This window comes from Taudactylus pleione, unplaced genomic scaffold, assembly GCF_031769625.1.
Source record: "Taudactylus pleione unplaced genomic scaffold, aTauple2 ptg000438l, whole genome shotgun sequence".
Taxonomy (NCBI): domain Eukaryota; kingdom Metazoa; phylum Chordata; class Amphibia; order Anura; family Myobatrachidae; genus Taudactylus; species Taudactylus pleione.
Window position 1 is genome coordinate 952,556 of NW_028284840.1, and position 288,358 is coordinate 1,240,913.

General features: G+C 45.7%; 1 protein-coding gene across 1 annotated transcript; it reads right to left on the reverse strand.

Annotated features, from left to right (window-relative positions):
* Positions 1-29,580: 29,580 nt before the first annotated feature.
* On the reverse strand, positions 29,581-242,394 carry SPEF2 (sperm flagellar and cilia associated 2). The gene is made up of 35 exons (XM_088447783.1): positions 242,219-242,394; positions 204,647-204,749; positions 198,866-199,118; positions 197,205-197,375; positions 191,674-191,814; positions 186,109-186,188; positions 183,036-183,225; positions 179,645-179,833; positions 171,343-171,530; positions 162,750-162,918; positions 134,801-135,020; positions 133,677-133,786; positions 120,138-120,241; positions 113,620-113,876; positions 111,360-111,450; positions 110,128-110,285; positions 104,497-104,667; positions 99,026-99,100; positions 94,650-94,792; positions 93,135-93,262; positions 91,080-91,218; positions 88,484-88,621; positions 71,962-72,122; positions 71,030-71,213; positions 67,129-67,288; positions 65,234-65,365; positions 63,544-63,682; positions 63,164-63,393; positions 62,155-62,261; positions 60,089-60,271; positions 58,753-58,833; positions 58,061-58,234; positions 47,825-48,019; positions 35,970-36,092; positions 29,581-29,821 (listed from the first exon to the last, which is right to left on the reverse strand). The coding sequence occupies exons 1-35, from the start codon at positions 242,274-242,276 to the stop codon at positions 29,738-29,740; spliced, it is 5,229 nt and encodes a 1,742-aa protein (XP_088303909.1). The 5' UTR covers positions 242,277-242,394; the 3' UTR covers positions 29,581-29,737.
* Between the last annotated feature and the right edge of the window lie 45,964 nt (positions 242,395-288,358).

Below are 288,358 nucleotides of genomic sequence, written 5' to 3' on the forward strand. Positions count from 1 at the left end.
CAGTAATTGCACTGTGGTAGCCATGAATGATGATGATAGCACATTTCCCGTTGTGATCATTATGTGTGCCAGCCACTAGCCAGGGACAGCACAGGACTAGCACTAGTAATATTAGTTCTGATGCACCAAATCAAGATCAGCTGTATCATTATCAGTTGCTGTACTCAGTACCCTTACAGGGCTTGGTTAGTCCTATCTCTATGGCTACACAAACTACTCCATAAATTGACCGTCATTGTACCAAATCTATTTACAGGGGGAGATTCAATTCACCGTGGGAGCTGCAATGAAAAGTCTGTGATAAGCCTGATGGGGTGTAACGTGCAGGGAAACCCATTCATTCTGCATTATACACTGTTTCTCAGGTCACGCCAAATAGCTCTCCCGGCGCACCAGGTCCCAGGTGACTTCGTCGCACCAAGCTTTTATCTTGCTCAAAATATGCGTCTCAATTGCATTGCATAAAACATCTGGGAGCGACAAAACTACACTGCAAGATTACACTGATCAATTGGATGATAGATGTCGAAGCTGGATAATTGGCTGAGACAAGATCAGCTGAAAATAAGATCGAAACGACGCCATCTTGCGAATGGCCGCAAGACACCATTTTGGAAATGAGATCGGCAAGACGCCATTTTGCGAATGGCCGCTCAGCGCCATTTTAGCTAAACTCACACTTAAGTACATATGGCGATGCTACTATTAACATTAAGCGATCGCAGCTTTTTCCATACCTCATACACACATTAATACAGAGTTGCGCTGTTAAAATGTCACACATTAGCAAATGCATGAGGCCCAGCATGCGAACGCTTTTCATTAGCTTAGTGCGCACGCTTCTGCACAAAGCTAACTAGCGTTTTTACCCATATCCCTAATACTTACATAATGCACACTTACACAAAAGGTTCCATAGATATAAAGTAAAAGATCCAAGTTTTATTCATTTATTACAAATGCTGTGAAATAAAGGCTATTTTGGTATCTGAGGTTTAATACGTGATAAGTAAGCTGTGTTTGGTATTATACTGATCTGCACTTTCTCAACAGCTTCCCGGTATCATCGGTGTGGAGATCGCAACATGCATTCGCAACTTATGGACCGTAGAGGTATAAAACACCAGAATGTACATAGTAAAACCAGCAGCCAAGATTTGCATGAGGCGGGAAACGGAGGCAGCAAGCTGTTAGAGGCTGTTCTGTGTCCATTTGAATCAACCTGTTAAATGCCCTGTAACATGCTCACAACGATATTTATTTATTTATTTTATTATTTATTACCAGTTATTTATATAGCGCACACATTTTCCGCAGCGCTTTACAGAGAATATTTTGCCATTCACATCAGTCCCTGCCCCAGTGGAGCTTACACTCTATATTCCCTACCACATGTGCACACACTTACACACTATGGGTAATTTCGTTAGGAGCCAATTAACCTACCAGTATATTTTTGGAGTGTGGGAGGAAACCGGAGTACCCGGGGGAAACCCACGCAAGCACAGGGAGAATATACAAACTCCACACAGTTAGGGCCGTAGTGGGTATCGAACCAACGACCTCAGTGCTGTGAGGCAGTAATGCTACCATTACACCGTCTGTGCTGCGATATGGGGAACTAATGGTATCAGCAACAAACTTTTCTATTGTGTTTCTGTAAGGGTATAAATGTGTGGGTTGGGACCCCAGTCGGGAGTCTTCTTGCTGATTGCTGATTGACGGAGGTTATCTTGCTGATGCTGGGATCTGGTCCAGAGCGCGTGCGTATGTATAACTGTATCTTGGGTCTGTATAATTGTTTGCGCTAAATTGTACTTAGATCACAGCGTGTAACTAACTGTACTTTACTTGAATAATACTTTGTGCTTTGGAAACACATGTTCAAGGTCTAAAGTCTTTATTTCACTGTATGACTGCGTACACAAATAGCATCAATATTAGAGGTTTATAGGCAGGTTTTAGAAGGTATAGGTGGGTGCTTATAGAGGTAGTAATCCAGTATCCTTAGCTGGGGGCTTGTAGAGTGAGGTCACTTACCTACTCACACGATATACCTGCGGTTATCGATATCTCACCAAAGGGTGGATAGTGGCCACACGCAGTTTTACCTGCAACCACTCGGTGCTGAGAGATCGCTACCCATTATCATGTGAGCAAGGGACGCTGACTAGAATCCAGGGACAAGAAAGGAAAAGTTTGTTTTCCTTTGTTGATAGTATTTTACGTTAAAAAGGGTGTCGCAGTATTATGCACGCGGCTGAGGCGCATTTTTGCGCGTGCAATAGAGACGCACTTTTGCGAACGCAGCTAACGTTAGGTCATACGGTTGTGTAGTGGTCGCATTATTGTGTATGCGACTAGACGCACAATAGCGTATACGTACTTCCGGTAGTGCTGCCACGTGTTTGAACAAAGCTGTTGAGTGTACATTCTTTCAATTATTGCCAATAACTGAGTTAACGTGTATTTTTCTGCGCAGGAAAAAAGTGTGTAACTGTGAGTATTTGTTTAGGGTGTAACGCGGGACCTAAATGTTAAGGGTATTGTAGGACCCTAAAGTGCTAGGCGCAGGAGTTGGCCTAGTGACTCGGTAGCAGCTTACCATTTACATTACACAAAGCAGGTGTATGGGTTGTTATTTTTGTTAGGGTTCGGCCCCCAGTGTGATTATAGTATTCAGTAATCAATGTGTGTGACCTGTTAGGCTTATTTGAACACTGTAATTGAACCGCATAATTTTGGTTAAATTGTGATTGTGAGCTGGTGAGACGGTGGACGGTGGAAATCAACTGGAACATAAAGGTACTTTGCTGCCCCCTAGCAGTTGAAAGGTAGTCAAAAAGGGATTGCTGAGCGGTAGCGGCCTTTACTTCCATAGGTGAGTGGAAGCGTCTAGAAGTCCTCCATAGGGTTTGCGGATACACCCTTTTTCAAAGGCGTCCGCAGGTAAGTGAAAGTTTCTCCTTCATCCACTAGGGGACACTGGAGGACTTCAAGACAGTGGGGGTATAGACGGTGCTGAGTGGAGCTAGGCACTTTAAATTTAAATGAAGTGTGACTAGCTCCTCCCCTCTATACCCCCCTATAGGCCAGTATTAGTTTGTGCCCGAGTGGGAGCAGGTCACAAAAAAGGATCTCTCCTGCTAGGGCTAGGATAGGTTTTTTAGACAAAAAAAAAAAGAAGAATTCCTAATCTGAGGACAGACAGGCAGTAACTGCAACTACCTGTCTGCTACGCAGGACGCTGCCGGAGGGGACCCACTCGCAAGTGCTTGCCCTTCGCCTGGGGTCCCCGACACCTGAGACCTCAGTCTTCAGGGGGGTGCCACATGCCGCTGCATGCAGCGCGCATTGCGGACCCCCCAGTCAGAGTCAGCCGCCGGCAGCAGCAGGAAGCCTCCACACATCTCCCTGTGAGTACAGCTGGCTCCCTGATTAGCAGGGCAGCCAGCTTATTGCTACAGTAGGTGGCCCCTATACCGCACTGGCGGCTCACACACCGGCGTGAGGTCTTAGTACAGCTGGCTCCCTGATTAGCAGGGCAGCCAGCTCAGCGCTTCAATAGGCGGCCCCACAGCGATCCGCGCCGGAGGCTCAGCCACCGGTGCGATGTTAGTACAGCTGGCTCCCTGATTAGCAGGGAAGCCAGCTTAGCGTGATCAGAGGCGGCTTCACATTCCACAGAGACGCGCCAACGGCAGCGCAGCCACCAGCGCGTCTCTATCATTACAGCTGGCTCCCTGATTAGCAGGGAAGCCGGATTAGCACTACAGAGGCGGCTTCCTGTATGCACCGGCTCCCTGACAAGCAGGGTAGCCGGTGTTTTCCCGGCATTAGGCAGCTCAGCAATACTGCACAGAGGCAGTATATATATATAAATATATATATATAACAGTTATACTGGGTACACGCGCCAGTTTATAATAACGGCGCTAGAATGTGGGGGGCGGAGCTTAGCTCCAAGTTCCTCCTCCTGCCTCCCATCAGCCCCAGCGTGTCACTGCATGCAGTTTGCTGGCGGCCATTACAGGGAGCGGCAGCGCTGGACAGCCTACACGGACCTGTATGTATCACAGCAGGGGTTTAGGCTGATGTAGACAGAGAGCATAATAATAATTAATCTTTGCCTGGCGCTCTGGCACTGCTTGGAGCGCTGTGGTGGGCAAGTGTGACTGTCTCCAATCTCTCTGCACCCCAGTGTACTGTTTTTCTTACCTTGTCACTTAACCTCTTTGTGGTTTGTGTGGGGTCTGTGAGTAGCATGACTGGCAGGTCTAAGGCTTCGCAAAAGTTATTTACCTGCAAAAAGTGTGGAGTAAAATTTACACAGGGACAGTCATCTACCTCCAGATTGTGTGACTGTTGTTATATGGATCAGCAATCTGCAGAGATGTCAGAACCACCGTCTTGGACGCAGGTTACATCTGTTATGTCCTCTCTCTCGGCTGAACTGGAGGCTTCTCGTAGAGAAAGAGAGGCTTATAGGTCAGCTGCTACAGAGGAACCAGCATGAACGAGATCCCTAGCTGTTTCTATGGAGGGGATTTCCAAAGCCATGACAATGGCGTCCGCTCTGCAGGTCTCTAAAAGGAGATTGTTACCCTCAGTCCTCCATTGGGATGACCCAGAGGAGGAGGAGGATATGCCCGAATTAGAAGAGGGTGAATATGCCCCAGATTCGCCTAAAGAGCCTCTGGAGTCTGATCCTGAACAGGTATCAGACGGAATAGAAGCCTTGATTGCTGCAATATGACAGGTATTGCAAATACAGGAAGAGGACTCAGGTCCTACAAAACAGTCTTTCTTTCTTAAGAAACAAAGACAAGCTACGGCTTTCCCTATATCGGAAGAGCTGGATTCCCTTCTAACGACAGCCTGGGAACATCCAGATAAAAAGTTTCAGATGTCCCGGCGTTTATTATCTTTTTACCCTTTTCCAGCAGATAATAGAAAGGCTTGTGAAACTCCCCCTACGGTATATTCATCTGTATCGCGATTGTCAAAAAAGACTACGCTCCCTGTTCCTGGAGTCACGTCTTTAAAGTAAAGGATACGTCCGATCGGAGACTGGAGAGCACTCTTAAGTCCATTTACACCGCTGCAGGGGTGACTCTTCGTCCAGCGATAGTTAGCTGCTGGACTAACAAGGCTATCGAAATTTGGGCTAAGCAATTGGCGGACGGAATGAAGGATCAACTACCTATGGAGGAACTCATTCCGTTAGCAGAACATATAGGTGAAGCGGCAGCTTTCCTTGGAGAAGGGTCTAAGGATGTTTGTTCTATTGCCTCCAGAACTTCAGCTCTGGCAATTTCAGCACGGCGGGCGCTGTGGCTCAAAACTTGGCAGGCTGACGCGGAATCCAAAAAGGCTGTGGAAGCACTTCCTTTCACTGGACATGTACTATTCGGGGCAGAACTAGATAAATGGATATCTCAGGCTAGTGGAGGTAAATCCACTTTTCTACCGTCTGCAGCTCCTCCACCTAGACGATCTTATTCAGGACCTTCGTTTCGGTCCTTTCAGGCCCCGGGTCGTTCACGTGGTCGTTTCAGAGGATCATCAATGTCCCGTGGTACCAGAGGTCGGGGTAGAACCGCAGCCACCAGAGGCTCGAGTCTACAGGAAGTTAAGTCCACTTCTAAACCCAGTGCATGATGGGCTTCCCTCTCACCTGGGGGACCCCAGAGTGGGAGCGCGTCTTCGGGACTTCAGAGAGGTCTGGATGGAAACCTGTGCGGATGCTTGGGTCCGAGAATGGATTTTCTGCCTAAGGTATTTTCGGTCTTCCACATCAATCAACCTATTGTGGTTCCGGTTCTTCCACAGGATTCTCCTTCTTGTAGATCCTTGGATGTGGTTAGAGCTCTTTGCATATATGTAGACAGGACGGCAGCCGTTCGCAAGACAGATACTCTCTTTGTTTTGTATGATGCTGCTCGTCCGGGTTGGCCAGCTTCCAAACAGACACTGGCTCGATGGATTCGTCTGACCATACAACAGGCGTATATGGCCTCGTCTAGGGAGCCTCCATCTTCCATTACCGCACATTCCACTCGCTCAGTGGGTGCCTCGTGGGCGGCTGCTCGAGGCGTTTCTATGGAATCTCTATGCCGGGCAGCTACTTGGTCAGGATGGCATACTTTTGTTCGGTTTTACAGATTTGACACCTTTACGACTTCTGCAGCGCAATATGGTCGGTCTGTTTTGCAGGGTTCTTTCCCACCCGTGATGGGAGCTCTGGGACGTCCCCACTGTCTTGAAGTCCTCCAGTGTCCCCTAGTGGATGAAGGAGAAAACTGGATTTTGGTACTTACCAATAAAACCCTTTCTCCGATTCCACAGGGGACACTGGACGCCCACCCTGCGCTGTTCTTCCTGCCACACCTGTTATGCCTGTTGGCGACATGTTTGTCTAGGGTGATGTTATGAATGTTATAGACATGTTTGTCATCTCTTGTTTCATTCTATGTTACTTTCTTTTCACCTTTCAGTTGTTATGTGTACTTTCGCCTCCTCCTCTTCTGTCAGTCTTTTTTCTCTGCTCCCCTCGGGCATGGTTCTAATACTGGCCTATAGGGGGGTATAGAGGGGAGGAGCTAGTCACACTTCATTTAAACTTAAAGTGCCTAGCTCCACTCAGCACCGTCTATACCCCCACTGTCTTGAAGTCCTCCAGTGTCCCCTGTGGAATCGGTGAAAGGGATTTATCGGTAAGTACCAAAATCCTGTTATCTTAATTGTCTTTCACCAGTTTAAATTTTTATTGAAAAACGTAGGAGTTGTCCCAAGATGGGAGCCACGCAAACAATAGAAATGTTAGACAATGATGTGCTGCTAATGGAAGTGCCGCTTGGATCGGCCCGTTGTATTATGCATACTAAGTACGGTACTTATGCAATAAGGTATTGTGACGTATGGTTTAAAATAACGATGAAGAGTGCTAGACCGTTTCCCAGGATTGGTAGTTTTGATAAAGATGTATTGGATAATGTCCGGGATCACATCAGTCTGATGCGTTCTCGAGAGAAAAAGGTAAAATATTATGAATGTTTAAAATTGTGGCAGCATGAAGGGGATGCGTGGCTTAAAAATGTGCAAGCGATGCAAACTAGCGTTGCAAACGCATTGCCAGCAAATACACCCGCGGCACTGGATTGCAATACGTGCGAGCCACAAAATGGTGCGCACGTGCGGCAAGGTAGCGTTACGGAAGGTATTGTCAGTAGTTCACGCGCACCACCGCCACCTTATGTGGATGAGGGTGCAGGTACAGTTATTGAAAAAACTGTAACAAGCAATTTGTACCCTCTCTTAAGTAACCATAAAGAAAATGTTTATGATGAGCCTATTGTTATGTCTGCGGTTTCCCATGCTGTACACATGTTAGATGCGGCACCACGACAAGCCCAAGTGATGCCATCATCTCCATCAGTAACAGCACGGGAAGTGTTAAACTCCTCTGCACGCGTGGAGGAAGTTGTTAATACTATACGTTGCAGCAACAGACTAAACCCCCAGCTAAGTAATAAGGTCAAAGGTAGCACTGCGGCCGGCCTGCATCCCATTCGGACAATCACGGTTCCGAATGGGAATGCGGATGCAAACGGAGGTGTACCTACAAGGGATGTGGTAATGCAATGTCCTTGGACAAGAGCAGAGCTAAATTCCATCATAAATTATTTCCCCGATCCCAAGAAGGAATTAGTCAAATGTCAAAGATTTTTGAGAAATTTAGGTAGTTCTCATGAGCCCACCAGTAAAGATTGGCGGGTGGTGTTAAGGGCCTGTCTACCATGCAATATCGACGTGACAAAATTTATCACGGATTGTGTATTGGATGGTGACGTTCCCTTAACAGACCAAGTAAACCAAGGTAACATAACCCGTATTATAACTCAATTGGGTGTATATTTTCCAGTTCTAGTTAACTGGAACAAAATTTTCACCATAAAGCAAAAGGAGAGTGAATCTGCAGAAGATTATTGCGACCGGGCTCTGCAGGCTATCACCCAGTACACTGGGTTAGAGGATATTAAAGATAGAATTCACCACAGGGGAATGATTGTCACCATACTCATGGATGGCCTTAAAGAGAACCTAAAAACCCGGGTTCAGACCTCACAGCCTGGCTGGAGGGGAGTCACAATAGATACCCTCATAGAATCCGCCATAGAACATGATAAAAACATCTCAAAGAAGAGAGAGACACAGAGCGAGAAACTAAGGGCTGTCAGTATTCAAGCTCTGGAAGGAATGACGGTAACATCACAGCCAGCAGACACACCTGCACCCACACACACCTGCACCTGAACAGTTATATGCCCTCACTAATCCTACACCACAGCAAACACAGCCCTATCCCACTTATCCTACACAACCACAAGTCCCATTCTACCCACAAACTAAATATCCCCCACCATATCCTTACCCTCAATATCCTTACCCATACACGCCACTTCCCCCTCCTGCTCAACTCGCACAACAACCCTTTTCTTCATCCAATCCACAAACATGCTTCAATTGTAACCAGCCAGGACATGTAAGTAGGAACTGTACGGCAAAAAGGGTAGGACCCCCAAATCAGGGAAAACCTGGATATCCCCATAAGGGATATGCACAGAGACCAGCAAATGTCCAACAGGCACCAGCTCCAATTGTGGCCGTTAATGCTTTATTGGAGAGTGGGAGCCAACGCTAGGGGTCAGGTCATACCTGTAGTCTACAGATAGTCAGGTTAATGGGAGGTGCTAGGGAAGAGCCAGTCATGATGGTTGATGTAGCTGGTACTAAATATCCTTTTCTTGTAGACACAGGGGCGACCATGTCAGTGATAAAATCTCCCATTAACCAGGTAACCAACGAGACAGTACCAGCAATGGGCATAACGGGTAAAGTGCAACATTATCCTTTAACAAAATCCACAGAGGTTACTATCGGGCCGCTGCATACTAGGCATTCTTTCCTTCTGGCTGCAGCGGCTCCTACTAACCTACTGGGAAGAGATTTGTTATGTAAGATGGGATGTGTCATATATTGCACCCCTGATGGTGTATTTCTAGATATCCCAGAGAGAGTTGCACACGAGGTGAGGGATATATTGGACACTCCCCAAAGGATAATGTATCACTCTACCAGTGTAAATGAAAATCCATCTCAGGTAGATCAAATGTTATCCCAAATTCCAGATTCACTTTGGACCAAGGATGGACAGGACACTGGATTAATGGCAAACGTAAGCCCTGTAATGGTAACTTTAAAAGGCGGTAGGCAAGTTCCAAAAATTCCCCAGTACCCACTAAAACAGGAGGTAGAATTAGAGGTTTATCCAATAATTGAGCAAATATTACAACAGGGAATTTTAGTTTGTACAGCTAGTGTAGCAAATAGTCCCATCTTTCCGGTACAGAAGAGTGGTGGGAGGGGTTATAGGCTGGTACAAGACCTTAGAGGTGTTAATAAGGTAGTAGAGAGCCAATTTCCCGTAGTGCCAAATCCAGCTGTCATTCTTATGCAGATCCCACCAAATGCAACCCATTTCACTGTCATTGACCTCTGTTCTGCTTTCTTCTCTGTGCCTCTTCACCCTATCAGTACTTATTCGCTTTCACATACAGGGGGGTACGATACACATGGACACGATTGCTCCAAGGTTTCATAGACAGCCCCAGTATCTTTTCCCAGGCCTTGCACGACTGTTAACAATCTTTCCAACTTGCCAATGGATCTGTTCTAATTCAATATGTGGGCGATTTATTGCTATGTTCTGATTCGTTTATGTCATGTTTAAATGATACTAAACTTTTGTTGCTTCACCTCTCGCACACAGGACACAAGGTTGCTAAGGACAAACTACAGCCGTGCCAATCCAGAGTAAAATATTTGGGACACTGCCTAACCCAGGGGTTACAACATCTCACAAATGACAGAATTCAAGCAATACAGAACATGACACTGCAGCAGAACCAACAGCAAATTCGTACCTTCTTGGGAATGTGTGGATACTGTAGAATGTGGATCCCAGGTATTTCTATTTTGGCCTTGCCTTTACAGGACAGTCTCTTCCTCAAAGCCCGATTGTGTCATACACACAGAGGAAACAGAGCAGGCTTTCCTTAATCTTAAAGATAGTCTGACAAAAGCACCTCCATTGGCCTTAATAGCCAGTTTTTTTCCGCAGGCTATTAAGGTGTCAAATAATTGAGGGGGGGGGGTTGTTGTTGTGGCATGATTGATTGTTTTTTGTTGTTGTGTGTTCCATGGGATGTGTTAACCCAGATCTAATTCCTTGTATATTTATGTATGTATGTATACTTGGCCAAATAAAGATGAATTGAATTGGGAGTACCTAATTATGAAAAACCCTTTGATTTGTATTGTACAGAAGCTGATGGTTGTGCTGCAGGTGTCCTCACACAAAAACATGGTGATGCTAGTAGGCCCGTAGCATACTACAGTGCCCAATTGGACACTGTAGCAAGATCACTCCCAACGTGTTTAAGAAGTGTAGCAGCAACGGCTCTATTGGTAAGTAAAAGTGAGGACGTAGTATTGGGCCATGATATGATTGTCTACACTCCCCACGCTGTATCTGCTCTGCTGAACTCTGCCCAAACCAGACATGTTTCTTCAGCTAGGTTTACCAAATGGGAACTAGCACCTGCAAACATCACTGTTAAACGATGCAGTACGCTGAATCCAGCAACGTATTTACCATATGTACAACATGATGTACAAAGGGTGGAAGGAGACGAGTTGCTGGTGGGAAGTGAGTTCAGCGGACATAACGATACACACGATTGTATGGAATATCTGAATCAGACCTTTACTGCTAGACCTGACATACCTTTAGAGAATGTGGATGTGACATTTTACACAGACGGGAGTTGTCATAGACAAACAGACACAGGTGAATTATGTACAGGTTATGCTGTTGTAAATGACACAGACATCATAGAAGCTGAACCTCTTGGTCCTCCTCACTCAGCCCAGGTGGCAGAGTTAGTAGCACTAAGAAGAGCATGTGAACTAGCAACAGGCAAATCTGCTAACATTTACACTGACTCTAGGTATGCATTCAGAGTCGTGCACGATTTTGGAGCTCTATGGCATCTGAGAAATTTTATGACAGCAGCAGGCACACCAGTTGCACATTCCAGACACATAAAACATCATTTAAAAGCAATCCAACTGCCCAAAACAGTGGCAGTAATTAAGTGCAAAGCCCATACATGTGAGAGTGACCCCGTGTCACTGGGCAACAACAGAGCCGATGAAGCTGCAAAATGGGCAGCTGGGTTAAAAATGTTTTTACCAACAGAACAAATTATGTCTTTCCAAGCAATTGATATACTGAAACTAATTGAGATGCAAAATTTGTGTTCAATCCAGGAAAAGTCCATCTGGAAGTCCAAGGGATGTGGGCAGGAGTCAGGGCTATGGAGGGACGGACAAGGTAAGCCAGTAGCCCCCAAAGCATATTACCCCAGCCTGGCTGAGGCAGCACATGGTCTGACTCATCTGGGAAAGCAAGGTATGTGTAAATTGGTGAGAGCATACTGGTGCGCACCGGGTTTTTCTTCACAAGCAGAAAAGAGAGCAATGTCCTGTCTGACCTGCTTGAGGAAGAACATAGGGAAAGCGATCCCTACCAAACCATTCCACATTCCACCGACTGATGGAGCTTTCCAGGTAATACAAATTGATTTCATCCAATTACCACCCTGCAGGAATCTAAAGTATGTATTAGTGTGTACTGATGTATTTTTCAACTGGGTTGAGGCCTACCGAGCGGCCACTAATACTGGTGCATTTACTGCCAAGAAAATAGTACAGGAGTTTGTATGCAGATATGGTATCCCTAAAATTATTGAGAGTGATAGGGGTACCCATTTCACAGGTGATGTTTTTCAAAACATGTGTAAGCTGATGGGTATTAATAGTCGACTTCACACCCCCTACCGACTGCAGGCCAGCGCCAAGGTAGAGAGGATGAATGGGACTATTAAAAATAAGTTAAGTAAAATCATGGCAGAGACTGGACTAGGATGGCCTTAAGCATTACTGTTGGTCCTGCATAGCATAAGGACCACTCCTAGACCCCCTCTAAATCTGTCCCCCTTTGAAACACTGTTTGGTAGACAACCTCATTTGATTATAAGTCCACAGGAATACTTGAAGGGTAACAACGAGGTAACTGTTGTTTGACTGATCGGTGGGAAGGTCCGTACCAGGTGCTGCTGACAAGTACTACATCTTTGAAGGTGGCTGAGAGAGATACCTGGGTCTATTCCACTCACTGCAAAAAGGTCAACCAACCGGTGGAGAAACAAGGCGGAGACAAGGCTGATAACGTGGACCTGTCAATCGCAAGCTTGTTCCGGGAGGATTGAAAAGGTCGTAGTGAGATACCTGAACTAAAAGAAATTTGCAGGTCTTTGTTGTGACAATGGACTGGCCTGCTGTGTTCATTTTCATATTCTCTTCTAGAGTGTTCACCATCCTGGTTAGTTCGGGAATGTTCGGTTTCTGTGTCAGGGGACCGATAGAGGAGATGGGAGCTGATGGCAGCGCTGATGGAGTGGAGTCAGGAGGAGTGCTATGCCAATCAGGGGAGTGTTTGACCAATCTTAGTACTGTAACTGTTAAAAGAGCTGTTATTTCGGATACTCGAGAACGGTGTGGAGGTTTATCATCTGCAGATTCCTGTATTTGTGAGTTTTGTGGGTCCCTAGTTGATGAGAACTGTATCCAAAGGTGCCAACCTAAATATAACCCGTACTGGGGTGGGTATCCTTTAGAGGATTATCATAGCATGATAGGCAAAGTTTTAAATCAAACTGATTGTTGTGTGTGCTCACATGTGCCACAGGGTCAACATAATGTAGGGTTGGTGCCATCTCCACTGAATATCACGGAAATTTTAGAATTGCAAAAAGGGAAAACCTTGGATGGAAAATTCCTCTCATCCAAACCACCTCATTTCAAATTATATCAATTCCAAGCAGATAGATCACTTTTGTGTTTGAACATAACCAACCCCAATAAACCAGGGAATTGGGAAGTGACGGGGAATAATCAGATGATGACCTTCTCACTGAGAGCTGATAATGAGTCTACGAATCATGATCTATTATGCTCAATTAAATCTAATGGGAGAAGCTTTAGGTATCGTTATACATTGAGTTCCACCAAATAAATTATTGGTAAAGTACCAGATGGATATTGTGCTAAGATAATACAACCAGAGACTTGCATGTACCAAATGGAAGAGCCTGAGATAGGACTGAATGCAAGGGAAATGTGTTTAATGATAATGATGCATTCTATTCCTTATGTTCTCCCCGATAATGTATATTTTATATGTGGAACAAAAGCGTATAAGTGGCTCTCTCCGAGTTCCGAAGGTTTGTGTTACCTGGGAAGAGTAGTCCCAGAGGTTATGACACTCAGTTAATTAGTGAGACAACTGGCTTTCAAGTTTTAGAAGCATTGGATCCCACCAGAATCGCTCGGGGTAAACTAAATTTTAGATATATTCAGAATCTTGCTAAATTGATAGATAATATCACCGAGATGTATGTTGACACTTTCAGGTATACAGGTTGAGAATTGCAAGCGTACAAGAAAGAACTGGTGCAACACAGGCTAGTGTTAAATTATTTAACCGCTGTCAGTGGAGGATATTGCGTAACTTTGGCCACCCAATTTGAAGTGAAGTGTTGCACCTATGTCACCAATGATATCAGTGATCCCAAGGAGGTAATAGACCAAAAGATGGATGAAATTCTGCAGCTGAAATGGGAATTTCGGAAGAACCATAATGCTTCAGTGGCTGAAGTAGAGGAAAAGGTAGAGGAATGGGTGTCATGGTTGAACCCTGCAAAATGGTTCTCAGGCCCAGGAAATTATTGCAAGCGTAGGCAACTTCCTGATACTTATACTGGTCATCATCATAGTAATTGGCATATGTGTCCGGTGTGCTCCTATTGTGTTGAAGTGTGGAAAATGTAATAATAAGGTAAAACGAAGGAACAAAATTACGATGGTTCTCAGTAATGACGATATGAATACTGAGGTAAATATAGAACTGCATTACAATCCTGAACTTGGGAATACCATCATATAATGTATTATGTTTAGATGTGCATGAAATGTACTATTATTAAAATGTTATTTTTAAACATCTCAATAATGTAAGTCCCTGATCCCCCTCAAGACTTCCTCTATACGATTGATACATCCCCACATCATTCCCATGATCTTCCAAGATCCGCGGTGTGCGTATAATGGTAGTTTTATGTCCCCCCTCCCAGAGACACATTATTGATGGATTAAGAACCACCTTATGCCATCCCATAATAACATTAAATAATATATGTATGTATGCCTAAAATTAATTTTAACATCAGGATGTGATAGCAGGTTGTTCGCTATCAAAGGGTGGACTGTCGAAGCTGGATAATTGGCTGAAACAAGATCAGCTCAAAATAAGATCGAAATGATGCCATCTTGCGAATGGCCGCAAGACACCATTTTGGAAATGAGATCGGCAAGATGCCATTTTGCGAATGGCCGCTCAGCGCCATTTTTGCCAAACTCACACTTAAGTACATATGGCGATGCTACTATTAACATTAAGCGATCGCATCTTTTTCCATACCTCATACACACATTAATACACAGAGTTGCGCTGTTAAAATGTCACACATTAGCGAATGCATAAGGCCCAGCATGTGAATGCTTTTCATTAGCTTAGTGTGCACGCTTCTGCACAAAGCTAACTAGCGTCTTTACCCATATCCATAATACTTACATATTGCACATTTACACAAAAGGTTCCATAGATATAAAGTAAAAGATCCAAGTTTTATTCATTTATTACAAATGCTGTAAAATAAAGGCTATTTTGGTATCTGAGGTTTAATACGTGATAAGTAAGCCATGTTTGGTATTATATTGATCTGCACTCTCTCAACAGCTTCCCGGTATCATCGGTGTGGAGATCGCAACATGCATTCGCAACTTATGCACCGAAGAGATATAAAGCACCAGAATGTACATTGTAAAACCAACAGCCAAGATTTGCATGAGGCGGGAAACGGAGGCAGCAAGCTGTTAGAGGCTGTTCTGTGTCCATTTGAATCAACCTATTAAATGCCCTGTAACATGCGCACCACGACATGGGGAACCAATGGGATCAGCAACAAGCTTCTCTATTGTGTTGTCTATTTCGGGAAGGGTATAAATGTGTGGGTTGTGACCCCAGTCGGGAGTCTTCTTGAATAATACTTTGTGCTTAGGAAACACATGCTCAAGGTCTAAAGTCTTTATTTCACTGTATGACTGCGTACACAAATAGCGTCAATATTAGAGGTTTATAGGCAGGTTTTAGAAGGTATAGGTAGGTGCGTATAGAGGTAGTAATCCAGTATCCTTACAGACATTAGTACATTTGTGTGTGACTGAGTCTGAATCTCTGTGAAAAGGGCTTTGACCCGGCTTTTTCTCTCGCCAAGTTCCGATGTGCTTCATCTGTGGATTTGTACATGTTTAAAATGAATTACTGTGCGGTTAGACATAGTGAACACTGACATGCTGACTACATACGCTCCTTTCATTCCTCTGCTTAAAAGCCAGTGAGCATTCTGTGTCACATAGGGGCTGATTCTGAGTGAAAGCCCTCCGGCAGGTGTCTGACCAAGGCCCCCTGTGCACGCAATTGTGCTCACAGCGACACGTCTGCCTTTGCCTTTGCTTAGCCGTCCCCCGTTACCTCCCAGGTACGACTGCTGCATTCCACAGACTGTGCGTCAGATTCTGTACTGCATATCTGACCACTAACAATCAGAACGCATGTGCTATGTAACTGGGATGCGTGCACAGACTTAAAACATCACCCAACTGCGTGCAGCATCGACACTGTGTGCGACTCAGAATCAGTCCTATTACCATGCAGAAAAAAGGGGACTAGGAGAAAAAGTTGCAAAAAAAAGACTTCAGCCTATCCACACCAAAATGACCCATCCCTCAAGGCCTAACAGAAAATCAACAATATACAATAGGTATACCTACTGTCTATTACCATGCAGAGCTTCATGAATGGGGGATTTACAGCTGAGGCTATGATGGCATATGAGGCCAGGCACGATGGCGCTCTGGCATATAAAATGGCATGTGGAGAACTGGTGGCATCTAAAGGGGCCTGTGGAGGTGTCTATTGGCATAAGGTGCATGTGGAGGCTATGATGGCATATAAGGGGCAAATCTGGGAATCTGATGCCATAAATCTAGATCCCTCTCTGGCCATAAAGGTAAGTGGGCTAACACCATCTGGGTCAGTGTCACCAAGTGTACCAATTAGTGAAGGAATGGGCTCGCATGGAAGGGACAAGGCCTTTGCAGCATGTTCGCGGTTTTTATCACTCTGAGGGTGGGCCCAAAACTCCAGAAGATGCCAGGCTGCCCCCAGAGACCCTACCCGCACTGCCGGCCCATCCTCAGTGACTGGGAGCACTATATATCACAGTGCAGCACCCTGCTCCAGGTCAATGAGGAGCCGGCATTTTGGTGTCACCCGCTCGGAAGGGTGGCGTAACTAGACCTGGCGTGGTCCGTACCAGCCCCTCCACTCTAGTTACACCACTATGGGGTCTATTTACTAAGCAGTGGTAGGAGACAGAGTGAAAAGTGATAAGGTGCCAGCCAATCAGCTCCCAACTGTCATTTTTTAAACACAGATAGCAGATAGCAGTTGGGAGCTGATTGGCTGGCACCTTATCACTTTTCACTCTGTCTCCTAACACTGCTTAGTAAATAGACCCCAAAGTCTGAAGGTGCTTGTTTTAAATATCTCCTTACCTCTGGGGACAGCTAATATCGGGGCGGCTGCTGTGAGCGCTGTTGCTAGCAGAGCAGGAGCTATTTCCTATATCGCTTGCTTTATAGTTTTAATAAGTGTGAAACTTAATTCTGCTTTAAACAAGTGGAAGCAACAGTGTCTGCATGTTGTACAGACAAAATTAGTCTACAACTATTCTAACAAGCCCTGGACTGGTGACACTCAATCATCCCTACACAAGGCTGAGCACAACCTGACAACTCCTGCTGCTTACCCACCTCTACACCATGGGAAAGCAGAGAGAAGCAGCACAGATAAAAGTTATATACAGATATATGAGAAAGGTGCAGCTTACAAGGCCTAACAGCATGCAGAAAGCACTAGCACAACATGGTTAAGCAATGCTGCAATACATGAAATAAAAAAGTAGATTAGGGTATCTGATCAACAAGCGCTCTGTTACCAAGTCTGCTTAGCAAAGAAGGATGTTGTGGTTACGCTGCGGCTCAATGGGGTATAGTCATGCGATAGCTGCCCCTGATATACAGAACTTCGTGTCTGATGTTCCCCTGCGTGGTTAGAACAAGACGTCTGGAGAAGCAATGCTGCAGCGACATGAAAGTACAGCTAGTCTCCTCTAAAGTCTGTGCTACAAAGAGAAGCGTGCATTGTTATGGTCATTGTTCTCTCATCTGAAAATGAAAGCAGAAAAAATGGTTTCTGTCTACAACATAATAATTGTACCTAATATACTGTATTTATGTACATTCCAATCACTGCCGTATTTATATACACTACATTCACTGCCGTATTTACATACATTCCAATCACTCCTGTATTTATATACACTGCAGTCACTCCCGTATTTATATACACTACATTCACTCCTATATTTATATACACTACAGTCACTGCTGTCCTTAAATAAACTACATTCACTGCCGTATTTATATACACTACAGTAACTGCCGTATTTATATACACTACATTCACTCCTGTATTTATATACACTACAGTCACTCCCGTATTTATATACACTAGTCACTTCTGTATTTATATACACTAGTCACTGCCATATTTACATACATTCCAATCACTCCTGTATTTATATACACTACAGTAACTGCCGTATTTATATACACTACAGTCACTCCTGAATTTATATACACTGCAGTCACTCCTGTACTTATATACACTACAGTAACTGCCGTATTTATATACACTACAGTCACTCCTGAATTTATATACACTGCAGTCACTCCTATATTTATATACACTACAGTCACTGCTGTACTTACATACACTACATTCACTCCTCTATTTATATACACTACATTCACTGGTGTTTTTATATACACTACATTCACTGCCGTATTTATATACACTACATTCACTGCTATATTTATATATACTACATTCACTTCCGTATTTATATACACTACATTCACTGGCGTATTTATATACACTACATTCACTTCCGTATTTATATACCCTACAGTCACTGACGTATTTATATACACTACATTCACTGGCGTATTTATATACACTACATTCACTTCTGTATTTATATACACTACATTCACTTCTGTATTTATATATACTACAGTCACTGCCGTATTTATATACACTACATTCACTTCCGTATTTATATACACTACAGTCACTGGCGTATTTATATACACTACATTCACTTCCGTATTTATATACACTACAGTCACTGGCGTATTTATATACACTACAGTCACTGCCGTATTTATATACACTACAGTCACTGCCGTATTTATATACACTACATTCACTGGCGTATTTATATACACTAGTCACTGCCGTATTTATATCCACATTCACTGGCATATTTATATCCACTACATTCACTGGCATATTTATATACACTACAGTCACTCCCGTATTTATATACACTACAGTCACTCCCGTATTTATATACACTACATTCACTCCTGTAATTATATACATTACATTTACTCCCGTATTTATATACACTACAGTCACTGCTGTATTTATATACACTACATTCACTGCCATATTTATATACACTAGTCACTGCCGTATTTATATCCACATTCACTGGCATATTTATATCCACTACATTCACTGGCATATTTATATACACTACAGTCACTCCCGTATTTATATACACTACATTCACTGCCGTATTTATATACACTACATTCACTGCCGTATTTATATCCACATTCACTGGCGTATTTATATACACTATAGTCACTGCCGTATTTATATACACTACATTCACTGCCATATTTATATCCACATTCACTGGCATATTTATATACACTACAGTCACTCCCGTATTTATATACACTACAGTCACTGCCGTATTTATATACACTACATTCACTGGCATATTTACATACACTACAGTCACTCCCGTATTTATATACACTACAGTCACTGCCGTATTTATATACACTACATTCACTGCCGTATTTATATCCACATTCACTGGCATATTTATATACACTACAGTCACTGGCGTATTTATATACACTACATTCACTTCCGTATTTATATACACTACATTCACTGGCATATTTATATACACTACAGTCACTCCCGTATTTATATACACTACATTCACTGGCGTATTTATATACACTACAGTCACTGCCGTATTTATATACACTACATTCACTTCTGTATTTATATACACTACATTCACTTCTGTATTTATATACACTACAGTCACTGCCGTATTTATATACACTACATTCACTTCCGTATTTATATACACTACAGTCACTGGCGTATTTATATACACTACATTCACTGCCATATTTATATACACTACAGTCACTGCCGTATTTATATACACTGCATTCACAGGCGTATTTATATACACTACAGTCACTCCCGTATTTATATACACTACATTCACTCCCGTATTTATATACATTACATTTACTCCCGTATTTATATACACTACAGTCACTGCCGTATTTATATACACTACATTCACTGCCATATATATATACACTAGTCACTGCCGTATTTATATCCACATTCACTGGCATATTTATATCCACTACATTCACTGGCATATTTATATACACTACAGTCACTCCCGTATTTATATACACTACATTCACTGCCGTATTTATATACACTACATTCACTGCCGTATTTATATCCACATTCACTGGCGTATTTATATACACTACAGTCACTGCCGTATTTATATACACTACATTCACTGCCATATTTACATACACTACAGTCACTCCCGTATTTATATACACTACAGTCACTGCCGTATTTATATACACTACATTCACTGCCGTATTTATATCCACATTCACTGGCGTATTTATATACACTACAGTCACTGGCGTATTTATATACACTACATTCACTTCCGTATTTATATACACTACATTCACTGGCATATTTATATACACTACAGTCCCTCCCGTATTTATATACACTACATTCACTGGCGTATTTATATACACTACAGTCACTGCCGTATTTATATACACTACATTCACTGGCATATTTATATACACTACAGTCACTCCTGTATTTATATACACTACATTCACTGGCGTATTTATATACACTACATTCACTGGCGTATTTATATACACTACAGTCACTGCCGTACTCATATACACTACATTCACTGGCATATTTATTTACACTACATTCACTGGCATATTTATATACACTACACTCACTGCCAAATTTATATACACTACATTCACTGCCGTATTTATATCCACTATATTCACTGTTGTATTTATATCCACTACATTGGTGTATTTATATACACTACATTCACTGCCGTATTTATATACACTACATTCACTGCTATATTTCTATACACTACATTCACTGGCGTATTTATATACACTACAGTCACTGCCGTATTTATATACACTACATTCACTGGCATATTTATATACACTACAGTCACTCCTGTATTTATATACACTACATTCACTGGCGTATTTATATACACTACAGTCACTGCCGTACTCATATACACTACATTCACTGGCATAATATGAGATATGGTAAGAACTTACCCTTGTTATCTCTATTTCTATGAAGTCCATAGGGTTCCACAGGATACCTTGGGGTATAGGTGTGACGTCAGTCACAGGGCACCAAAGAGTTAAGCTTTCAGCCTCCCAGGATGCACTAAGTCCCCCTCCTATACCCCGCCCCCGAGCCAAGGCACCTCAGTTAGTTACCAAGCCATAGGCCGGAGGAGGAGAAGGAAGAGAGAGAAAAAAGATCTGGACACACACAAGAATCACATTCTCACCAGAGGGAGATGGAAAAACCGGTGACCAGAGCAAAGCCCATCTGCAGCACAGGTGCGACAGGGCGGGAGTCCTGTGGAACCCTATGGACTTCGTAGAAATAGAGATAACAAGGGTAAGTTCTAACCATATCTCATATTTTCTACTTCAGGGTCCATAGGGTATCCACAGGATACCTTGGGGATGTCCCAAAGCAGTATCCTTTAAGGGTGGGGACGCTCCTGTGCAGAAAGAATCCGCGGCCCGAAGGAAGCATCCTGAGAGGCGAAGGTGTCAAACCTGTAATACCTCACGAAGGTATGGACAGAGGACCACGTAGCAGCCTTGCAGATCTGGACTGCAGAGGCACCATGTCGAGCTGCCCACGAAGGACCCACAGACCTAGTGGAATGAGCCTTCAGAGAAGGAGGAACCGGTAGGCCTTCATGAAGATAAGCTTCAGAAATAGCCATACGGATCCAGGCTGCCAAAGTTTGCTTTGAAGCAGGCCAACCCTTTTTACGGAAGCCATTCAGGACAAACAAATCGTCCGACTTCCTAAACGAAGAAGTGCGGTCAACATAAGTCCTTAAGGCCCGCACAACATCCAAAGAGGCCTCACCCACGGAAAGACCCGGTGAGTTAAAGGCCGGAACAACGATTTCCTCATTAACATGAAACTGGGAAACAACTTTGGGAAGAAACTCGGGCCGAGTGCGGAGTACTGCCCTGTTCCCATGAAAAACCAAGAAAGGGGGTCTACAAGAAAGAGCCCCTAACTCAGAAACACGTCTGGCCGAAGCAATAGCCAGAAGGAAAATAGTCTTAGCTGTTAGCCATTTAAGATCCACTGATCCCAGTGGTTCAAACGGCGGTCCTTGGAGAGCCCTCAGGATCACAGCCAAATCCCAAGGCGCCACAGGTGGAACAAAGGGCGGCTGAATGCGGACAACACCTTGCATAAAGGTGCGCACATCCGGAATTGTAGCAATCCTACGGTGAAACCAGACAGACAGGGCCGAAACCTGTACCTTCAAAGAAGCAAGGCGAAGCCCATGATCTAGTCCCGCTTGCAGGAAGGCAAGAATCCGAGACAGATGAAACTCCCGCGGTGCATAACCTCTCGGTCGACACCACTGGAAGAACGTATGCCACACGCGATGGTATATCCTCGCGGAAGACGGTTTCCGAGCTCGCAACATTGTACGCACCACAGAGCTGGAAAACCCCCGGGACCTCAGCATGGCCGTCTCAACAGCCACGCCGTCAAAGACAGCCGAGTCAGGTCCAGGTGACGACAAGGACCCTGAGACAGGAGGTCCGGTCGTAGCGGCAACCGCAGAGGACTGTCCACGGACAGACCCTGAAGGTCTGAGAACCAGTGCCGTCTGGGCCACGCGGGAGCTATCAACAGGAGCGTCCCTCCTTCCTGTTTGAATTTCCGGATTACCCGTGGAAGAAGGGAGACCGGAGGGAACAGGTATGCGAACCGGAACGTCCACCGGACGGAGAGAGCATCCACCAGAGACGCCCCTTCGTCTCTTGTGCGAGACCCGTACACCGGCAACTTGTTGTTCTGCCGGGACTCCATGAGGTCGATCTCTGGAAGACCCCATCTGTCCACCAGTAGTTGAAAAACGTCCGGGTGCAGGGACCATTCCCCCGGATGAACGTCCTGGCGACTTAGAAAGTCCGCTTCCCAATTGAGCACTCCCGGGATGAAGACCGCTGATATGGCCGGAAGATTGCGCTCCGCCCAAACCAGGATCCGAGACACCTCTACGAGAGCCGCCCGGCTTCGGGTTCCTCCTTGCCTGTTTATGTAGGCCACGGTGGTAGCGTTGTCTGACTGGACCTGTACCTGGTGACCCTGGAGAAACCGATGTGCCTGCTGGAGAGCATTGAAGACCGCACGGATATTGATTGGAAGCTCCGCTTCTGTCGGCGTCCACCTGCCCTGGAACAGATGTGGACTCGAAACTGCTCCCCAACCCCGAAGACTGGCGTCCGTTGTCAACAGGACCCAATTTGGAACCCAGAACGGACGTCCCCCGCTGAGGTGGGTCATCTGTAACCACCAAGCAAGGGACAGGCGAACCTCCGGGGTGAACACAATCGTCTGGGACTTCAGAGACTGAGGCAGCCCGTTCCACTTTGACAGGATCAGGTGCTGCAGAGGTCTGGAGTGAAACTGGGCATATTCCACCATGTCGAACACCGACACCATGGAGCCCAGTAACCTCATCGCCGAGTGTAGAGACACCCGGCGGCTGTGCAGACAACTGCGCACCCTTGACTGTAAAGCAGAGATCTTTTCCTCCGTCACGAAGATCTTTTGCTGTCCCGAGTCCAATAAGGCTCCAAGATGCAGAATCCTCCGAGACGGGATTAGAGTGGACTTCTGCCAGTTGATTAGCCAGCCATGCCGTTGCAGCAGGGCAATGGTCAGGTCCAAGTGGCGTAACAGGAGCTCTGGAGATCCTGCCACCAATAACAGGTCGTCCAAGTACGGCAACATGCGGACTCCCTGCAGCCGCAGAGAAGCCGCCATGACCGCCATCACCTTGGTGAAAACACGTGGTGCTGTCGCCAGGCCAAAAGGTAACGCCCGAAACTGGAAGTGGTCGCTGCGGATTGCAAACCTGAGGAACTGTTGATGGCGCAAAAGAATAGGGACATGCAGGTAAACGTCCTGTATGTCCAATGACACCATGTAGTCCCCAGGTTCCAGCGCCAGAATGATGGACCGTAGGGTGTCCATCCAAAACTTCGGTAGCCGCAAAGACTTGTTGAGTGCTTTGAGGTTGAGTATCGGACGATACGACCCATTGGGTTTCTGTACCAAAAAAAGATTTGAATAGAAACCCTGGCCCCTCTGGGAGAATGGAACAGGCACTATAACTCCAGCCTGGAGCATAGTGTGCAATACCTTCCGCAGCTCCGTAGCCTTGTTCCGGTCTGATGGTAGACCCGTGGTGAAGAATCGAGCCGGGGGTCTGTGCCGGAAGGAGAGGGCGTACCCGTGGGAGACCACCTCCAGAACCCAAGTGTCTGTCGTAGTGACCGACCAACACTGGGCGAACTGCAGCAGGCGACCTCCCACCCTGGGATCCCCCAAAGGGAGGCCCGGACCGCCAGGCCGCAGGCTTGTCATCTGGCTTGGGGGCCGGACGTCTGGTACTCCATGCCTGCTTCCGGGGCTTGACCGATTTCCTAGGGCCAGCCTGATGAGGAAACGACTGTGGTTTGGGCCTGCCCTGGGCCCTAGATGACCGAAAGGACGATGGTCCAGAACCAGAAGGAGCAGCGGCCGACGGGAGACAAGCTGATTTGGCTGCCGCCAGCGTGGCCACAATCTTATCCAGATCCGGACCAAAGAGAACTTCTCCGGTAAACGGCAATGCTTCCAGACCCTTCTTGGAATCTGCGTCCGCCTTCCAGGATCTCAGCCACAAGGTGCGACGAGCAGCTACCGCTGCTGAAGAAATTCTAGACACCAGAGTACTAATGTCTAGAGCCGCCTCGTTGATGTAGGTGGCCGAATCACGGAGATTGCCAATCAACTGCGCCTGTTCGGCCGAACAGTCGGAATCAAAAGAAGCCTCTAATGAATCCGCCCAGCGCTCCATTGCTCTGGCAACCCAGCAAATGGCCATAGCCGGCCGTGCTGCCCCCCCCGCAAGGGAATAAGCGGACTTCAGGCAGATTTCCACCTTGCGGTCTGTAGCATCCTTAAGGGAGGACATGGATGGCATCGGCAATGTGGCACTACGGACAAGACGGGTCACGTGAGAATCCACCTGTGGAGGGGATTCCCACTTAGCAAAATAATTATCCGCGAACGGATAAGCCTCCGCCAGGCGTCTCTGCGGCTGGTATCTTTTGCCAGGCTGTTTCCACGCCTCCTCTAAATGGTCCACCAACTGACCCGAAAGAGGAAAGACTGTGGCATCGCCCTTCACGTCTTTGAAAAAGGCATACTTAGACTTAGCCGCTGGGGGAACTTCGTCCTCAATCACCAAGGCTGTGCGGACCGCCCGAATAAGTCCAGGAATATATACTTTGGACTTAGCATCAGCGTCCTTAGTATGGAGAGGTTCCTGATCGTAAGGATCCAGAATCTCCCCATCATCAGACGTCCCTTCGTCATCCTCATAAGGAGCGGACAGAGACGCCACCGGCCGTTTATGAGGCCGCATCACAGACTCCCCTTGCAACACATCCGACAAGTGCTGTACAGAACTCGTCAGGGAGTTAACCCACGCTAGCTCCTGAGAAACCGGGAGCGGGGAAATAGGGAGACTGTGGGGTACCACCAATTGTCGTGGGAAACCCTGCATGGGTGACGTCACCACAGACTGCTGGGACAAACCCATCGGAGTAAACGCGGGCTGCGGAGCTAACTGGCCCACTAAAGCTGTTAGCGCCTGAGCGAAACAAGCCCAGGGCGGCTCCTGTACCGGTGCTGTAACCGTAAGAGGCCGCGCCATGGACAAACACTGCCGGCAAAGGCCCTCCGCGCTACCCTCCCCCTCCGCTAACGGTACTTTACACGTGGTACACTGTAGCCGGAGGGGAAAATCACTTTCAGACATGATGGCACCACGTATGTGACCCCTCTCACCAATTATATATTAAATAGGCGAGAGACCACCCTGCAGCACCGCACCGCAAGGGCTTAGCAGAAAGAACAGGGACAGTAATAAAGCTGACAGTCTTGAGAAGAAAAGTTACAGACAGCAGTGCTAGCACAGTCACATACAATGCAAAGAAAATCAATTCCTGCACTAACAGCGCTGATCACTCAACTACACAGACACAGGGCCTGGTAGGACACAGCGCTGCATACACAGACCTGACCACAGCGGAGGAGAGGTATGCGGGGGGACCCAGACCACGATGCTTCCAATGCAGGCTTCCAGCAGCGTTCACCATGCTTCTGAAAAGATGGCCGCCGAGGAGCAGAGAGAAGGCTGGCCTGGGGGAGGAGCGCTGACACAGGGCCGTCAGCACAGTGCAGAGAGGGCTGTGTGCAGCGGGGGAGGCGCCGGCTGTGAGACAGGGAAGGCGCACTCCCCTGGCATGCATTTAACCCCTGGGACGCCGCATCGCTACCGCTCTGCTGCGGTCCGCTGTCCCAGGGGGTAGTGGAAGCGCAGGTTGGTCGCCTGGCTCCACGCTGCAGCGTCCCCAGGGAGCCCCCTGCCTGGGGACTTAGGACCATGTGATCAGCGGGGACCCACCGCGGGACCCCGCTGCTTACCTCTGTCCCCCTTGAATCCGGCCATGGTCCGGAACATCTGGGGTCACCGCTAGCTGTGACCCCAGATGCCCACCAGCATCCCCGGATCAGTACCGGCGTTCTGGTACCGGCGGGGTGTAGGGAAAACAGCATGGACGTCAGGACTGACTGTCCATGCTGTTCATCCAGATGTGCAGCCACAGCTGCATGAAGAAAAAAGCTTCAGGGGCTCTTCCAGCCCCCACTCCAACAGGTGCACCCGTCTCCGGCCGGGCACCAAACTAAACTGAGGTGCCTTGGCTCGGGGGCAGGGTATAGGAGGGGGACCTAGTGCATCCTGGGAGGCTGAAAGCTTAACTCTTTGGTGCCCTGCGACTGACGTCACACCTATACCCCAAGGTATCCTGTGGATACCCTATGGACCCTGAAGTAGAAATTTATTTACACTACATTCACTGGCATATTTATATACACTACACTCACTGCCGTATTTACATACACTACATTCACTGCCGTATTTATATCCACATTCACTGGTGTATTTATATACACTACATTCACTGCCGTATTTATATACACTACATTCACTGTTGTATTTATATCCACTACATTCATTGGTGTATTTATATACACTACATTCACTGCCGTATTTATATACACTACATTCACTGCTATATTTATATACACTACATTCATTGGTGTATTTATATACATTACCGTAACTGCCGTATTTATATACACTACAGTCACTCCTGTATTTATATACACTACAGTCACTCTTGTATTTATATACACTACAGTCACTGGGTTATTTGGGTTACAGTAGAGACTTCTTCGTGGGAGACTAGAGAGAGCCTCCATAATGGGCTGCAGAGGCAAGTACATGTGTGGGCATACTGGAACCTATAATGCTCCAAATCAGAGGCTCAAACTGACACTTTAGTAAACACTGTAAAGACAAGAGATACCAACATAACAATACAACCCAGGTAACTGTAACCTGCTGTGTGATATCCTGTGAGACAAGGCTGTCCAGTGACGGGGAGACTTACCTGATGATGGAAGATCACTGGAGCTGTTAAGAAGGACAAGGTAGAGGACGAGAGTGAAATATCCTCAAGGCATTGAGGACCTCATTCAAAGTCGGTCGAAGCGGCCGCACGTACGTACGGGAAAAGGGGCCGGATATTCAAATGATTCCCTCGCAAGTTGCGTCTCTAAGTTTGGATCAGTAGCTGGCCGACCAAGGGGAGGAAGCGGTCGGAATTAAAAATACGCCCCCTTCTTGTACGCATTGCACGTCATCTCCGGGCATATAAGGATTAATCGAGACCATCGGGAACCATCGAAACTGGTCGTAGAGCTTAAGGTTGACCATACCCTCTCTTAAGCTCTACAATCATGTCAGTGTAAAAAACCTCCCATGTCACATGTGCCATGACGCTACTTTGTTAATTATGCACTCCCATAAACCGTATGCACTCCCATAAAACGCTGCTCGCATAATTAGGCACGCCTGCGTTCGGATCTCCACTCTCCCGTTTTCAAGCACCTTCCCCTGTTACCACCCACAAACGCCTCATTCTGTCACTCAAACTACCGACCTGGCTGTGTTCAAGGAGAGAGAAATTTCTGATCGTAGCGGCTAGTTTGCGCACGCGCATTGCGAACTTTACGCATGCGCAGTATAGCGAACATCGGTGGCGTACGACCGTGCAGCCGCAACGACCGACTTTGAATGAGGTCCTGAGTGTCAGCTCTTCTGCCAAATCTATGAGCCACTGTTGATTGTTTATTTATAGCTCGGTGTGTGCCATAATCATCCAACAAGAGTGTGATATTTATCATGTGTGTGGAGCCTATTATTCCAATGACTGTGATGTGAACTGGATCTTTCAACTGTGTCACAAACAACTAGACCAGAGGTTCCCAAACGTGGTCCTCAAGGCTCCCCAACAGTTCAGGTTTTAGACATATCCATGGTTGAACACATGTAGTTAAATAAAATTGACTGAGGTACTAATTAAGTCACCTGCCATGGATATCTCTAACACCTGAACTGTTGGGGAGACTTGAGGAACGCGTTTGGGAACCTCTGAACTAGACTGAGGACCTCATTCAGAGGTGGTCGTTAGTTGCAAGCGGTTGCCCTGAATCAGGGCGGCCGCTTGCATCCTGAACGACCGCCTCCTTGTCGCGATGGTCAAGACCATCGAGACTTACGACCAGACCCTAAGGTTGGGTCTGGGCACTCGTAAGCCCCAGAGAGCTTCCTGCTCTGATCGAGCAGGAAGCTGCCCACTGACATCAGCAATGATGTCAGTGGGGCCGCCCTCAAACGGCAAGCGTTCCGGAGGGAACGCCCCCTGCCTGCCTCCCAAACGGGGCGAGCTGTCACTCACCATCAACAGCTCTCCCCGTCTGCTGCGAGACCCCTAGCGACGGAGCGTCCGTTGCTAGCCGGGTCTCGCGCAAGCGCACAACGGAGCCGGCTCCGTTGTGCGCATGCCCAGTGGGGCAACATCGAGCTCAGCGCTTGCGACCGACTCTGAATGACCCCCTGATTTTCATACTCCATTGTGCAATGGTCACTTTTCCGCCTTAACCCCTAGAGCATGCCTGGCCAACCTGTGGCTCTCCAGCTGTTGCGAAACTACAAGTCCCAGCATGCACTGCCACAGTTTTAGCATTCCACAATTGCAAAACTGTGGCAGGGTATGCTGGGACTTGCAGTTTCACAACAGCTGGAGAGCCACAGGTTGGCCAGGCCTGCCCCTAGAGCATGGAATCACAAAAGAGACACCTGGCTGGGGGACGTTCTGAATGAGAGGCACACTGATAGGGGCTGCTCTGCTAATTTCAATGATAATTCGTTACTTCAGTGGTTCTCAAACTCGGTCCTCAGGACCCCACACAGGTCACGTTTTGCAGGTCACCCAGCAGGTGCACAGGTGTATTCATTACTCATTGACACATTTTAAAAGATCCACAGGAGGAGATTATTATACTTGTGATTCTGTGAGGAGACCTGGAAAACATGCACTGTTTGGGGTCCTGAGGACCGAGTTTGAGAACCTGTGAGTTACTTGGTTTTATGGGCACTTTTATGAGCCAGGGGCAAACATAGGACCCCAGCCATGGATAACTCAGTTAAGTAAATAAACAGCCCAAATGTATTTTTAATATCTAATAATAACAATCAGCCATCTATAAACTTGTAAGGTCTTGTTTATTGCTTAAAAAAATCCATTTCATTTTGGGTCAGATGCTTCATTTCACAATTTCCAGCAATGAGAAACCGGGAACATAGTAACAGTAGTAAAGGCAGAGACTATCAGACTTGTATTTATTCCTTCTTAGCAGTCTATGTTATGTGCCGGAGGAGCTGGACGTCAGATTGTCTCCATCAGCTGAGTGCATGAGTTTGGATTTCTGTAGTATGCTCTGGATATCCTGTAAATAAACAAGAAAGACAGATTCTTTGGAATGGACTATACAAAATGGCTAAACTGTAAGTGCATGCGCAAACAGTGGGTATACATCAGTCATTTGTGTCATGTGCTTGTATCCCAGTCACCAGGTAATGAGCATAAATGGGGAATACAATACAGAGTAATCTGTCCTTCTATACAGATGAGCAAGTCCTGATTCCTGAGCACGGTGGTGCACTTATGTTAGATGGGTGTTATTTCTGTGAATGGGTGTTTCCTAGTGTGTATGTATACAGGGCTGTGTTGGTGCACTTATGTTAGATGGGTGTTATTTCTATGAATGGGTGTTTCCTAGTGTGTATTTATACAGGGCTGTGTTGGTGCACTTATGTTAGATGGGTGTTATTTCTGTGAATGGGTGTTGCCTAGTGTGTATGTATACAGGGCTGTGTTGGTGCACTTATGTTAGATGGGTGTTATTTCTGTGAATGGGTGTTTCCTAGTGTGTATGTATACAGGGCTGTGTTGGTGCACTTATGTTAGATGGGTGTTATTTCTGTGAATAGGTGTTTCCTAGTGTGTATGTATACAGGGCTGTGTTGGTGCACTTATGTTAGATGGGTGTTATATCTGTGAATGGGTGTTTCCTAGTGTGTATGTATACAGGGCTGTGGTGGTGCACTTATGTTAGATGGGTGTTATTTCTGTGAATGGGTGTTTCCTAGTGTGTATGTATACAGGGCTGTGTTGGTAACTTGATAGATTTTGGGATTTTACAACTGACAACTGACTTCTCCAAAGGGCGGCACACTGGGGCTGATGTTGCTTTCTACATATGTGTCAAAAATTATTCTCTAAAAAAGCCACCCGTAAAATCTGTGTATCTAGTAAAAAGCAACATGTAAAATGTGCGTATCTACACCCTCATGCTGGGGCGCACGGTAAATTGCATCCAGCTCTGCACCAGAAACACCCGGTGTACTTATGACCTGGTTGAATGTAAGTGATTGTGGGTATAAGTACAAAAGAAAACCCCCACACATTCACTATTTGTTTTTTTTATAGACAAAAATCTCTATAATACAGTAGATATCGAGTATGAACAAAAAAATAATAATTTAAAATAACATTAATATGCCCAAAATCTAATATTATATTCATGGTCAATGAAGAAAGCTCCTATCAGCATCAGAGGTGAGTCCACAAACAGCCAATCAGAAGCGGCTAGCTAGCGCTGGTATCTTTTATCATCGTCAGTGTTTATGTGCACCAGCCCTTAGGCACCACAATTGATATGGCTACTGTCAGGTATACAGTATATGCATCTCTGTCTCTCTGCCTATCTGCAAGCTAGCTGACCACTTATTTCAGATACCTTTACTGTATACTGGATTATATATGTTTGGATGGTGTCTGATTGACCGATATTCTTCACTACTAGTTCAGTGGGGGAAGTAAGGATATTTATATTTGCACCACACCCTACACACACCTCTTCACATTTGGCTTTGTCGGCAGGATAAGGATGTTGGAGAAGATGTGGAACTTCGCCAAGAGGACCCCCATGATGTCAGCCCCAGAGCAGATCCATCTTCGGGCATTTGAGGACAATAGTGGTTGGATAGAAATGTCTGCTAGATAAAGGATGTCTGCCAGATCATGTAGCGAGCAACTAAGCACAGCAAAGAGGAATTCTGGGGAAAATCCTGGGTAAAAGGCTGGACAAAGACAGTCAAGTACCCCCATTGTTGGAAGTGCCAGTAATAGGGACACCTGGCCCATGAGTGGTCCTGGGGAGATGATGTAGCGCTGTTACAAAAGAAGAGGTCCCAAGAAACAACGATCCTTATCTGCACAAGGCGAATGTGGATAAAGAGGGCTTTAAGATGCCACACTACAAGGAACAGTGCAAAAACCCAGGAATGAAGGAGCTCATGTTGGAAGCATTCACAGGCTCTCACCACCACTCCTCTGCAGAAGGCAGAGTTGGAAGTGTGTGAGAAATCGGCCACATCCAAAGACTGACTAGTCCACATAGAAGATGTTGACAAAGATGCAAGCAAAGTGGATGACGGACTGTGGAATCGCGAAGAACTGTTGGTACCACACTCACAGGTGATTGTCCTCTCTGAAGAAGTGGCCTGGAAGAGTGACCATAACCTGCAAGTGGGACACCTCAACACTACTTGCTGGAAGAAGAGGGGCTGCTTGCCATTGCAGGACTGGTCCTGGAAGAAAACACAGGACTGGTGGAGATGCCACACAAGGAAGTGCTGCAGGTGGCAGGTGATACCTAGGAAGAAATGTTTTTTGGGTAGTGCATGCCTCCACCCCCTGAAGACTGTGTTTTGGAACTATATAATAGAGAAAGTACGGATGATATACTCTTTGGGCAAGAGACCCTCTGGTGGTCTCAGGTAAGTGGCCATGAGGAGCCGCCACTCCCAAAGAGAATCCATAATTGGAAATCAGGAGGTATGAAAAAGAGGAACTGAGCTGGTAGAAGAGGGATGTAAGGTCTGTTGGACTGGGCCATCAAACACATCCTCATTGTTGGTAACAAAGAATGGTGCCCTGACTTGCTGATGGAGGTAACAATGGCTATCTTTATAGGGACTACAAAGGAATAAGTGGGTGAAACTCGAGAAATGTGCCCGAAGTTTGACACCACAGAGACCAGTACTGGAACCAAGGAGTGGTGCCCAGCGCTGGATCTGATGCCCACAGAGGAGATGGAGTTATGTCCGCGGAATTAGGAAACTTACCTGGGGAAGGTGACGTCCCTTGATCCATCTTGGAGGAAGCTGCCATCTTCTACATGTGGCATGGTAAATTCCCACTTACAGTAGCTCCAGCCTTGGCAATCTATAATCTGAAAAGATTCAAGCCCAGCCACTAGCACTGTAGCATTTTGAAAATGGTGCCACTGGCTCACAGTGCGTAGACAGGAGCTACTGTATGTGTCACGGCAGTGGTGTAAGTTCATCCCAGATGCCCGGAGGGAAGTTATAATTTGGTGCCCCCCCCGTCACACTGTAATATAGCAATTTGCATGCAGACAGGCTATAGATAGACGAAGGCAGCAGCTTATGGTCTGACATGAAGCTCTGCTTAGTATATGGTGGCTTCTCAGGTGCCGGGAAGAGGTGCCATGTATTGGGCGACCGTGATGGTACACTCCGGGTACATAGTTACATCCCTAAGTGGGGTGAATATGTTGTGGTCAATGGAGGAGGTGCCCCTTCAGTGCTGGAGCCCGGCGGCAGGCGCCTCTATTGTCTCCCATAGTTCTGCCCCTGTGTCACGGGGTGCCAATCACGGCTCATCTCGTCACAGCTCTTCCTCTCTCTCTCCGGTTTCTATAAGCTGTCAAAGGTAGAGAGCGGCAGTCTGGCAGCAATGAGGGAACAGAGAAGAGCGCCAGAAGATAGAAGAAAGAAGGTGTTGCACTGAAGAGACAAAGAGCCACTAGAAAGAAAAGCAGACAAGAGGAAGAAGAAGCCGCAGACCAGAAAACTTAAGTCATGGCACCAGAAGGAGATTCTTCATAAAAGAGTTAATGCTTGCCCCCTTGCCAGCTGAGTATAGGATCAAGACACTTTAAGATCAAGAGTGGATCTGGTGCTGTTCCAGCTCAGGAGCATAAAGAAGTCCTGATGGAAAGGGCTGACACAAGAGCACCCCACGCAGTAGAGCTCCTCGGGGTTATTCCTCTGTGCTCGCCAAGGTCAGCCAGAAGAGAGGAAGGCCATGAGCGCAGTGAGATTAGAATCAAGGGGACAAGAGTGGCCAGAGCCTGCATTCCAGGACTCTATGCAACATCTCAGTGAAGGTAGGAGCATATGAAGTAAGGTAAGTGCCTGACGCATCTGCACCAAACTCCCCGCAAACCTTTTCACAACTTCATGCTGTTTGCTCCTGGGAAATCTACCTCTCTCCAGCTACAGTATGTATAGAGGAATGATAGGCTCATAAATTTCTCTGTAAAGACATGTACTACTACTATAGCGGGTTTTACATGGTGTGCATATGCAGCAGCTTCTTACTACATTGCTATTGATTACAATGCATGTTTTTTCACGGGAGACCTCTGACTTAATTTAGGTTTAAGGTTTTATATATAATTATGGACCTGATTCATTACCAATCACAACTGCCATTACACACACAATCAGCTGATTGTTGCTTACTGCGTATGCATCGCAGTGAGCGTGTGCGAAAGCTCCAATTTGAACAGACTGCGATCGCAGAGTGATTGACAGGAAGGGAGCGTTTGGGGGGGGGTGGTCGTCGAAACATAGGAGTGTCAGTACGTTTGAACGCCGTTACAGGGGCGTGTATAAATTAGCCACTGCGATGCCATACGCAGCTTGGGCTGTCACTGCATGCGATGAGGTTAGTAATATCTGAGTAAGGTCAGAGCTTGTGCAAGTGTACGTGAGGCTGCGATTCTACTCGATGTTACCGATGGTTTGGAAGACTTGGTAAGTATTACGGATGTGTGTAAGGTAAAGGGGGTGTCCTTATGTTAGGCTGCGATGGCATAGCGATAGCTTTCATTAGCATATTTTCACAGTGGGACTGCATGCGTAATTGCAGCTGCGATCGCAATAGCAATCTGTAATGACTCAGGTCCTATACTGATTCATGACAGATACATGTGGATGTTTTCTGCTTATTTCAATGGTTTAAAAAAAATTGGATTTTTAGTTCAATTCTATATGTGTTCTTATTCCGATATTCAAGTAGGTGAGTGTATAGGGGATAGCGAAAATCTATACTGCACTGATTGGATAATATTCTCTTATTTACTGTATTTTCAATGTTGGGAGACCCTGGATCCTAACCTATTAATTCCATTTAGTACCAAACCATAAAATGTTTCTTTCTTTCTTTCCCCCCCAACTATTAAACCATGTTAAATGGCTGCAAGTAGGAATAGTTGATGACTGAGTGAGTTATCATATTAGGGGGCCTATTCATAATCGATCGCTTGCAATAATTAATTAGTCGACTTGCTGCGAGCTGAAAGTTGGGGGACAGCTGCACTGAAAAGCAGCTGTCCCTCAATCATTTACAATGAGGGCCTGATACAGAGATGGACGATAATGTAATCGCAGCTGCAATTTCGCATGAAACAGAGCTGCGAAAATATGCTAATGTTTCCAAAGACTACCCGAGCATAGGGACGCCCGCTGCTGCCTTCTCATATCTGTCTGACGACGTACAAAGGCGTAAAACATCAAAAACACTGGCGCAGATTGGTCAAGCCTGACCTGCCTCAGACACTGCGGCTCTCCTAACACGCTGAGAGCTCTCATGCTACGAAGGAGATAGCAGTGGCTAATTTATGCACGCCCATCAAACAGCGTTTAAACGGTACAGATACGCCTGCTTTGTTCTACCCCCCCCCCCTCCCGTTAATCAGAGTCCGAGCTCCTCAAGCTTAATGAATAATGGCCTTATAATAACTGTCCCTTATAATAGATAGCCACGCTTTCGTTTTGGGGAACCCATGGGGAACTTGGTGGTAGACACCCCCCCGGGAGGGTTAGGGTAGGGAAAGGGGGGGATAGGCACCATTAGGGGAAGTTAGGGTTAGGAACCCCCCGGGAGGGCTAGGTTTAGGGTGCGGGACGGGGGGTTAGGTTTAGGCACTAATGGGGTGGAGGATAAGGTTAGGCACCACTAAGGGAGGGTTAGGGGGGAAGAGGGGAGGGTTAGGGTACTTACCAGTGCCAGTCGAGAATTAGGTCCATTGGGCATCCGCTGTCGGTATTTCATCATTAAATACAGATTCCTTAGAATGTTATCTTTTAGTTTTGTGTTTGCAGAACTGAACTTCAGAATCGCCCTCACAGCCTCAGGGGGAGAATTAGCTGTTACAGAGCTTACAGGGGAAAGAGTTAAATATCTAATTTGGTTGGAAGCCTCCTTTAGATTTAAAGTAAGAAACAAATGTTAATGCCCATCCATAAAATAGATGTTTGCTGGTGCCTGCTTCACCCCATAATCTACTGACTCCCCAATTAACATTCCTTCACCATCCGGTAACTGGTTCCACAAACAAAGAACTTTCAATTCAACAAAAGAAATACAAGATAGAAAAATGTAACTTATGCCCTGTAAATAAAGGATATTTGTTGTATATGCTGAAAGCATGAACTTACTGAAAGTTTATAACTCTGACAATTTTCAACAAGGTCGTGAAAAATCGGGTGTTTGAGGAGAGCAGCAAGGGAAACGGGCTCCAGGCAATCTGGGCTTATTTCACTGAATATGTGTCCGATGATCTGGAAAGGAACGCAAAGTCATTCATTAAAAGGATAATTAAAATAAGGTAAACAACAGCAATAGTACACTTATTAATGGGATTAATAAAACCTCAGAGAGAGAGAGAGAGAGAGAGGTAAAACTGAGCACATCATTAAATGCTGTTTTGATTTATATACACTACAAGTTTTAGAACACCCGATTTGTCCAGTTTTTATTGAAGTTTAAGTAATTCAAGATCAGTGATAACCTGAATTGGAATAAAGGTGAGGGGTAAAGTGTTAGGTTGGGTACACACAGAGGAGTAGCGTGTAGCCAGGGTGCCCGGAGCATGTGTGTGCTATGGCGTCCCCCCCCTCAAATAAAATTAAAGATTAGGGACAGATCCCCCTGTAGTGGTGCCCATATCCAGTGCCCCTAGTAGTTGTGCCACTTTGCCCCTTCAAGTAGTGCCCCTGTAGTTCTGTCCCCCCCCCGTAGTTCTGCCCCCTCCTCCCCCCAGTACTTACCTGATCCATCAAGGCCATCACCAGGCTGTCGTTGCCGCCGCCCTGACTCAATCTAATTAGATCCAGCAGGTGCGGCTGTGCAGGGTCCTCAGTGCGCGGGTGATGTCATGACGTCACCCGTGCGCTGAATCACTGGGAATGCTGGTCTTTGAAGTGATCGCAGGCTTCCTTAACCTCCGGTCACTTCAGAGGCCAGCGTTCACAGTTCAATGCGGGCACCCGGCAGGCTGTTAGCTTAGGCAGCTGCCGTTTACACAGCGTGCGGCGTCTCTGGACACCTTCGACGCCTGGAACTTGGTACACACTAGACGATAAATTGTCCGATTTTAGTCGAATTGGAACCACAAATCGTCCACATCATCTAGTGTGTACGTACTACTGTGCGCACCCGCGTGTCATATGTGGTGTTGTGTGATTGGCTGTACTGCATGGCCAATCACATGATATCGCATGCGGTGCAGTGTACGAAGGACGGAACGAGTGATTGGTCTGGCCCTCGGAGCTTTTTTCTGCTAGCCTCATCTGACTAGCAGGGTGTCTAGAATGGCCCCCTGCAGCCAGAATCTATGCAGCAGTGCCACATGGAGCGTCCTTAGGACGCTTCAGACAGTCACAACGCTGCGCTTACAGCTCCCTGGAGCATCCTCAGGATGTTCCGGCCATTGCTGTAATCACCGGCGATTGTGGCCCCGCCCCATGTGACTGCACACTGAGGGGGCGTGGCCTGCACCAGGCCCGCAAATAATGTTCTATATATCAAAATGGTCCTCGGCAGAAAAAAGGTTCCCCCGTACCTGCTATATGGTCTGCTTTTACGTATATTGGTGGAGGGATACATATTGAAAGAAACATTGATAGGAGTAACACCAAATACCTTAATGTAAGCATCATTCTATATAAGTTTTGCACTAAGAGTGACGTTTGGGTGTTTTTCATGCATGAAGGTTTTGGCTACTATACAGAATTCATCTGGCTGTGAAATCATTTTTCTACTTTCAACTACTGGGTATATTTACATTGTGCTAAAACCATGTTTTTTTGTCATTTATTTTGAGAATGATTGGTCCTAAAGGATACATTGTTGTCGGAAGACCTTTATAACAAGACACAGAAGCTTGCATCTGGAACAAGATTGGTGCAGAGATCAATTACCTCTATCTGACTGTATATATTGTATGTAACTGGAGTTGGTTTGGGATAAACTAGACAAACGGGTAAAAGCAAAGCAACCTACAGGTGCAAATATTTTGGGAACCTCAGCAACAATGTTGGGATATCACAAAATGATTTTTTTTATTTTTTATCTCCAATTGTTTATTTGTTTTATGCTTTAATTTCAGAGTACACAGTACATGAAAGACATAAAACTACTTAAATTTCAATAAAGCTGGAAAAATGGGGGTGTTCGAAAACATTTCACATGTACTATACTAGTATACTGTATTAGACCCGTTGAACGTTGTGCCCCCAAAATTCACAACCTAACTTGCATGGTGGGCTAGGTACACTTCCTGATAGTACTTACCAGATCCTGAAAACACCACAATAGTAATCCTTCTCTCTGCAGGAGGAGGGCATGGTGTGGAGACTGGAAAATGACCCTCTCCGTGCGGGCTTGGCTGGCTTTCTGTGGTTTTAAAATTTCCTATCAAATTCATTGGGTTCATATTGGTTTAGCCAACAAAGTTAATGCCTCCATTCTGTGTAGGTCACAGATCCACTGTAAACGCTGACCCTGGTCACGCATAGAGGCTGATTCAATTAAACACGTTGTCCATGTTGTGCCGTTCAAAAATGGCACCTTGTGACCAGCAACATCGCAAGTTTTTCCTCGGACCCAATAGATGTGCACAGGATAAGTTGTGGTGTAGATGTTTACTGTAATAGGAGTATACGTGCGCAGCTGATGTTCAACGATACATTGCGTTTAATTGAATGGGCCCCGTTGCATCTGGCAAACATTTGTGAACAAGTGGATAAAACGTAAGATAATAAAGTGAGAATAGATAAACACAAACACAGCATATACTATTTGTCCACAAACCTCTACAGATCAAGGGACATATTCATCATCACTTAATTTCTACAATAGTGGGTGAAAAAAATGTGTTTTCATGTGTTCTGCTCATAGGGGGTAAATTTACTAAGATTCAAGTTTGGTCGAGTTTTTTAGTTTTTAAACTCACTTTGCTTCACCAAAACTCAGTTGAGTTTTCCCTTATCAAACTCGCAAATTCACTAAGAAGTGAGTTTAGCTGAAAGTGCATTTTTCGATGGTGAAGGAGATCGAGTTTTTACCCCCAAATTGCGAGTTTAGATGAGATTACTTACTCGAGATTACAGTGTTATTTCGCTGCAAAACTCACTCGAGCAAGCAGTCTGCACATATCAGTGAGATACAGTCAGGTGCATAAATATTGGGACATTGACAGAATTTTTCATATTTTGGCCTCTATTCACCACCACAATGGCTTTGAAATGAAACAAACAAGATGTGCTTTAACTGCAGACTTTCAGATTTAATTTGAGGGTAATTACATCCAAATCAGGTGAACGGTGTAGGAATTACAATGGTTTCTATATGTGCCTCCCACTTTTTAAGGGGCCAAAAGTAATGGGACTATCAACGCAAAAGCTATTTCATGGACAGGTGTGGGCTATTCCCTCGTTATTTCATTATCAATTAAGCAGGTAAAAGGTCTGGAGTTGATTCTAGGTGTGACATTTGCATTCAGGGGTGTATCTACGCCCTGGCAGCAAGGGCTGTTGGGAGCTGTAGTTTCATTTGAGTTTGATAACTGTAGTGCTGTGCGGTGACGGACACTGGCGCCTGTAACAGTGTATGCTGTGCACTGCAGCACCTCCAATGCCCGGGGATGGCTTTCAGGAGGGTAATAATATTACAATTATATTATACAAGAATGGTGCATGTATGTATACATATATATATATATATATATATATATATGTGTGTGTGTGTGTGTGTGTGTACATATATATATATAAAAATATATGTGTGTATATATATATATATATATATATATATGTGTGTGTGTATATATATATAGATATATAAATATATATGTGTGTGTGTATATATATATATGTGTGTGTGCATATATATTATATATATATATATATATATATATATATATATATATATAATGTGTGCACGCCCCTTCTCCACAAGACCACGTTTCTTTTTGCCATGTGCACCTTCCCTATTTCAAATATGGGCGGCACCAGTCCCTTATTTTGCCAGGGGCACTCAAACGCCTAGATACACCCCTGTTTGCATCTGGAATCAGTTGCTGTCGACTCTCAATATGAGATATGAGATAAGAGCTGTCACTATCAGTAAAGCAAGCCATCATTAGGCGGAAAAATCTAAACAAACCCATCAGAGAGATAGCAAAAACATTAGGTGTGGCCAAATCAACTGTTTGGAACATTCTTAAAAAGAAAGAATGCACCGGAGAGCTTAGCAACACCAAAAGACCCGGAAGACCACGGAAAACAACTGTGGTGGATGACAGAATAATTATTTCCCTGGTGAAGAAATACCCCTTCACAACAGTTGGCCAAATCAAGAACACTCTCCAGGAGGTAGGTGTATATGTGTCAAAGTCAACAATCAAGAGAAGACTTCACAAGAGTGAATATAGAGGGTTCACCACAAGATGTAAACCATTGGTGAGCCTCAAAAACAGGAAGACCAGATTAGAGTTTGCCAAACAGCATCTAAAAAAGCCATTACAGTTCTGGAACAACATCCTATGGACAGATGAGACAAAGATCAACTTGTACCAGAGTGATGGGAAGAGAAGAGTATGGAGAAGGAAAGGAACTGCTCATGATCCAAAACATACCACCTCATCAGTGAAGCATGGTGGTGGTAGTGTCATGGCGTGGGCATGTATGGCTGTCAATGGAACTGGTTCCCTTGTATTTATTGATGATGTGACTGCTGACAAAAGCAGCAGAATGAATTTTGAAGTGTTTCGGGCAATATCATATGCTCATATTCAGTCAAATGCTTCAGAACTCATTGGACGGCGCTTCACAGTGCAGATGGACAATGACCCGAAGCATACTGCAAAAGCAACCAAAGAGTTTTTTTAAGGCTAAAAAATATGAGATATGGTAAGAACTTACCTTTGTTATCTCTATTTCTACGAAGTCCATAGGGTTCCACAGGATACCTTGGGGTATAGGTGATGACGTCAGGCATCGGGCACCATAGAGTTAAGTTTTCAGTCCTCCCAGGATGCACTAGGGTCCACCTCCTATACCCCGCCCCCGAGCCAAGGCACCTCAGTTAGTTACCAAGCCATAGGCCGGAGGAGGAGAAGGAAGAGAGAGAAAAAAGATCTGGACACACACAAGAATCACATTCTCACCAGAGGGAGACGGAAAAACCGGTGACCAGAGTAAAGCCCATCTGCAGCACAGGTGCGACAGGGCGGGAGTCCTGTGGAACCCTATGGACTTCGTAGAAATAGAGATAACAAAGGTAAGTTCTTACCATATCTCATATTTTCTACTTCAGGGTTCATAGGGTATCCACAGGATACCTTGGGGATGTTCCAAAGCAGTATCCTTTAAGGGTGGGGACTCTCCTGTGCTGAAAGGAGAATCCGCCGCCCGAAGGAAGCATCCTGAGAGGCGAAGGTGTCAAACCTGTAATACCTCACGAAGGTATGGACAGAGGACCACGTAGCAGCCTTGCAGATCTGGACTGCAGAGGCACCACGTCGAGCTGCCCACGAAGGACCCACATACCTAGTGGAATGAGCCTTCACAGAAGGAGGAACCGGCAGACCTTCATGAAGATAAGCTTCAGAAATAGCCATACGGATCCAGGCTGCCAAAGTTTGCTTAGAAGCAGGCCAACCCTTTTTACGGAAGCCATAGAGGACAAACAAGGCGTCCGACTTCTGAAACGAAGAAGTGCGGTCAACATAAGTCCTTAAGGCCCGCACAACATCCAAAGTGGCCTCACCCACTGAAAGGCCAGGTGAGTTAAAGACCGGAACAACTATTTCCTCGTTAACATGAAACTTGGAAACAACTTTGGGAAGAAATTCAGGACGAGTGCGGAGCACTGCCCTGTTCCCATGAAAAATCAAGAAAGGGGGTCTACAAGAAAGAGCCCCTAAATCAGAAACACGTCTAGCCGAAGCTATGGCCAGAAGGAAAACAGTCTTAGCTGTTAGCCATTTAAGATCCACTGAGCCCAGTGGTTCAAACGGCGGTCCCTGGAGAGCCCTCAGGACCACAGCCAAATCCCAAGGCGCCACAGGTGGAACAAAGGGTGGCTGAATGCATAGAACACCTTGCATAAAGGTGCGCACATCCGGGATTGTAGCAATCCTACGATGGAACCAGACAGACAGGGCCAAAACCTGCACCTTCAAAGAAGCAAGGCGAAGCCCATGGTCTAATCCCGCTTGCAGGAAGGCGAGAACCCGAGACAGACGAAACTCCCGCAGTGCATAACCTCTCGGCCGACACCACTGGAAGAACGTATGCCACACGCGATGGTATATTCTCGCGGAAAACGGTTTCCGAGCTCTGAGCATGGTACGCACTACAGAGCTGGAAAACCCCCTGGACCTTAACATGGCCGTCTCAACAGCCACGCCGTCAAAGACAGCCGAGTCAGGTCCGGGTGAAGACAAGGACCCTGTGACAGAAGGTCCGGACGTAGCGGCAACCGCAGAAGACTGTCCACGGACAGACCCTGAAGGTCTGAGAACCAGTGCCGTCTGGGCCATGCGGGAGCTATCAACAGGAGCGTCCCTCCTTCCTGTTTGAATTTCCGGATTACCCGTGGAAGAAGGAAATAGATAAGCAAACCGGAACGTCCACCGGACTGACAGAGCATCCACCAGAGACGCCTCTTGTGTGAGACCCGTACACCGGCAACTTGTTGTTGTGTCGGGACGCCATGAGGTCGATCTCTGGAAGACTCCACCTGTCCACCAGCAGTTGAAAAACGTCCGGGTGCAGGGACCATTCTCCCGGATGAACGTCCTGGCGACTGAGAAAGTCTGCCTCCCAGTTTAGCACTCCCGGGATGAAGACAGCTGATATGGCCGGAAGATTGCGCTCCGCCCATACCAGGATCCGAGACACCTCTACGAGAGCCGCCCGACTTCGGGTTCCTCCTTGCCTGTTTATGTAGGCCACGGTGGTAGCGTTGTCCGACTAGACCTGCACTGGGTGACCTTGGAGAACTCGACGTGCCTGCTGGAGAGCGTTGAACACCGCTCGGAGTTCCAAGATGTTTATGGGAAGCTCTGCTTCTGCCGGAGTCCACCTGCCTTGGAACAAGTGTGGACCACAAGTGTGGACCCGAAACTGCTCCCCAGCCCCGAAGACTGGCGTCCGTCGTCAACAGGACCGAATTCGCCACCCAGAACGGACGACCCTTGTTGAGATGGGTCGTCTGCAACCACCAGGCCAGGGACAGGCGAACCTCCGGAGTGAGCACTATCGTCTGGGATTTTAGAGACTGAGGCAGTCCATTCCACTTGGACAGGATCAGGAGCTGCAGAGATCTGGAGTGAAACTGGGCATATTCCACCATGTCGAATACTGACACCATGGAGCCCAGTAACCTCATTGCCGAGTGTAGAGACACCCGGCGGCTCTGCAGACAACTGCGCACCCTCGACTGTAAGGCAGAGATCTTTTCCCCCGTCACAAAGATCCTTTGCTGTCCCGAGTCCAATAAGGCTCCGAGGTGCAGAATCCGCTGAGACGGGACCAGGGTGGACTTCTGCCAGTTTATTAACCAGCCGTGCCGTTGCAGTAGCGCAATGGTCAGGTCCAAGTGGCGCAGAAGGAGCTCCGGAGATCCTGCCACTAATAGAAGGTCGTCCAAGTACGGCAACATGCGGACCCCCTGCAGCCGCAGGGAAGCCGCAATGACCGCCATCACCTTGGTGAAAACACGTGGTGCTGTCGCCAGGCCAAAAGGTAACGCCCGGAACTGAAAGTGGTCGCTGCGGATTGCAAACCTGAGGAACCGCTGATCGCGCAAAAGAATAGGGACATGCAGGTAAGTGTCCTGTATGTCCAATGACACCATATAGTCCCCAGGTTCCAGCGCCAGAATGATGGACCGTAGGGTCTCCATTCGAAACTTCGGTACCCGCAAAGATTTGTTGAGAGCTTTGAGGTTGAGAATCGGACGAAACGACCCATTGGGTTTCTGCACCAAAAAGAGATTGGAATAGAAACCCTGGCCCTTCTGGGAGAATGGAACAGGCACTATAACTCCAGCCTGGAGCATAGTGTGCAAAACTTTCCGCAGCTCCGTGGCTTTGTTCCGGTCTGATGGTAGACCCGTGGTGAAGAATCGAGCCGGAGGTCTGAGCCGGAAGGAGAGGGCATACCCGTGTGAGACCACCTCGAGAACCCAAGTGTCTGTCGTGGTGACCGACCAACACCGGGCGAACTGCAGCAGGTGGCCTCCCACTTTGGGATCCCCCAAAGGGAGGCCCGGACTGGCAGGCCGCAGGCTTGTCATCTGGCTTAGGGGCCAGACATCTGGTACTCCAGGCCTGCTTCCGGGGCTTGGCCGATTTCTTGGGGCCAGCCTGTCGGGGAAAGGACTGTGTCTTAGGCCTACCCTGGGCCCTATAAGACCGAAAGGACGGAGTACTTGAACGAGAAGGAACAGCAGCCGACGGGAGACATGCCGATTTAGCTGCCGCCAGCGTGGCTACAATTTTGTCCAGGTCCGGACCGAAGAGAACTTCTCCGTTAAAAGGCAACGCCTCCAAACCCTTTTTGGAATCAGCGTCCGCCTTCCAGGATCGCAACCACAAGGTGCGACGAGCAGCCACAGCTGCCGAAGAAATTCGAGACGCCAGGGTACTAACATCCAAGGCCGCTTGTGGGGATTCCCACTTTGCAAAGTGGGGATTCCCACTTTGCTAAATAATTGTCCGCAAACAGATACGCCACTGCTAAACGCCTTTGAGCCTGATATCGTTTGCCTGGCTGTTTCCACGCTTCCTCTAGGTGGTCAACTAATTGCCCCGAAAGAGGAAACACTGTGGTATCTCCTTTAACATCTTTGAAAAAGGCGTATTTCGACTTTGATACCAGAGGCTCCTCATCCTCAATAACTAAAGCAGTACGGACTGCACGAATAAGGCCAGGTATATACACCTTAGACTTAGCGTCCGACTCTTTAGGACGGGAAGTTTCCTGGTCAGCAAGATCCAGAATCTCCCCATCATCGGACGTCCCATCGTCATCCCCATAAGGAGCAGACAGAGATGCCACCGGCCGCTTGTGAGGCCGCATCACAGACTCCCCTTGTAACACTTCTGACAACTGCTGTACAGAGCTTGTTAACGAATTAACCCACGCAGGCTCATGAGAGACCTGAGGGGGGGAAATAGGGAGACTGTGGGGTACCATCAATTGTCTTGGGAAACCCTGCATGGGTGACGACACCACTGACTGCTGGGACAAACCCATCTGAGTGAGGGCAGGCTGCGGAGCTAACTGGCCCACGAGGGTTGTAAGCGCTTTGGCAAAACAAGCCCAGGGCGGCTCCTGTACCGGAGCTGTGACCGTAATCGGTCGCGTCAACGAATAACACCGTCGACATAGTCCTTCCGCACTGCCGTCCCCCTCCGCTATATGTACTTTGCATGTAGTACATAACAGCTGGAGAGGAAAATCACTTTCAGACATAATGGTAAGTATGTGACCCCTCTCACTGATACTCGTTAGTATAGTGTGAGACCACCCTGCAAGCACCGCACCGCAAGGGCTTTAGCAGAAAGAACAGGGACAGTTAAATGCTGACAGATAGAAAATGAAAGTACAGGCAACAGACGCTAGCATAGGTCACATACAATACAAATAAATCAATTCCTGCACTATCAGCGCTGATCCTCAACTACACAGACTCAGAGCCTGGTAGGACACAGCGCTGCATACACAGACCTTATCCAATGGAGGAGAGGTATGCAGGGGGACCCAGACCACGATGCCACCGTTCTTTAGCGTCCAGCAGCGATCACCATGCTTCTTGCAAAGATGGCCACCGAGGAGCCGAGAGGAGGCCGGCCTGGGGGAGGAGCGCTGACACAGGACCAGTCAGCGTGTGCAGAGAGGGCTGTGTGCAGCGGGGGAGGCGCCGGCTGTGAGACAGGGAAGGCGCGCTCCCCTGGCATGTATTTAACCCCTGGGACGCCGCAGCGCTACCGCTCTGCCGTAGTCCTGCTGTCCCAGGGGGGTAGTGGAAGCGCAGGTTAGAACCTGGCTCCACGCTGCAGCCAGTCCCCAGGGAGCCCCCTGCCTGGGGACTCTGGACCATGTGTTTCAGCGGGGACCCACCGCGGACCCCGCTGCTTACCTTTGTCCCCCTTGATTCCGGCCATGGTCCTAAACATCTGGGGTCACCGCTAGCTGTGATCCCAGATGTCTACCAGCATCCCCGGATCAGTATCGGCGTTCTGGTACCGGCGGGGGTGTAGGGAAGACAGCATGGACGTCAGGACTGACTGTCCATGCTGTACTTCCAGATGTGCAGCCACAGCTGCTTGAAGAAAACTTCAGGAGCTCTTCTTAGCCCCCACTCCAACAGGTGCATCCGACTCCGGCCGGGCACCAAACTAAACTGAGGTGCCTTGGCTCGGGGGCGGGGTATAGGAGGGGGACCCTAGTGCATCCTGGGAGGACTGAAAACTTAACTCTATGGTGCCCGATGCCTGACGTCATCACCTATACCCCAAGGTATCCTGTGGATACCCTATGGACCTTGAAGTAGAAAGTGGAATGTTATGCAATGGCCAAGTCAATCCCCTGACCTGAATCCGATTGAGCATGCATTTCACTTGATGAAGACAAAACTGAAGGGAAAATGCCCCAAGAACAAGCAGGAACTGAAGACATTTACAGTAGAGGCCTGGCAGAGCATCACCAGGGATGAAACCCAGCGTCTGGTGATGTCTATGTGTTCCAGACTTCGGGCACATATAGAAACCATTGTAATTCCTACACTGTTCACCTGATTTGGATGTAATTACCCTCAAATTAAATCTGAAAGTCTGCAGTTAAAGCACATCTTGTTTGTTTCATTTCAAAGCCATTGTGGTGGTGAACAGAGGCCAAAATATGAAAATTCTGTCAATGTCCCAATATTTATGGACCTGACTGTATGTGTAAGCTGCTTGTGTGTTTTAATAACTGTAAAAAACGGGTTAAATAATAAAAAAAAAAAATGACATAGGGTTCCCCCCCCTAAAGCTTAACTAGCCCCGGACTTGCCAGCCTGTCCTGGTACCTAAAATTATGGGGAACAAAACGAGTAGAGTTCCACCGTAAATTAGGTACCAGCACCAGGCTGCAGGGCCAGTCCTGGTTTTACTTATAGGGGTAAAAAATTTGCGTAGGAGTACCCCTATAATTAAAACCAGCACAGGACCCTTTCTAGCGGGGGGCTGATGCCACAGCCCTTTCACCGAGCCCCCCTTCCGCAGCATCAGCCCTGACCGCTAGTCAGCCCAGGCCAGGGACTCCTGGGGAGTTGGGGACCCCTCCAATAAAGGGGTCCCCCTCTCCAGGGCACCCCTGGCCTAGGCTGATAGCCCGATGCTATCCCCGCTACCCCTGGGCGGTGGGAGGTGGGTTGATAGTGTAGGTATAGTGTTAAAAATATAATTAACAACATTGTCTTTAAAGTAGAACTGCAGATTCCAGCAAGCCTCCCCCGCATGCTGGTACTTGGAGAACCACAAGTACCAGCATGCGGGGCATTAAGGGGCCACTGGTACCTGTAGTTCACCTGTAATGAAATGTGTTTAAAGAAACAAGACACACACACCGTGAAAATAAAGGTTTACTACATCCATACACACTCACATACTCTTCCAGATGTTCACATCCCCTTCTCAACGTAAAGTATCCATGGAAGTACCTGTAAAAAAAGATCCAATACTCACCTTTTGTCCCACGATGTTCTCTGCAGTAAACCAAATAGGGCCTCGGACACACCGTAAAAAGACGCTACAGCATATTGTTACAGTAACGCTAATGACAGCTCTGGGCTTCAGCTACTGTATCATTAATGCCGGGCGCCCAGCCAATATCCCTTACATATAAGAAGATTAAAAACAATGAGCGTGAACTGTTCGATCCTACAATAATTTCATCATTTCAGCTGAGAAGCTCACATCTGTCTATGAAGTTGGCCTATTGTTTTTGCATCTCACCTTCTGATGATTATTTGCATCTTGTTGCTGTGGTCGGAATCTATGGCTCTCCCCATCGGCACCAGCTCCATGTTGAAACACCCGCAGAACGTCCTGCAGTGTGACAGCTACTTGTTCCGTGTTCTGGAAAATATCCTTTTCTTGCTCTTTAATTCCTTCCGGACCCTCTTCATGTGGATCCATTGTTGGAAGAGACTGAGAATAAAAAACATATTACGCACGTACTAAACAAAGGTGCAAAATACACAGAAATAGGTCAATGCGGATATTCGCAGGCATGTAGATTTGTGCGCATCTATTCGACCGCACTGCCCCAAATGTATTTGCTTGATTTCATAGCTGTCATCATTATCATCGTCTTGGTGTGAGTGATCCATCTGAAAACAGGCTTATGTTTGCGTGCGCACAACTCTGCGAAGCTCGCACTTCCGCCAACATGCCCAGGAGACTATACTACATTTAGCCGGTATAGGTTCATCATGTCGACATTCAAAATGTCAAGAGGTTATAAAACCCAGTCACTGCTCCACATTCAGATATAACCTAGTGGAAGTTAAATCACACCTGCAGCAGATAAAGAGGAATTGTCAACCTCAAAAGATTAGAGAATTAAACCACAAAGAATCTGCACTGATATGATAAAAAATTGCACTAAAGTACATAGATTTTGTAAAATAAAGTATTTATTAAACATCTAGTAAAAATCAACTCCATATACCAGTAATAATCTAGGATTCAAAATATAGAAAAATAGTAAATTATTAAAGATCTCAGCCAGCCGGTATGCAGTTGGGAAGCCGGCAGACCTAATCCCGACAGCCGGCTTCCCGACTGCTTTATCCCGGCGAGGGTTAAATGACAGGTGTCTAAATATAGACGCCTGTCATTTTACCGACACCGGGAGACCGACGCACGGCATCCTGATCGAAGGGATGCCGGGCGCCGACAGCCGAGGAGGGGAGGGTTAGGGCTCCCGGGACTTAGGGTTAGGTACCCCCTGGGAGGTTAGGGTTAGGCTAGGGAGAGGGAGGGTTAGGCACCCCCGGGGGGGGACTTAGGGTTAGGCACCCCCCCGGGGGACTTCGGTTCAGGCGGCGGGGAAGGGGGGGTTAGGTTTAGGCACTTAGAGGAGGGATTAGGGTTAGGCACTGGGGGGAAGGTTACGGTTAGGCACCCCTAGGGGAGGGTTAGGGGAGGGAATTAGGTTAGTCTATACTTACCTTAGGGAGTTTCAGGATTTTCACCCATGTCGGGCAGCCGCTGTCGGGATTCCAACCGCCGGACTTGCGTCTGGTGGTAAATCATACCGATTCCCAGCCAGCCATATATGTGGAATGAAATAGTAAAATCACAAGACATTAAGGGGTAAATTTTGTAAAATGAGAGATTTTAGAAGTGGAGATGTTGCCCATAGCAACCAATCAGATTCTAGTTATTATCTTCTAGAAGGTGCTAGATAAATGTTAAGTAGAATCTGATTGGTTGCTATGGGCAACATCTCCATTTCTAAAAACTGTAATCTTAGTAAATTTGCCCCTAACAATGCATAGCAATATGATTATATTCTGTTCAGCGCAGATTCTTTGTGGTTTAATTAAAAATGTCAACACCAGTATGTCATTGTCGACATGGTCATAATGACAGGCTTTCCTATGCTGATGGTGATACCTATTGTATTCAAACACAGAGGGCCAAATGTAATAGGGTGAGAGTGTAGAACATGTGGGAGCCTAGCAGTAAACTTTCATATTGGTTGAATTTTATTTTCAAAATGGGGAAACATCCAGATTAAAGATTAAGGACCTCATTCAGAGTCCGTCGTTGCGGCCGCTCGGTCGTACGCCACTGATGTTCGCTAAACTGCGCATGCGTAAAATTCGCAATGCATGTGTGCAAACTAGCTATTACGATCAGAAAAATTGCTCTCTCCCTCAACTTGGCCAGGTCGTTAGTTTGAGTGACAGGATGAGGAGTTTGTGGGTGGTAACAGGGGAAGGTGCTTGTGAACTGGGGAGTGGAGATCCGAACGCAGGCGTGCCTGACTATGCAAACGGCGTTTTATGGGAGTGCATAATTAACTAAATAGTGTCATGGCACATGTGACATGGGAGGTTGTTACACTGACTTGATCGTAGTGCTTAAGAGAGGGTATGGTCAGCCTTAAGGTCTACGACCAGCTCCGATGGTTCCTGATGTTCTCGATTAATCCTTATATGCCCGGAGATGATGTGTAATGGGAGCGAGAAGGGGGCGTTTTTTTAGTCTTACGGCCGCATCCTCCCCTCGCTCGTCCAGCTAACGATCCCATCTTAACGATGCAACTTGCGAGTGCTTCATTTCCATATCCGGCCCCTTTTACCTTACGACCGTGAGGCCGCAACGACTGACTCTGAATGAGGTCCTAAATTTTGAGAGTTTTTTTGAGTTCTGAAAACATGCGAGTTTGAATGTTCTCTTATTCTATTACATTGGGCAAGTGTAAAAAGTGTGAGAGTTTTACTGCTAAACTCTCACCCTATTACAATTGTCCCAGAATGCCTATATTGTTATAATGCAGATTTTAGCTGAGTTTTATGGTCAGGGCTTGGCTACGTTTAGGGGTAGGCTGTGTTTAGGGTTATGTTGTGATAAGGGTTAGCATTAGGATCGGGGTGATGTTGCGTTTAGGGTTAGCGTTAGGGTTATGTTGCGCTTAGGGTTAGGCTGCGTGTAATGTTATGTTGCGATTAGAGTTATGTTTCGGTTAGGGTAAGGATCACAGTTATATTGTGGTTAAGGTTATGTTGCGCTTAGGGTTAGGCTGTGTTTAGCGTTATGTTGCGATTAGGGTTATGTTATGATTAGTGTTAGGATTACAGTTATGTTGTGGTTAGGGTTATGTTGCCCTTAGAGTTAGACTGTCTACCGTTATGTTGCGATTAGGTTTAGCGTTAGGATTAGGGTTATGTTGCGTTTAGGGTTACCATTAGGAATGGGGTTACGTTGGGATTAGGGTTAGGCTGTGATTAGGGTTATGTTGTGGTTAAGGTTATGTTGTGGTTAGGGTTAGGCTGTGTTTAGCGTTATGTTGCGATTAGGGTTAGCGTTAGGATTAGGGTTATGTTGCAGTTAGGGTTAGGATTACAGTTATGTTGTGGTTAGGGTTATGTTGTGCTTAGAGTTAGGCTGTGTTTAGCGTTATATTGCGATCAGGGTTAGCCATAGGAATAGGGTTATTTTTTTTTAGTTTAGGTTTAGCGTTAGGAATAGGGGTATGTTGCGATTAGGGTTATGTTACGATTAGGGTTAGGCTGCGGTCAGGGTTATGTTACGGTCAGGGTTACGTTGCGGTTAGAGTTATGTTGCGGTCAGGGTTAGTTAGTAAACCGCATGGTTGACATACCAACTGTCAACACTGACAATGTCAACATTATGTCAATGGCTTTGTGAATGCTGATGTTAGACATGTTGACATTCAGAATATGTTGATATTTTGATGTCTAAGTTCTGAATGACGACATCCTACATCTGAACTTCCCGTTACCATCAGCCACCAGTGCAGGTGCGACTGAGTAGCATAAGACTCCCCCATAGGTGCATGTGCCTGACTCCGGAGCATGTGCAGGGTGGAAACATGTAACATCTGTCCCTAAAATGGACTTTAACTCGGTATCAGCCTCATTGTGTGCCATGTGCAGATGAGTGGTTACTTAGAGAATATAGTGACTATGGCGACACTTGACAAGAGTTTAATAAAAAGATTGTTAGAGGATCTCCAAAAACTATGAATTATAGAAGGACAACATTTGATGAGCTCAGAGAAGCAGTGACTTATACCCAGACTTATACCCAGACTTATACCCAGACTTATACCCACATACAAAGCACAGAGACCAAATGGTAAGTTCTTACACATGTTGTAAAAATGGTTTTGAAATCCATACTGTATGGCAACTCAATTTCTCGTAATTAAATAAAAAAGCAACCAATGTTGATAAATAAGAAAGTGTTAAAGGTAAACCAGAGTAATAAAATTGCTATAATTAGAAGGCACTATGGGGCTTATGCAGAGTGGGTACTACACCAGTCTTGGCAGAGTGAGCACGACGCAAGTCTGGGAAGATTGGGTACTATGCCAGTTTGGGCAGATCGGGTACTACGCCAGTCTGGGCAGAATATACACTACGCTAATCTGGGCAGAGTGACCACCAGTCTGGACAGAGGGCTTGATTCAGCAGTGCACTGCTGAACGCAGATTCCAGATTAACGGGAATCTGCGCGTGCGCAGGAACCATTCTGTGAGTGTGCAGAATGTGTCCTGCTCAATTGCACACAAGCCCTTGAATGCCCCTGCCTGATTGACAGGCAGAAGCATTTAAGGGGCGGTGCAGGGGCGGCTGGTTTTCCCGGAAACGGGGTGTGTCTGCCCCCATTTTCCAGGAGTGGCCAGCCCAGAGACTGCGTGGACGTATGCAGTCTTCTGGGCTCGCAAGCCAGCCAGCGCCATCCACCATCGCTACCATAGACCTCCGTCGCAGTACTGGGATCCAAAATGTAGCAGGGAGTGTCATACACCTCTTGCTGCATTAGCATTATTGCAAGGATCGCAATTGCAAAGCTGCCTGCGTGCATACATCATACATCTATAGCCTGCGTGCATACATCATATATCTATAGCCTGGGTGCATTACATCATATATCTATAGCCTGCGTGCATACATCATATATCTATAGCCTACGTGCATACATCATACATCTATAGCCTACGTGCATACATCATATATCTATAGCCTGCGTGCATTACATCATATATCTATAGCCTGCGTGCATACATCATATATCTATAGCCTGCGTGCATACATCATATATCTATAGCCTGCGTGCATTACATCATATATCTATAGCCTGCGTGCATACATCATATATCTATAGCCTACGTGCATACATCATACATCTATAGCCTACGTGCATACATCATATATCTATAGCCTGCGTGCATTACATCATATATCTATAGCCTGCGTGCATTACATCATATATCTATAGCCTGAGTGCATACATCATATATCTATAGCCTGCGTGCCGCTTTGCAATTGCGATCCTCGCTGAATCAGGTGCAGAGTGAGTATTACACCAGTTAGGGCAGAGTGGGTACTACTAAAATAATGTAAAGGAACATCGGCACTAATTAAAAATCTATATAAGTCTTAATTATAATATATGTTTAATGTATGTTATATTATTGATACTGCTGCAGACTCTGATTGCTGAGCTTGTGGGTACTCAGCTAGCAAAGACAAACACTGATAAAAAACTGAACAAGAATCTGCGCTAATTAGAATTGAAGATCGTGAGATGACAGAAAAGAATATATCAGTCAGGACTAAAAATATAATTATTAATAAAAAAAATATATTTAATAAAATAACCCTTAACAGTAACAGTAACACATCTCATTAGTTATCGCTAAAGTGTAATCAATACATCTACATAATAATCACATACATTCTAATAAATACACCAGGCAATTTAGTCAAACGGACAATCACTTTTTTAGTGTAGCCTTAGCGTACCTCTCCTCCTCCATCCTATATCCGTGAACGGCCAGTTGTGGAAAGGGACCCAAATAGCTGGGAGGGTCTCGCTGAGGCTATAACCAGGTCTGTTCACTGTAATCACTGCCCCTTGTTACCTCTGCCTGTAACCTCCAGACAGGTGTCTGTGTTATCGCAGCAGCATGCAGACAGTTGCGGGCAGGAATTAGCCGTGTGTAACTATGCTCCTTCCAACAGTGCTGAATATCCAATTGCTATGTAAGTATTAACTCAGTCACAGGTGCCCATACGGTGGCGCATTTCTTCCCTATGTAAGGGGGGCTTTTTCAAAAAGTTTTTAGAGTGGGTACTACGCCAGACTGGGCAGAGTGAGTTCTATGCCAGTCTGGGCAGAGTGGGGACTACGCCAATCAAAGCTCAGTGTGTACTACACCAGTCTGGGCTCAGCGAGTACTACACCAGTCTGGGCAGAGTGGGTGCTATGCCAGTCTGGGCAGCATGGGTGCTATGCCAGTCTGGGCAGCATGGGTGCTATGCCAGTCTGGGCAGCATGGGTGCTATGCCAGTCTGGGCAGCATGGGTGCCATGCCAGTCTGGGCAGCATGGGTGCTTCGCCAGTCTGGGCAGAGTGGGTTCTAAGCCAGTCTGGGCAGAGTGAGTACTACACCAGTCTGGATAGTGGGCGTGAGTACTATGCCAGTCTGGGCAGAGTGAGTACTACACCAGTCTGGGCAGAGTGGGTGCTACACCAGTCTGGGCAGAATGGGTGCTACGCTAGTCTGCCAGAGTGGGTGCTACGCTAGTCTAGCCAAAGTGAGTACCAAACTAGTCTGGATAAAGGAAGTGAGTACTACACCAGTCTGGGCAGAGTGAGCACTATGCCAGTCTGGGCAGAGTGGGTACTACAGTATGCCAGTCAGCTTAATGTATCATGCTTGACTTCACTCTGCATGTGCCTAAAACAATGGGTGCACGCACACATATGCACCCATGCAGATTTACATAATTCTGCCACTTCTGTCTGCTTGCGTCTGGATATGCAGAACAAGCCGGATATAACAGAGGCCGAGTACAGTAAGGGCATGTTTGCACAGTTGCAAATGAATGTAGACCAGAACACAGCTGCATATACCGCTGAGAAAGCTGCATTAGGTGGTCATAGGCATGTGGGGACATACTGGACGATGATGTTTGCAAGCACTAATGTAACCACTTCTGACTGCCTGATTGTAAACGCTCTGCTGACACTTATCAGTAATTTGTCTGTTACTTGGGCATAAATATTTATGACTTATGCTCGGTGTACACCAGGCCCTCTGCATAGAGATGGAAATACGCTATTTTTACATACTACATTTTTAATTGTCATTTTGCAGCCAACTCTACATCAGTGACTATAAATATTCTGTGTTATCCAAGATAAGAGGAGGGCAGGTTATCCAAGACTGAAGCTGAAAATGGGTTACAAATAAGAGTAGAGCTGGTCAAATCCCCAAATAATATGATATAATAATATATTCAATAACATATGTAAAATTATTGTGGAAGATACAGAGAAAGCTGCTCTTTTAATTATATTTTTGTCTGCATTCACGAAAGAGGAGAAAGCACCAGGAAACAGCTTATGCAGCAATAGCCTATGTACACTATCAGCTGTTATAACACAGGAAGAGGTGCAGTAACACCTATACAAGATCAGGACAGATAAAGCACCTAGCACAGATTGCTATATCTTATATACGTTAAACCAATTTGTATAAAGTAAAGAAAATCAGAATGAGAAAATTGTAGACCTGTCGGGAGCGTATTTGTAGGTATCCTAGGGATATACATCTAAAATACATTGTATAAAAGTAAATTGATAACACAGTGTCAGCACGGTTTAATGAAGGACCGGTCATTCCTAACACCTATGAGGGGGTGAGTTTTAAACTGAGGGCCTGATTCAGACCTGGTCGCAAGCGCTGAGCGCTCGCAACCGGGTCGATGGTGGCCCACAGCGCATGCGCACGGCGGAGCCGGCTCCGTCGTGTGCATGCGCAAGACCCAGCTAGCGACGGGCAAAGGGGGTGAGCTGTCGATGTTGAGTGACAACTCGCCCCCTTTGGTGGGCGGGCCGGGGGGGGGGTGGCTGCCCAAACGGAGGCGTTCCCATGAGAACGCCTGCCGTTTGGGGGCGGCCCCACTGATATCACAAGTGATATCAGTGGAGAGCTTCCGGCTCTGTTAGCGCCAAAAGCTCTCTGGGGCTTGCGGCCACGAGACCCTACCACAAGGGTCTCGTTGCAAGCCGATGCGACCATCATCATGGCCGCTCACTATAGCTGTGGGTGGTCACCCACAGCTATGCGAGCGGCCAAGCCTGGCCTGATTCAGAGCGAGCACTCTGTCAGAGCGAGCGGCTCCGAATCAGGCCCTCTGTCTTTGTTGAATAGATGTATTATATTTAGATTTTTCAAAAGCATTCCATAGTGTTCCGGAGTATACGATATGAGTACTAGGTCTAGGAGGAAAGTAGCAGCACAGTGCCAGGCAGCAGCTGCAAAAGCTGATACCTTCCAGGGATGCATAAACAGAGGGATAAATACACATGAAGCATTAACATGGTAAAAAGCTGGGTACACATTGATAGATATATATCGCCCATTCCATTGAACGGGGGATATACCTATAGTACATCGCCGGCGATGTCATTCACAGACATATCCGATCTGCTGTGCAGCACAACAGATGGTAGGCTTATCTGAAAGATATATCGGTCATCTGCTGGTTTGTACGGGTGACCCGCTGATCGCCCGTACACATGCTGCAGGGACCTGCCACACATGGGCGAGATAATTTAAATGCCCGCCCAGTAGAGCTGGCAAACCCGGCAAGACGATTGGTAAGTGTGTATACACTTACCAATAGTCAGATAGGTTGGCGGATCAGATAGGTTTGGCCGAGCCGTTGACCTATTGTGTACCCAGCTTAAGTCACTAGTTAGACCACTTTGTGAATAAAGGGAACCGTTTTAGGTACCACACTGTAAATCAAGACCAAAGAACTAGAGAGTCTTCTGAGATGTAAAACATTAATAAAAGGAATGGAAAAGCTACAATTATAAAGCTAAATTTCTTTACTGTACATTGGAAACATGGCATCATGAAGGTCAAATATTGGAGGTCAGCACAAAGATTTATCTAGTAAACTTTTTGTACCAAGTGTCACACAGAAAGGGTCATCATCTGTGTTAGGAAGAAAATAGGTATTACCTTCAGCATAGGACAGGGCTCATTACTGTAAGGGTATTCATGCTCCGGGATCATATGATAAGAGACACAGGGAGGAAATGATATCTGTAGCTAGACTTAGAGGGAACATTATAAGGGTGAGTGAGGCAGAGAGCTTATCTGATTTGGGGTGAGGGAGGAATATTCCCACTACTTCATCAAAGCCTTCCAGCTCTCATCCTAACTTGCGACTACATGTTTCTTCCTCCCTGTCTGCCCCATTTGCAGTGCCGGATTAAGGACTGTGGGGGCCCCTGGGCAACAAACGTGTGGGGGCCCCTATCGATAAAAGTTGTGTGTATGTATATACATAACTTTTACATACGCACACACATGCATATATGCACACACACACACACAAACATACATCGGGCTGCCTGCATGATGTGTGTGTCTATATTTATATATATATATATATATATATATATATATACACACACACACATATATATATATATATATATATATATATATACATAATGTGTGTGTGTGTTGGTGTGTGTATATATATATATATATATATATATATATATATATATGACACACACACACACATCAGGAAGGCAGCCCGATGTATGTTTGTGTGTGTTTATATATATATATTTGTGTGTGTGTCTATTTATATATGTGTGTATATATATATATATATATATATATATATATGTGTGTGTGTGTGTGTGTGTCTATATATATATATATATGACACACACACGAACATGCACAGGTAAACATTACTGCTGCTTACTTCAGTGGCAGCAGGACAGCTGCAGAATAAGGGGCCAGAGCCAAATACAGGGGGCTGGGCTTAATCGCGGGCCGCAGCTCCGTTAAATGATTAAAAAAAAAAAAACAGCTCATCTTGGGCATCATTTAGAGCTGAGAGTAAATTCATCCATAAAGCACAATTTTCCACTGCAGGGGGAGCAGGGCAATTTTTTTTCTAGGGAGCTGCTGCTCTCCGGTGTTAGAAGCGGGCCCCCCCTTTTCTACTAAGTGTCTGGGCCCGGGACTCCAGTCCTGGCAGTCCCCACCTGATGGCAGCCCTGAGGACATTATGCAAATAAGCCACTCTAAAAGGAGAATAGACTTATGGGTAATACAATTTATATGGCAACCTATCAAACGGGGTCAATTTAATTTCTGAACATATTCTTGTTGGTTTATCCTACATTTGTTTGAAGACATTATCATTATTAGCTATCTGCCTAATGATTTATTTGATGTTTGCCAATTTGTACAATATTTCTTACATACTATGTTATTCCTTGTGTGTCTGTTCATTAGTTTATGTTATTAGACTTAAATGTTACTACGTTCCCAAGCAATGTATTGTTATGTTTATAGCATCTGAACTGTTAGTACATTAGGTTAGCTATCTGAATCAGACAGCCGGAGTTGCGGCACTCTCAGCGCAATGTGGGGTCTGGTACCTTTACAAGAGTGTTGTCATATGTCTCTTTTATGATTGGTTTCCCTGTAGTGACGCTTAGAGCTCGGTAAAATCCATCCATTGGATCCGGGTGGGAGGCGAAATATAGCAACATGTCTATATAGTCCAGCTGTGGAGGCTGCACCTTATAGTCGGCAAATATGTCAAAGAAAAACTGAAAAATAAAAACACAATGAAAAGTTGCTGGTTATACATGTACTGTATATCCACATTATTTATTATATATCACATGTATACGAAAGAGACCCAATTATATGACACGACAACAGCAACACAACCCAACTGCACGATCAGTGAATTAATAGACATATTATATTATGCTATAATAAAATAAATATATTTTAAATTGTAAAAAAATACACATTTCATGGACACTGTACTTTGGATGGATTGTAATTATTCGGAAAACAATACTATATAAGATATAGTTTGTAAAAGTAATAACAATATAGCCATACTGTATATAACACAAGCTGACAGTGTTTATTAATATACAGTAAGGATCATTTGTGTATAAAATAAATTGATAACACAGTTTCAATGCGGAATAAACAGAAGTAACAAAAGAGAAAATGAATGACAAAAATAGCCACGGATTGGAATATATCCATTTCTACCCATTCATTTCAGCAATTTAATCTACAGTAAACAGTAATGCATATTAGGATATACCCTGGTAAGATGCTCCATTCTGTTAAATGGTGGAGGTTCTGTTCTGTTTTCCTCCGTCTTCCCCGTAAACCACAGCGTGACCTTTAATGGAAAAAGCCAGTGTTTGTTTACATACATAATGTAACACAATTACTATTATACTTATTATTAGAATTGGAACCATAATTACAGACTGTGAATGCCGAAAGGCACTGCGCCCTGTGCCAATCCATCCCTCTGTACATGTGATGTTATACTGAGGGGGTGGGGCCACCAGCACCTGGAAGTACTGCACTGTCCTAAGGACGCTCCTTGGCGACGGTACCCCTCGCCCACCACTAGTTACAGCCCTGCGCGAATGATCCAACAAAAATCCATGCATGCAGCAAGGAGTATAGGCCCTGATTCAGAGCCGGACGCCCTGACAGAGCGCTCGCTCTGAATCAGGGCCGTCCCTCCTTCATTTTGGAGCGGCCACCCACAGCTATAACGAGCGGCCAAAATGATGGTCGTGATGGTCAAGACCATCGCAACCATCGGGCTTGCGATGAGACCCTGTGGTAGGGTCTCGCTTCCGCAAGGCCAGGAGTGCTTTTGGCTCTATCAGAGCCAAAATCACTCCCACTGACATCACTAGTGTCAGTGGGGCCGGCCCCAGACAGTAGGCGTTCCCATAGGAACGCCTCCATCTGGGCAGCCACGCCCCCGGCACGCCCACCAAAGGGGGCGTGCTGTCAATCACCATCGATTGGCTTGGCCGTCGTTATTCAGGTCTCGCGCATGCGCATGACGGAGCAGACTCCATCGTGCGCATACGCACTAGGGCAACATCGACCCGCTTGCGAGCGCTCGCGAGCTGGTCTGAATCAGGCCCATAGTCTATTTTATACATGTGTAACTTGTGGATCTCCAGCTGTTGCGGAACTGTAAGTATTATTGTTATCATTAGTCTTTATTTATGAGGTACCACAAATTTCTGAAGCGCCGTATAGAGCAAAGACACAAAGCATGGTAAACGGAGTAACAGAATAGCAAAATATACAAAGTCACAAGTGTAGGCATAGTAGTAATGTATACCAGGTGGCTGAGATAGTGGTCCTTGGGGGAGTTCTGGCAAAAGGAGGGGGGGTCCCTGCTCCCCAGAGCTTACATTTGAACAGGGAAAGGGAATGAGTATGTCCTGGTAACTAGTGAGATGATCTTCCACTTGTACTCCTCAGTTTTTACTTTTTGGGACATTTATTGAATACGGTACATACAGAACAATGATTAAACATTGGAAAAGGGTCAGCGGGATGGAGGTGCTCAGGAATAAGTCTGTTCCTATGTGACAGTTGAACAATGGCTATATAATTACCGCGCTGTAACGCTCATCGGCGACTCTGCCACATCCACTGAGATCTGCCGCCCTGAATCTCTCCAGCGTTGTGAGAAGCTGGCGCAGCGATGGGTACGGCCAGGGTAGAGATACCGATAGCAGGAACCTGCGCCAGTTCACAACATCTGAGCTCTCTGACAATGTGGATGTAATTTCCTGTATCTGGAAGACAATTCGCTCAGTGATATTATGCTACTATAACCGATATTCTACCCGCCTGCATTACCTGCTCTGTATAATAACACTCAGGTCATTCTTGTGCATTAACTCCTCTATGCTGAGGAAAAATTGAATTTATAGAGATAAAACTGAACTTGTCAGGATAAAAGAATGTGCTGCTTAGGGTTGCACTGAACGGCTTACTGTCAAGTAACAGAGCAGGATGGAGATCTTATTAAATGAAAGAAACAGTAACCCTCAAACATTGAGTTTGCCTAACTGTGCCTAGCACAGGGGAACAAATATTCTAGATACACTTAACTGTATGTTATACCTTGTGCAGAACATTTCTGTAACATTGGCTTTGGTACAATATGTTGACATTCAGAATGTCGACATGAACGTTGTGTAAAAGGGGCGTATTAAGAGAGGAGGGGGTCCATGTGCAGCCTCTGTTTGGGTCCCCTCCTCTCTGGCAGAGCAGTAGTTTCCGGCTTAATACCAGAATATACTGAGCATGTGCCGGACTCCGAAAAATGGAGCCTGCACCTTATTCCCAGGGTCACCTTTCTGCGCATGTGCGAGTCACCGGGAAAGTGTCCGCTGCCATATTCCCTGTGATTTTTGCTGATCTGCAGCACCAGTCCGGCGTAGCAGAGCAGCACTCTGGAGACTAGAGTAGAGGTAACTATAGCACTATATGGGTGCAGGGTGTGCGGTGTGGGGCACCGCATACCTTCACCTAATATGGGGCACCTATTATGCCCCTGATTGTGAATGTTAACAGTCAGCATGTTGAAATTGTTTTTAGCGTATTTGAACCCTAACCCTTACCTCAGCCTAACTTTAACAACAGCCAAACCCATACCGGAGCCTAACCCTAACCGCAACCTAACCCTAACAACAGCCTAACCCATACCGTAGCCTAACCCTAACCGCAACCTAACCCTAACCACAACCTAACTCTAACCTCAACCTAACCCTTACCTGAGCCTAACCTTAACAGCCTAACCCATACCGCAGCCTAACCCATACCGCAGCCTAACCCTAACTACAATCTAACCCCAACCGTAGCCTAACTCTCACCACAGCCTAACCCTAACTACAGCCTAATTCTAACCGCAGCCTAACTATAACCATAACCTAACCCTAACCGCAGCCTAACTCTAACCACAGCCTAACTCCACTACAGTCTAACACTAGCCCTAGTCCTACTTTAAACCGCAGAATACCCCTGACCATAAAATGGGCTGTCAACATTATGTCCATGTTGACATTCTGGTATCAACATTCTGCATGTTGACATGATGACTGCATACTGCATCTGCTATCTCCGGCCTTGGCATATATTGTAGTATTTTCAGTCCTTTTAAACCTGCTCATGCCCCTAGTGATATAATGACTGGCCCTAAATGATGTCACACATATCCCTTCCAATAAGATCAAGCGAAATGCTATGTTACAGTATCACAGCCGCTGACACTGTAACGTAGCATTTTGAATGCAGATACAGCCGCAGTAGCACACAGAATATAGACATGCCGCATTTCACTTTAATCAGCAGAAGCTGCTTATGCGTCCTATATGAAGGTAAACCGACTCAATATAAAAGACGCTCTGCGCTAACGAACTGCACGGCGCTCACGCGTTATGTTTAATGTGACTTGTAGCGCTTGGAGGTAAGATGTATGTGGACACATCTATAGCAGATAATAAAGTTGAATCTGCCAAGGCCGAGAGCAGATCATCAATAGTCAAATTGGGAAAGTGTTTCAACCAATGCAGCATATCCGTTTATTGTTTAGAGGGAATTTAAAAAGGAACTTGTGTTTCTGCTCATCACTCCAGGAACGGTAACCGAGAATGGTTATAAGATTTCCACACACCTCAGGAAGCGTCAGGTGCATCCATAACTCCGGGAGAGCGTCATCCCCAAGATTCATTGATGTGAGATCCGTCAGAATGTCAGTAAATACCTTAATTGATATTACACCTATCAAGGGAAGGTACAATGTATTCATTTCATGTATAATACAAGTAAATGTAATGTTTTATTTGTTGTAACTACAGGACAAAAAAATGGTCTGCGAGCCTTTAATATTTGGTAATATTTTGTACAGATCTACTTGATTACAGAATAAAAGTCATACAGTTTAGTTCCAGTTATGTGAAATCATTTATATAAAAGATCTCACAATGGTCAGGTAGTGACATCACCTCATCCGTGTGTGTGATGACATCACAAATGATCAAACTCTTAAATTTCATTGCTGTGGTTCCCAGGAAACCCCAAAAGGTGCAGTCAGTAGGTTTTCATTGTTCTAGTATAATTTGGTTTATTTATGCCACTTTGTGTGAGATTATAGTATTTGGGTTATTATACACAATATACTAATTTGTCTTGTGTTTTGGGTTTATTCGGTACCAGTGGGTAATAGCAGTTATCTACGTATTTCCTGTTGAATATTTTGTTTATCAGATATTTCTAAAGCTGGGCATACACGGCAAGATAAAATGTCTGTCCGACTGACAGACATTTTATCTGGCAGCCTGCCAGCCGCAGATGTCGCCGGCAGACATCCGCGCTCCGCCCCCGGGGGAGGAGACATTTCCCTGTTCCTTCCGTAGGAAGGAACACAGGAAATATCTGTCTGTCGGCCGCGGCTGGGCATACACTGCCCGATGCGCCCGACAGTTTACTGGTAAATATTGCATCGGACGGGCATGCTGGACAATCCGGCATGCCCGACCGAGCAATATTTAACCCCCGGTCGCCCCCCCACACGCTACAATTATCGGGGCGATCCGCGGAAATCGGGCGGAATTCCCTGATAATTGTAGCGTGTATGGCCAGCTTTAGCCTATACAAAACTGCCCCCAAAAAATGCTCTTTACCGTCAGGAGCCACTTGCAGAAACTGCTGGTGCAGCCTATGGAGCTGGGAGACGGTGAGTGCGCCATTAGAGGACGTCTCCACCGCTGGGGGTACTGGTGGCGGCACAGGATCTGGGATGACTTTCACATCAGAGTTTATATAGAAGTCAGTTTGCTCCAGAACCAGTTCATACTGAATCTTTGTGCTTGTTTCAATGTGGTGACGAGCAATTTGAACCAAGTTATCAATACTGTCAATATAGAATGGGTATATTAGTATAGATCATAGATTATAACAACTGGATAACGTGATGGATACACAGCCCTTATCTACACATGCAGTTTACAAGATTGATACATATCAGAAGCAGAAATGAGACATTGTTGGTCATTTTTCTTACCTTGACATCTCCGCTAGGAACCTTAATCCCAGCCACATGTCCATGTCCTTATAAGCCTGCTCCGATTTTGCTGCAATCTCCTGGCAAACCTCTATGGCTTTTCCTTTTATCAGTTCAAGTCTGGAGACCACCGATGCCTCTAGATAAAGGATGTTTATAAAAATTGTAACAAGACACCGCTCCGAAAATGAATTGATATTAACAGAACAATTTTTTTAACAACTACAATCTGCAGCTCCTGCCTGAAGTGTGTGGATATTCAGGAAAAATGTTAAATCCTACAGATGAGTTCTGTGGCTTCAGTCACGCCAAATAGCCCCTCACGGTATACCAGGAGCCTTGCGACTCGTTCGCTGAGTGAGTGACAGGCTGCGAGCATTTGGTGGTGGTGACGGGGGAGTGGTCGGAGAAACACAGTCGTGTCTGTCCGTTTCAAAGGCGTTTCATGGGTGTTCATAAATTAGCCGAAGTACCGAAGTTTACGCAGAAGACAGAAATGGATGGATATGAGAAGGCAGCAGTGGGCAGATGCTGTGTTTTGGCAGGCAATAGCATATTTTCGTAGCTGCGTTCAGGGCCGGACTGCCCATCTGGTACTTCTGGCAAATGCCAGAAGGGCCGATGGACAGATGGGCCAGTCCGGCTGCAAACCCCAGCTGATCGACTCCGCCTCCCGGGGCTCTGCTTGGCTGGGGATACTGAAAGACGGAGGCGTGCAGCAAGACCACGACCCCGTGGCACGCGACATGCCACCATGAGGCATGACCACCCCCATTTTGCGAGGCCACGCCTCTTTTCCGTGCACAGGGGTAGTGCAGGGCAACTGCCAGGGCTGCTTAGCCGTCCCAGGCTGCGTTCCTTGGGAGATCACATTAGTGATTGCTGCTGAATCTGGTCCAGTGACCATTGGGGTGTGTGACATCTGTACATCTGTGTGTGAGTCGGTATCTGTGTAAAAAGGGCTCTGATGTGAGCAGCCGCGGCTTTTCCTCACGCAAAGTTCCTTCGAGCTTTATCCACGACTGTGTGTACATCCACTTGCGGCGCAGTTAAAGTCATAGCCTGGCGTATCTTGTATCTAGTAGACTGTGAGCGGCCTTTCGCTGAGTCTGCAATGTGACTAAGATGCAAAACTGAAAAGTAAAATACAGTCGCCAACTCCTCTCTGGGCATCTCAGATGCGTCGGGCATCTCTCGCTCTATGATGCCCCGTGTATGAGGACACATCTGTAAGTCTATATGGTGCAGAATAAGTAATAACGCAGACATGGGCAGTTCATGGTACTGATACCCATCAGGCGCCCCTTTGGATCTAGTGAATGGCGCATTTATGGTAAGTACAATTTTTTAACTCCATCCAAACTCATTGTTTTTTGTGGGATAAAATGATTCTTTAATAACTCCGACCATGTAAGCATGAGCTCAACTCAAACCTTCTAAAGAGTGAAGTGGACAAGTAGAGAAGTTAACCATAGCCACCAATCAGCTTCTAGATTGCATTTATCAAACACATTCTATAATATGCTAGGCAGAAGCCACTTGTTCTCTTCTCCATTCTTTTGAAGGTTACATCTCCCCCTATGTTCTGCTCTTCAATAACAGGGCCAACATATACTGACATTAGGACCTGTAGAGAAACTTATTTTATTATTATTATTATTGGGGCCAATACATGGTTACTAGAACCAACCTTCACATTCAATAGCAGCAAAATATTCTTGCTTCATATTCATTCTTAGTTCCTGCTGTTTCTGCAGCTCTGTGTTGTCTCCAGAGGCTGTGGGAGGGGGCGAGGGGGCTGCCGGCCCGGGGGACTTTCCTCCTGAAACAAACAAAAGATGTAGAAAACAATTCTGTATGCAAAAAATACTGTCAAGTTTTAGGACGGGATGTAATAGGGTACAAACTCACACCTTATCGCACATTTTTAAGGTAATAGAGTGAGTTTGACAGGTGTGCAAGGGCATGCAAGTTAAACTGCGGGTAACTCGAACTTTGTAATGCGACTTTCATTACAAGGTGCGAGTCAGACAGAAGCCTTCACAGATCAGTGAGGTCCGTGAAGGTTTCAGTTTGTAATAAGCTATGAAATTGTTAAAATTGTAAAAAAAATTGATATGGGGCCCCTCCTAAAAGCACAACCAGAATTTGGCTTTTTTGAGCCGGTTCTAGTTGTGAAAATACTGGGGGAAAAAGACATAGGGGATCCCCCATATTTTCAACAACCAGCACTAGGCTCAGTGAGCCAGTCCTGGCTGTGGAAATAAGGGGGACAAAATGAGTAGGGATCTCCCTTATTAGCCACAACCAGCAGCCGTGGGGCCCACTTCACGGGTCCCCCAGCCAAAGCATTCATCACCTCACGCTAGTCAGCCCAGGCTGGGGATCCCTGGGGAGGTGGGGACCCCTCAGTAAAAGGTCCACTCCTCTTCAAGACACCCAGGCCTGGGCTGATAGCCCGGGGCTAACCCCGGCACCCCTGGGTGGCAGGTGCCTTTTTGATTGCATCAAAAATAGATAAAATAATACTGTCCTTTACAGGAGAACTAGAGGTCCCAGCAAGCCTCCCCTGCATGCTAGTACTTGATAAACCACAAGTACCAACATGCGGTGCATTAGGGGCCCGCTGGTACCTCTAGTTCACCTGTAAAAGAAATATACAGGTAACAGCTTCTCCATCATTGGGTGGATTCGCCATGAGTAGGGCTTGGCAGGGTGAAGTTTTTCATGTATAAGGATGAAGTTCAGTAATCGTGGATACTGATAGTTCCACTTGTTCCTCACATACCTGGGTGGGCTTAAGTTCTTTATAAGGCTTGACAGCCCAGTCTAAATAGGTCTACTGGGAAGAAAGTGTCTGTCTCGAAGTTTTGCAAAACGGCCAATGCCTCCACACTAATGACTGGTGTGTTACAGACCGATACTTCTGGGTGTTGTAGTGGTTCTGGCACAGGACTTTGAGTAGATGAATCACCTGGTTTTATTTTTTAAACTGGAAGTTTTATTCTCAAAAGGTGAGTAATGTCCAGCACAGTTATCAGTAGCGCCAGTACTGTACAGTCCATTGTACAGTAGTCTTGGTAGTGTCATGTCCAGCATATGACACACAGCACTATACCCCACAGAAGTAATTCTCAGTAAAATGCTGGATGCCTGACATGAGGCAAGAGGGCTGTTATCAGGGCCAGATTAACAATGGTGCGGATGGAGCTACAGCTCCAGGCCTCAACATAAAAATAGGCCCATTGTTATGACAACATGATGTTGACTGACCATCTGCTCTCCATATGGTCAGCCATAAATCATAAGTAGTAAAATTGTATTTCTATTTACCTCACAAAATTAAGCATTTGTTTTCTTTTACATATTTAGGGAGACATTGGGGCTGAGAGTATTGTGGTGTACACGCCCACACAGCACTGGTCACACCCACACAGCACTGGTCACACCTCCTCTGCTTCTCATAATAGGCCCTTAGTCATTTTCAGCTCCAGGCCCATGTGGCCCTTAATCCGGCCCTGGCTGTTATATGCTTTATTCTGGGTTGCACATATTTCCCCCATTATAATTAGATGTAAAAAATACCTTTTTTCCTATTGGGTGACTTTGGAGGCTTCTTTTTTGCGGCCTTTTCGCTGCCTCTGGAAGCTGTTTGGGAGGCTTTAGCTCTCTCTTTCTCCTTTACTTCCAGTATCTGTAGCTCTTTCTCGTCTTCTGCCTCCAGTGTCTGTTTCTCAAGTGTTAGCTGTGGGAACAGCATCAGTGCTTGATAGAGATCACTCAGCAAATGTATTTTTTATTTTATTTATTAACAGTTTCTTATATAGCGCAGCATATTCCGTTACGCTTTACAATTGGAAACATAAATAGAACAAAACTGGGTAATAACAGACAGATATATAGGTAGGAAGACCCTGCTCGTAAGCTTACAAATCTATAGATCAACCATCACTATACAAAATAAATACTGTGTGTGATTCCTAAACCATGTGCCACACATCCAATGAGACACATTCAGCCTGTGACTTGCTGCAACTGCACGGAACTAAGGGCCTGATTCAGAGCCGCTCGTTCGCTCCGAGCGATGTTCGCACAACTGCGCATGCGTATGGGTTGTAATGCGCATGCGCCAGCCAGTCAGTGCGATCGGAAATCGAGCGCTCGCAAAATAGTGAATGCCTGCTAATTTGAGTGACAGGATGAGGCGTTTGTGGGTGGTAACAGGGGAAGGTGCTTGAAAACGGGGAGTGGAGATACGAACGCAGGCGTGCCAAACGGTCAAAACGGGCGTTTTAAGGGTGTGCATAATTAACAAAACAGCGTCATCGGCCACGTCACTTGGTTGTCTCTTAGCCTGAACTGTTCGCATGATTGCGGTAGGAAAATCCTACCACAAGCACTGCGAGCAGTTCAGACGCCTTTTGATTAATCAAATAAATAGTGGAGATGACGTATGATGCGAGCGGCCAGAGGGCGTCTTTACAAAATAGCGAGCGCATGTTTCGGTCGCTCGCTCAGACATAGAGGCGTCAACAGATCGCAAAGAGCGAGCGCTCAATTTAAATAGCCGGCCCCTTTTCTGACCGAGCGAGAGCAAATAGCGTGCGGCTCTGAATCAGGCCCTAAATGTGCACTACTCGGTGTAGCTTGCACGCCCCCGCTAATCTTAGCCTATGGGCCATATCCAATTAGAGGCGAACAGCTGTAATTCGCGAAAATGTATTGCCGATTGCGGCTTTTCACCTGTTCGGGACTTATCTCCAAATTCAATTCCAGGCGGATATCGCGTACGCGGAAAGTCAATGCAATGTAATAGGCAAAAAAGTACTGTATCTCCTATGAATAGCAGGTGAAACGAAGTGCAAGATCTTTATTTTGGGGTACAAAGGTTGGGAAATGACTCAGAACCCATGGGACAGCTCCCAAAGGGCAACTGTGCAAAAAAAAAAACCCAAGAAAACCACACCCCAATAAAGTACTTTGATTTTGGGGGAAAAAAAGTACAAAGTGGGGGACAAACATAATAACTAGCTAAATAGACTTCTTGGGGGTCTGCAAGGATGGGTCAGGTGTTATTAGGTTTGCAGGTGGATTTTTCACGTTTTTTAAAACATCACCTTAGGAGACTTTAAAATATGCTAGAACCCATTTTCAAGTATCCCAAATTTGACAGGACAACTTATTTTCTAAAAAAACCCCTGCTTAATGCCATTCTTCACCACTTTTACAAAGACGCTAATAACAAGGATTTTAAATAACTTCAGTACCCCAAATTCGGGGCATATCTATAATGGGTGCAGGGTGTGCGGGGCACACGGGCCCCCGGGTCCTGGGGGGGCCCACTCTGCACCCATAGGTAATTATAATTACCTCTCCGCCAATTCTCGAAGTGCTGCCGCCATTTTCCCAGTGATCTGCACATGCACAGGAAAGATGTCCCTGGGAAAATAGGCGCAGGTGCCATCTTCCTGGAGACCCGCGCATGCGCTGTAGATTCTGGCATGAAACCAGAATCTACAGCGCACAGTGCCGCTGAGCCGCCGTCAGAGAGGAGGGGGCCCAAACGGAGGCTGCACACGGGCCCCCTCCTCTCTTAAAACGCCCCTGCCCCAGTTTCATTAGGGCTATTGGTACACATCTACATTGATTACCTATGTAAGTGAATCTTTCTGGGGGGTACAGACTGAGGGGGTCATTCAGACCCTTCAAATGGGCTCTCAAGACCCAATTATTCACCAAGCCATCCTGCTCTCATCCTAACCCACTCCCCCATGCTCAATGTCTACCCCATCGGTGTCACTCCTGTCTGTCTGTCCCTCCGCTTTAGAATGTAAGCTCTCACAAGCAGGGCCCTCTTCCCTCATATGATCTTCCTTCCCTTACTTATACCATCATCGGCTCCATACTCCCTACAACGGCACCTAACCTTTGGTTTCTGCCTCCCTGCTGCTTATTTGAGTGTTAAGACCGCTGATGCAGCAATGTTTTTAAACCATGTCCTTGTTATGCATTGTATTGTACTGTAAGTCACTATTTTCTTGTTTTTGCTCATTTGTTTCTGTACTTAAGTGCTGCGGAACCCTTGTGGCACCATATAAATGAAGGATAATAATAATAATAAAAACTGTGGCAAAAGATGCAGTCACTGAGATGCCGCATCTAGCTAGCCACCCTTTTGTTACCACTGAGCAGTGGCATCCCTCCCCTTGGTGACACCCGGTGCGGAGAGGGTTGTAGTACGTGCAGCAAAAAAAGGGGTCATGGTCTTGTGGGTAGGGGAGTGGCCTTGCATCCTGAACCCCTGTTTTATTCACTCCGGGTGTCCCGGAGATGCAAACTGCCCCCGGGGACCAGTCTGTGTGCAGTGCCAGCTCCCTCTCTATATCAGGAACCGAGTGCTGTACGTAATGCTACAGTGCACCACCCGGCTCCTGTCACTGAGGAGGAGTCGGCACTTTGGTGTCACCCTTTGGCAGGTGACACACCCGGGTGCGGCCCGCCCTTCGTGTGACGCCACTGCCACACAGACACGCCCATGGAAATTGCCTCTCTCTACATATAAATTAATGACGTGACTTTAACCGGTAATCATTGGGACGCATGCACAGTGTGACTTGAACACATGTGCAGACTGAAAATATCGGCCAATTGCATGTTGAATCAGGCCCTATTTGTGGAAAGGTTTGTGGTTTACTTTCACATAGATAGGCTGCACTGAAATAGGAGCGCAGAGTAGTGTGATTTCCTGTTTTAAGAGACCAGCCCACTCCTGGCCTCTGTAAGATCACTCTATATCTTGTCTTGCGAGGTGGCGGATATTCGGAAACATCTGAATAAGGGAATAGAGTAAAGACTATGTAATGAAGAGCACCCCCTTTATTCATGTAAGCTTTTACTTTTCTTCCACGATACTGTTTTATTTAGCTTCTATTATATCTTAAATGAATCATTCCATTACGAATACAGAGACCAAACACGCTTTCTGGGACCACCTTTAAGTTTTAATTTGAGCATATATTCCCTTAGCAACAGGCATCACGCAAAACATTCAGGGGGACATGGACTTGGAGAGAGATAAAGTACCAAGCAATCAGCTTGTCAGCTACTCCTGTCAGTTTACAGGCTGAGTTTGAAAAATGGAAATTAAGAGCTGATTGGTTGGTACTTTGGAGTCTATGTACTAAGCCTTGGAGAGAGATAAAGTGGATGGCGATAAAGTACCAACCAAACAGCTCCTAAATGACACTTTTAAGACTGTGTTTGAAATTGACAGTTAGGAGCTAATTGGTTGGTACTTTATCTCTCTCCACTTTATCTCTCTCCAAGGCTTAGTAAATCTCCCCTTCAGTCGCTATGCATTCATTCTTGATTATTAGTTCATTCTTTGATGACACCAGCCATTGAAAGCCCTGGATCACAGGGTCTCATGGTTCCTGCCCCATGATCACACATAATATTGTACAGATCTATGACCCCGTGAGATTACCATAGCTGTGATTGCTGATAGGGCAGTTTGCCATGTGTCATAAATGAGCTTCTGATCGGCTTCGGGGATCTGCCCTTTAACCTCCATGTAGGAATCCTCCTTTCCTTTCAGTGCGGCTGGTTTACCTTTCTGTTTCCCTGGGTTTGGCTCTGGGGACTGAGGTCTTCGAGGAACAAGAGGAATCCTACAAAGAGCAAACACATTTATGAAACTTCAATACAATGACCTTTAAACTACTTGTGCATATAACAATCTGGATGTGTAAACCTTGTGTCAGGAAGATGCGCATCTGATACCACAAGCATCCAACATCAATTAGGCAACTGATGTGGGAAACACAGGCTCTTTACACTAAAATAGGAGCATACAGTATGTAACAGTACAACACAGCAAAAACTACCCCATTAACACCTAAATCCGGGGTCCGATCTGGGCTGTAGAACGCGTTTTAAACCCGTGCAGCAGCTCTTCATACTCCTTTCACACTGCACCTTGGTCCCAGGTTATTTCCCGGTAGTCACCTTTCACAGCGTATGTAATTTTTTCACTTTCCCATTATACTCAGTTATACCCCTTTCAGATATGAGAGTCGGAAAATGTATGGGTCTATCAACCTGGCAACGTCCCGGGTCTCAGCCCGACCCTGGTAAAGAGCATTTAACACTCACCTAATTCCTGGGTCGATGCGCGTTCAAGTGCAAAACCCCCGGGATTGAGATGTAAATGTGAAGGGGCTCCCCTGTGTAAATTGATTTTTTTGGGGGGCAGTTCCAAAAATAGAGAAGTGGTATGAGTAGGGAGTATATAAATGCACACCGATAAATCTTAATGTGAGACAGTGAGACCATATCTTTTGCATATTTGAATATAACCTTTATTGTGGTATGTGATATTAGTGCTACTATCTCTGTTATACCAGAGGTCCTCTGTACCTTTTTGGCTTGTCAGGTTCCTCTGGGAGACTGGAATTAGAAATGTCCAGTAATGGGATGCGAGCAAACTCCTGACTGGTCTCAGACGGAACTCTCTTCTCCATTCCCTCATAATAATCATGTAGGAACCTCACTGTGTCTTGAAAACGATCCACTTCCACCTTTGTACATGAAGAGAATAAACAGGGAAGTTACTGTACTAATCCGATTTCTGGCACCTTTCAGAATCTGCGTAGGGAGAATATTTAGTCAGTCCCTGACATCCCATGGGAACGCCTCCGTCTGGGCAGCCACGCCCCAGGCCCGCCCACCAAAGGGGGCGTGCGGTCACTCAACATCGACAGCACGCCCCCTTTGGTACGAGACCCGGAGCGATGGTTTGGCCGTCGCTATCCGTGTCTCGCGCATGCGCACGACGGAGCCGGCTCCGTCGTGCGCATGCGCACTGGGCCACCGTTGACCCGCTTGCGAGTGCATAGTGCTCGCGAGCGGATCTGAATCAGGGCCTCAGTCCCATACTGTATGGAGAGATGGGCTGTAAACAGTTCTGGTTCAACACGTAATAATAAATAACACCCGTGTGTATCTTTTGCCGGTCGCACGTCTGCGACTTTATGCTAATACCGCTACAAGCCCTTCCTTCTGTACATCCAGGCTCAAGTTGGCCATACACCTACACGACCAGCATAAGAACATATTCATCATACGATTTCCCTTCGATTCCCCGGAGCTCCCTGGCAGTCCCAGCAGCATGTTTGTTGTTTCTTAGCACAGGATCTGTCGTAAGATCGATCCTGTGTCTCACAGGCTCATAAGGTCATTGAAATGACTTGAATTGCTGCACGATGGATCGCATGAACAAAGTAAACGGCACGATCTGCACACGATACGATGGAACATATGTGTTGCACATCTGATCATAAGATCCGATTATAGGAGCTGCGGGAGCGCGCATCGGATCCTATCTTACTAAAATAATACATGGTTTTCACAAGATCCATCTTATGACTCATCGAAAATCGGGCAATCGGCCCAAAATCGTGCAGGTGTATGGCCAGCAATACTGTATGAATGTGCAAGGACTGAGACGCTCACTTCCAGCATCTCCAGCCATTACAATTGTGCTTGGTGGGCATTTAAACTAGAGATGAGTGGGTCCGGTTCTCAGAGAGAACCGGACCCACCCAAACTTGCAGATCCGAGGCGAAGGAAAACATCAACATCCCGCTGTGTCGGATTCTCGCGGGTTTTGGATTGTATAAAAGTCCCTCCCCCATGGTGATCGGCGCCATTTGCTTGCTGAGTCCCGGGCTGTCAGGGCTGTGCTTCATCCATGAGGGGCTGCTGTGTCCATCCAGGGGTTGCTGTGTCCAGTGGCTTCTGTGTCTATCCAGGGTCTGCTGTGTCCGTCTCTGCTGTGTCCATCCAGGGGTTGCTGTGTCCATCCCGATGCAGTGGCTGCTGTGTACATCCAGGGCCTGCTGTGTCCATCCAGGGGTTGTTGTGTCTATCTAGGGCAGGGGCTGCTGTGTCTATCCAGGGTCTGCTGTGACCATCTCTGCTGTTTCCATCCAGGGGTTGCGGTTGCTGTGTCCATCCAGGGGCTGCTGTGTCCATCCAGGGATTGTGTGTCTATCCAGGTGCTGCTGTGTCCATCCAGGGGCAAGGGGTGTATTCGTAAAAAATATTGTCACACTAACTGGAAAACGCAGTGTATTCATAAAAAATATTGTCACACTAAGTGGAAAACGCAGTGTATTCATAAAAATTATTGTCACACTGTAAGTGGAAAACGCAGTGTATTCATAAAATATATTGTCACACTGTAAATGGAAAACGCAGTGTATTCGTAAAAAATATTGTCACACTAAGTGGAAAACACAGTGTATTCATAAAAAATATTGTCACACTAAGTGGAAAATGCAGTGTATTCGTAAAAATATTGTCACACTAAGTGGAAAACGCAGTGTATTCGTAAAAAATATTGTCACACTGTAAGTGGAAAATGCAGTGTATTCATAAAAAATATTGTCACACTGTAAGTGGAAAACGCAGTGTATTCATAAAAAATACTGTCACACTGTAAATGGAAAACGCAGTGTATTCGTAAAAAATATTGTCACACTAAGTGGAAAACGCAGTGTATTCATAAAAAATATTGTCACACTAAGTGGAAAATGCAGTGTATTCATAAAAAATATTGTCACCCTAAGTGGAAACGCAGTGTATTCGTAAAAAATATTGTCACACTGTAAGTGGAAAACGCAGTGTATTCGTAAAAATATTGTCACACTAAGTGGAAAACGCAGTGTATTCGTAAAAAATATTGTCACACTGTAAGTGGAAAATGCAGTGTATTCATAAAAAATATTGTCACACTGTAAGTGGAAAACGCAGTGTATTCATAAAAAATACTGTCACACTGTAAGTGGAAAACGCAGTGTATTCGTAAAAAATATTGTCACACTAAGTGGAAAACGCAGTGTATTCGTAAAAAATACTGTCACACTGTAAGTGGAAAACGCAGTGTATTCGTAAAAATATTGTCACACTAAGTAGAAAACGCAGTGTATTCGTAAAAAATATTGTCACACTGTAAGTGGAAAATGCAGTGTATTCATAAAAAATATTGTCACACTGTAAGTGGAAAACGCAGTGTATTCATAAAAAATACTGTCACACTGTAAATGGAAAACGCAGTGTATTCGTAAAAAATATTGTCACACTAAGTGGAAAACGCAGTGTATTCATAAAAAATATTGTCACACTAAGTGGAAAATGCAGTGTATTCATAAAAAATATTGTCACCCTAAGTGGAAACGCAGTGTATTCGTAAAAAATATTGTCACACTGTAAGTGGAAAACGCAGTGTATTCGTAAAAATATTGTCACACTAAGTGGAAAACGCAGTGTATTCGTAAAAAATATTGTCACACTGTAAGTGGAAAATGCAGTGTATTCATAAAAAATATTGTCACACTGTAAGTGGAAAACGCAGTGTATTCATAAAAAATACTGTCACACTGTAAGTGGAAAACGCAGTGTATTCGTAAAAAATATTGTCACACTAAGTGGAAAACGCAGTGTATTCGTAAAAAATACTGTCACACTGTAAGTGGAAAACGCAGTGTATTCGTAAAAATATTGTCACACTAAGTAGAAAACGCAGTGTATTCGTAAAAAATATTGTCACACTGTAAGTGGAAAATGCAGTGTATTCATAAAAAATATTGTCACACTGTAAGTGGAAAACGCAGTGTATTCATAAAAAATACTGTCACACTGTAAGTGGAAACTTCACAATTTTACAATTTAATAACACAAAGTTAGCAATAAAAAAATGCAACTTTTCACCTCTTTCCTCAATCATGAATAAATGATTAGTCTACATGCTGCCGACTACAAGACCACAACAAAGTGCAAAATAATGTGCATAATATATTAAACATAATGACTTCACAAACGCCTCAGCTGAGATTCACATAAACATACTTTCAAAATGTGAAAATAGAGGATATGGTTTAAAAAATGGAATAAAGCAGCTAAAACTGCGTTCTCTAATATAGTGTCCCTACTCCTTACCCATGCCCCCTCTACCTGAATTTCAGCGAGTCAGAGGGGCAACTCCATGCAACTGTGTCCCTGCTGGAATCCACCATTACAGGTGCCTCTGTAATCTTTGCAAGTAATTGACGGTAAAGGTTTTTCTCGTAGAATTTGTAGTTCATTTTGATGGACATCATCTTTACCACATTTTGGGGAAAGTAGTCTCATAGGCCGATCACTGACAATGTTTACCGGCTGTGCTGAAAATCCTTTCTGAGTACACACTGGAGGGTGGGCAGCTCAAGTAAAGCAAAGTCAGTTTGTGCAAGAACCTCCAAATTACCTTTTTTTTCCTGCCAGTAGTCAAACTGACTGTCTGACATGCCTATTTGGATGCTATCATTAAATTTTTTTAAACAGTACTCAACCATTCTTTGAATGGTGACCATATCAGATGGAGTCACAGTAGAGGTGTCATTAATTGTAGCCAATTCTGACTCGACCAGATGTCAAAACTTGTTTGTGTTGACTCAACTGCATCACCAGTGGGTGTTTTGAAAGTTTTGTTTTTTCTCAGCAGATGCCCTTGCTGAAGAAACTGAAGGAGAAGCCATCGCTGCATCACGTGCCACTTGAGCTGACAATTTGCTTAACAACAGCTCTTTACATCTCTTCAGATCTGTGTTCATTGGGAAGAAGAAGCAACGTCTTTATCCCTTCTGGCATGAAAATCCACTCCCAGCAGCAGGCATGGCGCTCAAGGATTCTCAAGAAAGACACAACGTAAGACTTAAACCTTAAATCTGAAATCTTGCTTTGGCTCTGTTCCACTTGTCCATCTGTGCTGGTTAAGTGGACAGTAGGTACAACGGGCAGTTTGAAGGCCACTAACTATGTTTTTTTTAATGTCCCTGTACAGGTTGGGAAAAAGTTTCAAGTGGAATCTTTGCAAAGGATTATTTAACAGTCAATTGTTTTGGAAAGCACACTTCCTGGTCCCCTTCTGGGATGAAAAGCCACTCCTAGCAGCAGAAGCAGGCGCAGGATTCTCAAGAAAGACACAACATAAGACCTTAAATCTGAAATCTTGCATTTGCTCTGTTCCGCTTGTCCATCTGTGCTGCTTAAGTAGATAGTGGGTACAACGGCAGTTTGGAGGCCATTAACTATGTTTTTTTTAATGTCCCTGTACAGTTTGGAAAATGCTTTTCAAATGGAATCTTTGCAAATGATTATTTAACAGTCAAATGTTTTGGAAAGCACTACTAAAAGTCTTCCTGGTCTCCTCCTGGGATGAAAATCCACTCCCAGCAGCAGCAGGCATGGTGCTCAAGGATTTTCTGGAACAAGGACTGATGTGAATGAGTAAAATATTTTTTGTAAATGCCTCCCCTTCTCCCCCATAAACTTACGTAATCAAAAAATTAAATGAAATTTACGACCAATCAACCTTTCCTGTCCCTGCCTTCAACTACATACATACTCCAACTCCCTTGGGCCTCTTGAATAATAAAAACATTTGTTTCCTGATGTGCCATGTTGGAAGTTGAACTGCCACGTGTTTGTGCCGTCCACTACTGCCGCTTAGCTTAGTCAGCCAGCTAGCTTGGTGCAAATTTTGGGCCTAAACTGGAAGAAAACAATATTGTGAGCTGTGAGGTGGTCAAAATTGACTGGAAATAAATGTTATTGAGGTTAATAATACTGTAGGAACAAAAACAGGCCCAAATTATGTGATTTTAGCTGTTTTTATGCTTTTTTTTTTAGAAAAAATACAGATCCAAAACAAAAAACAAAACACGGAAGGGTGGTTTTGGCAAAACCAATCCAAAACACGGGGTCGGCGCACATCTCTAATTTAAACAGAACCATCAGTTGCACCATCGGGACTTACATCAGCCCTATGCTAGGTGCGGATTCTGCATCTTAGTATGTGTGCAATTAGGCGCCTGTGTACTCAGGCACTTCAGCGGCCCACCCACAACACTCCCATAACACAACCATAAGACAAAACATCTTTGTGCATCTGCCCTGGATCGCCCAATCCATTTTCAATGCACTTCTGTGTGGATGCAACTGCGACTCTGTACACGAACAATCGACACCGACATAGCGTGCGACTCATAATCAGGTCCATTATGTTCAAAATGTATTAGACATAATAATCGGGCTCCTATAAACTGTATTCTGGGCACAAAAATCAGAAGTTGAAAGTAAGTAAGGGAGTGGCCCTAAAGTGGTAATAGGCAGTGGCGCCACTATGAGAGCGCGAGTGGTGCAAACCATACCGGGTGTCATCCTCCAAGGGGGTGACGCCAAAATGCCGCTCCCGGACACTGAGGAGGAGCTGGCAGCGCAGGAAAAGACTCTGGGGAATGCCACCAAGGTGATGAAATCGGGTGTCGCCTACCTTAGTGATGCCTTTGGTAATAGGCTGGTTATTGAAATTATATACTGTACATTTAATAAGTTTAATTCCCAGACTGATGCCAGTAGGAAGATACCATGCTGCCAACTGCCCTCTGCATTGTGCAAGTGTGTATGTACTTGCCAATGCGGGGTCCCGTCGCCCGTCATATCAGCCGGCTACAGAGCGTACTGATGTGTAGCCGGCTTTAGTCTCATGTCTGCATCCTCTCCTTGAATCTGGTATGCCCTTGTCCTATGTATAAATGGTCTCTGTAAGCTTTGTTATACTGACTGCAGGGTGCCTTATAAATAAATACTCCGGATGATGACAAATGCTATTGTGTTTAAGGTAATCAATGTAAAGCTGACTGGGCTATGACACTTCTGTCATTTAAATGCAAACCTAATAGATTTTAAACTATGCTAAAACATGACGTACTCACATCCCCACCTTAACGGAGACAGTCATTCACATGGCATAATGACACTATTCAAATGCTACATATTAACATAGATTACTATATTAATGTGGAATGTACTCGTAATTCTATGAATAATAGCTTCTAGGTATAAGTCTAAAAACAACAACAACAAATACTCTGAAAGTGACTACGGGACATTTCTACAAAGCATTATAACTATCAGCAATTTAGCATATTGTTACATTTGTTGGTTTGACACAATATACAGGCTGCACAGTAGGTGTACAGTTTTAGCTTTGAAAGCAGCACCTGCCAGAGAGATTTATTATACCAGCAGTGGAAACATATGAGCAACTGACAAAACTGCAATGCCAGAGCCTGGGAACGTGAGCCAGACCACATTCACAGTGTAGGGAGAGGCAGGGTGCACGGGGATTACATAAGTTACTGTTGATCTCTGGAAAGCCTCCACCTGCAGGTGATTAGTCTGCATGATTTCTTAATGAAAAGAAAACTGGAACCACAACACAAGATACTGTGGACCCCATTTATCATTGAGACTTTTTTAAATGTAGTTTAGGGTATAGACTAGGGGTCATAAATATAGTGTAGGGTATAGAGATTTCAGTAGTCTAAACCTAACCTATTCCCCACCGCAGTCTAAACCAAACCCTCCCCCCTAATACCTAACCCTCCCTGAAGTGCCTAACCCTAAACCTAACCCTCTCCCGTAATGCCTAACGCTAACCCTCCCCTTAGTGCCTAACACTAAACCTAACCCTCCCCCCAACCCCAATACTTACCGTCGGGATGCCGGTGGTCGGGATGGGTGTTGGGATTCTGACGCCGACATTCTAAGCACCGGTATCCCCACTTTCGTTATTAAGACTGCATCCCTTCAGTAGTGTAGGGTATAGAGGGGCCAGTGATGTAGTGTAGGGTATAGAGGGGTCAGTAATGTAGTGTAGGATATGGAGGGGCCAGTGATGTAGTGTAGGGTATAGAGGGGCCAGTGATGTAGTGTAGGGTATAGAGGGGCCAGTGATGTAGTGTAGGGTATAGAGGGGCCAGTGATGTAGTGTAGGGTATAGAGGGGCCAGTGATGTAGTGTAGGGTATAGAGGGGCCAGTGATGTAGTGTAGGGTATAGAGGGGCCAGTGATGTAGTGTAGGGTATAGAGGGGCCAGTGATGTAGTGTAGGGTATAGAGGGGCCAGTGATGTAGTGTAGGGTATAGAGGGGTGTGTGATGTGGTGTAGGGTATAGGGGGTCAGTAATGTAGTGTATAGAAGGGTGTGTGATGTAGTGTAGGGTATAGAGTGGTCAGTAGTGTAGGGTATAGAGGTGTCAGTGATGTAGTATAGGGTATACAGGAGTCAGTGATGTAGTGTAGGTTATAGAGGGGTGTGTGATGTAGCGTATGGTATAGAGGGGTCAGTAATGTAGTGTATAGAAGGGTGTGTGATGTAGTGTAGGGTATAGAGGGGTCAGTAATGTAGTGTAGGGTATAGAGGGGTCATTAATGTAGTGTAGGGTATAGAGGGGTCAGTAATGAAGGGTATAGAGGGGTCAGTGATGTAGTGTAGGGTATAGAGGGGTCAGTAATGTAATGTAGGGTATAGAGGGGTCAGTGATGTAGTGTAGGATATAGAGGGGTCAGTGATGTAGTATAGGGTATAGAGGAGTCAGTGATGTAGTGTAGGGTATAGAGGGGTGTGTGATGTAGTGTATGGTATAGAGGGGTCAGTAATGTAGTGTATAGAAGGGTGTGTGATGTAGTGTAAGGTATAGAGGGGTCAGTAATGTAGTGTAGGGTATAGAGGGGTCATTAATGTAGTGTAGGGTATAGAGGGATCAGTGATGTAGTGTAGGGTATAGAGGGGTCAGTGATGTAGTGTAGGGTATAGAGGGGTCAGTAATGTAGTTTAGGGTATAGAGGGGTCAGTGATGTAGTGTAGTGTATAGAGGGGTCAGTGATGTGGTGTAGGGTATAGAGAGGTCAATGATGTGGTGTAGGGTATAGAGGGGTCAGTGATGTAGTGTAGGGTATAGAGGGTTCAGTGATGTAGTGTAGGGGATAGATAGGTCAGTGATGTGGTGTAGGGTATAGAGGTGCGTATGATGTAGTGTAGGGTATAGAGGGGTCAGAGATGTAGTATAGGGTCTAGAGGGGTCAGTGATGTAGTATAAGGTATAGAGGGGTCGATAATGTAGTGTAGGCTATAGAGGAGTCAGTGATGTAGTGTTGGGTATAGAGGGGCCAGTAATGGAGTGTAGGGTATAGAGGGGTCAGTGATGTAGTGTAGGGTATAGAGGGGTCAGTGATGCAGTGTAGGGTATAGAGGGGTCAGTGATGTAGAGTAGGGTATAGAGGGGTCAGTGATGTAGTGTAGGGTATAGAGGGGTCAGTGATGTTGTGTAGGGTATAGATTGGTCAGTGATGTAGTGTAGGGTATAGAAGGGTCAGTAATGTAGTGTAGAGTATAGAAGGGTCTGTAATGTAGTGTAGAGTATAGAAGGGTCTGTAATGTAGTGTAGAGTATAGAGGGGTCAGTGTTGTAGTGTAGGGTATAGAGGGGTCAGTGATGTAGTGTAGGGTATAGAAGGGTCAGTAATGTAGTGTAGAGTATAGAGGGGTCAGTGATGTAGGGTATAGAGGGTCAGTGATGTAATGTGGGGTATAGAGGGGTCAGTGCCGTAGTGTAGGGTATAGAGGGGTCAGTGATGTAGTGTAGTGTATAGAGGGGTCAATAATGCAGTATTGGGTATGGAGAGGTCAGTGATGTAGTGTAGGGTACAGAGGGGTCAGTGATGTAGTGTAGGGTATAGAGGGGCCAGTGATGTAGTGTAGGGTATAGAGGGGCCAGTGATGTAGTGTAGGATATAGAGGGGTCAGTGATGTAGTGTAGGGTATAGAAGGGTCAGTAATGTAGTGTAGAGTATAGAAGGGTCAGTAATGTAGTGTAGAGTATAGAGGGGTCAGGGTTGTAGTGTAGGGTATAGAGGGGTCAGTGATGTAGTGTAGGGTATAGAAGGGTCAGTAATGTAGTGTAGAGTATAGAGGGGTCAGTGATGTAGGGTATAGAGGGTCAGTGATGTAATGTAGGGTATAGAGGGGTCAGTGCCGTAGTGTAGGGTGTAGAGGGGTCAGTGATGTATTGTAGGGTATAGAGGGGTCAGTGATGTAGTGTAGGGTATAGAGGGGTCAATAATGTAGTATTGGGTATAGAGAGGTCAGTGATGTAGTGTAGGGTACAGAGGGGTCAGTGATGTAGTGTAGGGTATAGAGGGGTCAGTGAATGAAGGGTATAGAGAGGTCAGTGATGTAGAGTAGGGTATAGAGGGATCTATAATGTAGTCAGTAATGTAATGTAGGGTTAGAGGGGTCAGTGATGTAGTGTAGGGTATAGAGGGGTCAGTGATATAGTGTAGGTGTCACGCTGGGAGGCGGTTTTCTTGAAGCTGAGGCCAGAGGCGAGGGGCCTGAATGTACGACCTCCGCATCCACGGGTCTTGGTCGTTGGCGAGACCTAGTCAAAGGTGCAGAATCTAACCCACGAGATGGTGTTCGCCAGTGACCCCACTAATCGGGATATGGGCTTGAGCTGCACCTCGTAAGCAGGTCGCGGTCCTTTGACTAGGTGACCAAAGCTTGCGGGAAAAAGGAGAAACGAACACTCGTGGCCCAAAGGGTCTGTGCCAGTAAGGGGCACGTAGGGACACTGTACTTGAGGTACAAGGGAGTGTGCACTGCGGACACACTCTACCGGGTTGCCGGTCAGAAAGAGTGCACCACTGTGCAATACTGTAACACGTAGGTAGAGACCACAGAGTCCAGTAACGAGGTGGGTAGTGGTACTGGAGCCAGCCAGAGATTATGACGCTGGAGAGGTGGGCGTACGTATAACTACACAGGCTGTGATGGTAAAGCACTGGTGAAATGGATAGTATACTGCACACAGGTGGCGGTGGTAACGCACTGGTGGAATAGAGGTATACTGCACACAGGCGAGGTGATAACGCACTGACAATATAGCTGTACACAGGCTGAGGTGGTAAAGCACTGGTGAGATGAACGATATAGCTGCACACAGGCGGAGATGGTAAAGCACTGATGAGATGAACGATATAGCTGCTCACAGGCTGAGATGGTAAAGCACTGATGAGATGAACGGTATAGCTGCACACAGGCTGAGGTGGTAAAGCACTGATGAGATGAACGGTATAGCTGCACACAGGCTGAGGTGGTAAAGCACTGGTGAGATGAATGGTATAGCTGCACACAGGCTGAGATGGTAAAGCACTGGTGAGATGAATGATATAGCTGCACACAGGCTGAGAGGGTAAAGCACTGGTGAGATGAATGATATAGCTGCACACAGGCTGAGATGGTAAAGCACTGGTGAGATGAATGATATAGCTGCACACAGGCTGAGATGGTAAAGCACTGGTGAGATGAATGATATAGCTGCACACAGGCTGAGATGGTAAAGCACTGATGAGATGAATGGTATAGCTGCACACAGGCTGAGAGGGTAAAGCACTGGTGAGATGAATGATATAGCTGCACACAGGCTGAGATGGTAAAGCACTGGTGAGATGAATGATATAGCTGCACACAGGCTGAGGTGGTAAAGCACTGATGAGATGAATGGTATAGCTGCACACAGGCTGAGGTGGTAAAGCACTGATGAGATGAATGATATAGCTGTACACAGGCTGAGATGGTAAAGCACTGATGAGATGAATGATATAGCTGTACACAGGCTGAGATGGTAAAGCACTGATGAGATGAATGATATAGCTGTACACAGGCTGAGATGGTAAAGCACTGATGAGATGAATGATATAGCTGCACACAGGCTGAGATGGTAAAGCACTGATTAGATGAATGATATAGCTGCACACAGGCTGAGATGGTAAAGCACTGGTGAGATGGACGATATAGCTGTAGACAGGAATAGATCACTGGAAGCAAGGGAACCTGGAACGAGAGACCACTAGTAACACTAGCAGCGACAATGGTTGTTCAGGCAACTACCTGATACACAGGAGCCGGAAATATACCCCTGGAAGCCCACTGATTGGTCCACAGCGTCAGCTGACCGGCCAGACTGTCAGGAGAGGAAAAGCAGTCAGAGCAGGAAGTGTCATGGCGGCGCCCATGACAGGGACTCCGATCCCCGTGCACCAGGCCGCCCGAGACACCAGCATCAGGGAGAATGCTCAGCACCTCCCACGTCGCCGCACGAGCCGCCTGACTGCCCGAGAAGTCAGAGAAAGCCGTCGGGACGGTAAGGGACGCCCGATCCCCGGCTGAACTCTGACAGTAGGGTATAGAGGGGTCAGTGATGTAGTGTAGGGTATAGAGGGGTCAGTGATGGAGTGTAGGGTATAGAGGTGTCAGTGATGTAGTGTAGGGTATAAAGGGGTCAGTGATGTAGTGTAGGATATAGAGGGGTCAGTAATGTAGTGTAGGGTATAGAGGGGTCAGTGATGTAGTGTAGGGTATAGAGGGGTCAGTAATGTAGTGTAGGGTATAGAGGGGTCAGTGATGTAGTGTAGGGTATAGAGTGGTCAGTAATGCAGTGCAGGATATAGAGGGGTCAGTAATTTAGTGTAGGGTATAGAGGGGTCAGTAATGTAATGTAGTGTAGGGTATAGAGGGGTCAGTGATGTAGTGTAGGGTATAGAGGGGTCAGTGATGTAGTGTAGGGTATAGAGGGGTCAGTGATGTAGAGTAGGGTATAGAGTGGTCAGTAATGCAGTGCAGGATATAGAGGGGTCAGTGATGTAGTGTAGGGTACAGAGGGGTCAGTGATGTAGTGTAGGGTATAGAGAGGGGTCAGTGATGTAGTGTAGGATATAGAGGGGTCAGTGATGTAGTGTAGGGTATAGAAGGGTCAGTGATGTAGTGTAGGATATAGAGGGGTCAGTAATGTAGTGTAGGGTATAGAGGGGTCAGTAATGTAGTGTAGGGTATAGAGGGGTCAGTAATGTAGTGTAGGATATAGAGGGGGTCAGTGATGTAGTGTAGGGTACAGAGGGGTCAGTGATGTAGTGTAGGATATAGAGGGGTCAGTGATGTAGTGTAGGGTATAGAGGGGTCAGTGATGCAGTGTAGGATATAGAGGGGTCAGTGATGCAGTGCAGGATATAGAGGGGTCAGTAATTTAGTGTAGGGTATAGAGGGGTCAGTAATGTAGTGCAGGATATAGAGGGGTCAGTAATGTAGTGTAGGGTATAGAGGGGTCAGTAATGTAGTGTAGGGTATAGAGGGGTCAGTAATGTAGTGTAGGATATAGAGGGGGTCAGTGATGTAGTGTAGGGTACAGAGGGGTCAGTGATGTAGTGTAGGGTATAGAGGGGTCAGTGATGTAGTGTAGGATATAGAGGGGTCAGTGATGTAGTGTAGGATATAGAGGGGTCAGTGATGTAGTGTAGGGTATAGAGGGGTCAGTGATGTAGTGTAGGATATAGAGGGGTCAGTAATGTAGTGTAGGGTATAGAGGGGTCAGTAATGTAGTGTAGGATATAGAGGGGGTCAGTGATGTAGTGTAGGGTACAGAGGGGTCAGTGATGTAGTGTAGGGTATAGAGGGGTCAGTGATGTAGTGTAGGATATAGAGGGGTCAGTGATGTAGTGTAGGGTACAGAGGGGTCAGTGATGTAGTGTAGGGTATAGAGGGGTCAGTAATGTAGTGTAGGATATAGAGGGGGTCAGTGATGTAGTGTAGGGTACAGAGGGGTCAGTGATGTAGTGTAGGGTATAGAGGGGTCAGTGATGTAGTGTAGGATATAGAGGGGTCAGTGATGTAGTGTAGGGTATAGAGGGGTCAGTGATGTAGTGTAGGATATAGAGGGGTCAGTAATGTAGTGCAGGATATAGAGGGGTCAGTAATGTAGTGTAGGGTATAGAGGGGTCAGTAATGTAGTGTAGGGTATAGAGGGGTCAGTAATGTAGTGTAGGATATAGAGGGGGTCAGTGATGTAGTGTAGGGTACAGAGGGGTCAGTGATGTAGTGTAGGGTATAGAGGGGTCAGTGATGTAGTGTAGGATATAGAGGGGTCAGTGATGTAGTGTAGGATATAGAGGGGTCAGTGATGTAGTGTAGGGTATAGAGGGGTCAGTGATGTAGTGTAGGATATAGAGGGGTCAGTAATGTAGTGTAGGGTATAGAGGGGTCAGTAATGTAGTGTAGGATATAGAGGGGGTCAGTGATGTAGTGTAGGGTACAGAGGGGTCAGTGATGTAGTGTAGGGTATAGAGGGGTCAGTGATGTAGTGTAGGATATAGAGGGGTCATTGATGTAGTGTAGGGTATAGAGGGGTCAGTGATGTAGTGTAGGGTATAGAGGGGTCAGTAATGTAGTGTAGGATATAGAGGGGGTCAGTGATGTAGTGTAGGGTACAGAGGGGTCAGTGATGTAGTGTAGGGTACAGAGGGGTCAGTGATGTAGTGTAGGATATAGAGGGGTCAGTGATGTAGTGTAGGGTATAGAGGGGTCAGTGATGTAGTGTAGGATATAGAGGGGTCAGTGATGTAGTGTAGGGTATAGAGGGGTCAGTAATGTAGTGTAGGGTATAGAGGGGTCAGTAATGTAGTGTAGGATTTAGAGGGGGTCAGTGATGTAGTGTAGGGTATAGAGGGGTCAGTAATGTAGTGTAGGGTATAGAGGGGTCAGTAATGTAGTGTAGGGTATAGAGGGGTCAGTAATGTAGTGTAGGATTTAGAGGGGGTCAGTGATGTAGTGTAGGGTACAGAGGGGTCAGTGATGTAGTGTAGGGTATAGAGGGGTCAGTGATGTAGTGTAGGATATAGAGGGGTCAGTGATGTAGGGTATAGAGGGGTCAGTGATGTAGTGTAGGATATAGAGGGGTCAGTGATGTAGTGTAGGGTATAGAGGGGTCAGTAATGTAGTGTAGGGTATAGAGGGGTCAGTAATGTAGTGTAGGATTTAGAGGGGGTCAGTGATGTAGTGTAGGGTATAGAGGGGTCAGTGATGTAGTGTAGGGTATAGAGGGGTCAGTGATGTAGTGTAGGATATAGAGGGGTCAGTGATGTAGTGTAGGATATAGAGGGGTCAGTGATGTAGTGTAGGGTATAGAGGGGTCAGTGATGTAGTGTAGGATATAGAGGGGTCAGTGATGTAGTGTAGGGTATAGAGGGGTCAGTAATGTAGTGTAGGGTACAGAGGGGTCAGTAATGTAGTGTAGGGTATAGAGGGGTCAGTAATGTAGTGTAGGATTTAGAGGGGGTCAGTGATGTAGTGTAGGGTACAGTAAAAATACTAATCCCAAGCACTTAGTACACTATTATTAAATTAAGATGCAAAATTCAGGAAAAAGGAAACATTCTGGGTAATAAAAAATGTCAGAGGTCTGATACGAGTGACCCGCGCCACATGCCTTGCACCACTTATCGTTGTTAATTTTTTGTATTGGGGAGTGGGTGATAAAATAGATTTCTCCCCTGGCTCCACTTGTTCTATAACTGGCCTTGCCCAGAGCCGCCCGTAGCTGCCCCCTTCCCAAGTGAAGCGGGTGAACCGGGCATCCGGTGTCGCGATTCTCGCTGAACTACAGCTGAGCTGAGCATACGCAACTAAAAGTAACAACTGAAACTTAAACTGTGCAGACGCATCTCCCCTTGTGGCTGAACCGGGCAGCACACGCATTAATCTGTCTGATTTTAGATGGATCTCTTGCAGCAGGTATAGGACTGGTACAACTGCATGCCAATTATTACGGAGTTACATTCACAAGCGGTACGGGCTGGTATGGCCTCAGATGCGGTCAACTCTGAAAACAGGTGAAAATTATTTCCCAGCAACTCAGAAGCAGGCCCCTGATGAGCAAACCACATTGCTATATGTTCGATGGTTGTCCCTAAGACTTAACCTCAAGGGTTTTTTTATTTTATTTTAGAACTTTTCAGTTGCTATTTTACAGGATAGGATATTAGTGTAAATATTGTATCGACCTGTATATCGACCTGTAGGTAGCACTTCACGGTTCCATTTAAGTATTGGCAGATGATGCACCAATAGATATTAGCAGACAATGAAAAGATTACCTTGCAGGGCCACAGCAGATAGTATTCAACAGTCTAGTTGCATGCAAGGTGTAGCCCCTTAGGTGAGACGCCCATTCTGAGACAGCATAAGCTTACTCAGAGGTTCCATGTGCGACCGATGTTTTTGCTTTTGTGAGTAAGCGTTAGATGGGAGACGCCGGCAGTGGGTGCCTATATGCACAGGTCGGCGGCTGGGTCATTAGTATATTTTCGGAAGTCCGCTACATACGGGATCGCAGCAGCATCGGGCATTGGGTGCATCTCTGAACCAGGCCCTAAAGCTCTAATTGGCTACAAGTATGTTATAGTGCCACCGAGGTAGCTCACACATATACTAATAAATGAAAGCGAGAGGCTCTCACTCCTTAGTGACACAAGGCTTCAGTGATGAGATTATCCAGTCATTTTGGATCACAGTTCTGGGGCCATTGTGGACAAGTATGTGACCAGCTCAGTAAATATTCAGTTACTGCACATATCCACTAATCACTGCGCCTCCTTAATACGCCCTAATTGACCCTGGGCCTGATTCTGAGTCAGCCTAAAGTGGAATTGTGGACGGATCTCGCGGATTTCAGCACACTGCGTAATCGCTAATAAAAGAAACCGGTGTCTGAGTATGCGTCGGACATACGCACACGGATGGGGTTTGCTAGTGCAGAGAGATTGATCCGTCCGTTGACGGAGCACGCCATCTGTAAAATTTGCGTTTCGGGGGGGGGGGGCGACTATGTGAACGCTGGAACTGTTTTGTCTCATTGGGAGTGCCATGGGAACGCCGTGGGCGTGTATGCTGGCCTCCATGCTCGATCGTATTGTGCGGATGGAAGTGGGACCTTTGTTTAAGTAGGGTCTTTTGCCCCCAGCATGGTGGGCGCAAGTCCAGATAGTAATGATGATGGCTGCGGATGTAAGAGGAGCGGGCGGGACAGGCTTCTGCATGCAGATGTGCGGATTATTACTATATACAGGCGGATTCTCAACATCCTACATATGGAAGAAGGCAGGCTACGGCGGCCATGGATACGCCGACTTAGAATTAGGGCCCTTGTGTATTTCTGTTTTATCTACCTGCATCAATGAGAAGAAATGGTTCATAAGTATCCCCAAGTGATCCTGCAGCCACCCTTCATGCATGATACCGGCACGCTCCTGCTCCGCTTCCTCCTTCCGGTTGTCACAGATGTCCCACAGGCGGTCTCTGAGATCCTGGCATGGCGGAAGATGCAAATAATGTATAAAGCAATTAGAGATATTTACAGATACATAAATCTGACAGGTGTCAGCAGTTACATTATAAAATAATATCATATATTAATTTAAATACATGCTATGGTGTCTTTTCCTACGTGTGCTGTACATTCCAGAACTCAGCATGGCAGATGGGCTTTCAGTGGATGTTGCTTGTGTACTGAGTACATAAAGACAGAGGGATGGATCTGGCCATAACATTCAGTTTAGGATTATAGAGCATCTGTCACCCACATACTGTATAACGGAGGCAGCAATTTTGTGAGCAGAACCAGTGAAAATTCGCCAGGGATATCACTGTAACCACTAATAGGTGCATCGCTGGGCCCTATAGTGAGATTAGGATTGGGGCCAGCAATGCTACTGTAGCCTCCTAGGCCCCACATTATATTCTCTAGATGAGCAGAGCAGAGAGGGGCCTTTGAGCATGGTAGAGCTTATTTCCCCTTCCCGCTAAGGACCTAAAAGTGACGTGAGTTAGGGCGGAACTGCGGTCCCATGCCCATAGAGTCCAACTAAAGAAGAAACTTGTCCCCTCGCCGAATCGCTTCGCTCGCCATGCTTCGGGCACAGTGGTTCGCTTCGCTCGCCATGCTTCGGGCACAGTGGTTCGCTTCGCTCGCCACAAGATTATATTCCCCCTCTATGTCTACGTGAATGGTAGGGAATGACGTTGGACAGTAGCTGATGACGTCATGGTCCTCTCCGTGAAGGGCATCTAGACACTACCCTTTGAGCATGCACACACGCGCTATTCATAAGACGACTGCGTGGGGTCGGAGGTATAGGGCGGGGCGACCATGCACTTTGCTGTACCTGTTTATAAAGCATCATACTATACTATACAAAGCTAATCTCTATAGGATAAACATTATCTCAGTGACTGAATGATCACAGAACCTAGAATAAAAGTGAACTGATACAGAAGGGCTTCAAACGCTTGATGAAGGTATGTTACATACACTGAAACAACCGTTGGGCTGGGGCTCATTATCATGCATTACTAGACCTGAAAACTGTTCATGCTGCTTCTGATAAGCACCTTATTTACAACTATGACCCCGTGTTGTGTTTAAATAAATAGATTGAGACACACGCATATATACATACAGTATATATATAATCCAGAAGAAAAAACTGCACTCACATATCTTTTACTGGATACCGGTGTTGGGGTGCGTAGTCTCAAGGCAATAACAAAATTGGCTGCTTTATTATAAGAATAATGGGTATAACAGAGAGCACTCACCAGTCTTCTTATAGTAAATTTGAAGTTTTATTCACTCATAGCAACAGAATAGATAGGAACAAATGTCAACGTTTTGGTCCTCTGGGGGACCGTTGTCAAGACCACAGACACCTTGGGGTATATTTACTAAAGATCGATTTTGGATTCTATTCGATTTGCCATTCGATATTGATTCGATTTCCAAAGCCTAGCCTTCCTGATAAGGTGTCTGTGGTCTTGACAAAGGACCTCTAGGACCGAATTGTCGACATTTGTTCCTATCTATTCTGTTGCTATGAGTGAATAAAACTTCAAATTTACTTTAAGAAGACTGGTGAGTGCACTATGGGCCTGATTCAGACCCGCTTGCGAGCGCTATGTGCTCGCAAGCGGGTCGATGGTGGCCTAGTGCGCATGATGGAGCCGGCTCCGTCGTGCGCATGCGCAAGACCCGGATAACGACGGGCAATCCGTCGCTCTGGGTCTCGTACCAAAGGGGGCGTGCTGTCGATGTTGAGTGACAGCACGCCCCCTTTGGTGGGCGGGCTGGGGGCGTGGCTGCCCAGACGGAGGCGTTCCCATGGGAACGCCTACCGTCTGGGGCCGGCCCCACTGACATCACAAGTGATGTCAGTGGGAGTGCTTTCGGCTCTGGGGCTTGCGGCAACGAGACCCTCTTCCTGGCCGTTCGCTATAGCTGTGGGTGGTCACCCACAGCTATGCGTGCGGCCAGGAGGCAGCTCTAAAAAACCAGAGGGCCGGCCCTGATTCAGAGCTCTGAATCAGGCCCTCTGTTCTACCCATTATATATATATATATATATATATATATATATATATATATATATATATACTGTATATATATATATATTGACTGTTGTTCTACCCCTGAGTCTAATAAATTCCTGCAACATTTATGTATTATATATACCTTTAAACTTTTGGATTTTTATCCTTTTTTTCTATACTTTTAGTTGCTAATGAACATTATTAGCATTTGATCACTTTGCCTATCTGTGTAAAATACAACTACAAACGAACACAATTAGATTGTAGTATGATTTTTGACTATTTTTTTTGCACAGTATTTCACTCAACTGTAGAAATGATACAAAAATACAATAAAGAAAAATGAGAAAGAAAACAGCTTTATTCTCTACATGTGAAATCCTCATTAGCGGCACCTTACATCGAGTCTTTGGTGCCATTCTGCCTTTGTCTCTTCATCTTCCCACATGTCCTCCGCAACAGAACTGAAGTCAGATTGCCACTGAGAGACAAACTCCTGCTTGTGGTCTGGACGCTGCAGATAATACTTAAATTTATGTCTGAAAAAAATAAAATAAAAAATTCTACTTAATTGTAATAATAGAGTTCATTAAATGGAGTCAAATGTCAACTAGTTAATTGTAATACAAAGGAGTGGCTCAGTGTAAAGTGCACTGTATAAAATGTCTTCTGTTCATTAATAACACTACGCAGAAATTTGCTTGAAACATCGGTGCAGAAGGACGGACGTACAACATTTACAGAACACAATGTACAACCTGACAGATGGAACAAGAAAGTATAAAAGGTGTTTAATGTCTGAAGCTGGCCACACATCTAAAGATTATCTGTCTAACCATCCAACTAGTTGATTGGTTGGAATGAAAACCTGGTAACGTATGGGAGTAACTGATGATCAGTAATTTGCTCCCAAACACCGGAAAATGGACAAAAACTGTTGTTTGAACAAATTGTTTACATCAAACATTTAACAAATTTGTCTGACGACCATTTTCATCTGTTTTCTGGCATTTAGGAGCAAATTGCTGATCATCAGTTACTCCCATACGTTACCAGATTTTCATTCCAACCAATCAACTAGTTGGATGGTTGTATGAAAGTTGGTCTAGTGTGTGGCCAGCTTTAGACCAGAGGTTCCCAAACACAGTCCTCAAGGCTCCCCAAGCATTCAGGGTTTAGAGAGATCCATGGTTGAGCACAGGTGGCTTAATTAGTACCTCAGTCAACTTGATTTAACCACCTGTGCTCAACCATAGATATCCTTAAAACCTGAACTGTTGGGGAGCCTTGAGAACCGCGCTTGGGAACTCTGGGCCTCATTCAGAGGCGGTCATTAGATGCAAGCGGTCGCTCTGAATCAAGGCGGCCGCTTGCATGCTGAACGGCCGCCTCCATGTCGGTCGTTAGGCTGTGGGTTACCACCAAGACCATCGCGACCATCGTGGCTTACGACGAGACCCTAAGGTAGGGTCTCGTCAACCTTAAGCCCCAGGGAGCTTCCTGCTCTGATCGAGCAGGAAGCTCCCCACTGACATCATCGATGTTGAGTGACAGCTCGCCCCCGGCCCGCCCAGCAAACGGGGCGAGCTGTCACTAAACATCGACAGCTCGCCCCGTCTGCAATGAGACCCCTAACGACGAAGCACCCGTCGTTAGCCGGGTCTCGCGCATGACGGAGCTGGCTCCGTCGTGCGCATGCGCTGTGGGGCAACATCGAGTCGGTCGTGAGCGCTCAGCGCTCACGACCGACTCTGAATGAGCTCCTCTGTCTTAAGCTCCCTACACGTGGAACGATGTAGGCAACGATACGATCTCGTTAACGATCTCCTTTGAAATCCTGAACACTCCCGAACAAACAATATTGTGCATACACATGGAACGATTGTACAAACGATCAAACGATATAGGTGGGTCGTTAACCACTGCAAATCGTTAACGATATATTGTTTGGCAGCAAACAACCTCACAATGCATCTTCGGTCTCCCTGTTGGCTGCCACAAAATGGCGGAGGGGAGTGTCCAGGAAAAGTGACGACAAATCGTTCACCGTTCGTGAAATCATTCATCGTGCGTACACAGAGAACGATGTGTGTCAAATCGTGAAAGACAGGTCGTGATCTTTCTGCATTTTCAAAAGATCCCAGACCCCGACCAACGACCAGCGGGAGCGCGCATCGGCAATCGTTATCGTGACTACACAGTACCCACGACAGTTTTTAAACGATGTGTCGTTCCAATCGGACGAAACCGGCAATATCGTTTAAAATATCGTACCGTGTGTAGGGGCCTTTAGACTAAAGACAAAAAATGGACAAAGTTTGAAATCCAATGACCACACTTTACAATACATATTCAAGTTATTTTTATCTAATTGGTTCATAAACAAGTCAAAACATAAATACATCATAGTCTAAAACAATCATTGAGAGTTAGGATATAAGCGATAAAGTAGTACCTGATATCATACAGATAATGGATTACAATGAAACGTTCTTTTCTCATACTCCTTAATCCGGCTTTAATGGCAGTGACATATGTCTTTTCTATAGTCTTCCAATAGGGTACTAGGAACTCTGGAATTTCCTGATAAATAAGTATTCACAAAATTAAAATGCAAACTTACTATCTTCATACTAATAGTATTGCTTATACATTCCTTTTATTCCAGCACAAACCTTATTGTTAAAACTGATTTAGAGAAACAGATTGATAATTTAAGTAACTTTAAATATTGAGACACCACTGTCTGCTGATAGACCTACAGATGTGTCCTCATACACCTATACTTTTTACGCCTTTTTGCATCTGTGACCAACAGACGGCGACTCCGATGCTGCGTACTCTTTCCTCAATTTTGCAACTTTTTTCTGTTTTGCTACTTTTTCCAAATTTTTTGCAACTTATTTCACATATAGGACCTGATTCAGACCCGCTCGCTAGCAAGCGGCCGCTCGTTGTAGACGATGTTTGATAATGTGCGCATGCGTTTAGTTCGCAGTGCGCGTGCACAAACTAGCACGAGCGATCGGATTTTGCTCGCTCGCCCTGCAAAGACAGCCCAGTGGAATGAGTGACAGGAGAGGCCATTTGTGGGTGGTAACAGGGGCAGGGCAGTAGTAACGGGGGAGTGGAGGTGCGGACGCAGGTGTGCCAGAGTGTTTCCACGCCGTTTCTGGGGCGTGCATATTTAACAGGTAGCGTCATAGTACACGTCACCTGGCTGAATTATACACTGAAGTGCTCACAGTGCTTGCGGTGGGGTACAGTCAACCGCAAGCGCTGCTGTCAGATCCGATGTAACCTGATGTACCGATGGTTGTATATACTTCCTGGAGATGACGTACGCTAGTGGGCGGCTAGAGATAGGCTGGTGGGCATCTATAAACACAAAGTGATCGCTGGCCAAGACATAGTGGGCGTGCTTATGCCTTGCCGAGCGAGCAGCTGCCTTGACGTCACTTTGCAAAGTGTAAATATGCTGAGAGCGAGCGGCCGCATCTACCGAACGGGTCTGAATCAGGTCCATTGTGTAGAAGGTACCTAGGATTAGTTTTTTTGTTGCAAAGAAATTGGTATAAAGGCGCAGATGCAAGGATTGGCGAGGGTCACTCTTATTGGACTTGCCATTTGCCTTTGTACACAGACTGCATGCTTTTTTTGCAACGTTGCTACTTTTAGGGGTGCATCGCGGCAAAGATGAGGCTGGCGACATCAGTATCTATGACTACTACACCGCTGTGTAGTATAGGTTGGTGGTGCTCCCTAGTGCTGATATCATAAATATATAGAAGAAAAAAGAACTCCAACTTGGGCACAGCTACACTATACACACTACATTATAAACTGCAATAATAATAAAAATACTAAGCACAAATGGGCATTTAAAAAGCTCTTGTATTGAACAAGTGCAATATTTTTTTTTTCAACATTCTATTTAATATAAGTGATTTATGTATGTGCGTTTATATACCTGTGGAAGAGGCTCATTGACGTACACCCATTCAGCAGATCCTGGCTGAATGGGGGGAGGACCCACAGGAATGGCTACAGGTGGTTCAGGTGTAGCTGTGGCTGACTTGGACTTTTTCCCTGGTGATCGCCCTCTTGGAGATCCTTAAAGATAATAAAAGGGAATTATTGTTGCAACAGATCATAATTTAAAAGATACAACAGGTAAAGCAAAAGTGTTTTTGCATGTTTGCTGAAAACATAAATGTAGCTATGTACTGTGTATGTTGATTAATATTCAAACAAATGTTGCTACATGCACCTTATGTTTTTGGCATCTGTGGTATAAATCTTTGCATTTTGTTCTTCTTTATATGAGCTTCCTGCGATCACCTGAGCTGTATCTTACAATCTTAAGAGAGAGGTGAAGTAACTAAAGGCCCCCATACATCAGAGATTGATTGCAGCAATCGTGCAATTTGCAATCGATTGTGTATAAATATCTTTCCCTTTTTCAATCGATTGTGGCAATTCTGCAATCTGCAATCGATTGAAAAAGGGAAAGATTTTTATACACAATCGATTGCAAATTGCACGATTGCTGCAATCAATCTCTGATGTATGGGGGCCTTAACAAAAATGGCTCATGTTTCACTTCATACAGGAAGAAGTTGAGTATTTAACAGGAAAAGCTCAACTTAAGCGAAAGCTGAAAAATTTCCATCTTACAGAACAGGCTCACATATGTGATAATCTTACAGGAAAGGCTCATTTATCTAAATCATACAGGTAAGGCATAAGTATTTTAGGGGTCTATTCATCATCACTTAATTTGTACAGAAGCAGGTGAAAATTAACATTTTGACCTACTTTTGTAGAAATTAAGTTTTCGAGCCAATCATCAAAAAGGTAATACAGGAGATATCACAGATATCTTCTCCTTACCTTTCACTCCCAGAATGTCCCGCTGTCCCCATACACTAGTATCACAGATATCTCCTGCTTACCTTTCTCTCCCAAAATGTCCCGCTGTCCCCATACACTAGTATCACAGATATCTCTTGCTTACCATTCACTCCCGGAATGTCCCGCTGTCCCCATACACTAGTATCACAGCTATCTCCTGCTTACCTTTCACTCCCAGAATGTCCCGCTGTCCCCATACACTAGTATCACAGCTATCTCCTGCTTACCTTTCACTCCCAGAATGTCCCGCTGTCCCCATACACTAGTATCACAGCTATCTCCTGCTTACCTTTCACTCCCAGAATGGCCCGCTGTCCCCATACACTAGTATCACAGATATCTCCTGCTTACCTTTCACTCCCAGAATGGCCACCTGTCCCCATACACTAGTATCACAGATATCTCTTGCTTACCTTTCACTCCCAGAATGGCCCGCTGGCTACACTAGTATCACAGATATCTCTTGCTTACCTTTCACTCCCAGAATGGCCACCTGTCCCCATACACTAGTATCACAGATATCTCTTGCTTACCTTTCACTCCCAGAATGGCCTGCTGGCTACACTAGTATCACAGATATCTCCTGCTTACCTTCCTCTCCCAGAATGGCCTGCTGTCCCCATACACTAGTATCACAGATATCTCCTGCTTACCTTTCTCTCCCGGAATGGCCCACTGTCCCCATACACTAGTATCACAGATATCTCCTGCTTACCTTTCTCTCCCGGAATGGCCCGCTGTCCCCATACACTAGTATCACAGATATCTCCTGCTTACCTTTCACTCCCAGAATGGCCACCTGTCCCCATACACTAGTATCACAGATATCTCTTGCTTACCTTTCACTCCCAGAATGGCCTGCTGGCTACACTAGTATCACAGATATCTCCTGCTTACCTTCCTCAGGTGGAATGGCCCGCTGTCCCCATACAGTAGTATCACAGATATCTCCTGCTTACCTTCCTCTCCCAGAATGGCCCGCTGTCCCCATACACTAGTATCACAGATATCTCCTGCTTACCTTCCTCTCCCAGAATGGCCCGCTGTCCCCATACACTAGTATCACAGATATCTCCTGCTTACCTTTCTCTCCCGGAATGGCCCGCTGTCCCCATACACTAGTATCACAGATATCTCCTGCTTACCTTTCACTCCCAGAATGGCCACCTGTCCCCATACACTAGTATCACAGATATCTCTTGCTTACCTTTCACTCCCAGAATGGCCTGCTGGCTACACTAGTATGGAGACAGCAATTCATCAAGCTCCGAAAATACTATATTTTTACAATATTTTTGGAGCTTGACTGCGGGAGCATTCGACATCTTCAGATGGCATTTGCTCCCGCAACCCGCTCCTTTCCTATGGGAAGGAGTCCCGGGTTGCGAAGACGGATCCTTTTGGATTCTTTCTACCAGACCCCGAATGGAGCAATGATGCGATTCGGGGAGACAGCTGAATTTCAGATCAGCCATCTCTATGCCGGAGCAATGGTGAATTCACAGAAACCTTGTGCCCTTGCCTTAAATCGTATACTTACTAAGGGACTGATTCACTACTGTACGCAACTGCGATTACACACGCAATCGGCCGATTGTTGTGTTATGCGCATAAGTATGCATTGCAGTGTGTATTTGCGAACCGGCCGCAGTGATGGGGATTGCGAACGCAGCGCTACACAGACCCATCGCAGAGTGATTGACAGGAAGCGCCATTTGTGGGTGGTGACTTGGGCGGCTGAAAGCAGGCGTGCCGGTGCATTCGCACGAAGATGCATTGGCGTGCATAAATTATCCACTGCAATGCCATACGCAGCCTGAGGTCTCATAGCGTGCATGGCTGTTAGCAATTTCTGAGTAAGGTCAGGGCTTGTGCAAGTGTGCGTGAGGCTGCGATGGTACTTGATGTTACCGATGGTTTCGCTATTCTGCTAAGCATTACGGATGTGTGTAAGGTAAAGTAGGGAGTCCTTATGTAGTACTGAGTTTGCATTGCAATCGCAATGTATTAGCATACTATCTCCGTTGAACTGCGTGTGTACGCAATATTGCGAACCGTAGTGACTCAGGGCCTGATTCAGCAAGGAACGCAAAGGAGTGAATGCACGCACTTGGCCGATGTTGTCGCACTGCGCATGCGTATGCAACGCATTGCACGTGCGCGACCTACCATGGGAACTGCGTGAGCAGAGGCTACACAGACCCAAGGTAGAGTGATTGACAGGAGGTGCCGTTTGTGGGTGGTGACGGCGGGGGGGGGGGGGGGGACGGGCGGTCGGGCGGATGCAGGCGTGCCAGTGCGTACATAAATTAGCCACTGAGATGATGGACGCAGCCTGGCCTCCCTCTGCGTGCAGGAAGTCTCTCAACTCCTGCGGCAGGGTCAGGTCTACCTTTAGTCTGCGTGCAGCTCCGATGTTACTCGATGTTCCCGATGTTTACTCAGCCTTGCACATCAGTACGGACATTAGCGGAAAGTAAAGGGGGCGGCATTATATATTGCTGGGCGTCTGCCTCTTGTGCTGTGATTGCGTATGCATTCATTAGCATATTCTGGCAGCGGACAGGCGCGTACGTGCGCACACTTGCGTTCCGTGCTGAATCAGGCCCTAAATTTGATGGCATTTAGCTTATGAGAGGTGCAGACAGCTCTGAATAAGGGGGAACTTTAATTGTGGCCACATTGTGGGGGTCATTCAGACCTGGTCGTTAGCGCCGATGCGCTCGGACCGGGTCGATGGACCCCCACAGAGCATGCGCACGACGGCGCCGTCGCCGTCGTGCGCATGCGTGAGACCCGCTACGACCGACAGCGCTGGTCGTAGCGGGTCTCGATCCAAAGGGGGCGAGCTGTCGATGTCATACGCCTACCGTTTGGGGGAGGCCCCACTGACATCACTAGTGATGTCAGTGGAGAGCTTCCGGCTCTGACAGAGCCAGAAGCTCTCCGGGGCTTACGACAAGGGAGACCCTACCCTAGGGTCTCGTCGTAAGCCCCCCGATGGTCGCGATGGTCTCTGACCATCGCGACCATCACTGGAGCGGTCGTTAGAGCTGTGGGTGTTAACCCACAGCCTAACGACCGCAACAGAGGCGGGCGGTCAGGATGCAAGTGGCCGCCCAGTTTCTGAGCAACCGCTTGCATCCTCCGACCTCCTCTGAATGAGGCCCTGTATCTCAATGTTACAGATCAAGCTCAAAAAGAGAACCATCTGAGCTTTGCTCTAACATACTCTTGTAAAACAGCACAAAGGAACTGATTAAGTGAAGGGCACGTATGGCACCGCTGCCCAAAGTCCATGAAACAGGTAATGCACTGCTGCCACTTAAAAGAGAACTTTGTGAAATTTTTTTTTTCATCTCACCTACGCAATTTATATGCCGATGATTTTCAAATTACTGTTTTGTAGTCATAGCACCCATTCAACTCTACCTGACTTTGGAGATTTTGATCCTGAATCTTTCCCTCGTGGTGTATCTTTTTTCTCTTTCTTATCTGCAGATGTATCTACGAGAATAAAAAAAAAGAAACAACAAAAACGAACATAAAAATTATATATTTGTGCTGTAAAAATGTCCCTTTTTTATTTTTTTTACAAAACAGGTTAGGTTATAAATAAAGCTACATTGTGGGAGCATGTAATAATGTTCCTAGTGGAATAGTGGTAAGCGGTGAGCTCTAAACAGTTTTGTAGAACTACACACTATGGCCCTGATTCAGAGCCGGACGCTCTGGCAGAGCGCTTGCTCTGAATCAGGGCCGGTTTTCTTTTTAGAACGGCCTCCTGGCCGCTCGCATAGCTGTGGGTGACCACCCACAGTTATAGCGAGCGGCCAGGAAGATGGTCGCGATGGTCAAGACCATCGCGACCATCGGGCTTGTGACGAGACCCTTGTGGTAGGGTGCGCATGCACTCTGGTCCACCATCGACCCCGTTGCGAGCGCTCATCGCTTGCGACCGGGTCTGAATCAGGCCCTATGTGCATCCTGAAGCACTAAAATTCCACACACAGATATTAACGCACCACTCAGGACACCCCTGATGAAGTAGCTAATATGAAACACGTAGGGTATCTTCAATATTGAATTTTCTGACTTTAGACTTTGGGCGGGAGTGATATAAAGACCAAACAGAAGACACTTTTGAGTATTCCAATCTCATCTAGAGGCAAAACGGTTGTCAGAGGAGGATGACGGTAATCACATGCTGGACGTAACTGCAAAAAAACTGGTGTTTTCATTAAATTGTATGAGTTTTTAAATTTATTCATTATACAATTGCTTTTAATGTTACACTACTGGTTGCTTGTTTGACTTGTTTAAAATATGCAGTAAACAAGTGGCATTTTTCCTCAGATTACCAGATTACTACAGTGTGTATTTTCTGCATCGTAACATATTACACTATCTGCAGTTTCCTTTATTTACATATTTTTTTTATAGGTTATTCCCTACAGTACATCAGTGTGGAGGTATTTAACTTTCCTTTGTTAGATACATAAATACAGCTGTAAATACAGGAGGCAATCCAATTAGGTGTGAGTTGCCAGTTTGCTTAATGAAACTCACAGACTTCGCATGAATGTGAGCACCCAAGAATTCTCCAATCAAATTAAAAATGCCTACTCGCAGCGAGGGGTTATGAATTGTCAGCCAAATGCGGTGTGAGAGGGGTTCCTGGACCCTGAAAAAGTGAAATTTTTGTTTACAGAACCATACAGAAGGCTGTTAGTGGGTATAAGTACTGGAGCTTTTTAAATGGTGTTAAATGGTTGATTTGGGGATTTGTTTAAATACGAAAAAATAAAAAAATAAAAAGTAGGAAAAAAGATGCTTTCGGGGTACTTTGAGGTGACTGTAAAAAAAAGTAAATTTTTTTTTTTAACTAAATAAATACTTGATTTGAATGTGTTGTGCATAAAGCATCGAAAAAGTAGATTTTTGGGTAATTTGAGGCCATTTTTTGTTCTAACCTCCAAAATATGACATGTAATTATTAGACTAATTAAGCTACTGTAACTGGAAACTTCCAATTGCCTAATTAGTCATATGGGGGGTCGGTGTCCAAGGGGTTCTGCGCAATGTCCCAATATCTTAACCGTAAAATAAAAATGTTCTCTTCCAACTCTCACCCTCAGGGAGGTGCAAAAGAAAAAAATACGAGTTTACTCTGACTGGTTCAATGCGAGTTTCTATTTGGATTGCAAAATTAATTTGCAATGAAAATTTCCTGAGAAAACCACAACTCACACCTGATTGAATTGACCCCACAGTATGCATGGTTTTATTATTATTATGAGGCTAAGGTAATGCATCTTACCAAAATATCACCTTAGGAATAGGATGTTTGGGTATGACATCTTATATGTTCCCTACTAGCAGCTAGTAAATCAGTTGGGGTCTAAACACCATCACTCGGTTCCTGTTGAGTGTACACAGTGGGGTATCCTGGTAGCCAGTAAACTTCTGTAAACTTTTGCTGAAAATGGGATATTTGTGTCTCAAAAAGCTGCATGTTTTGTCCGTATAAGATGATGTTTTGCCTTGTTCTGGCCCATACTGCCTCATTCTGAGATCCAAACTTGGCAGGAAGATCCGAGCCAAAGTCGAGCCGTCCATCTCTAATTTAGAGTTGGGCGTATGCGATTTTCTTTTGTAATGTAATTATAGATATGTCCACACTGCTCGTGCGTACCAAAATAGTTCTGTTAAGACTTGCACCCCTTATGCCTGGAGAGGAGGAACACGGCTCAGGCAAGCATTAGATGAGTACAGTAAGGACATGTTGATGTAAGTACACCCAATGGGGGGGAAGTAGTCAGCATCGCGCCGTGTGGGAGGCTGACGGCTGAAATCCCGGCGCCGAAATACAGACAGCGTTAGGATCCTGGCACCAGAATCCCAACCGCTGGCATCCCCAAGAGAAGTATCGGGCGTAAGTCGGAGGGTTAGGGTGTGGGGTTAGGGTTGGCCATTAGGGGGAGGGTTAGGTACTATGGTGGAGGGTTAGGTTTAGGCACATGGGGGGGAGGTTAGGGTTAGACACTGGGGAGGAAGGGTTAGGGGTAAGGATTAGTCTTACCTTAGTTCCCTTATAGGTGTCGGGATTCTGACTGTCGGGATGACGCTGTCCGTATTCTGACCAGCGGCATCCTGACAGCTGGGATCTCATAGTCAACCCCCTCTGGAGATATGACCTATTTAGATGGGGAGGCAGCTACATTTCATAGGAGGCATATATTTTGTGGGTGCTGTTATTTGAAGCCTGATGTAATGATATGTGAGATATCTGCAGCAATATCAGACGAGCTGTTTACGTTCCAACGTCTTCAGCTGATAGCACGTCATTTATTAGAGATGCAGCTATATTATGTCAAGTTGCGGCCATCAACTTTGATTGCTTATATGTCAGAGTTTTGGTAGATTGGAGCTAGAACCTGTTCTGTTCCGGTATGGGACAACATATATATAGGAAGGTATTTACACGTGTGTATGACTGAAGTGGAAACAATTTTGTTTATGAGTTGGACGTATGCTGAGACATGTGCAACTCAGCTACATGTAAGTTTGCTTTTGTGAGATCACATCTATACAAGTACATTTGGAATGCGCTATGCTTTAAACTGTCAATGAGGATCAGAGAACACACAGTAGCTTATTTCCTGAGCTGAGATATGTACTCACAACTCAGCAGGAAGCAGAGGCATCACCAAGCCAATTAAAATGGTTTCTTTCCACAATGTGTCGGTTCTGGATGCATGTAACTGATAGATGTATATAGACTGTACATCTTATTCACTAAGGGGCCTATTTATTAAGTACTGTTGTTTGGCAGTGCTAAAACACCAGAGCAATTCAACATTGCTCCGGAGTGGAGACAGATGATCCGAAGATCAGCTGTCCCCGCGTTCCCTATCACCGTTCCGAAACAATGAGTCTGACTCGGTGATGGTAGTGCGCATGCGTGAAATTGGATTCACGAATGTGCACAAATAGCCCAATGTCCAGCAGAGGGAGCCGAATAGGGGTGGGGGGATACGAATGAAACCCCCTTTGAAACCTGGCATTCTTTCCCATAGAAAGAAGCAGGGGATGGAGAACAGACCCAAACTAATTCCAAAAATGATGTATTATCGGTGTTTGATGAACTGGGAAATAGGAAGGTCTCCATACTAGTGTAGTGACAATTAAGAAGGAGGTTTCAGTGGTATCTCCTGCGTTACCTGATTAATGAATGGGGTCAGTACGTCAGTTTTACAAAAGTAGGTGGAAATTAAAAATATTTTCACCTACAGTACTAGACAATAAATAGGCCCCTAAGTGAAACCCTCACCCACCTGCCCCCTACCAAGACAATTTATACAATAGCCCAAATTAAGAACTTACTGTACAATATACTTTTTTTTATCCCCTTTTTAGTTTTTGTTTATTACCTTTTTTATAGGATAGTAAATACCACTTCAGCATTATATCAACTGCAGCCCAAGTTTTTGTTGAGACAGTCCTAGAAATAGTTGTCCCTAGTATATAACAGTGACACAACAGTAATTTGTACACTCCCTTCCCCCACCCCTGATATATACTACACTACCTTTGATTATGGAATAGTCACATCCCATTATGTAGTGGACCTTCCCTAGAGTAGTCATATCCTTCTCCTCCCACTGCCAATGCTGTACATTTAAACTATTAGGAGTAATCTACTAAGGTGCTTCTCGTAATGTTTAAGCAAGAGACGTAAATCAGTAATACCATACAAAGCTACTTTGAATAGTTTTGACGTTTTAAATTTTCCTTCTTAAAGATGCAGAGAAGAGGCGGCTTGCTTAGTAAATTTACCCCTCAGGGGACCAGATCTGGATTCAGCATAATCTGTAGCTGCAAACATCAGAGTATGATTAAAAATGTCCTCTTTCTATAAACTTTGATTGGTTGCCAGAGTTCATAGACAGGAGGCACCAGAAACAATGTAGCCAATTAGTGATAAAGTGATTTTAACAAGTAAAGACATAATCAGAGGTGGTCTCTTGTTAATGTGAAAAAAGCAATAGTGGCGAATGGGTAGATGGAGGAGGAAGAGAATAATTAACATTTTTCATATCCTCTCCTATTGGATGCAAACAGGGGTAGCAGCTACTCCCCCAGTGTCTGTGTTAGGCCAAAGTATTTATTTAGAAAGTGCCGAGGTGACAAACACTGGCATAAAAATACATATGGATTTATAATTGCAACAAAAAGCAGATAAGGTTCTGCTCTTAAGAGCTCACAATCTAAAATGGTAGACAAAACATTTTATATACAAGGTTTGGGTATGTGGGTAATAAAATTGGTCCAGCAAAGATTAGAGATTACAATGAGAAAAAGTCAGGGACACAGAAAACGGGTTTGGAGAGATGCTGAAGGGTTATGTCGGCAGTTCCATGGAAACCTTGGCAATAAGGAGTAATGAGGGATGAGGAGAGAAGCCGGTCATCTTTGGAGAGGAGAGATCATGCAGGCGTCTAGAACAAGGTCAACTCCGCAATGTAAGGAACAACATGGCGATGAAAGACTTTGCTGACAAGGGAGAAAACTTTGAATTTCATTTGAGAAGATATAAAGAAGAAGTGCAGGGAACGGTAGCAGTTATGAGAAACAGGAAGGTTGTAACAAGTCTGGAGTCGTCTTTCTTGACAGATTAATAAGTAGAGTGGAGCATGGCGTGGGAGGCCAGTTCTTGTGTTCTATTGTATTTGTAATATTCCCCATTCAATAACTCTTAAAGTTAAACATAATACAAACAAATGCCGAAATTGCGCTTTACATAAACAACGGGAATGGTGCTGTGCAGATGTGTAATATTGAATAACAAGGACATTTTCAGGAGCAAATCCTCAATTAGGAAGAAACAGAAGGGACAAAACCTTTGGGAGATTTGGACTGTTTCCTTCCTTTTTTCGCAGACGTCTGTTTGTCCTGTGATGGTGGACGAAGGTCTTTGGTGGAGTCTGGAGGAGGAGAAGGAGCAGCAGGAGGAGGTGGTGATATGACTGGTGGCAGCGGTGGGATCTCCTCTTTCTTCTCAGTCTCTTTACCTGTGTGTTGAAAGCAATAATTATAGTCCTCTGGCAATTGCTAATGGGTTTCCCAATCTTATTCATTAATGTAATTGAGTTTAATAAAACATATTTATAGTTCAGCTGGGACACTTGTATAGAGAGTGTGGTTTCCCCATGCTCAAAACAAACACAATACACATGGCACTATGTAAAAGATCATTAAAACAAAAAGACAGTTGGCAAAGGGATCCACTGGTGAGCTCCAAATCTATGGATGTTCTTGAAGTAAGTTGGGCACATAGAAAACATTGACTACAAAGGGGGGAATTTAATTAGCTGCGATAACCCATTAACGGGTGAAAATGTGACTTTTTACGGGAGAAACAAATTTGAAGCTATTCAGTTATGACGTGTGTTAATTCTCCATTAGGGTTAACACGTTTTTTTTTTTCAGGACCTCCTAAGCAGGTGAACAGTTGGGGAAAATACCTATTTTAAGGTACAAATGTGGGGACTTACTTATTGAACCACCCTTGTATAGGAGAACACATCTGTACAGTGAGCTCTTATAGCTGGATTTACTCATGGGCCATGATACCCCAGGGAATGATGTGTCTTACGATATATATGCAATGTGTCAAAGGGAAAGAAAAAAAACAATCTCCTGACTTGGGCACTCAACATATTTCATTTAGTCCCAGAAACACATAATCGATGTTGACCAATTTTCATTGATTTGAAATCGTTCAAAATAGACTAACATAGACCTTTAGTAACTATACCCCTAAGGGTCAGTCTGACACAAGTAGTACAGACCGACACACATATGGTGGAAACACAACGAGAGTGTCACATATATACCATGCAGTATAGTAATAACGGTATATTCAGTAGGTTGCTGCTTCTTGCTGTATGTGGGGTCCCACAGCGAACTGCTGGTGAGCGGCCCTGTGTGGTAAACCCCAATCAGAAAGGGATAATAGTATGGATAGCCTACAGCTTCATATATAACACTCCTGCCCCCCTGGTATATATGACAGTGCAGGGTGGGCTGGGAGAGCTTTAGTGGGCGTTCCGTGAAAAGAAAATACCTGCTTAATCTCTGCTGTCAGTGCTGCGGTGATGCTGCCTGGGGAGTGCAGCATGTGCGCAATGGGACTCCTGGGCCGGGGTTGGGCTTTCTCATTCTGTGAGAAATCTCTACCTGGCTTTTAAACTCTCATAGGAGCACCTCCACTAGTTTATTTTTTCACACCCATATAGGGTGATTAAAAATTCTTTCTTCTCATATGTGGATCTACCTACCAACCCGGACACTTACGAGTGCTCAAGGTTCCCCCACCTCATACCCTTACAGTGGTATTCAATATGGAGCGAAAAGTCCGTTTATGTGATAATTTCGCACCGATGATGTCATTTTCGCTGGTTTTGGTTTTACACCGTATTCAATTTCAAAGACTTTTCGCAGGTTCGAAAAGTCTTTGAAAAAAAAACGGTGATAACTTTTCACCACTGAATAGGTGGCGAAAAAAAAGTGCAGAATTGGGGTTTAGGGGTGCAGGCTTCAAAAAAATAGCCAGCACCCTTCAGAATGACCCCTTGAAACGATCTGTGTCAAAAAAAATAAATAAATCGGGACACCCCAAAAAAAGCACTTTGAATTTGGGGGCCAAAAAAAAAAATGTTGGGGGACAAAGTTTAAAAATAGCGAACTTGACTCTGGGGGGGTCCCCAAGTATGCCCGAGGTGTTTTTTTCATTGCAGCTGCTTGTGGCAGGTGGGTTTTTCACGATTTTTTCAAGTCACTTTAGCAACTTTAAAATATGCTGACCCCCATTTTCAAGTACCCCAAATTTGCTTGGCATAGTTATTTCCCCCCCCCCCAAAAAAAATAAAAATCTAAATGCTCTTCTTCAAAGTCGCATTTATGCACTTGCCGCGGCTATTAGAAACCCCGACTTCCTTCAGGAGTTAAAAATGGGGGTACCCATAGTGATCCCCCATGTCTAGACATCTTTAGGTGGGTCCCTAGAATATTTCCCGAAAATTCACGTTTTTGTTAACCTGTAAAAAAATTAGTAAAAATTTACAAAAAAAATTACATAAGGTCCCCCCTCAAAAGCCAAACCAGCCCCAGGCTTGCAGCCAGTGGTGGTTTCTAAAAGTACAGGGAACAAAATGTGTGGGGTTCCACTGTATTATAGAAACCAACACCAGGCTGCAGGGACTAGTGCTGGTTTTAAATATAGGGGGGCAAAAACGAAGTGGGTTACCCCCTATATTTAAGAACAGCACCAGACCCAACCGACTGGGGTGTAATGCCACAGCCCTGAGACCCAATCACCGGGACTCCAGGTCCAAAGCATTACACCCCAAGTCGGTCAGCGCAAGCCGGTGATCTCGGGGGAGTTGGGGACCCCCCAAAAAAGGGTCCCCCCTCTCCCGAGCACCACAGGCTTACGGTGAGGCCTGGGGCTCATCCCCATACCCCTGGAGCGGTGGGTATGGGGGTAATAGGGGGCCAAATAATGTAACACTATTGTACTTTACAGTGGAACTACAAGTGCCAGCATGCCTGCCATTTTGCACTTGTGGAACTACAAGTGCCAGCAGACATGCGGCACCTGTAATTTCACTGTAAAATAAATAGTTAAAAAAAGACAAAACACACACCGTGACCAGTATAAGTTTATTACACACACCTACCCATTCACACATACTTACCTATACCAGATGTTCTGTCCTCTTCTCCAGTAGAAATCCTTAAAACATGGCCCTGCAAGGAAGATTTCATACTCACCTACATCCAGCGCTGGTCTCCGCAGTAATCCATGGAATTGTTAAAAAAAACGAAACGCATTTAGCCGATCCACGCAACACAGCTATCTGTATGTGTGCTGTCACACATACAGATAGCTCCCGAATGGACGCAGCCGGCACTTCACGGGGCATTGCAGTCCCGTCAGCCAATCAGCGGCCGCGCTGACTGTAGAGCGGCCGCTGATAGGCTCCGGCTACTGACAGTTCAGACGTGGGCGAGTCACACCACGTGGGAACTGTCAGTAGCCGGAGCCAATCAGCGGCTGCTCTACAGTCAGCGCGGCCGCTGATTGGCTCTCAGGACTGCAAGCTCCGTCGATGTGCCGTCAGCTGGCATTCAGGAGTTATGAGTATGCGTGGGAACACGCATATTCATAACTCGTTCGTGGCTCGGGTAAGTCGTTTTTTGTTTTGCCAAGTACGTGGATTACTGCGGAGACCAGCGCCAGGATATAGGTGAGTATATGTGTGAATGGGTAGGTGTGTGTAATAAACTTATACTGGACACGGAGTGTGTGTTTTGTCTTTTTTTAACTATTTATTTTACAGTGAAATTACAGGTGCCGCATGTCTGCAGGCACTTGTAGTTCCACAAGTGCAAAATGGCAGGCATGCTGGCACTTGTAGTTTCACTGTAAAGTACAATAGTGTTACATTATTTGGCCTCCCTATTACCCCCATACCCACCGCACCAGGGGTATGGGGATGAGCCCCAGGCTTCAGCGTAAGCCTGTGGTGCTCGGGAGAGGGGGGACCCTTTTTTGGGGGGTCCCCAACTCCCCCGAGATCACCGGCTTGCGCTGACCGACTTGGGGTGTAATGCTTTGGCCCTGGAGCCCCGGTGATTGGGTCTCCGGGCTGTGGCATTACACCCCAGTCGGTTGGGTCTGGTGCTGGTCTTAAATATAGGGGGTACCCCACGTCGTTTTTGCCCCCTATATTTAAAACCAGCACTAGTCCCTGCAGTCTGGTGTTGGTTTCCAAAATACTGTGGAACCCTACACATTTTGTTCCCCGTATTTTTAGAAACCACCACTGGCTGCAAGCCTGGGGCTGGTTTGGCTTTTGGGGGGGGACCTTATGTAATTTTGTTTGTAAATTTTTACAAATTTTTTTTACAGGTTAACAAAAACGGGAATTTTCGGGAAATATTCTAGGGACCCCCCTAAAGATGTTTAGACATGGGGGATCACTATGGGCGCCCCCATTTTTAACTCCTGAAGGAAGTCAGGGTTTCTATAGCCGCGGCAGGAAAAAACACCTGGCAAAGCTATGACTTTCTTTTGCAGAGAAAAACGGGGGTACCCATAGTGATCCCCCATGTCTGGACATCTTTAGGGGGGTCCCTTGCATATTTTCCAAAAATTCCAGTTTTTTCCCTTAAATGGGGTCAAGGGTAATTTTTTAAAAAACAGGGATAATTTTTCAAAGCACTATAGCAAGTGAAAAAAAATTCAGAATAGGGGTTTGGGGGTGAAGGCTTATAAAACATAGCCTGTAGTTTTGGGAATGTCCCCTTAAAACAAAATGTTCTAAAAAATATGTCAAAAAAAATCGGGACACCCTAAAAAAAAAAAAAATTGGGTTAAACAAAAAATAATACGTAAAAAAAAAACCAAACTAACGAAATTATTTCTGGTGGGGTCCCCAAATATGGGGCAGGTGTTTTTTTCATTGCGCAAAGTAGCGGCAGGTGCATTTTTGCAGAATTTTTACAAATTACCTTTATGGATTTAAAAATATGCTAGTACCCATTTTCATGTACCCCAAATTTGATGGGATGACTTAAAAAACGAAAAAAAAAAACCTAAGTGCTCTTCTGCATCACCTGCGCGGCTATTAAAAAACCCCGACTTTCTTCTGCAGGCAAAAACGGGGGTACCCATAGTGATCCCCGAGGATCTTTAGGAGGCTCCTACAATTATTTCCTGAAAATTCCAGTTTTTTTTCGCCGATCCAAGTATCGCCGGGTCCCGTTTTCGACGATTTCAAATTGAATACAGGGATAAGCGGGAGTGCTGGCGATACTTTTTCGCTGGCAAAACCTCCGATGTGCGGCGAAAACCTCGCTGGCGAGGTTAACGTTTCATATTGAATACCCCTCTTAGTCTTTCAAGTTATATGCAATATGTATAAATATCGTCTATAATCCATACCTGTATTGTGCAATTGACCAAGGCCATGGCTCCTTATTGTATTCAATCTTCACCTCTCGCTTATCTTTTATGACCATAGTGTATTAGCCAATCAGGCGATTAGCATGATCAAAGTAGCACAGAGGATTTCAGGAAATGAGCGTGGAGATCATGTGGGAGGCGGTGATGCAGAGCCTGACCCAATGATGCCATAGGCAATAGTTTGCTTTTCCCTAATGTTCGTTAAAAAACTAACTCACATAAAAACGAGTTAGAGTAGTCAGCGACCCATAGTGCCCACTGGTCCCTAGGCGCTTTAATGTGACTATATCAGTTAGGACGGGGCTGCATACAACAGGGGTAGTGTCACAATGTAAGGAGAGGAATGGAGGAAAGTGGTAGAGCCGCAGCCTGAGAGTGTGTAAGTGGAAGGAGCAGGGTTCCCCAGCAGCACAGAGTAACAATATCAGAGTCCTGCCAGACTGATGTAGGAAGATGGTGATACCTTTATAACATAATCGCAGTATATCTAACATCATACCTTTATTTTCTTTATTGTAGATAGTAGTTAAGAATACTTCTTCTAATTTCTTGCACAAGATGTCTTCCTCCTCTTCTCCATTCACTTTCACTAAAATATTCTGCTGCACCGAAAACAACATCTCCAGTTTGTGCCAGTTGTCCAGGAAACCTGTTATTCTACAGGAAAATATATTTACAGCTGTGAGATTCAACATGATCTATAAGCAGCCACCTCCATTATCACCCACCACACACATATCTCTACAATCTAATGGGAAGGAATCAAGGCCTCATTTAAAGAACTGAAGCCATTTGTGATGCTGGAGGGCATTGGTGCTTTAACATTTTCCAAGTATTAAACAAACAGGACCGACTATTTCCACTTACTAGTTTTCTGGTAGGAAAGATGAACAAACTAACCGAGGGTCAGGTCAAGTGTGACCCAAATATCAAGAAGCTTAGGGCCCGATTCAGACCCCGTCGCTAGATGCTTTCACACACTGCCAAAGTATGCAAATCCCGCGAGCTCACAGCAAGGCATTAGCACGCCCACCATGTCTTGGCTTGCGATCGCCGTGTGTATGCAGATGCCCACCAGCCTATCTTAAGACGCCCACTTTCCCTTCGCAATACACGTCATCTCCAGGAAGTGTATTCAACAATCGGTAACATCGATAACCATCGGATGCATACAGCACTTGTGGTAGACCATACCCTACCGAAAGCACTGTGAGTGCTTCAGTGTAAAATTCAGCCAGGTGACGTGTACTATGACGTTGCGTCTTAATTATGCACGCCTCTGAAACGGCGTTAAGACGCTCAGGCAAGTCTGCATTCGCACCACCACTCCCCCGGTGGCTCGTCCCGTCACTCAAGCTAGCGAGGCGCCTGTACACAAGGGGCGAGCGCTTCGCGATCGCACAGACAGGTTGCGCACGCACACTGCGATACATACGCATGCACAGAATGCTAACATCAGCAGGCTGCGTGCGAACACATCCTAGCGAACGGGTCTGAATCGGGCCCTTAATTCCCTGAGGCTGCCTTCATTTTCATAATAGCATATTATCGTGTGAAAGGCACTAATGGATGAAGACTTATTGACATAAAGGCCAGGATGTCTTTGTTGGGGGCTTTTCTGAGCTTGTTTGGGGGCTTTTTCTGGGCTCATATTTAATCGCTCTTGTTATAAACAGGAGAACTGGAAGCCTATATACTGTCATTGTCATTAATAGATGCGAATGTTCCCACCTGTGTTGTATTTGGCTTATTATTTGGTCTTCATCTCCCACTGGCGCATTACACAGGTCATCTTCCTGATTCATCAATGGATTTTCTCCACCTGCAGGAATGTTATTTTAGTTAAATAGGACCGTGATGCAAAAACACAGCTCTACATATAGCCGCCAACTGAATGATGGAACTGCCCCCCCCCCCCCACCCCCGACATTTCTTTCCATTCTCTATATAGTGTTCAGCTTTTACAGGAGATTTTAAAGAGGACACGTAACATTTCAATTAAAATGTTTCAATTAGTGGTCCTGATGCACAGGTAAATGCAATGTCGGAAGTAATTGCTCCCGTACTGTGTGCAGAGAACTAAGGGCCTGATTCAGAGATTTCCGCAAAGCCCATATTTTTGCAGATTGAGGGATTGTTTGCACATGCGTGAAAGCCGCACTGCGCACGGGCAGCGATTGCATTGCAATTATGTCCGCTCATAGGAACCATTTGCAAAGTGAGTGGGGGTGGTTACGGAGGGAAGCCGGATAGAAGAACGCAGGCGTGTCTGACCGTTTAAACGCCGTTTTGTGGGAGTGCATAAATCAGTCATTGCCATCTCCTGTGCAGCACGAGAGCTCTCTGCGTGTCAGGAGAGCTGCTGTGTTTGCAGCTGGTCAGACTTGACTTACATGCTGCGCGACTGCCCGATGTGCGTCGATGGTAATGATGTTTACGCTGTTGCACGTTGTCATACGGATATAAGAAGGCAGCAGTGGGCCTTGGTTGGCTGAGCTTTGGAAGGCATTAGCATGTTTTAGCAACTGCGATCCGTGAGAGAATGCAGCTGCGATTACAGTACCCTTTGTCTCTGAATCAGGTCCTAAATGCGTAATTACTCTGCATAGCCCGCAGCTCCATGGGCACACCCTCTCTGATGTTTGCCTATGTGCAAAAGCCCAATACCACCAAGGTACACCCCTTCAGCTGCCAGTAGAGTCAACTGAGTGGCGTAAGATTCTGCATTACCCGCTGTAGTCGCAGACTCTCAACTCAGAGCATGCACAGCGCGCAAACAAGCAAAATACGTCTACAAAACCTACTTGTCTATAACTCTGCATTGGCACAAGTGCCACTCTCTCTCTCTGCATATGAAGAAATCAGCGTGATTTCTGCAAGTTCACTGCTAAATTTAAAGCGGCAATCTACTATTAAGTAAAGTATAACTCTACAGTGTATACTGCAGAGGCTCTAGCTCACACGAAGCATTGGATCATAGTGCTTACGCTCTCTAAGCCAGGGGCATTCAACATGCGCCTCCCCCTCCCTCCCCAGCTGCTCTTGTACTAGACATGCCAGCATGCCCTGTCACAGTTAAGCATGCCCTATTAGCAAAACTGCGGCAGGGCTGGAATGTGTAGTTCCACAGCAGCTGGAGGGCCACATGTTAAATACCCATGCTCTACACTCTCTCCATCTTGGAGGACAGATAATCAACACTATAGCTGCATAGACACACAACGATTTTTTTAACGATTATCGTTAAACGATATCGTTTAACGATAATCGTTTGAAAAATCATTCACTTTCTGAGTCAAACGATGAATGATTATCGTTCATGCGTGTTCATGTTTGTAGTTTGTAGTTTAGTCAGACTTGTCAACTGAACGATTTTCATTAAGGGAATATGCAAAAATCGTTAGTAGTTCAAAAAAATCGTTCATTACACTTTAAAAAATGTGACAGATAATCTGACAGAAAATCGTTCAGAAAATCGTTCAGAAAATCGTTGGCAACAAAATCGTTGTGTGTGTATGCAGCTTAAATAATGAAAACGGATTCACTGAAACTTGTCAGGTCGTCTTTTAAGGAATACTTTATTGAAAGTTGAAACATCACTTTTTGAAAATGTGTTTGTCTATTACTGATAAGAAAAGAAGGACATTGCTATATATCACAGACGCTCTGTGTAAAGGTTTTCATTTGGTAGATACAAGGAAGTATTTTTATCATTTATATTCAGTGGAGGCAGCCATTTTCTAATTCACTTGGGATTACTAGGCTGAAGATCGACTGATTAACAAAATGGCTGCCTCCACGAAATGCCTCAAAACAGTTTTTAAATGCTTCTAGAACAATTGAATAGTCACTGATTCCTCCAGGCCTTTAGCTGCAGGACATACTCTACAGACTAAGCTAGGCATGCTGAGTTATGTAGTACCACAACAGGTGGAGAGGCCTGGGCTACCTGTGCTGTATAAGAATATGTATCATTCTGTATCATTCTTACCATGTAATCTAGCAGCACGCTGTAACACTACGTTATCTGAAATGTCTATCAAGACAGCAAAGTCGAAAGCCGGTGATTGTGGCGGAGGCTCCTGCGGTGCATTGGAATCTTTTATTATAAGCGATGTCTTGCTTTTCCTGCTTTTTGCTGCCATTTTCTCTGGGTCTGCGCCTGTGAGAGCTTTCTCCAGTAATTTAGCCTGATGCACAGTAGCCGGGAAGCCATCCGTGATCCATCCTGTGTTTGCTGGGACACAACTGAATTGACAAACCAAAGTTTCAATTTACATTCAAACCATTACAGCACATTTTGAAAACTGAACAAAAATCAAAAAAAGTACCTCTATGTAAGCATCTCCACAGGTTAATGTTGCAGTACCTTGCAACCCAAGCATAAGAGACTTTCACCCATTTATGTGTTTATGTTAATGTTTATTATTTTGTACACATACAGTAGATAGAGGCCCTAATTCAGAGCCGGATGCTCTGACAGAGCGCTTGCTCTGAATCAGGGCCGTCCTTCTGTTTTTTTAGAGCGGCCTCCTGGTCGCTCGCATAGCTGTGGGTGACCACCCACAGCTATAGCGAGCGGCCAGGAAGATGGTCGCAATGGTCAAGACCATCGGGCTTGCGACGAGACCCTTGTGGTAGGGTCTCATTGCCGCAAGCCCTAGAGTGCTTTCGGCTCGAACAGAGTCGAAAGCACTCCCACTGACATCACTTGTGATGTCAGTGGGGCCGGCCCCAGACGGTAGGCGTTCCCATTGGAACACCTCAGTCTGGGCAGCCACGCCCCCGGCCCGCCCACCAAAGGGGCATGCTGTCACTCAACATTGACAGCACGCCCCCTTTGGTACGAGACCCGGAGCCATAGTTTGCCCCTCGCTATCCGGGTCTCGCGCATGCGCACGACGGAGCCGGCTCTGTCGCGCGCATGCGCATTGGGCCACCATCGACCCGCTTGTGAGCGCATAGCGCTCGCGTGCGGGTCTGAATCAGGCACAGAGTGCCAACCTCCCTACCCATCCCATTATGAAAGCAATAGCTGTGAGGGGAATACCTTGCTGATGAGCGCAAGACGCAAAACCTGTATAATCCACATAACACCAAGGGCTAAATGTAATAGGTGCCGATTTGTCGGCAATTTTGTAGAAATAATTTAAAGTGGCAAATTGTAATTAAATGAAACAGCAACCTGGTTCTGCCTTAAAACATTTCATTCATATAATAATACATGAATGAGGTGAAAACTCTTTCAGGTGGGAATTCCAACTAAAATTAGCTTAATCTAATTATTTCACGTTCTGAATCTGAACTGGTAGCAGTTTGCTCTTCAAAATCAAAATCTTTATTGTGCATAATGAACCTTGGTGTTACAAAAGCTAGTAAGTATTAAGGGCCCTACTTAATAACGAGTGTTAAGCGATTTATCACTGTTTTATAATTGTAAAACGTGCTTAAGCACATTTCTGGTATCTATTAAAGCAGATACCACAGTGTGTCTACTTGTAGTGAGCATTGCTCGGCTGCTTTCTCCCACCTATACAAAATGTATGAGCTTTGTATTAACAACGAACAGTGTCTGCAAGTTACAGCTTGTTATGAAGGGCTAAACTGGCCAGGTAATCCTGGTTTCCATTAGCATCACTGAGCGGCAAAGACCCGGTGGGTAGCCAGCATCCAAAAAAATTACCCACAATGCAGTGCTGCTGCTCCGAATCCTGGCCCCGCTCTCCGCTCCTCTCACTCCCGCTCTCGTCCACTTCCCTCATACTCTCCGCCACCTTCCCTCCTACACTCTGCCCCTATCTACCACGGATCCTCATTTGTTGGCGTCCGTGGATGAGAAAAAAAAAGGTGCCTGGTAGATTAACTCTATCGCTTAGCGCGCGGCATCGTAGTGTTAAATACCAAAAGCAAAATAGTGCTGCGAGCGGCAACGACAGCAGGCACTATATTGCGCGTTTTTTCTTGTTAAATGGGGCCTTATTTACTATTTACACCAGTAATGAGATATATACAGGGCCTGATTCAGACCCGCTCGCTGCCGCTGCCCATACGCTGGGATTGTGGGCGTTTTTTTGTTCTCCGGCCGCTCATAAAGCTGTGGGAGACCACCCACAGCTTGTGCGAGCGGCCAGGAGACCATCGCGATAATCGCGACCATCGACCTTGCGACGAGACCCTACGGTAGGGTTTTGGCTGCCGCAAGGCCTAGTGGACTTCTTGCTCTAATAGAGCAGGAAGTCCACTGCTGACATCAGTAGTGATGTCATTAAGACCTCCCTACAAACGCCAGGCGCTCCTAAGGGAACACCTGCGTTTGTCCAGCCACCCCCCCTACCCGCCCACAAAACGGGCCGAGCTGTCACTCACCATCGACAGCTGCCCTGTCTTGTTGTGAGCCTCGTAGCGACTGAACTTCAGTCGCTCGGCGGGGCTCGCACACTCCGGACGTGGCGCATGCGCAGTGCCTAAACATCGGGCCGCTTGCGAGTGCACAGTGCTTGCGACATGGTCTGAATCAGGCCCACAGTCCTATCAGCCTTCATCTGCAGACCCCAGAACCTTCGGTCAGATTTGTTTGTTACAGCTTGTAACACTTGTTTAAATACCTGCATAAGTGCATATATGTTATAACCGAAGTGTTAAAAATAACCCAAATCCTAGCAATGCCTTAATCGTATGTCCCCAAATTCTAAAGCTCTAAGAAACCATCAGTCAATATGCTCCTGTGGAAATATAAAAAAAAATATTTTTTTCTTAAAAAGACTTGATATACTGTACTTTACAAGTATACAGATGTGTCCTCATACATCTAGCCTCAAACCGACACGCAGCGCGACTTGCCTGGTGTGAGTGAATCGCCAGATCCCGTGCTACTCGGCTAGCGCTGGCTGTCTTTTTTTTTCCAAAAATGGGTCACTGTAGCACTTTGTATTCAGAGAGTCAGTCGCACACAGATATACAAGTGTCGCATATCAAATTAATCAGCACAGTCTGCTGGTGCGTCTTAGTTGCATTGCGGCTTAGACGCATTTTCGTCAAAAAAAGACGCAAAAAAGAAGCCCGGCGCTAGCAGAGACTTAAGGGACCTGGCGCGCCGAGAGGAGATTTTTACCGTGACTGCAGCAAAGCTGTGTAAGGACACATCAGTATGCTTTGCTATTACATAAATAATAGCAGAGGAGTCCGCACTAAAGGTGAGAGAAATGGTAATGAATAATGCCTAATACAATTAGATTAGGTCAAAAATGAAAAAACCAACGTAATGATCTATCACACATTTTAACAAAAAATTCTGGATGACTCTAATGTTGGTGGTGCACCCATAGGATTTGTGCAATATACATATAATAAATAGTTATGCAAAGAGCAAAAACTAGAAAAAACACAAATAAGCCTTTGTAGGGGCACTCTTAGAAAGGAAATGTAATGGAAATTAATGAACAGAATTATTTGAAATTAAAACTTAACTTTTAATAGTGAACTTGGTAAGATAAATTCTCTTCAGTTAGATAACTCACATGTAAAATAAATACATGTAGTGAACAAACGTAAACAACATAAATGTTGCAATCAGCATACAATAAGAAAACAATTGTTGGTATATATAATATGATATATGAGAGTGATTTACCTTGTATCACAAGTCATTGATTGAATGGCAGCAGGGAACAAGAGTAATTAGACCCTATATGTACCAAGTACATCAATCAGTGTAAATCCGCTGCCAGTAAGAATGATGTATAAACATGGATAAAGAGCACAGATGCTACAATCAAGACTAAGGAAAGCACTCAGTTTATATGCACTAGGATAAATTCTCTTCAATAAGATAACTCACATGTAAAACAAATACATATAGTGAACAAATGTAAACAACATGAATGTTGCAATCAGCGTACAGTAAGAAAACAAATATTAGTATATATGATGATGTATGAGAGTGATTAACCTTGTATCTCAAGTGATTGATTGAATAGCAGCAGGGAACAAGAGTATTAAAACCCTATATGTACCAAATACATCAATCAGTGTGAATCCGCTGCCAGTAAGAATGATGTATAAACATGGGCAAAAAGCACAGATGTTGCAATCAGGACTAAGGAAAACACTCAGTTTATATATACATAAAACAATGTTTCACCTCACCTTTATCTTGCATAAAGGAGTATTTAACAACATATATATTCTCCTGTTAGGTCTATAAAAGTAATTCTGCTGTTAATTATAGGCAAGGTAAAAAAAATGGGCGAATATCTAAGACTGAATTAACCCCTCTTCCTAACTCCACTTGTTTGAAAATCACAGTGGGTCAGAGAGAAAACACACAGATGAGTATAATTATAAGAATAATTGAAAATATAGAGTCAATATTCAGGCACCAACAGTTCTAATCTATAGGTCTGCTGTAACTATCACTTTTAAGGCAAAAACCGGTTTAATACAATGCAGCTGAATTGCTCAGGATCTCAGGCAGCAGTAAGGTGAAGATTAATTACACCATGTAACAAGATCAAGTTCTGTCTAATAGGTACAATACAATGAAAGAACAGCAATTAGATCATATAAGATAAATGAGTGTCACATGGAAAAGATCTTATGGGAATGCTGCCGAAGAAAGTAAGGTCTGTGGTTAATAAAACGCTAAATCACTTCTGCTTTCCCATGTCCAATTCTAACATGGGATGAGAGTGCAAATAGCTTAACACACAGAGGAAACAACAGAAAGGCACTTCTGCTGTCTGAGGAGAAGTAGCGTCTCTCCCCTGTTACCTTAAGGCAGAGCAGGGGGAGTCGCACGCTGGGAACTCAGATGAGAGAGTGCATGGAAGTGACAGTAAAGTTACCTCGCCAAGATAGTCAGCGGACCAAGGCTGTGGTGCCGTGTATGTGGGATTGCTGATGATAATGCAGTCTGCAGGTAGGACGCATGTTTCGCCGGGGTGGCTTGGTCACCTGATCAGGTGGCGAGGTAACTTTACTGTCACTTCCATGCACTCTGTCATCTGAGTTCCCAGCCTGAGTTCCCAGTCTAATCTGAGTGCTTTCCTTAGTCTTGATTGTAACATTTGTGCTTTTTCTCCATTTTTATACATCATTCTTACTGGCTGCGGATTTACACTGATTATTGTACTTGGTACATATAGGGTCTAAATACTCTTGTTCCCTGCTGCCATTCAATCAATGACTTGTGATACAAGGTAAATCACTCTCATATATTATATATCTATACCAACAATAGTTTTCTTATTGTACGCTGATTGCAACATTTATGTTGTTTATATTTGTTCACTATATGTATTTGTTTTACATGTGAGTTACCTAACTGAATTTATCCTAGTGTATTTAAACTGAGTGCTTTCCTTAGTCTTGATTGTAACATCAGTGCTTTTTATCCATGTTTATACATCATTCTTACTGGCAGCGGATTTACACTGATTGATGTACTTGGTACATATAGGGTCTAAATACTCTTGTTCCCTGCTGCCATTCAATCAATGACTTGTGATACAAGGTAAATCACTCTCATATTATATTATATATATATATATATATATATATATATATACCAACAATTGTTTTCTTATTGTATGCTGATTGCAACATTTATGTTGTTTACGTTTGTTCACTATATGTATTTGTTTTACATGTGAGTTACCGAACTGAAGAGAATTTATCTTACCAAGTTCACTATTAAAAGTTAAGTTTTAATTTCATATAATTCTGTTCATTAATTTTCATTACAATTCACTTCTAAGAGTGCCCCTACAAAGGCTTATTTGTCTTTTTTCTAGTTTTTGCTCTTTGCATAACTATTTATTATATGCTTTGCTATTACCCCTTGAATTTTCTAGCACTATTAATTGACAAAAAACACTATGGACTTCATTCAGAGTCTCTCGCTAGATGCGATTGCTCGCCCCCAGCGAATGCAAATTTGTCAAAGTGATGCCACGGGAAGCGATCGCTCGCCAAGGCATAAGCACGCCCACCATGTCTTAGCGAGCGGCCAGCGTACGCCCAATCGCACAGGCAGAGCCGCCCACCAGCACACGTCATCTCCAGGAAGTGTATTAAAACATTGGTACATCGAGGACAATCGGAAGTGATCGCAGCGCTTGTGGTTGCCTTACCCTGCCGCAAGCACTGCGAGGACTTCAGTGTAAAAAACAGGCATGTGACGTGTACTATGACGCTGCGTGTTAATTATGCACGCCTCTAAAACGGCTTTGAAACAATCAGGCACACCTGCGTACACACCTCCACTCCCCCGTTATTAGTGTCCTACCCCTGTTACCACCCACAAACGGCCTCTCCTGTCACTCATTTCACTGGGCTGTCTTTGCTGGGTGAGCGAGCGGCCTGCGATCACACACAGTAGTTCGCGCACGGGCAGAACGAAGCATGCGCGTACGCAAACCAGCGAACGCACAGCGCTAGCGAGAGACTCTGAATGAGGTCCATTATTCATGGATTGGTTCATATATTTCCAAAATATATATATTTTCTTACTGGACTGCCTCAACAAGAATATCAACAAGCAGCTCGTCCGGCACTGCCTTTCCTCTTTTCAAATGTTTCTCCACCATCAAGCCCAGCTGTGCCCGTGCTGATAGCTGAAGTGATAAATTAGAAAATGAATACAGTAAATAACTGTTAAACACAGACACGAAATAGGCATGCCACAATTGCAAATGATTGCCAGCTGGACAGTCAGTAATAACTAATAATTAAACCACAGGTTTCCCAGATTTCAAGCTAATATAAAATAGAGAAACTAGGAAGTGCAGATAGCATGTGCAAAGTCGTGTATATTTTTTTATTAAAAATAACAGTAAAATAAAAATATAATGGCAATAAATTATCAGCGCTGACAATGCACTCAAACTTATATTAGTCTGAGTAAATCATTTTGAAAGCACCATTTTTATTTTTTTATTTCTTTTTTGTCTTTTTCAGTTTTTGTATTTTCTAGACTTTTTTTTTTTACTTTGTTTGATTTTTTATGTGATCTGTGACTGTATAGTTGGTGCCCATATGCATATTTTGTATATATTTTGAATATATGATATTGTGGATTATCTATGAAACACTAGTGTCTGAACAGATACTTAGGGGTACAAGTTTTTAGAAACTCCTTTCTCCTTACTACACTATACTCATTTCTGGGTGACCTGTGTGCCATAGGTGTTCCACTGTGGGCTATGTACACACATAGACATGTTGGTAATTGTGTTGTGAGCTATATGTAATACTAGCTGAAATACCCAGCGTTGCCCGGGTTGAAGACTGGACCCTGAAGTACACCTGCAGCCTTCATGTTTTTACATTGTCCTCACCTATAACCTGGATAACTATGCAAATTAGGAGTAAATGACAGTACAGGCAGCGTAGTCTCATACCGTTTGGAAAGGAGTATGTCAGGAGCAGACTGACTTACAGAACAGAAATCAGTATAGCTTCCAAAATCACTTGAGTTTCAGAAATCACTGCAGAACAGAGGGTGTGATTCAGCTACGGACAGATATGATATCGCAGCATCTAACATGTTAGCAGCTGCGATAGCTGTAATATAATGCAGCAGGAAGCATCATGCCTCCTGCTTGCATTACTGATCCAAGGATGCATCAGATCATCTACGATCCCTTTGGCCGGCTGACTGACCATGGGGGTCCTGCAAACCGTCCGCTTTCTCAAATCCCCACCAAGGGCGGTGACATGCCTCCGTTTTGGGAAACGGAGGCTTTTGCCGCCCCTCCCTGCCCAGAAACGGCAGCAGACTGACAATTACTGACAGCCTGCTGCTGGACTGCGTGCTGCACATGTGCAGCATGGGTCAGGCGCATGTGCAGATTCACGATAATCGGGAATGTGCGTGATTCTTGTCACTGTGTCCGCAGCTGTATCACTCCCTGAAATCACTCTGCAGACCAATATTGAAGACCATTATTAGCAAGACTGCCATCAAGGGGGGGGATGCTGGAACTAGAGACCCATTCCCGAACAGAATGGGGCCAGCCCACAGTGGTACTGTGTATCTGCGATCAATCTCCCCTGCTGTTTGTAATCTCTGTATGCTAAGCTTTGCCAGGATCAAAGATTGTACATTGATTATGCTGTCTGTCACAGTCTGAATGTGTCAAGTGCTGAGCTGCTATTGAGCCTGCAAGGCACTCTGCTAAGACCCCTGGGGAGGCTGCTGTAAAATGAGACAGTGAGTGAAATGCTAATGATGCACACTGTTTAATGTCAAAGTTTATCATGCAAACACAAAGGACTGACTAACTACATATTTCATGTATGCAACTGTTGGAAAAAGTGATAAAACACAGCACTTTGGAAGAGATGAGAGTGTGACAGTGTGTGTATTAAGCGAGCCCCTCAGCCCCAGTGTGTCAATTTTATGGGATTGTGTGACATTTTGAGGTCCTGACGAAGTTCAAACCTAGGCAAAACATCACCATGAAAAATTTGGTGGAGCTAGGTACAAAACTTTGGCTGTGCATAAAGGACAAACAGACAGACACACACTTTTTCGTTTGTTATATAGATATGGACAATACGTGTCCTATGAACTTACTCAATTAGTGAATGATTTGTTGGATCCATTCAAGTTTTTAATATATGTTTTATATGTTTGGAATCCAATTTGGAGTTCATCAGGTCAAGTACTAATACCTACACCCTTGTGACCTTCTCTAAATGCTGAGGGCTATTTAGCCAGCAAATGAAGTAATGTGGTTGGCTTTCTGTATATAAAAAAAAACTCAATATCTTAACAGTTTCTTCTAAGACAAAGAATCTGTCACTTTGGCGTATTAACTTTCTAAGTGCTAAAGCAGTACATCTCAAACTCAGACCTCAAGTCACACTAACATTCCAGGTTTTAAGGCTATCCATGCTTAAGCACAGTTGGATAAATCAAAATGACTGAGGTGCTAATGAATTTACCGGTGTTCCAGCATGGATATAATTAAAACCTGGACTGTATGCAGGGTTGGAATGGCCGACAGGGGTATAGGGGAAATCCTCAGTGGGCCCCACTGCCTGGTGGACCCATCCTCTCTTCTAATTTACCTGGTAAAGCAGGATCACTGATGAACAAGGGTGCTTGGTTTGTTTTTATGGAAACTGCACCAAGATGCACTTCTGCCAATCAAATCTTAAGTTCTTTTGTGTGAAAATAATATTTTTAATACAGAATATTGCAAACTGTGAATGTAGTTGTAAAAAATTATCTGAGAACTTAGATAATTTATTTTTTTCAAAGTAGCAGGTATTTAGCCTTTACTACATCTTAATTTAGGTCACAGGCTTGTGTGTATGGTGTCTTCTATGGCACGTGCAATGCAATAATGTAGCATATATATACAGGATCACATTCATGTGCTTTATTGGTATACATATGTTACATTCTACTGCTCTCTTGTAATATGGTACATTAAACTTAATGTATTATCTATATAAACTATAAAATAAGGGGCCCAAACCATGCACTGTAGTAGTCATGTTAGCTGCAGGCATGTCCTCTCTAATGTTTGTCCAAGACATTGTGGTGGCTAGCCAAAACCATTAAGCATGGGCCCCTACCACTGTAAGCCCCTGTTAAGCCCTTCATACCCCAGTCCAACACTGACTGTGTTGGCTGCGCACAATGGGCCTGATTCTGACCCGCTCGCGAGCGCTGTACGCTCGCAAGCGGGTCGATGGTGCCTAAGTTCGCATGTGCACGACGGAGGGAGCTCCGTCTTGTGCATGTGCGAGACCCGGCGAGCTTGGGGTCTCGCACCAAAGGGGCGTGCTGTCGATGGTGAGTGACAGCACGTCCCCTTTGGTGGGCGTGCCAGGGGCGTGGCTGCCAGACGGAGGCGTTCCCATGGGAACGCCTACAGTCTGAGTCCGGCCCCACTGACATCAATAGTGATGTCAGTGGGAGTGATTTTGGCTCTGGTAGAGCCAAAATCACTCCAGGGCTTGCGGCAGCGAGACCCTACCGCAGGGTCTCGTCGCAAGCCCGATGGTCGTGATGGTCTTGACCATCGCGACCATCATCATGGACGCTCGCATAAGCTGTGGGTGGTAACCCACAGCTATGCGAGCGTCCAAGAGGCCGCTCCATTTTTAGGTAGGAGGGCCCTGATTCAGAGCGAGCGCTCTGGTCAGAGCGTCCGGCTCTGAATCAGGCCCAGTGTGCCTTGAGGAACACTGCACTGACTTGACAACTGTTGTAACAGAGATATTAGTTAGGGACCACTTCTTTGTGGTAAGTAACAGTATGAAATGTCCCATTTTCAGCAGCCCAAACAATGGCCCTCATTCAGAGCCGCACGTTAACAACAGTACGCTCGTTGCGTTCCGATGTTGACTAACCGCGCATGCGTCGGTGTTACACTGCGCATGTGCGTACGGCAGATTGCGTTTTTTTTTTCTCTCGTTCCTAAAATAGCGTACAGGAAGTGACATGTCAAATGTGATTGACAGAACAGGGCGTTTTTGGGTGTTGACGGGGGTGGAGATGAAAAAACGCAGGCGTGGCGAGGCGTTTTTGGGGCGTACATACATTAGCAGATGCGAACGTCAAATGTGCTCGCACAGCTTAGGGTCAGGATTACTCGACCACATTGGCGATGGCCTTCTCCTCCGTCCCGGGACTCCACGATGTTGTTGCGATTAATCGCGGGTGGTCAGTAAAGTAATTAGTGTTGGATTGAAAACCGGCTTGGTATGTGTTTGGAAAGCAGTTTATTGGGATAGCACAAAAGCGTACGCAGGTGGAAATCAGAGCTGCTAATGTCATGATTACACAATCAATTAGCGTACATTTTGGGTGTTTTATTTTGGCCACAATTTGTTGGTTATGGCCTATTGTAACAATAATGTCATCATGTTTTAATTAGCTCCCCTTTTTTTTGGTTTACTGTGGAATTTGCATCGCTATGTGATTTTTTAAACGTTCCTTAAAGAGGCCTTTTTTTTTTTTTAAGAGGGTCAGTTTTTGCCTTTAGGGCCAGGATTAAATGTAACCCATTTGTACAATAATGTCACAATACAATGTCAGTTTTTTGTTTAAAATTTATTGTTTAAACACAAACAAATTGGCCTAATATTTTGTTGCCTTTTTTTTGTGGCAAAGATATTTGTTAAAAAAAAAAAAAAAGCCATAACTGGTAACATAAACGTAAATACCAAATTTAAAAAAAATTCACAAGAAAGGAGAGGGAAGTTTTGACCAGAAAGGAATATGAGCCAAGCACAGAAGGAGTGTGGGAAAAGTCGCCATTGCTGTCACCGTTTTCTCGCCCGTTTGGCTGGGTGAGGGTGGGCGCCAGACCGGGTCCGGGATGCCATCGGGCTGGCCTGTCCAGAGGCAGATGTTGTGGCCTCTGGACTAGGCACAGGGCTAGGCACATTTGGAGGATTGGCTGATGTTGTGCCAGAGGTGGAGGATCCGGATGTTCCGGCAGGAAGGGAGGTCGGCTCCACCATGTGCTGGCGAACGAGCTGCTCCAGGGCATCGGCGATGCGGATGTTGGCCCTGGTATTTTCCGCCAGGGCCTGAGCAATGGTCACGTTGGCCGCAGCATTTTGCTCCAGGGCCTCAGCCACCCGTATCAGACTGGCGTCCATCCTCTGCAGAATCTCCGTATGGAAATCCGATTTAAAATTGAGTTCTGTGAGGAGGCCCACTGCCTGCGAGGGGGCACGCCCTGGACTGGCTTCTGCAGGGTCCTCAGCCGGATGTACTGGTTCCTCCCCTGCAGAGCCAGCAGAAATTCTGCGGCCAAGGCTCCCCTCTGGAGCAGACTCATCCGCCTCTGTCTCTGTTAGGAAAAATGCGCAAAGACTCACATTAGAATCTACATATTGGCACAATAGCATTTCAGAGTTGGTGACATCACAAGACTTACCTTGGCCAACATGAGGAGCCGCAAAGTCTGGCATGTCCGTATCCATGTTGGACACGCCAAACACCTCCACAGCCTGCACACACCCCTGTGCCAGCTCTTCTAAGTCTGTCAACTCCAATGACACAGGGGTGGGACCCCCACCTGTCCCCCTTGCATGCCTAGCCCTGTCGGCAAGTTTTTGCTTGAGACGATATTTGAAGTCTGCCCATCTGTGGAATGAAATTGGAACCATTATCCTTTGTTTTACAATGGGGTTTGTTTATAGGATGGGAAAGTGTTTACTTACCGCCGTTTGACATCCCGGGCTAGACGGACATAATCACCCACCCTATTGACAGCAACGGCGACCTCCTCCCACATTCTCCACTTCTGGCTTTGGCTCATATTCCTGGCTGCCTGGGGCAGGATGTCAACGCACTTCTGGATCAAAACCTCCATCTCCTTGCTTGTGAAATGTGGCTGCCTTTTTTTTTTGGCAGCTTTGGCGGGTTGACTGGGGCCAGCAGTCTCTTCCATGTCATCCTCCTCACCTATTTGGGTAAATATGCAGATTTAGCCACTTCACAACTTGCACAATATTATGTTTTAAAAGAATCATTGAGACAAAATGCATGAAGGCCTTACCGCCGGATTTTTGGCCATTGTTTCCCTGGTCTGAAGCCATGTCTCTGCTTCCAGAATGAAATCAACCAGAAATTAAATGTGATTTCGTGACGTATTTATACATGCGTCGTTAGTTTGCGGCCGCATCATTGATTGTGCGTCCCTATGATTCATCCTTAATTTGTGCGGGAAAATAAACACTATTTATGGCTTGGTGTGTGTGGAGTCGAGGTTGCGTTGTTGGATTGTTGGCGGTTAAGTTGGTTGGATTTGGTTGTTTGCGTTTGGAGGATTTGGCGGAGTTTGTTTTTTTTTTGTTTTGCTACAGTTGTTTTGGTTTTCCGTTCGCATTTTTTTGGTTTATTTTTTTCCATCGTTTCCTGATTTGGTAAGTTTTGTGCAGTCTAATTTGTGGCCAATTGGTGTCTACTTCTGGTTTTTGGTTTTATATATTTTTTTTTACACTAATTTCATCTATTTTAGTTTGTTTTGGCTTTCGGACCCAAAGACCTTTTTGTTGGAAATCTTATATATTCGAGTTTGGTAAGTCCATTATTTTTCTTGCATTTGCGAACTAATTAACGCATTTTTGACTGTTGGTGTAGTGACTTGCATTTGCGAACTAATTAACGCATTTTTGACTGTTGGTGTAGTGACTTGCATTTGCGAACTAATTAACGCATTTTTCGAGGCTTATTCATCATGTAAACCAGTTTTGCTTTTCCCTTTTCCATTTTTGTGGTCCATTTGACCCCTATTTGACGTACGGTGTGCAATGTCGTTTTCATCGATGGCCAAATGTGTGTTTCGCCTATTTTATGTGTTGGCTTGCACCAATTTGACAAACATAAAATCACCCTCTAAATTTTTGATGTCTCATTTTTGGCTTTTTTACAGTTTATACGTATCATGACAATACCCCGGCATGTAAGCAGCTATGGATGGTATCATAAAGCTAAGTTGTTTTATGTTACTTTTGGGGTGGCTCAAAAGCCTTACATTGTAAACTTTGAATTTCAGGTAGATCTGGGGCGAATTGTTCTGGCCCTGCTCCCGGAAGACGACCAACCTCAAACTCGTCCCAGGCGTAGGCATCGTAGGCATGCAAGGCCCCAGATATTTCGAACACGTGTCACCCTTTTTGGAATGCCCGATGATGAGGTTTTAAGACGCTACCGTCTACCTCCCAAAATCATCATAGACACTCTCTCATTAATAGAAAGTGATCTTGAGCGGCAAATTGACAGTCCAACAGCAATACCACCACTGACGCAATTTATGGCGGTGTTACATTTCTGTGCCTCAGGATCGTTTCAAACAACGGTGGGAATAGTGGCGGGCATCTCCCAATCCTCCTTTTCCCGGATCCTGAGGGCAGTGATGGAGGCACTTTTCAAGCACCTCCATCATTTTATTAAAATGCCTTTGGATATGGGTGCCCTTAGTGTGGCCAAGGCCAATTTTTACCAAATAGCTGGCTTCCCACACATCATAGGGGTTGTGGATGGTACTCACATACCACTTCAGCCTCCAGCACGGCTGGAGGCAATATTTAGAAACCGTAAACACTATCACTCCCTGAATGTAATGGTGGTATGTGATGCCTCCCTCCAGATCCTGTCCCTGAATGCTAAATTACCAGGAAGTGCTCATGACTCCTTCGTCATCCGGCAATCAGGGATATGGCAGAAATTAACCAACCTACAAGCTGGTGATGCGTGGCTTCTGGGTAAGTGGAGACCTTTAGTACATAACAATGTTAAGCTTGATACACAGTGTTCCTGATGTTGGCTATTTTTTTTCACAGGAGACAGTGGATACCCTTGCATGTCCTGGCTGCTCACTCCTTATTTGGCTCCCACACCAGGGCCACAAAGTGCGTATAATTCCGCACTTACAGCCACCAGGCAAGTGGTGGAGCGCTGTATCGGCCTTTTAAAAGGCCGATTCAGATGCCTCCACCGCTCTGGTGGCGAGCTCATGTATGTGCCGGATATGGTGTCTAAAATTGTGGTCCTGTGTGGGATATTTCACAACATTGCCATAAGGAGTGGTGTCCCAATGCAGCCAGAGGATGCCTTACCTGAGGATGGCCCCCCCGAGGTTGGTCGGAGGTCAGTATGTGGGGGGGCCATACGCGATGATGTGGTGGCCAGATTTTTTAGGTAAGTTGTAACAAAACTACAGTGTTTATACCTAATGTGTTTGTGTTTGTTTGCGAACATCTAATTTTGTGTTTTTTTTCTCACCATCTTCTGTTTGTTCACATAATCTTTGGCACTCCAACGCTCACTACTTCCTGCTACCCTTACCAAACCTGGATCTGGTCCTTTTGGGCATATATTCTGGAACCCATATTGCAACGCCATGTTTGTGGAATCATGTTGGCATGGTCCTTCGTCAACCAGTTCTTGATTTTTTGTTTTTATTTAATTATTTCTTTGTATGTGTTGTATTTGAATTTATCACTGTGTTCTTTTTTTGGGAGTGACCACTTTGTTTTCTCTGTTATGTTGTGAATAAATGTTTGGAGAGTGAAATGGTCTTCCTTTTTTGGGACGTTAACAGCAAGTGTAACCAGGTTAACACAAGTTACATTTGACTAAGGGGTAATCCAGTACTGACGCCAGTTGAGCTAAACTGAAATATGTTTTCAGCTTCCCAACCCACACCAAAAGGAAGCCTGGCCCAACCTTGGGATTTGTAAGATTGGCCTAAGCAGCTTGCGCACCAACTAGGAACCTGTAAAATGTAGAAATATGTAATTGACACTACACCCAAAAAGGGAAATGACATTGTTACTGTTATGTGTTTCTTGTGTCTGTTTGACATACAAAGACAAAACACAATCTAACTTTTAAAAAAGGGAAATCCTTGCAGGAACAGTCTACTTATGTCATGCTAAACTTTGTTGGTTTTGGATTTAAAAAATGAGCCAGAACGTATATTTGTCTGAATAAATTTATTTAGAAACGTTAACAAAAATAAAAAAACTACTGGCGAAGGAGGCCAGACAGCCGGTCGAGGGCCACCAGAATGCCGATTACATGTTGCCGCATCTGGCCAACACAATCCGCCACCTCTTGCCGACGCCTCTGTTCCTCTGTGGGTGAGAAAAGTGTGTGGGTTAATACAACAATAGGGAATCCACATTAAAAAAACAAAAACACAACGAAATCACTCCTAAACCTAAAAAAAAAAAAAAAAGGGGGTGCTGCCAAAAATACAAGGCCTATGTACAAATTCCCACAGGTGTGATATGTGTATGTTGAAATCACCAGGAAGAGGTAAAGGCAAACTGCAAAATCACCAAAAGTCAAGCCACAAAAACACGAAGAAAGGCACGACACATGATTACATACAAACAGTTTGTGCTTTAAAAAAAAACAAAATAAAAACATACCGGGAGCCAAAACGGGAGCTCCGGAAATGCCTCCATGATCCTCCTCGGAGGATCCGTCATTCCCCAAAGAATGGGGAGGAGTTATGATGGACTCCGGGGAGGGGGTAATTGGAAGAGGGGTGCGTGGAGGAGAGGGGGAAGTGGGACGGAGGGGAAGGAGGCCCGACATTCCCGGGAGAGGGTCTGGGAAGGATGGGGAGGAGTGGGGAATAGGGGAAAGATTTGGGGTGGAGTGTTGGCTGGGGGTTGGGGATAGTGGCCGGGAACGCCGTCTGGACGGACGGTGACGGCGGAGTCTTGGCTGTCCCCCTAAAATATGTCAAAGAAATTGCGGTTAGTTTATGGACAAATCCGGGGACCAAAACTAAAAAAAAAAAACAACCCAAAAAATAAGCCAAATAGGAGTAGAATGAATAAATCAGAAATAGAGGGAAAACATGCACACGCAGATATGAGTACAAATAAGAAATAGGACAGACAGGAAAACATGCACACGCAGATATGAGTACAAATAAGAAATAGGACAGACAGGAAAACATGCACACGCAGTTTGACCCACAAACACAAACATTAAAACCACAATACATAACACTTACTTTCCAGGATCTGCATGCGAAAGCATGCCAGCAAGCGGGGCGTTCGCCGTTGCAGGTCGGACCACCTGCGCTCCAGCTGCCCGATGTTGCGGCGTGAGCCGAAGGACCGCAGGCGGGACCGTGCCTCCGCATACGCGGAGCGCTTCTGCCGGTTGGTCATGGGTTGAGGTTGGCTGGTGATCCGGCGATCCATGACCTCCGTAAGCACCAGCAGCTCGCGCCTGGTGAATGCGGAGGCTCTCATGATGGCAATGGTGTTTTTCTTAAAAAACATTTTTGATAAAGTGTGTAAAAATTTTCTGATTGGCTAATGTATTTTGGAAATTAACAGGAGCAATTTTATTGGTTAGTGTATGAGTCATGTGTTCGACAGGGCCAGAAATCTCTGGAGAGTTATGATAGGCTTGATGCAGTGACATGCGTAAGCAAATTTAAATAAAGAAATGAACCCAGAGAAATATGCGGGGATCCACAGCAATAGAACAATTGTTTAATTGTGGTTCACATGTTTTTTGAACAATAAAAGCGAATGTTTCATCCGTACGTATTCTGCGGGTAAACACAAACACGGACAAGAGTAAAGTTTCTTGCATTGTGTTGAAAAAAAAAAAACAATTAAGCTAATTGATACATTGATTGGCATGATACGATTGATGGAGGTAGGCAGAATAAAGGAGCAGGTAATCGACATCCGACAAGGCCACTTCCTGTTTATACTTGTGCGTGCGTTCCTTTCAAGCCATTTCGGGGATGTACGCTCGCTATTTCGTACGCTCGTTAGTTAGAGGAGGGGTCGTCAGAGTTTAGGGAGGAATTTTAGATGCGAACGAAAATACGAGCGAGCCACTGAATTTAAATATTTTTGTACGTACGCCTAACGTACGTACGCCTAACGTACGTGCGCCCGCTTGCGAGTGGGTCTGAATGAGGGCCTATATTTGAATAAACAAATAATAAGTCATGTGATGTGCATATTTGATAATCTTAAAGCATATATTATAATTCAAATAAGTGACAAAAGAAGAAATAGAGATATAATCCCCATTGCAAATTAAAAAAAGATTGTCAGTGTGCTGCCCATATAGCATCAGCTTTGACCAACATGGGCAATATCAGATAAATTGATCTTCAAATTGGCTCATGTATAAGTTGGCATAACAAAAGTGCCCATGGCAGTACTGCAAGCTAAACAATTAAATGTAAATGAAATAGACAATACAGTATGATAAATTCACCCTGTACCTGCGAAAATTAAATCCTAATTTAAATAAAATGTTATTACATCAAGTCCAGTGTGTAATCTTTGTGTACAGTATAAATATTCCATTTCACCACATGTGAGTAAAGAATAACCCTCAATTCAAACTACTGTATGAATAAGTGTTGAAAAATGTGCCATGTCTTTAATGTGTGAAGATATTAAATTACAGTGCGGTTGAAGAAAACAATCTAGACAATGTGAAAGATTTGTGGTGAGGCAAACTACACCAGCAATAACTGGTCACACCAGAGTTGAAGGTGATTTATTATTTCACAAAAAGTTTCGTACAGTACCTTACTCTTGGGGTTTTAGACTTCAGTCATTGACAGAATCTTTGATACTCTTCAAACTGAGTCCTTATGTGTTTTGTTTAAATTAGGAATTTTGTGCCTTTTTTATTACCCTTTTGTATGAGCATCTCTATAATATATTGTAGATATAACAAACATTGTACAGTTTAAATGTGAAAATATACATAATTTTGTGTTATTGATTGACGACTCAATGATCTGCAATGACACTTTTTTTTTTTACTATACATTCTGATGAGAATTATGTTATTATTTTTAGGTATTCAAAATGTGTGGTTCTTTCCTCAATTTGACAGGTAAGATGTGCACATAGTTTTATACCTAGAACAACACATCTCTCTATACGAAACTGCTCCTCAGTAGGCAGAGAAACTTGTAATGGTTGTGTGCTGGATCTGCCACTTGGTTCTGTTATCTTCTGCTGGATAGCCTGGATTACACTCTTGCCCCTCTTGATACCATATGTGAGCACTTTGTGCTGTGTGATTACACTGCAATTGGCTTCCAGTTTCCTGTTTTTATACAATAATATTTAATTTTATAATTATTTTTATCAGCACTAATTGCAATTGTATTCTAATTGTTATTCTGATGTTTTAAATATTGAATATAGGGCCTGATTCAGACCCGTTCGCTAGGCTGCGTTTGCACGCTGCTGGCCGATTGTTGCCTATCTGCGCATGCGGAAAAATGCACGTGCGCGAGCCAGTCATTGCAATCTGGAAGCGACCGCTCAGAATACACAGACTGCTCGCTAGTTTGAGTGACAGAAAGTGCCATTTGTGGGTGGTGACAGGGGAAGGTCCAGGAAAACGGGGGAGTGGTGGTGCGAACACAGGCATGTCTGTGCATCAAAACGGCGTTTTTTGGGCGTCCATAATTTACAAGGCCGCGTCATTGTACATGTCACCTGGCTTGTTTATACACTAAAGTACTCGCAGTGCTTGCGGTAGGGTAGAGTCAACCACAAGCACTGCGTTTACCTCCGATGGTTCTTGACGTTACCGATTGTTATTTACACTTCCTGGAGATGACGTGTGCTGCGAAGGGAAAGTGGGCGTCATTAGACTGGCTTGCGATCGCACTGCCGCCACACGCTAAGACATAGTGGGCGTCCTCATGCCTTGCCGTGCGATTGCGCCTTTTGCATATATTAGCAGCTGAGCGGTTGCATGCGAACGCGTCTAGCGAGCGGGCCTGAATCAGCTCCATAGTTCAATGTACCCATGCCATCTGTGCCTCCTAGTTTATCTGTTTTATTTACTATTTAGGGTACTTGGTACCATATTACTGGGATCTGCACCTAGCATAGTATGACTGTGTGGTGGGCCACTTTTCATTTTATCTTGATATATATTAGAGACAATATTAGCTTGCGCGTCCAGATTGTGATTTTTACACATTATTTTGTCCCTACTTCAAGATAATTATTTCCTTGACAACCATTTTTATGATGCAGTTGGCAGCTACATTGCATTCCTAGCTGTATTGTAAGCACAAGTATGAGCTGGTGCTGGCAACCAAACAATACATACAGGAGCTAGATGGACATCCTTTTCAGTAACTAGTTACCAATAACATAATGTGCTGTAACTCACAGAAACTAGTGAGCTTTTGCTTTTCTGGATTATAGAAGACATCTTAGTCAGCATCTTGGCAGGTTGTCAAGAGGGCCACTGCAACTTGTGATTACCAGCTAAATGAAGACTAGATGGGGTAATACCCTTAAAAGATATATTGCAAGACAAAAATAAAAATCTAGGAACATAATAGCATGTTCCTGAAGAGCACCCAATGAGAAATGAGCTTATCTCTGGTGAGCAAGGTGAATAGCTGGGCAGCCAATAAGGTGTGGTCTCTTACACTGCTTTGCCAATCACAGATAAGAGACCACACCTGATTAGCTCAGAGGAGATTAACTTGTGTTGTGTTGGGTGCCCATAATTGCTCATATTGTTAGATTGCATACCGTATTTTCATCAGCTTCCTTCAGATCAGTTGCAGACAAATGGGCTTCTTGGTAGGCTTTTATAGAGTCCTGCACAAGTGTGTCCACAGAGAGCACCCGGATACTGTAAGCTAACAAGACAGGAATAGTTTAAACATCCAGCCTAAATGATGAACATGCATCTATATTGTACAGTAGGTGCCATCACAAACAAATAAGATTTGAGCCACTGTAGCAGCCACTATTGGAGATGAGTTATTCCTAGGGAATCGGTATGTAATGCCGGCTGTTGGGGTGCCTCCTGTCAAAATACCGACAGCAGCATCCCAATCGTCGCTATCCCGACAGGGGTCAGGTAAGCATACTTACCCTTCCCCCTTCTCCCCCTAACCCTCCCTTCTTGTAGCCGCACCCTAAACCTCCCCGTTAGTGCCTAACCCAAAGTCTCCCTCCTTCGTGTCTAAATCTAACCCTCCCCCCTTAGTGCCTAACCCTAACCCCACCAGTGGTACCTAACCCTACCCCCCCCCAAAACCTAACCCTAACCCCGCTACGCTGCCTAAACCTAACACTCCCCCCGCGGCTAATAGCTATGGGTGCTCCGGACTTACCTAGTTCGGGCTGGCATCCTTCTGGATTCCGGCAGGAATAAGATAGACGTCGGTATTTTGACGCCTATCTTAAGTCCCATGTCGGACTTTCAGCGTCGGGATTCAGACCGGCGGAATGCCATTTGCCGGTCTGATAACTACATCCCATTCCTATTATCAGGGTTATTTCATTCCTAACAAACAATTCAGCTACTCAACTACATAAAAGAGCAATAAGTAACAAAATATGTGCAATGTTATTCTCCTTATAGCAGGTACACCAATGTGGCATAATAAAGCTTGGCAAGATCTCTGATGGATAAATGGTAAGTGACATCATCGGCTTCACTCCCAGTCGCTCCAATGACACACGCGTGTGTGTGTGTGTGTGTGTGTGTAGTCATTACTATGAAAGCAGCTTGTCTTTTAGAAAAGGAACTACACTGGCATTTAGTGGCATCAGTGGAAGGCATACAACGATCTGCTCCAATATGTATAGGGGACGGATGCATTCTAAAAATAGAACAGAATAGATAGCAGAAGATGATACTGTACCCTCTGCCAAATGCCTCAGACAGGTGCTCTTCCCCGAGTAGACCTTTCCAAGAACACAGCCTTTAATGGGGAATGGAGGAAACACAGGTGGCGGTGTGGGTGCTGGGGGAGGGTTGACGATCTCCAACAGTCTGTGAACCACATGGCCCAGAATATTATTATTGGGTGCAGGTGCTTTAACCCCAACGTCATCAGATGAAATCCAATCTCCCGACAAGGTCTGAGAAAGAGCCAGGGGGAAATGTTACACCAAGTTGGACACTACAGACCATGTATGGACTTAATGATCTCTATGTATGTAGCTAGCTGTAGGAGGAAGACAGCTTAGTAACCACAATAACTGAAGTGGTACATTTCACATCTATTCATAGTTTTAAATGTATTTTTAAACATGAAAAACATCAGAGATTGTTTTGGCATATAAGTAACATTGATAAGGCTATACAGCAGTATTATACAGTAACAAATACAGCAGGGTATTCAAAAAGCAGCCCTCTAGCTGCTGTAGAACTACATATACCAGCATGCCCTTCCACAGTTTTGCTATGCCCCTGATGTACATCCTCTATTTTCTTCTTTCCATTTTTTCTCCTGTTCACTTTTCTTATTTTCAGCTTTCATCTTAACAGAAGATATTTATGTCTACAGCAGCTGGCCGCAATATGTGACGTCATTATAAACCATATTTTATAGACCATATTAAAGATGTCATATGCTTAAACCAATCACTATCAATATTATTACATGGTTTATTAAACAAGATCATTTTATGCAAACATTTTTTCTTAACAAGCCTCCTTTATTTTCAACTGCAAGAAAAATTTTATTTGCCATCCAAACACTTTTTTTTATGTAGCTACAAGTACGTCACTTTGCCCAAACTAAGTTGCTACTGTACGTAACACACACCTATCCAGAACGCCTGCCGATTGACTAGATTCACTTTTGAACTTGCGTATTGTAACTTCCTATCGTATCAGATATCTATAGCCACATCTTTTAATAGCAGACCCCGATAAGTGCAACCTTGCAAGAGAGATGGTTCAGATCTTCCAGAAACTGTAGATTTCCAAGTGGTAACCTCCCATACCGAGATAATTCTGAAATTGTTTAGCTCCACTAGACCACAAGAATTCCACACCAAGGGCTCGATTCAGACCCGCTCGCTAAATGCGTTCGCACGTACCCAGTGTATGCAGATTCTGCAAAGACAGGCGATCACACGGCAAGGCATTAGCACGCCCACTATGTCTTGGCGTGCGATCGCGGTGTGTATGCAGACGCCCACTAGCCTGTCTTAAGATGCCCACTAATGCACGTCATCGTCATCTCCAGGAAGTGTATGCAGCTATCGGTACCATCGGATGCGATCGCAGCACTTGTGGTTGACCATACCCTACCGCAAACACTGCGAGTGCTCCAGTGTGTAATACAACCAAGTGACGTGTACTATGACGCTCTGTAATAATTATGTACGCCTCTGAAATGGCGTTAAGACGCTCAGACACGCCTGCGTACGCACCACCTTTCCATTGACCATTCCCCGTTACCACCCACAAACGGCTTGTCCTGTCACTCAGTCTAGCAAGCTGTCTATGCGCAGCAAGTGAACGCTTCCTGATCGCCTGGGCTAGTCCGCGCACACGCACTGCGATGCGTACGCATGCGCACATTGTGAACCATCGCCAGCTACGAGCAAACACAGCCTAGCAAGCGGGTCTGAATCAGGCCCCAAGTTCATTAATAGAGCGTATGTTCACCCTGGTCATTGGAAATATATGGATTTGGAGTTTACATGCCAGTACCCAAAATACCATAGGGACTGATCCATCCTATATTCATGCTTTCTGGTCCTGCTCGAAAATTAAACTATTATGGCGAAAAGTTCTTTCTTTTATTAATCATACTTTTAATCTCAATCTAAACTTGCTTCCACTTCATCTACTGTTCGCACATTTTGAGGCTTGAAAAGAACTCGCTGATATAACTACAGTAATTTATTACCTATACTTACACTCATTGTCACTTTAGCGGAAAAACTCATTTTAGATAGATGGATAAAACGATCAGCTCCGACTCTAGGAGAGCTACAATCTGCTTTACTTGAACACTAAAGGTGCATACACACACAATGATTTTTTTAACGATTATCGATAACGATATTTATCGTTCAATCGTTGAAAAAATCGGTCACTTTCTGAGTTAAAACGATGAACGATTATCGTTCATGCGCGTTCACGTTTGTAGTTCAGTCAGACTGACCAACTCAACGATTTTCAGTAAGGGAATATGCAAAAATCGTTTGTAGTTCAAAAAAATCGTTCATTACATTTAGTAAATGAATGATTTTAGTAAATGATTTTCGTTCATTTTTTCCCTTGAAAAAATGAACGAAAATCATTAATAAAATCGTTCATTTGCTAAATAGTTGTGTGTGTATGCAGCTTTATACTTTGATAGACGAAATTCTCTATACGATATTGAAAATGGTGTTAAAGATTTTACAAAAAAATGGGAGAATTACTTGCTAACCCTTCCTACTTCCATGCAAACCACTATTAGTAGTTTTTGAAAATACGAGCTGGTTTCTTCTGCTATGGGTTAATTTATCCTTCTGTCCATGTTCTTGCATATCCTATCTCCTGGATTTATGAATAATCTATATGTTTAGTACTCTACACATGTGTTGAAGACACAACTTTAATATTGATGTATTGCATTCTTTTCCTGTTTTTGTGTTCAGCCTCTCCCTCGGACCCCCCTCCCCCATCCCTACACGATTTCTTTAATATATTTCTTTTTTTCTCCTGTACTTTTGTTTGTAAGATACTGTATGTAAAATCTGCACCTTTGCGTATCTTAAGTCTAGGCATGTTAATTCTGTATGTCAGATTTATAAGTTGTTTCTGTTATTTCTGAAAAACATGCCGTGACTTTTTTTTCCTGTATCATTCTTCTTTATGGTGTATTAATAAAATGCATTTAAAAAAAAAACACAAGCCTCCTTAGGTGTTCCTAATTTGGCACACCCAGGTTATTTGCACTATATACAGCACGCAGAACATTGACTTATGGGGCCCATACATCAGCAATTAATTGGGGCAATTGCCCATTTTGCAGATGATTGTGTAAAAATAAATAAATAAAAAATTAAAAACAAAAAGTGATTGTAATCTGTAAATCAGGTTGTTCATCATGTTAGATGTCACCGACCAATCGGGGATGTAGATTGCTATTGTATGGTAATGACAGCCAATTTGCCGACCGTTACTAGTAAAACGATGAGCCTTTCACGATTGTCAGATTGCTGCAATTGATCTGCAAATCACTGAAAGCTATCTGTAATGTATGGGCACAGATTGGTGGATGGGAGAATCGTGAAATCAGGGGAAAAAACACAATCATTTTTTTCTGGATACAACCAAAAAGCTGGTTAAAAGATGGTTACAAATCTCTGCATGTGTGGACCTAAAACATCAGCTGTAAAGCATTCCCAAGCTAATCAAGGCAGACGCAAGGAATTCAACAATTTGTTTTTTTTAAGACACTTAACAAAATATGTTCAACTTCTCCTTCATGAAATGAGCATGAAACATTGGGCCTGATTCAGAGCCGTTCGCTACTTGCGGTCGTTCGTTCAAAAACAAGGGGTGGCTATTCAAATGATCCGTTCGCAAATTGCAGTCTGTTCACACCTCTAAGTCTGAACGAGCGAGCAAAACATACGCTCGTTTATTTGATAAAAACGCCCCCTGGCCGCACGCACCATACGTCAAGTCCGCTATTTATTAGATTAATCGAGTACATCGTACAGCGTATGAACTGCTCGCTATTCTTGTGGTTGGTGTTTTCAACCGCTATTTTGCGAGCAGTTCTGAGTTAAAAAAAACCAAGTGACGTGGTCAATGACGCTGCTGTATTAATTATGCACTCCCTTAAAATGCCCGTTTTGACCTTTAAGCACGCCTGCGTTCGGATCTCCACTCCCCGTTTTCAAGCACCTTCCCCTGTTACCACCCACATATGCCTCATTCTGTCACTCAAAATAGCAGGCCCTCACTATATTGCGTACCAACGATTTTCAGCCGCACTGACTGGTTCGCGCATGAGTACAAAAAAACGTACGCATGCGCAGATGTGCGAACATCGCTCGGAACGAGCGTACTGCCGCTAGCGAGTGGCTCTGAATGAGGGCCTTTATTCATTTGTGTCAGCCTTGAAAAAGCTTGAATGGCACTGAAGCATGTGTTGGCGTGATGCCCGCTGTGTTTAAACGACCAGTTTGTGTATTTAACAACAGACTGCGTGAAAAAGAACAGTGAGGAGGACAGGTAACTGTATGATGCACGAGCTAGAACGTAGCTGCAATGTATCAGAAGCAGAAAGTCTGCAAGTGCAACATTGTATCAAATACAATATACTGTCAGCACAAGCATGGTGTAATCACGTGCACATGATAAACCATTCATCTTATATTAAGAGTGTGGCAGCATATATAAAAAGAATGTGTGCCCCATATAAAATACAAAGGGCCGTATTCAATTAGAGGCGAAAAGTCCATTGCCGGACTTTTCGCCATCATCGGAGCTTTTGCTAGGGATAAAGTATCGCCCGCGTATCCCCGTATTCAATTTGGAATCTGTGAAAACTGGACCCGGCGGAAAGGCAAGTAGTGAAAAGTCCTGTCTCTTTTGCGGAAATAAATCAGCCTGTCACCCCCCAAAAGATGGTCTGACATGGGGGATCACTATGGGTACACCCAAATTGCCCTGCTAAAGGTATTTGGGGTTTTTAAACGGTCTTAACAGGGTGCTTTTATGCGTCTTTAACAAAGTGGTGAAGAATCGCATTTAGCAACTTATTTTTGAAAAATAAGTATTGAGCGACCACCATACTTTCTATTTGTCCTTCTGCATTATACCCTGTGCCTTTCCACTCCCTCGTCTGCCCGTTCTGCTTTATACCCTGTGTCTTGCCACATCCCCATGTTTGTCTGCCCCTTCTGCTTTATACCCTGTGCCTTCCCACTTCCCCTTCCTGTCTGTCCCTTCTGCTTTATACCCTGTGCCTTCCAACTTCCCCTTCCTGTCTGTCCCTTCTGCTTTATACCCTGTGCCTTCCCACTTCCCCTTCCTGTCTGCCCCTTTTGCTTTATACCCTGTGCCTTCCCACTTCCCCTTCCTGTCTGTCCCTTCTGCTTCATACCCTGTGCCTTCCCACTTCCCCTTCCTGTCTGCCCCTTTTGCTTTATACCCTGTGCCTTCCAACTTCCCCTTCCTGTCTGTCCCTTCTGCTTTATACCCTGTGCCTTCCCACTTCCCCTTCCTGTCTGCCCCTTTTGCTTTATACCCTGTGCCTTCCCACTTCCCCTTCCTGTCTGCCCCTTCTGCTTTATACTCTGTGCCTTCCCACTTCCCCTTCCTGTCTGCCCCTTCTGCTTTATACCCGGTGTCTTGCCACTTCCCCTTGTTTGTCCCCTTCTGCTGTATACCCTGTGCCTTCCCACTTCCCCTTCTGCTTTATACCCTGTGCCTTCCCACTTCCCCTTCCTGCCTGCCCCTTTTGCTTTATACCCTGTGCCTTCCCACTTCCCCTTCATGCCTGTCCCTTCTGCTTTATACCCTGTGCCTTCCCACTTCCCCTTCCTGTCTGCCCCTTCTGCTTCATACCCTGTGCCTTCCCACTTCCCCTTCCTGTCTGCCCATTCTGCTTTATACCCTGTGCCTTCCCACTTACCTTTCCTGTCTGCCCCTTCTGCTTTATACCCTGTGCCTTCCCACTTCCCCTTCCTGTCTGTCCTCTTACCTATCCAACCTCGTCTGCTCCCATTGTTTGTCCCTTTTGCCTGCTCCTACTGTCTCCATCTGCCAAGCCTAATATTTCCCCTTCTATGAACTTGGTTCTACCCTGGTTTTTGCTTCTTAGTATTGATCTTGCTACCACCGGGCTGGATGGATCTCCGAGCACGGGCACAAATGGCGAGGTTTTGCATACAGCACATGCGCAGAGGAGAATTTAGGCTTTTTTGCATATCTCCATCCTATTCCGAGTTGGACGGAACTTGGCCAATCTGACTTTCTGTAACATAGGGCGCTTTGGGTCGGGAACTGGGCGATTACATGTAACTGCCCTCACATGTGTTAGTGTTGTGGCCTATCCTGAGTCATCTGTATGGAGAAGAGAAGCATGTTTCTGATGGATCTCATTCACCTAGCATGGAGCAGGTACAGGTGCAGATGGTAATGATGAAGGTTTGCAGTGGCTGGCGTAATAGCAATGGGCGGCGCGGCTTTCCGCTTACAAATGAACCCCCGCATTAGCCCTATGAATTTTCATATTAGTGTAAGGTAATAAATCAGACTTCCGTGGCTGCCCGCAGCTACAGCCACTTTGTAGGCGACTAACAATCAGCCGCACTGTTGCTGCCTTTTCCCATAATGACTGCTATAATTGCCATCCTTCTCCTTATTTGTTCCCAGTCCAAGGGTCTAAAGATTTGTCCCTGACAAAGTCCCTATTTTTCGGTATTGACCAAGGGCATGATTCACTACCGTCGCAACTGCGAATGCAATAGCGATTACACACGCAGGTCAACTGCGATAGTATGCTAATCCATTGCGATCGCTATGCCGCCGCAGCATAACATAAGGATGCCCACTTTACCTTACACAAATCCGTAATGTTTAGCAAGACTGCGAAACCATCGGTACCATCGCAGCCTCACGCACACTTACACAAGCCCTGACCTTACTCAGAAATTGCTAACTTCAGCGCACGCTATCAGGTCACAGGCTGCATAGGGCATCGCAGTGGATAATTTATGCATGGCTGCGTTTCCCCGACCACCCATACCCGCCATCACCCCCAAACGATACTTCCTGTCAATCACTCTGCGATGGATTTGCGTAGTCACTGCAATCGCAGTTCCGATCACAGTGGCCGGTTCGCGCACACGCACTGCGATGCATACGCCGTAGGCGACAATTGGCCGATTGCGTGCGTATTAGCAGTTGCGATTAAAGCTGAATCAGGCCCCATATGCAGAATAAAAGGAGTGCTTCAAATGCAAAAAGTACTTCATTGTCAGACTCGATATAACCGGTACTGTAATGCCCCCCATGGTCCTCCAAAACAGTATTACCTCCTACCTCTTTGTTATTAGCCGTTTCTCCTTTTATTACTGCTTTGTTCCCAACTGCAAAGTGCAAATGAATATGCTGGCTGTGGCCGGGGACCCTAGCCACACTGCTCTGATGGCGACCACTTCATAAACGTTCATGATGTGGTGCCATCAAAGGGAAATATTGTCGCTTTGCGCTTTATGTGGACTGCATGCAATGATGTAGTATGTACATTTTGTGTAGCTACATGTAGTATCTGAACAGCATCTGGTGGGCGCTGGGCCTAGAGAAACTTTGTTTTAAAAAATATTTTAATGCACTTTATCATGTTATATTTAAAGCGCAGTTGTAGACTTGTAGAAGCATACAGTAGGTTTCAATACATGGACTGTGCACTTGTAGAATCACAGATTGGTCTTGGTACATTGTCACACAGAAAGTCCTATGCTAATGACCATGGGCCTGATTCAAAGATGTGCACGAACCCGATGGTGAGCGCACATCTCTGATGGCGGGAGGACTGCGCATGTGCAGATTGGGTCCTGCGAGATCGCTCGCAGTGCCCCCAAAGCCGCACCATGATTGATATGCTGTGGCCGTTTGGGGACAGGGGACGTTTTACAGAACGGCTCCATGAGATCAGCAAACGCCTAATATTAATTTAAAGCACTTTCTTTGAAATGCTACTGTGGGGACTCCTGTGTGTGCTCTGGCTCCCAATGAGACGTCATTTACAAGTATATTCTAAAATATATGTGTGAGTGTGAGCGTGCGTGCGTGTATACAAGTGCTTGAGAATGTGTTAGAAACACAGCAATGTAGATCATAAGATCTCGGGTAGAAAGGTTATTTTGGGGACCAGTAATCACCATGAACTTGCCTATATTTATAGCTGGATTACTTTGCAGCTGCAGAAGTAGACCAGCTGGAAGGGCCTATTCCATAAATACTGTGAAGATAAGAGTCCTCTAATGAGGAAGTAACTGCAGGTATGACACGACCACAGCTATATCTGTCTGCGGCAGAGGATTCATTCTGCTACTTGTGAAAATAATATGTTTTCAAGATTTTCCTGAAATGTTGCGGCTGTATTAATGCTTATTGCAGCAATACTAAGTTGTAAGCCAACCCCCCCCCCCCCCCACCCCAGCGGCCATATTGTGAGCAGTGTATTGATCCGGCTTCACAGCTCCCTATTGCCAGTTATAGGGTAACACAATCTCAGGATAACGGTACCCTGTGACTATAAGCAAAGCGTTTGGTCACTGGACGAAGCCTCTATACCCATACAGAACTATAGGGACCAGGGCAAGTGACACCCAATACGTCTGCACTAGAGAAATCTCTGATTATCAATAGGAGTTAGCTTTTGAGAAATTGAGAGAAGTTGGGAAAATCTTTTTTGCAAACACAGGAGAGTTTTTTCACATTAATAAATAGATCTCGTAATCTTTCTTAGGAGCCTGCACATATAAGGTAACATTGTTTGCTCTGCCTGGTTTATTCAAAAATTGCAGACTTCCAGACTTGCTCTGCTCCCTTAGACTCCTATGGTCCTATCCAGACCGGTTGGACATTAATAACGGAAAGTGTGGGAAAGTTCTGGGGGTCAGTAAACTGGTGTTTATTGGAACCTGCTGGTCTGGGGGTAAAATGTTTAGAGATGTGGGCCTGCCAAAAAGGTGAAGCCTTGCCTTCAAAATGGCATGGCCTTTCCTCCTTCTCCCCTTACCACGGCCAGCCAGTATCACCGGGGAGCTGAGAATCACCCAGCTGCACCGTCGTCCTTTTTTATTTAGTAAATTGTATCAATAATTATTTTCTATAATATGCTATAGAAAATATTTCGTATCACCGCATCCATATAAACAGACCCAATTACGGGACATTTTTAAATTTTACACTTCCTGGAAGAGGATAGAGATTGCTGAGACATTGAAGCTGGACTCCAGTGGATATCCGCAAATATTAAGGATCCCCCGAATGTACTATGGAGGGATCGCAGCAGATATCTCTGATATGAGCTGAGGTTCCTCCATTTCCGACAGCAGCCGTAACCCCCATAGGTTTATATATAGGGGCTGCTCTGCTGCCGGATTTACCAAGCTGCGGAAGCATTACAGAGTTTGGCCCATAGACAACGTAATCTCCAGAAGGCGTTACACTATAGTAGCCTATGGGCTCCAGAGAAGGAGCCTCCGCCTTGCAGACACATGAGCATTGGCTGCTGGTAGACGGCTAGGCATGCACATTGGCTGCCTCCGTACCAGGAAGCAGTGCGATAGCGTTATCGGAGCCCGTCTCCTGGCAACAGATGGTTTGGAAATTTGCGTGAAAATATTTATCCATAATATATAATAGGCCGCATTCTTTTTTCTTCTCTTTCCGTAATTAATAAGGCAATTTCTGTTTGAAAACTGCATGCGAATGATGTTTCTATTAAATAATTAAATAATAGTGAAAAGTAATAACCCACACTTTGTTACATAACCCTTTTACTTATTTATGTAGCCAGCATATTATAGGTATATTTTCCTATTTGAGTTAGGAGAAGCTTAGCAACATGATGATCTGAGGGTCTCCTCACTTTAATATCCAATCCAATTTTTTTTTAAGTTTGTGGTGTATTCAATTTTCAAAAAATTTCTATATTAACCATTGTTTTTTGTTTCCGATAGAACATTTGATATTGTTTTCCATAGGAGTGATATAGCTCTCCTATGAAAAACAATATCAAATGTTCTTTGATATGTATATAGCTTTCTTTTAGTGTCATATTGGATTTATTTTTTCAAGACTTCATTTTAATAACGTAATTGGGTATAAGCTGAAGTCATACTTGCCAACTGCAGCTGAGTGTCCGGGAGAGTCCTGAATTTCTTGGGGGCTCTCCCGAACTCCCAAAAGAGCGTGTTAGTATCCTGCACGCTGCCCACCGGGAAGAGACCGGATCAGGGGTTTGATGTCTCAAATCACATAAAATCATGTAATTGTGGCCCCAAACAATGCTGTAAAGTGTCGTAAATCGCTACTGTGAACAGCAGGTCGGGAGCGAGGCCATGGTGACATGATCCATGATCACGGCGCCATGTGCCCAACACCTTGGGAATGGTTCCCCCTTTCGGGACTATCTCGGAAGATGATCCATTAAAATTTGCAAGCATGGCTGACCTGCAGGTGGCTGGCTGGCATGTGCTAACCAAATAAATACTCACAAACTAGTATTGATCAAGAAATGATCAAAGTTTTATTCCTACAATTATAATATGCTAAGCATCATGTGCAGGGCCAAGATATTCATCCATTTTACAACTGAGTGGGTGTTCTGGTTACCATGTCAGCACCACAGCAACGCCCCTTGGATCCAACGTTATGTATGCACAACTCCCTTACTTCTCTCTGGTATGCTGCCCATGGTGACCTAACTGCTGAAACTACAGCCAGGCATGCTTCCGATTATGATTAAGCGTGCCAATGACAGCTTCCACCACTACTATACCTTGTGTATTGTCTTCATCATCATCAGTAATGTAAATATTACAAGCAAAACAAATGTAGATTGCATGAAATGGGCAAACCAAATAAAACTAAATGATGAATCTTCTTTTTTCTTTGCACACAGGTTCAAGACTTGGATAGGTGGAAATTATAAAGAAGCTCTTTCATTGCTTAAAAACTTCAGCTTCGTCACATCTTGCCCTCCCCGTTTAATGGCCCCCACAGTCTAAAGACATAAAAAGTAGGATGGGCAGGTAACCTATGAACTACATGGTAGCCGTGCCCCACATACCACTCTACTGTCATTCAGCGACATCGCTCCAATTTAGTAAAAGTATTACAAATTCATTAGAGACCTGGGACTGCCATTTTCTAGCTGAAGTCCTTGTGACATCATAGGGTTTCCTGTCCAGGCAAGGAATAAGGGTAATTAAACTATCCCGATACCTCCTCTACATTCCGCTGCTATCAGAGGTGCAATCTGCAGACACCGTTTTAAAAACGCCAGCGCTGTGTAAATCAAACCAACACTGCACCAATTTCATACAGCAGCAAGTGATTCAACGATAACTTGTATAAATCTATTCTTTAACTGGGTGCGTTAAAGGGTCTTGTAACCTAAAATAATCTTTATTCTTTACAGTGCAGCTTAGAAAACGAAACAGATATTTGATCGGCTGCCGCAGAACGATTTTCCGGTGGTTGTATATAATCTCGTGTATAGTTTGAGTATTGTTTAGAATAACTAATGGTTACAAGAGTGGAAGGTAAAACTTTTCAGGTCACATTCATCAGCTTACTCCAGCCTACATACGATCATATAGTTACTTCCTGAAAGAGATTAGATATACAGGAAATGGGCCTCAAAGCACGATTGTTGTGGTAAATATTCTCCAAACAAGGGAAAATATAGTCAAAATTAAAAGTTATATTGTAAATGCAGGTATGAATTTACTAGATACAATTATTTCAGTCAATTTTATTTTAATTCTATGTGGATTGCTACATTTATACACATATCTTATAGCGAATAAAGGCATGAGTGCATGTGTTAGGTTATATTTTGTTTCCTGTAAGAACACATGAGAACTGACGTGACAAAAAAACCTTTTGATTTTTCAGTGCATGAGTAAGAGGTTAAAATACCCTGTAACAAGGGCAGCGCTATAAAGGGGTGACACATAAGTAGTTAATTAAATTTTATTATAATAATTTGACTGTTGTAATCACAATAAAAAGATTAAAGGGTGTTGTATATAGGGAATCAGTATGTAATGCTGGAGGCTGAATAGCACCCGGTTCATATACCGACACCAAAAAACAGAAGGAGCGAAATTCCAACTGGGGCTGGTAAGCACACTAACCCTCCCCTCTCCCTACCCTAACCCTCCCTTAGTGGTGCCTAACCCTAACCTCCTCCCTAGTGCCAAACCCTAACCCGCCGTCCCCGCACCCTAAACCTAACCCTCCCGGGGGGGTGCCTAACCCTAACCCCCCTTAGTGGTGCCTATCCCTAACCCTCCCTTTCCCTACCCTAAACCTAACCCCCTGGAGTTTGCCTAACCCTAAGTCCACCGGGGGTCCCTAAACCTAATCTTCCCCTCCTGTTGCTAAAACCTAAGACACCAGGCTTACCTTTCATTCGTAATGCCGGGTGTCGGGATTTCGTAGTGGGGCTAATGATAGGTGTCGGGATTACGTAGTGGGGCTAATGATAGGTGTCGGGATTACGTAGTGGGGCTAATGATAGGTGTCGGGATTACGTAGTGAGGCTAATGATAGGTGTCGGGATTTCGTAGTGGGGCTAATGATCGGTGTCGGGATTACGTAGTGAGGCTAATGATAGGTGTCGGGATTTTGTAGTGAGGCTAATGATAGGTGTCGGGATTTCGTAGTGGGGCTAATGATAGGTGTCGGGATTTCGTAGTGGGGCTAATGATCGGTGTCGGGATATCGGCGGGCGGGATAGCGCCCGCCGGTAACCTGACTGCATCCCGTATATAGAATTGTATAGTTTAATTACCAATTAGACAATTTGTTATGAATAAAGAGCACCTGTACAGCTGATGAGACACATCAATATTTAGCCAATTGTCCAAATGTATCCCGCAATTGTTTATCTGAAAGTTCACTTTATTTTTGTAGAAAGCACTTTGTAGGCTCACAGGCCTAGAATCAGAGTTGAGGTTGGGGTTTAGATACTGCTAGAGTATTTGTGTAGGTTGCCAGTAGGTGGAAGGAACTATATTTATAAATGTGCTTTTGGTGCAAGCTCTTGTATATACGACCTGCTTATGCTACTAGCAGAGTTAAGTCTTTCTTTCGTCTCTGCATCTGTGGTTTCATCATCTGAGGGTAGCGGTAAGGTGTGGTGGGGTATTAACCGAATAATACTGAAATACACTGTATATGGTATATATGCACTTTGCATAAAACGTAAAAGGAGGTGAGATAATATTACACCATTATAATTTGTAATACGCAAATTATTGTTTACAGAGCACACAAACTGCACAACGCTAAAAGCCTTGTTTTTGCATCAGTAGGTCTGAATGGTCTAGTCAGAACCCATTAAGGTCCATGTCTATTCTATATGTTCAGATAGCACCTAATAAGCAAAATAAAAGTGTGCCTAGGGGTGCGGAAAGAAAATTATTTATGGCTTAATAGAAAAATTTGATGAGTGTGAGTGTGGACAGATCAGGGTGTTTATGACAATTAGCTTTTTTTATTATTTTGTTTGGCGTGTGCCTATAAATGTGTTTCGCCACCAGAGTTAGAGATATGGTGGCACAAAGCAAGTACCATTAAAAATACAGAACAACCCTGACAACTGTCAGCTTCGAGCTGGAGCAAAAAAGTCTTTATGTGGAGTGCCTCGTACACAGCAAGGAACGTCCCTAAATGACGCGCAATTCACAGTTTTTATCTCATTTCAATTATCACACTGTGCAGCTGGCAAATAAAGTTGTCTCTGCATTTTTGTACGGACGCCATGATCACGCTCACTTTGGCGGAAATATAGGAGCACTTACTACACAATTTGAGGTGCACAGTGGCACAAAAGCTGATTCTCTCCTGTGATTCAGACCTTATGTGTATAGTAAATGGCCTCAGTGCTTCCATGCACTGTAACATTATGGGCACTGATGGAGCCTACACTCTCCCCTGATGGAACATGCACTTTCCCTGATGGAACATGCACTTTCCAAGATGGAACCTACACTATCCCCTGATGGAACCTACACTATTCCCTGATGGAACCTGCACTCATCCCTAATGGAGCCTACACTTTCCCCTGATGGAACATGTAGTCTGCTGTGATGGAACGTGCACTCTCTCCTGATGGAATCTCCCCTGATGGAACCTGCACTCTCACCTGATGGATCATACACTCTCACCTGATGGATCATACACTCTCCCCTGATGGAACATGCACTTTCCCCTGATGGAACCTACACTATTCATTGATGGACCTGCACTCATCCCTAATGGAACCTGCACTCTCCCCTGATGGTACCTACACTCTCCCCTGATGGTACATGTACTCTGCTGTGATGGAACGTGCACTGATCCCTAATTGAACCTGCACTCTTATGTTGCTCTAGGGCTTGCAGGCCCGGAATTTGAAATTAAACACCATAAAATGCAGGGTGTTGAGGTAGATTATCCATTTATTTAACCACCTGACCCCAACCTCTCAGAAATGACTTTACATTTTCAGAGTTGTTTATTTTGTTAATCAGATATGATACACATATAGATCTTCATTGGATACCACTGCATCAAGTCAACATTATTTTTAAACTACTGTAGCATTTTCCCGCAGCTTCACTCGCATGGATGTCTGTTATTGCTCAGCAGACTAATTTTACAAAGACAGTAGCGGTATCTAACATTGTGATGTATATTTTATGTTGTAAACAATATTTGCAGTTTTCCTTCAGGATTAACACAAAAAGATGCTTGGGGCTACTAACTCGTGAGCAAGCAACGTACATGGGAGAAGAGGCTGGTCCTGAGACCTACCCCTGCAGCCCTAAGCGATTATCCCTGCGACTTGTTGATCATCATAGCAAAGCAGACGCTTGCAGGAAACTGCAGGCGCTTGAATTGAAAATTAAAATTGTTGGGGATAAGGGGTATAAGTGGTATAAACACAGTCTCATCTGCGTCAGATCCCATTAGAATCTGTGCCTCAATTAGGTTCCTCTGAGGAGCAGTGACTTTAAGTTTGGTTCTGTTGTATAACTTGGGCAGGCAAGTTCCGCAGACGCATGATCCAGAAACATGATCGGAACACCAACTTTCAGTGCAATGCTGTGCGTTGCAAGTCCAGCTGCACTATCTTGTAGATCCCAAATCTGTTGCTACTTAACCTACAATAACACTGAAAGGTTGAAAGCAACATGAGCAACAATTCTATGATATGTAGTATTTATCTTGGTGTGCCATCTACTGGATTGACATGTATATTGCAACTTCATGAGTCAAGATAAGCTGCCCGATTAGTACTCAATATATAGATAGATTTTCCTGTGAAATAGATAAGATAAGATATATATATATATATATATATATATATATATCTTATCTATGCATTTATATAAGCATACATATATAACTGTTTGCCTTTAGGGGCTTAAATGCATTGATCAATCCATGAACCAAAACCCCATTATTTATTTATATATTATTGTGAGTGATTTAACAATGGTGAGTGCTGAGTTTTCTGTTTTTATTTATATATAGTATATATATATATATATATATATATATATAATATATTTAAATATAGTAATTTGAGGAGGAGCCTGTGCAAATTCCAATAAAAAATTTTTTTGTCTCCATAGTTCATAAACAGTCTCTAAAAGTAAATTTGTCCCAAAAAATATATATTTATATACATCTAGTCAATTTTTTCCTTGAGGAGCCTGCACACTGCACGCACCGAGTGTCAAGTGTCTGGTTTTTCCTTTATTGCTCCTCTCCCTGATGTCATATTGAGATAATACAATCCTCAGTTTCTTTCTAGGTGATTAAGCTATACAATATTGAAAACGCAATCCAAATTCATCCTGTAGTTTTTTACCGTGATGCCGGAACGAACAGACAAACAAGAATTCAGAAAAAAAAAATTGTCTCCATAGTTCATATACAGACAGTAGTACATTGTATGTGTAGACACAACCATTACAACTTTATTATAAGTAAGATGTGCATACTATTGTATTTGCATACAGACAAACCTTTGAACAGAATTCAGACTCCTTTCTTACTCTAAATCAGTTGTACATTTAGTAAAGCTAAGATCACTTTTTAAAGGAGACTGAAATTACAGTATAGGAATAACAACAAAGCTTAAAGCTTCATCTGAAATAAAAAAAGGTGCAGCGATCAAGCAATGGAAGACTACAGCACCAACAGCTATGGACAGTCCAGGACTTCAGAGAAAGGAGAAAGCTATGTACAGTTCAGTATTTCAGAGAAAGGAGAAAGCTATGGACAGTCCAGGACTTCAGAGAAGGGAGAAAGCTATGGACAGTCCAAGACTATAGAGAAAGGAGAAAACTATGGACAGTCCTGGACTTCAGAGAAAGGAGAAAGCTATGGACAGTCCCGAATTTCAGAGAAAAGAGGAAACTATTACAATTCAGCACTTTAGAGAGAGGAGAAATCTATGGACAGTTCAGGATTTCAGAGAAAGGAGAAAGCTATGTACAGTTCAGGATTTCAGAGAAAGGAGAAAGCTATGGACAGTTCAGGATTTCAGAGAAAGGAGAAAGCTATGGAAGTCCATGACTTCAGAGAAAGGAGAAAGCTATGGACAGTTCAGGATTTCAGAGAAAGGAGAAATCTAAGGACAGTTCAGCACTTTAGAGAAAGAAGAAAGCTGGCAGTGCAGGACTTCAGAGAAAGGAGAAATCTAAGGACAGTTCAGCACTTTAGAGAAAGAAGAAAGCTGGCAGTGCAGGACTTTAGAGAAAGGAGAAAGCTATGGACAGTTCAGGATTTCAGAGAAAGGAGAAAGCTATGTACAGTTCAAGATTTCAGAGAAAGGAGAAATCTATGGACAATTCAGCACTTTAGAGAAAGGAGAAAGCTATTGAAGTCCAGGACTTCAGAGAAATTAGAAAGCTATGGAGAGTACAGGACATCAGAAAGGAGACAGCTATGCCCAAGTCCAGCACTTTAGACAAAGGAGAAAGCGATGAACAGTCCAGGACTTGCCATGATATCAATGCATATAATAGATGAATCCAGAATGAATGTGGGATAGATGTTAAGCCATTACTTATTTGTGGCCATTACATAACACTACTGACAACGAGGAGCAGGCATGATGAATTTTGCGAAGACACATAGCGACAACCACATTGCTGTTTTATAGATCTGTTAGCTAAAAGCCTATGATTACACCAGGGAGATACAAATGGCCAAATGTAATAGGGTGAGAGTTTATAAAATGTGAGAAAACTCTCACATTTTCTAAACTCGCCCAATGTAATAGAGTCCGAGAACAAAGCAACAGAGCAAACTCGCATGTTTTTCAGACTCAAAAAACTCTCACGATTTAAAATCTCATCCAGATGTTTTCTCATTTTTCAAGATAAAACTCGACCAATGTGAGAGGTTACTGCTAAACTCTCACATTTTCCAAACTCTCACCCTATTACATTTGGCCCAAAGTGTTAGGCCTTTAAAGCAGCATTGACTATACAGTAAGCAAATTTTAAATCTGCAAATTCCCAGGATCTGGGCTATGGAAAGGAACAATAAATTATTAGTAGATGAAAAAGTCGACAATTAGCCACATACTAATGAAGAGTTCTTAATGGGCCCCATTCAGATGCACGAGTCATACACATCTCAACACGCACCTCCATTTGCAGCTTAATGCGTGTAACGGGACAGTAACTGCATGTCGTGAGCATGTTGGCAGTACAGGTTGAGTCTCCCATATGCAAAATGCTTGGAACCAGGGGTATTTTGGATATCGGAATATTCCGTATTTTGGAATATTTGCATACCATATTGAAATAATATGAGATATGGTAAGAACTTACCCTTGTTATCTCTATTTCTACGAAGTCCATAGGGTTCCACAGGATACCTTGGGGTATAGGTGTGACGTCAGTCGCAGGGCACCAAAGAGTTAAGCTTTCAGCCTCCCAGGATGCACTAGGTCCCCCTCCTATACCCCGCCCCCGGGCCAAGGCACCTCAGTTAGTTACCAAGCCATAGGCCGGAGGAGGAGAAGGAAGAGAGAGAACAAAGATCTGGACACATACAAGAATCACATTCTCACCAGAGGGAGACGGAAAACCGGTGACCAGAGCAAAGCCCATCTGCAGCACAGGTGCGACAGGGCGGGAGTCCTGTGGAACCCTATGGACTTCGTAGAAATAGAGATAACAAGGGTAAGTTCTTACCATATCTCATATTTTCTACTTCAGGGTCCATAGGGTATCCACAGGATACCTTGGGGATGTCCCAAAGCAGTATCCTTTAAGGGTGGGGACGCTCCTGTGCAGAAAGGAGAATCCGCCGCCCGAAGGAAGCATCCTGAGAGGCGAAGGTGTCAAACCTGTAATACCTCACGAAGGTATGGACAGAAGACCACGTAGCAGCCTTGCAGATCTGAACTGCCGAGGCACCACGTCGAGCTGCCCACGAAGGACCCACAGACCTAGTGGAATGAGCCTTCAGAGAAGGAGGGACCGGTAGGCCTTCATGAAGATAAGCTTCAGAAATAGCCATACGGATCCAGGCTGCCAAAGTTTGCTTTGAAGCAGGCCAACCCTTTTTACAGAAGCCATAGAGGACAACAAAGCGTCCGACTTCCTAAACAAAGAAGTGCGGTCAACATAAGTCCTTAAGGCCCGCACAACATCCAAAGAGGCCTCACCCACGGAAAGACCCGGTGAGTTAAAGGCCGGAACAACTATTTCCTCGTTAACATGAAACTGGGAAACAACTTTGGGAAGAAACTCGGGCCGAGTGCGGAGCACTGCCCTGTTCCCATGAAAAACCAAGAAAGGGGGTCTACAAGAAAGAGCCCCTAACTCAGAAACATGTCTGGCTGAAGCAACGGCCAGAAGGAAAACAGTCTTAGCTGTTAGCCATTTAATATCCACTGAGTCCAGTGGTTCAAACGGCGGTCCTTGGAGAGCCCTCAGGACCACAGCCAAATCCCAAGGCGCCACAGGTGGAACAAAGGGCGGCTGAATACGGAGAACACCTTGCATAAAGGTGCGCACATCCGGGATTGTAGCAATCCTACGGTGAAACCAGACAGATAGGGCCGAAACCTGTACCTTCAAAGAAGCAAGGCGAAGCCCATGATCTAGTCCCGCTTGCAGGAAGGCGAGAATCCGAGACAGACGAAACTCCCGCGGTGCATAACCTCTCGGTCGACACCACTGGAAGAACGTATGCCACACGCGATGGTATATCCTCGCGGAAGACGGTTTCCGAGCTCGTAACATGGTACGCACCACAGAGCTGGAAAACCCCCAGGACCTCAGCATGGCCGTCTCAACAGCCACGCCGCCAAAGACAGCCGAGTCAGGTCCGGGTGAAGACAAGGACCCTGAGACAGAAGGTCCGGTCGTAGCGGCAACCGCAGAGGACTGTCCACGGACAGACCCTGAAGGTCTGAGAACCAGTGCCGTCTGGGCCACGCGGGAGCTATCAACAGGAGCGTCCCTCCTTCCTGTTTGAATTTCCGGATTACCCGTGGAAGAAGGGAGACCGGAGGGAACAGGTATGCGAACCTGGACGTCCACCGGACGGACAGAGCATCCACCAGAGACGCCCCTTAGTCTCTTGTGCGAGACCCGTACATCGGCAACTTGTTGTTGTGCCAGGACGCCATGAGGTCGATTTCTGGAAGACCCCACCTGTCCACCAGTAGTTGAAAAACGTCCGGGTGCAGGGACCATTCCCCTGGATGAACGTCCTGGCGACTTAGAAAGTCCGCCTCCCAATTTAGCACTCCCGGGATGAAGACCGCTGATATGGCCGGAAGATTGCGCTCCGCCCAAACCAGGATCCGAGAGACCTCTACGAGAGCCGCCCGACTGCGAGTTCCTCCTTGCCTGTTTATGTAGGCCACGGTGGTAGCATTGTCCGACTGGACCTGCACCGGGTGACCCTGGAGAAACCGCTGTGCCTGCAGGAGAGCATTGAAGACCGCACGGAGTTCCAAGATATTTATTGGAAGCTCCGCTTCTGTCGGTGTCCACCTGCCCTGGAACAAGTGTGGACCCGAAACTGCTCCCCAGCCCCGAAGACTGGCGTCCGTTGTCAACAGGACCCAATTTGGAACCCAGAACGGACGTCCCTTGTTGAGGTGGGTCGTCTTTAACCACCACGCAAGGGACAGGCGAACCTCCGGGGTGAGCACAATCGTCTGGAACTTCAGAGACTGAGGCAGCCCGTTCCACTTGGACAGGATCAGGTGCTGCAGAGGTCTGGAGTGAAACTGGGCGTATTCCACCATGTCGAACACCGACACCATGGAGCCCAGTAACCTCATCGCCGAGTGTAAGGACACCCGGCGGCTGTGCAGACAACTGCGCACCCTTGACTGTAAAGCAGAGATCTTGTCCTCCGTCACGAAGATCCTTTGCTGTCCCGAGTCCAATAAGGCTCCAAGATGCAGAATCCTCCGAGACGGGATTAGAGTGGACTTCTGCCAGTTGATTAGCCAGCCGTGCCGTTGCAGCAGTGCAATGGTCAGGTCCAAGTGGTGTAACAGGAGCTCTGGAGATCCTGCCACCAATAACAGGTCGTCCAAGTACGGCAACATGCGGACTCCTTGCAGCCGCAGAGAAGCCGCCATGACCGCCATAGTGTCCTGTATGTCCAATGACACCATGTAGTCCCCAGGTTCCAGCGCCAGAATGATGGACCGTAGGGTCTCCATCCGAAACTTCGGGACCCGCAAAGACTTGTTGAGTGCTTTGAGGTTGAGAATCGGACGATATGACCCATTGGGTTTCTGTACCAAAAATAGATTTGAATAGAAACCCTGGCCCCTCTGGGAGAATGGAACAGGCACTATAACTCCAGCCTGGAGCATAGTGTGCAATACCTTCCGCAGCTCCGTAGCCTTGTTCCGGTCTGATGGTAGACCCGTGGTGAAGAATTGAGCCGGGGGTCTGTGCCGGAAGGAGAGGGCGTACCCGTGAGAGACCACCTCCAGAACCCAAGTGTCTGTCGTAGTGAACGACCAACACCGGGAGAACTGCAGCAGGCGGCCTCCCACCCTGGGATCCCCCAAGGGGAGACCCGGACCGTCAGGCCGCAGGCTTGTCATCTGGCTTGGGGGCCGGACGTCTGGTACTCCATGCCTGTTTCCGGGGCTTGACCGATTTCTTAGGGCCAGCCTGTCGAGGAAACGACTGTGGTTTGGGCCTGCCCTGGGCCCTAGATGACCGAAAGGACGATGGTCCAGAACCAGAAGGAGCAGCGGCCGACGGGAGACAAGCAGATTTGGCTGCCGCCAGCGTGGCCACAATCTTATCCAGATCCGGACCGAAGAGAACTTCTCCGGTAAACGGCAACGCTTCCAGACCTTTCTTGGATCTGCGTCCGCCTTCCAGGATCGCAGCCACAAGGTGCGACGAGCAGCTACCGCTGCTGAAGAAATTCTAGACACCAGAGTACTAATGTCTAGAGCCGCCTCGTTGATGTAGGTGGCCGAATCACGGAGATTGCCAATCAACTCCGCCTGTTCGGCCGGACAGTCGGATTCAAAAGAAGCCTCTAATGAATCCGCCCAGCGCTCCATCGCTCTGGCAACCCAGCAAATGGCCATAGCCGGCCGTGCTGCCCCCCCTGCAAGGGAATAAGCGGACTTCAGGCAGATTTCTACCTTGCGGTCCGTAGCATCCTTAAGGGAGGACATGGATGGCATCGGCAATGTGGCACTACGGACAAGACGGGTCACGTGAGAATCCACCTGTGGAGGGGATTCACACTTAGCAAAATAATTATCCGCGAACGGATAAGCCACCGCCAGGCGTCTCTGCGGCTGGTATCTTTTGCCAGGTTGTTTCCACGCCTCCTCTAAATGGTCCACCAACTGACCCGAAAGAGGAAAGACTGTGGCATCGCCCTTCACATCTTTGAAAAAAGGCATACTTAGATTTAGCCGCTGGGGGAACTTCGTCCTCAATCACCAAGGCTGTGCGGACCGCCCGAATAAGTCCAGGAATATATACTTTGGACTTAGCATCAGCGTCCTTAGTATGGAAAGGTTCCTGATCGTAAGGATCCAGAATCTCCCCATCATCAGACGTCCCTTCGTCATCCTCATAAGGAGCGGACAGAGACGCCACCGGCCTTTTATGAGGCCGCATCACAGACTCCCCTTGCAACACATCCGACAAGTGCTGTACAGAACTCGTCAGGGAGTTAACCCACGCTGGCTCCTGAGAACCCGGGAGCGGGGAAATAGGGAGACTGTGGGGTACCACCAATTGTCGTGGGAACCCCTGCATGGGTGACGACACCACAGACTGCTGGGACAAACCCATCGGAGTAAACGCGGGCTGCGGAGCTAACTGGCCCACTAAAGCTGTTAACGCCTGAGCGAAACAAGCCCAGGGCGGCTCCTGTACCGGTGCTGTAACCGTAATAGGCCGCGCCATGGACAAACACTGCCAGCAAAGGCCCTCCGCGCTACCCTCCCCCTCCGCTAACGGTACTTTGCACGTGGTACACTGTAGCCGGAGGGGAAAATCACTTTCAGACATGATGGCACCATGTATGTGACCTCTCTCACCAATTAAGTATTAAATAGGCGAGAGACCACCCTGCAGCACCGCACCGCAAGGGCTTTAGCAGAAAGAACAGGGACAGTAATAAAGCTGACAGTTTAGAGAAGAAAAGTTACAGGCAGCGCTAGCACAGTCACATACAATGCAGAGAAATAACAATTCCTGCACTAACAGCGCTGATCACTCAACTACACAGACACAGGGCCTGGTAGGACACAGCGCTGCATACACAGACCTGAGCCACAGCGGAGGAGAGGTATGCGGGGGGACCCAGACCACGATGCTTCCTTCCAGACTTCCAGCAGCGTTCACCATGCGTTGCAGAGAAGATGGCCGCCGAGGAGCAGAGAGAAGCTGGCCTGGGGGAGGAGCGCTGACACAGGACCAGTCAGCACAGTGCAGAGAGGGCTGTGTGCAGCGGGGGAGGCGCCGGCTGTGAGACAGGGAAGGCGCGCTCCCCTGGCATGCATTTAACCCCTGGGACGCCGCAGCGCTACCGCTCTGCTGCGGTCCGCTGTCCCAGGGGGTAGTGGAAGCGCAGGTTGGTCGCCTGGCTCCACGCTGCAGCCAGTCCCCAGGGAGCCCCCTGCCTGGGGACTTAGGACCATGTGATCAGCGGGGACCCACCGCGGGACCCCGCTGCTTACCTCTGTCCCCCTTGAATCCGGCCATGGTCCGGAGCATCTGGGGTCACCGCTAGCTGTGACCCCAGACGCCCACCAGCATCCCCGGATCAGTACCGGCGTTCTGGTACCGGCGGGGTGTAGGGAAGACAGCATGGACGTCAGGACTGACTGTCCATGCTGTTCATCCAGATGTGCAGCCACAGCTGCATGAAGAAAAATCTTCAGGGGCTCTTCTAGCCCCCACTCCAACAGGTGCACCCGACTCCGGCCGGGCACCAAACTAAACTGAGGTGCCTTGGCCCGGGGGCGGGGTATAGGAGGGGGACCTAGTGCATCCTGGGAGGCTGAAAGCTTAACTCTTTGGTGCCCTGCGACTGACGTCACACCTATACCCCAAGGTATCCTGTGGATACCCTATGGACCCTGAAGTAGAAATCCTGGATTATTTGGATATGGCAGCCAACACCGGACTGCAGGTGAAGACATGCATTTATTTTCAAGCATGCAATCTGGCCACCTATGACTCAGGACCAATATGTATAATACTAAAGGAGTTCCTTAATTGAAAGTACTGACAATTCTGATACTCATTTGGCAAAGATCATAGCTAAAGTATAGGCAACTTTCTGTTATAGCACAACAAGGTCACATGAAGCCATTCGCTCATATGGACAATTTTGTAGAGTAGATATACTGAAATAATGATATTGTTCTGCGGTAACTAGGTCCCCAGGTTTACAAATCCTTTCCGTTTTAAAAAAAACTGTTTGATGTTACAAAAACAGCCATTTGGCAGTTAAAGACCAATTTGAATCCAGAATCTGAGCATTTGCTAAAATTGTTATTAATATTGATGGTTGAGAACAGCATTTAAAAGAATGCCCTCTATGCTCTACTAGAACGTTGTGCCAGCATTGCCCAAGTCAAGGAACTAAACAGTACGCAGCCCCCCCTCTTCACTCACTGTCCCCAATACACAGCTCCCTTCTACACTCACTCTCAACAACACACAGCCCCGGAGATGCTGTTAACGTGTTTGTTGAAAACGTGATGGAAATATTGAAAAAAGCCAGTGTCTGGAGTCTTGAATTTTTCTTTAAGGTCTACAAAAGATGGAGAGCTTCAGAGGTGTTATGTCTTCAATAATACATAGACTTTGACTAATCCAAACAGTGATGAAAGAATGACTGAAGCCTGGAGGGAATGAGGGTGAATTTGAGAAGAGATTGGTTTTTCTGCAAATTCCAGTCACAAAATCTTAAAGAACGAGTTACAGTAGAATTTTTTTCGGCACTCTACTATGTGAAGTGACCCATAGGGGCCTATTTATTAATTATGGGGTTCTAGACCCAATAATTAAAATAGCATTTTGCCGCTTGAAATGGCAATATGACATTACGGATTGCGTGAGTGTACTAAAAACTACCCTCAGGTCTCCGAAATGCTAATGTGATCACATCCCTTCTTCTTCGGGACTCTGCAGCACAACTGCTCTTGCGTGGTCTGCTGACCACGCAAGCATGGGTGGTCGTTGGTGTGAGGGATCTTATGGATTTCCAATCTCAAAGAATAGTCTATAGGCTGCAATGGCTAACCAGGGCTAAAGCTCCAGAGTGCTCCTCAATTTGGAACTTGGTAAATTCTGAAATAAGGAACCCCTCAGAGAAACCGATGGGGGCTGCTTTTGCGATAAAAAATGCAGTCCCCTGTACAGTATATACATTCGATGGAAACTTTATATTCAGAGGGACAACGTCCCCCCTCCTCAAAAAACAAACTACACAAACAGATGTTTTAGGGGGATATCCCGCAAATATTAATTGATAAATAGGCCCCATAGTGAGAAAGAAAGTGGGGGCATTTTAGATGCAAACCCAAGTTCTGGACTTATGAGAGGAGCAGCACAAAATGCACTGAGCTAAATGAGTGACTAGAAAGTAAAGCGGTAGATTTGGTTCTCTGAGCCCTTCGCCTTTCGAAGACTTATAATAAATTCTAATTTTTACACAATGGCGCCTACCAGCTCATCTAAACAGAGAAAATCTGCACTACAATGACAGAAGAATTTTCATAGGGACTTCCATTGGTAACACTTGGAAAAAATACAGCAACCTTGACAGTTCCTTCATCATGTTTCATTTACACTTCCAGGTCATGGAATGTACAGAGGTCCATTCCTGAAGGTCAGCAGTAACTGTTTTAAACCGTACCAGGAACTCTGAGTGTTGTTCATACTGATTCATAGGAAAATCCACCAAATGGGAGAAGTGTGCAGTGCTTATATAGTAATCTTACCAAATAAAAACCACTCAATATAGATGAAAAAAAAAGTGTTAATTGAAGACACACAGCAGGCTCATACCAGATATGTGTTCCACCACCTCTACAAAATACGGAACATACAAGGTGGTGTGCCGATAATAAAGGTATCAAAGGAATCATAATAAAAATAAATATTTTCTACATAAGTACAAGTAAACAAATACTACTTAAAAAAGTAATCAATGAAAATGAACACTAAAATAATAATAATAATAAAAAAGAACTTAATAAAATTGCTATAAATGTCAGTATTAAGGGTAAAAAAATCCCTTAAAGTATATTAGATAAAAAATATTTTAATATATGTATACACTCCTGTATATATATCTATATAAAAACACTGTAAATTATGATGCCATCACTTCAGGGTTCAATATGAAAACGTATGTACTATAAGGAATAATCCACCTCTTATGTAAATCATTATGGACATTAGAAGTCACCTTAAGTTTATGTGACTTGTATAAAGCACTTGGTCACAGAACTTCTTTGTTACCTCTAATATTAGATTATCACGTTAATATAATACATTAATGCTATATTATAGAAAAGAAAAATGATAATTAGTTTATAAACCTTTATTTATATAGCACCTGTATGCTCCGCAGTTATTATTGCATAAGAGGCAGAGCGATCAGCACAATACAATCTAGATAACAAATTAATTTAAAAAAAGACCCCATTCTGTAACCCCATCTCCTGCACACTGGGGCTCATGTACAGATAGGCATTTTTGGTGCATAATATGCACATTTCCATACTGGGCATGCAGACCAAAAATGAAATATATTCATATGCAAATTCAAATGCAGATTTGGAGACATCTTACACATATGGCTCCTAACGCTTGGTGAGGCGGAACAGGGGTGAGAAGGAACAGGCAAGCGATAGCCGATTACAGTAAGGACGCATTCATGTAATTGCAACTGTGACAGACCTGAATGCACACACACATACATCTGTCAGTGGGGCATACAGTGTCTGCTGTGGGTGCCGGAGAGCTGCGGATGATGCGGCACTAGCTGGCCACTCTCATTAGCGGATTCCATCTTTTCTCCTCCCACTGATGGTACTGAGGGCCTGATTCAGATGCGGATGATATATCGATGTTCACGCAGTTGAGCGGTTATCGGTGGACTGCGCATGCATCTTAGCCGCAATGCGCTCGCATGGAGATTGAAGTGAGGATTTATTCGCAAGTGATTGAGAGATGGGCCATTTTGTGGGAGGTAACAGGGAGTGGTGGCAAAAAATGCGTGTGTGTATGCGACCATTTTCGAAGCGTGTGCCTGTCTATATCTGCGATGCCGTACTCAGAAAATATGCCACCAGCGTCTCAGTTCCTGCGACCATTCTGTGCGGCCACAGGGTTACTCATATAGTCGATTATCGAAGGCTCTACGACCATCGCTGGGTATTTGTATGCACTTATTTGGATCAGCTAGGCCGCCGGTGTACGTCTTAATGCATTTCCAGGCGGCTGTGGCATTCGCGTATATGCTCACGCCAGCTGCATACAAAATCAGTGCCCGCCAGTGTCCCAGAAAACATTGGTGTGCCGAGGCCAGTGGCTGCGTTTTCAGACACAACTTCACTGGCCCCAGAAGCGTGAACTACACGGCCATCCTGAGTGACCTGCGGGTTACTTAGATGGACGATGCAGAAAAAAGCGCCTCCTGCAGCATCAGCATCATTTTGCATCACTGCCACGTCATAGCGTACAAAGCTGAATCAGGTCCTAAGTCCCTATATCCACGTATTGCAAAACAATTATCTAATGTACAGTGAATTTCAACACCACCAAATATTTGTTATGAATAATATAAATGCAATTATAAAGTTCACAAAAAGATACACACATATACATATATTTATATATATTGAGTCTTAAAGCAAGAATCACATGAAATAATGAGGCATGTATATAATAAGCATAAATCACTATGGCAGGCTACAAGAAGAAGCTCGGTAATTATTATTTTTCTTGGTTTGTTTGTTCAAGCTGCTACTAGTTATAGTTCTGCAAAGCTTCCACAGTGGCATGTGACCAATCACAAACCACAGTGGCATAGCACATGTTGTAGTGAGCAGAGAGGCTTTTGGACCACCTCTCTGAGCTCTATCTCCTCTGTATACTGTAAAATCCTTTCCCACCTTGTCTCTTTTCTGCCATTAGATGATATGCTGAGAGTAGGGGCCAAATGTAATAGCCCGCAATTTGCATGAGTCAGTGCAATTCCAGCGGGATAGTCATTAGATTTAAAGTGGCAATTAGTTTAAAGACAAACCCAGGCTAGTTTTGCCTTCAAACTAATTGCTGCTTTAAATGTTATGACTATCTTGCCGGAATCTCGGTGGCTCCTGCAAATTGCGGATTATTACATTTGGCCCTAGGAGTCTGCATTTGTGACTATCAGCAATAAGGGTCCGGGAAGAGAGGTTTTGAAAAGGAGATAATGATCTGTAAAAGGACAGCTAAGAGACACACATGAAGCATAAGTAAAAGGTGCTGCTTTAATACTGGGCAACAAAACAAATATACATAGGCAAACTCACAATGAAAATGATCAGATCTCTATTTTACAGCTTGTACCTTGTATTCCTCATATTCTTTCTCATCTAACAGACTCTCTTTCTCCAGTTCCACAAGTTGTTCTGGAGTTGGCTCAGAAGGTAGAGGGTCTATCAACGCTTCCTCATACAGAGGCAATCCAGTAAAATAGATCTCTTTCCATTCTCGCATTAGCGCACTTGGTATTAGCCTGAAGAAATAAAAGGTTCATTCGTAAATCATATTTATCATTACTATGTTTATTATATTCAAAGACAATTAAGATCATGTCAACTTTTGTTACATCTGTAAAATATATACTGCACTTTTCTCGTACTCACTGTTACATCCTTATTTCTGATTCCATGGGGGACACTGGAGAATCTGGTGTAAAGCAGATGGCATGAAGAGTCTGGGCACTTTTCAATAAAACCATCAACATAGGCTCCTCCCCTTCTATTACCCAGCCAGCTACCAAGCACCTCCGTTTTTAACCAATAAAAGCCCATAGAACAGATACAGTGTAGAAAGGGGGAATAGCATGACATGCTGTGTCAGCACACAACCAAATTAGTCCAAAAAAACAAGAGGATAACCTAACCAAGGGACATAGCTGAGGGGGGGCTTTCACATTTTCGGGCATATACTCTAAAATGTTAAGACTGTCAAAATGCAGCCATAATCTAGTGGTTGGTGGATTAGGAGATGGGCTGATAAAGATCTTATAAAACAAAGAGATTGTCAGTACGATGCAACTCTTTTCTATGGACATGCATTTGCAGAGCCCTAACTACATCTAAGGATTGAGAGAGCCCCCTGCACCTGAATGTGCATTATCCAGTAAAGCTGGGGCAACACTCCCTGATTAATATGAAATCAGGGCACTACACTCAGTGGTAAAGAAGGTTTAGTTCTTAAAACAGCCTGGTCTGTCTGGAAGACTAAGAAAGGCGACCGACAGGAGAGGCTTCTAGTTTGGACCCTTCTCCCACCGAAGTAATGGCAAGAAAAGAAAAATCATCTTCAATGTTAGCATTTTAAGGTCCACTGACTCCAATGGTAGAAAAAGTGGATGTTGTAGAGTTCAAAGAACTAAGGGCCTGATTCAGGTTGGATCGCAATGCTGCGTTCGCACACATCCAGCCGATGTTTGCGATCTGCGCAGGCGTATAAGATGCAGTGTGCGTGTGCGAACCAGGCGCTGCAATCGGGAATGCAATCACAGGCAGTACGCAGAGCCATCAGTCAGTGATTAACAGGAAGTGCAGTTTGTGGGTGGTGAAGGAGGGTGGTCTTGCGAACGCAGGCTTGTCAGTGCGTTTGAACACCGTTGAAGGGGTGTGCATAAATTATTCACAGCGAACCCAGTACTCACTGTGTGCAGGAAGTTTAGCAACTGCCGTGGTAGGGTAAAGTCAACCGCAAGTGTGCATGCAGCTCCGATGTTACCGATGATTTCGCATACTTGCACATTAGTGCGGATCTTGTGCTGCGACGGCAGTGCGAATGCATTCATTAGCATATTTTCGCAGCGGCTGGTTGCATGCGAAATCCCAAGGAACTACCGGGGAAATAAATCAAAGTTGTATTTGTAGCACTCCATGCAGAAAGGTCTATATTGTATATTGGAAACCTGCAAGACAGAAAGCACTGAAACTTCAAGGAATTTACATGCAGACTGGATTTCCATCCTTCCTGAGGGAATAAAAGTAGTCTGGATATATGGAAAGAAGCAATAAAATTTTTTGTTTTGCACCAGTAAAAGTAGGTCCTCCAGGTCCTATGGTATATTCTGGCAGAGGCTGTCTTACCATCCCTTAACATTGTCTGGACAGAATTGTCCGCAAATCCTTTGGCATTCAGAAAGGCTCCTTCAATGGTAATCCCGTTGAAGCCAATCAAGGAAAGGCCATTTGCAAAAATGGGCCTTGTTTGAGAAGGTCCAGCCTCAGAGAAAGATCACCATGCTGAGTAGATCTTCATACCGTCACCGACACAGGCAATCTTTGGCCATCAGAATGGCAGGAACTCCCTCTTTTTAGCTTTTCAAAACTGTTGGGATCATCGCATTGGTGGGAAAATAAGAATAAGAGAAAAGGCCCAAGTGACTATCACGGTGTCTATGCAAAATGCTCTTGGTTCTCTGTTCCTGGTGCAGTACTGTACCTCAACGGAATCATGTCAAAGTCGAGCAGACATTATCGATCAACTAGCTGTTGATGACCACCAGATGAAGGGTCTACTCTCCAGGATTTATGTTCTGGTGGCTGAGATAGTTTGCCTTCCAATTGTCTACTCCCAGAATGTAAACTGCCATGGGTCTGGAACTAATTTTTGGCCTATTTCATGATTCAGTCTGGTTCTTGCATTGCTTGACATCTTTGATTGTTCGGATATGCAACAGCAGTGGTGCCAGATTTTACATGCACAGAGTGACCCTAAAGAAGAGACAGGGCCTGGGTCAGGGTGCAGAATACTACCCTGATTTCCTCAACTTTGATTGGAATTGATGACTCTCTGTCTAAACATTCCTATAAAGTTGACTGAAGTATCACAGCTTGCCACCGCTGAGACTGGCATCTGTTGCCAATAGTTGCTCAGTTCCAAATGGTGAATGGATGGCCTCTATTTAGGTGTGCATGCCTTAGCCTGGTTGTTACTCTCTGTAAGTTCTGACTGGAACATACTTGAAAGAATTTGGACAAATTGTACCAGTTCTTGCACAACACATTCATGCAGAAGTACACCACCACTGCTGTACCTTCTTTTTCAACAAAGAACCAAGTAGACTCTTTTCCATTGGAAGAAACACTTTTTGATGATTTTTTTTTTTTGTATTGAAAGGAACCCTAAATACATAATTTATTTTGTGGCTGAAATTTTGGTTGAAACTACAGTAGACCAGTTTCAATGGTCGCTTCACCAATATAAGCCATTCCTCTCTTCACACAGGGTCATCTGTTCTGACTGAGCGATGTCTCCCAGACTTGAGCCCTTCCTAAGTGGACCTTTGCAACCACCTTTCTACTGCTTTATTCACCCGGCAGAACTTAGGACAGAATGTAGACAGGCCTCTGCAGCAGTGAATATAGATTTCAAAGGGCTGCTAGCTCAATATTTGTGCTGTCTTGAAGCGACATTCTGTAGTTGTTTTTACTATATATCTAAATTTTTTGATTTCGATGAGAAATCATCTCACTCAGGCCTTCAGCGCGTCAATACAACTGCCGTGGTTTTTGTCTGCCAACAAAAACTCATCCTGGTCACCAGAGACCTGCTGATAGTCCTCCTCAATCTGCGAAGAAGCTTCAGAGGCAGAATCATCCCATTATAGTATTGGCATAGAAGCTGTTGCTTATGAGCCCCGTACATGTAATGTAAGGTATAACAATTCCTGAAGACAAGATGCCTGCACTAGTCCATGTGCTGATTGGGACAATCCTGGAAGCCAAGTTCATCAGAACAGACTTTGGAAGAGCCTTCATGCTAGAGGCAGTTGGTACCTCAGAATTACTATGGATCCCTGTAGAAGGTTGGATGCTAACGGTCTAGACAGTTCAATTATAGCCTGGGTTAATGTACTAACCCAATCCACCATGGCCGCATCTTCTGAGGCCACAAGAGGTGAATGAGTCCACTGGGTCAGCGCTTCACATGTTTTACAAAGAGTTCCCTCATGCAATCCAGACTGACATTATTGCAGAGAAAACCTTTAGCTGGGTACACATTAGGACATTAGGACGACAGATCGGCCATCTGGCTGTACACACAGCACGATGTGCAGATATATCTTTCATCGGCTGTACTGCGCAGCCGACGCGATATGTCTGTGAACGACATCGTGGACAGGCATATCATCTATACACACTGGCCGACGTGCACACGATATATTGGCCGTTTAATTGAATGGCCAATATGTGGGCCAGTGTGTACCCAGCATTAGCCACAATAGCTCCCTTTTCAGTGTTGCCTTTGGGCATTTCCCTGACATCAGCATACAATAAAGGCAAGGATGAACACAGAGAAAGTATGTTCCTGTTTAATGACCAGGGATGAAAGGTGAAACTGAAACCAAATAATCTGGAATAAACTGCTGTAACAATAACTGTATAACTGTTATATATTAACCACCACAATATGATGTAAAAGCAGCACAGATGGCGGCAGCACAGATGGCGTAGTGGTTAGCATTACTGCCTCACAGCAATGAGGTCATTTGTTTCCTTTAGGTGCTCCAGTTTCCACCCACAATCCAAAAACATACAGGTAAATTAATTGGCAGCTGACAAAAACATTGACCCAAGTGTGTATATTTATCCATGTGATAGGGAACATAGAGCTCCACTGAGGCAGGAATTGATGTGCACCCACAGTGTAAGATCAATCCCTGAAGTTGCCACGGATGCATCTAAAAAGGATATAAAATAAGATAAAGGAAAATTAAAAATAAGCAAAATTAAAGCTGCGTTAGCAGCTCAAGAATAAGTGCCCGTCTCTTTGGGCACTTGATAAAGCTGAGGTATTTACCAGGTGATGTGGGTATAGGGGAAGAAGCCTATGTCGACAGTTTTATATGATAAGTGCCCAGGTTCCTCGCGCCGTCTGCTATACCAGAGTCCCCCCGTATCAGGAAAGAGAAATTACAGGTGATTTTTGGTGGCCATACACTTGCAGAGAAGTAACTCACTGGATGCATCCATGCACATGAATGGGTGACTTTTGTTACACAAATAGATCAGTAAGTGTATTCTATTGTGGAAGGTGGTTAGAGGTACAGTAAGCTCAACAATGTAGCTAGCCGTCTGGCAGGGGCAGGGCAATATAGATCCTGGCCAGGTCCCGGTAATGAAAGGGGCGTGGTCTAATGTAAGGAGACGTGGCCGCACCCCCTGCAAAGAATAAATACAAGTTTAAACAGGGGGGCACCATTTTGCCTCTCAGCCAGTGTCAGATCTGGGGGGGGGGGGGGCAATCGGTGCGACTGCTCTCCCCCCTCCTATCTGGTGCATGTAGAGGAGACTACTCACTGCAGCCCAGCTGCTGCCACTGACAGGAGGGAGGAGGATGGGAGAAGAAGATCTGGGCTCCTTCAGCAAGTCCGGGTCCAGGTAAACAGTAACCGCTTTACCCCCTTTCGGCGCCCCTGTTCAGGGGGCCTGGATCTGAGGGGGCTCACCTCTCCTGCGTAAGCATCGTGTGCATATGTAGTGTTCACTCTAGCTCCTGCGGCAGGCAGGGCGCTGGTGCTAGAGAGGGCTCGTTTGTGCGCGCGGCGAAGGCACGCGCGCGGCGAGAAAGGGGCGTGGCCATTGAAAAGGGGGCGTGTCTATAAGACGCGTCCCCTTTTCGTCACTCTTGGGGGCGTGCCCGGCACTTACAGACACGCCGGGCAGCCCCCAAGCGCTGCAGACAGGGAGAATATTCTCCGGCGGTGACCGGGTCACCGCACATTTCTTCACCCGCGGGACACTGCGACCCGCGGGTGAAGATGGCACCCGCAGGCTGTTAGGGCAGGGCGCTTTTTGCCTTCCAGAAGGAGGGCAGGGCGCCGAGCCCCGCTAAAACAGCCTAGCGGGAACGCTATATATGTAATTTTTTCTCATACATGGCCAGCACCCCGCCAAGGGACTTTTTTCCTTAAAATTTGGTGACTTATTTGCACAACGAAAACGACAAAACTACAATGCAAGCACACAGTGGTATTACTTGTGCTTCTGTGTGCGACTATGGTCCGTATTCAATTTGAGGCAAAATGTCGGAACGGCGATAATTTATCACCGATGAAGTCATTTTCGCCTATTTCAATTATCCCCGTATTCAATTACATTGACTTTTCGCCGGTGCAAAAAATCAATGTAAAAAAACGGGGATAAATAGTCGCCAGCCTTTAGCAGGCGAAAAAAAGTGCAGAATTGGGGTTTAGGGGTGCAGGCTTAAAAAAATAGCCTGCACCCCTGGGAATGTCATTTAAAAATAAACTGTCAAAAAAAGAAAAAAAAAATTGTGAGCCCCCTAAAATTTTACTTTTTTTGGGGGGTGAAAAAAAAACAACACACTTCTAAAATAGACAAATTAAATCCACAGGGGTTCCCTTGTATCCGGCAGGTGTTTTCTTCATTGCGCAGAGTAGCGACAGGTGCATTTTTACAGAATTTTTAAAAATAACTTTAGGGACTTAAAAATATGCTTATCCCCATTTTCATGTACCCCAATGGTGATAGTTTTTTTTTTGTTAAAATAAATATTCCTAAGTGTTATTCTTCACCCCTTCTTCATAGCCGCAAATATGCACCTGCCGCGGCTATTACAAACCTCGACTTCCATCAGCAGGCAAAAATGGGGCTACCCATAGTGATCCCCCATGTCTGGACATCTTTAGGGGGGTACCAGGCACATTTCCCGAAAATTCACGTTTTTTTTCGTAGATGGTGCAATAAGTCAATGGAAAAAAATGGGGATAACTTGCCTTTAGAAGTTGAAAATAAGTGCAGAACTATGGTTTAGGGGTGCAGGCTTTAAAAAAATAGTCTGCACCCTTCGGAATGGCCCCTTAAAACGAAACGTGCAAAAAAAAGTAAAAAAGAAGAATCGGGACACCCCAAAAAAATTATTTAAAATTTTGGGGTGAAAAAAAAAAAAAAAGTGGAACAATGTTTAAAAAAAGTGAAGTGGGTTCAGGGGTATTCTGTAAGTATGCGGCAGGTGTTTTGTAGAATAGACTATTAGCGGCAGGTGCTTTTTTGCAGAATTTTTTTAAATTTGTTTAGGAACTTAAAAATATGCTAGTACCCATTTTCAGGTACCCCAAATTTGATGGGACCATAGTTAAAAATGAAAAAAAAACCTAAGTGCTCTTCTGCATCACTTCTTCAAAGTCGGGAAAAAAACACCTGCCGCAGCTATTTAAATCCCCAACTTTCTTTTGCAGGCAAAAACGGGGGCACCTATAGTGATCCCCCAGGTCTGGACATCTTTAGGGGGGTCCTACAATTATTTCCCGAAAATTCCCGTATTTTTTTGCCGATCAAAGTTTCGCCTGTTCCCGATTTTGCCTACTTTGAAATTGAATACGGGGAAAAGCGGGCACGCGCGCGATACTTTTCCGCCTGGAAAACAGGCGAAGGAGGCTAAAAGTCCAGCAGGCGAAAAGTCTGGACTTTTCGTCTCAAACTGAATATGGGCCTAAGGTGGAAATCTCTGTAAAAAGTTTTTCCAAACGAGCGGCCGCGGCCATTCCTCCCACCACGTTTCATTATGCTCAACCTGTGAATTTATACACATTTTATAACAATTTCTTTGTGACAAAAGTAGTAAGCTTGCGTCCCTGGTACACCTTGAACGGCTTTGTATGTGGCTACGGTGCGATCAGGATATATTTAGGAAAAAATATGCTTTGATGCTGGTGGCGGAGCATCTAAGTTGTGAAAAGAGTCTCACAACATATGGCGTAAAGACTCTGGTCCGTATTCAATTAGTTTCGCGTATGCGATAAAGTTTCGCATGCCAGACTTATCGCCTACATTACGTATTTCAGCCGCGGAAACTTATTGTGCGCGTACCCGCGATTCGCCCTATGTAACTCCAAAAGACGCGAAAATGGAGACAGGCGAAGTCAGAACAGGCGAAAAGTGGTGTCAGAATCGGGGAAATCAGCCTGAACCCCCCAAAAAGATGCAGAAACATTGGGGATCAATGTAGTAGTGCCCGATTAGCCCTAGTAAAACCGTTTGGGGAACTTAAGTTCACACAATTGCCACTAATTAGCGTCTTTGCACAAGTGGTGAAGAATGGCATAAAACAGTATTTTTTGGTGTAAATAAGTAGTCCTGTCAAATTAGGGGTACTTGAAAATGGGTGCAAGCATGGTTTAAAGTCGCTAAAGTAAAGTTTAAAAAACGTAAAAAAACGCACTTGAAGCAAGTACCTGCAATAAAAAAAAAACACCTCCCCCATACTTGCAGACCCCCCTAAAGTCTATTTTGCTAGTTTTAAAGTTTGTACCCCAACTTTGCACTTTTTCGCCCCCCATTTTCAAAGTGCTTTTTTGGGGTGTTCCTCACTTTTTTTTAGGTTTTTTTTTTACACAGTTTTCCTTTGGGGGACTGTTCCAAGGGTGCTGAGTGGTTTCCCCACCTTTGCACCCCAAAATATTTTGAACTTTTTTTCTCCACCTATTCAGAGGCGAATCTTTTCCGCCTATTACATTGCTTTGCATTTTCGCATACGCGAAAAGCGGATGGAATTGAATACGGAGATATTTCCGCCTGGTGAAAAGTCGCAATCGGCGATACTTTTTCGCGGATCTCGGCTTTTCGCTTCTAATTGAATACGGGCCTCTAGGTGAATGAGGACACATCTGTATAAATTTATAGCTGGCACAAATACACTAATCTTGCTACATGACCAGAGCACAGAGCTTCAGTATTCGTCTGTAGTTTGGCCAGGGAGTTGGGTAGACAATTTAGAGCAGTCTAGGTCTGCACATGGAGGCCCTTAGCGCACTTGGCAGATGGATGCAAACAGTAATATGCTCTCCAGATTTATGGACAAGCCTGAATATAATCCAAATCATTCATTAGAAGAGAAGCAACATAAAATGACATTTGCAGCGTGTAGTGGAACCAATTGGTGTTACCTATTGGTTAGTTCTCGGTATTCCCCAATTTTTGTAACCAGATCGACAATCTGGCTCATTACTTCTCGGCAGATGTAGTAGTGTTTCTTGTATCGTGCCTCTGCCCTTTCTGCTGATAGCTGGTCATATAGCTCCTGGAGTTTCCGGATATGTTCCTCATGGTCCAGCTTAGCTTGTTTCTGTAGGGCCTGGAACACATAACCAAACTACAAAGTCTAACACTTTCAGCCACCAATATGTTAATAACGGAAGCAGCAGATGTGAAGTGGATGTAGGGCAGAGGGAAATGTAAGAACATATAGCCAATATATATCACAGGAAGGCAAACACACTCAGTAGGTCAGATGACAGAAAGGAGAACACACTCAGGTGGTCACATGACAGGAAGGATAACAAGAGATATGGTAAGAACTTACCTTTGTTATCTCTGTTTCTACGAAGTCCATAGGGTCCACAGGGTTGACCTTGGGGTATAGGTTGGGAACCAAATCCGGGCACCACGCAGTTAAAGCTTTTAGCTCCCAGGATGCACTGGGTCCACTCTCCCTATAACCCCACCCCCAAGCCAGAGGCACCTCAGTTTATAAGTAGGCAAAGGCCGGAGGAGGAGAGAAAAAGAGAGAGAAAACTGGAACACTCAATAACCATACTCACAGAAATGGGAGACGGAAAACCGGTGACCAGCCACACAGCCCATATGAAGCCAGGTGCGTCAGGGCGGGCGCCCTGTGGACCCTATGGACTTCGTAGAAACAGAGATAACAAAGGTAAGTTCTTACCATATCTCTTGTTTTCTACTTCAGGGTCCATAGGGGGTCCACAGGGTTGACCTTGGGGATGTCCCAAAGCAGTTCAACCAAGGGTGGGGACGCTCCTGTGCTGAGAGGAGAATCCGTAGCCAAAAAGGAAGCATCCTGAGAGGCTAAGGAAACCAATGCCTAGAACCTTAAAAAGGTGTGGACAGAAGACCACGTGGCCACCAGCAAAACAGCCGAGGCGCCACAGCGAGCCGCCCACGAGGGTTACATGGCCCGAGAAAAAACAAGCATCAACAACAGAAAGGCCTACCCATGGGTAGGCCCCTGAGGAAGACCTACAAGGTCATCCAGCCAACATTTGGTTATAGGCCGGCCATCCTTTCCTGTGAAAACCAGAAATCTCAGACCACCAATAAGGAGTCCGATTTCCGTAAGGAACCTGAACGGATAACATAAATCCAAAGAGGCCGGACCACAGTCAATGAGGCCACACCAGCCGAGAGGACTGGGGACTGAATGGCCGTACCATAAGTTCAAGAATAATATGGAACCTAAAAACCACTAAGAAACACAGGGCGAGAGCAACTCATACCCTGACATGATGCCCTCCAGAAGAGGGAGCCACATGAGAACGCTCCCAATTCAGACACTCTCCTGGTTGATATAAACACCCTGAGAGAAAGAGAGAGCCTAAGCAATAGACCATGTAATGGCTATCACAACCAGCGGTTCCATTGACTGTCCCCGGAGGGAACGAAGAACCACTACTAACTCCCAAGGAGTCGATAGGGAGGACAAATGGAGGTATAATCCAGAAAACACTCCAAAGGATGAACTGGATACCAGAGTGGAGCAATTCCATATCTTAACCATACTGACAGTGTAGAGATCCGCACTGTCAGGAAGACCAGGCCGAGGGTGAAACCCAAGCCAGCCGGAAGGAATGCCAGAATATCTGGAAATCCTGGACACCGGAGGATTGTATCGACAGGTACAATACCATAAGATTTATGGCTGCCACAGTTTGTGGTAAGTCCCAGCAAAAGCTGATCCATGTGCTCTAATCATTCCAACGATGACAAAGCCAGGGAAGCCGTAAGACCACTGTAGGGACACAGTCAAAGACAAACGACCCAGGTCCAAGGCAAAACCAAGGACCCTGAGACAACAGGTCCGGGCAGCGAAGCATCAGGAATGGAGTATCGATGGAGAGACTCCGAAAATCCAAGTACCCCTGACATCTGGGGCAATCAGGAGCCACCAGCAGGAAAGCATCTCCGTCTCAATTGAAACACTTCCAAAGACCTCGAGGAAGAAGGGAGACCGGAGAACACAGGTACACAAAGTGGAAGGACCACTTCACCGACAAAGTCGCTGAAGGTTGCTTCAGAATCCCCAGAGCTGGACTGTAACGCCATAGTGTGATAAAGTCAGAAGGCCATGAGGGTCACCTCAGGGGGCCCCCCCTGCTCACCAGGAGATGAAACCTCTCTTGGGGAAGAGACTAGTCCCCGGGATGCACGTCGTGACGGCTGAGGACTCCCGCATCTCCCCATTGGAGAGCTCCTGAAATGAACGCTGCCGAGATGGTCGAGAGGAGACCCTCGGACTATTTCCGAATATGTGACATACCTGTCATTGCCACCCAACAAACAGTGTTGCTAAAAAGGAAGCCACTGTCCTGACCCTGTCGAACTGAACCTTTTCAGGTTCACCGGGAAACAAGAGTTATGCCAGAGTAAGTTAATTGACAGGGTGGAATCGACAGACGTCCAACTGCACTGAAAAGGATGCGAACCAGACACTGTCCATAGCAAAGAATACCCTGGACGAGATGGCCATAGCCACCCGGACAGGGACAGACTTGCCTCCGGAGAGAGCATCATCGTTTGAACAGTGATCCGACAGAAAAAACTCGTTCCATCTGGAGATGAGCCAATTATGGAAAGACCTGGAATGGAACTGAGCCCATTCCACCCTTCCAAAGGCAGACACTGAATATTTGACCATGCATCCCAGAGTGTAAAGACATATGTCGACTGCGCAGACAACCATGTACTCCTAATGGGAGAGTGGAGATTCCGTTTTACGCCAGAAGAATTCTCAGATTCTGAGAATCCAGCAGGGATCCTAGATGAAGAATACCCAGAGAGGGATGCAGGGAGGACTTTTTCCCCGTTGATTAAACGTCTGCACCCTGAAGAAGCCACAGTCATCCTGACCTGGCTGTAAAGTACCCCGGTGATCCCGCTAAGAGCAGGAGGCCGTCCAGGTACAGGAGCATTGGGATATACTGAACAGGAGAACTGTCAGAAAATCCAAAACGCTGGTAAACCCCTGTGGGGCTGAGGACAGTCCCAACAGGCAGAGCCCGAAAAATTGTAAGTGTTGCTGTGATACAGCAAACCTCAGCCCATGCTGAGGAAAGGTCTCTGTAAGTACCCGTAGGCACGCGTCCTGTATATCCAGTGATACCATAAAGTCCCCAGGTTCCAAACATCGTATGATGGAGCATAGGGATTTCCTCCTGAGCCCAGGTAGCTTTAGGAACTGGTTCAGGGAATTGAGACAGAGAATAGGCCAAAGAGGCCCATTCAGCCACCGCACCAAAACGAAAGCAGAACAACCAGTCCCTCACTGAGATAGTGGGGATGGCCTAATTAGCTCCGCTTACCGCAACAACTGCATAGCTTTCTGGATTTGTAAGGCCCTTGTAAAGAGGCCGCCTGAGCAAAGAGAGGGCGTACCCTCCTACCCACGTAGCCGCGGCAACTTGACACTAGTACCGGACGAACTGAGAAAATCGGTATCTCCCAGTTGTAGGCCTGTCCCGTCAGGCTGAAGAGATATCCGTAGGTTCAGAAGCAGGATCGGCTGGCAGTCCAGGCCTGCTCGGTACTGGATATGTCGGCCCTTGTAGATGCCGACAGTCTACGAAGAAACAGACCTTTAGGCTGACCCAGAGGACAGAAAGACTTAACAGACTTAGTCTGAGGCCTTGTAGTGGGCATAGCTGAAAGCGGTAAACTTGTCGTTAGTAATACTGCCAATGTTACTACAATCTTGTCAAGGTCAGGACCAAACAAGATCTACCGTAAAGATGGTATCTGCACCTCTGCATTCCCAGAGCGCAGCCATAGGGTATTACGGAGGATACAGTCGCAGCCGGAACTCCGAAAGTTAGGAGACTGGTATCCAATATAGGCATTTCCACCTATGACAACTGCATATATTACGTGAGCGACCAAATACATTTGAACCCCTGACGTGTTGGAGGGGAAAAACTGTTACAAATGCATCAGCCCAATATGCAATAGTATTAACCAACCGTGCTATAGCCATGGTAGGATGGGTAACAACCCCTGAAAGCAAGTATACTGATTTACCACCTACGGATCCGAAGAATCCAACCACGCAGGAATGGGATGCGTAGTAACGTCTGTAATCAGACGAGTAACACGCCCATCCACCCCAGGAGGGGCTCGTGATGACCCTCAGGGAATTTGGGACAGGAGGCCAAACACTATTGTAACACCTCCTATCTGGCAACCGCCAGAGTCCCGCCCTGCGATCCACCCGCTAGTCAGCAACAGGGAACCCAAAGGCATGTAAGACTGAGGGTGTATGATACAGGTGCAGGTCAACATTCACTCTAACCAGAATGGACCTGCTACCAGCCCTAAAGCAGGGATAATAATACCTGAAATAGGCTTCCCCCCGTGTAAGAGGGAAAGACCCCAAAACAGTATCCAGTTCACGGCAGAGCCAACTGGGAAGTAACCACAGGGCGTCAACCACGCCAATTAGCGTTTCGTAGAAAACGACATCCACCCAGGGTGGCTGTTGTGGTAATCCTGCAAGGGGAACGACAGACTATTGTGGCACCAGGGGGAATTCATGTACTGCGAAAACCCCCTGCAGGGAGCGGTAGTCTGTGTCACAGGGGAAGAGTGCAAGAAGCTGCAAGATACCCTGAGATGAAAAGGGCAGTATGGTGAAGTAACCCCAAATGAGGTACAACAATGGGGCCCGCCCGGCGATCCGCAATTGAGAGGATCCCGAGAAAACAAAACGCCCAAGGGGGTCGTGAAAGAGGCCGGCACCAGATGACGCCACATACAGAACCCTTTATGAGTCAAATCCTCCGCACTAACACCTGCAGCACATGACTTGCAGGATAGTAAAAATGGGTGCAGTATAACGCTCTATCTCCTGGTCAGACATATCTGACCAACCCTCTTGGCGGATATATTAAGCAGCGCTATACTGGTCCTGACTGATGCCAAAAATTAGCTGCAGGGACCCATTTTCAGAGTATGCAACACACAGTTCCATCTAAAATATGGCAACGTGCAGCACGCAACAGTATGTGACAAACCTCACAAATATTAACAAGTATATAAATGTGAGGTCTCAGAACCACCCTAAGTACAGCTGTATTAGGGCAGATAAAGAAAAGGGATAGATATACACTGACAGGTGAGAGAATACAGACAGTCAGCACTAGCATAAGTCACATACAATGCAGATATACACATATATACATAAACATGTCATATAATATACTGCACTATTACACTGCATGCAACTTACCCAGATTCAGTGTCTGGGAAGGCTACAGCGCTGTGTACACTGACCTGATGGTGAGGTACGCAGGGGGACTGGACCAACTGCCATCTCCAGAGATTTCTGCTGCACCACAGAGAAATGGCCGCTGGAGACCTCAGAAGAAACAGCTCAGCGACGCCAGACTATAGATACTGAAAGGCGCGCTGAGCTGAGGGGAGGAGCCGCTGTAACAGGGAAGGCTGCCTCCCCTGGCCGGCTATTAACCCCCGGGATGCCGGCTCCCTGCACCGAACACTAAGTCCCTGGTGGTCTAGTGGACACACGGGGTATGGGGGGCCCGCCGCCACTGCCGGCACCTCCGGTCTGTCCCCTGAGACCGGAGGCACAGGACTGCATTTGAAATGCGCGGATCACCGCAAGCGGTGATCCGCGACCTTACCTGCTCCCCATGGATACGGCAGCAGTCCTGGGCGCCTGCAGAGTCCGGCTAGTACAGACTCTGGGGTCCCGCTGAGATCCCCAGATCTGTACTGGCGTCTCAGCGCCAGCGGGGTGACGGAGCGGCAGCTTAGACGTCCTATGGACAGTCCGACGCTGCCGCTCTGAAGAGTCCAAAGTCCATGGAAAAGACTTTGTCACTAAAAAAATAAAATAAGCTTAGGGGCTGCTAATCAGCTCCCCCTGCGCTAACGGTGACCCGACTCCGGCCGAGCACCAACTGAAACTGAGGTGCCTCTGGCTTGGGGGTGGGGTTATAGGGAGAGTGGACCCAGTGCATCCTGGGAGCTAAAAGCTTTAACTGCGTGGTGCCCGGATTTGGTTCCCAACCTATACCCCAAGGTCAACCCTGTGGACCCCCTATGGACCCTGAAGTAGAAAACACATGCAGGTGGTCAGATGACAGGAAGGAGAACACACTCAGTAGGTCACATGACAGGGAGGAGAACACACTCAGGAGGTCACATGACAGGAAGGATAATACACTCAGGTGGTCAGATGACAGGAAGGAGAACACACTCAGAAGGTCAGATGACAGGAAGGAGAAAACACTCAGGAGGTCATATGACAGAAAGGGGAAACCACTCAGGAGGTCAGATGAAAGGAACGAGAACACACTTAGGTCAGATGACAGGAAGGAGAACAAGAGTAGGAGGTCAGATGACAGGAAGAAGGAAACACTCAGGAGGTCAGATGATAGGAAGGAAAACACACTCAGTAGGTCAGATGACAGAAAGGAGAACACACTCAGGACGTCAGATGACAGGAAGGAGAAAACACTCAGGAGGACATATGACAGGAAAGAGAACACACTCAGTGGTTCATATGACAGGAAGGAGGTGCATAGGTTTTATGAAGTTTACAAAATGAGGGCGTTTGCAGAGGAGCAGGAGGAGTTTGCACTGGCCAATGGGTAGAATTAGTGGAAGTAAGGTGCATTGACATTATGCAGGGGTGCGTGGTTAGCAGTATGCATTGCTGTGCAGAGGGGAATATGACTATGTACAGTCCACAAAATGACTTCATTTTTGCACCAGCTATAAGCTGGCGGTCAATGGGTCTCATTGTATATATTTAATGGGAAGCATTTTGCACCTTCCAGTTGCACTTCATCTGAATTGTGCATTTCTAGCTGCACTGTTCTCAATGTAAGACGTCAAACATACAGAAGTGACACATGAGACCTATATGAGACTAAAGAGAGCAGAATTTTAGGATAAAACTAAAATGTGTTTATAATGAAAGGAGTGGTTCTGAAGTGGTACATGGGTGGACATTTAAGGCCTGATTCTGTCGGATGATAATAAGTAATATTAGTACATTATGCTCGCTTATACAAGTGTCAAGTTGCTATAATGAGGAGTGCAAATAGGAAATGTTTGACATAACCTTGAATGTTTGCACATAGGGCCTGAATCAGAGATGGACGGATTTGCAAATCCGCCCATCTCAGATGCAAATGCAGAAAGAGGTGTCAGACAGCTCCTTGCTGCATCTGCGATCCCAGCACTGCGACCATCGGTCGCGATGGTCGTTCTTTTGGTCAGGCTGCGAAAGCTGAAGCTTCCCGTGACTGATCACGCAATAGGCCCGGAATCTGCGTCCGCCGATGCAGACCCTTACCCCGTCCCTCCTGGAAAACCTCTGTTTCCGGGAACAGTGATCAGGCACGCCCCCCAAACGCTGCAGTATGTCAATCATGTTGCGGCTTGGGGGGGTCTTCGAACAAGATCGCAGGATTTCTATAGGGGGGTTTCCCAATGCCTGATTTTAGAGCGAGTGTGGCCAGTCCATGAAGAGGGTATAATTAGCACTTAAACAGCTATAATATGTGTCATACAAAGTGTAGTGTATGTCATATGTATGTCAACATATACAGGACCAGCAAACAAAGTTAACCCATTAGATATGGCGGTAGGGCCATCTTGCCTGAGCTGAATGTTTTTATTTCAAATGTGGGCATCATTACAGAGCACTGTAGTAAATCCAGGAGTTTGGCGGAGTGGCAGAAGAACCTAGCACTGTCCTGGACATATATGTACACATTGGTTTTCTTGTGCACTAGATAGTGTATGTTATACAGTATTAGGTGGTCTATAGTAGTGCACCCCTAACAGTGCATGTTTTCCAAATCGCCTAGTTGGTGCACAGGTGTAATCATGACTGGTTTTGGTAATTATTTAATTTGTGATACGAAGATCTTGCAGCTCTAGTAAAATTGAATTATATACTGTTATTGGGGTCATGGTGTCGGCCAGGGAGGGGGGTGTCCAGGCAACCGGTGCCCCCCCCTCTGTTTTTGCCTATGTGTGCTTTCATCCTCGGATTAACATACATCTCTGAGTCAGGCCCATAGAGATCATGAATAGCGCATAAGCAATTCCACTACAGATCATCTGACAATATTGCCTGGATCTATCTGGAATAGATCACTTCAGTGCTAGCTGTGTTCTACGATAAAATATAACTTATCATACTGATTCTCTGTCCAGAGCCTCCTGGAACTCCCTCTCCCGCCTCTCCTCGTACTGCTTCTCTCGGAATATTCTGTTCTGCCGCAAAACCTCCTTCTCCTGGCGAGCCTGCATGAGCTGTACGGCGATTCTGCGCTCCTGCTGGGACTGTCTCATCAAACGCGTGATAAGTTGTTCCTCCTGAAAAGCCTCCTGAAAAGATTACATTTCATTACAATAAAATCGCTGCATAGTAAATTTACCCCTTGGTGATCTAATGTATAGAAGATGTTATTGGGGGTAAATATAAACATACAAATATAACAGAGCAGTGTATGCAGATGGGCTTGCTGAAACATAACCTATTAGCTAAGAACCTCTATGAATCTCAGGGCCTGATTCAGAGCCGGACGCTCTGACCAGAGCGCTCGCTCTGAATCAGGGCCCTCCTACCTAAACTTGGATCGGCCTCCTGGCCGCTCGCATAGCTGTGGGTTACCACCCACAGCATATGCGAGCGGCCAAAAAGATGGTCGCGACCATCGGGCTTGTGACGAGACCCTGCGGTAGGGTCTCGGTGACCGCAAGCCCTGGAGTGATTTTGGCTCTATCAGAGCCAAAATCACTCCCACTGACATCACTAGTGATGTCAGTGGGGCCGGACCCAGACGGTAGGCGTTCCCATGGGAACGCCTCCGTCTGGCAGCCACGCCCCCGGCACGCCCACCAAAGGGGGCGTGCTGTCAATCAACATCGACAGCACGCCCCCTTTGGTGCGAGACCCATAACGACGGCTACCCCGTCGTTATTCGGGTCTCGCGCATGCGCACAACGGAGCTCCCTCCGTCGTGCGCATGCGCACTAGGGCACCATCGACCCGCTTGCGAGCGCTCAGCGCTCACGAGCGGGTCTGAATCAGGCCTTCAGTGCACGAACCAGCTATTGTGATTGGGACTGCGATCGCAGAGGCTACGCAGACCCATCGCAGAGTGATTGACAGGAAGTGCCAATTGTGGGTGGTGAAGGGGGGTCGGGGAAATGCAGGCATGCCAGTGCGTTCGCAAACCGTTTCAGGGGCGTGCATAAATTATCCAATGTGAAGTCATACGCAGCCTGAGGTCTCATAGAGATGTGTCCACATACATCTATCCTCCATGCGCTACAAGTCGCGCCACACATAACGCGGGAGCTCCATGTGCCTCGGTAGCGCCGAGCGTTTTTTTGTCAGCCGGCATATAATTTAATCAGCAGAAGCTGCTTGTGCTAACTATTCGCATCACTGTGTAAATAAGACGCATTTGAAGGTAAAAAGCCACACAAAAAGATACTCGGCGCTACCAAGTCACGCCACGGCATGGCGCGATTAGAAGATTAAGAGGACACATCTGTAGCGTGCCTGGCTGTTAGCAATTTCTGAGTAAGATCAGGTCTTGTGCAAGTGTCCGTATGGGTCCGATGGTACTCGATTGTACCGATGGATTTCGATATTCTGCTAAATAATACGAATGTGCATATGGTAAAGTGGGCATCCTTGTATAGTGCTGAGTTTGCATTCGCAGTGGTTTAGCTTGCTATCGCAGTTGAACTGCGTGCGTGCGCAGTATTGCGGTCCGTAGTGAATCAGGCCCTATGTGCATAGAGGTGCTGTAACCCTCAACAACTAATTCATATGTTAGTATACATTATCTTAACTGTAAAAATGACAGCTACAATCTGATTGGTTGCGACTGGTTTCAAAGCCACTCTGCTCACAACACCATATGCCCTGTGACTGTGGTTGCTATGGCAGTCACATGACACTTTGGAACTCTGTGGATTTATAAATCATTACTATCAGAGACAATAACAATATCAGAAACAATCATTAACAGCAGAAACAAACCAAAGGAAAATTAAAATTAGTATAGCTTTTTGTTATAGAAAGCCACATTGATTTATGTTGAAAAATGTATTTCATGGGTTGCTGCTTTAAATTTAGTCACACACCCATTTAGTTATTAATTGCTGACACCTAGTGGCCAGCAAACTAATTACAACAGGAATATATATCAAGTGGCCTGTTTATCAGGTGCATCTTCCAATAGTGACTTGCTCTCCCATTTGCCCACAGAACAGTCCTAATTCATTGGAGCTTCAACAAATTAAGGTGGCACAAAAAGCACAGGGATACAGGAATGTTCAGCCTTCAATGCCTCTCATAGTTATAAATCAGCAGTGGTAAAACTGTACTCTGAATAGTGCGAACGCCATCGAAACTTGCACAAGCCCTAAGTTAGTTTCTCCGTTCGAGTATGTGATTGGTTGAGCATCTGTGTACGTTACCACTTTCACCAACACGCGACACTCCCATAACATGCTCACGTCACCTCCGTGCATGCGCTAAGCAGACCCTTCACCGCTCAGAAACGGCGATACATTTTCAACACATGACTCTGCGTCTCCCGTGTTCCTCAATCGCAACTCTGACTGTGCGCACGCTATCTGGCCAAAATGCGCAGTGTGACATAGATGCATGCGTAAAAAAAAATAATCTCTCCACTGTGTCCTAAAGTCCCACATCGGCAGTGCGTGCATTTAGAATCAGGCCCTCGCTCTAACAATAGGAACACTGTGGCAGAGATGATTTGGGTCTTACTAGAACTGGATCACCTTTCTTGCAGGAAGGCCTGGTGATCACATCAGCATAAGTGGAGACGTCTGTAAAGGCAATCACACTTTGGATACTTTACCACGGGAGGAAGTAAGCGCGGATTCCTTAAGTGGCTTTCAGAATAGAGGGAATGTCTACTTGAAGGCTGTATTATGGCAATGATTGATCCTTTTAATTTATTTAACAAAGTCAGAAAGGAGATTGTGCTTAGGGCCTAATTCGGTTATACGCAAACCCGATGGTTTACAAAGAACTCTGACGACGGCGCATGCGCAGGGTCTGTACTGCGGATGTGCCGATCTGTGTCTGCGATGACGATTGCACTGCCCCTTGAGCTGTAGCATGATAAACATGCTGTGGCCGTTTGGGGAGGGGGCGGCGACGGGCTGCGTTCTTGAAAACCTGAGGGTCACTCAGATGTCCCTTGGTCAAGCAAGTGATCCGTTGCTGTTCTCCGGACGCAGCAGCGGATTGCAGGAGACGTCAACTTACACAAGACGCCTCCTGCGGATTTTCCATATTGTAGCACAGCCGCTGTGTACAAAGACTGGGCAACTGCGTACAACTCTGAAGCAGGCCCTTACTGTTTTTAAAGTATTATGGAAACAGTTTAGATTGTAGGAATTTATTTCACCTGCCTAAGGACTTCTAATATCCATGTAATATAATGCACAGATACATAATCTCCTATGTAATGTGTAATGCAGGCGGCCTCATCTCACATATACAGCAGTATAATAAATATGGAATGCAGTATGCCATTACCTCCTGTGACTCATGAGCAATAAGTTGGTCCATCAGGATTCTGCGCCGTCTCTTTTCCCGCTGCTCACGGGCCACTGTGTCTTCTTCTAACCTCTTCTGAATTTTTCTTACATAATCATCAGTAGAATCCAGTTTTAGGAGAGGCGAGCTGATGCTACCCGTTGACCTGAGTCTTTGTAATGTTGGGCTCCTGAAAAAAGAGTTCCACTGTGAGCAAGAGGATGGCCAAACTACATTACACTGTGTCACACCAACTAAAAGGGGGACACAAACACCTTCTAGCTCTAATGGAAAACAATCACTAAGTGTATACATAAATATTATATTATATAATATAGATGTTCAGCTACATTTAATCTACATTTTTACAGAACCAATTCATGTTGTATTGTTTATCAGTCGATGATTTATTAATATGAATTTACAGTATTTGTATTAACAAAATGTTGTGTTATTATTAATCAATACAATATTTACTATGCCAATTTCATTTATCTCTTTGTGTGTCACCAACTAACTGATCACGTTCTGTTTTCTTGATTACTTAGGTAGAGTTGGCAATTTCCCACCACCGATATTACTACTTGCGATGTGAGACATATTTTTAGATACAAATTGTTGTTCACACAGGTTTTATAAATGAAGACAACGCATTTAACAACGCATTTAAACTGTATTTACTAATTCCTCCTTGAAAACAAAATTTAGGCATACTTGCCTACACTCCTGGAAGGGTTGGGAGCAGTCCTGTGCGGCCAGGTGAGGCAGAGCCTTTCCTGTCCTACTTCAGTATACTCCAAAGTTTTGACTATAAAAATTATAAAAAAATATTAAAGAAAATATTATAAATATCTTCTTTGTATTATTCTAATCATTCATAGGGTTAAATTTACTAAAGTGAGAGTTTTTAGAAGTGGGTTTTAAAAGTGATGTTGCCCATAGCAACCAATCAGATTCTAGGTATTATCTTCTAGGAGGTGCTAGTTAAATGTTAAGTAGAATGTGATTGGTTGCTATGGGCAACATCACTTTTAAAACTCTCTTCTAAAAATTCTCACTTTAGTAAATTTATCCCTTATAGTCAAAATTCTGGAGTAAAAAGTGAATGCAGGTGAAGTACTGCTCAGTAGACTTCAGTATTTCAAATCAATTGCCTGTTTATAGATCAACTGCACCCATTATTATAGGAGTTGCTACCACCTCCTACTGGCGCCAAAATCCCTACAGCGTCGTGATCCCGGCACCAGAATCCTGACCGCCTGCATCCCAAAGGTAAGTATTGGGAGTTAGGGGCGGGTTAGGTTCAGGGTTAGGCACTAGGAGGAGGGTTAGGTTTAGGGTGTGGGGAGGGAGAGGTTAGGTTTAGGCACCGGGGAGGGAGTGTTAGGTTTAGGGTGCGGGGAGGGAGAGGTTAGGTTTAGGCACTGGGGAGACAGTGTTAGGTTTAGGGTACGGGGAGGGTTAGGTTTAGGGTGCGGGGTGGGAGAGATTAGGTTTAGGCACGGGGAGAGAGTGTTAGGTTTAGGGTGTGGGGAGGGAGAGATTAGGTTTAGGCACTGGGGAGGGAGTGTTAGATTTAGGGTGCGGGGAGGGTTAGGTTTAGGGTGCGGGGAGGGAGAGATTAGGTTTAGGGTGTGGAGAGGGGGAGGCTAGGTTTAGGCACTGGGGGGGAGGATAGGTGTAGGCACAGAGGAAGGAGGGTTAGGTTTAGGGTGCGGGGAGGGAGAGATTTGGTTTAGGCACTGGGGGAGGAGGATAGGTGTAGGCACGGAGGAGGGAGGGTTAGGTTTAGGGTGCGGGGAGGGAGAGATTAGGTTTAGGCACTGGGGAGGGAGTGTTAGGTTTAGGGTGCGGGGAGGGTTAGGTTTAGGGTGCGGGGAGGGAGAGATTAGGTTTAGGCACTGGTGAGGGAGTGTTAGGTTTAGGGTGCGGGGAGGGAGAGATTAGGTTTAGGCACTGGTGAGGGAGTGTTAGGTTTAGGGTGCGGGGAGGGAGAGATTAGGTTTAGGCACTGGGGGGGGGAATATAGGTGTAGGCACGGAGGAGGGAGGGTTAGGGTTAGTGCTACTATACTTATGTATGGGTGTCGGGATTCTCACTATCGGGATGCTGATACCCAACCTCTCTCACTTTGTGCCTGAATCTGTTTTTTTTTTTTTTTCTTTTTTTATTGTAGTCATTTACTGTTATTGTCTTGGTTTTAAATTGCCCTTGGTGGTTTTCTGGTGTATGCTAAGGAGAGTACGTAAAACCTTTATTCTAAGCTGAGTCAAGTAAAATAGCATAAAATTATTACACATTCATCTGTTTCCATTAGACAAATATAAAGGGGAAGAAGTAAGAATACAGCTATTGGGCTTGATTCTCAGTCACATGCAAAGAGGCCGCATCTAAGGACATTGCGGCAGCCAGATTTAGTGCAATATGCAAATGCAGCTAGCCGCATGGCTTCATGAGTATAGCCGCACCATTCACTGTATCTCCATCCGCAGCTGTAACCGTCATCTTACGCCTGCCCCATGCTGGATGCAAGAGATCCCTCTGTAAGAGGCCATACGCCGGCCTCCGGATAGCACGGAACTCTGGCTACACGCTCATGACACGCCCACATACGGTTCTCCTGCGTGAGTCCACAAGGATGACGCCCAGAAACCGGCGTTTCACAGAACCAGAACACCGGCCGTGGTCGTAGCTTCTGTCAAGGTGCGTATAAATAGTGCGGCGCATGAGCAGTTTGAAAATATCCGCTAGATGCGTACGTTTTTTGACATGAGCGTGTGACTGCGAATTAGGCCCCTCATGCGTATAAGCTGCAGATAAAGAGCTTTGGAGAAGGTAAGGAACCCATATAGTGATACAATACTATCACTGAACTGCTGGTGTAGGTAAGGAACCCGTATAGCGATACAATACTATCACTGAACTACTGCTGGTGTTGAAGGGATCAGAGATTGTTATCGCAATGCACAAGATGCACGTCTAGCCATATATTAATGTTACTGTACAGTTATACCCTACTCACATTCTAGTGCCACTTTGGATACCCACAGTAAATAAGAATGGCAGGGCATACCTCCCGTTTGGCGTGGCGTTATTACTCAGGCCGTCCTTCCTCACTGATTTTTCAAATTTTGTTAGTTCATTGTAAACCTCCTGGGAAAATACAAAATGTTTATAAACAAGTGCTTACAGTTTTCTCCATTCTATAACTAATGACAATACAAGAACATAAAGAGCGTATACAAGAACGTAAAGAGACAATAAAGAGATAAAGAGAACATAAAGAGACAATACAAGAACGTAAAGAGCTCACAATCCAGCACAATTGTACAGTACCGCCCTACTCTCCTGGGGGAGATCTCCCGCACTCCTGAGAGAGTAAATCATCCTTCAGGATCCTGTCTACATCCACAGTGCAATGGGCAGTCCGAGGGCTTGATGATGCGTTTCGCAGCGAATCAGTTCACCGTAAGTCCCCGCTGCCACAAATCACAGCCTTACACAGCAGGGGGCTGGTTTGATATGCGGAATGCAATACGGAAGAACATGGCTCCCAGAGTGGAGAACTTAAAAGTAAGTATGTACTGCAGCAGGAGCGGGGTATTATTTAGGCCTGTTAGTGTGGTTAGCTCATCACTACACACATAGGTTAATTGTGATCCTCTATCAAAGATATTCAGATCCAACCCTCAAGGCCCTGGTTTCAGGATTTATGAGTTAATGTATTTATCACAGACAAGACCTGCTAGGAGCACTCAGGCATGCTCTCTCTTATCTACTCTCCTGGAATGTCCAGGAGACTCCATGGACTTTTGGAAGAGTAGGTGACACTCCTGCATCCCTCCCACTTCCTACTGGACAGGGAGCATAGTGCCGCAAATCAAGGGCCCATGAGGAGGGTGAGGATAATATGATGTTATTCTATGAGAAATGCATCAATTTGGGCCAGCACCCTCTTCATAAACCCACAATTTGTGTCATTATGCCGTAATGGGGCAGAGCCTAATTACAAGAAACTCCCGGCCTCATAAGCGAACAGCTGCATCTCCCCCCCCGGCACTCTCTCAGAGGGAGAAAATAAATGTCAGCAATTATGACTTGTGGGGTACCAGACTACAATCTGATTGGTTTCGATCACATTATATCAGTGGTGGGGGAACAGGGGTAAATTACCCCACACGGGGTAAAAATTAAATTCCTGGGGGTAAAGGACGAACAGCCGGGCATGCATATGAATCATTCTATAATATAGAATGGATTCATATGCATGCCCGGCTGTGCCACAGGGAGGCTCTAAGCTGGACGCCCGCTGAGATGTTATTACCAGCGGGCGCCCGGCTCCTTCCCTGCAGCACTGCGTTTGAAGGAGGCTGGAGTTCTCTTCTGAACTTCAGCTTCCGCCTCTTTCCAAGTGCACTATGGGAGAGACTTCTTGACGTCTCTCCCATAGTTCCGAGGAGCAGCCGGGCGGACAGGACGGCAGCGGATGCAGGAGCGGGGATTAAGGTAAGTGTGTTTTTATTTTTTTTGTACAAGCAGCACTACAGAGGCATTATATGGGGGCACTACTACAGGGGCAATATATGGGGGCACTACTACAGGGGCACTATATGGGGCACTACTACAGGGGCACTACTACAGGGGCATAACTATGGGGGCACAACTACAGGGGCATAACTATGGGGGCACTACTACAGGGGCATAACTATGGGGGCATTACTACAGGGGCACAACTACAGGGGCATAACTATGGGGGCACTACTACAGGGGCATTATATGGGGGCACTACTACAGGGGCATTATATGGGGGCACTACTACAGGGGCACTATATGAGGCACTACTACAGGGGCATAACTATGGGGGCACTACTACAGGGGCACTACTACAGAGGCATAACTATGGGGCACTACTACAGGGGCATTATATGGGGGCATTACTACAGGGGCATAACTATGGGGGCACAACTACAGGGGCACTACTACAAGGGCATTATATGGGGGCACTACTACAGGGGCACTATATGGGGCACTACTACAGGGGCACTACTACAGGGGCATTATATGGGGGCACTACTACAGGGGCATTATATGGGGGCACTACTACAGGGGCACAACTATGGGGGCACAACTACAGGGGCACTACTACAGGGGCATTATATGGGGGCACTACTACAGGGGCATAACTATGGGGGCACAACTACAGGGGCAATACTACAGGGGCATTATATGGGGGCACTACTACAGGGGCATAACTATGGGGGCACAACTACAGGGGCATAACTATGGGGGCACTACTACAGGGGCATTATATGGGGGCACTACTACAGGGGCATAACTATGGGGGCACAACTACAGGGGCATAACTATGGGGGCACTACTACAAGGGCATTATATGGGGGCACTACTACAGGGGCATAACTATGGGGGCACTACTACAGGGTACATTATATGGGGGCACTACTACAGGGGCATTATATGGGGGCACTACTACAAGGGCATAACTATGGGGGCACAACTACAGGGGCATAACTATGGGGGCACTACTACAGGGGCATTATATAGGGGCACTACTACAGGGGCATACCTATGGGGGCACAACTACAGGGGCATAACTATGGGGCACTACTACAGGGGCATTATATAGGGGCACTACTACAGGGGCATAACTATGGGGGCACTACTACAGGGGCATAACTATGGGGGCACAACTACAGGGGTATAACTATGGGGGCACTACTACAGGGGTATTATATGGGGCACTACTACAGGGGCATAACTATGGGGGCATAACTATGGGGGCACAACTACAGGGGCATTATATGGGGGCACTACTACAGGGGCATAACTATGGGGGCACTACTACAGGGTACATTATATGGGGGCACTACTACAGGGGCACTACTACAGGGGCATAACTATGGGAGCGCAACTACAGGGGCATAACTATGGGGGCACTACTACAGGGACATTATATGGGGGCACTACTACAGGGGCATTATATAGGGGCACTACTACAGGGGCACAACTATGGGGGCACAACTACAGGGGCACTACTACAAGGGCATTATATGGGGGCACTACTACAGGGGCATAACTATGGGGGCACTACTACAGGGTACATTATATGGGGGCACTACTACAGGGGCATTATAAGGGGGCACTACTACAGGGGCATAACTATGGGGGCACAACTACAGGGGCATAACTATGGGGGCACTACTACAGGGGCATTATATAGGGGCACTACTACAGGGGCACTACTACAGGGGCATAACTATGGGGGCACTACTACAGGGGCATTATATGGGGGCACTACTACAGGGGCATAACTATGGGGGCACTACTACAGGGTACATTATATGGGGGCACTACTACAGGGGCATTATATGGGGGCACTACTACAAGGGCATAACTATGGGGGCACAACTACAGGGGCATAACTATGGGGGCACTACTACAGGGGCATTATATAGGGGCACTACTACAGGGGCATAACTATGGGGGCACAACTACAGGGGCATAACTATGGGGCACTACTACAGGGGCATTATATAGGGGCACTACTACAGGGGCATAACTATGGGGGCACTACTACAGGGGCATTATATGGGGGCACTACTACAGGGGCATAACTATGGGGGCACAACTACAGGGGCATAACTATGGGGGCACTACCACAGGGGCATTATATGGGGGCACTACTACAGGGGCATAACTATGGGGGCACAACTACAGGGGCATAACTATGGGGGCACTACTACAGGGTACATTATATGGGGGCACTACTACAGGGGCATTATATGGGGGCACTACTACAGGGGCATAACTATGGGGGCGCAACTACAGGGGCATAACTATGGGGGCACTACTACAGGGGCATTATATAGGGGCACTACTACAGGGGCACAACTACAGGGGCATAACTATGGGGGCACTACTACAAGGGCATTATATGGGGGCACTACTACAGGGGCATAACTATGGGGGCACTACTACAGGGTACATTATATGGGGGCACTACTACAGGGGCATTATATGGGGGCACTACTACAGGGGCATAACTATGGGGGCACAACTACAGGGGCATAACTATGGGGGCACTACTACAGGGGCATTATATAGGGGCACTACTACAGGGGCATAACTATGGGGGCACTACTACAGCGGCATAACTATGGGGGCACAACTACAGGGGCATAACTATGGGGGCACTACTACAGGGGCATTATATGGGGGCACTACTACAGGGGCATAACTATGGGGGCACAACTACAGGGGCATAACTATGGGGGCACTACTACAGGGGCATTATATGGGGGCACTACTACAGGGGCATAACTATGGGGGCACAACTACAGGGGCATAACTATGGGGGCACTACTACAAGGGCATTATATGGGGGCACTACTACAGGGGCATAACTATGGGGGCACTACTACAGGGTACATTATATGGGGGCACTACTACAGGGGCATTATATGGGGGCACTACAGGGGCATAACTATGGGGGCACAACTACAGGGGCATAACTATGGGGGCACTACTACAGGGACATTATATGGGGGCACTACTACAGGGGCATTATATAGGGGCACTACTACAGGGGCATAACTATGGGGGCACTACTACAGAGGCATAACTATGGGGGCACAACTACAGGGCATAACTATGGGGGCACTACTACAAGGGCATTATATGGGGGCACTACTACAGGGGCATAACTATGGGGGCACTACTACAGGGTACATTATATGGGGGCACTACTACAGGGGCATAACTATATGATTTCCTTCCTTTCAAATCAAGGGGGTAACGTTGGCGTATCTAAATATAGTTTGGGGTAAAAGGTAAAAAAGTTCCCTGACCCCTGCATTATATGAAGTGTCATGGTCATTTTCGGGTCACACGTGCTGTGATATTGGGCCAGCTGTGACCTGCATAACACACATCACAGATGATTTACACAAAGTAGTCACAAAGTCAGTGTGGCACAGTGACTGTCCCATGTGAGGAAGAGGTTAAACTCCTGGAAATTAGGTATATTCACAGCCTGCTAGTTGAATTGTGTTTGGTATGTGATGGACTAAGGACCTACTGTACATCTGTGCAGCTCCATGTGGCATGATGTAATCCCACTATTCTATGATATTACTATGCTGTTATACTACTATGATGCAATACTATTAAGCCACAATACTGCCAAGCAGATGCTGTATCACTGCCTTGTTACTGCTGAAACACTGCTGTGCTGCTGTGACTAATAAAGTGCCAGACTATTTATTTATGACTGTGTGAAGACCTTACATGATACTACCCTGCCACTGTCAGGCGAATGTGTCAAACACAAGTTTATTACAAAGATTATTGCTGTGGGCGCAGGGGTTAGATTATTGGGGTGGCTATTTATCTAACGACATGATGGCGGTAGCATCTAAATTCACTGGGCAGATAGCATATACTATGCCTGACACACCATGCAATGTATAACAGGTTTACTTCTTCTAGTTCATACAGCTGCGGAGCCATTACTGTCTTTTTGTTATATAACATGTAATAATAATAATAATATAATCCTAACACATACATAAGATGATAGGTCATTTGTATCGTAAATAAAAACATCTGATATTATACTAACTTCTGCTTCTTTCTTCTTTTTTAGAATCTTTTGTGCCTCGATGGCCTTTAAGGTGCGGTTCTGTGGCGGTTTAGGAATCCGCACGATTGCTGCCTGAATTCTGGCCATTAATTCACTTTGTTTTCTTCTCGCGTGACGAAGCTGAGAAAATAAAAGTAATGAAAGTTACAATGGATCATGATATAAAATCAGTATATCTATTGAATGGCCTTTCATGTTAAATAAAGAGATGTCCTATGACTATAACTTAAAAAATGACTGCATTTGCGACACAGCATGCAACTGCTGGTAAAGCTCATACTATATGACATCATACAACAGCTGGTAAAGCTCATACAATATGACATCATACAACAGCTGGTAAAGCTCATACAATATGACATCATACAACAGCTGGTAGAGCTCATACTATATTACATCATACAACAGCTGGTAGAGCTCATACTATATGACATCATACAACTGCTGGTAAAGCTCATACTATATTACATCATACAACAGCTGGTAGAGCTCATACTATATTACATCATACAACAGCTGGTAGAGCTATAACTTTATAACATCATACAACAGCTGGTAGAGCTCATACTATATTACATCATACAACAGCTGGTAAAGCTCATACTATATGACATCATACAACAGCTGGTAAAGCTCATACTATATGACATCATACAACAGCTGGTAAAGCTCATACAATATGACATCATACAACAGCTGGTAGAGCTCATACTATATTACATCATACAACAGCTGGTAAAGCTCATACTATATGACATCATACAACAGCTGGTAAAGCTCATACAATATGACATCATACAACAGCTGGTAAAGCTCATACAATATGACATCATACAACAGCTGGTAGAGCTCATACTATATTACATCATACAACAGCTGGTAGAGCTCATACTATATGACATCATACAACTGCTGGTAAAGCTCATACTATATTACATCATACAACAGCTGGTAGAGCTCATACTATATTACATCATACAACAGCTGGTAGAGCTATAACTTTATAACATCATACAACAGCTGGTAGAGCTATAACTTTATAACATCATACAACAGCTGGTAGAGCTCATACTATATTACATCATACAACAGCTGGTAAAGCTCATACTATATGACATCATACAACAGCTGGTAAAGCTCATACAATATGACATCATACAACAGCTGGTAAAGCTCATACAATATGACATCATACAACAGCTGGTAGAGCTCATACTATATTACATCATACAACAGCTGGTAGAGCTCATACTATATGACATCATACAACTGCTGGTAAAGCTCATACTATATTACATCATACAACAGCTGGTAGAGCTCATACTATATTACATCATACAACAGCTGGTAGAGCTATAACTTTATAACATCATACAACAGCTGGTAGAGCTATAACTTTATAACATCATACAACAGCTGGTAGAGCTCATACTATATTACATCATACAACAGCTGGTAAAGCTCATACTATATGACATCATACAACAGCTGGTAAAGCTCATACAATATGACATCATACAATAGCTGGTAAAGCTCATACAATATGACATCATACAACAGCTGGTAGAGCTCATACTATATTACATCATACAACAGCTGGTAGAGCTCATACTATATGACATCATACAACTGCTGGTAAAGCTCATACTATATTACATCATACAACAGCTGGTAGAGCTCATACTATATTACATCATACAACAGCTGGTAGAGCTATAACTTTATAACATCATACAACAGCTGGTAGAGCTATAACTTTATAACATCATACAACAGCTGGTAGAGCTCATACTATATTACATCATACAACAGCTGGTAAAGCTCATACTATATGACATCATACAACAGCTGGTAAAGCTCATACTATATGACATCATACAACAGCTGGTAAAGCTCATACAATATGACATCATACAACAGCTGGTAGAGCTCATACTATATTACATCATACAACAGCTGGTAAAGCTCATACTATATGACATCATACAACAGCTGGTAAAGCTCATACTATATGACATCATACAACAGCTGGTAAAGCTCATACAATATGACATCATACAACAGCTGGTAGAGCTCATACTATATTACATCATACAACAGCTGGTAGAGCTCATACTATATGACATCATACAACTGCTGGTAAAGCTCATACTATATTACATCATACAACAGCTGGTAGAGCTCATACTATATTACATCATACAACAGCTGGTAGAGCTATAACTTTATAACATCATACAACAGCTGGTAGAGCTATAACTTTATAACATCATACAACAGCTGGTAGAGCTCATACTATATTACATCATACAACAGCTGGTAAAGCTCATACTATATGACATCATACAACAGCTGGTAAAGCTCATACTATATGACATCATACAACAGCTGGTAAAGCTCATACAATATGACATCATACAACAGCTGGTAGAGCTCATACTATATTACATCATACAACAGCTGGTAGAGCTCATACTATATGACATCATACAACTGCTGGTAAAGCTCATACTATATTACATCATACAACAGCTGGTAGAGCTCATACTATATTACATCATACAACAGCTGGTAGAGCTATAACTTTATAACATCATACAACAGCTGGTAGAGCTATAACTTTATAACATCATACAACAGCTGGTAGAGCTCATACTATATTACATCATACAACAGCTGGTAAAGCTCATACTATATGACATCATACAACAGCTGGTAAAGCTCATACTATATGACATCATACAACTGCTGGTAAAGCTCATACTATATGACATCATACAACAGCTGGTAAAGCTCATACTATATGACATCATACAACAGCTGGTAAAGCTCATACTATATGACATCATACAACTGCTGGTAAAGCTCATACTATATGACATCATACAACAGCTGGTAAAGCTCATACTCTATGACATCATACAAAAGCTGGTAGAGCTCATACTATATTACATCATACAACAGCTGGTAAAGCTCATACTATATGACATCATACAACAGCTGCTAAAGCTCATACTCTATGACATCATACAACTGCTGGTAAAGCTCATACTATATGACATCATACAACAGCTGGTAAAGCTCATACTCTATGACATCATACAAAAGCTGGTAGAGCTCATACTTTATAACATCATACAACAGCTGGTAGAGCTCATACTATATGACATCATACAACAGCTGGTAGAGCTCATACTATATGACATCATATAACAGCTGGTAAAGCTCATACTATATGACATCATACAACTGCTGGTAAAGCTCATACTATATGACATCATACAACTGCTGGTAAAGCTCATACTATATGACATCATACAACAGCTGGTAAAGCTCATACTCTATGACATCATACAAAAGCTGGTAGAGCTCATACTTTATAACATCATACAACAGCTGGTAGAGCTCATACTATATGACATCATACAACAGCTGGTAGAGCTCATACTATATGACATCATATAACAGCTGGTAAAGCTCATACTATATGACATCATACAACTGCTGGTAAAGCTCATACTATATGACATCATACAACAGCTGGTAGAGCTCATACTATATGACATCACACAACAGCTGGTAAAGCTATAACTCTATGACATCATACCACAGCTGGTAGAGCTCATACAACAGCTGGTACAGCTCATACTCTATGACATCATACAACAGCTGGTAGAGCTATTACTCTATGACAGTGGTCAGGGAACAGGGGTAAATTATCCCACATGGGGTAAAAATTTCATTCCTGGGGGTAATGGACGGACAGCCGGGCATGCATAAGAATCATTCTATAATATAGATGGCAGGTAATGGCAATGTGGAGCCGAGGTCATACATTGTGCGAACACTGGAGATGAAAGCTCTCAAGCTAGAAGAAGAAGTGCTGAAACTATCATATGCATGCCCGGCTGTGCCGCAGGGAGGCTCTAAGCCGGACGCCCGCTGAGATGTTATTACCAGCGGGCGCCCGGCTCCTTCCCTGCAGTGCCGCGCTAGCCGGAGGCTGGAGTTCTCTTCTGATCTCCAGCTTCTGGTTCTCTCCATGTGCACTATGGGAGAGATGTCATGACGAGGTAGATGGGGGCCTCACATCAGGTGCACTGAATAGGTGGTGAAAAAAATGCAGAATTGGGGTTTTGGGGTGCAGAATAAAAATAAATAGCCTGCAGCCTTGGGAATGTCCCCTTAATGTAATCTGTGTAAAAAAAATGTAAAAAAATTCCTCAGGACACCCCAAAAAAGGTACTTTCATTTTGGGGGTGAACTTAAACTTAAAAACTAGTGAAATAGCCTCAGGGGGGGTCCCCATGTATGCGGCAGGTGTTTTCTAGAATGCGGGTGGTTGCGGAAGGTGGATTTTTGAAGAATTTAAAACAAATCATTTTAGGGACTCGAGAAACATATGCTTGCACTCATTTTCATGTACCTCAAATTTGATGGGACTAGTTCTTTTTCCCCCCCAAAAAAGATAAATGCTATTCTTCATCACAGGCGCATTTATGCACCTGTCGCGGCTAATTAAAAACCCTGATAACCTTCAGCAGACCAAATCGGTGGTACCCATAGTGATCCCCCATGTCAGACCATCTTTTGGGGGGTGACAGGCTGATTTCCCCTAAAGTGACAGGACTTTACGATACTTACCTTTCCGCCAGATCCCGTTTTTGCTGATTCCTAATTGAATACGGGGATAAGCGGGCGCGCGCCCGATACTTTATCCCTCGAAAAACCTGCGATGATAGCGAAAAGTCCGACCTCAGACTTTTCGCCTCAAATTGAATATGGCCCCATAACTCCATAGAGCTTATAACGTACTTTATCCACAACAGAGGATTTATAATAGACTTCAGTATATAAGGACTACTTATACTCTAATTCAGCATAGAACAGGAGTCCGGCTGTTACTGTACTAGATTATATAACTCCTGGAGAGTCGTAGAGTTTACACTGTACTCTGCCACACAGGTGACGTGTAGACTGTGGGCCTGATTCAGCAGCGGCTGCAAATGTAATCGCTTATGGATCGCAGTTGCTAAAATATGCTAATGTTTGCCAAGGCACATTTGGCATGAAGATGCCCACTGCTGCCTTCTCATATCCGTCTCATGCTCCTGCGTAAACATCGGTACCATCGACGCACCTCAAGCAGTCACGCAGCATGTACAGCAGGTCTGACCAGTCTCAAATACTGAGTCTCTACTCACACAGAGAGAGCTCTCATGCTACGAATGCAATCGCAATGGCTAATTTATAACAGACACCCTTGCATTTACTTATCCCCCCCATTACCACCCCCAAACCCTGACCACATGACAATGCAATCGCGACATGTGAGCAGTGCAACTTACATGCATGCGCAATGGTAAATAATCGCTCGAACTGCGTAAACACGGGTATTGCGTCCGCTGCTGAATCTCACCCTGTATTTCAGTGTAGAACAGCTAGTAGAGAGTATATCGGACTTCTGAGAACTGTATAAGGCTCGACATCACCTTTCTAACATATGGTACCTTTTCTATATCCTGCAGTCTTAGTTCCTGCTGTATCATTTGGATTTTCCTTAGCTCATCATTCTGGATTTGGGAAATCTTTTCATCCATCTCTTTGGCTTTCAGATCAAATTGTTCTGTCACTTGCTGCAGATTTATGTGGCTCTGGCGTGGGACCAATGTCTTTATTCGCTGTAAAAGTGACAGGCAATGTATAATATATTACAGCTCTTAAGTGACAACAATACCTGACCTGTTAGTGGTAAGACAGCCAAGATCGTTTTATAGCTGCCACATAAGGGGACACACAGCCCCTTTCGTTTTTTACAAATGTGCCTACATGTTCGCCCTCGGGAAACATTTGGTGCACACACTCTTCCAGGATTGGTAAGTACATCAATGGCAATACTGTGTGTAAAAAAATGGCCATGCATAGGCGTAGCTACCTTAGGTGCATGGGGCTGCGGCTGCTATGGGGCCTCCCCATGTACCTACTGTGCACCTACGCTGCCAGGCCAGCTATGCACTCATCACTTGAGTTCCGTGGTCATCCTCCTTCAGCAGTGTGCTGCGCAGGGCATGCACATCTGCTCTCCCGCTTGGCTCCGTCTCCTTCTCAAATCACTGACTGTTGATGGAAGGAGGCGTGGCTGTGATCCGGAGATGTCCCAGCAGGCTCAGTATGGCCACGCCTCCTCCCAGCATCAGTCATACCCCTTTCAGACAGAAATCCAGATTACCGGGTTAAACATTTCAACCCGGTAATTTGGTGATTTACACGGGACCTTTTTCTGTCAGAAAGGGTCATCCCGGGTCTAAATTCCCGGGACTTCGCCTCAGGAATTTACCAGGGTCGGAGACAAGGGAATTTAGTCCCGGGTTGACAATTTCAGACAGAAGAAATACCCGTGTAAATCAGCAAATTACCTGGTTGAATTTTTTGACCCGGTAATTTGCTCTTCTGTCTGAAGGGGGTACAGTCAGAGAATGGCAAAACAACCCGGTACGCAAAAGTCGGGAAAAATCCAGGTTTTTTGCCATTTTCTGTCTGAAAGTGGTATCAGAGAGGTGAGACGGAGGCGGCCGGGAGAGCAGATGTGCCTGCCCTGCGCAGCACATTGCTGAAAGAGTGGTCCACCATGGTGCTCAAGAGGTGAGTGGGTGAGGTGGGAAGGGGACATTTGGCTATGGGGCCCCCTTAGGTCTAGTCACGCTCCTGTAACCATCTAATGGTGGAAAATATTACACTGTCACTTTACAACGATTTTAGGATCACCCCTCAGTTAATCTCAACTTTCCATGAAGTTTCTATAATAAATATGGCACAGAGGAGTTTCATGTTTATATTAAATGAACTAAGGGCCTAATTCAGAGATTTATGTAAATTCGATAATTATGTAAATCTATGATGTTTGCAGATGTGCAGATTTGTTTCTGCGACGTTGATCGCAGGGCCCCAAAACCGCAGCATGACTGACATGCTGCTGGTGTTTGGGGGTGGTGACAGGGAGCATTCCAGAAAATGGCGGGGTGTCAGCCCCGTTCTCTGGAACTACCAAAGTCAGCTTGATTTTCAGGCACTAAGATCCATGTTATTACGTTATGTACAAATAGACCAGCAGAAGTTGGCAAATAATCACAATATTTCCTAAGACAACTATTTGGCTACACTAGCACCTCACATCTCTATAGATTTCAGTTCCGATGCTTTGAAGCTTTGCAGGGGCCGCTGCTCTTAATGTCTCCAAAGCTACGCCCGTCAGCCCAGCCTTCTTCTTCTTCTGCAGTGCGATGTACAGCTGGTACAGCAGCCTAGTGGCAGCTCCGTGCTGCTCGCACATAATATTCTGGGCCACATTCTGGTCAAAAGGGATGCCCAAGAGTTGTAGGGTTGGCTCCACTCGAGTAAAGTTATTCAGTTTGGAGTTGGACACCCTGTACAGGAATGGAAATATAATACATTAGACTTTCTGTACATACATAATATTCATGAATGGATAAGTTGCAGAAGGACACATTTATGTAGTAGAAGAAGATGAACATAGAGGTACATTGTTCCAAGTTGACGCAAAACCTACTGAACAGAAATTCATAAAAACTGCATCATTGTGTAGTGGAATCTCCTAGAAATAACCTGCACTTTGTTTCATCTCAATCTGTCAAGTTAAAGCTGAGCAATAACAAAAACAACATTTATTGACATAATCAATGCAAGAGATACAAATGTGTCCTTGCTCACCATTACTTCAGTTGTGCCAAACAGTCCCTCTCGGCGCACCAGGTATACAAGAGTCACATATCAAACTAATCAGCACAATCTCTTGGTGAGTCCTAGTCGCATCGCATTGCGACTTAAATGCATTTTCGGCAAAATAAAAGACGCAGACGCTAGCAGAGTTGCACGGAACTTGGCGGCTCACTTACGGGTGGTAAGTCGTGTTGCATGGCATATTGATGATAGATGTAAGAGGACACATCTATAGGTGTGGCACCATGCACGCGGAAAGTAAGGGGTGATGGGAGAGGTGTTTTGGGCCAGTGTTCACTCGAATAGCAGTCTGTGCACAGTGCACACAGTGACACTGGTGTGAGTGGTGGGTGACTAGGATAAGGTTATGTAGCAGTCTGTGCACAGGGCACACAGTGACATTGGTGTGAGTGGTGGGTGAATAGGATAAGGCTACATAGCAGTCTGTGCACAGGGCACACAGTGACATTGGTGTGAGGGGTGGGTGAATAGGACAGGCTACATAGCAGTCTGTGCACAGGACACACAGTGACATTGGTGTGAGTGGTGGGTGAATAGGACAAGGCTACATAGCAGTCTGTACACAGGGCACACAGTGACATTGGTGTGAGTGGTGGGTGACTAGCATAAGGTTATATAGCAGTCTGTGCACAGGGCACACAGTGACACTGGTGTGAGAGGAGGGTGACTAGGATAGGCTACATAGCATTCTGTGCACAGGGCACACAGTGACATTGGTGGGTGAATAGGATAAGGCTACATAGCAGTCTGTGCACAGGGCACACAGTGACATTGGTGTGAGTGGTGGGTGAATAGGAGAGTTACATAGCAGTCTGTGCACAGGGCACTCAGTGACATTGGTGGGTGAATAGGATAAGGCTACATAGCAGTCTGTGCACAGGGCACACAGTGACATTGGTGTGAGTTGTGGGTGAATAGGATAGGCTACATAGCAGTCTGTGCACAGGGCACACAGTGACATTGGTGGGTGAATAGGATAAGGCTACATAGCAGTCTGTGCACAGGGCACACAGTGACATTGGTGTGAGTGGTGGGTGAATAGGAGAGTTACATAGCAGTCTGTGCACAGGACACACAGTGACATTGGTGTGAGTGGTGGGTGAATAGGATAAGGCTACATAGCAGTCTGTGCACAGGGCACACAGTGACATTGGTGTGAGTGGTGGGTGAAGGCGCTGCTGCCACCAGTCTGTATAGCACTGCTGGTCACATGGGCCACTCCCGCGACAGGACTCCTATGCAAAGCAATACAACTCAAATAAAAAAAAATGTTTGCAGAAGCGACTTCATTGTGGGCAAAGCCGTGGACAATAGATAGTCCTCTATAAAGCACTGACATATTACACAGAGCTGAACAATGATCATGACACAAACACGTTACGTACAAGGACATAAAAGAGAACCTAAATGTGGCCATGCCAAAATAAGCTTACAATCTAATGCCCGGTACACACTAGACCAGAGGTTCCCAAATTGTTTTGAACCACGGCCCCCTAGAGTATCAGAATTGTTTTCACGACACCCCTAAGCCATAGGTTTATTATTGAGAAATTCAGAAAAAAATGTAGTGAATTAGTAAAGTGAAATAAATTCTGCTACCCGTCATCCTCAGATTTAGTTATGTGGTGGGGGACAGGTTTGTGCTTCTGTTTGTCTACATATTTACATTACATTGACCATATGTAATTTGATTTGGTGCTGGACCACCAACCTGAGGCACCCCTGCAAGTGTCCCAAGGCACCCCAGGGTGCCACGGCACACAGTTTGGGAACCACGGCACTAGACGATGTCTAGTGTGTACCAACATCTTTCGCGATGGGACCTGGCAGAGTGCTGGCATCGGCTTGTGAATACACACTGACCAATGCCGGCAGTGACTGCGTGACCTAGGGGGTCATGCTGAATTCAGAAGCATGGCCCTTGCTAACGATGTTGCCCGACTGGCATCTCTGTGCAACTACTGGTTGTCCATCACTGTTGGAATGAGATAATGGAGGGCAGAGGCACAGAACATGAACCAGGCACTGTAGCAATCTTAACACAGTCAGTTCAAATTAACCATAACTGTCCATCACCATTTACCATGACTGAGCCTCCTTCCTCCTCTGTACCTAGAAGACGCTTTAGCATTCATGCGGCACTGTTACTATTGTCATCATTCACCAGTTTGCAGTAGTCACGGATGGTTGTGAACTTGGACACGCAGTAGAATCAGAAGTTAGTTTAAGAACAGTCTTCTGATACTGGAAGGACGCTGGCTTGAGAGGTGTACTGCTCATGAGTGGCCCGTTAAGATAGTGAGTGTCTCAGACAGCCGTTTACCCAGAAAGGCATGTGGGTACCGACTGTAGGTAACTGGATAGCCGGAGGGGACGTTGATGTCGGAGACTTTAGCAGGGATCCCAACTGGGAGCCAGAGCCAGGAGAAGCACTGCTGCACACGGAGGTAAACAATGGTAGCTGGATCCTGAAGCAAGCAGAGTCGTAATGGCAAACTGGAGTGGAAACACAGCAAAGGAGCACAGAGAACTAGCATCCAGCCAGAGCTGAGAATAATGTTGCACTGGCAATGAAAGGACTGCAGATCAGCCCTTAAATACCCGGAGGAAGTGCAGGATTGGTTGCTAGGACTCCCGGAATGTTCTGCCTGGATTGGCTGGAATGTGTCACATGCTGAAATCCAAGATGGCAGCCCCTATGTCACACTGCAGCACTGCCAAACCTGACCCAGACTCCCCACAAGCATTCAGGACAGTATGTCTCCGGAACCCCCTGGCATGCAGCGCAGATCTCCAAGAATTTTGTGGCACCCTTTAAATAATTAATTATAATACCAGTGGCAAACGTAGGATTTTAAAAGAGGGGTTTCCAATACTTGGCTACAAAACCAATGGCAAAAAATCTAACCACATACAGGCAGCACTCCTCGGGTACCCAATAATCCAAGCTTGTTAATCCATTACTGTACAACGTTTCAGATGAATTTATTACATATTTTGGCAAAGCCTTGACGAAATATGTAATAATTGCATTAACAAGCTTGGATTATTGAGTAGTGATTATTGAGTACCCGAGGAGCGCTGCCTGTATCTGATTGTATGATCAAGACTGAGCAGCCTGCACTACGGCTGTTGAACTTTATTTGGAGTGTCGGTCTACTTGACTATATTTATGTGGAGCTTTTCAGCTCCTCGATGAAATAAAAAAGGCGGCACTGCAAACATACACTGTAACATATACACGCACACACACACCCACTGACTAAGACACACACTGACAAAGCCTAAACGCACACACTGACACACACACTCACTGCACTGACAAAGCCTACACACACACTGATTAACACTACACACAAATACACACTGACACACACTCACTGCACTGACAAGGCCTACACACACACATACACACTGATAAACACTACACACACACATACACACAGATAAACACTACACACACACATACACACACTGATAAACACTACACACACTGACACACACAGTCACTGCACTGACAAGGCCTACACACACACACACACACACACACACACACACACACTGATAAACACTATACACACTGACAAAGCCAACACACACACTGACACAAACACACAAACAGCACTGTCAAAGCCTATACACACACATACACTGACAGACACACATACATACATACATACATACACACTGCACTGGCAAAGCCTATACACACACATACACACACACACACACACTGACACATACACACACACACAGACTGACAAAGCCTATACACACACACAGACTGACAAAGCCTTTACACATACACACACTGCACTGACAAAGCATAGTCACACACACATACACACTGACAAAGCCTAGTCACACACATACACACTGACAAAGCTGGCACACACACACACTGAAATACACACTGACACAAACACACCTCTCACTTGACACAAATTCAGTCATATAAGAACAGCGCTGGCATGACTTATTAAATATCGGCTCCCCCCACATGTATTAGATTACACCCACCTGCGGGAGAGAGCGCCGGTCACTGTCACTTAGGAGGATCTGAATCACGATCTCTCTCAGCCTCCCACAATGCGGTGCCCCCATGGGAATTGGAAACTGCCCGGGAGGAGCTGCGCGCTACTGCTGCAGCTCCCCCTACAGCCAGCTCAGCCAGGTACAGTTGCCGACTCACATAGATCGCTTTACAATATATATATATATATATATATATTGCTAAGCTGCGCTGCGATGTAGTGGCGGGCAGGGGGGTTTCTAGGTACTCGGAAACCCCCCCTGCGTGCGCGTATGAATACAACTAGAAAAGATCTGATCACAAGGAGATATAAGGAAACCAGATGCACAGTTGTCATATGAGTACCAATGATGCAGTACAGTGAGTTACTGAGTCCCTACTACACAAAGGGGAGATGCGCATGCACCGGTCAAATACCTTCCAGCGGCATCCGCAATACTTAAAAAAACTTTTTTATACACAATCCCTGGCTGTCGGAACTGGAGCTGTCACTGACCGTTCATACATCTGCCTGCACATAGCTCCCCTGTCATCCTGCTCGCTTCCCTGCATGTAATGCAGGGAAGCCATAACTGCAACACTTAATGTGCACAGTTGCCATTTTGCCCCCCATTGCCCCTTCATACATCTCCCCCATACTCTCTTAGCTTCTACTTGTACATTACGGCTCACTCTTTCAAATTCCTTACCCTTAGACCAGAGGAGAGAGAGAGATTCAGGACATTGGTGAGGAGACTCAGCCGCAGGTAGAATGGTATAATGTGTGGGGAGGTGAGGTTCAGGAGAGGAGGGTGACAGAGAATGTGTGAGAGGAAGAAAAACGATGCACAGATTCTGAGAGATAAAGTGCCAACCAACCAGCCCCTATCTGTCAATTTTCAACCACAGTTTGTACAATGACAGTTAGGAGCTGATTGGTTGGTACTTTATCTCTCACCATTTTATCTCTCTTCCAAGTTTTCATGAATACCCCCAGTCTAGTCGAGGATAGGGAGTGGAGCTGAGGGTGAGAGGAGGGTGATTAAGGTAAAGTAGCAGATTTATTGGTGGAAAAATATATCTGGATTTTGCTGTTTTAAAACACGCTAAGAAAATAAATTGATAGATCGGGCCCCATAACTGGGAAGTAATTGGAGATAAATGAAGAGATATAATGCTGACCTGCTTTGTGAGAACTGGTAGAAGTCATTTTGTAGTTGATTTTTGTATAAGACTTCACCAATGAGATATCCTGTGGCAAACTCCTTGGCAAAGCTCTTTGGTTCTGGAAATAAAGCAAAGGACAATATTTAGAAAACAGAGTAGTTTCGCTATTGCTGGTGGTCATTTCACAGCAAATTAATACACTTTACAAAAGAATATCTGAAAACATGGCACTGCAAAGAAGAATTCATACTAACCTATATCCTGGCGCTGGTCTCCGCAGCATCCCCGGGACTTGGCAAAACAAATAAACGAGTTTACTCGATCCACGCACTAGCTATCAGTATGTGTGTTGCCACACATACTCATAGCTCCCGAATGCCAGCTGCCGGACCATGCACGGAGCTCGCAGTCCCGAGAGCCAATCAGCGGCCCCGCTCACTGTAGAGCGGCCGCTGATTGGCTCTGGCAACTGACAGTTCCCACGTGGTGTGACTCGCTCTACTCTACTGGAGAAGAGGAAAGATTCATCAGGTAAAGGTAAGTATGTGTGAATGGGTAGGTGTGTGTAATAAAGTTATACTGGACACGGTGTGTGTTTTTTTTTTTAACTTTATTTTACAGTGAAGTTACAGTTGTTTCACAACTGCAAAATGGCAGGCATGCTGGCACTTGTAGTTCCACTGTAAAGTACAATAGTCTTACATTATTTGGCCCCCCCATTACCCCCATACCCACAGCTCCAGGGGTATATGGGGAAGAGCCCCGGGCTTCAGCGTAAGCCTGGGGTGCTCGGGAGGGGGGGACCCTTCTTTGGGGGGTCCCCGACTCCCCCGAGATCACCGGCTTGCCCTGACCGACTTGGGGTGCTAATGCTTTGGACCTGAAGCCCCGGTGATTGGGTCTCCAGGCTGTGGCATTACACCCCGGTCGGTTGGGTCTGGTGCTGGTCTTAAATATAGGGGGTACCCCACGTCTTTTTTGCCCCCTATATTTAAAACCAGCACTAGTCCCTGCAGCCTGGTATTGGTTTCTAAGATACGGTGGAACCCTACACATTTTGTTCCCCGTATTTTTAGAAACCACCACTTGCTGCCAAGCCTGGGGCTGGTTTGGCTTTTGGAGGGGAACCCTATGTCATTTTTTTTAAAACTTTTATCCCGTTTTTTTACAGGTAGAAACAACGGGAATTTTCAGAAAATATTCCAGGGGACACCCTAAAGATGTTTAGACATAGGGGATCACTATGGGTACCCCCATTATTATCTCTTGAAGGAAGTCGGGGTTTGTAATAGCCGCGGCAGGTGCATAAATGCGGCTTGGAAGAAAGTGCTGCAGAAGAGCATTTAGAAGATTTTTTGGGGAAAAATAACTATGCCCATCAGGTTTGGGGTACTTGAAAATGGGGGTCAGCATATTTTAAAGTTGCTAAAGTGAGTTGAAAAAAACGTGAAAAACCCACCTGCCGCAAGCAGCTGCAATGAAAAAAACACATGGGGCATACTTGGGAACCCCCCCAGAGTAAAGTTCGCTAGTTTTTAACTTTGTCACCCAAATTTTTTTTTTCACCCCCAAAATGAAAGTGATTTTTTGGGGTGTCCAAAAGTGTTTTTTAAAAAATTTTTTGACACAGATTACCTTTGGGGGACTATCTGAAGGCTGCACGGGGGGTCCCGCAATGTTGCAGCCCAAAACCCCAATTCTGCACTTTTTATCGCCTGCTATTCATAGGCGATACTTTTCCGCCTATTACATTGCGTTAACTTTCCGCCTAGGCGGAAAGTCTTTCAAATTGAATACGGATACCGATGAAAACTAAAACAGGCGATAATGACGTAATCGGCGGTAAATTACCGCGAATCCAGACTTAACGCCTCAAATTGAATACGGCCCTATGTGAGATCCATATGCAGAGCTGGCCACACACATAGCGATATTTTACACGATTTGGCCGATTTCGACAAATCGAAAGGAAATCGTGAGTCCCCACTCAGGATGCGATGCGCGTCCCCGCTGGTCGCACATCGCATCATCAGATCTGCCGTTCTGTAGAGCAGATCTGACAATCTAGGAGGCGATGCACTGTGAAAGTCTGACTGCAGGAGAGATCGTATGAAGATTGGACACCAAATTGTGTGCAGAGCTTCAAGGGAAATCGTACACAAATCGTACACATCGGCTGATCGTATGAAGATTTGACACCAAATCGTGTGCAGATCGTGTGCAGAGCTGCCGGGGAGAGTATCAAGGGAAATCGTACACATCGGCTGATCGTGAGAACATCGCTATACAGTATGTGTGGGCACCTTAACTCTGAATCAACCCCCCCCCTCCGGGACTATATACTATATATAAATATACTACTGCCATTTAAATCAAGTGTCTCAACTAGGTGAGCCTAGCTTTTCTGAGACTGTCTCCATTAGCACATATCGGGCCAAATGTAATAGGGTGAGAGTTTAGAAAATGTGAGAGAAAACTGTCACATTTTTAAACTCAGCCAATGTAATAAGAGTCACAGAACAGGAAACTCGCATGCTTTACAGACTCAAAAAACTCTCAAGATTTAAACCAGGGATGGGGAACCTCCGGCCCGCGGGCCGTATACGACCCGCAAGACCATTTCATCAGGCCCGGCCAGCTGTGGCTCTCTCCCCCACATGATCTGCAGGGCTGCTGGACTGGAGACAGTCACAGGAAATACATACTATATTTTCCTGTTACAGCCAGGCTATCAGTGGCCACTCAAGACTTCCCGCCTGCCAACCCACTGGCAGTTCAAGTGCCGTCATGCATAGTACTGGTGGCGCAGTGGGAGGCTCCATAAGCCTTCCCTACGATGCATGCAGTCACCCGGTGCCTTCCCCTTGCCATGTGACATTACACTGCGTGATGTCAGACAAGCGCCGGCGGCCGCACCATCATGCAAAAGTTGAGCTAAGCTCAGCTTCGTGATAGAGACCCGAGTGACTGAGCTGATTGGAGACGGATTGCAGCTGGTGATCGAGGAAGCAGTGTTCATGTCAGTGCCTCTAAAGCAGGAACGCTCCGCTTGTAAGTCCAATGCCACCGACCAAAGATTTTAATAATTGTTTTGTGATATATATTTATTGTAATAAGTATATACGTGTGTGTAAGTGTATGTACGTGTGTAAGTATATATATATATATATATATATATATATATAGTGTGTATCTATGTGTGTGTATGACAGAGAGGATGCAGTTAAGGCAGCTCAGTAACTATATAGGTGTAATGGGCTGGTGGGGATTTTGGGGGCGGCACCTGTCATCCTGTGTGTGTCCCTTAAGCTGGGTGCACACTGTGTCAACACAGACTATTCGCCGGCAAAAAAAGCGGCAGGTATGGCTCCCGACTGATGTTAGAAATATCTAAATGGCCCTTGGCAGAAAAAAGGTTCCCCACCCCTCATTTAAACTGTCATCCAGGTGTTTCCTGTATTGAAAAACAAGAGATATGGTAAGAACTTACCTTTGTTATCTCTGTTTCTACGAAGTCCATAGGGTCCACAGGGTTGACCTTGGGGTATAGCTGGATCTGGATCCACGGGCACCACGCAGTTAAAGCTTTGCTGCTCCCAGGATGCACTTGGGTCCGTCCTCCTCTATACCCCGCCCCGGCCACAGGCACCTCAGTTGGTAAGCAGCTAAGGCCGGAGGAGGAGACTAAACAGAGAGAAGGAGGACTGGAACACACAAGAAACCATACTCACAGAAATGGGAGACGGAAAACCGGTGACCAGCCACACAGCCCATTTGAAGCCAGGTGCGTCAGGGCGGGCGCCCTGTGGACCCTATGGACTTCGTAGAAACAGAGATAACAAAGGTAAGTTCTTACCATATCTCTTGTTTTCTACTTCAGGGTCCATAGGGGTCCACAGGGTTGACCTTGGGGATGTCCCAAAGCAGTTCAACTAAGGGCGGGGACGCTCCTGTGCTGAAAGGAGTACCCGGCGCCCAAATGATGCATCCTGAGAGGCGAAGGTGTCAAACGCATAAAACCTCAAAAACGTCTGAATTGAAGACCAAGTAGCCGCCTTACACAGCTGAACAGCGGAGGCGCCACGTCTAGCAGCCCAAGAGGGACCCACAGAACGAGTGGAATGAGCCTTAACAGAGGCTGGCACAGGTAAACCCTCCTGTGCATAAGCCTCACAAATAACTGAACGAAGCCAACGGGCTAACGTTTGCTTGTTGGCAGGCCAACCCCTCTTGTGAAAACCGAAGAGAACAAACAAAGAATCCGACTTCCTAACCGAAGCAGTCCGGTCCACGTAGATTCTAAGTGCCCGGACCACATCTAAGGAAGCCTCACCAGCGGAAAGATCAGGTGACTGAAAAGCTGGCACAACAAGTTCCTGATTAATGTGGAACTTTGAGACCACTTTGGGCAAAAACTCAGGACGAGTGCGGAGCACCGCCCTGTCCTGGTGAAAAATCAGAAAAGGGGAGCGACAGGAAAGCGCCCCCAATTCTGAAACCCTCCTGGCAGAAGCAATTGCCAGGAGAAAAATGGTCTTAAACGTCAGCCACTTGAGCTCCACCGACTCAAGCGGCTCAAAAGGAGGACCCTGCAAGACCCGCAGCACCACCGCCAAGTCCCACGGAGCCACCGGAGGCACGAAGGGAGGCTGGATCCTGAGAACACCTTGGAAAAAGGTGTGAACGTCTGGCAGTGTAGCAATCCGTCGCTGAAACCACACGGACAAAGCAGACACATGAACCTTCAGAGAGGCCAGGCGTAAGCCGAGGTCCAAACCCGATTGAAGAAATTCCAAGATTCTGGAAACCCGAAACACCTGCAGATCATAGTTTCTGGATTCACACCACTGAAAATAAGTGCGCCACACCCTGTGGTAAATCCGCGCGGAAGCAGGCTTGCGTGCCCTAAGCATGGTACCAATCACCGTACTGGAGAAACCCCTAGACCTCAAGACGGCTGTCTCAAGAGCCACGCCGTCAAAGACAGCTGACCCAGATCTGGGTAAAGGCAGGGCCCTTGAGACAACAGGTCCCGACTCTGAGGAAGAAGGTACGGAGCGTCGATGGAGAGGCACCTCAGATCGGAGTACCAAGGACGTCTGGGCCACGCCGGAGCCACCAGCACGAGCGTGCCGCCGTCCTGCTTGAATTTCCGCAGAACCCGAGGAAGTAAGGATATCGGAGGAAACAGATACGCCAGGTGAAACGTCCATTTCACCGACAGAGCGTCTACCAGACAGGCGCCTGCGTCTCTTGTCCTTGACCCGTAAACGGGCAACTTGTGATTGTGACGGGAGGCCATCAAGTCCAGCTCCGGCAGCCCCCACCTGTCCACGAGTAGCTGAAACACCTCTGGGTGAAGCGACCATTCCCCGGGATGCACGTCGTGACGGCTGAGGAAGTCCGCCTCCCAATTGAGGACTCCGGGAATGAAGACTGCCGAGATCGCTGGAACGTGACACTCCGCCCAAGCAAGAATGCGAGACACCTCCGACATTGCTGCCCGACTGCGAGTTCCCCCTTGGTGGTTGATGTACGCCACCGTGGTGGCGTTGTTGGACTGCACCTGAACCGCCCTTCCGTGAAGAGCGGGGCCGGACGACTGCAGGGCCCTGTACACAGCCCGCAGTTCCAGGATGTTGATGGGGAGAAGTGCTTCTTCCGCGGACCAACGACCCTGAAGCGATAATGAGCCGGTCACTGCCCCCCAACCCCGAAGGCTGGCATCCGTCGTGAGCAGGACCCAGTCCGGGATCCAAAAGGGGCGCCCCTCGACCAGATGCGCCGTCTGAAGCCACCAAGCCAAAGACTGCCGAACCTCCGGGGACAACACCAGCATCTGAGAGCGGATCCGGTGAGGTAACCCGTTCCATTCCGATAGAATCAGCCCCTGCAGGGGCCGGGAATGGAACTGGGCAAATTCCACCATGTCGAATGTCGACACCATGGACCCCAGAACTCTCATAGCTGAATGGACCGACAGGCGGCAACTGCTCAGGCAACTGTGTATCCGCAGCTGCAGGGAGGAGACCTTCTCTGGAGTCAGGAAAATCCGTTGCTGACGAGAATCCAGCAGGGCTCCCAAATGAACCATCCGCTGTGATGGAATCAGGGAGGACGTCTTCCAGTTTATCAACCACCCGTGTGCTTGAAGACAAGCAATGGTCAGGTGGAGATGTCGAAGAAGCACCTCCGGGGAGCTCGCCAGCAGCAGAAGATCGTCCAGGTACGGCAACAGACGTAGACCCTGACCCCGAAGGTGGGCAGCCATAACCGCCATCACCTTGGTGAACACCCTCGGAGCCGTGGAAAGGCCAAAAGGCAACGCCCGAAATTGGTAGTGATGGTTCAGGATAGCAAACCTCAGATACCGCTGATGTGCCGGTGCTATGGGCACATGGAGATAGGCGTCCTGGATATCGAGGGAGACCATATAATCCCCGGGTTCCATCGCCAGAATGATGGAACGTAACGTTTCCATCCTGAACCTGGGAACTCTGAGGTATCTGTTCAGAGACTTCAAATTCAGGATAGGGCGATGAGAACCATTGGGTTTCTGTACCAGAAACAGAGTAGAATAGTACCCCGTCCCGCGCTGAGACTGCGGAACGGGAACAATGACCCCTGCTTGTAGCAAGGATTCTATAGCTACCTGAATCTGACCAGCCTTGGTCTTGTCCAGAGAAGGACTCGTACAGAAAAACTGGTGGGGCGGCCTGAACCGAAAAGACAGGGCGTACCCCTGAGAGACTACTTCTCGAACCCAGGCATCCGTGGTGGTATTGTGCCAACACTGGGCGAATTGGAGAAGTCGGCCTCCCACTCTGGGGTCCCCCAGAGAGAGGCCCGTCCCATCAGGCAGCAGGCTTATCCTCCTGCTTGGAAGAAGGGCGCCGAGCACTCCATGCCTGCTTCTTGGGCTTGGGTGCGGCCTTGGTCGCCGAATGTCTCGGGAAGGACTGGCCCTTGGCCTTACCCTGAACCCGAAAGGACCGAAAGGCAGAGCTCCTCACTTTAGCCGGCGCAGAGGCCGAAGGGAGAAAAGCCGACTTGGACTTAGCCAAAGTATCCACTATTTTGTCCAAATCCGGACCAAATAGTAAATCACCATTAAAAGGCAAGGCCTCCAGACCCTTTTTTGAATCTGCATCAGCCCTCCAGGACCTCAGCCACAGGGAGCGCCGAGCAGACACCGCTGCAGCCGACACCCTAGAAGTGAGCAGGCTGGCATCCAAAGACGCTTCCCCAATATAGGAAGCTGCATCCCGCATCTGTCCCACTAACGCTCTCTAGATATCCGGAGCCTCATCAGGAAAGGTATCCTCCAAGGCATTGGCCCATGCCTCAATGGCTTTAGCCACCCAGGAGATAGCCATGGACGGGCGAGCCACCGCCCCGGAAAGAGAATAAATGGACTTTAAACAAGTCTCCACCTTCCTGTCCGTGGGATCCTTCAAAGAGGAGATAGACGGCAATGGCAGCGTCGCGCTTTTGATCAAGCGGGTAACGTGGGAATCCACCGCCGGCGGAGTTTCCCATTTCCTGCAATGAGCTTCAGGAAAAGGATAGTTCGCCGCCAACCTCTTCTGTGGATGGAACCTCTTACTAGGTAATTGCCAGGCCGCCGCCATATGATCCGATAATTGATCAGACAGGGGGAACACAGTTGAAGTCACCTTGGCCTTTTTAAAATTAGGAAACTTCGACCTAGGAGCCGGCGCATCATCCTCAACATGTAGGATAGCCCGCACCGCCCTAACTAAGGCTGGAACATTAATGGAGGACTTAGCTTCCACCTCCTGCCCCATGACATCAGAGTCAGAGTCCTCATGGATTTCTCCATCATCTGAGGACACTTCCGAGTCCGACAACTGCGCAGCTAGTGAACTCACAACCGGACGTTTAGACACCCTTGGTGGCACATCACCTTGCAACATGGACTGAAACGCCGAGGATGAAGCCGCCAGACTCTGTATGGAGCTGGATAGAACATCCACCCAAGACGGAGGAGCCGTCGGAGCAAAACTCTGCAAAGGCACTACAGACTGACGCGTCCCTGGGGAAGACTGCACATACACAGGCAGTCCCGAGTAAGGACCCACAGTCCGGGCCCCGGGGGGAGACCGCAACATTTGTGGAACCCCCGGGGAATGGGGGATGGTGGGCTGCGGCAACGCCCTAGAAGGGACCGCTGATGGGACCGATAACCGGTCCGCAATAGACGCCAGCACCTGTGAAAACATCACCCAAGGAGGGTCCTGTGATACAGGGGGGTTGGAGGGGCCCGGTACCAGCTGGCACCGCCCGCACAGACCATCCTGAGATAAGTCCTCCCCATCAACTCCAGCAGCACAGAGTCTGCAGGAAAATAACACAGGAGCCACAGAGCGCTCAGTCTCCTCATCAGACATGATACCGTAAATCACAAGAAATAGGTATCACCAGAGGAATTACGGTTTTAACACCCGCGCACTCACCAGTATGCGACACAACAGCCCAGATATGGTACTGTGTAGCACACAACAGTATGTGACTGACCCCACAAATACGTGTTTTATATAAGTGAGGGTCTCAGAAAAACGCCCTTCCCCCACACACCTGCGGGCAGTAGGAGAAGGAAAGGGATAGTTATAAGCTGACAGTAATGGAGAATAAGTCACAGACAGGCAGCACTAGCAATAGTCACATACAATGCAGAAAAGTTAGTACTCACTGCACCTTCCGCTACAATCAACCGCCCAGATTCAGTGTCTGGGAGGGCTATAGCGCTGTGTACACTGTCCTTTAGCAGGGGAGAGGTACACAGGGGGACCGGTCCACTTGATACCGCCTGGGAGTCTGCGATGTGCCAGTAAAGATGGCCGCCGGAGACCTCAGAGGAGGAGTGGCCGAGAGATAAGAGCAGCTCAGCGACGCCAGACTCCTAGTTGAAAGGCGCGCTGAGCTGAGGGGAGGAGCCGCTAGACAGGAAAGGCTGCCTCCCCTGGCTAGCAATTAACCCCCGGGTTGCCAGTCCCGCTACCAGCCTGATACCCTGGTGGTCTAGCGGACACGCGGGGTATTCCTCAATTGAGGGGGAGCCCGCCGCCGCTGCTAGCACCTCCGGTCTGTCCCCAGAGACCGGAGGCTCCTGACTGCATTGAAGTATCCGCGGGCCGCCGCACGCGGCGACCCGCGGCTTACCTGATCCCCGTCGCGTCCGGCAGCAGTCAAGGGAGTCCCCAGAGCCCGGCTAGTACAGGCTCTGGGGTCCCGCCACGATCCCCAGAGCTGTACTGGCGTCGCGGCGCCAGCGGGGAGAAGGAGCGGCAGCGTGGACGTCCTAAAGGACAGTCTGATGCTGCCGCTCTAACAGTGTAAAAAAAGTAGAAAAAAATAAAACATTTCTCTTTTAAAATAAAGCTTAGGGGCTGCTCCTGCAGCCCCACTGCGACAGGGTGACCCGACCGGCCGGGCACCAACTAAAACTGAGGTGCCTGTGGCCGGGGCGGGGTATAGAGGAGGACGGACCCAAGTGCATCCTGGGAGCAGCAAAGCTTTAACTGCGTGGTTCCCGTGGATCCAGATCCAGCTATACCCCAAGGTCAACCCTGTGGACCCCCTATGGACCCTGAAGTAGAAACACAACTCGATCAATGTATTAGTGTCAGAGTTTTACTGCTACACTCTCATATTTTCTAAACTCTCACCCTATTACATTTGGCCCATCATCTTCAGATTCCTTTTTGGGTTAGCTGGAGAAGTGCACCATGATTTTTGTTAATTTATTTTCTATACGCATGCCTGGCTGGATCCAAACTCAACAGTTTTAAACCAAAGGCACTGAGGTGTAACTATAGTGGGAGCGTGATACGGGGCCCAAAGGCTTAGGGAGCCCGTCTCCCCTGCACCCAGTGCACTTCGCCATGAGTATCAAACGCTACTGAAAAAGATGCTCACATCATCCCCGTGACCTGGGATCATGTTTGCTGGCAGCTCCTCCATGTAACCTTGCACCAGTGAGAACACGGAGGGAGGAGCCACAGCTGAAGAGACAGCCATCCACACTCCACATGGGTTTGGAGATAACACAGAGATGAAGAGGGAAGAAGGGCACAGGGTCGGACTGGCCCACAGGGGTACAGGGGAAATCCCTGGTGGGCCCCACCTGCTCTTCTAATATCAAGTTTCAGACAGTGTACTCAAATTATACATTGCTACTCTATTACAGGGTCAGTTACCTGGCAGAACAGAAACATGGAGACCATACAATGTAGTATAAATGTTTTCTGTAAGTTTGTCCTCTATAATGGTTGGCCAAGCCGCTATGGTTAGCCACAACCTTTAAACATGGGCCCCTACCACTGCCTTCCCCTGGTGGGCCCTTCATGCCACAGTCCGACACTGGTGGTGCATGCTATTAACTGAGGCAATACTATGGGGCTTATTATTAACTTGGACTAGGACACTAGTGTGGAGTATACTATACACAGAGGGCATTACTATGGGGCGTAATTGTATCAGGACACCACTATGGGATATAACATGAACTAGGGCACTACTATAGCTCATAAAATAAAACTAGGGTACTACTGTAGGACATTTTTGTTGTTGGATATTATAATATGGACTAATGACTATGACGAAAGAAGATTATGGTGATGTGAGCAGATGTACAGATAATGTACCCCTGCACTCCACGTGAGCAATTGTGAATTTACAGCGATAGTCTTTTTTAACCGATGCCTTATAAGATTTCCTTGTAGATGACATTAGTCATTTTTATTCCCAACTTCAACACGTAAAGATTTAGTTTGGACGTGACATGCAAAAGGGTTTTATTTACTGTCATGCCAAAGCCGGCTCTTACCGGGAATTGGACACATTTGAAATTAAAGAATCGTTTTTTACATAAATTAAATAAGAACGGTAAAAAAAGGGTAAAACTGAGATTTTCCATTAGTAAACAGGACTTACATCAATTTTTCTGGAGAAACCTTATAATACGTATTAATCTCTACATGTTATAAAATAAAGTCCATCGTTGTGATATATCTTTAATGGTTTAGGCAGCGTAAGTCAAGAAAGTGCTCAGACATCCATTTTTTCATTGACTGGCTTCACTAAAATCATCACTGCTCGGCTCCCTTTTGTCATACATTAATGTGCCATACACCTAAACCTTCCTCCACAAATGCTCTGTAGAATAGTGAAAACTGCATCAAAATCCGTCCAGTGGTTCTGGAGGTTAGCCCAAACACACAGTCAGACGCCTACCAAGGACATAATTTTATACTATGTATAGATAACAATGCATTCGTGCAACTTTTCATAAATATTTTCATAAATATTTTTAAAAGCTTTAAAAATGATAATACATTATTATGTAATGATTATTACAATACTGCCCTGCTTGTATGTTTTGAAAATCATAAGCCAGTTTGCCATTACGTTGAATTACAGTCAATACGATACAATGCTCCTCTTTAGATAAACGTTAATTTTACTACACAGAAAGAAAACTATAGAGCAACCACTGGTGGTAGAGTGGCAGTAACCCAGCGTTTACATTATCTGCAATGTGCAGGCTTAAGGATGAATGCTAGATCATGGAGTTATGCCAAGCACAAAAAGCGCTCTTCTGACACCACCCAGGCAGCAGAATCTATATACCTACTAAGGTCTGCCCCGTCTCAAATATTCATGCGCACTGGGAACCGGGGTGCATGCTACCCCTCCAATGGTTCCCACTGCTAGGGAGACGGCACAGACCTAGCCATGGAGGAGGACTATCCGGGTTGCCTGAAAGGGGTGAGTATAGCGGGTGAGGGAGAGAGGCTTGAAGCGGGGGGTGGAGGGGCAGAGCAGCAGAGTGGGTGGCGGGGCCGGACAGATTGGGGAACAGTGCAGAATTGGGGAAGACCGAAGTGGATTAAAATATGCCAGGTTCCTTTACCAGGGCTAGGTAGGGGTGTGCGTGCGGTGACGTTGCATAGGGTCTTTATGCTTCTACGGCAGTACTTCTTAGACCTGGCGGCCCCTATCCTAGGCGTGACATCATGAGTTTAGGGGGCGGGGCCGTCACAGGACGCACTGCCACCCTTTACGGCGCACTCCTTTACTAGTGCTTAATAATTGAAGCAGTGCTGTCTAAGGGCCTGATTCAGAGTTGGGAATAGAGTGAGATATCTCTCTCAATTGATCATCTTGGTGAAACCATGCTGCACTGCAGGTGGGGCAGATTTAAATGTGCAGAGAGATTTAGATTTGGGAGGGAGGTGTCCAAACTGACATCTAAATTGTAGAGTAATAATAAAGCTGTGCAGTATTTGTGGGCTACATGTAAAAGCAGCCAGTATTTACACTACAAGCAAAAAAAAAATTATGTATTTACACCCCTTGCATTGCAACATGGTTTGTCCAGGTACACAGTTATGTGCTATCTCTCTCTCTATTCCCAACTCTGAATCAGGCCCTAAGTATGTCCTGTACATGAACTGGGCTATATTTATACCTACCTGCTCATGGACCGAACATTAAAAATGTATAATAGTGTTTTAAACATAGGCTATGGTGGTAGTCAGAGAACACATTTGGAATCATTATGGTCCACAGCAGTTCTTCAGTCGGGCAGCCCAGAACTAAAGCATACAATAACTGGTTTATTGCTGCAGTAAGGAGTTAAATCATTATAGTACAAAATCCAGAAGCACAGAATAATTTCCGCCCTGTACCACACCAGCAGTACCAGCATGTGAGGTCTATGGGGACACAAGGGTTTGTTTTCCCTCGCAACTCCCACTAGTTATTGTTTGTTTGCTGGAGGTGGAATACAGGAGGATCTGTTCCACGATCACACACAGGACTAGCCTATTTTATTACCAATAAGACCTCCTCAGGAAAAACACATTGAGAGACTGTAGGCCTAATATATCTTCTGTGACTGGAATCAGGGACTAGGAAGTCTATTAAAGTCCCTTCACAATTTTCCCCCAATAACTAAAATCTTTTATGGCTGCTATAAGAAATGATACGTTGGGGGCGATTTACCATTCTTCTCATGTCAGGACAGCTGATCTAAATAGCTAAACGTGGGGACTAGGCAGACACTTTGGTGGAGCCAGTAGGGGGCAATGTATATGCAAATGTATAAATCAGAGGGACACATTGTAAAGAAAGAGGGAGGGAAACGGTGACACTGGAGTGATACACTTAAATATCCTCTCTCAGAGAATCATATAGATTTATTATTTATTTATCAACGGTTACTTATATAGCGCACACATATACTGCAGCACTTTACAGATTCTGCAATCACTCACATCAGTCCCTGCCCCAGAACAGCTTCCAGTCTACTGTATGCCTCTTATCACAAGGGCACACACGTACACTATGGTTATGTTACTGACTGAAAGCCATTTATACCTCCTTTTTTTTCCGGGTACATCCTTGTGGGGGTGGGGCTGGATCTTGTCCCCTCCCCTGTGATATAATCATACTTACCTACTCTCCAAGATGTTGCCAGAAACCCGATCTCCCACTTCCTAGTGAATCGTGGCTCCGTATGGAGGGGCGGAGATAAATGGCATGGAACGTTTCATTCAGCCCCGCACCCTTCTTGTTGTCCCACGATTCGTGGCAGTTTGCCATTATAGGGGCGTGGCCTAATGACATAGAGGCCTGGCCCTGCCCCTCAAAGTGGCCAACTACGTTTTCTCTCCAGGCTTCTCCCAAAGAAGAGCTTTAAAAAGTCTGCAAGTATGGATATAATGCAGCCATTCCCAGCAATACACTGCGGGAGGTGGGGTCATGAGAGCGAAATTTAGAGTGAAACGCGTAAATGCGTAGAACTGTGCATGCACAGTAGATTCTGAGTCTGCTCACCTGAGTCTAGCGCTTTAGAATTTCTAAGCATTAGCCCAACATTACTCTGCCACATCCCTAGCACAGACTGAACTGTCGGGAGGCATGTTTCCCTCTTCTACGATATATGTTCAACTCTTAAAGACTTTCCTGAGTTTTGTTATGCAATCCATTACCCATTTTAATAGCCATTCTCTGAATTTCTTACATTTGATTATTGTCTTTTCTAGAGATAGGGATTCAAAGACCAGGTCTTACTAGCATCAAATACTGTAAAGCAGCAATAGAGCATCCTTACTTCATGCTACTAATCCCTTTTCTTAAACAACTGTTAAGAATTCCAAGGGACATTCACTGTGTAGGAATGGTTCAGGTATTGAGGAATGAGAAACACAATAGAGCTGAAGGAGAATGGGTAAGAACTGCAAACCTATGGCCGGGTTGCAGCCTTAAGTGCTGATGTGAACAAGGTTTAAGATGTAAGAAGATAGTGCAGCCTTGAGGGCTGATGTGTACTTGATTGAGTTGCGGCCTTGTGGCTGTTGCGGCCTAGAGAGCTGATGTGCACTTGGCTGGGATGCGGCCTTGTGGCCCAGTTGCACCCTTGAGGGCTGATGAATACTTGGCTGGGATGTGACCTTGTGGCCAAGTTGCAGCCATGAGGGCTGATGTGTACTTGGTTGGGATGCGGCCTTGTGGCCAAGTTGCAGCCTTGACGGCTGATGTGGACTTGGCTGGATGCGACCTTGTGGCCAAGTTGCAACCTTGAGGGCTGATGTGCACTTGGCTGGGATGCGGCCTTGAGGCCAAGTTGCAGCCTTGAGGGGTTGATGTGTACTTGGCTGGGATGTGACCTTGTGGCCAAGTTGCAGCCTTGAGGGCTGATGTGTACTTGGCTGGGATGCGGCCTTGAGGCCAAGTTGCAAACTTGAGGGCTGATTTGTACTTGGCTGGGATGCGGCCTTGTGGCCAAGTCGCAGCCTTGCAGGCTGATGTGGACTTGGCTGGATGTGGCCTTGTGGTCAAGTTGCAGTCTTGAGGGCTGATGTGTATTTGGCTGGATGTGGCCTTGTGGCCAAGTCGCAGCCTTGCAGGCTGATGTGGACTTGGCTGGATGTGGCCTTGTAGTCAAGTTGCAGTCTTGAGGGCTGATGTGTACTTGGCTGGATGTGGCCTTGTGGCCAAGTTGCAGTCTTGAGGGTTGATGTGTACTTGGCTGGGATGCAGCCTTGTAGCCAAGTTGCAGCCTCGGGAGCTGATGTGTACTTGGCTGGGATGCGGCCTTGTGGCCAAGTTGCAGCCTTGAGGGCTGATGTGTACTTGGCTGGGATGTGGCCTAGTGGCCGTGATGCTGATGAAACAACCGCAATGTAATTACAAAAGTCCACTCAGAGGCAGCCGTGCGACTGAGACTACTATGAGGTAGGTAACTAAAAGTTACAAAAACACTGCAGTGCGGCTGAGACAGCTGTGGGGGTTGATAACTAAAGTCCACTAGGACGCTGCAGTGCGGCTGAGACAGCTGAGAGGTTGGTAACTAAAGTCTAGTTAGACGCTGCAGTGCGGCTGAGGCCGCTGTAAAGTTGATAATGAAAGTCCACTCAGATGCAGCAGCGGCTTGTGACAACAAAATGTTCTAGCTTCCTCCCCACTGCTTCATTACACCACCTGTCTGCTTACCTTCACATCTTCTGAAACTACAGAAAATGTGGGCACTGTAAAAGGGACCGTGTATTGAAAGCAAGACCTTGCACACAAATGTGGATGATTTGTTAATGAAACAATAACATCCCAGCATGGTCAGAGGGATGATAAAAATGCTGGACTGCCCTGCTTCAGTCTGCTGCATTGTGCATGTGACTTCATGGATCCCTCCCAGCAGTGCCAGATTAAGGTCCAAATGGGCCTGGAGCTGACATTTATTTAGGGACTATTGTGTGCTGCTACCGGGGGGTGTGACCAGCGCTGTGCAGTGTGACTATTGATGTTGGTGCATAACTAGCGGTGTGGTTTGCACAGGATGTGTGGACTGTGCCGTGAGGTCTGGCTAACTTCACGGAGGGCGTAGCTGGCTCCTACCTTCCACCCATTTTATAGTGGAGCTATAACAAAAATAATGTATTTTTTGCAAAAGTGTTGCGACTGATTCAGAGACGGTCGCAATGCCAACGTTTTTGCAAATGGCTGATCTTTTTCTACTGCGCATGCATATATGTCATACTGCGCATGTGCCACAATGGTCCTGTGATCGCAGTGAGGATTTTTTTGCAAAGTAAATGACAAACAGGATGGTAATGGGGGGGGGGGGGGGGATTTAACCACTCAAACGCAGTTGTGCCACGACCATTTCTGTGACGTGTCACATCTTGTGACTGCGATCCCCTACACAGTGAAAAATGGCTCTGGTGTCCTTCTTCCTACAGCCATTCTGCACGACCATAGGTTTACTCAGACGTTCAATGATCGGTCAATATGTGTCCGATTGTTGCATCTTCATGCACAAGCGGTGGATCTGAGATGCCAACTATGGGCGTCTCAGTAAAATCCTGGAGGCTGCTACATTTGCAAATTTTTGCACATCCGTTGCGTACGGGATCTCATATGCAACGTCATTTGCGACTGTCTCTGAATCAGGCCCCATATTGTCTACCTTTCCTTGAGTGCTAGAGTAGTTTGAGTTATTAAAGAAGAAATTATTATTCACTGTGTCTTGCTATATTTCTATAAATGTTCATCCCACATCCCTAGCCACTGTAGTAAATGAATAAATAATCTGCCTTCTTAGCTGTAGCCTTTAAAAAAAGCCACAATCGCAATACTGGATCAGGGCAGTAAGGGTTAAACTACTTCTTTGCAGATGTGCATGTGTGAGCTGGTTTGGTCTTTTTTACTCTGTTATTGCCATCATGAGATACTGTAGTGCCAGCAGAGCAAGTACCACTATAATACTAGTTAAATAGGCAGAGATCAATTCTCAAACAGCCAATCCCCATCATCATCTGGTATTTGCCCCCACCCTTGACCAACCACAGATAACAGCGCTTGCTCAGATGTATATGGGTATGGGTGTCAATCTGAATCTGATTGCATTGACATGAACGCATCCTTACTGTACTCTGCCTACATTAGAAAGTCCCAATTATCCAGGTACTGGCAGGCCTAAGTGCCAGAATCACGCAACTCTGCATGGGAACATAGCCGTGCGTCCACTTTCTGGGTATGTACAGAGCGATTACATGCATTATACGCTACGTAAACTTCCATATTGCTCACTCCCCTGCCTGTTCATTATTTACTAAGTCATGTCACCTGCATAATACAGTCTTCATAGTGGAGGTACAGTGAAGGTGATTTTTATATGAATGGCTTTCATCCCACTGAGTTGTCTTAGGTTCTAAACACAATGTAATATGGAGGTATGTTACAATAAGCAGCATTTTGTGTAAATGAAATGACTGCTTGTGTTATTTATCTATGAGAGAGCACCCTGATTAGTTCTAAAGCAGTTTTTGCTAAAGGTTCCCCACTGGTATTATATTATTGACGCTGCATACACATTTAAGGCAGACTTTAACTTTAAAATGAAAAAAGGTGTTTAGGGGCCTATTCATTATCCCTTATAGACCTTTTACACATGTGGAAACGCTAGTTTCCGCATGTTTTCTGTAACAAGCCCATTATTATTAGGACGCCTAGTATTCAGCAAACTTTAGTTTACTTGTGGGAAGCAACAACCTCTTCCGATGGCGTTGATTCCTGGAGGCCCGATCCTTCCTATGGGAAGGAAGTCCGCCTCTGCACTGTAAGACCTCAGACCTCAGGTCACAGCTGCAGTCAGCTGGGTTAGCCAGGGTAGTGTAAAGGTGGGTACTACACACTAGACGATATGCCTAACCCTAACCATCGGGGTAAGTGGCTAAAACCTAACCGTCAGGGTAAGTGCCTAACCCTAAAAAAAATAAAAATAAATCATGTCGACCATATTCGTGCCGACAATTCTAATGTCGACCTTTTGACATTTTCAACCATATGTACCTGTCGACCGTCTTACATGTCGACCTTTAGTGTGTCGACCTTTTGTCACTGTCGACCTATTGACTGTCTAACATCTAGTGTCTATCTAGACATTGTCTACCTTTTTACTGAAGATCTTTAGACCGGATCCCTGCTGTTCAGAAACTTATTGGAAAATGTAATCCAAAGTCCATATCAGTAGTCGTCCAAGCAGAAACTACTCAGAGAGTACCACAAAATGCCTGTCAGTAGCTGAGCATCCTTTATATAGGGTCTGTGACCTGCATTGTGACATCACAATCCATGCAGGCAGTAGCTAGAGATGGCTGTACCTTAGATCAGGGGTAGCCAACCCTGGTCCTCGAGAGCTACCAACAGGGCATGTTTTCCAGGTCTCTAAATCGGTGCAGGAAGAGGACCGTTCCCAGAGGTGGCCTGGGCCCTATAGCAGCCCAATTCCTTGCAGCTACACCCTTGCCTGTGAGTGGCTATTGGTCTGCCAAAGATTGGAGAAGTATGTATGGTGACACAATCCTTTCAGTAATTGGACAGGTGTGGAGGCATACACAGTATTGGATGTTGAATCTGCGTCCAGGGGTATATTTACAAAAGTTGATTTTGGTCCGATTTTGTATTTCAGAGTCTAAATCATACATTAACTAACAGATGATTTTTGACATAATTTTTTTAAACAATGTCAAAAATCATCTGCTAGGGGTATATTTACTGAAAGTCGATTTGGATTGACTTTTGTTCGATTCTTTAATCAATGTTGGGTCGATTTTTGGTTGATTTTGTGTATCAGGGTCTAAGTCACACATTCACTAAAGGCCTGTCAGGGTGCCGACATCAGCAAGTGCATACACACTTGCCGATGCCGGCAGCAACGGCGGGGACCATGCTGTATTCAGCAGCATGATCCCCGCTAACAATATCGCCTGTTGGACCTGCATGTCAGCGACATAGCGGGTACACACTAGGCGATGTGCCCAATATGTCCCTCCGATGGGATGGGACGACATATCGTCTAGTGTGTATACGCCTTTAGAGACATTTTTTTTACATTGTTTAAAGAAAAGAGGTCAAAAATCATCTGTTAATAAATGTGTGATTTAGACCCCGAAACACATAATCTACTAAAAATTGACCAAAAATCGACTTTTAGTAAATATACCCCTTGGATTGTGTCAACAGTCTGGTCTGGAGCTGGATCCTCAAAGTATTGGACTAGTATGTACCATACTCGCCTACTTATCATTTTTTCTCCCCGGAAGAAGCCCGTGGAGGAGAAGCAGGTGGGCGGCGATGGGGGGACGGGGCCTGATATTTTGCGTAATTAATTTCTTGTAGAAAAGCATCATTAATCCCCATCCCCTACTCTGGGACCACGATTTCCGTGAAAATTCTCCCCATTCTGCCCACTTTACTAGGAAGTGGGCAGGAATGCGGGAGAAGTGCCTACTCTACCGGGGGTGCATGGGGTTACCTTAAAAATCGTGAGCCTCCCACGACTTCCAGGAGAGTAGGCATGTATGGTGTGTACCTACAGTCAGGTGAATAAATATTGGGACATTGAAAGAATTTTCATATTTTGGCCTCTATTCACCGCCACAATGGCTTTGAAATGAAACAAACAAGATGTGCTTTAACTGCAGACTTTCAGATTTAATTTGAGGGCAATTACATCCAAATCAGGTGAACGATGTAGGAATTACAATGGTTTCTATATGTGCCTCCCACTTTTTAAGGGGCCAAAAGTAATGGGACAAACTAAACAATCCTAAATCTAACTTTCACTTTTTAATACTTTGTTGCAAATCCTTTGCAGGCAATTACAGCCTGAAGTCTGGAATGCATAGACATCACCAGATGCTGGGTTTCATCCCTGTTGATGCTCTGCCAGGCCTCTACTGCAAATGTCTTCAGTTCCTGCTTGTTCTTGGGGCATTTTCCCTTCAGTTTTGTCATCATCAAGTGAAATGCATGCTCAATCGGATTCAGGTCAGGGGATTGACTTGGCCATTGCATAACATTCCACTTTTTAGCCTTAAAAAACTCTTTTGCTTTTGCTTTTGTAGTATGCTTCGGGTCATTGTCCATCTGCACTGTGAAGCGCCATCCAATGAGTTCTGAAGCATTTGACTGAATATGAGCATATAATATTGCCCGAAACACTTCAGAATTCTTTCTGCTGCTTTTGTCAGCAGTCACATTATCAATAAATACAAGGGAACCAGTTCCATTGGCAGCCATACATGCCCACGCCATGACACTACCACCACCATGCTTCATTGATGAGGTGGTATGTTTTGGATCATGAGCAGTTCCTTTCCTTCTCCATAATCTTCTCTTCCCATCACTCTGGTACAAGTTGATCTTTGTCTCATCTGTCCATAGGATGTTGTTCCAGAACTGTAATGGCTTTTTTAGATGTTGTTTGGCAAACTCTAATCTGGTCTTCCTGTTTTTGTGGCTCACCAATGGTTTACATCTAGTGGTGAACCCTCTATATTCACTCTTGTGAAGTCTTCTCTTGATTGTTGACTTTGACACATATACATCTATCTCCTGGAGAGTGTTTTTGATTTGGCCAACTGTTGTGAAGGGGTTTTTCTTCATCAGGGAAATAATTCTTCTGTCATCCACCACAGTTGTTTTCCGTGGTCTTCCGGGTCTTTTGGTGTTGCTGAGCTCTCCGGTGCGTTCTTTCTTTTTAAGAATGTTCCAAACAGTTGATTTGGCCACACCTAATGTTTTTGCTATCTCTATGATGGGTTTGTTTTGATTTTTCAGCCTAATGATGGCTTGCTTCACTGATAGTGACAGCTCTTTGGATCTCATATTGAGAGTCGACAGCAACTGATTCCAAATGCAAATGTCACACCTAGAATCAACTCCAGACCTTTTACCTGCTTAATTGACAATTAAATAACGAGGGAATAGCCCACACCTGTCCATGAAATAGCTTTTCAGTTGATAGTCCCATTACTTTTGGCCCCTTAAAAAGTGGGAGGCACATATAGAAACCGTTGTAATTCCTACACCGTTCACCTGATTTGGATGTAATTACCCTCAAATTAAATCTGAAAGTCTGCAGTTAAAGCACATCTTGTTTGTTTCATTTCAAAGCCATTGTGGTGGTGAATAGAGGCCAAAATATGAAAATTCTGTCAATGTCCCAATATTTATGCACCTGACTGTATATTAAGTCATTTGTAACAAAGGAAATGGGGGACGGGAGGACTTGTCGCACAAGCAAAAATAAATATATAATGGTATAATTTATGGTATAATAATACCTATATGTATGTGTATCTGTACATATCCAAAAAAAACACTGGTCTCACCTAATTGTACTGCAAATAAAGCAGATCGAGTAAAGGAGAAGTGGCGGTGCTCGCTAGAGTCATATAATAGTCAGATAGGAAAAAAACAGAAAAAGGAACTCTGTCGTGCGAGCACTCTTATGTTGGATTATCAAAGACCGGACATAATGATATGTCCTAAAAATTAACCTTTATTATAAATGTCTAAAAAAAAACCATGAGAATATTCAATAGATATCCAAAGACGAATATACATATACATTATACAAAATACATTAGTCAAAACACATAACATTGAATACAATTAAACTAAATCACACCCTAAGACTGGCGAAATATTTAGGCAATATATACACTATAGTAAGGTTAGATTGTAGTAAAGTACGTTTAATCTTGTAGCAGTAGTACCTGAAAATAAGTAGTGGGTATGAGAGTATTTAGAAAAGTCCAGGCATAGGGTTATCTCTCCTCATTCTACTACTCCTCACCTGTGCTAAGAGCTATCTATGAGGAGTGAGAGATTACCGGAGGACAAATTGCCTGTGGAAACAACAGGCTAACAGGGACGTTGCTCATATTTCATTTCTGCTTTTGGGTGTCATACATATTAAGTCATGCAACATCATATCAGATAAATAATTCGCTTTATCCATTGTTTTTAAATTTAAAACTACAGATAAAAGGGAGGTTTCTGAAGGGGTAAGAATGACGGGCCAAATATTGTTATATACTCCTTATCAGTGTATAGGCTGCAGCCAGTAATAGGCTGTTGTGTTTTTTCTTATTCTAAGAGCAAAATTTACTTAGCGGCGGGTTCTAAACCCCCGCGGTTTGGTGGCGATTTGACGGCGGGTTCTATTCTGTTCTAAACCCCGGCTGTTTGGTGGCGGTTTGACGGCGGGTTCTATTCTGTTCTAAACCCCGGCGGTTTGGTGGTGTTTTGACGGCGGGTTCTATTCTGTTCTAAACCCCGGCGGTTTGACGGCGGGTTCTATTCTGTTCTAAACCCCGGCGGTTTGGTGGCGGTTTGACGGCGGGTTCTATTCTGTTCTAAACCCCGGCGGTTTGGTGGCGGTTTGATGGCGGGTTCTATTCTGTTCTGAACCCCGGCGGTTTGGTGGCGGTTTGACGGCGGGTTCTATTCTGTTCTAAACCCCGGCGGTTTGGTTGCGGTTTGACGGCGGGTTCTATTCTGTTCTAAACCCCGGCGGTTTGGTGGTGGTTTGACGGTGGGTTCTATTCTGTTCTAAACCCCGGCGGTTTGGTGGCGGTTTGACGGCGGGGTCTATTCTGTTCTAAACCCCGGCGGTTTGGTGGCGGTTTGACGGCGGGTTCTATTCTGTTCTAAACCCCGGCGGTTTGGTGGCGGTTTGACGGTGGGTTCTATTCTGTTCTAAACCCCGGCGGTTTGACGGCGTGTTCTATTCTGTTCTAAACCCCGGCGGTTTGGTGGCGGTTTGACGGCGTGCTCTATTCTGTTCTAAACCCCGGCGGTTTGGTGGCGGTTTGACGGCGGGTTCTATTCTGTTCTAAACCCCGGCGGTTTGGTGGCGGTTTGACGGCGGGTTCTATTCTGTTCTAAACCCCGGCGGTTTGGTGGCGGTTTGACGGCGGGTTCTATTCTGTTCTAAACCCCGGCGGTTTGGTGGCGGTTTGACGGCAGGTTCTATTCTGTTCTAAACCCCGGCGGTTTGGTGGCGTTTTGATGGCGGGTTCTATTCTGTTCTAAACCCTGGCGGTTTGGTGGCGGTTTGACGGCGGGTTCTATTCTGTTCTAAACCCCGGCGGTTTGGTTGCGGATTGACGGCGGGTTCTATTCTGTTCTAAACCCCGGCGGTTTGGTGGCGGTTTGACGGCGGGTTCTATTCTGTTCTAAACCCCGGGGGTTTGGTGGCGATTTTGCAGTGGTTTCTAATGACAGCCCTGTTCTATTCTATTCTAAAATGTGTTTTGACGGCGGTTTTGCTATCTGCAGATTTACTAAGGCCAAAACCGCTGCAAAACTGCAGTCAAAACACATTTTAGAATAGAATGCAGAAAAATATATATAGAATTCCAGTCCAGCGCTGTCTGTTTAATAAAAAGGAAAGATTCTTACATCTAAAACAGTGTCCAATTTTAAGTATTTTTCAGAGTTCAATGGGTTTCAACCTTTGTTCATCAATGGTGCATATCTTTAGATAGAAAACTCTCAAAAAGAAGAGAAAGAATATAGTGCAATATGTTCCACAGATAAAACAATTTATCTGTTGAATACCGGTACATTTAGCTTAGTAGCTTAGTGGGACGGACACTTCAGAGACGTTGAAATCGGGAGAACGGTGGATCTTGTGAGGTGGTGGCTGGTATCAGGAACCTTCTACCCCGCATTTTTTACAACAAAGATGTACCGGTGTTCCTTATACAACTGACCCAGAGAGTGCATCCAATTGGTGATGCGATATGTCTGTTTTTTATTGAAATGTGAGTGCAATATTTTTTGAATAAATTGTTTTATCTGTGGAACATATTGCACTATGGGCCTGATTCAGAGCCGCTCGTAAGCGGCCGCTCGTTCGCTCCGAGCGATGTTCGCACAACTGCGCATGCGTATGGGTTGTAATACGCATGCGCGAACCAGTCATTGCGGTCGGAAATTGTGTGCTCGCAAAATAGCGAATGCCTGCTAATTTGAGTGACAGGATGAGGCGTTTGTGGGTGGTAACAGGGGAAGGTGCTTGAAAACGGGGAGTGGTGATCCAAACGCAGGCGTGCCAAACGGTCAAAACGGGCGTTTTAAGGGTGTGCATAATTAACAAAGCAGCGTCATCGACCACGTCACTTGGTTGTCTTTCAGCCTGAACTGCTCGCATGATTGCGGTAGGAAAATGCTACCACAAGCACTGCAAGCAGTTCATACGCCTTTCGATGTACTCAATTAATCTAATAAATAGCGGAGATGACGTATGATGCGAGCGGCCAGGGGGCGTTTTTTAAAAAATAGCGAGCGCATGTTTCGTTCGCTCGTTCAGACATAGAGGCGTCAACAGACCGCAAAGAGTGAGCGCTCTATTTAAATATCCGGCCCCTTTTTCTGAACGAGCGAGCGCAAGTAGCGTCCGGCTCTGAATCAGGCCCTATATTCTTTCTGTTCTTTTTGAGAGAGTTGGACTGGAATTCTATATATATTTTTCTGCATTGTATTGTTTAAGAGACGTGTAGGGAGTCTCTATAGATACCAGTGTCTGCAGCGTCAATTGCGCAGGTTCAGAACTGTATTTCTGTACATTTTAGAATAGAATAGAACAGGGCTGTCATTTAGAAACCACCGCAAAACCGCCACCAAACCCTCGGGGTTTAGAACAGAATAGAACCTGCCGTCAAACCGCCGGGGTTTAGAACCCGCTGCTTAATTAATTTTGCCCAATGTGTTATGTTACACAGGAGAAAAACAGGATTACAGTCAACCTGAAAATCTCTACTATACTCTTTTCACACTGAAATACCGGCTTTTACCCGGTTTAGCCTAGTACCCCTTTCAAACAGAAAATCAAATTACCGGGTACAGCACTTTTACCCGGTAATTTGCAGATCAACTTGTTTCTTTTTCTTTGTGAAAGGATCACCCTGGGACGAAATTGCCGGCTATTTACCCTGGTAAATAGCAGAGTTGGAGACACGGCAATTTCGTCCCGGGTGGACCCTTTCACACAGATTAAAAAATCCTGTGTTAATCTGCAAATTACCGGCTGGGGTTATGATGACGCAGTTCAGCACGAATCGTGACATCGACCCCCCCCCTCCCCCCACTGCGGGGGTTTGTGTGTTATTTGCGGGGGGTCTGGAGGGGTTGACGGCTGGCCCGAGGAGCTTGACTGGGGTGGGAGAGTCACCGGATTTTCGGGAGGCTCCTGCCTAAATCGGGAGAGTAGTCAAGTATGTTCTGGCCTCTCTTCAAATTAAACACCTGCATTCTCCTTATCCTGGACACTACTTACTAACCCTATGGCTCCTGCACTTAACTCTACTACCATAACCCCTATCTCTAATACCCTAACTCTAACCCCTAACCCAAACCCTAATAATCTAACCCAAAATGGGCAGACTAGATAGGCCAAATGGTTCTTATTTGCCATCAAGTTCTATGTTACCACATATAATTATACTACAGTATATCGTAAAACAACACATGCTCCCACTGTATTGCCATAAAAGAATCCTAATTTTTTAAAAAATTATAATTAATAAAAGCATCTGGTAACAATCTTTCTCTTATGCACATCTTATATATTACAAAATAACCATAAGTGTGTTTCCTGATGTACATCACACTGTGCTGAGCCTAGTCACAATAACATGTTTCCCCAGCCGGCATCTCTGGCAATCACTCAGCACCGAGCTTTGCTGTGCAGTACAGGAAGTTCCTCCCAAATGCACTCAGGAGCTACACTGGGGAATACACAAAGTCTAACAAGGTAAAATACTGCTGTAACTACAGCAAATGTATGGAAGCTGCCAAAAAAGAAAATGCACCAGCGATCATGAGTCAACAATTTCTGGTTCCAAAACAAAATTACAAAGGTTACCGAAGATAGGATCTTATATCTAACAGCATCTCTATGCATGAGGGGAACTTATTCGGCAATCGTTCTCACTGAAAAACGTCCCCTGCCTTTGCGATTCAGAGAAAAGTCAGGACGATTTATAGCATAACTGCCCAACCTCCAGAAATGGCTGTGAGGCTCCCGAAAATTGTGTGGCACTCCCGGCCACCCAGAAAAGTAGGTAAGTCTCCCGGAACTGGCCGTCACCTTCGTGCACCCTGCAGTAGTTGTCCGCAATCCCCCCGTGGCCGCCCACTTACTGATAGAGATGGCCAAAACATCGATGGTGGCCGATCAAAGTTAACTATTTTGCCATCGATGGCAGAGAACTGATGGTTCACCGCCAACGATGGATGAGTAGAAGCTGATGGTTTTTTTTTTCTGGACAAGATGGAGATTAGCTCCACCCCTGGTGGCCGCTAAGCCCCACCCCATTCCTGTACCTTGGTTATTTATTACACATAGGGCCTCATTCAGAGCCGCTCGCTTTTTGCGAGTGCACGCTCTGAATCAGGGCGGGGAGTATTTTTTTTTCCTGTCCGCTCGCTAAGCTGTGGGTGCCCACCCACAGCTAGTGTGAGCTGGCAGGAGATGGTCGCTAAGGTAGGGTCTAAACACTTGCAATGCCGAGTGGACTTCCAGCTCTAATAGAGCCAGAAGTCAACTACTGACATCACGAGTGATGTCAGTAGGGACGCCCACAAACGGCAGGCGTTCCTTCGGGAACGCCTACGTTTGTTCAGCCACCCCCCCCTACCCGCCTACAAAACAGGGCGAGCTGTCGATCAACATCGACAGCCGCCCCGTTTTGCTGCGAGCTCCAGTGCGAGTGAAGGTCTCACTCGCTACGGGGCTCACACACACACGTTGCGCGCGCCACGCGTTGCGAAGGCCGCGCGTGCGCACTGGGCCACCATCAATGCGCTTGTGAGCGGGTCTGAATCAGGCCCATAGTCCTTAATAAATGTGCTTGTTCCAGTCCTAGATACTTGCGTTAAAAAAATGTATTCTATCATTATAGGACACCCTGTATATAAACCAAAAATATTTGAGATGAAAATATGAGATATGGTAAGAACTTACCCTTGTTATCTCTATTTCTACGAAGTCCATAGGGTTCCACAGGATACCTTGGGGTATAGGTGTGACGTCAGGCATCGGGCACCAAAGAGTTAAGCTTTTCAGCCTCCCAGGATGCACTAGGTCCCCCTCCTATACCCCACCCCCGAGCCAAGGCACCTCAGTTAGTTACCAAGCCATAGGCCGGAGGAGGAGAAGGAAGAGAGAGAAAAAAGATCTGGACACACACAAGAATCACATTCTCACCAGAGGGAGACGGAAAAACCGGTGACCAGAGCAAAGCCCATCTGCAGCACAGGTGCGACAGGGCGGGAGTCCTGTGGAACCCTATGGACTTCGTAGAAATAGAGATAACAAGGGTAAGTTCTTACCATATCTCATATTTTCTACTTCAGGGTCCATAGGGTATCCACAGGATACCTTGGGGATGTCCCAAAGCAGTATCCTTTAAAGGTGGGGACACTCCTGTGCCGAAAGGAGAATCCGCCGCCCGAAGGAAGCATCCTGAGAGGCGAAGGTGTCAAACCTGTAATACCTCACGAAGGTATGGACAGAGGACCATGTAGCAGCCTTGCAGATCTGAACTGCAGAGGCACCACGTCGAGCTGCCCACGAAGGACCCACAGACCTAGTGGAATGAGCCTTCAGAGAAGAAGGAACCGGTAGGCCTTCATGAAGATAAGCTTCAGAAATAGCCATACGGATCCAGGCTGCCAAAGTTTGCTTTGAGGCAGGCCAACCCTTTTTACGGAAGCCATAGAGGACAAACAAAGCGTCCGACTTCCTAAACGAAGAAGTGCGGTCAACATAAGTCCTTAAGGCCGGCACAACATCCAAAGAGGCCTCACCCATGGAAAGACCCGGTGAGTTAAAGGCCGGAACAACGATTTCCTCGTTAACATGAAACTGGGAAACAACTTTGGGAAGAAACTCGGGCCGAGTGCGGAGCACTGCCCTGTTCCCATGAAAAACCAAGAAAGAGCCCCTAAATCAGAAACACGTCTGGCCGAAGCAATAGCCAGAAGGAAAGCAGTCTTAGCTGTTAGCCATTTAAGATCCACTGAGCCCAGTGGTTCAAACGGCGGTCCTTGAAGAGCCCTCAGGACCACAGCCAAATCCCAAGGCGCCACAGGTGGAACAAAGGGCGGCTGAATGCGGAGAACACCTTGCATAAAGGTGCTCACATCCGGGATTGTAGCAATCCTACGGTGAAACCAGACAGACAGGGCCGAAACCTGTACCTTCAAAGAAGCAAGGCGAAGCCCATGATCTAGTCCCGCTTGCAGGAAGGCGAGAATCCGAGACAGACGAAACTCCCGCGGTGCATAACCTCTCGGTCGACACCACTGGAAGAACGTATGCCACACGCGATGGTATATCCTCGCGGAAGCCGGTTTCCGAGCTCGCAACATGGTACGCACCACAGAGCTGGAAAACCCCCGGGACCTCAGCATGGCCGTCTCAACAGCCACGCCGTCAAAGACAGCCGAGTCAGGTCCGGGTGAAGACAAGAACCCTGAGACAGAAGGTCCGGTCGTAGCGGCAACCGCAGAGGACTGTCCACAGACAGACCCTGAAGGTCTGAGAACCAGTGCCGTCTGGGCCACGTGGGAGCTATCAACAGGAGCGTCCCTCCTTCCTGTTTGAATTTCCGGATTACCCGTGGAAGAAGGGAGACCGGAGGGAACAGGTATGCGAACCGGAACGTCCACTGGACGGACAGAGCATCCACCAGAGACGCCCCTTCGTCTCTTGTGCGAGACCCGTACACCGGCAACTTGTTGTTGTGCTGGGACGCCATGAGGTCGATCTCTGGAAGACCCCATCTGTCCACCAGCAGTTGAAAAACGTCCGGGTGCAGGGACCATTCCCCCGGATGAACGTCCTGGCGACTTAGAAAGTCCGCCTCCCAATTTAGCACTCCCGGGATGAAGACCGCTGATATGGCCGGAAGATTGTGCTCCGCCCATACCAGGATCCGAGAGACCTCCACGAGAGCCGCCCGACTTCGGGTTCCTCCTTGCCTGTTTATGTAGTCCACGGTGGTAGCGTTGTCCGACTGGACCTGTACCAGACGACCCTGGAGAACCCGATGTGCCTGCTGGAGAGCATTGAAGACCGCACGGAGTTCCAAGATATTGATTGGAAGCTCCGCTTCTGTCGGCGTCCACCTGCCCTGGAACAAGTGTGGACTCGAAACTGCTCCCCAGCCCCGAAGACTGACGTCCGTTGTCAACAGGACCCAATTTGGAACCCAGAACGGACGTCCCCCGCTGAGATGGGTCGTCTGTAACCACCAGGTAAGGGACAGGCGAACCTCCGGGGTGAGCACAATCGTCTGGGACTTCAGAGACTGAGGCAGCCCGTTCCACTTGGACAGAATCAGGTGCTGCAGAGGTCTGGAGTGAAACTGGGTATATTCCACCATGTCGAACACCGACATCATGGAGCCCAGTAACCTCACCGCCGAGTGTAGAGACACCCGGCGGCTGAGCAGACAACTGCGCACCCTCGACTGTAAAGCAGAGATCTTTTCCTCCGTCACGAAGATCCTCTGCTGTTCCGAGTCCAATAAGGCTCCGAGGTGCAGAATCCTCCGAGACAGGATTAGAGTGGACTTCTGCCAGTTGATTATCCAGCCATGCCGTTGCAGTAGCGCAATGGTCAGGTCCAAGTGGCGTAGAAGGAGCTCTGGAGATCCTGCCACCAATAAAAGGTCGTCCAAGTACGGCAACATGCGGACTCCCTGCAGCCGCAGAGAAGCCGCCATGACCGCCATCACCTTGGTGAAAACACGTGGTGCTGTCGCCAGGCCAAAAGGTAACGCCCAAAACTGAAAGTGGTCGCTGCGGATTGCAAACCTGAGGAACTGTTGATGGCGCAAAAGAATAGGGACATGCAGGTAAGCGTCCTGTATGTCCAATGACACCATGTAGTCCCCAGGTTCCATTGCCAGAATGATGGACCGTAGGGTCTCCATCCGAAACTTCGGAACCCGCAAAGACCTGTTGAGAGCTTTGAGGTTGAGAATCGGACGATATGACCCATTGGGCTTCTGTACCAAAAAAAGATTTGAATAGAAACCCTGGCCCCTCTGGGAGAATGGAACAGGCACTATAACTCCAGCCTGGAGCATAGTGTGCAATACCTTCCGCAGCTCCGTAGCCTTGTTCCGGTCTGATGGTAGACCCGTGGTGAAGAATCGAGCCGGGGGTCTCTGCCGGAAGGAGAGGGCGTACCTGTGGGAGACCAGCCCGAGAACCCAAGTGTCTGTCGTAGTGGCCGACCAACACTGGGCGAACTGCAGCAGGTGGCCTCCCACCTTGGAATCCCCCAAAGGGAGGCCCGGACCGTCAGGCCGCAGGCTTGTCATCTGGCTTGGGGGCCGGACGTCTGGTACTCCATGCCTGCTTCTGGGGCTTGGCCGATTTCTTAGGGCCAGCCTGTCGAGGAAACGACTGTGGTTTGGGCCTGCCCTGGGCCCTAGATGACCGAAAGGACGATGGTCCAGAACCAGAAGGAGCAGCGGCCGATGGGAGACAAGCCGATTTGGCTGCCGCCAGCGTGGCCACAATCTTATCCAGATCCGGACCGAAGAGAACTTCTCCGGTAAATGGCAACGCCTCCAGACCCTTTTTGGAATCTGCGTCCGCCTTCCAGGATCGCAGCCACAAGATGCGACGAGCAGCCACCGCTGCTGAAGAAATTCTAGACACCAGAGTACTAATGTCTAAGGCCGCCTCGTTGATATAAGTGACCGAATCACGGAGATTACCAATCAACTCCGCCTGTTTGGCCGGACAGTTGGAATCAAAAGATGCCTCTAATGAATCCGCCCAGCGGTCCATCGCTCTGGCAACCCAGCAAATGGCCATAGCCGGCCGTGCTGCCCCCCCCGCAAGGGAATAAGCGGACTTCAGGCAGATCTCCACCTTGCGGTCCATAGCATCTTTAAGGGAGGACATGGATGACATCGGCAATGTGGCACTACGGACAAGATGGGTTACGTGAGAATCCACCTGTGGAGGGGATTCCCACTTTGCAAAATAATTATCCGCGAACGGATAAGCCACCGCCAGGCGCCTCTGCAGCTGGTATCTTTTGCCAGGCTGTTTCCACGCCTCCTCTAAATGGTCCACCAACTGACCCGAAAGAGGAAAGACTGTGGCATCGCCCTTCACATCCTTGAAAAAGGCATACTTAGATTTAGCCGCTGGGGGAACTTCGTCCTCAATCACCAAGGCTGTGCGGACCGCCCGAATAAGTCCAGGAATATATACTTTGGACTTAGCATCAGCGTCCTTAGTATGGAGGGGTTCCTGATCGTAAGGATCCAGAATCTCCCCATCATCAGACGTCCCCTCATCATCCTCATAAGGAGCCGACAGAGACGCCACCGGCCGTTTATGTGGCAGCATCACAGACTCCCCTTGCAACACATCCGACAAGTGCTGTACAGAACTCGTCGGGGAGTTAACCCACGCTGGCTCCTGAGAAACCGGGAGCAGGGAAATAGGGAGACTGTGGGGTACCACCAATTGTCGTGGGAAACCCTGCATGGGTGACGACACCACTGACTGCTGGGACAAACCCATCGGTGTAAACGAGGGCTGCGGAGCTAACTGGCCCACTAAGGCTGTAAGCGCCTGAGCGAAACAAGCCCAGGGCGGCTCCTGTACCGGTGCTGTAACCGTAAGAGGCCGCGCCATGGACAAACACTGCCGGCAGAGGCCCTCCGCGCTACCCCCCCCCTCCGCTAAGGGTACTTTACACGTAGTACACTGTAGCCGGAGGGGAAAATCACTTTCAGACATGATGGCACCACGTATGTGACCCCTCTCACCAATTATATATTAAATAGGCGAGAGACCACCCTGCAGCACCGCAAGGGCTTAGCAGAAAGAACAGGGACAGTAATAAAGCTGACAGTTAGAAGAAAAGTTACAGGCAGCAGCGCTAGCACAGTCACATACAATGCAAAGAAATATCAATTCCTGCACTAACAGAGCTGATCACTCAACTACACAGACACAGGGCCTGGTAGGACACAGCGCAGCATACACAGACCTGACCCAAATCGGAGGAGAGGTATGCGGGGGGACCCAGACCACGATGCTTCCGTCCAGGCTTCCAGCAGCGTTCACCATGCGTTCAGAGAAGATGGCCACCGAGGAGCAGAGAGGAGGCTGGCCTGGGGGAGGAGCGCTGCCACAGGACCAGTCGGCAGCGTGCAGAGAGGGCTGTGTGCAGAGGGGGAGGCGCTGGCTGTGAGACAGGGAAGGCGCGCTCCCCTGGCATGCATTTAACCCCTGGGACGCCGCAGCGCTACCGCTCTGCTGCGGTCCGCTGTCCCAGGGGGTAGTGGAAGCGCAGGTTAGAACCTGGCTCCACACTGCAGCCAGTCCCCAGGGAGCCCCCTGCCTGGGGACTTAGGACCATGTGACCAGCGGGGACCCACCGCGGGACCCCGCTGCTTACCTTTGTCCCCCTTGAATCCGGCCATGGTCCGGAACATCTGGGGTCACCGCTAGCTGTGACCCCAGATGCTCACCAGCATCCCCGGATCGGTACCGGCGTTTTGATACCGGCGGGGGTGTAGGGAAGACAGCATGGACGTCAGGACTGACTGTCCATGCTGTACATCCAGATGTGCAGCCACAGCTGCATAGAAGAAAGCTTCAGGGGCTCTTCTAGCCCCCACTCCAACAGGTGCACCCGACTCTGGCCGGGCACCAAACTAAACTGAGGTGCCTTGGTTCGGGGGCGGGGTATAGGAGGGGGACCTAGTGCATCCTGGGAGGCTGAAAAGCTTAACTCTATGGTGCCCGATGACTGACGTCACACCTATACCCCAAGGTATCCTGTGGATACCCTATGGACCCTGAAGTAGAAAATCAGGTTTAGGTCTGCAGCGAGGGTTTAGATTTTGTCTATTCTTTCCTTATACTACCAAGAGGAGGACTTTATTACATTTAAAATATCAAAAAAGAGCCTATTAAGCTTTTTTATACAATAGTAACTCCTATCCTCAAAGACAGCTGTAACCGCTATGTTGGTTAGATCACTTTTCCTGTCACGGCGCCACTTGGACAGACAGGTGATGGGATCTCCTCTGTGACAGTGTTTCTCGCAACCAGTCCTCAGGGGCTGATAACCACACAGGATCCCAGAAATACTAATGAAATAATCAGTAATCAGCGTGTAATGAGAACACCATCGCTCTATGGTACTCAGATCACATCGCTGCTGCTGTATATCACAGACCGGGTCACAGTGTAGGATGTGAGACCAGCTGACCGGAGCCACAGAGGACATCACAGGAGCAACCAAACACCGGAGGTAAGTGAAATTAAGGGGGTGGAGGGGTGGTCGCAGGGTGGTTCACGATCGTGTAATGGGGGTTGTGGGGGGGGGACGCAATCACATGGGGGTAGCGGCTACCAGTCGGCATCAGGGCGGGGAGTATTTTTTTTTTTTTTTTCCTGTCCGCTCGCTAAGCTGTGGGTGCCCACCCACAGCTAGTGTGAGCGGGCAGGAGATGGTCGCGATTATCGCGACCATCGGCATTGCGAGGAGACCCTAAGGTAGGGTCTCAGCACTCGCAATGCCGAGTGGACTTCCAGCTCTTGTCGAGTGGATGCCGAGTGGACTTCCAATGCCGAGTGGACTTCCAGCTCTTGTCAATATACGTGCACACAATGTCGGTGTAATTACGGTCAACTTGCGAGCAAGTTTACATCAGCCCCCAGTGCGCATCCTATGTCAGGTCCAATTCATTACATATTCATCCTCAATACTTGGTTTACTTGCCGTTTCCTTAAAGGTTACTGATCTGCTGATCCTAAGCCGCCCGATCCTAGTCTGACATTCTGACACAAGTGGCAGTAACATCACAGGAGCACCAATCTCCGGAGGTAAGTGAAAGTAAGGGGGGGGGTTGCGGGGGGCCGCAGGGGGGTGGTGGGCGGTCGCAGGCAGGTTCACGCTCGAATCTGCAACGGATCGCCGCGATGTTGTGATCCTGCAACCTGGCATCGCGGGGTCAGTGAAATCCAACATGTTGGATTTCATAGAAATGCCGATCACGATCAAAAAATTATCGTGATTGGCACATCGGTGAAATCTAACATGTAAAATTTCACCGATCCTGCGACGGATCGGGGAACATCAATGGCCGTCGGTCGGCATTTCCGACCAGCGGATCTGCGTTTCTGATCCGATCGCAACATCGCAGCGATCCGTCGCAGATGTATGGGGACCTTTAAACATTGAAATGGTATAATCAGCGCCATTTCACTACATTTACATCTCTGATCTCATCTCACTTCACACTCCTGCCGATCCACTGCGCTCAACTCTCTTGCCAACTGATTATTTCCTCCTACTCCCGCATACAAGATTTTGCCCATGGTGCCTCCTACCTCTGGAACTCTCTCCCTCTCTCTATTAGACTACTTACCTCTCTACAAATACCTCTTTTCCACCAAAAACTCGGGTTCGACCTGGGTTTTCAGACATGGTTCCAACCCAGGTCAGACACCATTTACACAGCACCATCGATATGGGTTATTCCCAGATCAGCCCCGTTCACACTGAACCTGGGTCTGCCCTGCTAAACTTGTGAGGTCATAAAAAGTGGGAGGTGACTGCTCCACAACCACCAATCAGCTCATTTTAGGCATGACCCAGGTCGTATAACCTGGGCTGCACCGTTTACCATTTCCCCATTACCCAGGTCCATCCTGGGCCAGACCCTGGTAGCTATCTGGGTTGGATTGCGGGCCACTTGACCCGGGTTATTTTTCAGGGACCATTTTACACTGAGCTGCGACCCGGGCAGACCCAGCAAAAACCCAGGTTTTTGCTCTGGTGTAAAAGGGGTATAACATTCAAACAGGCTCTCAAGACCCACTTCATCAAAGCTTCCAGCTCCCATCCTAACCTGCTGCTCCATGCTTCTTTCTCACTGTATACCCCATCTGTGGTCACTGCGGTCTGTCTGCCCCTCCCCTTTAGAATGTAAGCTCTCACAATCAGAGCCCTCTCCCCCCATGTGCTTCTCCTTCCCTCACTCCTACGATCGTCTACACCAAACTCCCCACAAGGGCACCTAACACTTGCTTGCTGACGCCCTGCTGCTTTTTTGAGTGTTATGATCGCTATTGCAGCAATGTTTATAAACTATGTCCTTGTCCTGCATTGTTTTGTACTGTAAGTCGCTGTCTTCTTGTTTGCTCATTTGTTTATGTACTTTGTGAGGCGCTGCAAAACCTTTGTGGCGTCATATAAATAAAGGATAATAATAATAATAATAATAATAATAATAATAATAATAATAATAATAATAATAATAGATTATAAGGTGCATTTACGTATCAGTGTGTTTTCATCAACAAGTAGATCTTATTAAGCAACAACTGCTGCTTTGGGGCTCGTTTACATTTGGATGTGAATCAACTTTATGACACGCCTCTTACGCAGATCAGTACACGTCCATTAAACTGCCGCGTTCATTGGTGCTGCTTTCATAATCTCCCTGAAATGCTTTTTCAAAAGTAGGCAAGTATACACTGCTATAAACGTGGCTACAAAAACATATTTGCGTACTTGCAAATATGAATAGCATCATGATATGAACAATTTTGTTTTCATTCAGTTATCAACTTATACTTAATGTGGTTTATTTGATATATCCTGCGACCTGACAGTATTTATGTATTTTGCGTATATAGGGCCTGATTCAGACCCACTCGCGAGCGGCTGTCCGCTCGCAATGTGGGTCGATGGTCTGCACTGCACATGCGCACGACGGAGGGAGCTCCGTCGTGCGCATGCGCGAGACGCGACGAGTGAAGGACTTTCCTTCGCTCGTAGTGTCTGATCAAAGGGGGCGTGCTGTCGATGTTGATTGACAGCACGCCCCCTTTGGTGGGCGTGCCGGGGGTGTGCCTGCCAGACGGAGAACGCCTACCGTCAGAAGCCGGCCCCACTGACATCACTAGTGATGTCAGTGGGAGTGATTTTGGCTCTGATAGAGCCAAAATCACTCCTGGCCTTGCGGTTGAAAAACTCAACCGCAGGCTTCTGCTCGCAGTGGCGATGGTCGCGATGGTCAAGACCATCGCGACCATCATCCTGCACGCTCGTATATGCTGTGGGTGGTGACCCACAGCTATACGAGCGTCCAGGACGACGCTCCATATTTATGGAGGTGGGCTCTGATTGAGAGCGAGCGCTCTGGTCAGAGCGTCCGGCTCTGAATCAGGGCCATAGTTTAAAGCATTTTAAATATGTTTTATAGCTTTAAATCAGCATTATTAAATCTAGCCAGCGCCCTAATTTATCTTTTGTGCATTTGTTTCTGTATTTGGCCTTGCAGTACCCACTTAGTGAGCAGGAGACAACCTCTGAAGTTAATTAAAACTACATTTCCTATACTCCATAGGAAAATATATATAATATATCTTCTAGTGACCTAGCGCCTGGCATTGTGTGTGGGTTGTGTGGATGTTGGTACAATATTTTCTACCCTTCTGCATAGGCGTGCATAAATTAGCCAGTGCGATTGCACACGCAGCTTAAGTACTTAGGGGGAGATTTAATATGGCTTGGAGAGAGATAAAATTGGAGATAAATAGCACCAACCAATCAGCTCCTAACTGTCACTGTACAGGCTGTGTTTGAAAAATGACAGTTAGGAGCTGATTGGTTGGTGCTATTTATCTCCAATTTTATCTCTCTCCAAGCCTTATTAAATCTCCCCCTGTCTGCGTTAGCAATTTCTAAGTAAGGTCAGGGCTGCTGTAATTTTGCATGAGGGGCCGATATTACTCAATGTTACCGATGTATACGTAGGTATTACCGATGTGAGATGGCGGTAGTGGGAGGCAGTGGGCGTCTCTATGCTGGCAGTGCAACGGCATTGCGATAGCAATCATTAGCATATTTTCGCAGCAGACCTGCGTGCACTTACAGAGCTGCGATCGCAATAGCGATATGTAATAAATCAGGCCCTCAGTTCAGTACAGCCGCAAATGTCAGTAACCCCTACCAATACGACACACCCAAGCACAGAGGGGGCGATTCAAATGTTTTTTAAGCCGTGATAATTAATGAGCGCCCAGTTTTGCTATTGAATTTTTCTGTGAACTCATTAATTTTCGCCCTCTTCACCCCCTATGAGACCAGGTTTTGCCGTGTAAAACGGCTAAACCCGTCTAAAATTCTGGTTAGGGCGCGCTAACTGCGGTTAGCGCACCCTAACCAGGGGGTTTCTCACACATTTCTGCTCGCACCCTCCTGAGTGCGTGTAGAAATGCCGGCGCCGGCGGCTATCGCGCCCTGACAGAGCAACAATTGAAGTCAGGCGTCTTTAAAAAAAAAAAAAAGCCGCCGGCAAAACATCTGAATTGCCCCCAAAGACCACATACTGACCATACTAAGGGGTAATAGGGAAGGGATGAGGGGCTGGGTAATTTAAGAACCAACATTGGAGCTATCTGGTAGAGAACTGGGCAGATAGCAGATATGCTGCCACAGATGGTGAGATATCCCTGTTCAACAGAGCTTACAATCTAAAGTTACTGTAGGATAACTTTCCAGCCATAGTGCCACTAAAAGACCCAGCATGCCCTACCAGCCTGAAGAGGCATGCTGGAATTTGTAGTTCCATACAAGCACTACTTGGGCTACAGGGTAGCAACATCGGATGTAAGCCTCTCCATATCGCTTCTGACACTCACCCACACGCCTGGACAGCCCCAGCTCCTCATTCAGCCACTGACAGATGATCTCTGACATGACGGTGCCCGGTATGAGCCTGGGTCCCCGGCTGCTGCAACTTCCAGGCAGGAGAACGTTTCAACACAGCGCGGTAACTGCTGCCAGGCCGCGTCCCGTCTCCATGACAACCCGTTACTATGGAGCGTTGCTACGGAGCTCCCAGGCCTGCTCTGTGCACACTGCTGCTGCTGACAGAGCGTTCTGCTCTCGGCTGCCACCTACTGCCGGCCGCCGGTAAAACGACCTGACGGCTCTATAGAACATTTTATTATAATGGCAATATACTGTATCTTGTGCTGTAACTGTAAACTTTCATATTGCAAATAGGTCCTTCTCTGTTTAAATATACAGTGAAAAATATTTACCTCTCTCCTTGGGGTTTGTACATTAGCTATAATTTATAAGCATCATATAATATAATAATCGCCACAATGGAGCCAATACAAGTTCACTGCTGTAATATATAGCTGCAGGGTATACTCTATGGGGTCTATTTACTAAGCAGTGTTAGGAGACGGAGTGAAAAGTGATAAGAAAGTAATAAGGTGCCAGCCAATCAGCTCCCAACTGTCATTTTTCAAACACAGCCTGTGAGATGGCAGTTGGGAGCTGATTGGCTGGCACCTTATCACTTTCTTATCACTTTTCACTCCGTCTCCTAACACTGCTTAGTAAATAGACCCCTATATTACAGTAGTCCAGGGGTGGAGTCGCTTTCCAATTGCAAATTATTTTTTTGCGCAGTAACCGCAAAAATTAAAACTGTATTTTTCTGGAGTCTGTGAGCTTTTCTGAAAACGCAATTAGTCTTTTTATTCCTACTAACATACATTTTAGCCAAAATTGCCCCCCCAATTTTTTTTTTTTATGTAAGAATATTAAGGGTATACCATTTTGTGCTTAGTTTCAAACCGTCTATAGAATATTTATTAATAATCTTTTCTGCATTTTTGGGTGTCATTGTCTGGTGATCATATGTCATCACCACCAGACAACTACATCTTAACAGCGCACTCTTTGGGTGCTGTCAGGGGCCTCATACCCCACTGGTCTTATGTTGGGTACATAATTGTCAATATATCGTTCGTTTGACAAATGATCTATCACTAGTGCATCGGCGGATCTGTACATCCGATATGTCTGTGAACGATGTCATTCACAGACTTATCAGGTCTGCCCTGCAGCCCAGCCGATTCCAATGTATCATGCAGATATGTCGGCACATCTGCATGTGTACGGACGACCCACAGGGATCGCAAGCCCACATGGACCCACAAGGACGCTGCCCACAGGGATCGCAGACACTGACATCACAACTGGGGAGTGCTACAGCTATTATTTTAGGGGCCCCCATTCCCAGGTCCCCGGTAGGTACAGGTCAGTCATTTGAGAGTCTGCATTACCTATATGTGGTTTCTCTGCAATGGGGAACATCTGAAGAAATTGTTCCTCCCTGGGTAGATGGTGACTTTAGTTGGTATTCACGTTAGAGATCATGTGGTCCGGAAGATGCCGGTTTGCGTAGGAATATAACCAATGTTATTGTCTTATAGCAGTGTTCCTTCAGCCCCCACAGTGTCTCTCCAGCCCCCACAGTGTCCCTCGAGCTCCCAGTCTCTCTCCAGCCCCCACAGTCTCTCTCCAGCCCCCAAAGTTGCTCTCCAGCCACCAGTGTCTCTCAGTGGTCCTCCAGCCCACATAGTCTCTCTTCAGCGTCTCTCTCCAAATCCCACAGTCACTCGCCAGCTCACACAGTGGATCTCCTGCCCACACAGCCTCTCTCCAGCCTCCAAAGTTGCTCTCCAGCCACCAGTGTCTCGCAGTGGTCCTCCAGCCCACACAGTGTCTCTCCAGCCCCTGTTGTCTCTGTAGCACCCAGGGTCCCTCCAGCCCACACAGTCGCCCTCCATTCCCCACAGTCTCTCTCCTGCCCCCACTGTGGCCTTTTAATCCACACTCCTAGCTTCTTCCGGCAGCCCACCATGTCTTCTATGCTCTGTTGCTCTGTCATGACATCATGCACACTGCGCTGCAATAAACAATAAAAACTTTATTGCGCCGGCCACTGCCGGTGCAGTACATTATGATCTACAGCAGCTCCCCAGATGGATGTTGTTGCCTGCACCCTGCTGTTCACTACAGGAGCGCAGGCAATGGTTATATTTAGTTAATCTGTGCAGCTCTGCGGCCCCCTGGAACATCGGGGCTCTGTACAACTGGGCCTCTAGTCGCCCCCTGGTGCCGGGCCTGTCACCATGTCCTGCTCCTTCACATGGAAAGAAGGTCTAATTATCGAAGTGGAATCTGTCCCGTCCTATATCACTTGATGGGGCATATTTATCAAAAATCTAATTTTTAATACAGATGTGATAAATATTTTTTTGCTCAAGTTTGCAATGTAAAAATGTTTTCACGCAAACTTACTAAAATCCTCTTTCCAGAAGACGGGCTCCAATAAGAGCCTGTGCTGGTGAAGAGCTGGAAGCAACGTGATAGTGTAAAGCTATCACACTGCCTCCTGGTTTGGGTGTCTCTGGCAGTCAATGCCAGGTGGTAGCCAATGAGTGGGGACAGTGGAGAGGCTCCCTCTCCGAAAAATGTATTACTGATGAAAATGGAGTGACTGCAGGAGATATAGGAGATATCTTCTGCAATCCCTCCATAGTACATCTGGGGCATAATTAATATTTGTGGGTACCCCCGAAAATGGCTGTTTTCTGGGAATATCTTGCAAACATTTATTGATAAATAGGCCCCCATGTCTGTGTTAGTAGATCTGGGGCTTTTATAATCTGCCGCTTCCTGTTGGGTTGGAGGTGAAAATTTAAAATGGCACTCGCCGTCAGTGTAAAGCATTCAAGAGGTATTCTCTAATATGCAATTTTTATTGTTTTATTTTTGCATGGATCTGTTAATGAACTCGGTTAATTTAGCATTATTACAATTTTTTCAAAACCAACCTGGATTTTAAATGATTGCTACTTTAAATCATCTTCCAGACTTGCCGGGAAGTCGCTGATGCTTGCAAGTCGCAGGCTATTACATTTACCACTTGGTCTGCGAGTCCCCCTAGTGGCTGTAGTGAGCAGATCAGAAAAGTTAGTGTGATTAAATTATATTTGTTCAAGGAAGAGGGTTGAATATTATAGATTTGCAGTTGTGGCTTGTGCCAAGATATCGGCGATTAAGTCACAAGGTTTAACACTGCAGTTTTGTTTTTAAATCATATTAGTTTTGCCTCTAAAAACATAACGCTAAATCTCACATAGAAACTGCCGAAATGAAGGAACTTGCCACAATTTGCAGGTTTTTACATTCGGCTAAGTGACTTTAACTTCAATACATGTAATGTCTGAAGATTATGTGCCAGCAGTAGAAAATGTAATGATTGTTCAACTTTCTACCTATATATATTATCATTTAAGTGGTGATTTGATGCTATGCTTTGTATAATAAATCTAATATTGCTTATTTATATGTATATACAAGTTGAGTCTCCCATATCCAAAATGCTTGGGACCAGGGGTATTTTGGATAACGGAATATTCCGTATTTTGGAATAATTGCATATCATAATGAAATATCTTGGGAATGGGAACCAAATATACACACAGAATGCATATATGTGTTATATGCACCTTATACACAAAGCCTGCAGCTCATTTTATACAATATTTTCAATAATTTTGTGGCTCAAGCAAAGTTTGTGTACATACATGAAATAAATGTATGTTTCATTTACACCCTATACACACAGCCTGAAGGTAATTTTATACCATATTTTAATAATTTGTGCCTTAGACAAAGTTTGTGTACATTGAACCATCAAAAATCAAAGGTTTTATTATCTCAGTCATGCCAAAATTATTCCGTAATTCGGAATATTCCGTATTTCGGAATATTTGGATATGGGAGACTCAACCTGTATATCATCGGTTTCTTATTCCATACTATTATGTATGATGTTAGGCATTTCAGCATAAGTATGGATATCACTCATAGGGGTAATCTTGCTGAAACAGTGGAGATTCTCTATGTGGCACTAGTTATTAACCACTTATGGTGCATACAGACGGTCAGATTTTCTGTCAGATCTGAATGATAACGATTTTAAAAATCATTCAATCGTTCATATCTGAAAGGAAATCTGACATGTGAGCCTGCAACGATGAAAGATGCGCCAGTGGCGTAACTAGGGTATTTGGAGCCCAGGGCAAATTTGAAAAGGGAGCCCCCCCCTCATTAACCCGATATGTGCGCGTACCAAAGGCGCGCGCGGTAAAAAATGGGCGTGGTCACTTAAAAATGGGGCGTGTCAACATGACACACCCCTTTATGTTCAGGCTGAACATTCCTATCCATATGCACCTTAACCCCAGTAGTACCCCTTATACAGTACCCCCAGTATGCAGTTGTGGTCCCTCTTATGCAGGCCCATAGTAGTGCCCCTTATACAGTATCCCCAGTATTGGTCCCCCTTATACAGCCCCCAATTAGTTCCCCTTACTCAGTGCCCCCAGTAGTGGTCCCCCCAAATGCAGTGCCCTATGTAGTGTTCCCCCTTATGCAGTGCCCCCAGTAGCAGTCCCTACAATGCAGTGCGCCCAGTAGTGGTATCCCCTTATGCAGTGCCCTTTGTATAGTGCCCCCAGTAGTAGTCCCCCCCCTATGCAGTGCCCTTTATATAGTGCTCCCAGCAGTAGTCCCCCCCATGCAGTTTTCCCAGTAGTGGTCCCCCTTATGCAGGCACCCAGTAGTGATCCCCCCCTATCTAATTCCCCCTGTAGTGGTCCCCCCAGTGCAGTGCTTCTAGCAGTAAGCCCCTTATATAGTGCCCCCAGCAGTAGTACCCCCCCTCCCATGCAGTGCCCCCAGTAGTGGTCCCCCTGATGTAGGCCCCCCCTATCCAGTGGTCCCTGTAGTGGTCCTTCCTGTTATTGCCCCCAGTAGTGGTCCCCCCAGTGCAGTGCCCCTAGTATTAGGCCCCTTTTATAATGCCCCCAGTAGTAGTCCCCCCCCTCCCATGCAGTGCCCCCAGTAGTGGTCCCCCTGATGCAGGCCCCCAGTAGTGATCCCCCCTATCCAGTGCCCCCTGTAGTGATCCTTCCTATTATTGCCCCCAGTTGTGGTCCCCCCAGTGCAGTGCCCCTAGTATTAGGCCCCTTTTATAATGCCCCCAATAGTAGTCCCCCCCAAGTAGTGGTCCCCAGTTGAGGTTCCCCCTCCCGATTAAGTGCCCCCAGTAATAGCCCCCCCAGTAGAGGTCCTCCCAATAATGGTGCCCCCAGTAATAGCCCCCACCCCAGTAGAGGTCCTCCCAATAATGGTGCCCCCAGTAGTAGCCACCCCCCCGTTGTGCCCCCACCCCCAGTAGAGGTCCCCCCAGTAGTAGCCACCCCCCTCCCCCATTGTGCCCCCAGTAGTGCAGGCAGGTTTTAAAAAAAATATATATAAAAATTAGGGGTGTGCACCGGCCACTTTTCGTGTTTTGTGTTTTGGTTTTGGATCTGGATCTTTCTTCGTGTTTTGGATCTGGATTGGTTTTGCCAAAACCACCCTTCCGTGTTTTGGGTTCTGGGTTTTGTGTTTTGGATCTGTATTTTTTTTTAAAAAAGCATAAAAACAGCTAAAATCACAGAATGTGTTGGTTTTTCTGCTCCTATGCTATTATTAACCTCAATAACCTTAATTTCCACTAATTTCCAGTCTATTCTGAACACCTCACACCTCACAATAGTGTATTTATGTCCAAAAGGCTGCACCGAGGTAGCTGGATGACTATGCTAAGCGACACGAGTGGGCGGCACAAACACGTGACCCATCTAGGAGTGATACTGCAGTGGCAGACAGGATGGCAGTTTGAAAGACTAGGCCCCAAACAGTACATAATGCAAAGAAAAAAAACAGGTGCAAGATGGAATTGTCCTTGGGCCCTCCCACCCACCCTTATGTTGTATAAACAGGACATGCACACTTTAACAAACCAATCATTTCAGCGCCAGGGTCTGCCACACAACTGTGGCTGAAATGATTGGTTCGTTTGGGCCCCCACAAAACAAGCTGGCAATTAATCTGTCCCTGCACAAACTGGCTCTACGGAGTCAAGATGTCATCCTCATCCTCCTCATCCACCGATTCCTCACCCTCTTCAGTGTGTACATCCTTTTTTCCTGGCAGCCCCAGTTGCGGGAGAAAATGAAGAAGGAGCTGTTGACGTGTCACGTTCCGCTTCAGCTGACAGTGTGTTCACCAGCAGGTCTTTGCACCTCTGCAGGCTTGTGTCGGCCGGAAAGAGAGACACCACATAGGCTTTAAACCTAGGATCGAGCACAGTGGCCAAAATGTAGTGGTCTGATTTCAACAGATTGACCACCCTGGAATCCTGGCAAAGCGAATGAAGGGCTTCATCCACAAGTCCCACATGCCGAGCGGAATCGCTCCATCTTAGCTCCTCCTTCACTTTCTCCAGCTGCTTCTGCAAAAGCCTGATGAGGGGAATGACCTGACTCAAGCTGGCAGTGTCTGAACTGACTTCACGTGTGGCAAGTTTGAAGGGCTGGAGAACCTTGCACAACACGGAAATCATTCTCCACTGCGCGTGAGTCAGGTGCATACCCCCTCCTTTGCCTATGTCATAGGTGGATGTATAGGCTTGAATGGCCTTTTGCTGCTCCTCCATCCTCTGAAGCATATAGAGGGTTGAGTTCCACCGCGTCACAACCTCTTGCTTCAGGTGATGGCGGGGCAGGTTCAAGAGTGTTTGCTGGTGCTCCAGTCTTCGGCACGCAGTCGCTGAATGGCGAAAGTGGCCAGAAATTTTTCGGGCCACCCAAACCGTCTCCTGCACGCCCCTGTCGCTTTCCAGAAAATTCTGCACCACCAAGTTTATTGTGTGAGCAAAACATGGGACGTGCTGGAATTTGCCCAGATGTAATGCCCGCACAATATTGGTGGCGTTGTCAGATATCACAAATCCCCAGGAGAGTCTAAGTGGGGTAAGCCACTGGGCGATGATTTCCCTCAGTTTCTCTAAGAGGTTGTCGGCGGTGTGCCTCTTACTGAAACCGGTGATACACAGCGTAGCCTGCCTTGGAAAGAGCTGGCGTTTCTGAGATGCTGCGACTGGTGACGCTGCTGCTGTTGCTGCGTAAGGTGATACATCTACCCAGTGGGCTGTCACAGTCATATAGTCCTTAGTCTGCCCTGTTCCACTTGTCCACATGTCTGTGGTTAAGTGGACAAAACAGCATTTTTCAGGACACTGAGGACACTTTTTCTGACGTTTCTGTACAGTCTCGGTATCGCCTGCCTAGTGAAGTGGAATCTAGACGGGATTTGGAACCGGGGACACACTACCTCCATCAATTGTCTAAATCCCACTGCACTAATGGCGGATACCGGACGCACGTCTAACACCAACATAGCAGTCAAGGCCTCAGTTATACGTTTTGCTTCAGGATGACTGCTGTCGTACTTCATCCTCCTCGCTAAGGACTGTTGGAGGGTCAATTGTTTAGTAAAAGTAGTGGTGTTCCTACTTCCTCTCTGGGATGATGAACGACTCCCAGCAGCAGCAACGGCAGCAGCGGCAGCAGGAGGCGTAGCAATGCAGGATCCTCCGGAGGAATCCCGGATAGGAGAGTCAGTCATGCCAGTGACATGGCCGCAGGACTACTTCCGATCCTGACTAAGGAGGAAATTGACGAGGAGGGAGTTGACGGTGTGGTTTGCAGGCGCTTGGATACAACAGGACAATGGGATTTAGGTGTCCCTGGACTGCTTACGGTCTTAGCCAAAGTTTCTGAACTTGACAGTAACTTATTATGAACGCGCTGCAGGTGCCGTATAAGGGAGGATGTTCCTAGGTGGTTAACGTCCCTACCCCTACTTATTCCACCTTTACATAAGGTACATATGGCAAGACAGTTGTTGTCCAGATTTGGATAGAAATATTGCCAGACCAAAGAGGTGGAATGTTTGGTCTTCTGCCCAGGCATGACCGTGATGGGCTTTTTCATCCCACGGACAACAACTGTCTCCCCCGGAGCCTGATTTAAACAAACCACATCACCATCAGAATCCTCCTCGCCAACTTCCTCCTCAGCGCCAGCTACACCAGTATCCTCATCCTGTTGTACTTCAACAGTGACATCTTCAATTTGCATATCAGCAAGTGGACTGTGGGTGCTCCTTTCAGCACTTGCAGGGGGCGTGCAAATGGTGGAAAGAGCCACCTCTTCCCGTCCAGTGCTGGGAAGGTCAGGCATCGCAACCGCCACCACACTTGGACTCTCCTTGGGGATTTGTGATATCTTCTTAGAACGCACAGTTCTTCGCTGTGCTTTTGCCAGCTTAGCTTGTTTGATTTTTTTAGTGGGAGGAGGGCTTCCATCGTCATGTGAAGCTGAACCACTAGTCATGAACATAGGGAAAGACCTTTGCCGTTCCTTGCCACTACGTGTCATAAATGGCATATTGGCAAGTTTACGTTTCTCTTCAGATGATTTAAATGTTTTTTTAAGGTCATTTTCCTGAACTTTGTCATTTGGGATTGTATGTGGCTTCTACTATGACATTGGGCATCGGCCTTGGCAGACGACGTTGATGGCATGTTATCATCTATGTCATGACTAGTGGCAGCAGCTTCAGCACTAGGAGGAAGTGGTTGTTGATCTTTCCCTATTTTATTTTTATCGGAGAAAGTTTGGTCCTCCATTTATGTTATATTGATATATACGTGCGGCTAAGGCGCACACAAACACAGAAAATTATTTTTTATTTTTGTTGGAGACTAGTGCACTTTGTGGGTTACACCACCCTTTAAGAAGTGAGCCAGCCGACTCTTTACTTATGGGACACAGGCGCACGCTTGGCGCTGCTCCTTTGTTGATGCACGTGCAGCTACAGCTCACACAATTCACAAAGACAGAAAAAAAAAGAAGAATTTTTTATTTTTATCGGAGAAAGTTTGGTCCTCCATTTATGTTATATCGATTTGATATATACGTGCGGCTAAGGCGCACACAAACACAGAAAATATTTTTTTATTTTTGCTGGAGAGTAGTGCACTTTGTGGGTTACACCACCCTTTAAGAAATGAGCCAGCCGGCTCTTTACTTATGGGACACAGGCGCACGCTTGGCGCTGCTCCTTTGTTGATGCACGTGCGGCTACTGCGCACACAATTCACAAACACAGAAAATATTTTTTTATTTGGTTTGGAGTGTACTTTGGGGGTTACAGCACCCTTTAATTGTCAAGCCAGCCGGCCCTTTACTTATGACACAGGCGCACGCTTGGCACTACTTTGTTGATGCACGTGCGGCTACTGCGCACACAATTCACAAACACAGAAAATATATATTTTTTTGGTTTGGAGTGTACTTTGGGGGTTACAGCACCCTTTAACGGTCAAGCCAGCCGGCCCTTTACTTATGACACAGGCGCACGCTTGGCAATACTTTGTTGATGCACGTGCGGCTACTGCGCACACAATTCACAAACATAGAAAAAATATTTTGTTATTTGGTTTGGAGTGTACTTTGGGGGTTACAGCACCCTTTAACGGTCAAGCCAGCCGGCCCTTTACTTATGACACAGGCGCACACTTGGCACTACTTTGTTGATGCACGTGCGGCTACTGCGCACACAATTCACAAACACAGAAAAAATATTTTGTTATTTGGTTTGGAGTGTACTTTGGGGGTTACAGCACCCTTTAACGGTCAAGCCAGCTGGCCCTTTACTTATGACACAGGCGCACGCTTGGCACTACTTTGTTGATGCACGTGCGGCTACTGCGCACACAATTCACAAACACAGAAAATATATATTTTTTTGGTTTGGAGTGTACTTTGGGGGTTACAGCACCCTTTAACGGTCAAGCCAGCCGGCCCTTTACTTATGACACAGGCGCACGCTTGGCACTACTTTGTTGATGCACGTGCGGCTACTGCGCACACAATTCACAAACACAGAAAAAATATTTTGTTATTTGGTTTGGAGTGTACTTTGGGGGTTACAGCACCCTTTAACGGTCAAGCCAGCCGGCCCTTTACTTATGACACAGGCGCACGCTTGGCACTACTTTGTTGATGCACGTGCGGCTACTGCGCACACAATTCACAAACACAGAAAATATATATTTTTTTGGTTTGGAGTGTACTTTGGGGGTTACAGCACCCTTTAACGGTCAAGCCAGCCGGCCCTTTACTTATGACACAGGCGCACGCTTGGCACTACTTTGTTGATGCACGTGCAGCTACTGCGCACACAATTCACAAACACAGAAAAAATATTTTGTTATTTGGTTTGGAGTGTACTTTGGGGGTTACAGCACCCTTTAACGGTCAAGCCAGCCGGCCCTTTACTTATGACACAGGCGCACGCTTGGCACTACTTTGTTGATGCACGTGCGGCTACTGCGCACACAATTCACAAACACAGAAAATATATATTTTTTTGGTTTGGAGTGTACTTTGGGGGTTACAGCACCCTTTAACGGTCAAGCCAGCCGGCCCTTTACTTATGACACAGGCGCACGCTTGGCACTACTTTGTTGATGCACGTGCGGCTACTGCGCACACAATTCACAAACACAGAAAAAATATTTTATTTGGTTTGGAGTGTACTTTGGGGGTTACAGCACCCTTTAACGGTCAAGCCAGCCGGCCCTTTACTTATGACACAGGCGCACGCTTGGCACTACTTTGTTGATGCACGTGCGGCTACTGCGCACACAATTCACAAACACAGAAAAAATATTTTGTTATTTGGTTTGGAGTGTACTTTGGGGGTTACAGCACCCTTTAACAGTCAAGCCAGCCGGCCCTTTACTTATGACACAGGCGCACGCTTGGCACTACTTTGTTGATGCACGTGCGGCTACTGCGCACACAATTCACAAACACAGAAAAAATATTTTGTTATTTGGTTTGGAGTGTACTTTGGGGGTTACAGCACCCTTTAACGGTCAAGCCAGCCGGCCCTTTACTTATGACACAGGCGCACGCTTGGCACTACTTTGTTGATGCACGTGCGGCTACTGCGCACACAATTCACAAACACAGAAAATTTTAATTTTTTTGGTTTGGACTGGAGTGTACTTTGGGGGTTACAGCACCCTTTAACGGTCAAGCCAGCCGGCCCTTTACTTATGACACAGGTGCACGCTTGGCACTACTTTGTTGATGCACGTGCGGCTACTGCGCACTCAATTCACAAACACAGAAAACATATTATTTTTTTAGCACTTGGGAGGAGCACCCCTGATGGACAGAGCACCCCCTGGACAACACTACAGCCCACCTTTAGGACTGGGACACTGCACAGGACTTTGGAGTGGACACAGCCCCTATGGAGAACTGACTGCACAACACAGTCCAGCCAGCCCCTATGGACTTTGAAGTAGTGGACACAGCCCCTATTAACAACAGCAGCACAGCACAACACAGCCAGCCCCTATGGACTTTGAAGTAGTGGACACAGCCCCTATGGACAACAGCAGCACAGCGCAGCACAGCACAGCACAACACTACTCTGCACTACACTACACTACACTACACAGCCCAGCCAGCCCTAACTCCCACCCTCCCTCTTCACTGTCCACAGCCGAGTGAGAAAATGGCGCCGTCGCGGGTACCTTATATAGGATCCAAAACCCGCGAGACCCGGAAGGCGGGATGATGACGTTTTGCCTCGATTTCAGATCCGAGTCAGGCAGGAAAAGTCGAGCCTGACTTGTATCTGCCTCAGATCGGGGGGGCTCGGGGGGGTTCGGATTTCAGAAATCCGAACCCGCTCACCCCTAATAAAAATATACTTACCTGAATCCACGCTGCTGCTCCGGTCCGCGAAACCGCTCCCGCCGCCGCCCACCAGTTCTCCCGGGCTGGCGCGCTCAGCATTATGGGAGAGATGTCATGATGTCATGACGTCTGTCCCATTACCCACTGTCCCATTACTCACTTCCGTCCGGCTCTTGCAGTGGGTGCTGCAGCAGTCAATGAGAGTTTATCTGACTCTCATTGGCTGCTGTTTAACACACGCATCACTGCCAGCGCTGGCGGCGATGCGTGTGTTATGCACAGCCTGAGCCCGCCTCCTGGCGCTATTGGGCAAGCGCTCAGGGGGAGGGAACGGGCTCAGGTGTGCAGCACAGGACTGGCGCTGGAAGCCTAGCGACGTTCCTGTGTAAATGTGTAGCGCTGACTGCACTCACTGCGGTCGACGCTACACTGGTGACTACCTAGGGTGGGACGGACCATGGTCGGCGGCGCCCCCCAGCGCCGCCGGTCCCACGGCGCCCAGGGCACGCACCCCGCTCGCCCTGCCCTAGTTATGCCACTGTGATGCACGTTCCTGATTTTCAGATAACGATATCTGACATCTGATGTGTTTGCAGTCAGATTTGGACAATTTTATTAATTTTAATACTGTCTGAAATCGTTCAAATCATTGGTAAAAATCGTTCAATTATTCATCGTTCATCTGACAGATTTGACTGTGTGTATGCATCATTAGCATTTTTTTTCCACAAAAAACGCTCACAAATTGTTGTTTTTTTTTAATGATTGAATTGGGTCAAGAACGTCTATTTAAAACTTATCCAACATGATTTTATTAAAAAACAAACAACATTTAAAAAAAAAAAAAACCCACATAACAGTACATCGATCTTTATAATAACGTTCATCGAGATATCGGACCATCGATATTCGGAGCATGACCACCATTACAACTTTGCTTTGCCCAGCGGCTGCTCCCCTGAGCACCTGCCAGGTATACACTGGGGGGCTGAGGAGGATAGTGGGGGGGAGTTTGACTTACATTTTCCCAGTGGCTACTCCTCTCTGCAGCCGCCAGGTGGGCGGTCCTGCTGTGCTGACCAATCAGCAGTGATCGGCATCACGGCAGACGCTGGGGGAGGGTGCAGGGATGCAGAGGTGCCAGGAGGACCCTCTGCTATTGGTGGCTGCTGGGTGATTACCATCCAGCAGCCGCCCACCGTGCGTTTCTGACAGGTGGCATCGTTTGCGGCTATGTCAGTTAACGCACTGCTTGGTGTGGTCGCAAACGATGCAACCACGCCAGGCAAATGGTTAAGGACCTGATTCGGAGGCGGAGACAATTGCAGCGAATACTGCGTCTTCATGCTAATGCCGCAGCTGACGCGTTTCCTGCTGGGTTTTGGTCGCACCATCGGATGCATCATCGGAGATTGCACCTACCCTACGGCAGGTGCAGCTCCTGTATCTGAACATGGCCATTGAGGTCAGTGCAATTGCGTCTTTGGATGCAGTCACTGATCGCGACACGTCCTCAACATGTCTGAGTCTGGCTAGCCACCCCCTGTTACCTCCCAGAGACAGCCACCGGCAATGCATCTTTCTGTGTGCAATTTCAATCTGCGCCTGCGATCTGTGCGGCGACCATCAGGACACATGCGCAGAGCGACTCAGACGCTGACTGAGGACATTGGCTGCAGGTGTGTGGCATGGACATTATGTGCACCTCAGAATCAGGGCGGTATTCAATTGTTTTAGTGCTCCCGATCTCCCGTCTGAAGTAATAAGAGATCACTGGGCGCTATTCAATTGATGCCTGTTATCGCGCTGATCACGCACATAGAGGTCGGGTTTAGCCACGTGAAACGGCTAACCCCCGACCAAAGTGCTGGGCGTGAACGCGAAAAGTGCTGTTTGGGCGCCCAAACAGGTCACTTTTCACCCATATCAGCTCGCACCTCCCTAGGGCTGCGAGCTGAAATGGGGCGCCGGCAGCTGATCGTGCCCGACAGGAGCAACAATTTATTTATTTATTTATTAACAGTTTCTTATATAGCGCAGCATATTCCGTTGCGCTTTACAATTGATAACATTTATAGAACAAAACAGGGTAATACTAATAACAGAATTGAATAGCTCCTGTCGGGCGCGTATACAGCATACCCTCCAACATTTTCCTGTAACAACCAAGTACATGGGGGGCGTGGCCGCAGATAAAGGGGGGCGTCCATGGGGGCTGGAGGCATCGTGCGCTGGCTGGTTTAGAACTTGCAGTTATACTGCAAGTTCTGTATAATTAGTGGTGCTGGCGACGGTTTGGACAAGAAGCACAGAGGCCGGAGGTCGGAGAAGCTTGATGGTGAACGCGAAAAGTGCTGTTTGGGCTCCCAAACAGGTCACTTTTCACCCATTTCAGCTCGCACCTCCCTGGGGCTGCGAGCTGAAATGGTGCAACGGCAGCTAATCGCGCCCAACAGGAGCAACAATTGAATAGCTCCTGTTGGGTGCGTAAGGGAGCGAAACAATTGAATTCTGCCCTAAGACTGTTGTAGATTGATAAAAAGTATGCCCAGAGCTTGATCGTAATATATAGTTTAATGAAGATGAATACAGTATTGTGTGGTAATATACAGTATATAGTATAATGAAGATGAATGCAGTATTGTGTGGTAATATACAGTATATAGTATAATGAAGATGAATGCAGTATTGTGTGGTAATATAAAGTATATAGTTTAATGAAGATGAATACAGTATTGTGTGGTAATGTACAGTATATAGTTTAGTGAAGATGAATACAGTATTGTGTGGTAATATACAGTATATAGTTTAATGAAGATGAATGCAGTTTTGCGTGGTAATATACAGTGTATAGTTTAATGAAGATGAATACAGTATTGCGTGGTAATATACAGTATATAGTATAATGAAGATGAATGCAGTATTGTGTGGTAATATACAGTGTATAGTTTAATGAAGATGAATCCAGTATTGTGTGGTAATGTACAGTATATAGTTTAGTGAAGATGAATACAGTATTGTGTGGTAATATACAGTATATAGTTTAATGAAGATGAATGCAGTATTGTGTGGTAATATACAGTATATAGTTTAATGAAGATGAACCAGTATTGTGTGGTAATGTACAGTATATAGTTTAGTGAAGATGAATACAGTATTGTGTGGTAATATACAGTATATAGTTTAATGAAGATGAATACAGTATTGCGTGGTAATATAAAATATATAGTTTAATGAAGATGAATACAGTATTGTGTGGTAATATACAGTATATAGTTTAATGAAGATGAATACAGTATTGTGTGGTAATATATAGTATATAGTTTAATGAAGATGAATACAGTATTGTGTGGTAATATATAGAGATGTGCACTGACCCCCATGTTTTGGTTTTAGCTTTGGATCTGGATCTCCCCTGGTTTTTGATCTGGATTGGTTTTACCAAAACCTCCCTTCCGTGTTTTGTTTTTTGATTTTGGATCTGGATTTTTTTTTTAAAACAGCTAACATCACATAAAATGAGCCTGTTTTTGTTCCTACCGTATTATTAACCACAATAACATTTATTTCCACTCGTTTCCAGTCAATTTTGACCACCTCACAGCTCACTATATTGTTTTCATCCAGTTTAGGCCCAAAATTTACACCAAGCTAGCTGGCTGACTAAGCCAAGCGGCAGCAGTGGGCGGCACAAACACGTATTATTCAAGAGGGCCCTGAGGGAGTTGGAGTATGTATGTGGTTGAAGGCAGGGACAGGAAAGGTTGATTGGTAGTAAATTTCATTTAATTTTTTGATTCCAAAGTAAATTTATGAGGGAGAAGGGGATGGGAGGAGGGGAGGCATTTACAAAAATAATTTGACACATTCACATCAGTCCTTGTCCCAGAAGAATCCTTGCGTGCCATACTTGCTGCTGGAAGTGGATTTTTTTTCATCCCAGAAGGGGACCAGGAAGACTTCTAGTAGTGCTTTCCAAAACAATTGACTGTTAAATAATCCTTTGCAAAGCTTCCATATGAAAAAGCATTTCCAAACCTGTACAGGGACATTAAAAAACATAGTTAGTGGCCTCCAAACTGCCACTTAACCAGCCAGATATGTGGACAAGCGCAAGATTTAAGATTTAAGGTCTTATGTTGTGTCTTTTTTGAGAATCCTGCGCCTGCTTCTGCTGCTAGGAGTGGATTTTCATCCCAGAAGGGGACCAGGAAGAGTGCTTCTGCTTTCCAAAACAATTGACTGTTAAATAATCCTTTGCAAAGCTTCCACATGAAAAGCATTTCCCAACCTGTACAGGGACATTAAAAAAACATAGTTATTTATTATCAGTTATTTATATCGTGCACACATATTACGTAGCGCTTTACAGAGAATATTTGTCCATTCACATCAGTCTCTGCCCCAGTGGAGCTTACAATCTATATTCCCTACAACATGTCACATACACACTAGGGTTAATTTTTGTTGGGACCCAATTAACCTACCAGTATATTTTTGGAGTGTGGGAGGAAACCGGAGCACCCGGAGGAAACCCACACACACACAGGGAGAATATGCAAACTCCACACAGTTAGGGCCGTAGTGGGAATCGAACCCACAACCTCAGTGCTGTGTGGCAGTAATGCTAACCATTACACCGTCTGTGCTGCCCAGTTAGTTAGTAGTTAGTTAGTAGCTTTCAAACTGCCGTTGTACCCACTGTCCCCTTAACCAGAGCAGATATGTGGACAAGCGGAACAGAGCAGGCTATGCAACATTTCAGGTTTAAGTCTTATGTTGTGTCTTTCTTGAGAATTTATGAGCACCATGCCTGCTGCTGGGAGTGGATTTTCATCCCAGAAGGGATGAAAACATTGTTTTGTCTTCCCAATGGACACAAATCTTAAGAGACGTAAAGAACTACTGGCAGGAAAAAGAGGCAATTTGTAGGCCCTTACACAAATTGCCTTTGCTTTACTTGAGCTACCCACCTTCCATTGTGTACTTAGAAAGAGTTTTCAGCACAGCCGGGATCCTTGTCAGTGATCGGCCTGAGACCACTTCCCCAAAATGTGGAAATGATGATGTCCATCAAAGACCTTTACCATCAATTACGTGCAAAAATTACAGAGGAACCTGTAATGGTGGAATCCAGCAGGGACAAATTAATATTGTGTGAAGAAGATGATGTATACATCACCCCAGATTATAACATCACCCAAGCCTATATCGTCATTCCATCCTGTGTTGTGTATACATTACAGCTGCGCTCCCTGTTAGATTGGGGATTCATTGTCCACTTTAGAGCTGCATTTTAGTCCATATCACCACACCTCCTACACACCTTCTGACCTGGGCTACAGGAGGAGCAGCTGCACTCTGGAATACGGTTGCATGGAGTTGCCCCTCTGACTCGCTGAAATTCAGGTAGAGGGGCCATGGGTAGGGAACAGGGACACTATAATCAGAGAACGCAGTTTTGCTGCTTTATTCCATTTTTTAACCATATCCTCTAATTTCTCCTTTTGAAAATGTTTATGAAAATCTCAGCTGAGGCGTTTGTGATGTCATGGCTAACGCGCGCACACACACAGAAAAAAAACACATTGATTGATTGGATTAATTTTATTTTTGGCACTTGGGGGGGAGAGCACACCTCAACGAGGCAGCAGCCCCTTGATAAATGACACAGGCAGGATCCCTGCACAGCTACATTGCTGGTGATAAGTGGGGTTAATGTGCACACACACACAGGAAAAAAAACACATTGATTGATTGATTGATTGATTGATTGATTGGAGTCATTTTTTTTTGTGGCACTTGGGGGGAAAGCTCCCCTGAACGAGGCAGCAGCCCCTTGATAAATGACACAGGCAGCACTCCTGCGCAGCTACGTTGCTGATAAGTGTGGCTAACATGCACGCACACAAAGATAATTTTTTTTTTACACTGCGGGGGGAGAGCACCCCTGAATCAACCCCTTGATAAACAACACAGTCAGCACCCCTGCACAGCTACGTTACTGATAAGTGTGGGTAAGACGTGCACACACACTGGGGGTGAAGAGCACCCTTGATGGACAAAGCACCCCCTGGACAACACAGCAGCACCCCTTATGGACTGCAGTGACACGAGGCACTGAAGCCCCCCTCTTCTGTCTGCAGCACAGCTCCTAGTATATAGAGTAACACAGCCCTTATGGACAACAGGCACAGCCCAGCACAGCACAGCAGCCAGCCCTAGTATGGGCGGAGTGAACAACAGCCAGCCAGCCCCTATGACAACAAGTGATAACAGCCAGCTAGCCCCTATGCAGTATGGACATTAAGCAGCCATCAGTGGCGTAACTAGGGTATTTGGAGCCCAGGGAAAATTTTAAAATGGAGCCCCCCCCTGTGTGCGCGAAAAATGGGGGTGGCCACTGAAAAATGGGGTGTGTCAACATGACACACACCCCTTTCTTGTCACTGGGAACATTTCTTTCCATTCGCACCTTAATGCAGTGCCCCTTATACAGTCCCCCCCTATGCAGTGCCTCTAGTAGTGGTCCCCCTTATGCAGGCCCCGATTAGTTCCCCGTATACAGGCCCCCAGTAGTGGTCCCCCATATGCAGTGCCCCTTACACAGTGCCCCCTGTAGTGATCCCTCATATGCAGGCCCCCAATAGTTCCCCTTATACAGTGCCCCCAGTAGTGATCCCTCATATGCAGGCCCCCAGTAGTGATCCCCCATATACAGTGCCCCCTATACAGTGCCCCCAGTAGTTGTTCCCCTTATGCAGTGCCCCCTGTAGTGGTTCTCCCTTTTCAGTGCCCCCTGTAGTGGACCCCCCCGTGCAGTGCCCCCAGTAGTGAGCCCCTTATATAGTGCTCCCAGTAGTGCCCCCAGTAGTAGTCCCTCCTATATAGTGCCCTTTATATAGTTCCCCCAGTAGGAGTCTCCCTTGATGCAGTGCCCCCTGTAGTAGTCCCCAGTAGTGGTCCCCCACAATGCAGTGCCCACAGTAGTATCCCCCCCCAGTGGTAGTCCCCAGTAGTGGTTCCCCATGATGCAGTGTCCACAGTAGTATCCCTCCCCCCAGTGGTAGTCCCCAGTAGTGGTCCCCCACAATGCAGTGCCCACAGTAGTATCCCCCCCAGTAGTATCCCCCCCAGTAGTATCCACCGAGTAGTGCCCCCCCCCCGAGGCAGTGCCCCAGTAGTATCCCCCCCAGTAGTTGTCCCCAGTAGTGGTCCCCCCCCGAAGCAGTGCCCCCAGTAGTATCCCCCACCCAGTAGTAGTCCCCAGTACTGGTCCCCCCCACCTGAAGCAGTTCCCCCCAGTACTATGCCCCCCAGTAGTGCCCCCAGTAGTAGTCCCCCTCTTTGTAATAGAGCGCCCCCCCCCCCCGAAATACACACTAAAATTAAACAAAAGAAAAATACTTACCTGTATCCACGCTCCTGCTCCTGCCACCGTCCCCACGTCCATCCTGGCCGGGCCGCTCTGCATTATGGGAGAGACGTCATGACATCATGATGTTTCTCCCATTACCACTGCAGGAGCTGGATGGAAGCCCGGCTCTTGCAGTGGGCGCGCAGCAGTCAGTGATAGTCTATCTGACTCTCATTGGCTGCTGATTCACACACACATCTCTGCCGCTCGGCAGCGATGTGTGTGCAGCAGCAGCAGCCAATGAGAGTCTGTCTGACTCTCATTGGCTGCTGATTAACACACACATCACTGTCAGTGCTGGCGGCGATGTGTGTGTTATGCACAGTCTGAGCTCGCCTGCCACCCTCCTCCTGGCGCTATTGGGCAAGCGCTCATGGGGAGGGAAGGGGCTCAGCTGTGCAACACAGGACCGGCACTGGAAGCCTAGCGCCGGTCCTGTGTAAATGTGTAGTGCTGACCGCACTCACTGCAGTCGGCAGTACACTGGATGACTAGGGCGGGCCGGTACCGTTGGCCGGCGGCGCCCCCCGCGCCGCCGGTCCCACGGCGCCCAGGGCAGGCACCCCGCTCGCCCTGCCCTAGTTACGCCACTGGCAGCCAGCTCCTGACAAGTGACAACAGTAGCTAGCCCCTTAAACACACAGCAACAGCACAGCGATCACAGCCTCCTCCTTCCTCTTCACTCTCCACAGCCAGAATTAAAATGGCGGCGATCGCGGGACCTTTTATACAATCCTAAACCCGCGAGAATCCGACAGCAGGATGATGATGTTTTGCCTCGTTTTGAGATCTGAGTCAGGCGGGAAACCCCCAGCCAACTTGGATCTCAGCTCGGATCACTAAGTTCGGGTGGTTTCGGATCTCTGAGATCCGAACCCGCTCATCTCTAGTAATATACAGTATATAGTTTAATGAAGATGATTACAGTATTGTGGGTCATGTTGTTAGACTTCCGAGTTTTATCTCAGGAAGCCCAATGGGAAGCCTGAGGGTAGAAGATGCCACCTGGGAGTCAAGGCAAAAGGCACCAGGAGGAGTACTGACCTTATCCATCAGTTTGGCAAAATCGTCACTTCTGGAATTCCAGACATCTGCCGAAGAAGCTCAGTAACATTGGCAGCAGCACTTTTTAAGTGAGACAGATCTTCAGGGCCGGATTAAGGTCTGTGGGGGCCCCTGGGCAACAAACATGTGGGGGCCCCTATTAAATGTGATGAACTGGGGGTATGCACAATGGGGATCTTATGCAGAGCCCCCAGTAGTGTCAGTGCCCCCAGTGGTAGTGCCTCATATGCAGAGCCCACAATAGTGGTGCCCTTTATGCAGGGCACCCAGTAGTAGTGCCCCCCTATGCAATACTCCCAGTAGTAGAGCCCCTAATAGTAATGCCCCTGTGTAATGCCCCCAGTAGTTATGCCCCCCCGAATAATGCCCCCAGTAGTAATGCCCCCCCCCACACCCGAGTAATGCCGCCAGTGGATATGGAGATAGTAATGCCACACTTACCTTAAGCCCCGCATCCGCTGCCGTCCACATCGAGTCCGCTTGGCTGCTCCTCTGCACTATGGGAGAGACGTCATGACATCTCTCCCATAGTGCACTGTGTGAGCCAGAGGCCGGACGGAGCTCACGAGTGAGCTCCAGCCTCTGGCTGCCGCTGCGGGGAGAGAGCCGGGTGTGCAGCTGGCTACAGCCACAGCGGGCACCTGGCAAATTTAGCCTCCCTGCGGCGCCGGGGTTAGGTTGGCCGGAGGAGGCGGAACTGGTTCTGTCTCCTCCGGTCCACTTTAACCCCGATGGATGTGGGGCCCTTCACGTGTGGGGGTCCAGGGACGACCGCCACTGTCGAACCCCCCCGTTAATCCGGCCCTGCAGATCTTCCTCGTGACAGTGATCTTCAGCTGAGACCCGGAGTTCCAGGTAAGATTAGTAAGTGCGATTGTGCCACCTTGGGAACTGAATCTCTGTTGATCACCGTATGGCTGGATTGGAAATTTAGGCTATTTAAGTCTCATGTTGGTGAAAAAAATAGGCCTAGTTAGGGATAATAAACCGATTCTGAATATCCTGCTTGGGTCCTGTATAAGTACGCTTGCCATACCATCCCTTTAATTCGGGACACATATGAATTACACAGATTCTGTGGCTGGCTGACTTCAAGGGGTAAATTTACAAAAGTGGAAGCTTTTAGAAGTGGAGATCAGAATCTAGCTATTATCTTCTAGAAGGTGCTAGTTAAATGTTAAGTAGAATCTGATTGGTTACTATTGGCAACATCTCTACGTCTAAAAACTCTCACTTTAGTAAATTTACCACCAAGTCTCCATTTCACCTGGTTTTAGTCAGCCTCAGAACCTGTGGAATTCATGTGTCCCAAATTAAAGGGATGATAAGGCATGCATATGTATAAGTAAAATTAGGCTTGAGACTGTCACTAGATTGGCTGATGTCAGTTGGGCCTGCTAGATACTATAGGCCTGAAGTGTAAATGCTGGTTTCAGGTGAATTTCGAGTTGTAATGCTGATTTTTTACATCACCGATGTAATGGAAGACTAATTATGTTATAAAATCACAATTTTGGGGAAGAGGATCCTCCATGTTGATTCATTTTGACTAAGTTTGTGAAGAGCTTCACACTATGGCCACTAAGCCACACCCCCTTCTGGCTATTTTGGTCTGCACCCAGGTGGATGATGTATTGTGTGATGGGTCTCCAGGTGTGGGTGGGGCGGAGAAAAGAGTAGACATAGTAATACATTCTATATTGGCGATAGAGCATTGCATATGATTAAGGTCCTCTGTATAGAACAATCTATATCACTGTAGTACAGTTTAAAGACAGATCTGGCTAAATGTATTTTATTTATTTATATTATACTAGCGTTTATCCGCAGCTTCGCTCGCGTGGATGTCTGTTATTGCTCAGTGGAACTCATTTTACCAAGTCAGTAGTGGAATCTAATATTGTGATGTATATATTATAGTGTAGCTATTGATAACAAAATGTCTTTGTAAACAATATTTGCAGTTTTTCCTTCAGATATTAATACAAAAAGATGCTTGGGGCTACTAACTCGTGAGCAAGCCACTTAACCTACAGTAATACTGAAACTTTGCAAGTAACATGAGCAGCAACTCTATGATATGTAGTATTTGTCTCGGTGCACCATGTACTGGATTGACATGAGTCAAGATAAGCTGCCTGATTAGTGCTTATTATATAGTTGGATTTTCCAGCAAAATAGATCTTGAGATATATATATATATATATATATATATATATAGTACGATGTAATGGTGATGGCGCCAACCAAGTGATACCTTAATGAGTGAATTACTATAATGAATCTGAAAATGGGGGACGCTCTACCAATAGGTGTCAGCTAGATAGAAGTGATAGAGCTAGGGCATGAGTCCTAAATAGCGAATAGGTAAAGGTAAATCAATCCAGCGACAGGCGTCTCACAAACTTCAAAGTGCAAGTGCATGAGTGAAAAATATAAAAAACAATTTATTCAATGAGTAAGACAAATATAGTGAAATCAATTAATATATAAATAACACATACATAATATAATAGAATAAAAGAAAAGAAAAGGTATAAAAGAAAAGGAGAAAAAATTATTTTATCCGTTTTCTTGTATCCCTTTTATTTACTTTTATTTTATTCTATTATATTCTATATGTGTTATTTATATATTAATTGATTTCACTATCTTTGTCTTACTCATTGAATAAATTGTTTTTTATATTTTTTACCCAGGGTTATTTAATATTGCACTTGCACTTTGAAGTTAGTGAGATGCCTGTCGCTGGATTGATTTACCTGTACATTATATATATATATATATATATATAAACAAAAGTGCGGCACTCAGGGCTGTAAGAGGTTCAGAAACTACAACACAGCGGGTTGCATACAACGTTTCAATCTATTTAGATTTTCGTCAGGTATATACAGAACAAACACAGACATCTTACCTTATACTTTATCATACAACACATGACACCCAGTGCATCGCGCTCCCGCCCAGAGCGGGTCCCTGCGCACATTCATGACGTCAGCCACAACAGGCTGCAGTCGCTGATAGTGAGATGCGCAGCCATCACCATGGGGATATATGTAAACATCAACAACGTAGTTGGAAACAGACAGTAAATATGTAGCAAAATCAAATCCATTAATCTCTAACAGTACATGTCAATTTAATACTAAATCCATCCCACCAACCATCTAAATACATCTGTAGTACATTGACACATGCTGTCATGTCTCTGAAATATAATATGCTTAGAACATCAAATGATTAATTAAGACACGCGACCGGTAACACCTCATTAAGTCCCTTCGGGGCGATCACATCCAAAAAGTGTATCCAAAAGGCCTCGCGTCTCAATAACATGCAACCCCTATCACCCCCTCTCACAGGGGCAGGCACATGGTCAATCATCCTATACTTTAAACAGGAAAGGTTATGACCTGCCTCAATGAAGTGGCGAGCCACAGGCTGATCGCTCACCCCTTTGGTGAGTGCAATACGAATGGAGGACCTATGGACACCCATACGTTCCTTAAATTTCCTAGAGGTCTTACTTATATAGGAAAGACCACATGGGCACAAGATTTGGTAAATCACAAACGTGGATTCACACGTCAGATGATGTCTAATATGAAGAGTCTTCCCTGAATGGGGATGGTAAAAGGTATCACCAGATAACATGTATCTGCAAGTGACACATAGACATCTAAAACATCCCAGTTTTCTGGGGAGAACATTACTGGTTACACCCATACCAGTGATATCAGTCTTCACAAGTAAATTTCTAAGATTCCTGCCTCTTGAATAGCAGGCCCGCAAAGATTGATTTTGTAAACCCAAATCCTTATCCGTTTGCACGAGGTGCCGCAATCTTTTACTAATAGTGTTAATCTCCGGTGACAAAATGTTAAATTGAGTGACCCATGTAAAATTATCATTAGCTTCTGCTCGTATTTTCCTACATAATAGGTCACCCTGTTGAAACTGTAACACCTTGTGCTTCAGCTGTATTAAATATTGCAATTCATAACCTCTGGCTACAAAACGTGCAATGAGCTCATCAATTTGTTGGATCGCCAATTCCCTCCTACTGTTTATCCTCATCAGTCTTATCATCTGAGAGTACGGAATGCCCATTTTTAAACCTCTCGGATGGCAACTGCTCGCATACAAATAAGTATTACGGTCAGTGTCCTTACGATACACCGTCGTCTCTAATGATGTGTTCACTAAATTCATCCTAACATCCAAAAATTCTATTGTCTCACTTTGAATGTTAAATGTGAACTTCACCGGACATTCTGAGGCATTGTGACGATCAAATATCATTTTTAAATCATCACAAGGACCAACCCAAATCAAAAATAAATCGTCTATAAATCTCTTGTAAAATAAAATTCTAGATGCAATACTGGTGTCACTAAAGAACAACTGTTGTTCGATATCGAACATATAAATGTTCGCATAGGTCGGAGCCACGGATGAGCCCATTGCGCATCCATTGGTTTGCAAATAATACAAGCCATCAAATACAAAAAAATTGCATGACAAAACAAGTGACAATAGACGTAAAATGATATTAATAGACACTAAATCCAGGTGGCCCTTGCTGGTTAACAACTTTCTCACAGACAATAGACCATCCTGATGGGGAATGACAGTATAAAGACTGGTGACGTCCGCCGTCACCAGCCAAATCTCTGTGGATGATGGTATGACCACTGATTTTAATAATTGTAAGAACATGGTTGTACCCAACAAAAAATTTGGGTGATCAAGAATCAGAGGTTGTAGGATGGAGTCCAGCAACATCGATGTCGGTTGGAATAACGAGCCACGAGCTGACACAATTGGTCTGCCGGGATGAGGATTAAGTCCTTTATGCACCTTAGGCAGGGTATACAAAATTGGCTTCAATGGGAAATCAGAAATCAATATTTGAAGAATATGTTCATCAATAATACATGCATCTTTAGCTTCACTCAGGTTGTCTCTAAGTTCCTTGGTGAAATTGATGGTAGGATCACCGCTGAGTTTGTTATACACTCCAGGTTCATTTAGCTGTATCATAATTTCAGAACGATAAGCATCAATGTCCTGCAGTACTATAGCACCGCCCTTGTCCGCAGGGCGGATGATCAATTTATCATTATTGCTTAGAGATTTCAATGCACGTCTCTCATCAGATGATAAGTTAAAATATCTGGGTTTGGCTTTGGAGCTGGAAATAACTTCAGTGGTCTCCTTCTCTAAGAGTCTCATAAAGGTTTTGATTGATGAATTACTGGAGAGAGGATCAAATGTCGATTTTCTTTGTAAGGGTTTAAGTTTCTCAGGGATAGATACAATAGATGTTGTAGAGCTCGTCACATTCTTAGAAAAATATTCTTTAAGTTTCAATTTCCGATTAAGTTGAAATTTTTCAGCTTGCCAACGAAGATCCGAGAAATCATTTGAAGGGACAAATGATAGCCCCTTAGATAGTACACTGCGTTCACTCAAGGTTAATTCATGGCTAGACAAATTGAAAATTATTTCTTCCGTGGTAATATTGGTGGACGTCTTCCACGTCCTCTGCCGTTTGAACTGACCGCTTCTACGGGTAGGTCGTTTCTTAGGGCCCCTTTGGTACGTGTAATGACCCCTAAAGGGACAGAGGGATCACGTCTACCACGTTGTCTAATCTCAGAGTCACTCGTGTTGCTATCTGCGGACGTCTCCGTATCCAAGGTACTCTTAGGATATTTTCCTCTTCTGTGAAACGGTTTTCTGCGTTCCTCAGATCTATTCCCGGATAACCACCTATAAACTTGATGATGTTCGTAGTCCCTGTTAACCTTATCTAATTTGTCTCTTAAATTTGATGAGATCCCATTTATAAATGGCCAGTTGATGATTCAATTTGTTGATCCAATCCTCATTATCATCATGAGAGAGTGTTTGTAAATGATCATTCTCAAATGAGGTAATCTTCTCCTTTACTGACTCCATCTCCTTATTAGATTGCTCAATAACTAATAAAAGCAAGTCCATAGAACATTTATTGAGTACCGCTATCCATTTGCGGCAAAACACAGGATCGAATCGGCCAATGCGTACTCTAAAGCCTCTTGGAATTCTTTTAGCTCGATAATAATCACTTAAAGAGATCGCATGATAGTTAAAATCGATCTCTTTCTTTTTCAATCGTACCAAGTCACGATACAAAAGATCACAAGGTAAGGCCTCAGGTAACTCAAATAATGGCTCTTTACGTAAGATATGCTCAGCTTCAGTTTCTGAGAAAGTCAATATCTCATCTAATGGGAGAGTTAGTGGGTCAAACGACCCCACAGCATCCTCAGTAATATCTGCCATAATATCAAAGAATCCTTCCAACGGAGTCTGGCCACGTTCACCCCAACGAGCGACCAAAAAATATAAAAAATCTCCACACAAAAAAGTGAAAAAATAAAAATCCAAAAACCAAAGAGGGATGACCAAATGCTGAAGAAAAAATACAATAAATGGCAAGGTGCCTTGACCTGGTTCAGCTCCACGTGTTGTAAGAAGCTGTTCCAATCCACAATAACATATTAGTCCGGCACTCCTGTATAAAGATAACTGCGCCCGGTGCCCTCACAGTCATAGAAAATCACGAATAAACAAAAGTGCGGCACTCAGGGCTGTAAGAGGTTCAGAAACTACAACACAGCGGGTAGCATACAACCCGCTGTGTTGTAGTTTCTGAATCTCTTACAGCCCTGAGTGCCGCACTTTTGTTTATTCGTGATTTTCTATGACTGTGAGGGCACCGGGCGCAGTTATCTTTATACAGGAGTGCCGGACTAATATGTTATTGTGGATTGGAACAGCTTCTTACAACACGTGGAGCTGAACCAGGTCAAGGCACCTTGCCATTTATTGTATTTTTTCTTCAGCATTTGGTCATCCCTCTTTGGTTTTTGGATTTTTATTTTTTCACTTTTTTGTGTGGAGATTTTTTATATTTTTTGGTCGCTCGTTGGGGTGAACGTGGCCAGACTCCGTTGGAAGGATTCTTTGATATTATGGCAGATATTACCGAGGATGCTGTGGGGTCGTTTGACCCACTAACTCTCCCATTAGATGAGATATTGACTTTCTCAGAAACTGAAGCTGAGCATATCTTACGTAAAGAGCCATTATTTGAGTTACCTGAGGCCTTACCTTGTGATCTTTTGTATCGTGACTTGGTACGATTGAAAAAGAAAGAGATCGATTTTAACTATCATGCGATCTCTTTAAGTGATTATTATCGAGCTAAAAGAATTCCAAGAGGCTTTAGAGTACGCATTGGCCGATTCGATCCTGTGTTTTGCCGCAAATGGATAGCGGTACTCAATAAATGTTCTATGGACTTGCTTTTATTAGTTATTGAGCAATCTAATAAGGAGATGGAGTCAGTAAAGGAGAAGATTACCTCATTTGAGAATGATCATTTACAAACGCTCTCTCATGATGATAATGAGGATTGGATCAACAAATTGAATCATCAACTGGCCATTTATAAACGGGATCTCATCAAATTTAAGAGAGACAAATTAGATAAGGTTAACAGGGACTACGAACATCATCAAGTTTATAGGTGGTTATCCGGGAATAGATCTGAGGAATGCAGAAAACCGTTTCACAGAAGAGGAAAATATCCTAAGAGTACCTTGGATACGGAGACGTCCGCAGATAGCAACACGAGTGACTCTGAGATTAGACAACGTGGTAGACGTGATCCCTCTGTCCCTTTAGGGGTCATTACACGTACCAAAGGGGCCCTAAGAAACGACCTACCCGTAGAAGCGGTCAGTTCAAACGGCAGAGGACGTGGAAGACGTCCACCAATATTACCACGGAAGAAATAATTTTCAATTTGTCTAGCCATGAATTAACCTTGAGTGAACGCAGTATACTATCTAAGGGGCTATCATTTGTCCCTTCAAATGATTTCTCGGATCTTCGTTGGCAAGCTGAAAAATTTCAACTTAATCGGAAATTGAAACTTAAAGAATATTTTTCTAAGAATGTGACGAGCTCTACAACATCTATTGTATCTATCCCTGAGAAACTTAAACCCTTACGAAGAAAATCGACGTTTGATCCTCTCTCCAGTAATTCATCAATCAAAACCTTTATGAGACTCTTAGAGAAGGAGACCACTGAAGTTATTTCCAGCTCCAAAGCCAAACCCAGATATTTTAACTTATCATCTGATGAGAGACGTGCATTGAAATCTCTAAGCAATAATGATAAATTGATCATCCGCCCTGCGGACAAGGGCGGTGCTATAGTACTGCAGGACATTGATGCTTATCGTTCTGAAATTATGAGACAGCTAAATGAACCTGGAGTGTATAACAAACTCAGCGGTGATCCTACCATCAATTTCACCAAGGAACTTAGAGACATCCTGAGTGAAGCTAAAGATGCATGTATTATTGATGAACATATTCTTCAAATATTGATTCCTGATTTCCCATTGAAGCCAATTTTGTATACCCTGCCTAAGGTGCATAAAGGACTTAATCCTCCTCCCGGCAGACCGATTGCGTCAGCTCGTGGCTCGTTATTCCAACCGACATCGATGTTGCTGGACTCCATCCTACAACCTCTGATTCTTGATCACCCAAATTTTTTGTTGGATACAACCATGTTCTTACAATTATTAAAATCAGTGGTCATACCATCATCCACAGAGATTTGGCTGGTGACGGCGGACGTCACCAGTCTTTATACTGTCATTCCCCATCAGGATGGTCTATTGTCTGTGAGAAAGTTGTTAACCAGCAAGGGCCACCTGGATTTAGTGTCTATTAATATAATTTTACGTCTATTGTCACTTGTTTTGTCATGCAATTTTTTTGTATTTGATGGCTTGTATTATTTGCAAACCAAAGGATGCGCAATGGGCTCATCCGTGGCTCCGACCTATGCGAACATTTATATGTTCGATATCGAACAACAGTTGTTCTTTAGTGACACCAGTATTGCATCTAGAATTTTATTTTACAAGAGATTTATAGACGATTTATTTTTGGGTTGGTCCTTGTGATGATTTAAAAATGATATTTGATCGTCACAATGCCTCAGAATGTCCGGTGAAGTTCACATTTAACATTCAAAGTGAGACAATAGAATTTTTGGATGTTAGGATGAATTTAGTGAACACGTCGTTAGAGACGACGGTGTATCGTAAGGACACTGAGCGTAATACTTATTTGTATGCGAGCAGTTGCCATCCGAGAGGTTTAAAAATGGGCATTCCGTACTCTCAGATGATAAGACTGATGAGGATAAACAGTAGGAGGGAATTGGCGATCCAGCAAATTGATGAGCTCATTGCACGTTTTGTAGCCAGAGGTTATGAATTGCAATATTTAATACAGCTGAAGCACAAGGTGTTACAGTTTCAACAGGGTGACCTATTATGTAGGAAAATACGAGCAGAAGCTAATGATAATTTTACATGGGTCACTCAATTTAACATTTTGTCACCGGAGATTAACACTATTAGTAAAAGATTGCGGCACCTCGTGCAAACGGATAAGGATTTGGGTTTACAAAATCAATCTTTGCGGGCCTGCTATTCAAGAGGCAGGAATCTTAGAAATTTACTTGTGAAGACTGATATCACTGGTATGGGTGTAACCAGTAATGTTCTCCCCAGAAAACTGGGATGTTTTAGATGTCTATGTGTCACTTGCAGATACATGTTATCTGGTGATACCTTTTACCATCCCCATTCAGGGAAGACTGTTCATATTAGACATCATCTGACGTGTGAATCCACGTTTGTGATTTACCAAATCTTGTGCCCATGTGGTCTTTCCTATATAAGTAAGACCTCTAGGAAATTTAAGGAACGTATGGGTGTCCATAGGTCCTCCATTTGTATTGCACTCACCAAAGGGGTGAGCGATCAGCCTGTGGCTCGCCACTTCATTGAGGCAGGTCATAACCTTTCCTGTTTAAAGTATAGGATGATTGACCATGTGCCTGCCCCTGTGAGAGGGGGTGATAGGGGTTGCATGTTATTGAGACGCGAGGCCTTTTGGATACACTTTTTGGATGTGATCGCCCCGAAGGGACTTAATGAGGTGTTACCGGTCGCGTGTCTTAATTAATCATTTGATGTCCTAAGCATATTATATTTCAGAGACATGACAGCATGTGTCAATGTACTACAGATGTATTTAGATGGTTGGTGGGATGGATTTAGTATTAAATTGACATGTACTGTTAGAGATTAATGGATTTGATTTTGCTACATATTTACTGTCTGTTTCCAACTACGTTGTTGATGTTTACATATATCCCCATGGTGATGGCTGCGCATCTCACTATCAGCGACTGCAGCCTGTTGTGGCTGACGTCATGAATGTGCGCAGGGACCCGCTCTGGGCGGGAGCGCGATGCACTGGGTGTCATGTGTTGTATGATAAAGTATAAGGTAAGATGTCTGTGTTTGTTCTGTATATACCTGACGAAAATCTAAATAGATTGAAACGTTGTATGCAACCCGCTGTGTTGTAGTTTCTGAACCTCTTACAGCCCTGAGTGCCGCACTTTTGTTTATTCGTGATTTTCTATGACTGTGAGGGCACCGGGCGCAGTTATCTTTATACAGGAGTGCCGGACTAATATGTTATTATATATATATATATATATATATATATATGCACACATATATAACTGTTTGCATTTGGGGTGTGCAATATATATATATATATATATATATATATATATATATATACATACATATAGTCATTTTGGACTTGAGGAGCCTGTGCAAATTCTGATTCCAATTTTATTGTCTTCATAGTTCATAAACAGTCCCTAAAACTATATTTGTCCCTAAAAAAAAATATTTTTACATACATCTATTCATTTTTGGCTTGAGGAACCTGCACACTGCACGCGCCGAGTGTCAAGCATCTGGGCTTTCCTTTATTGCTCCTCTCCCTGATGTCATATTGAGATATTACATACTGTACCTCAGTTTTTCTTGGTGGCTAAGCTACACAATATTGAAAATGCAATCCAAACTCATCCCATAGTTTTTGCGTGATGCCAGAACGAACAGCCCGACAAACAAAAATTCTGTAAAAATTTTTTTTTTTGGCTCCATACACGGTCCCAAGGAGTACATTTCTGCAAAACAGACACAACCATTACAACTTTATTTTAAGTATAGATAATTGCTCTTCTCCTGCTGGGTGACCTCCTCTTGCCTCATATCCTACATGCTGATTGGTCCTGTCTCTTTCAGCCTATGGTAATGGCTGATGTCTTGTGGCCTGAATCTTCTCATCATAAAGAGAACTGGTTCCTATGTAACAATGGCCCCTCTATCATGTCAGCCAAATGTGATGAAATGGAAGTGTCCGGTGTTTGTGATATAAGCCTAGGAACCTTTAGCACCCCTTGGCTAGTTACTGTGGTATGGGTGGTACTCAATGGACATGAAATATATTTGTGGATATGGCATAGAGCTAATTGGTGGGCGTGACAGGAGGAGCTTGCAGTCTCCATACCAAAACCAGTTGGTAGGATAGCATTCTGCCATCATACAGATAATCATCATGTAGACAGTGACATCTTCGAAGTCCCGTGGGCCATGTGACTGTGACTTCTGGGTCAGACCTCCAATCCTCCATGATTCAGGAGAATATTTCTCCCCTGCCTAACCCTAATACCTACCCCTAACCCACCCTCTAGTGCCTAATTCTAAACCCCCCGGTAGCCTATCCTTAACCTCTCCCCACAGCATAACCCTAACTCCTCCCTGCAGCCTAGCCCTAACCCCCTGCCCGTAGCCTAACACTAATTTCTCCCTGCAGCCTAACCCTAACCTCCTCCTGCCCACAGCCTAGCCCTAACCCCCATGCCTGTAGCCTAAATCTAACCTCCCCCTGCAGCCTAGCCCTAACCCCCTGCCTGCAGCCTAAACCTAACCTCTCACTGCAGCCTAGCCCTAACCCCCCTGCCTGCAGCCTAACCCTAACCTCTCCCTGCAGTGTAGCCCTAACCCCCCCGTCTGTAGCCTAACCCTAATTTCTCCCTGCAGCCTAACCCTAACCTCCTCCTGCCCTCAGCCTAGCCATAACCCCCATGCCTGCAGCCTAACCCTAACCTCCCTCTACAGCCTAGCCCTAACCCTCCCACCCGCAGTCTAGCCCTAACCTCCCCCTGCAGCCTAACCCTAACCCCCTGCCTGCAGCCTAACCCTAACCTCCCCTGCAGTGTAGCCCTAACCCCCCCTGTCCATAGCCTAACCCTAATTTCTCCCTGCAGCCTAACCCTAGCCTCCTCCTGCCCACAGCCTAGCTGTAACCCCCATGCCTGCAGCCTAGCCCTAACCCCCCTTCCTGCAGCCTAAACCTAAGCTCCCCCTACAGCCTAGCCCTAACCCCCATGCCTGCAGCCTAACCCTAACCTCCCCCTACAGCCTAGCCCTAACCCTCCCACCCGCAGCCTAGCCCTAACCCCCATGCCTGCAGCCTAACCCCCCTGCCTGCAGCCTAACCTAACCTCCCCCTACAGCCTAGCCCTAACCCTCCCACCCGCAGCCTAAACCTAACCTCCCCCTACAGCCTGGCCCTAACCCCCCTGCCTGCAGCCTAACCCTAACCTCCCCCTACAGCCTAGCCCTAACCCCCTGCCTGCAGCCTAACCCTAACCTCCCCCTACAGCCTAGCCCTAACCCTCCCACCCGCAGCCTAACCTTAACCTCCCCCTACAGCCTAGCCCTAACCCTCCGACCCGAAGCCTAGCCCTAACCCCCATGCCTGCAGCCTAACCGTAACCTCCCCCTACAGCCTAGCCCTAACCCTCATGCCTGCAGCCTAACCCTAACCTCGCCCTACAGCCTAGCCCTAACCCCCCTGCCTGCAGCCTAAACCTAACCTCCCCCTACAGCCTAGCCCTAACCCTCCCACCCGCAGCCTAAGCCTAACCTCCCCCTACAGCCTAGCCCTAACCCCCCCTGCCTGCAGCCTAACCCTAACCTCCCCCTACAGCCTAGCCCTAACCCCCCCACCCACAGCCTAACCCTAACCTCCTCCTGCCCACAGCCTGGCCCTAACCCTCCCACCCGCAGCCTAAACCTAACCTCCCCCTGCAGCCTAGCCTTAACCCTCCCACCTGCAGCCTTACCCTAGCCTAACTATTCTGACAATGTTGACTTTTCACCTGTCGACATTCTGAGAATAAGCTAACAGGTCACGTTTTAAGATATTCTCATTGTGAGAACAGGCAGTATCATTCTTGTATGTGTAATTGAGGCAATCCTGAAAACGTGATGTGGTGAGTGTACAAGAGTTGTGAAACATTTTCTTTACTCTCAGGTTAAAGGTGAGGGCTCCTTGAGAGGAGCAGATGGCGTGAGAACATTTAGAATAGTTTTGCTTGAATGAGCACTAAGGATTCACGGATGTGTCTTCCTGTGGTTTGGAGGCATGTTGAAAACTGACAACCTGCAGCACTCAGGACACAGCCAAAGAAAACACAAGTACATTACATTTAGGTTTGTCCATTACATGCCCTTACACGCAGCCAAGTAAAAAGAGTGTATGATCAGTACCAAGCAATTTATTCCTATGGGAAAATAAGTATATTTTATGTGGGCTTTTAAAATAAGTGGCTTCATTTTTATTTATTTATTCATTTTAATTTCATTTGACTTTGGGCTGTATATTGCTTTTGTGCATTTAAAAAAAAAAAAATATTTTATGCAAGTTTATGAATTTAGTAATTTCATGCAAAGTGTAATTTAATCTATTATAGTTATCATTAATAGCCATAAATTAATTGTTAGATATTTATTCACTGATCATGTCATTTTCAGATAGTACCACAAGAGGGTGCCCTGCCATAAAGATGAATTCACTCACAGATGAACTAATGATTTTCAAACCACAGGTAGTTTTCATATGTCAATAAGATTAAAGGCCCTCATTCAGAGCCGTACGCTCTGAGCAGAGCGCACGCTCTGCATGAGGGCCGGGCTCCATTTTCATGGAGCGTCCTCCTGGACGCTCGTATAGCTGTGGGTCACCACCCACAGGCTATACGAGCGTGCATTTTGATGGCTGCGATGGTCGTGACCATCGCGACCATCGAAATTGCGAGCCGGAGCCTGCGGTTGAGGTTTTCAACCGCAAGCTCCGGAGTGATTTTGGCTCTATCAGAGCCAAAATCACTCCCACTGACATCACTAGTGATGTCAGTGGGCCGGCTTCTGACGGGAGGCGTTCCCGTGGGAACGCCCCCGTCAGGGAGGCACGCCCCCGGCACGCCCACCAAAGGGGGCGTGCTGTCAATCAACATTGACAGCACGCCCCCTTTGATCGGACACAACGAGCGAAGGAAAGTCCTTCGCTCGTCGTGTCTGGCGCATGCGCACGACGGAGCTCCCTCCGTCGTGCGCATGCTCAGTGCAGACCATCGACCCACTTGCGAGCGGACAGCCGCTCGCGAGTGGGTCTGAATCAGGCCCAAAAAGCCCATTCATTGAAGGGTGAAAAGCCCAGTTTTCATCTAATGCATCAATACACCGGTGATATCTTCCTTATTGGGAATTTTATTTTATAAAGGTTGTGGTGGTATCATTGAAAAAAATGCCTCATTGTTTACTTTCAAAAGATATTTTTTTATTTGATTTTTAAAATATTTTTAAAGAAATTATTTTTTTCAGTGGGACTCCCGCAGCGCGAGTGTGATCTGGCTAGTGCAGTATCTCCTCAGGTAGTCCCAGCGAAGCAATAAATGATTACTTACTGCTGCGGGCCAGTATAACTTTGCATTGCTCGGCTGCCCCGCTGATATTGTAATGTTAAATTGCGGCGATACGTTGCGGCTATAGAAAATCAGGCCTATCAGAAAATTAGCATTAGCTCCATTTAACACGATGAATAAAATGTAACCAAAATGTCCAAAATTTCAAGACAGTGATTAAATAGTTTTCTTTTCCCCATAAACACTAGAATAGATATACTTTGCAGTTCATGTTTTGATATTAATCAGCATATGAAAAATGGGACCCCTCCTCTTTCAGATGTGGTTGCCACTGAATTTATGGATGCCAGCAGGGGAGTAGCATGGAACCATGGCGCCTAGAGAAAGTGCATGTCATCAGGGCCGTAGAGAGCCTGGCCCGGGCCCGGGTAAAGGAGGGGGTGTGGCCTAATCACGCTGTAAGCCCCTCAGGCCGGCGCTAATAAGGGGGGGGTCGCAATCAGCGTGATCGCTCCCCCCCCCACAGCCATAGGAGACTGCTCCGGCTGATGCAGCCATGAGCAGTCTCACACTGCAGCCCAGCACAAGCTGTTTGCTGAGCTGCTGTGAGGGGGGGGGAGGCGACGCAGGCCCGCTCCCCCCTCTGTGCCCGCTCCCCCCCCTCTCGGCGCTCATGCATGTCATAGTGCTCCCTGTACTGAACTGTGCCAGTGGGGTATGGCCAGCCTGCAGGGGAATACTGAAGTTAAGAGAAAACAATAAAAGCAATTGCCTCCAGGAGCCAGCTATAAGAGGGGCACAAATAAATCCTTCTATCTGTGGGTTTTGGACAGCCAATTGACAGTGACTGCCTAATACAATAAAGTTTTCTTTATTGTGACACAGCGCACTTGACGTCATGGTGTCACGCGCACCACACCACTGACAGAGGAGCCAGCCACACCGCTGACAGAGGATCTACCACTCACAAGATAGGGTAAGTGTGTATGGGTTGCAGGGGCAGGGGCATATCTATGCTTTGGCCAGGATGGCACTTGCCAGGGGCGCCGGCCGCCAGGGGGCGCCACCTGGCAGTGCCACCATAGCAATACATGTGCTCTGCTGCGGACAGACAGGTTATGGTGTGCTGGGCACCAGCTGGAAAGGATAGGTAGGGTGAAGAAACAGATGGTGCTGGATAAACAGAAGGGGCTGTCTGGGGAGACAGATGGGGAAGTAGAGACAGATGGGTGCTGGCTGAAGAGACAGAAGTGTGCTGGCTGGGAAGACAGAAGGGGGCTGGCTGGAGAAACAGAAAGGGCCTTGCTGGAGAGACAGAAGGGGCTTGGCTGGAGAGACAGAAGAGGACTGGTAAGACTGAAGGGAGCTGGCTGGAAATACAGAAGGATAATGGCCGGAAAGATAAAAGGGTGCTTTCCAGGGAAGACAGAAGGGGGCTGCCTGGGGAGACAGAAGGTGCCTGACTGGAGAGGCAGAAGGGGGCTTCCTGGGGAGACACTAGGTGCCTGACTGGGGAGACAGAAGGTGCCTGCCTGGAGAGACAGAAGGTGCCTGCCTGGAGAGACAGAAGGGGGCTGGCTGGAGAGACAGAAGGGGGCTGGCCTTCTTATAGCCCTGAACTAATACCCCTGCTCTCTTTTTATTCCCTCCTCTCTCTCCCCCTCTCCCTATTCCCTGCCTTTCTTCCCTACCCCCCCACTTCCCCCCACATAGAACTTGTCAGCACATTGTCAAAGCGGACTTACAAGCTCCTCCATGGCACTGGTAGTCATCTTGACGCTCTGCAATAAGCTCAGAGAAAGCTGCTGCTATCCAGGCAGCAAACAGTTAAGGGTCAGGGTGCTTCTCTGGCCGCCTTCAATTTTGAAGGCCACGTGCATTCATTTCATGTGGGCATAGTACACATGCAGATGTGATGTGCAACGGCTGCAGTCTAAACTACTCCAGTGCCATCCTGCCAGTTCCTAACGGTGAGGCATTTAATAATTGTCCATTGCATGATGGGTGGGAGTCTCTAGAAATGTCCCGTGTATTCTGTTGCCAGTACCAGTGGGAGCACATGGGAGAGGGGTTTGTTCATGCACCTCTCCTTTACCCACACTATGCGTGCGGTAGACATTTACCAGGATTATTTTATAGATTATAATGTGTAAATTATGGGAACAATATGTACTGTAGCTACAGAACTAGTTATTCAATTGATCATGAAGATTCTAACGGTATAAGAAATAGTTAATGTATTAGTACACTATGCTGAAGTTAACGTCTCTTGAATGCTCACAATCTTGATCTAGCTGGAGCCTGAATCTCATTGTATTGAAGCAGGATGTGTTACAGGTAGTGCTAAAGATAATTTCCCCGGGGGACTTGGAATGTTTCAAGAAATACACCCTGGAGGCTTATGAACAATCGCTTTTTATCTCTTTCACATCAGCTGAGCATCGTAATGCCCATATGTAGTGGATGAAGAGCAATCTTGTGACGTGCAAAACTATCGCTATAAGAACTCAAATATTGATGTACTATCAGCTTTTAAAGTGTACCCATCCAGACGTACTGTAGTTGATTTATGTTGCTGTTGTTCTCTAAAATCTGTGAATCCTGCTCACAAATAACTGAAATGAAATAATAAAAAAAAAAAATAACTGATGTCCAATTGTCATTCCGAAAGGTGCAACAACCTGCTTAACTTTAAAATGGAAATTTACATTTACGAAAGTGTGACAATTGTTGTCAGCTCAGACTTAGACAGAAGACATACTTAAGATAGGTACCAGTGGTGGTTCTAGGGACGGGCAAGCAGGGCTGTTACCCGGGGCACTGTGGCCTGAGGGCACGGCCAAAGTCTCCCCCGCCGGTGCCATCTAGGTAGACTGCACCCGCCAGCTCATGCCCGCTCCGGAGCCGCCGTCTGAACCATCTGGCAGCGCCATGATGACCATTGCCTCCTTCCCACTGTTTCTCAGACCCACCCACTGTCTCCAAGAATGCCTGTGCGGTGCACCGAGTGACGTCATCGCGGCCGCTCATGGCATTCTGGGACACGTGAGAAAACTGAAAACGGAAGTGGATAGCACCCCTTCAGTTTTTGTACCTGATGTCATCAGTTACTGTCCAATGTCATTACCTACTATCCACGTGAGCAGAGATGGGGTATGTAAAGCGTGCCACCAAGCACCGCGAGGGTACAAGTTTCTTTTTTTGGTGGACTGTATGGGCAGGGAACCGCCCTTCTGCCCTCACTCCAGGGTTACTTCCAGGTTCAGAAACTGAAGGGGAAATATACCTTTCCAACTGAAGACCAGGGGGTCTATTTACTAAGCAGTGTTAAGAAACAGAGTGAAGTCATAAGAAAGTGATAAGGTGCCAGCCAATCAGCTCCCAACTGTAATTTTTCAAATACAGCCTGTGAGATGGCAGTTGGGAGCTGATTGGCTGGCATCTTATCACATTTCACTCTGTCTCCTAACACTGCTTAGTAAATAGAACCCCAGGACATGGAGCAGCCTGCAGGAAAGGGACACAGAGGAGCAGTCTTTGCCTGGAGGGAACTGGGGGATTAGGAGGCGGTGAGATGCTGGGGGAGGGGGATGATTAGGAGGCAGTGAAATGTTGAGGAGAGGGGGGGACATTACAGTGTGACATAATGTATTATAAAGGGCATTATATGTGTGTGGCATAATGTATTATAAAGGGCATTACTGTGTGTGGCATAATGTATTATAAAGAGGATTACATTTGTGTGGCTTAATGTATTATAAAGGGCATTACTGTGTGTGGCATAATGTATTATATAAAGGGCATTACTGTGTGTGGCATAATGTATTATATAAAGGGCATTACTGCGTGTGGCATAATTCATTATAAAGGGAATTACATGTGTGTGGCAAAATGTATTATAAAGGGCATTACATGTATGTGGCATAATGTTTTATAAGTGGCATTACTGTGTGTGGCATAATGTATTAGAAAGGGCATTACATGTGTGTGGCATAATGTATTATAAAAGGCATGACTGTGTGTGCCACAATGTATTATAAAGGGCATTATTGTTTGTGGCATAATGTATTATAAAGGGCATTACTGTGTGTGGCATAATGTATTATAAAGGGCATTACTGTGTGTGGCATAATTTATTATAAAGGGCATTACTGTGTGTGCCACAATGTATTATAAAGGGCATTACTGTGTGTGGCATAATGTGTTATAAAGGGCATTACTGTGTGTGGCATAATGTATTATAAAGGGCTTTACATGTATGTGGCATAATGTATTATAAAGGACATTACTGTGTGTGGCTTAATGTATTATAAAGGGCATTACTGTGTGCGCCATAATGTATTGTATAGGGCATTACTTGTGTGTACCATAATGTATTATAAAGATCATTACTGTGTGTGGCATAATGTATTATAAAGGGCATTACAGTGTGTGGCATAATGTATTAGAAAGGGCATTACTGGGTAAGGCATAATGTATTACAAAGGGCATTACCTGTGTGTGTCATAATGTATTGTAAAGGGAATTACATGTTGTGTGTGGCATAATATATTATAAAGGGCATTACTGTGTGTGCCATAATGTATTATAAAGGGTATTACTGTGTGTGCCATAATGTATTATAAAGGACATTTCTGTGTGTGCCATAATGTATTATATAAAGGGCATTATTGTGTGTGGCATAATGTATTATATAAAGGGCATTCCTGCGTGTGGCATAATTCATTACAAAAGGGAATTACATGTGTGTGGCACAATGTATTATAAAGGGCGTTACATGTATGTGGCATAATGTATTATAAGTGGCATTACTGTGTTTGGCATAATGTATTAGAAAGGGCATTACATGTGTGTGGTATAATGTATTAGAAAGGCATTACTGTGTGTGGCATAATGTATTATAAAGAGCATTAGATTTGTGTGGCTTAATGTATTATAAAGGACATTACTGTGTGTGGCATAATGTATTATATAAAGGGCATTATTGTGTGTGGCATAATGTATTATATAAAGGGCATTACTGCGTGTGGCATAATTCATTATAAAGGGAATTACATGTGTGAGGCAAAATGTATTATAAAGGGCATTACATGTATGTGGCATAATGTTTTATAAGTGGCATTACTGTGTGTGGCATAATGTATTAGAAAGGGCATTACATGTGTGTGGCATAATGTATTAGAAAAGGCATTACATGTGTGTGCCATAATGTATTATAAAGGGCATTACTGTGTGTGGCATAATGTATTATAAAGGGCATTACTGTGTGTGCCACAATGTATTATAAAGGGCATTACTGTGTGTGACACAATGTATTATAAAGGGCATTACTGTGTGGCATAATGTATTATAAAGGGCATTACTGTGTGTGGCATAATGTATTATAAAGGGCATTACTGTGTGTGCCACAATGTATTATAAAGGGCATTACTATGTGTGGCATAATGTATTAGAAAGGGCATTACATGTGTGTGGCATAATGTATTAGAAAAGGCATTACATGTGTGTGCCATAATGTATTATAAAGGGCATTACTGTGTGTGGCATAATGTATTATAAAGGGCATTACTGTGTGTGCCATAATGTATTATAAAGGGCATTACTGTGTGTGCCACAATGTATTATAAAGGGCGTTACATGTATGTGGCATAATGTATTATAAGTAGCATTACTGTGTGTGGCATAATGTATTATAAAGGGCGTTACATGTATGTGGCATAATGTATTATAAGTGGCATTACTGTGTGTGGCATAATGTATTAGAAAGTGCATTTCTGTGTGTGCCATAATGTATTATAAAGGACATTACTGTGTGTGGCTTAATATATTATAAAGGGCATTACTGTGTGCGCCATAATGTATTATAAAGGGCATTACTTGTGTGTACCATAATGTATTATAAAGGGCATTACTGTGTGTGGCATAATGTATTATAAAGGGCATTACTGTGTGTGGCATAATGTATTATATAAAGGGCATTATTGTGTGTGGCATAATTCATTATAAAGGGAATTACATGTGTGTGGCACAATGTATTATAAAGGGTGTTACATGTATGTGGCATAATGTATTATAAGTGGCATTACTGTGTTTGGCATAATGTATTAGAAAGGGCATTACTGGGTAAGGCATAATGTATTACGAAGGGCATTACCTGTGTGTGTTATAATGTATTATAAAGGGCATTACTGTGTGTGGCATAATGTATTATAAAGGACATTACTATGTGTGGCATAATGTATTATAAAGGGCATTACATGTGTGTGCCACAATGTATTATAAAGGGCATTACTGCGTGTGGCATAATGTATTATAAAGGGCATTACTGTGTGTGGCATAATGTATTATAAAGGGCGTTACATGTATGTGGCATAATGTATTATAAGTGGCATTACTGTGTGTTGCATAATGTATTAGAAAGTGCATTACTGTGTGTGCCATATTGTATTATAAAGGGCATTACTGTGTGCGCCATAATGTATTATAAAGTGCATTACTTGTGTGTACCATAATGTATTATAAAGGGCATTACTGAGTATGGCATAATGTATTATATAAAGGGCATTATTGTGTGTGGCATAATTCATTATAAAGGGAATTACATGTGTGTGGCACAATGTATTATAAAGGGTGTTACATGTATGTGGCATAATGTATTATAAGTGGCATTACTGTGTTTGGCATAATGTGTTACAAAGGGCATTACATGTGTGTGGCATAATGTATTAGAAAAGGCATTACATGTGTGTGGCATAATGTATTATAAAGGGCATTACTGTGTGTGGCATAATGTATTAGAAAGGGCATTACATGTGTGGCATAATGTATTAGAAAGTGCATTACATGTGTGTAGCATAATGTGTTAGAAAAGGCATTACATGTGTGTGGCATAATGTATTAAATTACTGCATGTGACATAATGTATTATAAAGGGTATTACTGCATGTGACATAATGTTTTATAAATGGTGATGAATTGGGGGTGTACTGCAAGGACATGCCACTTCCCCGATTGGCCACGCCCCCTTACCGGAAACGTGCGCACCTGCGGGACGCACAGGGGAACGCCATCTGTAAAGACTTTTTTTGCGGCAGGGGCAACTGGAAACTTCAGCCCTGAGCTCCACAATGTCTAGAACTGCCCCTGATAGGTACACACTAAGTAATGTGTGCCGCCGATCCAGTAAACACTATGATCCAATGGAGTATCAGTTGATTAGACCAATAATTGGATAGTGTGTACCTAGCTTTAGTAGATGAAATAGGAGTTGCAGTGATGATAACTTTGGTCTTGATCTTTTTGTTCAGCAGAAGCAGATTTCAAATTACAAACTTGAAATTGGATTTGGGATAATACTGGTTGTTCAAATTTTTGCTACCTGTATCTGTATTATGTACATTAAGGGACATATTTATTAAAAGAATTTTGCAGGAATTGCCCTGAAAACAGCTGGTAAAATTAAATGTCGCCAGAATTTATGGAGGGGGACCACAGTATTTTTGTTTTCAAACGTAGTTCCTATAAAGATTCTATGGGGGCTGCTAAACTGTGAAATTTTCCAAGGTCGGCCCATTAATGTTATCTGCACCTATATAATGATCTAACGCTAATTGAACATTTTCACCAAATCTACTTTGAGCAACTTAAGACACTTCAGCCCTATTCACAATTCACCTGCACAGACACACTACATAAGGATTGCCCTCACCAGATCTATGGGACTGATTCAGACAAGGACACGTAAATGTTTATGCAGTTATAGCGAGTATCAGTGATTAGCGCATGCGTCAAGATTCATTTTCGTGGACGCTCCTAGTGAGGATTTATTTGCAGTGATTGGCTGGCAGGGACCATTTATGGGCGGCAACGGGGAGGTGGCGACTCAAACGCAGGCTTGTCACAACCGCTCCTGGGGCGCGTCTCTGCCTGCGACACTTCCATAAGACGCGACATCTCTGTGCATCTTTTTAGCCACTCCCCTGTTACCTCCAGGGACAAACGCAGATCTATTACAGGGGGGTTTACACACACACACATATACTGTATATATATATATATATATATATATATATATATTAGGGGTGTGCACCGGCCACTTTTCGTGTTTTGTGTTTTGGTTTTGGATCTGGATCTTTCTTCGTGTTTTGGATCTGGATTGGTTTTGCCAAAACCACCCTTCCGTGTTTTGGGTTCTGGGTTTTGTGTTTTGGATCTGTATTTTTTTGAAAAAAAGCATAAAAACAGCTAAAATCACAGAATTTGTAGGTTTTTCTGCTCCTATGCTATTATTAACCTCAATAACCTTAATTTCCACTCATTTCCAGTCTATTCTGAATACCTCACACCTCACAATAGTGTTTTTATGTCCAAAAGGTTGCACCGAGGTAGCTGGATGACTATGCTAAGCGACACGAGTGGGCGGCACAAACACGTGACCCATCTAGGCGTGAAACTGCAGTGGCAGACAGGATGGCATTGAAAAACTAGGCCCCAAACTGTACATAATGCAAAGAAAAAAAAGAGGTGCAAGATGGAATTGTCCTTGGGCCCTCCCACCCACCCTTATGTTGTATAAACAGGACATGCACACTTTAACAAACCAATCATTTCAGCGCCAGGGTCTGCCACACAACTGTGGCTGAAATGATTGGTTCGTTTGGGCCCCCACAAAACAAGCTGGCAATTAATCTGTCCCTGCACAAACTGGCTCTACGGAGGCAAGATGTCATCCTCATCCTCCTCATCCACCGATTCCTCACCCTCTTCAGTGTGTACATCCTCATCCTCACAGAGTATTAATTCGTCCCTGCTGGAACCACAGGTCCCTCTGTACGTTCTGGAGGCTGGTCTCCCTGGAAGAGTTGATAATTCATTTTATGAACATCATCTTCTCCACATTTTGTGGAAGCAACCTCCTACGCCTTTCACTGACAAGGTTCCCGGCTGCACTAAACACTCTTTCGGAGTACACACTGGAGGGGGGGCAACTCAGGTAAAATAGAGCCAGTTTGTACAGGGACCTCCAAATTGCTTCTTTTTCCTGCCAGTACAGGTACGGACTGTCTGATATGCCTACTTGGATGCTGTCACCGATGTAATCCTTTAACAGACAGACGCACGCTTGTCGCTGCTGCTTTGAGGATTCAAGTGCGGCTACAGCCCACACAATTCACAAAGACAGAAAAAAAAAAAGAATATTTTTATTGTTTGTGGAGCACACTTTGAGGGTTACACCACCCTTTAACAGACAGACGCATGCTTGTCGCTGCTGCTTTGAGGATGCAAGTGCAGCTACAGCCCACACAATTCGCAAAGACAGAAAAAAGAAGAATATTTTTATTGTTTGTGTAGCACACTTTGAGGGTGTCACCACCCTTTAACAGACAGACGCACGCTTGTCGCTGCTGCTTTAAGGATGCAGGTGCGGCTACAGCCCACACATTTCACAAAGACCGAAAAAAAAAGAACAATATTTTAATTGTTTGTGTAGCACACTTTGAGGGTGTCACCACCCTTTAACAGACAGACGCACGCTTGTCGCTGCTGCTTTAAGGATTCAGGTGCGGCTACAGCCCACACAATTCACAAAGACAGAAAAAAGAAGAATATTTTTATTGTTTGTGTAGCACACTTTGAGGGTGTCACCACCCTTTAACAAACAGACACACGCTTGTCGCTGCTGCTTTGAGGATGCAAGTGCGGCTACATCGCACACAAGTCACAAACACATTAAAAAAATAGTTTTTTATTTTTTGGAGCACTTTGAGAGTTACACCACCCTTTAACAGACAGACGCACGCTTGTCGCTGCTGCTTTAAGGATGCAGGTGCGGCTACAGCCCACACATTTCACAAAGACCGAAAAAAAAGAACAATATTTTAATTGTTTGTGTAGAACACTTTGAGGGTGTCACCACCCTTTAACAGACAGACGCACGCTTGTCGCTGCTGCTTTAAGGATGCAGGTGCGGCTACAGCCCACCAATTCACATAGACAGAAAAAAGAAGAAGAATATTTTTATTGTTTGTGGAGCACACTTTGAGGGTGTCACCACCCTTTAACAGACAGACGCACGCTTGTCGCTGCTGCTTTAAGGATGCAGGTGCGGCTACAGCCCACACATTTCACAAAGACGGAAAAAAAAAGAACAATATTTTAATTGTTTGTGTAGCACACTTTGAGGGTGTCACCACCCTTTAACAGACAGATGCACGCTTGTCGCTGCTGCTTTAAGGATGCAGGTGCGGCTACAGCCCACATAATTCACAAAGACAGAAAAAAGAACAATATTTTAATTGTTTGTGTAGCACACTTTGAGGGTGTCACCACCCTTTAACAGACAGACGCACGCTTGTCGCTGCTGCTTTAAGGATGCAGGTGCGGCTACAGCCCACACAATTCACAAAGACAGAAAAAAGAAGAATATTTTTATTGTTTGTGTAGCACACTTTGAGGGTGTCACCACCCTTTAACAGACAGATGCACGCTTGTCGCTGCTGCTTTGAGGATGCAAGTGCAGCTACATCGCACACAAGTCACAAACACATTAAAAAAATAGTTTTTTATTTTTTGGAGCACTTTGAGAGTTACACCACCCTTTAACAGACAGACGCACGCTTGTCGCTGCTGCTTTAAGGATGCAGGTGCGGCTACAGCCCACACATTTCACAAAGACCGAAAAAAAAAGAACAATATTTTAATTGTTTGTGTAGCACACTGTGAGGGTGTCACCACCCTTTAACAGACAGACGCACGCTTGTCGCTGCTGCTTTAAGGATGCAGGTGCGGCTACAGCCCACACAATTCACAAAGACAGAAAAAAGAAGAAGAATATTTTTATTGTTTGTGTAGCACACTTTGAGGGTGTCACCACCCTTTAACAGACAGACGCACGCTTGTCGCTGCTGCTTTGAGGATGCAAGTGTGGCTACATCGCACACAAGTCACAAACACATTAAAAAAAATTTTTTGATTTTTTTGGAGCACTTTGGGAGTTACAACACCCTTTAACAGACAGACGCACGCTTGTCGCTGCTGCTTTGAGGATGCAAGTGCGGCTACAGCCCACACAATTCACAAAGACAGAA

Bases quoted from the DNA above. Each gene is read 5' to 3' on its own strand.
- SPEF2 (XM_088447783.1), bottom strand. From the start codon at position 242,276: ATGTCAGAGATCATCTGTCAGTGGCTGAATGAGGAGCTGGGGCTGTCC. The intron at 191,815-197,204 runs GTACCATATGTT...TTATTTTCTCAG, and splicing joins GACTGCAGGATATAGAAAAG to CTTCGTCACGCGAGAAGAAA. The intron at 71,214-71,961 runs GTACAGAGGACC...TGCTCTTTGTAG, and splicing joins GAACCTGACAAGCCAAAAAG to GATTCCTCTTGTTCCTCGAA.